The 256942-nt window shown below is 38.9% G+C and overlaps 1 protein-coding gene across 3 annotated transcripts; it reads left to right on the top strand.

The window, feature by feature from the left end:
* Positions 1–127337: 127337 nt before the first annotated feature.
* gnao1 (G protein subunit alpha o1) lies at positions 127338–241089 on the top strand. 3 transcript variants are annotated; one of them, XM_031900107.1, is made up of 8 exons: positions 127338–127502; positions 129348–129390; positions 171476–171617; positions 207103–207263; positions 219236–219364; positions 222752–222881; positions 229547–229700; positions 230165–234651. In XM_031900107.1, exons 2-8 carry the CDS (start codon positions 129386–129388, stop codon positions 230350–230352), a joined length of 909 nt encoding a protein of 302 aa, XP_031755967.1. In that variant the 5' UTR covers positions 127338–127502; positions 129348–129385; the 3' UTR covers positions 230353–234651. The 3 variants fall into 3 exon arrangements, with proteins under 3 accessions (XP_031755967.1, XP_012816612.1, NP_001016995.1); XM_012961158.3 differs by lacking the exon at positions 127338–127502 and adding an exon at positions 128289–128720; NM_001016995.3 differs by lacking the exons at positions 127338–127502; positions 229547–229700; positions 230165–234651 and adding exons at positions 128380–128720; positions 236770–236923; positions 239410–241089.
* The last annotated feature ends 15853 nt before the right edge of the window (positions 241090–256942 follow it).

Genomic DNA, 256942 nt, shown 5'->3' with positions numbered 1-256942 from the left:
CAATTAGGTAAAAATAACTCTTCATTCCCACAGCAGTGTTTCCCAGATTGCTGGTGTGCTCACCCTAGGGCAATTTCTGTCAGACTTCTTCAGCTCAATCCACCTTTGGAGGTACAGCCTGCCAGTTATCTAAAAAAAAAAGCCAGTGAGGTTAAAGGCCCCCATACACGGGCCGATAGAAGCTGCCGATATCGGTCCCTTGGACCGATTCGGCAGCTAATCGGCCCGTGTATGGGCAGAAACGAGCGGCCTGGCCGACCGATATCTGGCCTGAGTTAGAAAAATCCAGGTCGGATTGGGGACCGCATCGGTAGAGATGTAGCGAACCTCACAAAAAAAGTTTGCGAACCCGTTCGTGAACTTCCGCCAAAAAGTGCGAACTTTTGCGAACTTTGCAAACCCCATAGACTTCAATGGGAAGGCGAACTTTAAAACCTAGAAAAGCCATTTCTGGCCAGAAAACTGATTTTAAAGTTGTTTAAAGGGTGCCACGACCTGGACAGTGGCATGCAGGAGGGGGATCAAGGGCAAAAATTTCTCTGAAAAATACGTTGTTGACACAGCGTTGCGTTTTGTGCTGTAAAGGGCAGAAATCACACTACATTTCTAAACTTGTGTAATAAACTGCTTTAAAACGTCCGGCGTCTACATGCCAATCAAGTCGTGTAAAGGTTACAGCCGGTTCACACGCAAAGACAAAACGCAGCAGTAGTGGATACGGAATATATTATTGCTGGTGGAAAAACATAGCTCAGGTGATTTTATTGCAATGCAATGTCACTACTATGTGTAACGTGTTTGGTGCACTACTATGAATAACAGCAAACAGCACTGGACACATTAAAGAACAGTAAGTTAAATTAAAAAAAAAAAAAAATTAATAAAAAAAAAGTGATCTCTGGTTGGTGCTGGGGGTGAACTACTAGGAGCAGCACACCAGTCCCCCACACAGCTAGACTAATAGCACTCGGCTCTATAAATTACAGTAGCAAAGTAAAAAAACAAATTAAAAAAAAATGATGCGCATGTGTGGTTGGTGCTTAGTGCACTACTATGAGCAGCACACCTGTCTCCAACACACACAGACGGAGCTGCAGTACACAATGAAAAGAAGAGTAACAGTAATCAGAAAATAAAAGCAGTCCTTACAAGGACTATTGGGTTACAGCAGATGAGATCAGCAGGACAGCTGTCCCCAGCAGCTACATACAGAGCAGTAGAAAGTAGATTACTAGTCAGCAAAGCTACCTAAACTGTCCCTCAAATCCCTGCACAGCTCTCTCCCTATGCTAACTCATCAAGCACACACATGCAGAATGTAAAATGGCTGCTGGGCTTCGGTTTATATATGGAAGGGGGTGGTCCAGGAGGGAGAGCTGCCTGATTGGCTGCCATGTATCTGCTGGCTCTGGGGTGAGAGGTCAAAATTTGGCTCCAGCTAAGGCGAACCCAAAATTGCGAACATCTCTAAAAGTTCGCGAACTTGCGAACACCCGATTTTCGTGCGAATTAGTTCTCCGACGAACAGTTCGCTACATCTCTACGCATCGGCTCGTTGATGTGGTCCCCGAACCGACTGCCCATGGCCGCAAATGTAATCTGATCGTTTGGCCTCAGGGCCAAACGATCGGATTATTTTTTTTTAAAGCAACTTCCTACCCGATATCGCCCACCCGTAGGTGGGGATATCGGGTAAAGATCCGCTCGCTTGGCGACATCGCCAAGCGAGCGGTTCTTATAGTGTATGGGGACCTTTTAGACTTGATAAAAATGCAAATTTGCTCTTCTATATATTTCTGAAAGCGCAGCCTGACAGTCAGTTTAAGGTAAACTCATATTTACTTTTAGATTTTCTTAAACCTATGGAGGAATGACTGATAAAACTAGTTATGTATTATGTGGAGCGCTGACAAATGTTGAGACTGAAAGGGGAGTTTAAACAGAACAAGTCTGAAACCTTCAAACACAGTGAAACTACGACACAGCATGCTGTTTTACCAGCACAGTTAATTTTTTGTAGCCCTCAAAACAATGTGGCTGCCACAACCATATTTTTATAAATTAGATTAGATTTATAAATTGATATAGTATTTCTCAGTGTTTACAACCCAGTGGCCCCTTATCCAAGTCCAATTAGGTATTTTTAAGATCTTCATTGGGAGTGGAGTGTTATTAACAAGTAGAGTCATGTTAATTTCATTCAGCACTTCCACTTTGTAGATAATCCCAGTGGTATAATTTTAAAGTGTTCGCATGGCAAATAACTAGAATTACAATGTAACCCTTTAATTGCTCAAAAATTTTGATCTACAGTGTTGCATGTTGCCATGTATAAATCAGCATGGCATAGTGCCAACCAAAATAATCACATTGTTGGTAGAGCCAGCACTATAGATTCTATGATCCATGACACATAAATTTTAATAAAAAATATCAAGTACAAACTGCAGAACAGAGGTACACAGACCTTTCAAAATCACTGAACTTAGAGCCACTTCTATGTCTGTTGCTGCCTGAGGCAATTGTAGTAAAAGAAATTGAAATTCGTCTCTTACCAGGGGCGGCAAAGAAGCTCAAACTCAACAAAGGATCAAAGAACAGCATGTTCAACTATAACAGCTAATATTAACTTGGCTGTGAAAAAAACCATGCCTGGATCCAATACTCATTGCTGTATTGTCTAACAGTACAATTAAAAAAAGAGGTTCCAAATCCTTAGAATGGGTATTAGTTAGCAAGGGCATTTTGATTGTGACAGATCCCCCCCCCCCCCCCCCAATGCTAATGGCACACATTTGCCGTTTCTTTGCCTACTGCCATTCAACAGAGGACTAAATCTCACAACTCCCCTGCCCACCACCTTGCCACTTCTAGTGAGCATTTTTGTACTGAGGTCTGCCTGTCACCAATCGTGTGTCAGTTGTGGCACTTTTTATTTAATATCATTATGAGCTGTGACAGGAAGACAGGGGTATTTTAATATCCCAAATGCCATTGCTCTTAGGTCCTTGGCACTGTTGCGATTTCCAGATTGGTGGGTGTGCAACAAAACCCCTCTTTAGACTTTTATGGTAATCACTTAGACCCTGCCTGTGCATTTGTACAATATGCTATTGTTAACCAAAAATTGGCAGTGAACTTTTGTGAGCAGTAATCACCTGAATACCCATAACTATTGCTCTAAAAGAACATCTGGTGACTTTTTTTCAGTGATAACACTCCCTGAGGACAGTGGGCATTTACTGAGGTGGAACCTGTCCATCTTGCTTGGTCATTTTGCACTTGAAGGGCAACTTCTGAAAACACTCCACATGAAAGTAACAGGGAGTCTGTGTGGTAGCACAACATTGCAGCTTGGGTTGGTGGGGGTGTAGTGCCTATGTACATGTATGTGTCCTTATGTATGTATACAGAAGGAAGCAAGAAGGGTCTCTGGTTTAGATTAAAATCATATCCTGCCTCAATATTTTCTTTTATTCCTTCCAACATCCCCCTTTTCTGAATTTTTTTTTCATAGGAAACTTTAACTATGGGCCACAGTACACCCACATGCAGAAACATATTGCATGGGGATAAAATCTTGTGTTTTAAATATACAGGTAAATATACCTGTGTGCAGCAAAAATATTCCTCCACATAGGTCCACTTGTATATATGTATTACAACTTACTTATCATGGAAGACAAACCTTTTTGCATTGGTAATAGTTTCCCTATAACAGGACTGATCAGTAAGGATATATACAAAAAAACTGGATGGTAGGTTAAGAAACACAGAATTGTTTACAGGCAAACATCAAGAATTGTGCAGAGAGGATTCTTGACCATTGAATTGCCTGTCACAGACTTATATGTATTAATAGTTTTATGGAGCTTGAAAAATGAAAGCAAATTGCAAACTGCATTAGCGCATGTTTACTTTGTTTTTAAGGGTTACAACTCTATAAATAAATTACTCAGGCTATCTAAGAGAGCCTAGGGTGTTTCTGCACAAGCCTTGTGGGGAAGCCCAGAATAAACCACTCAAGCCTGACCACTTGACAAAATTGTAATTGATTTTCTTATTTGCAGAGATGTGATTCTTAAAGGAATTGCAATTCCTGTACTTGGCTCCAAATAGATTAGCATAATGTAGTTTATGAAGGCCCAAGTGAATGTTACTCTGGGATTTATATTGTGGACATGTGTTATTTAAAAAGATCAGAGGAGGTCTCACTTATTGTTCCCAATCAGTGAATAGACAGTCCTGATGCAATCATACAGCAAAAAAAGTATTTCTGTGTTCTTATTAATGGTGCGGAAAACCCAAAATGCAATAGGATTCTCGTGAGAATCTCTGAAGCTGTTATGGACCATGTGAGGGCGTACAAATGAAAGTGAAAGGGCAAGTGGGCTAGGGTTAAGGAGTTACAGAGTTTTAGTGCAGTTTTCTGGAACAGGAGTTAATTTGACCCTCATTCTCATAGGAATGCCCAGGTCACCACAAACACCATCCCAGTATAAGTTCAGAATGTAAACAGATGCAATCATGAGGACAAGAAAAATAAAAACTACTAAGTACTGTGCATTTTGGGTATATTGAACAAGGGTGCTTGCAAGTCTTACACCTCAAAAAGGGGTAAAAGAGAAAGTTATGCCATGTTGTAGAACCAGCAGAAAAAATGGAGAGAGTTAGATTACAACTAGTGGAAATCCCCTACTAAGGTGGTTGACATTCAGTTAGTAAGCACCAGTATGCATTTTGGTTGTCAACAATGTAGGCAATTTGAGTATGTGCTTTATTTACCTTTCTTTTTATTTCTATATTCACCTACCCCCCTTCCTCCCTTACACTTTGAAACTTAACTCAAATGTATCAAACATTTTGTTGATGTTTATCAGCCTGATTGTCACCTATATTTTAGCTGTGGACTCCTTCTCTTTTGTAAGGATAAAAGTGGTTTGTGACACATTGACAAATAATCAAGAATATCGCAGTTGAATCAGTTTCAGATGCAGAGCTTCTGTGAAAGTTAGTATTATGGTGACCTCCAGTGGCTGTATCTAAGTAATGAAAATGAAGGATTACTGAAAATCATTTTGACAATAAAAAACTTCAAGGGCTGCCCTGTGCCACTCTGAAAATGCAAGCTTATTCATTGCTTAGTCATGTACTCTGCAGTTGCACGGCTGTCTCTATGAACCAAGTATCTACTGTTACCTGGAATGGTCCTACAGCTAAAAATAATAGGTAGCATTGCATTCCCACTTAGTTTTTAGCAGGTGCCTGACCCTTAGGGGCCCATTTACTTACTCACGAACCGGCCGAATGCGTCCGATTGCGTTTTTTTCTTAATGATCGGTATTTGGCGATTTTTTCGGAAAATTATCGCGACTTTTTCGTTGCCATCCGAATGTTGCGTAAAATCTGGCGATTTTTTCGTAGCGGTAAAACTTGCGCGAAAAGTTGCGCCTTTTTCGTAGCCATTCCGAAAGTTGCGCAAAATGTTGCGATTTTTTCGTAGCGTTCGGATTCATTCAAGCTTCAGTATGGTGACTTTTCTTGGGCCAGGTTGGAGCTGCAGGGTGCCATTGAGTCCTATGGGAGGCTTCCGAAATCATGCTAAGTCTGAAAGTTTCGTCCGCCGCTTACGAGCGCTCAATACGAAAAAGCCGCGGCAAGATACGAGCGAATTGTAATGGCTACGAAAAACTCGTGTTTTTTCGCGAAAATCGTATTGGTAACGAAAAAGTCGCGACAATTTCCGAAAAGTCGTAAAGGCGCCGAAAAAATCGCAAAAAGTACGAAAAAGACGCAAAATGTTCGTTTTCCAATCGGAATTTTTCCAATTCGGATTTGAATTCGTGTCTTAGTAAATCAGCCCCTTAGGGTCCCAGTTGCCACTGGATATCAACAAATATGAATTGTATTTAAGTATTTCAGTTCATTACCATATTTTGGCAATTATTCAAGGATGCCCTAAGCATAACTATAGCTTTAACAGGGAACTTCAGATTATTTTTAGAGATGTTATTTCATGGGCATCTAGAATACCTTTTAGATAAAAAGAAAAAATAATTCTGTGAGATGCTTATTGTCTCAAATAGTCTCAAATAGTATTTCTATTGCTTTGTTTCCAAGAAATGAAAGGTTTCCATATAGACTGTAACCCTTTTTTTGGCAGAAGAGTCAATCAAGTAGTATTTTCCTAACTATTATGCTGCCATTACTATTTAGGCAAAGAATGCCAGTTTGAAGCAGATATTAGGGATCATTTATGTCCTTATGTCCACAAGTGCAGCGAGCACACTGCAATTTTGATTGCCGCCATATTTTTTGCCACAATGCAGCCATTTTTCCCAGAATTTCAGCATTATTGTGGTTGCATGGCAATGCACTGTGACTGATGCAAATTTTCACTATAATGAATGCACCATTTTGCATCCCAAATGTTGTTCGGGAATGCGAGTGACGTCTGTATCCAATACTTTAGGGGCAAGTGTGCTGCATCTATTGATGCTGGGTGTGAAGGGAATCCTGGAGCTACTGTCTGGTCAGAAGGTGGTGGTTGCTCCAGGGTTTCCCTGTGTCAATAGTCACAGCAGCGCTCAATTCAGAACAGTAGGCAAGATTGGCTGAGTGGTTCAAGAACAAATATACAGAAGTGCAAAGAGCGCATTCTGAAGCAAGTACCTTAAATGAAAGTGGTTTTATGTGCAACTTACTGTGGGGATTGTGATATTTGCAGGACTGCAACTGCACTTGCTGACATAAATGAGCCTTATAGTCTGCTTCAAGGAACTAGGACATTAATCCCACAACAATAGGTTCCTAAACTGTTAAGCAGCCTCTCCAAATGTAATGAAAAGGGGGTACCAAAATGAAAACTAGTTACAGTGAGACCTGGGGTGATTTCATATTTCATATTTCGTAGATTTTTAAATCTAGCTTAAAGGCCAATTAGCTGCAAATTTACATTGAAAACTGTGCCTGATATTGTGGGAACATTCTCATGATGGTAATGTATTATAATGTACTGTATTATAATGTACCAGAGACCTTATTGTATCTTGAGAAAGACCTTTACAGACCTTTCCTAGCAGTAGAAAATAAATGAAAGAGAGATAGTGGAACCAGCACCTGCCACCCTATAAATGTTTCACTTCAGGTGCCTATATAGACCTGGATAGTGTACTGGTCACTCTAAAAGTGACGGAATGGAACAAATATACCCCAAAGGGGAGAAAAGTAGAGAAACAACCACAATGCTTATATAGCATCCCCTAAAGCAATCAGGTTTACAACATAATCATGTTAGAACATAGGATGTACTTCTTTGAGCTTTTGGCATTGCATAGCAAGTACAGGTATGGAATCCATTATTCAGAATGCTCGGGACCTTGGGTTTTCCGGATAAGGGATCCTTCTGTAATTTGGATCTCCATACCATAAGTCTACTAAAAAAAGATTCATTTGATCTTAGTTGGGATCAAGTAGAAGGTATTATTTTATTATTACAGAGAAAAAGGAAATCATTTTTAAAACTTAGAATTATAATGGAGTCTATGGGAGATGGCATTCCTGTAATTCTGAACCTTCTGGATAATGGGTTTCCTGTACTGATAAAAAAAACAGGTCTCCTCTCCTTTAATAGTTGTTTGACACTGCCCATAAATATATTTACATGCACTGGACTACGGCGCCGCAGTATATTTAGGTGTGCACATTGCTTGTAGGTCGATATCAGAAATCCATACTTCATGTATAGGCAGGTAAATATACGTGATTGTATTCCATCAACCCCAAGTGCTTTCCCTGCCTATCATGTACAGTATGGATTTCTGGTATTCACCTACAAGCAATTTGTAGCAAGCTTTCAAGAAAAAATAGAAAATTAAAAACTACAGTATATCTGTACATGAAGCATTTTAATGATCTTACAATATCTGTAGCAGAAGTCTGCCTTTGCTAAATAGGATCCAAAACGGTTGTCCCCGAAAATCTTTGAAATTAAAAAACAACAGGTTGAGTTTGATGAAAAACCATATTTGTTTTCATAATATTAAATAACAGGATTCTTATTTTCATATATTTCATAATACATGTTTCCTGTGACTCTATGTTGCCAATTTCTTATCAATGTTGCCTCTTCCAGTTAATTGTATTCAGATTTTTAGTTTACCTTTAAGATAACTTTTAGTATTCTATAAAATGTTGTATTCTTAGCAACTCTTCAGTTGAATTTTGTATTTTTTTAGAAACTTTTTCAACTATTTCAACTGCTCAGTGTTATACTAAAAGTGCATTTCAAGTTGAACTAAATGGCTGCTGATGCTGGCTGAACACTATCTTTGCTTGATGTCTATGAAGATTTTCATTCATCCAGGTCGTGGTATATCTAGTATAAATAAATTTAAAGCAACTGGACTTGTTTTGTAATCATTGAAGACGTTTCACTACTCAACCGAGCAGCTTCTTCAGTTCAACTGACTGGTATGGGAAGTCCTCAGCATATATACTCTTCCACTAATCTAAGTATCATGCAACTCTTCAAAGCAGGTGTTACTTGTTAGAGTTGCATGAATGGATGTGTGAAGAGTTCTGAAACTGCCGGGGTACAGAAATAGCAACGTCCAAATTTTGGACAAAGAAGACCGCTGGTTTGAAAGAGGTGTAAAAGAGGCCATTCATGTCAAAGTGGAGAAACCATCCCTTAACAGAGGCGGGGGACTTCGACACCATCTGTCTGCTACATACAATGCTGTTCTAACATCTGTACCCCGGCAGTTTCAGAACTCTTCACACATCCATTCATGCAACTCTAACAAGTAACACCTGCTTTGAAGAGTTGCATGATACTTTGGTAATCCTTTCAAAGTAAGTCCACAGCATTCACACCTCTGTGAGTTTCAGATGTCACCTTTCTGAAGAGTTACAAAGTGTCATTGTGATTGGATTAGTGGAAGAGTATATATGCTGAGGACTTCCCATACCAGTCAGTTGAACTGAAGAAGCTGCTCGGATGAGTCTTCAATGATTACCAGTCCAGTTGCTTTAAATTTATTTATACTAGATATATCTTTGCTTGACAAGTTTAAAACATTTATGAGGTTGATAGTCCCTATCATTGCTAACCCAAAGGTTTTGGGGCAAGAATATTGAATCTTGGAGAGCCACAATTACCCACAGGATTTTGATTGGCTATCCCTTGTTTATACTGTTCAACTGAGGAGGCTTCTTGTGAGGTTAAAAGGGCAATGTAATGGATTTACTAAGTTAAATAATACACTTGTATCCACTTTTATGTAGAAACAGAAGTCATTGTAATAGTCATTAATCCAGCACAACAGGGCTGCTTATCCTTAGGCTTTTTTAAAGTACTTTAGTGGCCCTTCACATTTTCTAGCAGCTCATAGCACTTAAAGAACAGGGGTGTTAAATATGTTATAAGGGCACTGGTGAACTGGTAAGAATGGTTTGCTTGTGCCAAATGAGAGAAGCTGTGCATGCTGTGTTTCAGTCGGCCTGGTGCAGCCAAGCAATGTCTGCAGCTCCAGCAGTGCAGTCAGGCCACAAAGGCCCGGACCTAGGGCGGGCCACCGCATCAAAATTTTAAAATTTCACATGCTCCATATGGGAGTTTAAAAGTGTGCGCAGGCGGGGGGTTGTGTTTGCGCATGCGTGGGGGGGGGGGGGGCAGCCTCTTTAGAAATCCGGCGCTGTGCACAGTAATGTATTTAACAGCCTAAACTATTAAAGTGCCCAGAATATATTATGAACCATTGGTGCACCTACACATCTCGTAAAGCATTTTATATGGCCTGGTAATGCTAATACCATGGAAGGAAGAAACAATAAGGAATAATTATCTTGCAATATTGGGGTAATTTATAACGCAGAATGCAGTTTGCAAAGTCTGAAAATGGCTGCAATCAGGCAGTGTAAATATTGGTGAGGGCCAGAAGGAAGGAGGCACAATGCTTTTGCGCTCTAACACTTGCACCCAGAGGTAACATAAATTACCGCTTATGTATTTGGGGTTTTAAAAGAAAACTGGAAATAGTTATTATCCTTAATGATAACAAAGCAGAATAGAAAAGGAAAGAAAATGCATGGGTGGCTGCTGCAAATGATAAAGCAGAAGCGGAAATAAGAAAGGAAAGGGTTTTGAAGAAAGATAAAGAAGTAGAAGATGCAAAAAGAGAAGTAGGTGCAGAGAAGATGACTTGAAAAGATAAAGAGGAAGTGTGGGCCCATAGACAACAGTTTTGGGCAAGATCAATTAATAAATAAGTGACTAGATACAGCATTTCTGGTTCAGTAAAAAGAAAACATAAAATGTGGATGCTTTTCACAAAAAAAAAGTAAATGACATAATAGGAACAAAACATGTTTTTTTTTTTACAAAATGCATCAGTTAATAGTGTTCCTCTAGCAGAATCCTGCATTAAAATCAGAGCAAAGCAATTTTGTACATTTAATTTTGAAATTTGGGGCTAAACATTTTCTTAGTTTCCTACGTGCCATGTGCCTTTTGCTCTGATAAACTTCAGTCACTGAAGGGGATGTTCTTTTAGCCCATAAAAATGACCAGTGCCATTTAGCGGAACAGAACTTCCATTTGAAGCAGCGTAGGTGGTTTTTCACGGTGAGGGCAGTGAGGTTGTGGAATGCCCTTTCTAGTGATGTTGCAATGGCAGATTCTGTTAATGCCTTTAAGAGGGGCCTGGATGAGTTCTTGAACAAGCATAGTATCCAAGGCTATTGTGATACTGATATTTACTGTTATTATTGATGTTAGTATATATGGTTTATGTATGTCAGTGTATAAATAGGTCAGTATAGGTTTGTGTGTGCTGGGTTTACTTAGAAAGGTTGAACTTGATGGAGTCCGGTCTGCTCCCTGACACCTAGACAACAACAAGAGATCCTTTTCACTCACCCATTATCTATATAGGACATTAAGACATTCTGGGGCCGATTCACTAAAGTGCGATAAAATTTATTGCACGCTTTTTTGCGTTAAAAAAAAGACGCGAAAATTAGCGCGCGATTCACCATAGTATTATCGCGTTCGTTAAGTCGCCATTTTCGCATGCGGTACTTTTCGCGCTAGTTTTAACGCATGCGTTAATTTTTGCGCTGAAAAGAATACGATCGCACAAACACTTAGGCGCACTAAATATCGCTTTCGGCTATGCGAAAATTAACACCTACTACAGGCAGGTGAAAAATTATAGAAAAGTACAGTAAATGAGTTTTTGGCAATAAAATATGGACTTACAGTGTTATTTATTCAAGTATGTGTCTTTTTACTCAATTTTACTAAAGTCTTGGCATGTATGGAATTTCGCTACTAATATACAGTACTATAGCGGTGAATATTTTGTCGCGATAATATACAGTACTATAGCGGTGAATATGTTGTCGCGATAATATACAGTACTATAGCGGTGAATATTTTGTCGCGATAATATACAGTACTATAGCGGTGAATATGTTGTCGCGATAATATACAGTACTATAGCGGTGAATATTTTGTCGCAATAATATACAGTACTATAGCGGTGAATATGTTGTCGCGATAATATACAGTACTATAGCGATAAATATTTAGTCGCACAAAATACATTACTATGTATATTTTGGCAATTTTTTTTTTGTCGCGACTTTGTAATCTCGCGACTTGCTGACATTTTGCAGCGATTTTGTAATCTCGTGACATGTGTGACTTGGGGCCATTTTGTGTCATTGAGCCTGCAGTCACACTACAGAGAGGATCATGCCTGGGGTTTCTTATCTGCTACCAGGGGAGAGGCACTATATTATCAGCATGCTCCTGCGCTCAGGATATGACGACCCGCCGCTGGGGCCCTTAGGGGTCCACGAGAGGAAGAGGGCAATCCTGCGCGAGCTAAGAGAGGGTTTGCCCTTGATGTGGACCTCCGCCAGCTCCAGCGCCTATGGTCTGACCTGAAGCATGGAATTCAGACCTGGTGGCTGAAATTGCGGAAGGTAATTATTGTACTTAATTATGCTTTTACAGTATATGTTCAGTAAAATATTTAGCAAGTAATTTGAACTAAAGGTACAAATGTAAGAAATGTCAGGGATGATGAAAGTAACATAGTAACATAGTTAGGCTAGCTGTGGCGCTGTGCGCATGCACAATGACGCGCATGCGTATGGGCATGCGCGTCATTGGGCATGCGCACAGCGCCACAGCTAAGCGCCGGTGAATAGAGGAGGGCCCTGCACGGAGACCACACGGGCAAGTAAAAACATTTTTTTAAAGTATATTCGGACCATAAGACGCACTTCTGGGGGAAAAAAAGTGCGTCTTATGGTCCGAAAAATACGGTATATAACAAGGGGAAAACATTATCAATGATTTTTGTTCTATTTTGACTTTTTAAATTATTATCAGAAAATCCCTATCCCTTAGATGCTTTACTGTGTTAGATGTTCTCTTAATTTAAACTTGTCTTTAAGAGCAATAGCCTGTAAATCTTACAATACCAAAGAAAAGCAATGCTGCCTATAATGCAAGAACAGGGGCTTTTTATACTTTTTTTGTATTTATATACAATATATATATATATATAATCAAGTTGGTCAACTACATCAAAGTCATACCTGCTCATGCCAGCTCTACACTGACTTTAATCTGATTTATTAAGAATCACAAATTAATGTCCTATATTGATAATGGGTGAATGCAGATTATCTCTTGTCTTTGTATGAATTTTGTGTTCACACCCTCATTGCACCTCCGCCTTGCTTTAAATTTGTTTATAGTGGTGAGCAAAACTTTCCCTTTCTTGCTATATGGGATATTACTTATAGTGTGCCATGGATGGAATCTATCACCATGTAAAATTGTATTCTTTGCAGTGGGTTTACATAAAATCTGAGAAGTAATTACTGCCAGTACTCGAGTCTCCTTTAAGTGTAACATCTAGAAAATCTATTTGAGTTTCCTCAAAAATCATGCTAAAAATCAAATTCAGATTTTTATAATTAATATAACTTAAAAAAGATGTGCCTGACCAAAAGAATAGAAAGTTATCAATGAAGCAGCCACTCAAAACAATATTATCTCTAAAAAGAAAAAACTCAAAGAGAAAACACAGTCTTTAAAATATACATTTGAACCTTGTAGCTTCAAGACCCTTGAGTGGATGAAAACAGAATATGAATGAAAGAAACATAGCAATTGTGTCTGAAATTGCACTTAGCGCACTGTGGATTGATAAGTAAATGACCCCACAAGAGGCCTAAGAGCTATTAAACTCCAGAATTCTTTGGTAATGCCCCAGAATTGCCTGTGGTCACCAAAAAAAAGGCCCAGGAAGAGGGACCTTGAGTTCCACTGATGGAGGCAATGTGGAGGCAGGTATACTAGGAGCAGGCCGGAGAGCCATAGCAACAGGTGGTGGACAGGTTCTGAAGCTGAATTCACTATTTTGTAGAGTTTTGTGCCACAGTAACTTATCGTCTCCTAGGAATGGGAAACAACCACTACAGATCTCCCCACAATTGTATTCTAGTGGCAGGCATGCATTGATCAAAAACACAAAGCCCTGCATTTTAAAGAAACACAGACCTTGTCCTGTGTAGAGGCATGCATATTGCATATCCTGTGCATATAGCAAAAAAATGCAATGCTGATTCACATTCACTTTGGATGCACAATTTCTCTTAGCCCCAACTGTGTCAGCTACAATCACATCTGCATTCTGGGGGAAGACCACCAAACTGTGGATAAAACACATGGTGATTGTGCTCAAAATTGTACTTTGCTCACTGTGCCTAAGGATGTAAATGAGTCCTAATATGTTAAGGAGGAAAGCAACAATATTAGCAAACCAATATGCATACGTACAATATGTCTAAATTTATTTGGAGAGACACTAAGTAGAAGCTATAACATTTTTTATTACATCACATCTGTCTATTAACTTTCCCAATGCAGCAGCACTAATCTGTGCTTGATCAATACATTTAAAATATTAATCCTGATAGGCCATACTCTCTATTTAAGCTTAGCATTTATATCAAAGCAAACCTCTATGAAAGTATCATTTGTTTGCTCATTTATTGAAATGTGCAACACTGTTTCTTCTTAAAACATAGTATGAAGCCCATATACCTTCTTTTATTCTGGCAGTTTGAATCCTTGGGGGAGATTTACTAATCCACGAACGCTCCAAGAGTATTTTTCGCGACTTTTTCGTTGCTTGCGCGATTTTTTCTTACTTTGTGCAACTTTTTCGTCGCTTTCGCAACTTTTTCGTACCTTGCGATAAAATTTGTGCGACAAAATCGTATTGTTGTGCCAAGTACGAAAGTTTCGGATTCATTCAAGCTTCGTTTACGGGGACTTTCCTTGGGCCAGGTTGGAGCTGCACAGTGCCATTGATTCCTATGGGAGGCTTCCAAAATCATGCATAGAAGGATCAAAGTTGGGAAGGTTTTCCTGCATTTTATGATCGTTCGGTACGAAAATTTTACGATATTATCGTGACTAATATGATTTTTTCATAAGCATATTTGTGATATTAAGAAATTATCGTATCCAATCCAAATTTATCCCATTTGGGATTCGAACTGTGCTACAAAATGCACAGCTACTTTTACAACTAGGTCAAATTGTTATTATGGGTAACTTCAAACATTGAGAGTAATGGGGTAGCCAAGTCAGAAAAGGCAAACAGGTTTGCGAATATGTTAAAGAAATTAAAAACTTTTTGTTCTACTTAGTTCAGTAACCTACTAGGAAAGAAGCTCTTTTGAATCTTGTAACAATTCATAATACAGGTATTGGACCTGTTATCCAGAATGTATCTCCATACCTTAAGTCTACTAAAAACTAATTTAAACATTAAATAAACCCAAAAGGATTGTTTGCCTTCAATAAGGATTAATCATTTTTAGAAATTTGGAGTCTATGGGAGATGGCCATTCTGTAATTCGGAGCTTTCTGGATAATGTGTTTCCGAATAACAGATCCCATACCTGTACTGAATCTATCTTTAGCACCAGTGTGGTAATCATTTAGGGAACAGTGATAATAGCACAGTTTCCTTTGTGATTATGGTGCAGACTCAACTATACAAGGGAGTGACTAGGGCAGTAAATTTAAGTTGTGCAAACTTTGGCAGAAATTAGTTTAATACAAGTATAATTTTTTCACACCAATTCATAGGGGATTCAATTTAGTTTTTCCAAAAACTGGTCCAAAATGTTCTGCAAACTATAAACCACATCCTAATAAATGGGATAGTATGGCCCTGAACAATTAAGGGAAAGGAACAACTTTATTATGAAATCAGCATTTGTGATTTGGGATACAGCTGGCTATACAAGCCCATTTCCCATTTGGGACATTGTGTAAAATATATGACATAATGTTATGATTTGCAAATCATTTAAACTACATATTTAATTGCAAAAAGTACAAAGGCAACAAATGCTGCAACTGAGAAATATTATTGATCATTTAAAATATGTTGGGACAAGGGCAACAACAGACTGGAAAAGTTGTGTAATGCTAAAAATAATCATCCCAGATAGGCTGAGTCACTTAGAAGTAAGCATGACCCTACTCTATGTAATACACTGTGCAGGCAAATATTTGAACAAATAAAGAATAACATTCCTCAACAAAAAATTGCATTTGGGGATTCGGGGGGACTCTATCGATTTCATCATCTACAGTACATAATATTATTAAAAGATTCAGAGAATCTGGAGAAATCTTTGTACACAAAGGGCAAGCCGAATGCCAATATTGGATGGCCAGAATCTGCAGGCCCCAGGTAGCACTACCTGAAAACTAGACACTAACCTGTAGTGGAAATCGGTGCATGGGCTCAGGAATACTTCTGGAAAACCGTCTGTGAACACAGTTCATCACTGCATCCTAAAAAGCAAGTAAAATCATTCAAAGATGCAAACATATATAAATATGTTGAAAAAATACTATCACTTTCTCTGGACTCAAGCTCATTTAAGAGATACAGGGGCAAAGTGGAAAACTGTCCTGTGGTTTGACAAATCAAAACTGGCTGAAGGATTGCACAGAGTGGGGGTAAATGGACCAGTGATGTTTGTGGAGGACCACAGGGTTCTGTCCTTGGCCCTTGGCCCTTTGGGTTTTAACTTATTCATAATTGTCCTTGAGGTTGACATTGTTTCTCTATTTTTTCTGATGAAAGTAAATTGTGCAAAACTGTACATTCCCTAGGATGCTGCCATTCTCTAAAGAGATTTGACTAAAGTGGAGAACAGAGCAGGTAACTGGCGAGGTTCAATGTTGATAAATGCAAGGTTTTTGCAATTTGGTAGAAATAATATAAATGGAAGTTACACACTAAATGGTTGCGTGTTGGGGGTAACTTTACTTGATCTGGAAATTTTTGTGAAACCTTAGACCAGGGATCCCCAACCTTTTATACCTGTGAGCTACATTCAAATGGAAAAAGAGTTGGGGAGAAACACAAACATGAAAAAGTTCCAGGGGTTCCAAATAAGAGCTATGATTGGCTATATTTGGTAGTTCCTATGTGGACTGGCAGCCTACAGGAGGCTCTGTTTGGCAGTACACATGGTTTTTATGCAACCAAAACTTGCCTCCCAGCCAGGAATTCAAAAATAAGCACCTGGGAGCAACATCCAAGGGGTTGGTGAGCAACTGGTTGGGGACCACTGCCTTAGACAGTGTCAGTGTCTAATAATCTAATAAAGTATTCTCTTGTTTATATCGTTAAATCGTATTTACGCAAAGATAATGGTTTTTGTTTATAGATTGCTGGTTAGGCCTTACCTTGAGTATTGTAAGAAATTTTGGGTCCCAGTCATATAAGGATATTAATGAGCTGAAACGAGTGCAGAGACATGAAACTAAACCAGTAAAAGGAATAAAGCAATTAAACTATGGGGAAACCTGGGGTTTTCTCTGGAGAAAAGGAGCTTGCAAGGGGACATGGTAACCCTTTACAAGTACACTAGAGGACATTATAGACAGATAGCAGGGGATTCTTTTATTACATAAAAAGAGCACAGAGGACAGTCTTTTAGACCTGAGAAACTGATGGCAAAAATGTTTTTTTCATGATGAGGGTAATGTTGCCATGGCAATTTCTCTCAAGGCCTTTAAGAGTGTCAGGATTACTTTTTGTACAAGTATAATATATTAGCCCTGGTGATCATTTGGGGGGGGGGGGGGTTGAGTTTGGACTTGTTTTCAACCCAAATTCCCTTATTTACATGGTAAGTAATTTTAATAATCCCTGACAATATTTTAGCTTTGAGGGATAGCAGCTTCATGACACAGAGAAAATAGAGGTAGGCAATTAAAGACATTATTTAGCAACATTTATACCTCATAACATTTTTATTTTTAAAGCAATTCCCAGATACAGTAAGAATGGACAAAACAAGCCTCCAAATAACCTAGCATACAAATAGCCTAAAGTGAAAGGAGGACTGCCACAGCAAAAATGCTCACATGAGCTTTTTGTTTCTGAGGAACACCTGTAATGACTTTGTGTGCATCAGCAGTGGTGCTTTTCATTTAATATTATCAAACATGATGATAGGTGAACAGGGTGTTTTGACAATTTAAGAAAAGAAAAGGAAAGAACTCTAATAAACACATGCTCAATAAATTAATTTAGTTTACCCCACAATGTAAGCTGAAGAAAAACAGAAAGGAAAGGTGAATATAGGAATCTATTATATATCCCATACTAAATGCCTACATCCACATAATTAATCAATAACATCAGATTTCTCATGTCTAATTATTAATAGTATTTGTTTACTTGAGACAGGTGAGTGCAGTACTTTGCAAACAGCTTCTCTGTTTTTTTTCATGCAGCTACTTAAAAATGGAGTGCTCCTTATGTGGATAATATATGCACACATATGTATGTTGTATATAGATATACTACATACAGTATATAGAGATATGGGATCTATTATCTGGAAGCCAATTATTGCAAGAACTTCAGAATGTATTGTTGTATTGATTCAAGCAATCAATTTTTTTTTTGAACCTCAATAAGTTTCTGACTGCACAGCGAGTGTGGGAGCTGCTAAGCGAGTGTTGCATGTAATCTAAAGTGTTGCATGTAAATTAAGTGTTTAGTAAGCGTTAAAAACAAAAAGGCGTTTGAAACTAAAAAGGCACTATACAAGGGATTGCACTCGGGAGACTGTAAGTACCCAGTCGCAATATGAGTTGCAGTATGATTGCTGGTGTTACTCAGTGTGCATCTTGTCGCATGTATGTGGTCCTGGAGCAGCAGTTCCATGCAGCATTCACTTGTGAGAGATGCAGGTGGGTTTTCCTCTTGGAATCTGAGGTGCAGAATCTAAGGGGGGAACTGGCAGCATTGAGGGCAGCTGCAAACATGGGGGAGAACAGGAGGCTCACTGAGCAACCACTGGCAGGGGCCGGTGTAGTGGGGGGTGGAGAAGGGACAGTGGAGGTTAATGAGGGAGACAAATTTGTGACAGTAAAGAGGGGAAGTAGGGGACGCAGGGGTAGGGGGGCTGGTTCACTGCTTGTACAAACCAATAGATTTGCCGCTTTAGGTGAAGATGCTGGAGAAGACAGCTCTGAGCTGGCATGTATGGAGTGGGCTGACTCTCAGAGCACCCTGGGAGCCGGCACCTCTAATACAGGTGGGGGGAATAGTGCTAGGAAGGGAAGGCAGGCTATAGTTGTAGGGGATTCAATTATTAGAAAGGTGGATAGGGTAATTTGTCGCAAAGACCCTACATGCCGAACTGTGTGTTGCTTGCCTGGTGCTAGGGTTCGGCATGTGGTGGAATGAGTGGACAGATTGTTGGGAGGGGCTGGGGAAGACCCGGCGGTCTTGGTACACATAGGTACCAATGACAAAGTTAGAGGAGGAGGGGAAGTCCTCAAAAACGATTTTAAAAAGCTAGGCGAGAAGTTGAGGGCGAGGACTTCCAAGGTAATTTTCTCAGAGATATTACCTGTGCCACGAGCAACGTTAAGAAGGCAGTGGGAGCTTAGGGAGATTAATGCGTGGCTGAGAGATTGGTGCAGGGAGGAGGGCTTTGGGTTTCTTGAGAACTGGGCTGATTTCTCAATCGGCTACAGGCTCTTTGCCAGGGATGGTCTGCACCTCAATGATGATGGGGCAGCTGCTTTGGGGGAAAACATGGCTAGAGGGCTGGAGGAGATTTTAAACTAGGAGTGGGGGAGGAGGGTGCAGCGGGAAATTCTGTGGTAGACAGGATAGATGAGGTAGCGGGCGTAGTAAGGGAAAATGGGGGAGGAGACTTGCTTCGGGATACTGATAATGGCAGGGAGGCCCTTAAGTTCTTTACACGTCATTCTCACGCCGGAACCAGTATTAAATGTATGTTTACCAATGCAAGGAGTCTGACTGGTAAAATGGGAGAGCTGGAGGTACTGGCGTTGGAGCGGAAATATGATGTGATTGGAGTTGCTGAAACTTGGTTGAATGAGTCTCATGACTGGGCTGTTAATATTGGGGGTTATACATTGTTTCGGAGGGACAGGGGCAATAGAAAAGGAGGAGGGGTGTGTTTGTTTGTTAAGCAGGAACTAAAAGCAAATATATATATATAATATAAGAGGAAGTGATGGGGTTAACCGAGGGAGCTGAATCCTTATGGGTTGAGCTTCTCACAGATAGTAAAGAAGCTACCAAACTAATTGTAGGCGTATGCTATAGACCCCCTAATGTAAGTGAGGAGGAGGAGGCCCAGCTCCTGTTGCAAATAGAAAAGGCTGCTAGTTTGGGGCAAGTGATAATAATGGGGGATTTTAATTACCCTGATATTGACTGGAGCCATAGTACTGCCAGGACAGTAACTGGAAACAAGTTTATAAACTTACTGCATGACAACTTTATGGCACAGGTTGTTGAGGAGCCAACCAGGAACCATGCTATACTAGATCTAGTGATCTCTAATGACCCAGAACGTATAGCAAATGTGCAAGTGGTTGAACCCCTGGGTAATAGTGACCATAATGTTATTTCATTTGATGTTTGGTGCAGGAAACAAATTTACACGGGGGCAACAAAGACAATGAATTTTAGGAAGGCAAATTTAAGCTCCTTAAGGGCAGCGCTTCAGGGCATAGATTGGGGCATTTTGTTTTCTGATAAAAACACAGAGCAGAAATGGTTGTCATTTAAAATGATATTAAATCATTACTGTTCTCAATTTATTCCATTAATAAGAAAAAGTAGAAGTGTTAAGAATCACCCTATGTGGCTTAACTCTGAGGTAAAGAAGTTAATAGGGAGAAAAAGGAAAGCTTTTAAGAAATATAAGTCAGAGGGGAGAGTAGCTGCGTTTAATGAATATAAACACTGTAACAAGTGTTGTAAAACAGCAATCCGGAAGGCAAAGATAGAAAATGAGGAGCGCATAGCGGCCGAGGCCAAGACTAACCCCAAAAAGTTTTTTAAGTATATTAATAGTAAAAAGATGCAGGTTGAGGGTGTGGCCCCATTGAGTTATAGTAACAATATGGTTACAGCGGATACAGAAAAGGCAGATGTGCTTAACCAGTTCTTTTCTTCTGTGTATACAGTAGAGGAGCCAGTGGGCCAAGTCCCACCCAATAGCTGCACTGTTGCCTCAGCTCCAACTTCACAGTGGTTGGCACAGGATATGGTGCTTAAAGGGTTACACACGATAAATGTAAACAAGGCACCTGGGCCAGATGGAATACACCCTCGGGTACTGAGAGAGCTAGGGGCAGAATTACAGTGGCCCTCGTTTCTGATATTCTCAGACTGTCTTTCATCAGGTATGGTACCTAGGGATTGGAAGAAGGCGAATGTCATTCCTATATTTAAAAAGGGAGTAAGATCTCAGCCTGGCAATTATAGGCCTGTAAGTTTGACATCCGTGGTGGGCAAGTTATTTGAAAGCTTGTTAAGGGATCACATACAAAATTATGTACTGGAGAATGCCATTATGAGCAGTAATCAGCATGGCTTTATGAAGGACAGGTCATGTCAGACCAATTTAATCGCTTTTTATGATGAGGTAAGTAAGAAGCTGGACAGTGGGGATGCAGTAGATATAATCTATTTAGATTTTGCCAAAGCATTTGATACCGTTCCTCACAAACGACTGCTTTCTAAACTAAGGTCTATTGGTCTTAGTGAAGTCGTTTGCACATGGATTGAAAACTGGCTACAGGATCGGGTACAGAGGGTGGTTGTTAATGGTACGTTCTCTACTTGGAATAAGGTTCTCAGTGGGGTCCCTCAGGGTTCTGTACTGGGTCCACTTTTGTTTAACTTGTTCATAAATGACTTAGGGGAGGGTATTATAAGTAATGTATCAGTGTTTGCAGATGACACAAAACTCTGCAGGCCAGTCAATTCTATCCAGGATGTGACATCCCTGCAGCAGGATCTTGACCAACTGGCAATCTGGGCAGCTAAGTGGCAGATGAGATTTAATGTGGATAAATGTACGGTCATGCACCTGGGATGTAAAAATATGCAAGCCCGGTATACCCTTAATGGGACTGCACTAGGCAAATCCATAATGGAGAAGGACCTTGGAGTCCTTGTAGATAATAAACTTGGCTGTAGCAAGCAATGCCAGGAAGCAGCTGCAAGGGCAAACAAGGTTTTGAGCTGTATTAAAAGGGGTATAGATTCACGGGAAGGGGGGGTTGTTCTTCCCCTTTACAGAGCGCTGGTAAGGCCCCATCTAGAATATGCTGTTCAGTTTTGGTCTCCAGTGCTCAAACGGGACATTATTGAGTTAGAGAGGGTCCAGAGAAGGGCAACTAAGCTGGTAAAGGGTATGGAAAGTCTCAGTTATGAAGAAAGACTGGCCAAGTTGGGTCTGTTTACACTGGAGAAGAGGCGCTTAAGAGGTAACATGATAACTATGTATAAATATATAAGGGGATCATATAATAACCTTTCTAATGTTTTATTTACCAGTAGGTCCTTCCAACGGACATGAGGGCACCCACTCCGTTTAGAAGAAGGGAGGTTCCATTTAAATATTCGGAAAGGATTTTTTACTGTGAGAGCTGTGAAGTTGTGGAATTCCCTCCCCGAATCAGTTGTACTGGCTGATACATTATATAGCTTTAAGAAGGGGCTGGATGGATTCTTAGCAAGTGAGGGAATACAGGGTTATGGGAGATAGCTCTTAGTACAAGTTGATCCAGGGACTGGTCCGATTGCCATCTTGGAGTCAGGAAGGAATTTTTTCCCCTCTGCAGCAAATAAGAGAGGCTTCAGATGGGGTTTTTGCCTTCCTCTGGACCAACTTGTAGTTAGGCAGGTTATATATAGGCATTATGGTTGAACGTGATGGATGTACGTCTTTTTTCAACCCAACTTACTATGTTACTATGTTACTATGTATGTAAGTATTCTCACTGTCTAAATTATAATACTGTAACTATACCCTGTTTGGGTATAGTCTCTCTACATTTTCACTCTGAGGGTTTATTTTTGTATGCACAGCCTATTTCAAATATCCGTGCTGCATCTTGATAGGATATAGATCTAGGCTTTGACTTGCCCATTCTAGAACTCTACATTACTTTTTTTTTTCCTTTCCTTGGTGGATTTATTAAAAAGTTTAGAGTCATTGTCATTTTGCAAGGTCCAACTATCAGCTTTTACAGTATGCGCAACCACCCTTTTGTATAATAAAGATTGCATCCTCTCCTTAGTCATAGACTGATTGAAATCTTCTCCACTTGAAGATGATCTTCCAGATAGTGGAATGATTGATGTTCAGTTGTTTGGCTATCTTCTTAAATACCTTTTCCATCTTATGTTCTTTTAAATTATCCAGTGGACTACAAAATGTACCATCAGTTGTGTAACTAGATGTTATTTGGCCCCACAGCAAATTCAGTGTAGGTCCCCAACACTGGCAGGTTGAACTATTCTACTGAGATATATTAAAAATGATTTATTAACTAGGGCCTTTCTAGGCCTCTGGCCCCCCCCCCCGCAACTGCAGGGTCTGCTTTCTCTGTAGCTATGCCCCTGTAAACAGTGCATAGTATTTGTTATATCACATTATCTTTATAAATATTGTTGAAATAAAGATCAAATATTTGTATGCTGAAGTATTAAAACATTGCCATAGGTTTACTTACTTTTTCACGTCGCCTGTACTATATTATCTTATTGAATATCCAGTATATTGTTGTGCAATCAAAATAGATTTTTGCCAGCTTAGCATATATTAAGTAACTGGTACTGCTATTTAAACATTAAAAATTAATAAATAAATAACTGGATGTGATGTGTTTGAGTAAAATGCAAATCAGTCAAAAAATATGATTAAAAATTGAATTCCATATAAAAGATTATTATTAACATGTATTATAAAGCGCAGCACTGTCCAATAAATTATTTTATACTTGCATGTATATATATGTGTGTGTGTGTGTATATATAAATATATATTAGCCTATGTATAGCTTCATGCTGTGTTTGTATTTTATCACACTCCCTGCTATTCAGTCTTTCCCTGGTAAATATTTCAGATCTTTTCTGGAAAACTGAGTTTCTGGCTTCCTTTCCTCTGCTCTTCATCAAAATATAGCACCTTCCACATCATTATTTATTTACAGCTTAAATGACCCGTTTCATATAGCATCCACAGGGAGCTAAATTTGCCTACAGAAGACTGAATAATTCCTCCTGCATCTATTGTGACTATGCTGCACCTACATAAGGGAGAGGAATAAATGTGCTGTGGTACTCAGAAGATGCACATGCTGTGAATTATTGCTTGTAATATATTTAAACTGAGTTTTATTCTAGGTACTGATTTCCCTTGAGCTCCACATCCTGCATTATAGAAGTAATGGCTAAGACTAATAGACTGATCATTGAGTGCCAATGTATAGAGTTTATTGTGTTAATGGACTTCAGAGTAGAAAAGGGTGGTTATATTTAGACATTTAAACACTATTTAACCCTTGTAATTGTTCTTTATAACATTAAGGTATGGAATACCTTTAATTTGTCATAAAAACTATGAACACAAAGCATTTACTGTTGCTACCTTTAAAATAATTCCATCCTAGATGTAATGGTAAGGGATTGAATAAGTAGGGTTTTACTTGTGTAAAATTAGAGTGGGCCAGGGGAAGAACAAGGAACAGAGCCAGGCCAAGTAGTATTGGTCCTCAAGTCAATACTACTTTCCTCAACACTCATGTTGCACATCCCCTCAACACCACCAAACAATCCCCATACTGTTAATCAGTTCATACAGCTTGCTTGCCCATTGCTCCCCTCTGAGACTTTCTGCTTGCTCCCTCTGCATTTGCACCCCCTCTGTTGCCTGCAAGGCACAGACCTCTTCTGACTACCTTTATTTATGCCCTGACTGGGAATTAAAAATTAATTTCTACTATTGACCTGCTCTTGGCTGATGTTTTACCAGCAGGCTGGGGAAATACCAACAACATGACAACCCTATCCATACATCATAATCATCATCACATCATCATGCTTAGCTATCAAATCCTGTTTTCAATTTACCACAGTTCTCTTTTTCCGGCTGCTATCCATATCAGCCTGTAAAGTTGCTACCTGTGGCTGGCAGACACTTTCTGTTGTAGCAAGCAGGTGCAGGGCCTTTGCCAAAAAAGTAGGCATCTTCACACAGTTGCAGTGAACTCAAACACACTTCATTAACAGCCACTTCTCGCAGGGAGGCAGACTTAAGACCATGCTCTGGTTGCTGACAAAGGATGATAATAATATAAAGCACAATACATCTGCAGATTCTCTCACTCAATCTGCTTCTCACACACACATCCAGCATTTCTCACCAAAGCCTTGAGTGCCCCAATCTCATCTGGATGTACCAACAGAGGGCCATTAGCTGTTCCAGAGGCTCCCTGCTCACTAGAGACCATTACCCCTTTCTTTGTGGTGACCATATGTACAGTACAGTGCCCAACTGTAGGCTCTCCTATAACCTACATCTAACATCTCAGTTCCTTTTCTGACACACACTTCACCTCAGAGGCTCTACCCCTCTTCTAATCACTTCTTGTCAGGATAACAGGCTGTCCTTGCCACTACTATCACTAGTTAGCTTCTGCCTCTGATGTTTGCAGGCCAACAAGAGGAAGTGCCTTAGCAAGACACTTTCTTATACAGGTCCACAGGTGGACTTTGCGCCACTTGCTGGCTAACCTGCATACTGTTTAACTACATTAATGAAATAAAAATATTTATTTCACCCCCTTACAGTCTTACACCTTTGGGCTTTATCCTGCCTACTGACCAAAAAGTCCCCCCCATAAATCAAAGATTTAAAAATGCAAAATATACTGATATGGATAGGAGCTAAGAGAAGAGAACTGTGGTGGATGGTGGATTATTTCAAAGCACTAAAAGCAGACTAGCACAGGCAACCCCTCCATTCTAGCTAAAACAGGTTGCTAATAGAAAAAAAAAATTAAATAAAAAAGGTGGTTTCCTGCAGCTAAGGCTACTGCTAGCGCCCAAATCTAGACAATTAAGCTTTATGCTCAGTGGAAGGAACTGCTTCCTTGCAGTGCTGGGGTCCTCTGTTCCCTCTCTTCGTTTCCAGCTAATGCATTGCAAAGAGTTTGTATGTTCTCCCCATGTCTGCATAGGTTTCCTCTGGGTACTCCGATTTCCTCCCACACTCTTAAAAACATACAGGCAGGATACTTGCCTTCTGATAAAATTTGTGTGAATGTGAGAGGGAACTTAGATTCTAAGCTTCACTGGTACAGGGACGGATGTGAATGATGTATCACCTCCAGTGGCTTTTCGAGGGTGAGTGCCGCCCTGAGGCGGCATATTGGCTGCTGTCCCCCTCACCCCTCTGCACATAGTTTTTCTGCATCATAGTGGGTAGAGGGTGGGAGCCACATTCCTAGTGCAGAGAGCATATTAGCACTCCTGAAGGCCAGAAGCAAGATCTAGATAATCCTACAATTTGTTTATGATGCAAAAGTAGTTGACAATATTCCTCTATGGATTGTCTTTTTTTCTCCTAATTTATATTTATAAGACCTATTAGTCTGACACTTTTACCTCCTAAAGCCCTGGATATCACATCATGCAGCATCTCTTTAAAAAGACAATGGCCTTTAGTATGAAATAGTTGCCACTCAAAGCTTATGTGAGGACTTCTGCCATTAGAAAACTAAGATCAACTTTGTCAGTCGATCGGGTCTTTCAGCGCTGAGGAATCATCCATAGTTCTCTTCTTAGCTAGATGGAAAACTGCTTGATCCATTGCTGGATGTGACCTCCAAGATATCTTAATGTAATACTTAAAAGTATGCATCTTAATAAATATGTGTAAAATATGGAAGCGTTGTTGCCATTCAGTCGTATTAAGCTGTGACTTCCCGTAATGAAGAAAAATGAATGCAGGTCACAGGGACCTGTCTCTACTGCCTAATGCAGAAAGTTAGGTTCTTTAGAAGTAAAAGTCTTCTACTCTACCTCTGATTTAAAATTAACCACTTTAATAAGGAATTACTCTGGAAATCCGATTCCTTCTAAGGCTCTAAAAGAGTAGGAAATATCTTACAGAAGTCTGGTGTACCTCATTTGGAATACAGGCGCATACATTAAAAAAACCAGATGAGGTTTTTGGTTAGAGAGCCTGATGAGAACCCTAATATCAGTGGGATCTTCAAAATTTCTTCCGCCAGATTTATAGTAACTGAAACATTCTGTTTTTTCTTAAACTCAAGTTTCTCCTGTTTAGATTTTCTGGCAAGTTGGATAAAATAAATGGTTAAAAGATTGTTAAATTGCAAACCACAAGACTTAAGAAGAAAAATCTATGGAATTTATGTGGCATAAAAAGGCAGAGCCACCTGAAGCTGAGGGATCGTTGAAACCTCAGGAGACACGAGGCGTCATTTATGATTCCCAGAGTCACAGTGACAGTCACAAGTGTAGGAGTGCTAAATGGAACAAGAGTGCGCCCTTAGCACTCACTTTCAGAGCACTAGTGCCCCAGGAATGTTGCGGTGTCTCCACAGATAAAAAAAAACCCCTGTGGGTTATGGTACCCTTCTGCTGCCTACCTCTCTTGGATCCCATGCTGACTAATGCAGTCAGTGCTGGATCCAAATGTCCTGCTGCAAGTCTCTTTGTTCTGAAACAGAGCCCTGAGGCTATTTGCACACAACTGAATACAAAATGAAATATCTTCAAGAAATAATAAAAGATACTGAAAATATTCTGCTTAAATAAGTGGGCTATCAGCATTATCTAAAAACAAATTTGCACATTTCAAAGAAATTCAAAAAGAACCAAGGCCATGCAATAAAAAATTTACAGGTGCACCTGCTCCCTTTTCCTGGTTTGAAATGCTATGGCCTGGGAAAGACACTACCAGAACTGAACCAACATGAACCAAGCAAAAGTTTCAGTTAGCAGTGCCCAAACAAACAGTACAGGCATTGCTAGATTGGCTCGTAGACGAAGGTAAAGAGGGAAAGAATGACCCATATGCAAAGAGGTAAGGTGGCTGGAATGGAGTCAGGAGGGTTTTGTATTAGATCCTGTGCTAAGAACTGCATCATAGTGTCAATGTATTAAAATGCTGTTCTTTGTTGTATTTTTCTGTTAATAATGTTTGCAGGGAGAGTGTATATGGAAGAAAGAAACAAGTTATGTTTATTCAGCCTGTGGTAGGTGTATGTTGTAGGGAGAAAGCAGTCTATGCTAGGCACAGGGCAGGTCAAGAGTCCCAACTCTAAGGTACACAGCATGACTACTTCTGGTTGTTCCCAAGAAAGTGTGCACATGCTGTACTGGACTGTTAAGTACTGTTGAATAATGAGGTTTTGTTAGCATTATAATACATGCTTTCAACTGACCCTGTTGCAGGGAATAGGAGAAAAAATGGCACATAGGAAGAGGGGGGAAAGTGGTGAGAATGACAAAGGTGGTAAAAATGGCAAATGAAGAAATGGGAAATAGTGTAAAAAAGGACAAGTATGGAAATGGATACAAAGATGAAACTGACATGTTGTACAAGGGAGAAAGAAAAGGCAGACGCTTATTGGCCTGATAATTTAGCATCCCCCAGTAAATCTCCTTATAGTGTAATAGTGTAAAAAGGCTGAGGGCTGTTACAAGTAGTGATGAGCGAATCTGTCCTGTTTCGCTTTGCCATAAAATTCACAAAACGGCAAGAAGATTCGCAAAACGGTGCAAGTGCATTTGTCGCACAATTTTTTTGTTGGCTGCGTTTTTTTTACACAACTGCGCCCTTTTTGACGTGACCATGCCTTATTTGCTGCGACAGCACCCTTTTTTGACACAACCGCGCCCAATTTGTCGCAGGACAAAATTTCTTTACATGCAACAAATTTTTCCGCAGCGAATTTTCACCAATGGCGAAATGCGGAAATTCGTTGCTAATCCATGCCTGGCAAAAAAATTCGCTCATCACTAGTTATTATAAGTATTTATCAATTGGCCTTTTGTGTCAGAACACCTAGGGGGAGATTTACTAATCCACAAACGCTCCGAGCGTTCGTTCAGCATATTTTTGGTTTTTCACGTCATTTTCATACTTTGCGACAAAATTTGTAAAAATCAATCGTATTGCTGCGCCGAGTACAAAAGTTTCGGATTCATTCAAGATTCATTATCGTGACTTTCCTTGGGCCAGGTTGGAGCTGCAGAGTGCCATTGATTCCTATGGGAGGCTTCCAAAATCATGCACAGATGGATCAAAGTCGGAAAGGTTTTCCTGCATTTTACGATCGTTCATAAGCATATTCGTGATATTTTTGCGATCTTAAGAAATTATCGTATCCAATCTGAATTTATCCCATTCAGGATTCGAACTTGCGTTTTCATGAATGTGCCCCCTAGTTTTGACACTGCCAAATCAACAGGCACAACAATAAGGTAAGCAGCAGTTCTGATTAATAAGCAATTTTAAAGGAACAGTAACACCAAAAAATTAAAGTGTATAAAAGTAATTACAATATAATGTACCGTTGCCCTGCATTGCTACAACTAGTGTGTTTGCCTCAGAAAGACTACTATAGTTTATATAAATAAGCTGCTGTGTAGCCATGGGGGCAGCCATTCAAGCTGGAAAAAAGGAGAAAAGGCACAGGATACATAGCAGATAACTAGTAGATAAGCCCCATATAATGGGGGTTTATCTGTTATCTGCTAAGTAACCTGTGCCTTTTCTCCTTTGAATGGCTGCCCCCATGGCTACACAGCAGCTTACTTATATAAACGATAGTAGTCTTTCTGAGGCAAACACACCAGTTGTACCAGTGCAGGGCAACAGTACATAATATTGTAATTACTTTTATACACTTTCATTTTTTGGTGTTACTGTTCCTTTAATACAGTTTACCATTCCTTTTTCTTTAAAAAGGCCTTAAAATTATTATCCTGTGGGGCCCAGCATTTACTTATATAACTCACTGATGCACGCAATCGCTGACTTCATTGGCCAATAGAGGTGCAGGTTTGTTTGCCTAGGGGTATTAGTATCATTTTAAGTATAGAAGAGTTGGAGTTCAAAGGGCAACATAAACCTGTGGTTATTTTAAATCAAAGGTATGTTTTAGGAGAAATAGATTAGACATTTTTGGAACTGAGGTGACAGGGACAATCTATGGCAGACTGGATAAACTTTATGTATCAAGTTGTACAGGCTTAATTAAAAAAGTAAGCCTGGTGGAATTAATGTAAACAAGGTTGCCACCCCAGGTCTCCAACCCAGCAAAAAATATGTTTAAGTGTGTGTACCACCAGTGATTGATAAATAAATGTACAAGGTGACACCAGACACCTGGCTTACTAACATTACAGTGGTATTGCCATATACTCAAGTATTATGTACTTTTAAATTAACTGAAGGTTACATGGAGTCTACATATAATAACAGGCATAAACATATGCATGAATACTAAACTGAGAACTAAAAAAAAAACATTTAATTTTATTTAAGCATTAATGTGTTTAATACATTTTACATGTAATCTCACATGATAGATTCTCCTTAAAGCCCCAATGAACAACATCTATTCAGCTTGATTCTGCCCTGCATTGGTCACCAGGGGGCGCAAATCATAGTGGTACAAGTTATCGGAAGAACTGATAATGGGGAAAGCAGTGGTTGGAGAATGATACAAAGAGAGGGATAGTTGGAATAGACTTTGTTATAGTGAATGCTAGTGCACCTTTCCTATTCCATAAATGTTAGTTCACTCTTTCAGAGATAGTAACACATATTTATCAAAACATTAACTCCACAGAACTGTACAAATCATCTGTTTTTAATTTTAATCAGACATTATCTTATTACATTTTCATTACATTTTCATAGTGTTTTTCTCCGGTGCTTGTGTTTTTTTTGCTAATATTCTGCAAGCAATCTATTTTTTATGTCATGTCCAGGGTGAGAATTGCAATGAAAATGTTCAGGCAGTAGAATCATTTGCACTGTGCAGAGGGCCAGTTCTTCTGCTCCAACACTTGAGCTCTGTTCTCTGCTTGCCCTGCTCCTGCAGTGAATCTTGGCTCTAATTAAGGGAAAATCTGTTCTTGTAAAATGTCAGGATCTGCAGGTTGTGGTCAGTTTATCTCATCACATGACCTGGACTAATGTGCATTAACCATTAATGCCTCAGTGCTTCACACAACATTATTTATGAGCTTAAAATGTTCTCTTATCATTAGACTCACAGTTATGAAATATTAATGCCCAGACAGTAAATGGTTGCTACAGGGATCTTTTAGTATTAAAATGCAGCCATGTACATTCACTGTGAAGGTTTGTACACTTGATGTGTGTTGCTTTCCAAATGCAACATGTAACAGCACTGTGAAATATGTTGCCACTTAATAAATAATTGTTAATAATAATATCTGGGTTTGGATACTTACCTTGTTTTCTGTTTATTATATATATTTTTGTATGTGTATATTTTTAAAATATATACACAGATATTATATTTGTATTATGTTAACTACTTTGTATGAATGCAATTGAAAGTTTTGGTCGCTAAATTGTAAGTTAAGTGTGACAAACTGACAGCAAGTTTCTGAGAGTTTTATGGATTTGTCATAATGCCACCAAATTTTAGAAAGTGCCATATAAATAATAAAAATGTGTAATTCCTCTCTATAAAAATGTGTAATTCATCTCCCATAGAATACATTATAAGCAAAAAATGAACTTCTTTAAAAATGATTTCCTTTTGCTCTGTAATAATAAAACAGTACCTTCTACTTGATCCCAAGCTTTTTTGGGCAGGGCCCTCTTCACCTCTTGTATTGGATATTGATTGTTTATATATGTTAATCCAATGTATGAAACCCACTTATTGTACAGCGCTGCAGAATACTGTATGTTGGGGATTTTTAAATAAATGTTAATAATAATAATAATAAATGATTTTGTTCTAGACTTAAGATATGGAGAGCCAAATAACAGAAAGATCCCTTATCTGGAAAATCCCAGGTCCAAACTATTCTGGATAATAGATCCCATACCTCTACTGACATAACTGAAATAACGTAGCAACATTTTCTACCAATATTTTATTGTGACAGAAAAAATTTGGCAGAAAAAATGTTGTTAGGTACAAGAAATACTTAAAAATTATGTACATAAAACACTAGGATAGCCATGCCCCCTTTTAATTATATTTTTTGCAGTAGAGGCAGAAAAAAATATTGGAACATTTGTCTGTGAATTTGCCAATCAATTTGTTAGTACTAGTACATATTTAAAACATTTTTCTTGACCAACACTTTGGTAAATTCCACCCCACAGAGATACTGTAGAATGCTGGGTATTGCAGAATTATAGCCCACATATTCACTTATCACATATTTGTTTTTCTACCTGCCCCCATCATTGTCTCCAATGAAAGGGCATATCTCAATATTGTGATAAACAGCCCTTCGCGTAACAAACTTAATTAAGAGACTGCACTCTCTCTAGCCTAATTACTGATTATAATTAGCACAATAAAACTGTAGCCTCGCAGAGCAATATCTTTGTGGTTGCTGGGGTCAGTGGTGCCCCGAAAAGAGGCAAAATATAAAAAGTAAATATTTAAAAACTATTAATAAAAATCAAGACCAACTGAAAGATGCTAAGAATAGGCCATTGTATAACATACTAAAAGTAAACTTAAAGCTGAACTACTTTAAAAATATGATCTTATCCTTACAAGGAGTAATTTATGAAGTATCTTAAGTGCAATGATATAATTTGGTCCAAGATTATGATGTTGCTGGGTCAATAACACATCGCTTTATACATGATAAATAAATATCATTGCAATGCAAACAGTTTTCTACTCATTTTACCATTACTTTTGTAATATTAAGGAAATGACATGGGTAGGTCTAACAAAACTGTATTGCATGTTGGGAAGATCTACTTAGCTCAAAGACTTTCTCAAAAACTCCCAAATTTTTTGACCCGTGTCAGATAGATCATAAAGCCTAATGGATTGTGGAGTTTTAGTGCAGGGAGCTGTTCAAAAAATCAATAGACATAACTGCGCCACTGACCCTCAAATCTTGAAATCCATGTAGGAACTGACGTACAGTTTAATAAGTCTGATTGACATCACTCACAGCTGAGCTTCTTTTTAGAATACAAGAATAAATATTTTTTGCTGCTAATGCAGTAAATTAGCAAATGGAAGTGAATGCATGAAAACATGCCCACCAAGAGAACAAGAGTATGTAATTGTAGTACCCTGATCTACATTATGAATCTTTGTATCTTAGTACTTAACAGTCATTCTACCACCTACAGTATCTTGTAGAAGGCTTGGGATGCAAGCAAAGCTTCCTTCAAATGCCGTCCTAGGAGATACATACACTGCATTACAGTTGTTGACTAATGGCAGTCATTTATCAAAAGATCCAAACTGAAAAAGCACAAATGGGAAGAAGTCACGGAAAAGTCGAAAAAATTTTTGACTTTTTTGACTTGTCACACAATAATTGTGACTTTTATTTTGTTGTCACACAAATGCAGGCGTCAAAAACACCTGAAGCAAAGAAAGATCTTCCATTTGCAAAAGGGACATCTCCTATTTGCTTCTACATGATCTCAACAGGTTTTAGCTGGCATATGCTGTTTTCAGATTTGGAATTGTGGCAGTATTGTCACATAATATAACTCGGAAAAGTTGTGTCTTTTTCTACATCAAATTTGTGTTTTTGGTGACAAAAAGTCTGATCCGAAAAAATTGTGCTGTAGTAAATGCCCCTTCTAAGTTGACGCTTAACACTTCTTATATCAGGGTTATATCTTTGCCAGTATAAGGCTAGAGAGTCTGGGAACAACAAAGTTTTAATAAAGTAAATCAAATGTTTGTGAAATCATGATGATGATGATTTGTGATCATCCTTTCATGTTACTGAACCAGATTTGATCAGCTAAAAAAAACTGAACCAACCAATATCTGGCACATGTATACTGGTTATCTGTTAACTGGGAACTGAAGGGGCCCAAATTTTCCCTATTTTGATTGGACAAGTTGGAAGCAAGCTGCGCTATTGAATGAGTGCAATTTGGTTATCTGTGTGTGTTGCCAAACTACACTATCATCAAATTGATTGTCACAGAGCCCATGTATGACCATCTACAGATTCCACAAAAGTAGAAATCAGTGTTACACCTGCCAGCATTTAAATATTAAAAGTCTGAATGATTATAGGTCACACTCCAGATCAACCATGGACCTGCCCGGTTCCTCTAGATTCACACCCTTTAGAGCCCACAATTCGTGACCATCCCACCTAAATTGGTAACCATAAAGAGGCATTCTATACCTCTCTATTCAATATATAAATTGGTCCCGAAAAGTGTTTTACTGGATTCTTTACTTCCTGCTCATTCCCAAAACATGGCATAGAACACATGCAATTGTAGTCATGTAATCCATTTGCTAATGGAATAGGGGAAAATTGAATTTAATGATACCCAATTTGTTTTGACCCAAAGAAGCATGTAATGGAATGGGGATGGTCAAAATGAGCTGTAAGCATGGCTTGAGGACATTTAGGGCTCATACAGATGGGAGTTTTGCCCTGTGTTCTCCTATGGTGACGTTCTCCTGTGGTGGCGTTCTCCTGTGTTCCACTGCAGGGGAACACAGGGTGAAACGCAGCCCTTTCTTCCCTATCATTCTGTACTCAGATGACATACAGATGTGTGTAAGTGCCGAAAGCATGCAGAACGTTCTACATGTGTTCAGTGCTTACATGTTCCTGTGTGAGTACAGCAGGATAGGGAAGAATGGGCTACCTCTGTTCCTCTGTTCCCCTGTGGTAGAATGCAGGAAGGATCCACCATTGATTTGGCAGGACTGAAAATTTTGATCAGGCGCCTTTGAAGGTACCCAAACATCATAAAGTAAAAGCTGAATCGTCAGATAGGGGTAAAGAATTTCTTTGGTTTTATTTGCATATTTGACAATTCAGCTCTTAACAGTAGTGTAGTGGACAAACAATACTGCGACTAATGATCGTGGGAAAGATTATAATTGTAACATGTATGGCCATCATAAGTCTACTACCGGATAGAAAATGAGAGAAAAGATGTCATTGTTTTTCAAGGCAATAGTAAATCAGCTGTACAGTGCATGTTGCTTGATGAGCATATATATATATGAAATTCCCTGCAGAGTTGATGTTTTTATTGATCTGCAAGTAAAGCACAGGGATTTCTTAGGCTCTCACAGGATTACTTCTCACTGCACAGTGTGTGCCACATCCTGTTATTTGGAACATTTCAATGGTATTCTTGTGCTGTATATGTCCTAGCTGAAATAGACCCCAAACTGGTGCACAAAATGTATTATCTTTTTCTGTGCAGCTTTCCCTGCCAGATTGTTATTGACAACTGTCACCTTGAGAGATGGCATAGTTTGTGGGGTGATCAGTTTGCATATTTCTGGTGGTGGGGGTCAGAAGCCTCCTGGTTCATAGATCTTAGAGAGTATCCAGGAGCTCTGGGTTTATTTCAGACAGGATTTTAGGTGTTCATTACATGTGAGTTTAGAAAGCTCAGCATGTTACAGAAATTTAGCTATACCTAGGGACAACAAAACCTACTTACATAAAAGTCAAGTAAAGGGCATACAAATCAGACAGTTTAATTTAGACACATTTCAACACATTATACAGGACACAAGATTGCTAAAAAAGATGTTTTCTGCTGAAATATACACATTTATTGTATGTCTATTATAAATACTAAAATAGAAAAATACTAAAAAATAATGAGGAAATAATGAATACACAAATACTCCATACTTGGGCTTAAGGACTTTATTCTGACATTTGTCACCAATAGTACTAGTACTTGTATAAAAAAATAAATAAATGATGAAACATAGCTATATGTAAGAATTGATAAATGTGTGATTTGTGCTGAATTTCCGGTTTCTTTAATATGCACTATTTTAAACATATTTCACCAAAGCTGGTAAGCCATCTATTGTATTGCCTTGTTCTGTATGTCAGTATCGATGAATAAATCATGTGGCTAATTACATGCAATTTGCCAGGTGATTTCTGAAATGGTAGGCAATTTGGGGAAAAAATGCTAGCGACAAGCAAATCCCAAGCATGAGAGATTCCAAATGGATTTTATTACAAAGCAATCTGTTCTTGGTCTCATCAATTGTCTGTCTGCCATACAATTTGGACGGAAATGTTATTGCTGACCCCTTTCCCAGTCAGTTTGTTGTCCTTTTGGGAAACATTTTCAAACAATTTCTTTTTAAAAAGCTGTTGTAATTAAACTGAAAATATCATAAAAATGAGTAAAATGTTAGGAATCAAATCTGGAACACAGATTGTGTCATTGGCAGCAGGGATGACATTCAAGGGTAGACAAACACCATGAGTAACAACAGGAAGAAGAAACAGCAGCCCCTTTACTACTACTACTACATTGTTAGAGGTTAATCTATTCCCTTGTTGTACCAATCAGGTACTATGAGACACTATGAAAGGACCATCATTATATCGGTCCTTGAGTATTTGAGTGCATCTAAACACATAAGTTAATTGATTCCATTATATTCTGCCTGTATGTACTCATGTGCATTCAGAACTGCATTTTATTGCAAGTTTTTTTGTATTTTTTAAATGCAACATGCTGCATTTTTTTGTGCTCGTTATATGTTCGAAAGACAATCAAGAAAGGGTTGCATTTTGAACTCCCAAAAATGCTGTTTAAAAAAAAACAAAAACGCAAACACGCATATACAATATATATTGTGTGATATATATAATATATCAAACAAGATACGCCTATGTGTACATGCCATTACCTGAGCTCCTTGCCTTTTGCAGAGAGAATAGTTCTTAGGTTAGTAATGGGTTTGACCCAGCAGGCCTTAATAATTATAATGGAAAATCCTTCTAGTTTTGGCAGTGTGATTCTGACTACTGGTTCCGATCTTGGCCCAGATATTGTTTTTGAGTAGAGGTTCCTGTTATATCTAGTCCTGCATTGGCTTGCCTGACTTCCCTATCTGGCTACTCTGTCGGTGAGGAAAAGAATTAGTTTGTCCCTCTTATTAGTGTCCCGCTCAGGTTACTGCACTTGCTGTTCCATTTCCCCCTCCTGCTTCACTATTATTTCCCAGCAACTGCCGTACAGCTACCAAGCAATTTATTGCAATGATATTTTGGTTCATAGGTTTACTAAACTGCTGTGCAAAAAAAGAAATGTTTTTAAACATTATAGTGATCGAACTTTCTACTGGTAGACTGAGAGCAATTTAATCTGACAGGGGTCCCCACTGACTGTTTCATTCCCATGACTCCCCCTTCCCTAGACTCTGTGTGGTGCACTAGGATGGCAGAAACCAGTAGCCATGGAGGTGGGAAAGCACATAACAAGATAGAAACCACAACACCTCCCCCCAAAACTTTGTAGAGAATATAACCATTGAATTGCCTAAAGCCCTACATTTGATTCTAACCTCTAATAACAGACCAAAGGCTAAAAATAAAGATAGAATTTTCAGCATTTCAACTACTTTTTGGTGGTATTATGCCTGCAAGTTAGTAGTTGTGTGGTTCCAGTTTTTCTCTTCAACCAAAAATCAAAGCAACAAGCCCACTAATTGTATAAAGCAAGTTTGTAGCTTCTCTTATTATTTTGTAGTTTTGTGGTTAATTTACTGAGAATTCACCCACTTCCAGTGGACGTCTAGCAGCTTCTGTCCTCTGCATATTATGGGCTTCTGCCAAGAATAATGGTTTGCTTTCTCTATTGGATTGCTGCTTGATGGGTTAATTCCTTGTAGTGTAAAAATAAAGTCATACACTAATTAAGCTGTTTTCAACCAGGTAATAGTTTGGTCATACTGCAAGTGTTTTTGTGGTAGTTGTATAAATAACTATAGCTACTTATAGGTACATTCACACGTGTACATGTGAATACAGGTTCTGTAAAAAAGATGAATGTTTAAGGTAGCAGTTTGACCCAGAAGGTTACACAGATTAATTCAAAAGTATGTTTGGGGGCATAATATTGAGCCAGATATATTTTTATTCTAGTAATGCATCTATTTATCTAGCACCACTAACTATGGATTCCACAGGAGGATGTTGTTATATGGCCCCTGGCCAAATGCACCTCAACATAGTAGCTTTCATGTCTAGAGATACAATGCTTTAGAAGGATATGCCATAGATAAACACATACCAAATTCCCAAGATAAATCCCCTTGTATTTGTAAAGTACACCTTCCATTTGATATGGACTTGATATACATGTATTGTATTAATGCTGCTGTCCTTACCTATTACTTAATGCCAGCAGCTCACAATGTGGAGTCACTCTGTTTAAAGACATGGTTACATTCTGTCAGAGTAAAACCAACAACATATTCCCAAATCTGTTGTTAATTTTTTTGTAGTTACAAGCCCCATAATGCCCATACCCCCATCAGGCATGTGAATATCTTTATTCCAGTTCAGTCTCACCATTTAATCTATTTTGTATTTGACAGCTGCTTGCTACTGAGTAGTTACTTCTAACCCACGTACCTAGTGAATACTACACTTATCCTCAAAAGCCATATATGTACCGTAATCCCGCATGCTTGTTTTCATACGTAACTCCTTTGTTGCACACCTGCTCCTGTGTCCCTTTATGCATAGTTGCTACAATCCCGCATTGTTTTTGGCCTTTTGTCTATGGCAGCATTCACATTCCTGTGCATTTGTTTTTTGTGTTTGATGCATCCATCTGATCTCTGTGTTCACTCACTTTTCTAGTATGATGTTTTGTCAATACTCCCATCATAAAAGAACCAAGTTGCTGTAAATAAGCAGAACAAATAAAAGATTGTTTGAGGCACTTTTTATTTGGCAATGCAGAAAGCACAGCATGATTCTTGTGTTGTTCATATTAACAATATTCCCTGGGATTATTCAGTCCAACAATCCTTGAAGCATGATTTACAGTAATAATGCTCAACATTCTTTCTCTTTCAAGGGTTGGTCACCTACATTTGATTCTCACCTTGTTTCTTAAGGCCAAGTTTCTATTGAATCACACATTCACCTTCATACACAAGTATGTTAAGTATGCTAAGATAGACCTATAGGTTTCAGACACATGTGGTATAAGAATTTTATCCAAAAGGAAGTTTGGTTTGCAGGCAGTTTTTTTTTCCATTATTTGGCATGGAGAGACCTCCGTAAGCATAAATTACATTAACTGACATTTAATGGTCAATTAAATCCACAGAAAGATTGTGGCTTAAGCTGTCAGCAGCATCGAACTGGGCTGGCGGGGCACTGGGAGAAAACCAGGTGGGCTCCACCACTTCAGACCTACTGCTTGCTCCTGGGCACTTTCTCCTGCTCAGGAAATACATGAGAGTGGAGATTGGGTGTATAACTGCAAGAAGCGTCATAGTTCTGATGTACTTGAGTCTTCCATTTGCAGTAAGGAAAATTTTGCCACAACATCAATTTTCCTGCAACTTTATGACCATATTGGTGCATCTGGTACAAAATATATGATGGGTAAAAAGATGGCAATTTGCAGTCAAGTTTTGCACTTTGCAAAACAAATGCAGGCTCAATAGCTGTAAATGGAGAGTATGCATTAGGAAGCCAATATTCTGCACAGAGAGGTCAACAGCAACTCTTTATCTATAAAATAGTATCACATAATTAGAATACTCATCTCCAAAGCTGCAGTGCAGTTTTTCAGATGCTCTTCTTGCATTTAAAAGTTGTGTCTGTCCTATTGTACAGCGCTGCGGAATATGTTGGCGCTTTATAAATAAATGTTAATGTAATGTAATGTAAAAGGTTAGGATTAAACATTTATATACTTTTAGGGTATGAAATTTTTGGCAGTAATTATGGAGGATGGTGGAGGATTGCTGAAAACCAGTATAAAAGTGAGTTGAATATGTAAGTGTGAGAGTGGAGTGATGATAAGTGAAGGACAATAAATTGTAAGATGGGGGAAACTGATGATAAATATAGGGTGGCTATTAATACTGTTACCACAATTGAGCAATGGCAGTCTACTAGGAACATGCAAAAAAGTATTTGGGGAAGCATATCCTAAAATGTACACAGGTAATATTGAATACATGGCATGTCTATACATGGCAAATTAGTTTTTTTATTATTGGTTCTTTGAAAGGTAAATCAGTCAAGAAAACAAACAAAGCAAGTTACTGCTGATAATATTATATTGTAAGAGATGGTTGCAATGCGCCAGCCACAAATAGGATATTAACAATAATGAAATGTCATTCCCCAGCTTTACTTTAAATCAGACTGAAATGATATTGCATGCAGATCATTCCATGTTTTTGGCAATTTACTTTGAAATACATGCCAGCTGAAGAACATAACAACAACTGAGTTGGTCAAAACATAAAATTAAAAACCAGTTTGCACTGATAATAAAATGGGATGAAATATAGCACATGCTAGTCAGAAAATCTAATAGGACAAGGGAAATAAGAGGAAAAGTTAATCAGCAAATTACTGCCAGTTGAAACACATACAAGGAATACTGAGAACAGCAAGAAAATAGTGGGTGAGCACACTGCATCTGTGCATTTGCCAAGAGACATTTACTAACCTTGGATAGTTGTACTAATTAATTCTTCAGCATGCTCAGAGAAACACAGTGAGTGAAACCCTTGAAAGAACACAATGAACTGCACAAATCACTCAGGAGCTATATAACGAGGATAAATGCAGGAGAGGAATAAAATGGTTATTAAGAAAATTAATATGAATTGATAGAAAAAAATACAAAATTGATCTTTTAGTGTGTATTTATTTCTACTTATGTAATGTAGTGCCACAACCTGTGGGTTTATTCACAAATAGGGGCAGGCAACATCTGTAAGTAAGAACTGTTTTCATTAAAAGATGCTAAATTGAAGAGGTCATCAGCCACTGAAAAGTATTTTGTAAAAAATCATGGGAATGGTATGTAGTACAATCTCTAATAAAACAAATGAATTAAAAACAAAGACAACGATGATTGGGTGGATAAAATGGCCGCAGCTGTTTATTACGATTTTGCCTTAAACAAAGAGCATAAACTTCTCATAAAGCCATATATTGTTTTAGACAGAGAACAATGTTGTTTTAAACTTCCAGCCCAGGGAGAACAAAATGTCCTAGGCCGCCTAATCATTTAAAGGAGAAGAGCACTTAGCCCTACCTTACCTTCCAAGCCGGGATGTAGCCTCGACCCGAAAACCAACTTAAAACTCCCTCCAGATGCGACAATATACCTTTTTTTTAAATTTATTTTTATTTATTTATTAATTATAGGGTGGGTGGGTGGGATCTTGACAGCATCCTGATGACGGTGTAGCCTCCAAGCCAGCTCACAACGACTGAAGGTAAGTATATGCAGCGATCCTAATATATAGCCTGCAATGACCTCATGTGACCCCGAACCACCAATGCCGTATGCCCCCTGAACTCTGCCCTGTGACCTCATATCCCTGCCAACAGGATTCAACCAATACAAAGGGGGGTAGGGGGGTCATGTGCTACGCTCTAAAGAAATTTACCTCAGCTAGCAACATATGTTAACCCTTTAACAGCCAACCTTCCCATGTATTATTACAAGACCAAAAAGTTCTTGATAATAACATTAGATAAGGTTAGAAAAACCTCAACAAGTGCCTGGTGTCAACAGTTAAACATACACGCACCGATATGATTTTTGGACCATGTGGGGGCTCCAATTTATCGTCCCGATAGTTTTCATAACATGGTTGTTTAGTTGATTGGACAGGTTAAAAAATTTAGTTAGATAACAATAAAATCTGCGTATGTATTTTGTATCTGACAATATCCTTGGGGGGCCTACAATGCGTTTCCAGGAAGTCACTTTTGTATGTCTGCCAACTATTTCATGTCCAGAACATTCTCCGATTTCTTTTTTTTTGGTCTTTATCCTTTATCCAGTCTGAATTGCATCATTGCATTTAAATGTATGATTAATATCAGCTTTAAAACCAAAGTAGTCTTAATTCTTTGCATAAAAGAGTTTTTCTGATGCACAGAATAAAGACTGCTTTAAGTACAAAATAGGCTTGCTGATAAAGTCCCTGATGCTTCCATTTAGATCCAGAATCTTTGGATTGAAGGCGCGGTTCACTTTTACGTTGACTTTTAGGGGCACATTTACTAACCCACGAACGGGCCGAATGCGTCCGATTGCGTTTTTTTCGTAATGATCGGTATTTTGCGATTTTTCGGAAAATTTCGCGACTTTTTCGTTACTAATACGATTTGTGCGAAAAAACGCGAGTTTTTCTAGCCATTCCGAAAGTTGCGCAAAATCTGGCGATTTTTCGTAGCGCTAAAACTTGCGCAAAAAGTTGCGCTTTTTTCGTAGTGTTAAAACTTGCGCGAAACGTCGCACCTTTTAAGTTTTAACGCTACGAAAAAGGCGCAACTTTTCGCGCAAGTTTTAACGCTACGAAAAAATCGCCAGATTTTGCGCAACTTTCGGAATGGCTGCGAAAAACTCGCGTTTTTTCGCGCAAATCGTATTGGTAACGAAAAAGTCGCGACAATTTCCGAAAAGTCGTAAAGACGCGCAAAAAATCGCAAAAGAAACGAAACAGTCGCAAAATGTTCGTTTTCAAATAGGAATTTTTCCAATTCAGTTCAGATTCGTGTCTTAGTAAATGTGCCCCTTAGTGTGTTAACACCTTTAGAAATAAAACATAACTCCTGTGTACCTATATAACTGAATGATGATGATGACAATGATGAGGAGTGTTATACAAAAGATTTTGTTACCTCTGTCTTTTTATTTTCTTGTGTTTATCCTGAATTGGTTCAACTTGAGTAGGACAGGTATTGTTTGGTATATTTATAGTACACCTAAAACTTTACCAAAATGCTCAGTTCATGTACAAACAGCTTAGTCCATATCCCCCCAAGGCTTTTCACCTCACTAAGGATACACAACCAGTACGAATGCCATGGGCATCACTAGCACTGTAATATCGCATCTAACATAACACCAAATAGCATCCAGCAAGAAAATCCTGTTTTTATTCAACCAAAACATCCCACCAAGTAAGGAATTCAAAAATAACTACCTAGTTTGGGGGCACTGAAAGCAACATCCAAGGGGTTGATGAGCAACATGTTGATCACGAGCCACTGGTTGGGGATCACTGATCTAATTGGTTAAGGTTACTAACACAAAGGCTGATTCTGTGTTTATCTGCAGGCTGAGAATCAGCCACTATGCTTGCCTTAGGCTACCCTTGCCACTGTACGGAGAGCCATTGCGTCAGGCCAGGTGCAGACACATGGTGCTGATTTTAGGGCCAAACCACTTCATGTGCCTGAACCTAAACAGATGCAGTCATGACTGGTGTGGCAGTAGAAAAGTTGCTTCATCCAATGTATTTGTCCACAGAGAGTGCAACAATAAGATTACATTTGGGCAGTTAAGGCACCCCTTGTCAGAAACGTTATCTCACTGTTGCACAAATAAATGCAGACAAATAATTTGGATGAAGCTCCTTTTCTTTGTTCTTTTGTGGGCGCAGTCCCTATTTTGCACTTGCAAAATGCTTTAATAGGTCTTTTATAAGTTATCTGTTGGTTCAGTAATCATTCTGAAGGTTTAGTTTTCCTTTAAGGGCTCTGGCACACGGGGAGATTAGTCGCCCGCGGCAAAACTCCCTGTTCGCGGGCGACTAATCTCCCCGAGTTGCCTGCCCCTGCCATCCCACTGGCGAACATGTAAGTTGCCGGTGGGATGGCAGACACGGCGGGGCGATTTCGGGAAATCGCCGAAAAAGACTTGCGCGCCAGTGGGATGGCAGGGGCAGGCAACTCGGGGAGATTAGTCGCGCGAACAGGGAGTTTTGCCGCGGGCGACTAATCTCCCCGTGTGCCAGAGCCCTAAATAGCATAAGACATGAAGCTTAATTTCACCTTTGTTTTTCTATTGCACTGCAATGCTATTAAAGATGTGGTATAATAAAATTTAACACAAAATAGTTACAATGGATTACATTTTATTTACCTGTTTTTACTTTACACCAAGTACAGTTAGCGCTGCCTAATCTAACCATAAAACTCCTTCATTAATACCCAGGCGGGCACGCAACTAGCATTCACTTTGCACCATTTGTATACAAATACGTTAGCAGCCTTTAGGCATTTGCCACTGTTACAAAGATATGCATAAAACAAGTTTGACACAGAAAAAGCTGTGAATGGTACTAATGCATCATGGCAGCTAACCCCAAAGTCATGTCTTGTGCCAATTCATAAAGTCTTGTGACTGCTTCCATGCTATTTCAATTTGTTTTATACTCATCAGAGTATATTAGCCCTACCACTCAGTTGAACTGAAGAAGCCGCTTGGAGAAGTGGTGAAACGTTTAAAAAAACCCTCATAATTTTACTAGATACATGTGTCTTTAGTTAAAAGACCCAATAGATACAACAGTATTAATTATAACTGTATTAATGATACATTTATATTGTTTTTGTTGCTTTCCCATCCTCTCTAGTTGTGTGTCTGCTTGTGGTAACTTCCCGCTTTCTTCTTAGCATTTCACTTCCTGCTTGTGGCACCTTATTAAGTATGGCTATCCTTTCCTAGAGACAAAGCTACTGAAACACTGCACAGGACATTTTATTGTCATTTGATGCACTTTAAAATTCCACCTAGCATCAGATTGTAAAAATGCTACTAATTACAAATTTTTACGTTTTAAAAGGAGAAGGAAAGGTTAAATCTCTGGGGGGTGCCAAATGTTAACCTTCTCTATCACTTTAATGCTCTAAATATGCAGTCAGTCAATTGTATCCTTGGCGTAAAGACAGTGAGCTTTGTGAACCTTTGTCACAATTTTCTGAGTGAATATCATCAGAATTTTGTTACTTTGGTTTGAGTCCAAAATAGTTTTTTCATGTTCCAGCAAAATCTGCAGCCTTTGTTTTCTGTCAAAATATTGTCCTGGCAAATGGATACCACTTTTTTATTATTTATTATTAACATGTATATATAAAGCACCAACCTATTCCGCAGCTCTGTAAAATAAATGGGTGTATACATTGAACATACAGATTCACATATAAAGCAACCAATAACCAAAGAGCAGGGGTTGAGAGACACGGTATACACTTGGAGTGTAAAGGTGGCCATACACGTGGCGATCCGACGATGGTTCGTACGACCATCGGTCGCACGAAACATCGTAAGATCCGCCACACACCATTCAGGGCTGACTCGGCAGGTAAGGAGGTAGAAACAATAGGATTTCTACCTCCTTCTGCCGATTCAGCTCTGAAGGGAGAATTTTGGTCAGGCGCCTTCTATGGCGCCCGATCAAAATTTTCAAACTTGTCCGATCGGCGAGTCGTCCGATATCGGCAGCTTCCTGCGATATCGGTCGACTCGCCGACATGCCATACACGCACCGATTATCGTACGAAACGAGGTTTCGTACGATAATATCGGTGCGTGTATGGCCACCTTTAAGCAGAACTAGTTGTGAGTTGTACATCTTGATGATATGGTTCCCTTTCTTGCCAGTTTTGTAGCACTGTATTGTTATTGTGTCACATGTCTGTTTAGAAGGTAGCTGGCTGTATAATCTGTCACTGGCATACAGTTTCCTTTTCTGTAATCTGTCACCATTGTGATTGAAACCTCCTGGGGAGAATATTTCATCTGGACTACATATATTAACTGGGCTGTGGAATTTCAGTCAAAGCAGAGCAGTATTAACTGTAGTATAAGCACTATTTTGGTGGATTAGGTTCAGCTTAGAACTTTGAATTTTTCAAAATTTCTACACATCTATTTGCTTGTTTCCGAACAATAATATTTTTTTGAAGTAAATGAACAAAAAGCTCTGATATATTAAAATGGGGATTGTGTTGCAACAAGTTGAGGAAATGCTGTTGAAACCCAAATATAAAATGAGACTGTGAATGAGATGAATGTAATTTCAGGATATCTTTTGTATTCATAAAGAATAACACCACAAAAATATAATTTCAAGCAGGAACACTGTAAGACATGTACAGGAGAACTGTACATATCAATAACACTGTGGGTAAAGTGCAGTATTTTCAACATCAAAGCTTAAAAAGCTGTTTTATTGCTTTTTTCTAAAGGCTGATGAGTGTGTTTTTTTTTTTTACTTAGACATATCTAGATTAACCATATGCATATGGGCAATGGTTACCTTTCAGAGTCCTTGATCTTTCATAACAATGTGGTGCAAAAAACAGGAGACAATTTTAGGTCTTTACAATTAAATAAATAATTTGATCTACACAAGCCTCATCTGCCTCCAGTTCAACTGATAACCCAATACATGCACCAAAGAGGGATCAGTTGCCAACCGGATTGAATGTATTTTGGTTAGTTAACTCTGCTGAATGTGCATCACATTTTTCATCCTCCAAAATAATCACAGCATGCATCCTACTGATGATGATTTAGAAACAAGTGGCGATTCAGAATATGCTCAAAGATATTCATCCAAGGCAGGGAGTTCAGTTCTGACATGTACATCGGACAATACATTTCCAAGATATTGATTTCATGATGTAGGAATCTGTATTTTTGAAATACATGTGACTTGCTGGCTTGAATAATTTGCATCAGTATAAGAACAGATTTATCTTAAGCAGATGTTTTTTTTTTAACAAAATCTATACGTGCTTTTTGTATTAAATGAGCTGCAAAGTTAGGAGATTACAGATAATACTCAGAGTATCCCCTCCTGTGCCATATGCTACTGGGGGTGAACAGTTAAAACCAAAGTACCATTTCCTGTACTATATGCAGGCAAAGGTATCATACACATTATGCTGTACATGTGTTTACTATATTATTTACAGGCTCCTAAAACAACTCTTTTGTACTTCACATTGAACTTTATTGAAATTCCCTGGTTGCACCCTGAGGAACAACACTTTTCTCTCCTGTGATAAAGCAGAATACCTGCACTTTACTGTATATGCAGTGCTTATACAGTAAAGAGCCTGATTTTCTCAGCAATGCATACAAGAGGGGTAGCCCAGGGGCAACATTTGCAAATACCCCTTAGCTTGTGCATCATATAGATGGGGAATGCCGAGGGATGCAAGATCTAGGGACCCTTACTTAGCCTGCATGTCTGCTTATGTCTGGCAGCACTGCATTTTTTGCCTTATGCTTTTTTATTTCTAATCCAGTAACCAGGTGCAGAACACAGGTTTTAGCTTTAAGTAGTACATGTTGTAAACATGTACGGATATTTCATTATACATGCTTGTGTGCTGTAAAATTAAGGAAGGATTGGATGTGCTGCTGAAGATGTTCATGGCCACATCCTTTGATCCTAGAATCTTTATTCTACCCCTAAACTCTGTTTGCTTTAGCATTTTTTGGCTAGGATACCTTGGGAACTCAGAGAAGACTATGAACCAAATTGCATCATTTGTTCAGAATTGATGTACTTAATAATAAAGCCAGCATTACATGGATTTGACCTGAGGTAGAATGTCATTATCATATGGGCAAGAAATCTGCAGGTGACAGTAACCCAGTGTATGAAACAAAGGTTTAGTTTTGCATATTACTTTATCATTAGTCTTCTATGTGTGCTGAATATGTCTCCTCTTATCTTCCCCTGAGTACACTGCACACAGTGACACACAGAAGGCATGACTGTATCCACAACCCACAAAGGCGATAAGCTGGATGCTGTGTTTACCAGCCAAGTGGAAATACATTAGGTCTAGGGAGCACCTGCAGTTTTCGTGATAGGCCAAAAGATATAGGATGTTGATGCAACACAAAGAAAGCAGAGAATTTCATCTCAGCTTAGATTCTGAACATTACTGAGAAATGAGAGAGGAAGTGAGAAAAATAGAGCAAACATAAAAAATGGAATTGGAATTGTAAATAGGAAGATGATTATACATTTAAATATGTGAAATATATGTGTGTGTGTGTGCATGCTTAGCGAGTATGTCAATGCATGTGCCAAGAATTAGGGTTACAGAACAATGGCAGTTTTAATTGCAGCACTGGCTAGGGGCACTTCTGGCCCTGCTGCTGCCTGAGACTAGTCCAATTCCCATTTTAGGTTTAGGGAGGAATTTTCCCCCAGAGGCAAATTGAAATGGCTCTAGATGGGGTTTTTCCCCCCTCCTTTGTATCAGCTAGCAGTTAGGCAACTTTTGAAGGAATATGTACTGCAGTTCCATACAGGGTGGACTGGGGGGTGCAGGGCCCACTGGAGCTGAACCCACAGGGGCCTCGCACCCCCAAGGTGCCCCACCGGCTGCATCCCCCACACCCCCCACAGGGGACCCCTCCCCCCTAAGCCTCAATGCGAGAGGAAAAGAACGAGAGTTCTGGGCTAGAAAAGGGGCCAAGTCGTAGCAAATGGGAAGGCAAGAGGAAACACCAGTGTAGTTGGAAAACTAGGCAGGGATCGGTGAGGCAGAGTTCAAATACGGTCAAATAACAAGCAGAGGTCGGTCCAGGCAGAATCCAAGCAAAGTCAAATAACAGCCAATGGTCAGTCCAGGTAGAGTACTTGCAAGGTCAAATATCAGACAATGGTCAGTCAAGGCAGAGTTCAAACGAAGTCAAATAATAGGCAGATGTCGGTAACAGAAGGCAATATCAAAACACACCCAGGAACTATGAATAAAGACCTACAACAGCACTGATTTACTGGGCACAGGGGATTATATTTTTGCACCAAAGATTACTTTTTGACGCGACCACACACCTGGGAAGAGAACACATGTGTGCACGTAAAGCACACACAAGAAGGCTGTGGGCGTCCCTGCGATGGTAGCAGAGGGCGTCCCCGCTGCTGCCCCACTAGACCACCAGGTAATCTTACAAGAATTTTGTGCCCCCTGACTGGAATGCGCCCTCTTTTAACCCACACCTAAAGTAGGGGAACTCATTTCACTATGATAGGTGCCCTTAAAGAGGGTGTTTCTATACTAATTTACCAGAGTAACAAGGCAAACGAACAGCACAGACCCTCATACCTGCACAGCATTTACACGAGCAGCAGAAAGGATGTAATGTGGCAGGTATATAAATGCAAGTCTGCAAAAACAATTCTTACAATAAGAAACCAAACAGCAGGAATAGCAGGCAGACACTGGGAAATTTATCTTTACCTCTTGTATGAGTTATCAGTTGTTTCTTTTTTGTATGTAATCTGTATCTTTATTGTATATACCCATTTATAGTACAGAACTGTGGAATATGTTGGTACTGTACGTTGGTAGTAATCGAAACAAAACTCGATTAACTGTTTTTCTGTGGTCATGGTTACTCCTGCCATTGCCAGCTTATTGCATAGCTTATTAAGGAAAGAATATGACAAGGTTAAAGGAGACATATTGGATAAATGGGAAAAAGCCTGATTTTGTAGGCAATTATGAATAATATATGGTGGTTTAATTTTGTGCTAAAAGTTAATCCTATCTGTAAAAATGGCCCCTTTATTGGAGTTCTCTGTATGTGTTTGAAATGAGAGGTGGGTGTGTCCTAACGGTCCCAGCTAGAAGCACAGTCAGTGGGGGAGAGCCAATCACAGCCTTGCACTCACAAAAGCAAAGACAGGCTTCAGTTCCCTATCAGGTCAGCCTAGCTGCTGATTGGTTCCTATCCTACAGTGCAGTGTACTGAGGGCTGCCGGCCCCCCTGCACATCCAGAGAACTCAGCCAGCAGGAAGTGGAACAGGTGGGTGGTGGCTTTTTGGTGCAGTTTCTCAATAAATCAGCCTGAAACACAACTTTCTTAAGTGCAATCCTTCTATGTCTAGAGGAGTATAATTTACTGGTACATTCATAATTGTTATAGGATATGTCTCCTTTAACTGTTATTGCGAGAAATCTCAGAAAAAGAAAATCACAATCATTTTTTATTTCAACTGCCTTTAAAAAAAAAAACCTCAAAAATGAACTTGCTTGGATGGTAAGGTACACGTCCCATTGACTTCTTAGCAGGTTTTAGATGGGATTTTCTAACTGTAAAAAATTTGAATGCTCATTTTTTAAAAGCTCAAAACTCAGACAATTTTCTTGAATCCCTTCTCTGGATCTTTTTTTAGGATATCATTAAATGGGCATACATTTACATACCTGCAGTCTTTCAAATAATTTAGCATATCGTACTGAGTCCAGATGTAACAATCATTAGGTTTCTAGCTGCATAAGGGCTTGTACTCGCAAGCATCTGTTCCTGCGTTCTTCTGTGGTGGATCCTTCTTGAAGTCTTGAAAACTCAAATTGACAAATAGCTTAAATTTTGCTAATAGACCTCCCAATTGACTTATATGTGAATATTGGTGATTTTTATTTTTTTGCTTAATAAATTTCAAACATTTGAGCTTCAGAAACAAATTCACTAATTTTGCAGCAAAATTGGGGTAAAAACTTAAACTCAATTGTTAATAAAATACCCCTAAATGTAACTTATAAATTGGCCAATTTGGTGCCATATTGCTCTAACAGGTCATTTAATGCTGCAAGGTACTATTTCTATATAACATTGATTGCTTACAGAGAATAAGCTGTGCATGTGTAGAGAGAGACTTACTCCACTCAGATGTTTATGAATAGCTTTATGTTTGATGTGTGTAAGATGAGTAAATTGATTCAATTTAATCTGCTCTTATGACTTTCAATGACTTTTACTGCTATTAATGAAGATCAGGGTAGGACTGGGCCGCCGGGACACCGAGAAAAAACCCGGTGGGCCCCGGCAGCCCAGACTGGACCCTTGCTGGCGCTCCCCCGGCTGAACGTTCCTCCCCTGATGTGTTAAACTTCTACGTGCTCAGGGGGTGCATTGGGTGGGGGATCCTGTGGGGATAAGGGAGGCCCTCGGGGGGGGGGGGTAAGGAAGGCTCAGCAGATGCCCCTGCTGGGGGGGGAAGTTAGGGGGTGCGGGGGACATGGCAGCCCCGGTGGGCCCTGCACCCCACAATCTGACCCTGATGAAGATGAATCTAGAGGTGCAGGGAAACATGCAAAGATGCAACAGACAGGTACAAAATGTGGGCAATATACCTGTCTTATGTTGCACTACTTCTGTATCCTGTAAATTATATCATTAATGGTGCTTCAGCCTCATGCCTTTATATGATCAGTAATAATATAACTCCTTGGTGACTTCTACTATCATTATATTTTACAACAAGGTGTACATAATTGCCTAAATATATATTAGGCACTGATGACTGACCCCTCTAATATCTAAACTCTTATGCCATCCTCAGGTAAGACCTGTCTGTGTTTGAAGATCTAGACCCTGAAGCATAAGGTGCTCAAGATGCAAATTTTGTACCATGGTGTTTATGCACAATGCAGTGTTGTTTCACCCCATATCAAGGAATTACTGGAAGTAAGGTATAAACTACATATCACATTCTACAATGTAATTAAAAAATAATGGGAATGTTATCAAAACTACACTAAAAAAACTACATGAAAGACTTGCCATATGACACAACATAGCTGTCAGACCAACTGCATTAAAAATGTGCTAATCCATGATGCAAGTGGTTAAACCTCTGGGTAATAGTGACCATAATATGATCTCATTTAATGTTTGGTGCAAACAACAAATATACACTAGGGCAACAAAGACAAATTTCAGAAAAGCTAATTTTACTTCTTAAAGGAGAAGGAAAGGCTAATAAAGAGTTAATCTCAAGCTGCAGGCATACCTTCAGTTGTCTCAATAGTGCCCTTAAGTCTCCCCATATTTGAATAGTTCAGATGATCAGAAGCCAAACAGGAAAAAAAACACTGAGCTGGGTAAAGAGGATTCCCATAATGCCTCGCTCCTGCATTGGCTTGGTAACCAGGACTGTTGGCGACGCATGCGCACATGTCCCTCTTCAGCAGCACAAGCAGGCACGCTCCCCTTCTGTTCAGACAGGGGGGGGGGTGCTGGTGGCTCTGCACACTGGTGGGTGGGTGCCGGCAGGTGCGGGGAGCGGGGGGGGCATTTGGTTTGTGAGCTGGTCAAAGTCGCAGGATGTTGGGGACGCATGCGCAGTAGAGACGGTGAGGGAAAGGGTATGGGCATTCCTTTTTAAAGATGGCGGCGCCGTTCACTGAAACAAGTATGTACCTGTAGTTTGTAGTAAGTGTATCTCTGTAAATCTTTCATTAGGTAAGCCAGAAATATAGCATTTTTACACAGCAATAGTAGTACTATTTAATAGTGTGCTTAATAGATTTTGACTTTCCTTCTCCTTTAAGGGCTGTCCTTCAGAGCATAGATTGGGGCATAATATTTTCTACTAAAAACACAAAATAGAAATTTTGCAATTTAAAATGATATTGAATAATTTCTGTTCTTAATTTATTTTCTTAAGAAGTAAATGTAGAAGTGTTAAGAATCATCCTATGTGGCTTAATTCGGAGGTAAAGAAGTTAATAGGAAAAAAAAGAAAAGCGTTTAAAAACTACTAATCATAAAGGACAGAAGCAGCATTTAATAAATATAAATGCTACAACAAGTGTTGTAAAACAGCAATCTGAAAGGCAACAGACAAAAAAAAAAGGAGCGCATTACGACAGAGGCTAAGACTAACCCCAAAAAGTATATTAATAGTAAATTATTATAACAATATGGTTATAAATGATACCGAAAAGGCAAAAGTGCTTAATAAGTTCTTTTCTTCAGTGTATACAACAGAGAAGCCAGAGTTCCAAGACCCACCGATAGCTACACTGTTGGTAGAGCCAGAATGGGCCATCAGTGCACCGGGAAAAAAACCTGGTCTGCCGCGGCAGACACAGACCCCATCATTGCTGGCACTCCCCCGCTGATCTCCTTCCCCTGATAGTGGTGAAGATATGTATAATGTACATGCCCTTGGAAGGGGTTTAAGCAAGTGGCGGGCCGCAGTGGGGCCCCTGTGGGTGGCAGTCCTGGTGGACCCTGCACACCCCAGTCGGATCCTGACTGTTGGCCTAGCTCAGTCTAGTCAGAGGTTGATATAGGACATGGTACATAAAAGGTTTTTTTAAAATTAATGTGACACCAAGGTCAGATCGAATACACCCTTGGGTACTGAGACAGCTAAGTTCAGTTTTAAACAGGCTTTATTTCTGATTTTCTCAAACTCGCTTTCATCTGTTATGGCAGCGTTTTTCAACCGCTGTTCCGCTGCGAGATGTTGCCTGGTGTGCCGTAGGCAGGGCCGAAATTTTTACTTTAAAAAAAAAATCCGGGCCCTGTCATTGGTTGCGCCCCGTGTGTACGGGTGACGTCAGTACGCACGGGGCGCAACGTTATAAAAGGGCCTGTGTGCGGTCGCGTGTAGGCAGAAGTGCAGAGGCGGCGCGCGTGAGGGGAAGATGCTGCTGAAGCCGCCGAAGAGTAAAATGCTGCTGGGCACCAAGGTATTAGGGGGGGCCACGGGGCACACTGACTTATGGGGGCACTGCTGCTGGGCACCAATGTACTAGGGGGGCTGGCTCTTGGCACCAATGTACTGGGGGGCACTGCTGCTGGGCACCAATGTACTAGGGGGGCACTGCTCTTGGCACCAATGTACTAGGGGGGCACTGCTGCTGGGCACCAATGTACTAGGGGGGCACTGCTCTTGGCACCAATGTACTAGGGGGGCACTGCTGCTGGGCACCAGTGTACTAGGGGGCACTGCTCTTGGCACCAATGTACTAGGGGGGCACTGCTGCTGGGCACCAATGTACTAGGGGGGCACTGCTGCTGGGCACAGAGTTAAATTTTTTAACATTTTCTAATGGTGGTGTGCCTCGTGATTTTTTTCATGAAACAAGTGTGCCTTTGCCCAAAAAAGGTTGAAAAACACTGTGTTATGGTACCCATGTAATTGAAAAAAAGATGATGTCATTCCCATGGGCGTCCACAGAAGGGGGCAAGAGGGGGCACTTGCCCCCCCCTGGAAAAGTAGCAAAAAAAACCTCAGTCGGACAGTCCTGGAAATAGGTTCCTGCAAGCCCATTTTGCTGTGCTCCGATTGGATCTTTCTTCTTGTGGATTCTCCAATCAGAGCACAGCTTTCTTGACAGACAGTAAAATTGACCAATCAGAGCACAGATGCACACAGGGATCGGGAGATTTTGCAAACTGGAAGCAGTGCAAAAAAGAAGACTGAAAAGAAGAATCTGCAGCTGTAACTTAAGAACCAACTCTCAACTTTTGCTGCAGTTTTCATCCCACAGGTACTATACAGTTCTAAAGAATCACTAGCTGACATTAAATTGTTTTTTGCCTGACCTGGCATCTATAATAATTTATAATCTATCTCCTACCCTAACAGATGGATTACTATTTTTTTTTTTTTTTTTGTCATTGTTTTGTTCATTTATAGTAAGTTACAGTGGAGCCAATGTTGTGTATCAGTGCCAGTGTTATAGTGCCAGGGCCTGAATATCTGCCATCTGTACCCACTGTGTTTCACTGTATATAATGTGCTGGTTTTGTAAATACGGACTGCGTCTCACTGTATATAATGGGGAGTCAGTACCCACTGCCTTTCTTGCTATAAAACTAACACAGCTAAAGGGGAGGTTCACTTTTAAGTTAACCTTTAGTATGTTATAAAATGGCCTATTCCTAGCAACTTTGCAATTGGTCTTCCTAATTAATTTTTTTGAATAATTTGCCTCTCTTCTGCCTCTATCCAGATTTCAAATGGGGGCCAAAAAATATTGCTCTGTGAGGCTACAATTTTATTATTATTATAATTTTGTATTACTTATTTTTCCAAGTAGGCCCCTTAACTATTCATATTCCCATCTCTTGTTTAAACCACTACCTGGTTGCTAGGGTAAATAAGACCCTAGCAACCAGATAGCTGCTAAAATACCAAATGGAGAGCTGCTGAACAAAAAGCTAAATAACTGAAAAACCATTAAAAATAAAAGTGAATTTGAATGTGAACTAGCCCTTTAAGCTAACTGATCACAAACACAAATGTTTGCAGATCCCCTCACAGAAGTGCACGTATGAATACTTTTACATCCTTAACATTTTAGGGTAAAAAAAAGCACCCCCCGCACTTTTGTACAGTATCCCTGGGAGTCAGTGGGAACGGCAAGAGGTAGTTGGGAGGTTAACTTTTTATGCCAGCAGCGAATCCACTAAGTCTCACATTAGCTGTAGGTCAGTCCGTGTATGGGCCATCTTAGCCTCCCCAAACGAAAAAGTCACCCTCCGCCTATGGTCGGACTTCTGACTTGCCGGCTGCAGCATCTCCCCGGCACTTCCCACTCGTGACGTCAGAGGCAGCGCCACCTGATAGCAGCGCCACCTACGGCCGGCAGACAGTCCAGCGGCAGCTGTCTGAGGAGGGTCCATAGGCGCTTACATGGCACAGGGTTATGTTGGGTTTGAGTGCAGCTGCTCAACCCTCATAAAATAAACCACTGTCTCCTGTGAATGTTTCCCGCACCGATGTTGTTTCCATACAGGTTGGAACTGGCCAGTGAGTCCAAACACAGGACTGTAATTTTAGAGGCGATCCCGTAATATTATTAGTTATATTACATATGTGCAACACTATATACTGTTCTACTCAGTTGCCCTCTGTCTACATGTACATGTGCAGCACTATCGCTGCTCCTATCCATTTGCCCCGCTAAGAGAGAGCCTGCCCACCCCAAGCATTCCTACACATACACACTCCCATGCCTCCCCCCCAAATCCCAAACAAATGAAAGGGTGCCCCGCCTCCGGCCGCACAACTGGACGCATCACACCGGCCGCTCCCTGAAGCCCTTTCTGTAGCTCCTGTAGCCGCTCGGTACGACCCTCACACCCACCCCAGTTCCATAAGCGCAGCTCCACTCGCAGCCCCTCTATCTGTACACATCTGCACCGTCCATGCCCCCTATTACTACAACCTTCACCTCAACTCCTCTCCCCGTTTCTCATGTGGCACTGTGAGGAGGCGGGCTTTTCCCTAGCAGGTACAGGCGCTGGACACGCCCCTAAGTGACTTTAAACTGTCCCCGCCCACATTCTGGTCACGTGACTGTGACATCACGACCTCCTGAAAGCCGCTCCAGTCTGGCACCCAGTGAGAGTTTACATCATGTATATGTATATATATATATATATTTGTCTGTTGCAGGATGATGTGTCTTCTGGAGCGGAACGCACAGGGTGACTACCACTCACACTCGATAATCAAAACAAAAGAAAGATTTTTTGTGCTTGATCCTGAGATTAATACGTAATTTTTAATTCATTATACCTTTAAAAACATTATTAATAATAAAAACCCCTTATCACACCATAATAATAAGATCTCAGTTCATAAACTCATATCTTCTTTTGTTTTGAGTATTGTAAATAATGTATCAGTGTTTGCAGATGACACAAAACTCTGCAGCCCAGTTCATGTATGACATCCTTGCAGCAGGATCTTGACAAACTCGCAATCTGGGCAGCTAAATGGCAATCAATGCCAAAAAATGTAAGGTCAGTCACCTGCGATGTAAAAATATGCAAGCCCCGTATACCCTTAATAGGACTGCACTAGGCAAGTGGACCTTGGAGTCCTTATAGATAATAAACTTGGCGGTAGCAAGAAATGTCAGGCAGCAGCTGCAAGGGCGAACAAAGTATTGAGCTGTATTAAAAGGGGCATAGATTTGCGGGAGGAGGGGGTTATTATTCCGCTTTACAAAGCGCTGGTAAAGCCCACCTAAATAATATGTCATGCTGTTTTGATGTTCAGTGTTCAAATGGGATGTTTAAAGGGCACCTATCACCTTCAAATTTTTCCCCCTGCCAGAGGTGCGGGCTAATAGAGCATGCAATCTGGTTGGGGGAAACAATAGCTTTTTGTAAAAAAATAACCCACTCCAGTGCAAGGCAGTCAACACCAAGACTGCCTAGCAATGGCGGGGGCTGTATTTTTTTAAAAATACTATTGTTTTCCTCAACCAGAGTGTGGAGTGTTACAGTGAGAGTTGTGATGTTGTGGAATTCTCTCCCTGAATCAGTCGTACTGGCTGACACATTAGATAGCTCCAAGAAGGAGTTAGATGACTTTTTAGCAACTGTGGAAATACAGGGTTATGCAAAAGAGCATTGGCTCATTTGAATTACAATAATAAATGGGTTTAAAACATATAATATATATAATGTATGCTTAGTACAGTAGGCACACAAATAATGCTTTCAGTAGTAATTACATTAGCAAATAACTTTAAAACTACTAAATATCTGCTTAGAATTCCATTTTCTTTCAATATGCAAAAACATTGAGGTGTTGTTACATTTTTATTATTTCTTTCCTATTTATTACTATAGAGTTCTGAATGGAGGAGACCCGATGTTTTTTACATTGTTTCAAGAGTCAAAGCAAAAGGCTCAGACAAATAATGCTTCTGCATGGGTTTTCTCCTGCTACTACAGTTTCCTACCACACTCCAAAAACATACAGGTGGGTTAATTGGCTTTAGACTAAATGACTAAGGGCTCTGGCACACGGGGGAGATTAGTTGCCCGCGATTAACTCCCTGTTCGCGGGCGACTAATCTCCCCGAGTTGCCTATCCCTGCCATCCCACTGGCGAACATGTAAGTCGCCGGCGGGATGGCACATGCGGCGGCGCGATTTCGCGCAAATCGCCCCGCTGCGTCTGCCATCCCGCCGGCGAATTACATGTTCGCCGGTGGGATGGCAGGGGTAGGCAACTCGGGGAGATTAGTCGCCCGCGAACAGGGAGTTAATCACGGGCGACTAATCTCCCCCGTGTGCCAGAGCCCTAAATGAACCATAGTGTGCGTGAATGTGATAGGGATCTTATACTGTAAGGCTCCATTGGGGCAGTGACTGATGTGAATGATGGATAATCACTGTAAAACTCTGTGTACAATGTGTTGATAGAATATAAATAGCAGATCATTTCTACACATTCTTTTTAAGATGTGATGCTTTGCTTATTCTATAGAATTACGTGCATATGAATAGTTTATAATAGGTGAACATTCCTCAGCTGGCAGAGAGCATAGTCACCCAGAGAAATGTTTAGCAAATAAATAAGGATAGGTAATTTAAATGTGATTATTTTTTGTGGCATTTAAATTGTACTTGTACTTCTCCATTCTATTGAATTATTGTTGTGAAATCTACCCATCCAGAAAATGTTTTCTTAGAAATGTGTCCCAGCATCAAGTAAGTTTCAAAGCCTTGTCCTAGAACATTACATCTCAGTGGTTTATCTGGTTTAAACCAACATCTATATAAAGCTTTTTACTTTTTCACTTTTATTGTAAGCCAATTAGAATGCAGGGTTTATAGCCATATGATCCAAATAAAGAAGAACCTTACCACTCTGCCCTTTGCAGAATTGTTTTTAAAAAAGTTATCTGTTGACTTGAAAATGCAATGTGTATGTCTGACACTAAAATGTCAGAAAATAGCAGTGACTAGGGTATTTCTATACATTTTATCTAACATGACTAGAAACTCCATTGCTGCTATTGATCTAATACCTGCAGTATGTTCTGTAAGCTTTAGGGGCCACATTCGTCCTGAGTCTCTGTATATTTTTATATCTGTGCATATTTATAATTATTGCTGTATTTGTTCCTCTGAATTATTTTATTGCAAAAGTGCAGTGCTGCTTACACAGTAGTGCTGTATAAATAAAGAGATAGCTACATGCATAAATACTGATTAATTTAGATGTGACCTACAAATAATCCAAATTTAGCTTTTTTGGTGGAAGCCTTCCCATTGTTTAGCAGTGATACTGCAAATACATCCCTGAGGCTGTAACTCTGCACTTCATCGCTTGTGTACATGCTGAGATGTTCTTGAGGATTGTGCAGGAAAACTGACAGATTAATTGGCTCTACAATGTATGAGCTAGAGGTTTGCATTCATCACAGAGCTCAAACAATAGTCCTCAGATCAATGGAAGACATCAAGAATCACGTGAGGCAAAAGCTGCACTAGGCACTAACAGCCAAGCTCTTACTTAAAGCTGCATTTCCCTGGGGGTTACAACCATCTAAGAATTAGATGAGAAAGAGGATCATTTTTTATTAACTGTACCCTGCACTTCTTTATGCTACACTAATACTATCCTTTAGTGAAACTTACCATGCATGAATTTATTCAAATATGTACACAATAAATCTAATATATCTCATATTACAGTGACTTTGTAATGCTTGTACCCATTCCACTGCACAAACAGAGCCACAAGCAAACATACTATAGGGCTCATCTAATAAATGACAGCAGTGTGTGCAAAGATTTGCCCAGCTCACCATGTTTTATATTAAAAAAATGCAACATTCTGTCCCAGAATTACAGCATAATTGTGCCTGGCCCAATTAAATGCAAGTATTTGTGCTAGTTAGGTTATTAAATACAAATGGTTGCAACGTGAACCTGTGAGTTTCATGTACCAAATTAACTTTAGCTGCCAAATTCACACATAGTACTTATATGCATGAATGCAAGCTGAGTAGTAAGAAACTCTGGCCCATTTTTGCAGCTAGTGCTGTGCCTAGCATTCACAAAGAGATCTTAAATGCATAAGAAACGAGTGAGAAACTCACACACCGGGACCAGTCCTCTTTTGCAACTCAGCACTTTCTGTCTGTATGAGTCCAATGAGTCCATTCTACAGCTAAACCTGCACATGACCACCAATCTTTTATCATCTGTTAGAGCACATCGAACTGGATAAAAAATAAGCTAACTTGGAACTTGGTTCAGAGTAGGACTGAGAGTGAATGCACCAAAGGCTCACAGGGGACCTGTTAGGGAAAAAATGTTGATCAGAGGAGAAAGAACATGTGTTATGTTGTATATAGGATTAGTATTTAATCAGGGATTTGAGCAGAGGAGAAAGAGCATGTGTTATGTTGTTTATAGTATTAGTATTTAATCAGGAATATATAACCTGCTGCTAGAAGTTGTAGTTTAAACATCTGGAGGGTTGCAAGTTTGACCTCCCTGAATTACACATATTTTCCACCTCACATCGAGGTCCCAACCTTACTGCAGTTCCTGCGTCCCCTATAACACCTGCCAATCTTAAGTAATGTTTTTGCATAAATGTTTGTGCTATGCCACATTAGTTAACAGCCCCTCATTCTACCCTGCAGCACAGAAGGTGTCACACTAATGAGTTGTCAGTATGTTCATGATGCAGAACACTTTGCCATTTAATGTGACAAAGGATAAAGAAATCCTTACATTATTTATAATCCTATTCACCTTTAAACACCTCCTTAAATAATGTAGTGCTGTTTTCTGTTTCATAACTGTGCCCATTTTACATAAAGCTGGAAGAATTAGAGAAGAGACCTATGATGATTTCAAAAGCCCTGTAGTCTGTCATTTAGTTATTTGATATTTTTCATTAAACAGCATCACCAGCTACATGCCATTGCTAAGAACAATACAAGGACTGTGTTTTTTTCCCACAGAAGATTATTATTGACGGAGCAGGACAAAGAGGTTCTTATGTGGCACTCTCTGTAATAAAACATGGCCAGGCCTATATTTCATTCCTGAGAAATCAAAAACAAGTCAGGTTATTAAATAACACTGACTCCTCTGGCAATGAAATAACAAACAACAATATACATGTGAATGTGGAACAAGTCATTCGGTACAGATGGTAAATGGATACAAATACAGTTACCGAAGTAAACAAATTCTGAAAAATAAGTAAAACTAGTTGAAACTGGCCTGAGGGTTCAAAGCCCATCAGAAGCCCACTGTCTTCTCAAGGCAACATTTAAGTAAAGAGCCCCTTTGCACTCCAGAGCATTGCTGCTGCAGACTGCTCCTTTGCTGGAACTTTAAGTTATTTATCTTTACTATAGGAAGCAGGCAAGGCCAAAGTACATTTGTCCTCAGAGTAAAACAACATTACAAAAAATGGTTGTGGCAGGAGTTCAGAATAACCCCCTTACAGTACATGGTTGAGCACTGGGTCTCTGTAGAGATGCTGCTGTAAAGTGCCATAGACAGCTACTATTTATTGGGTCTCTGGGGGCAGTTTGGACCTTAGTGTACTTAAATTGCCAGGGCCTATTTTGAATCTCAATACCCATATGCACCCTTTAATTGCATCAGATTCAGCTGGAATTGCACTCAATAACTTCAACTGCCCCCCCCAACAGAAAAACAGAGACTCCTCCACCCTCTGCATGGGGATTTCTAACAACTATAGAGGAAGCAGACCTCACAGTCCAGGCCTCCCTGCAACCACAGGGTCTGCTTCCTCTATAGTTACACCACTGTATTTACTGCTTAGTTACAGGGCTCCCAGTATTCTGGGGGCCTCATTGATTCAGAATACAGTGTAGAGAAGTAGGGCATGACAGGGTTAGGACAGTAGCCCGTGCCCCTTCCCCTAGGGGAAAGCAAAAAGGACAATTCTACCTTAGTTGGCACAATTCTAAGATGTGCATAGTGAAATAAGCATTAAAGAACAAAGTTTCAGTAATTTAAAATAAACATATAACAAAGGATAAAAACTAAGGGGCTGATTTACTAATCCACGAATCCGAATCCCGAATGGGAAAAAATCGGATTGAAAACGAACATTTTGCGGCTTTTTCGTATTTTTTGTGATTTTTTTCGTCACCGTTGCGACTTTTTCGTAGCGACTTGCGCGAATTGTCGCGACTTTTGCATAGCCATTATGACTTTCGTGAATTGTCGCGACTTTTGCATAGCCATTATGACTTTCGTGAATTGTTGCGACTTTTGCATAGCCATTATGACTTTCGTGAATTGTCGCGACTTTTGCATAGCCATTATGACTTTCGTGAATTGTCGCGACTTTTGCATAGCCATTATGACTTTCGCGAATTGTCGCGACTTATGCATAGCCATTACGACTTTCGCAACTTTTTCGTACTGAGCGCTCGAAAAAATAGCAAAATACCGATCATTACGAAAAAAACGCATTCGGACGCTTTTCGGAAGTTCGTGGATTAGTAAATGTGCCCGTATGTGTAGGATTTGTTATTCAGTAAAATGAGGTAGTCGTTCAAGGGCTAAATGCTTTTGCAAGGGCCTGTATATGAAGGAGGTTTCCATGGACAAAATGCCCCAAATAGGTATGATGGGTTTTCATAAGTCCTCAGAAGGAACCAATAAGATACCAGGACCTATGCAGAGGGTGGAGGACGCTCTGTTTTTCTGTGATGCTGGGTAATTTAAATCTGTTCCTCAATATATTTTTAATTTTTCTGTTTCACATGTAGGGTAATTTAAAATGAAATGAGCCCAAAGTACAGAGCAGTAACTTATCATAAAAAGCAGCTAAACAAGGAAATTCTGTAATGTGCATACTCCCACTGCTGAGTGACAGCTCTGTGGCGCAGATGGCTGGCACATTATGGGAACGAGAGACTATATTGCTGCTTTTTTTAAGCCAAACCTACCAGATCATTTTCCGTTGACCTGCTTACCAGAGCTTTATGTCACTGTGTAATCATCAGACAGATTCAGTTCTGGAGTCAGTTTTTCCTAATATAACTCCGGGTATTGTGCTAGAAAACTAATTTCCTGGTTTTTCCCAGATATCAAGAATCTTATAACAGATCTATTCATCCTGTTTTAAGTCAAACCATTCCTCATTATCCCAGCAACACAAAACAGCAAAGGTTTAATGAGTGCCAGAACACGGTTTTCATGTATCGGGTCTCACCACACGGAACTCTTTCTATAAACAATTCCCTAATATGCCCTAGGACCTGCAAATGACTCCTCCTCCAAGTCAGTAAACTACTTGGGATCTGCGGAAGCAGGAAAATATCTCCGCTCTCCAAATGCCTAAACATAGTAACAACTTGGATCAACTTGAACAGTTATCTCCCATAACCCTGTATTCCCTCACTTGCTAAGAAGCCATCCAGCCCCTTCTTAAAGCTATATAATGTATCAGCCAGTGCAACTGATTCAGGGAGCTGCTGCTCATTTCCTGTCAGTAACTAACTGAGAGGTCTTTTTTGGGGGAATTGCCATTGCAAATCTCAAGTCCAGAGTCAAAACTTTATTCTACTGCATAGAGTATAAAGTAAATTGTGCCCTGTTTGTACTGCTATTGACATTTTTTCAGATGTCTGAGAAGGCTGCCAGCCTCCATAAAGCTTGTGGACCCCCAGGAACCATATAACATGCTTTTGTCTTCTTAAAATATAGCAGTATAATCGTACTTGAGGTTATGAAACTGGGTGACTAACCCAGAACCAATGAAATGCTGAGCTTCAATAGGGTCATAGGGTAATGTTATAAGTTTGCTCCAGGTCTAGCACCCTATAGCAACCATTTGGTAGATTAGTAATTGTGATCTGATGACTAGAACTGGAGCAAGCTTTATACCTGTTGTTAGATCACTCCAAGGTTTAGCTCTCTTCCCTAGTGATGAGTGAATATGTCCTGTTCCACCAAAAAAGTAAAAAAAACTTTGAAAAAATGTGCGAAACAACAAAAAAATTGTGAGCAACGAAAAATGATGCGCAGCAAAAAAAAATTGTGGCGCACATCAAAAAAATAGTGGTGCTCGTGTTTTTTTTAATAGGTTTTAATAGGTACAAGCTGTAAAATGTCACCTATGAGCTCCAAGGGCAACGAGCTATAAGTGACAACTGTTTTTACCATTTTGCCTCTGACCCCAGGAATATATGTTTTATAATGGTAAAAAACCTGGTGTGCAAACCTTGAGCAACCTTGGTATTAATCCAACAGTAATGTCAAAAAAAGTTTTTTTTTGACATCCAACATTCTATTAATTCCTATGGGATTTTTAGAAGCTTATTCATCAAATTGTGAACTCTGTCACCCATTAATAAATACACTTCTAAAAATCCCATAGGAATGAATAGAACATGAGTTTTTATGCATTAAGCTCATTTTAATAAATCTGCCCCTAAACGTTTGTACCTCAAATAACCTATTTCTGCCCCCTGTCTATTTTCCTGTGTAAGAACTAAACCGACTGTTATCTGCTATTAAACCTGCACCATTAAGGGAGGGAGATTAGTCGCCTGCAATAGCAAAGATTTATCGCTGGCGACTAATCTCCCCATGTATCGCTGCACTAAGGCTATTGCCCCACAGAGAGATTAATTGCCCATGATAAATCTCGCCTACCATAGGCAACTAATCTCTCTGAAATGCCTTTCTATCAAGTGAATCGCCGGTGGAAAGGCATATGTGTAGGCCTTTCCACCGGCAATTCACTTTGTTGCTGGTGGAAAAGCATTTTGGAGAGATTAGTTGCCTGCCGTAGCACAGATTTATTGGGGGCGACTAATCTCTCCATGAGGCATTAGCCTTAGCCATATTTCAAGTTGAATGGCTGTTACCATGGCTACACAGCAGCTTAATTATATAAACTATAGTAGTGTTTATAAAGCAAACACACACATTTTACCAGTGCAGGGCAACAGAAAATTAAATTTTAATTACTTTAAAACATTTTATGCTTTTGCTGTTTCTGTTCGTTTAACTAATTTGCTTTATACATTATAAGAAATAACAACACCCCTGCTGCAAATTTTAAGGACAATAGAAGTCACTATAGTTCTGTGATCAGAAACTGAACATGAAACTAATGGCATCATAGTATTAGTAGCGGCAGGACAAAATTCTAAATGCCAAAACCTCTTTGTTAGACACGCCTAATACAATTTGGGGGAATATGTATAAATTGTATATGAAAAGGGGCCCCTGTGTGTCTGGGACCTTCTGCAGTTTTATTAATGCAGTAAGCACTTTTTTAGTTTTGGTTTAACAATGTTTTCTGTACATTTATGTAATCATACATCTGACCATGAATTTCTTCTTTGAATACAGCTATCTCTTCAATTATTAGCAAGTAAAGAGAACCCACTGGAAGCTGAATTGTTATCTTTCTATAACCAGTCGTAATCAGTATTCTACATAAACTGCTTTATTCTAGCAGTTACTTTGTGACACTTTCCCCTTTGTGGTATCTGCAGCCTGTGACTGTGAAGTGCTTGCTGATCTCTTGGGAACTTCTGACAGCAGAAAGAACTAAATATAACCACAATTTTCTGATAAATAAAATAATAATAAAAAAACAACAAAACACAAATACAAGAGTATTGTAGAAATGATACCTATATTGGCTAACAATAAAAATACATTGCAAGCTTTCGGAGCTCTAAGGCCCCTTGTATTTTGCCTGATGAAGGGGCCTTAGAGCTCCGAAAGCTTGCAATGTATTTTTATTGTTAGCCAATATAGGTATCATTTCTACAATACTCTTGTATTTGTGTTTTGTTGTTTTTTTTTTATTATTATTTTTGACACTGGCTAACACGGTACTACAGTTTTTGTTTTCTGATAAATAAAACAAGCTTACAATGAGATTATTACATTATTTTGTTAATGGATCTGAAGAAATGTCCAAATGTAAAGGGATGAATCACTGGTTAAAGCTAGGTACAGGCTAACCATCATAATATCCTAGTATCATAGTATAAGTGGAGATACTTGTGGATGGCCAAATGAAGGAGCAATGCTCCTAATGTTTAAAACATTGGCAAATATATCATGTACCTATAGGAGTCACTAGCCAACTAGATTTGCTATTATTTACAATACAAGATATATTGCAGGTGATAAGGAAGCTTGGAGCCAGGCCATGAGAGGTTGGAAAAAGTTCCCCATAGTACAGGCATGTCAAACATAAATGATATTGAGTGCCAAACTGTGTTGACCAAATTTCTTTTCACAGTCCTCAAACAGGTGCCACATAAAGAGGAGAAATAGTATATGAACAAAGTCATTTTTTGGGCATTGCCTAAAACTATATTAATACCTGCTGTGCTTGAGGTAAATGTCAATGATTTAACTAGATTTACATAAAACCCACCAAAACTGATAACTTTAAAAAGCTTAGCAACAGTATAGGGTGAATCTTTATTTTGTTGACCAGAAATTTGTCTCTTTTAAACAGAAAGTGTAAAAATAACTGTCTACACTAAGGGCTGTGACAGACGGGGAGATTAGTAGCCGCGCTACAAATTGTCGATGGCATATCGGGGACATTAGTCGCTATCAATGAAAGCACATGGCATCAGGTCTACTGTCCTTCTACAGCAGAAGGCCCACAAGTGCCCCTATACTATGGGGCCCACTGAGAGATAACCTGGTCCTCAGCTAGGCCAGGCCCAACTTGAAAGGGCTTTATGTGGCCCCTAAAACACCATCACATTACCTCTATGACTATGACTACTTGCAGCAGCTGATGGCTATTCTAATATTGTTCTGCTGATTCACAGGCAATAAAATGTGTATAGATATTAACAGAGGCCTTAAATAGCCCTGCTAAGGACACAGGGGATAAGTCTGTACAATGATTCCTTTAAACAAAATATTATCCAAGCGCTTGTTTTAGTGACAAGCCAAAGTTTAAACACATCACTGTTCTTCATAGCTTCATAAACACCCACAGCAGATAAAATAAATTGTCTGCAATCCTCTTTCCAAACAAATGAGATTGGAAATGCGGTAATCTTCTAAATGGGCCTGACGGGTGCCTTGATAAACATAACTCCTGTTTATAACGGAGATGAGGTCAATAGAACAAACATAATCTGTGTCTAAATGCTGCAAGGGATTGAAAAAAAGTCTCCCAAAATCATGCCATTAGGCTGATGGGAACAGAATCTCTGGGGTGGAGCATAGTTTCATAATACTGCTCAGTAAAATAGTCTGAGGATGTCAAGGAAATGGGGTTGATTTGAGCTGTACAGCTGAGTACACTTTACACAGAGCACAACATATGGGCAAAACTGAGGATGGGCCATTTGTGCAGAGATTACTGTACGTTATGCCTGAGACTAGGGATGCATAGCCTAAATATTACAGGCACTTGGGAATGTACAATTTGCCTTTAAAGCATAAATCTTTTCCAGCAGCTTTGCTATTGCCAGTTCTGATCAGGCAGCAGTATATTAAATGAAACCTTGGCATTTGCAAAGGGCAGTTGTAAGAAATAAGAGGATCATCACCTAGCTTTGAAACCTTAGCACTGCAAAGCAAAAACATAAATAATTAAGAATCCCAAACAGAATATTACTGCTGAGACCAGTGCTTTGCAACTTTTACATGCAACGGGTCATTTATTTGTCTTTATATTGACACTGATATATTTCTACAATCAATAAGAATGTGTCAGTATTAATATTATTTTTTAATAAATGTTTTTTTTTTCCCTTTGTGACTCAAAATGCTTCACAGCAAGCAAGGCAGTCATTATAGGTTGGGACACCAGGAGATGTGACTTGTAAAGGGTCACAAGGAGATGCCATATGGAATCAAACCAAGGTCTCTAGCATGAGATCCCACATCAAAGGCAGGTCACTTAACCCAAGGTCTGTTTATGTGTGTGATACATGTGCACTGGGGCTCATTTGGAGGGGTTGAACTTGATGGCCTTTTGTCTTTTTTCAACTCAAATTAAAAACTATGTAACTATGTAAGCCATCCCTAACCTTGCACTATGTATCACTTCCACCACACAGAAATGGTGGTGTCTGGGAGCAGAAAGGTAGTTATTCCATGCTATGCAGGAATCAATGCAATTCTTCACTATGATGGAGTACTATTTACCTTTGTATTCAATTCTATAAAGGATTCCACTGCCCCAGCCCAGCATGATCAACAGAAGCGCTTTCTTTCTTCTCTCTCACTCACTCACTCCCTGTATGAGAAAGGTGACTCTTAAGTACTGCTGGGCTTGTAGAAACTGGTGGTTTTGCAAAATATTCCTTAGGAAGGCCACATTCTTTTCATGGGCCTTCAGTTGGACAGCTCTTGTCTATTTAAAGTTAATTTTAAAGTGCAATTAAAGGCCCAGTTTCATTGTTTGGACACCTTTGATAGCTATCATGATTTCTGACAACTTCTCCCCAGAAGAAATTAGTTGAAATGAAGATATCCACCCGTTAGCCCTGCAGCAAAAGAAAAACCCACTGTTCTTGCAAACAATAGATGGAGCAAACGTTTGTGAATATTTTTGTACTCATTTTGCACACAATTTTACATTATTGGGGAACAGGTGCAAAAACTTTCTCAAACTTATTTTAGTCACATTACTCTTTTTTCAGTCAATTAATTTTACTACATTTTTTAAACAAAACAGAAATGTAGTCATAGAAAAATCAACATTAACAAAAACTTTAACATTGTATTTGTGATCATTTTTTTCCTTATATTGGCAACAAATTGGTTGTATTGTTTGCATTGCCCATTTCCTCATCTTTTGTGATAATGTTATTTACTACTTCCATCAAAAGTGTGCGAAAGAAGGCATTTTCCCATAAATAAAACACGTTTTTTTCAAAACACATCAGTTAATATAGCTTCTCCAGCAGAATCCAAAAACAGATTTTTTTATATTTAATTTTAACATTTCACATGGGGCTAGCCATATTCCTTATTTCCCAGGGTGCCACAGCCATGTGACATGTGCTCTGATAAACTTCAGTCACACTTTACTTCTGAGCTGCAAGTTGAAGTGATTTCACAGCTGATCAGCAGAACAATGGGAATGTAGCAAGATAGCAGCTCCCAATAGGTTATCTGAAAGCAGCTAGCGCTGTCTATTTCTGAAAGCTCAGAATCAGGCACAATGCACTGAGATGGCTGCCTACACACCAATATTACAACTAAAAAAAATAAATTTGTTGGTTTAAGAATACAATTTTAAACGGTAGAGTGTAATGTAAACAGTGTAATTTAGAAATAATAACCGTACACCGTACACCGTACACCATATAAATCTGGACAGAATGCCTTTAAGGATAAGAACCCATGGAGCGAGTTATTCACCCATGATAGATCCTCCTGCAGGCAACTTCACATGACTTTTGGAAAAGCAACGCTTTTTCTGAGCGGTTACTCGCCCACAATAGCAGAGATCTATTGCAGGCAAGTTAGTAGCTCTGTTGGTTCGTACCCTAAGACATCAAGGTAAGTGAAGGACAAGGCAATTTTGGGAGATCTGTTGCCCACAGGAATGCAGATTTATTGCAAATCTCTTCATGCGCAATTGCCATTAGAGATGTAGCGAACCTCAGAAAAAAAGTTTGCGAACCCGTTCACGAACTTCTGCCAAAAAGTGCGAACTTTTGCGAACCCCATAGACTTCAATGAGAAGGCGAACTTTAAAACCTAGAAAAGCCATTTCTGGCCAGAAAACTGATTTTAAAGTTGTTTAAAGGGTGCCACGACCTGGACAGTGGCATGCAGGAGGGGGATCAAGGGCAAAAATTTCTCTGAAAAATACGTTGTTGACACAGCGTTGCGTTTTGTGCTGTAAAGGGCAGAAATCACACTACATTCCTAAACTTGTGTAATAAACTGCTTTTACAAGGACTATTGGGTTACAGCAGATGAGATCAGCAGGACAGCTGCCCCCAGCAGCTACATACAGAGCAGTAGAAAGTAGATTACTAGTCAGCAAAGCTACCTAAACTGCCCCTCAAACCCCTGCACAGCTCTCTCCCTATGCTAACTCAACAAGCACACACAGGCAGAATGTAAAATGGCTGCTGGGCTTCGGTTTATATATGAAAGGGAGTGGTCCGGGGGTGGTCCAGGAGGGAGAGCTGCCTGATTGGCTGCCATGTATCTGCTGGCTCTGGGGTGAGAGGTCAAAATTTGGCTCCAGCTAAGGCGAACCCAAAATTGCGAACATCGCTAAAAGTTCGCGAACTTGCGAACACCCGATTTTCGTGCGAATTAGTTCTCCGGCGAACAGTTCGCTACATCTCTAATTGCCATTAGGTGGATGAGCTTGCACAAATAAACTCTATAGTAGTATAAGGGGAGCACTCACAGAATTGGTCCCACTGCTTCAGAGTTCCGTGCTGTCACGCCAATAAGCGCCCCCGATACAGGCGTAGCTCAAACGATGCTCCATCTACAGTTTTTTCCTACAAATAAACTCTATACATATTTATGGCGATTAGTAGCCACGCACTCAGCAGTTTGCAACAAACAGAAAGCTGAGTCAGTGAGGGACAGTGTTTAATGGCAAATACCTTGGAGAAAAACACTATATAGAATTTTTTCTCTTGCCTGAACAGTGCAAATTTTGAATGAACACAAAAATAGTAATGAAATAATAATATTTATGCAATAATTATATTATGCACAAAAATACAACTGATTTGGAAAGTCACTCACATACTGGCCGTTGATAGTATACACCAGTGATAATTGTTTCAGTAAGAAATGTTTAATTGTGAGGAACTGAGAAAATGTGTACTTGACTTTTTCTGAATGCATTTATCTTCTTCAAGAAAAACAAGCATTTTGGGCAAAATAAACTCATCATTTAGTAAATACGATAAAGGGTGTTGGGGAATACTCCACTGGAACCAGAGTAGCTCAACCATATGATTTTTAGAGGATCCTATCATATTGTATCTTGGTTAATGGCTAGTTTAGCAGTTTTTGAAAGTGATTGCCGGGTCTTCTGTATCCTTTGACTCCCTTAAGAGAAAAGATACAGCCAACTCAATAATGGGTACAGTAATCAACTAACTTAGTAGAACAGAAGTGTATGCATTTCCCCTGAGACCCATAAATAGTCTAATGGCTTGCATATAGCACAAAACATTTTATGGGGTTTTTATATAACTTTAAAAAGGTTGAGTGCAGAAGAAGATCAATTGTTTCACTGAAAAAAAATATATTAAGTTACCACTCCTACCTGTATATATTTAAAAGGGCAGGGCTGTCTGGTCAGTATAGTGGCACAGAGACCTGTAAACTTTAGGGATGCTTGATAGATTTTCTCTGATGATTTGTTAAAGGATCATAAACCATTGTCTTTTACTTGGACCCTTTATAATCTTGTTTAGCCATCAAAATGATTATGCCTCTAATTGTGTCCTGACAATGTTTTTTGATTTAGCTTTGTTGCATCTCAAAATGATCTCCTGTTCTCTGTTCCAACTTACCAGCCCTTGCTTCCTAGGTGTTCCTTTATTTCTATTTTTTGCTTCTCCATACTTTACTCCTAAGCCCTCTCTTAAATTGTTGTTGAAACTTCCATCATCTACAACAAATCCAAGATGATAACTGGAAGAAAACAGCAAAATGACTAGTCTGGAAATTTTGAAATTATTGATTAACTAATGAATCCATGTTACTTTTCAGATATATAAAACCTTCTGAGACTCTTCTTTGTGAATAGTATTCTTACTTGCAAAATTCTGCCAAATGTTAATATTTATTTTCATGATAATACAAGTAATGGGTTTTTGCATGTTTTACTTGGTACATACGTTGCCTCTTTCCTTCCTAATGTGCTCTAGAGACCAACAGTTAGTGCTATTGCATCACACAGTAATTGCCAGTGAGTGCTGCTCTAGGGAAGGCTCTGTAATTGATCTAATTCACGCAGGTATCTTTATGTTGTTTTCTCAGAATATGCATAGCCTGAACAGCCATTTGATAACATGTCATTATAGGGGTTTGTGACAGAATTCTGGAGCTTTACTGAAAAGGAGTATGGGTTCAAGGCCCTTGGCTGTGTATTTACATGGGTAGTTTGAAAGTATCAAATGTGATATATATTTATTAATGGTACTACAGAAAATAGATACAGTTGAACCCCTATTTTACATTTTTTGATGGCCAGGAAAAAATTGTGTAAAATCTGAGAAAATTTTAAACTAGGGAAATGTGTTAAAGCAACTTGTTCTTCAAGTACAGGTATGGGATCCCTTATCCGGAAACCTGTTATCCAGAAAGTTCTGAATTAGGGGAAGGCCATTTCCCATAGACTCCATTATAAACAAATAATTTTTAAAAATGATTTCCTTTTTCTCTATAATAATAAAACAGTACCTTATACTTGATCCTAACTAAGGTATAATTAAACCTTATTGGAGTTAAAACAAGCCTATTGGGTTTATTCAATATTTAAATTATTTTTATCAGACTTAAGTTATGTAGATCCAAATTACAGAAAGATCCCTTATCCGGAAAACCCCAGAGCCCGAGCATTCTGGATAACAGGTCCCATACCTGTACTTAAAGGATATAAACACAGGAGTCTGTTTTATTTTGAAAAACAAAACAATATTTACTGTGTTCTTATGTTACAGCATACCTCCCAACATTTGAAAAATGGAAAGAGGGACAAAAAAATATGTTGCATGTAGTGCAGCAATTTTTTGGCCACACCCACTTTACAAAAACACACCGCTTTTTCATGGTTGAAATAGCAGGATCAGATGCAAAATTAGCACTAGGCTTTTTCAACAGACTCAGTGGCCGCCATTTTTTATGTGGGCCTCTCTGACAGTCAAATGCACAACCTAAAGCAATAGGTGATTTATATGAGGGTCAGACTAATTGGAATTCACTATTTGCAAACAGACCATGGCATATGTTTATTAGATGTGTCCCTAGTCCTAGATGGTCATCCTAGTTTAAATATTATTTTCTGAAATATTTACAGACAGCACTTACTTCCCATTCTGTCTTTTCTACCTCTCCTGGCCAGAACAAACAAATAAAAAATGTGCATTTGGTCATCAATTTCATTATTTAGAGTTTTGGCATTTTTTGTTCAGAAACTCTGCTGTTTGGAATTGTAGTAGCTATATGGTTGCTAGGGTGCAAAGTATCCTAGCATCCAAGCATTGGTTTGAATAAGAGACTAGAACATGAATAGAAGAGGGTTTGAATAGAAATAACAATAAAATTGTAGCCTCACATAGCAATATTTTTTGGCTGCCAGGGTCACTGATAACCTACTTGAAAGCTGGAAAGAGTCAGAAAAGGAAAGCAAATAATACAAAGCTTTTAATGCTAATGACTCCTGTTGCACAAATATGGCTTCCCCCTCATAGAGGAACATGGGGGATCAAATATGGAATGTAAAAGCATTGGGCAAATACTTTTATGGTAAAATTTAAATAGCAAAAAAGCAAAAAAGCATGCAATAAAAATTAACGCACTTTAGTGAATCAGCCCTTATATTTCTACCTGCTTATTCCAGACAGATATTGGGTAAAACACAAGGTGTGTCCTAATAACTGACAACTGTGCACAAGTATTATAGCCATGTATTGCTGTTTAAATGAAAAGAAAAATCTCTTTTCTTTTGTAATCTGTGTGGATTCTTTAGGTAACATCTACATGCACTAGTAAAGCTTTGTAATTATTGGGAAAATTATTTGTTTAGTTTTTAAAATGTGTGGAGCTGGGAGCTTTAGGTATTTAAGGCTGCTTACAGGCAGCAAAAATCAGTCTGGTTCTGGCCTTCTAGAAGGAAAGGGGCCCCGTAATAAATGAGGCAGGAGTTAGGGCACGGGGCCATGATAAGGTGTGCGTGATGTGATGCATTGTGGGGAATGTAGTCCTGAAGCAGATTGGCTGAGAGGAGGAAGGAACAAGACGAAAGGGGAGGAGCGCAGAGCGAAGGAGCCATTTTGATTATAGCAGCTCCCATCCTCCCTAAGGAAAAATGGGGGGGGGGGGGAGGGTGATAGGGTGCAGGTGAATAAAAGGGGCATAGTCACAGCTGGGGTGGACATAAATTAAGGTGATCAGGGCGGAAGGTTAGACGGAGGCTAGGGATTACAGCCGTAGGTTGGTGGGAAATGGGGCTGTGGCGGCTAGAGAAAGGGGGTTCCTAACCTCAGGGAACTGATTACTGTGGGGGCAGATACAGCTTCCACAAAGCAGCCTTCAGCGGCTTATTGTTATTATGTTACCAAGAGACTGTTATGTTATTTAATTACATTAATATGTTATTGTTAAACAAATTTGATACTGTTGCAAATAAACAGGCTGTGGCCTTTTCTATCCTCATGTGAATGTCTTTAGTAGGAACAGAAGAGGTAAGCATAAGTGTGAGGGGTTGTTTGGGAGGGCCACAAAATTGACGCTGCCCTTATCAAGACATAGGAAGTGCCTGCACTGCTGCTTTTGATCCTATGCTTCATTGAGCTGTGTTTTACTTTTTTATGCCTAAAAGAAATAAAGATCTTTTTTTTCTTTGGCAAACAGGCTACAGCAAAATTACAATCAATGATTTTATATACAGCAGAACTGTAGAAGAAGCATAGCTTGCGGTTACGGGATGGCAGGGGGTCCTGACCACAGGGTCTGCTGTTTAGAAAACCCCCTTCTAGCCACTCAGGGGCCGGGTAAGTTGATGTGGCTGTGCATAGCAGACCCCTCCAAAGATTTTTTTTGCGAGAACACCTGGTACCATATAGTTACGCCACTGTAGTGATTTCTGTGACCTTGGTTGTCACCAGCTGTGGGTATAATTAGATTGTTTATTTAATTGGACAGTTTGAGAGTATCCAACACTCATCTTTATTAATTGCACTACAGAAAAGAGATTTTTACCTACCTGGTCAATTGTTCAGTGGAGCATATCTTAATTATGTGGGTCAGAAAATCCTCAATGAAGAAACTTAAAGTATTTTACTGTAATATTATTGTTATGCTTTATTTATATAGTGCTGTAAATGTTTACAGAAATGATATATAATTCACATCAGTCTCTCCTATAATAGAGCTTTCACTGTAGCGCTACATAGGTACCTCTCCTATGCCTAAAGGCCCACTTCCTGTTGGCAGGTCCCCAATTCACTCCTGATTTATGCAACAGGAACAACTGAAAGCAAGATGTGACTTTCCAGAATAGATGTTGTCATTCATTTAAATGTAGTGACATTTCAGTTGTGTATGGGCACTTGTGTGATTGTACCCTGTTGGCTTGACCTGAAGTGCACTGGAAACCTTCCCTACACTCATATGCTCTTTAAAAAAGTGAAACCAGTCTGAGATCTCATCATAACAACCCCACCAGCCAATAGGGGCATTCCAGTAAATAGAAAAAGTGGAAGCAGGTATGACTTGTTGGAGATGCTCACTTATGATGGGTAAGTTGTGTATAAAGGGACACGTTATATTCCCCAGTGCCCCCTATAAAGACAATCCAATGCAGGTAAAGTAGGAGTTAAAAATATAATAATATGCTGTTTATGTTAAAGTACAGTATAAAATATAAGTTAAATATGCCACCTTACAATACCACAAGGACCTGAAATGATAGTACTGACTATCTAAGCCCCCACATGTACTTTGCTGTTTGCATGGCTGTAACCACAGGGTACACAGAAAGTTGTAAAACAGGTGTTATATGCTTTTGAGATAAGCTATTATCTATAAAAGGCTGAGACTTAGGGTCTCACCTGAAGTTGTTTGTGACACATTTCAGCAGTTCTTTGTTGCTGAAAGCTACCCCAAGGCTCTGCATTTGATTCCTGAATAAAGCATCAGTCATGCTGAGAACCTTGTCTCAGGGTCTCGTTCTGTAATAAGGTTCTGGTCAGTTAGGCATTAGGCACTTACATACGCCTGTGTCAGTACAGCCCTGTAAGAAAGAATAGATTGAATTTTTCCCGGCACTCCCCTGCAGTGCAGAGCAAAATGTCCACATGTATGAGCCCTTAGATATTTTTCTCTTAGTAAGTGTCCATCTGTTTAAGAATATATTGGTCAACCTAACTGTAAGATGTAAATAATAAAAAAATAAATATAACAGGAGCACCATCTTACTCGCACTCAGTGCTGGACCTTACCAAAATCTTACCAAAATGTAGCATATCTGTCACTATAAAGAACATTATATCAGTCACAGATTTATCATTGAAAGAAATACAACTCAATTTTTTTAATAAAATCCCTTTGTTATACTCTGTGGGGGTTTAACTACCCCATGTAAAATATATCTGCTACAGATTCACTGAAAGGGTTTACTGGAAAACCTAGCTTATTAAATAAGCTTCTGTTCATACATTGCTCTGATGGCCACCTCTATTCCCAAAACAGAAACGCTTGTCAGCTGTGGAGCTCTTGGATCATGATCAGAGGATGCTGTTTCTTGGTAACCAATATAAATGATTAAAACTATTTATGGTTCAAAGCTCTAAATGGTTTAATTTTAATATGAGATATTGGTATGAACACTGCAACACAGAGGGGCTAAAGAGGCACAATGCTAATACATCATTATGCATAGTACAAATTCTAAGCATTAAATTCTAAAGATTAAAATATTTCAAAATGCGGTCAGACCTGTAGCAATGACTGAAACAGACTACACAGTACTTATGGCCCCTAGGGCATTCAGTTTGTATACATATTAATAAGCATATCCTTTTCCCAAATTTTACCAACACACTGGCATTTATCAAAATTCAAATGTTTGAGTTTTTCTTATTTGAAAATCTGAAATCACAATCTATTGATTATTTTCCCAATTGAGCCAATATTTTAAACTATTACTATAAAAATAGCTTAAATGTTGCTAATATAACTCCCATTGACTTCAATATGGACTTTCCAGCTTTTAGATAATGAATGTTTATATTTGAGATTTTTGTGCTTAATAAATTTTGAAAATTCCAACTCAAATTCATTTTTTTTGGCACTAAAACCTTAAATTCCAATAGAAAGTTTTAATATTTGAATTTGAACATTGATTTGCTCCTTAGTCTAACCTTGGTAGATAACATTTTCCTCACAGCACTATATAATCAGCCCACCAATTTTATATAAGTGACCACCACCATAATGACTTAAGAACCAAGAAATAATGTGGTAGTTGTGAGCCACCCATAGAAGTGAAAATAATGGCTACTTTGTTAGCAGAGTGCAGCATTTGTTAGGGTTGCCAAATAGTTGTATATACAGTATATATATATATATATATATATATATATATAGATATATATAGATATGTACATGAACTAAGCAGGGTCTGATTAAATATGTTATAAGTAGGGAATGGGAGCCACACGGAATCCTGAATATTATGTAAGTGACACCTGGAAGTTACAGAACCATATTTATAAATGCAAAATGGGCTAGATATGCTCTTCATGTAGTAAAATGTAACACTTTTTGTCTTCTGTTGTCTGGATTTAAAATGTAAATGTAAAAAAAAAAATCAATGAAAAAATATTTATAGAAAAAAAATAGAAACCAGCAGACTGGTATGATGTGATGATATTAACTGTCTCGGTGCTTACACTGAAATGTGCCTTTCTTTCCAGTCAGTGAAGAGGCGGAGGACAAGTGTGTTCCAAACACACCCACAAGCAAGCTTACAAAATCCATAATTCTTACGTCTGCTGCTCTCTGAAGCTTACACAAACCATTACTATATTAATGCCAGCAGCATGCTCTGAGAAAAAAAAGCACACGTTGATTTAAGAAGATTAATCCTGAATGGTTAAATCCTGCCTTGCTCACATCTCCAGTATTGGGGGGAGAGCTGCATGCTGGGGGATGGGGCTGAGGTGCATTGTTGTGGAATGATGGGGTAGGGAGGGTATGAAATGTTGGAATGTAAAAGGGCCATAGCACGACAGAAAAAACACATGGTAGCAAAGTGGGAGCAGTGTGGGGAGGGAAATAAAGCTGGTGTGAGCATGGGAAAAAGCAATGTAGTGTAGGTCTCCTTGTAATAAGGGGCAGACTACAGGAAATGCTTTGAAAAACTGGCAAGATGGCTGTTACAGGCAGAATGGATATGAGAAAAGCACACAACATGAACAGGAAAAGAAACATCATTTGTTGAATAAAGTGCAGGAAAAGTATTGAGGCTGAAAGTTTTGTGTTTGATATATAATATGTAACATCATTTGAACAGATAAAAACACAGGAGACTTCACTTCCACTATCAAGTTAACAATTGCAGTACAACTTCCTTAAGGTTATATAATGCATGTAACAAATGAACAATGCATATGCAAAAATACAAATGGATTTGTGGTTTTTCCACACATTACTTTTAATTCTCCAGGGAATTAAATTTTAACACTCAAGTTATCAGAAAATCGTTCTAGAAAACTAGATTGTTCCTGAAATGGTACCACTGCAATGCTTATTGCCACTGCAAGTCACTGGCATGTTGAATGTTTGTACAAGTAACAACCTTGTTGGGTTGCCTTGTGTGACACAGCACATGAAAATCACTGTGTGTCATACTCTGCCTGCCCTTTACTGCTTGTGTACCATACTCTGCCCGCCCTATGCTGCCTGTGTGTGCCATACTCTGCCTGCCCTATGCTGCTTGTATGTATTTACCATACTCTTCCCACCCTATGCTGCCTGTGGGTGGTCAATCTGATAGAGGTTTGTTCTGGGAGTTTGTTAGCATTTGGAAATTGTTGATAGGGTGCCCCTAAGGTGTGTAATTATTATGTGCTGGGGGTTGCTGTGCTATCCACGGGGGAGGAGGAGGCATATGGATTTAAGGGTGTGGCTTACTATGACTTAATAGACTATTTTCACACATAAGTGATTAGTGATATCCCTGCAGTGAGCACCAACCATTTGGGTTTTTGCTGTGCTACTAACATGAATGTGGGGATGGTCTTAAAAGATCTTGGAAATAGCGGCTCCATGCATAGTTGTATGGAAGAGCACCAATTCAAATAGCCACTTCTTGCAAGTATAGGTTTACTCACTTCTCATGTAATTGTTGCTTGCAAAACAAGTTTCTGTAATTATAGGCCATTCAAGTCTATGAATACCATCAAAAAAGCTTGGGGGAAAAATAGCAAATGGGAAAACAAGCAATAATCAGATCTCTACTTATGTTTTGTAACTTGTAGTTGAGTTTAAATACAATTGCTGATTGGTTGCTATGGGCAAGATCACTGGAGATATTGGTTTACATACTATAATAATTATGCCCCATAAGCTATGTGTTGCTCTCCTCCCACAAACTCATTTTTTTTTTTTTGCTAGAGAGAGCAACTGGCTCATGATATCTAACTAAAATTAGACTAAATAGGCTAAATTCTGAAATGACCTGGGCTATGGGCCCACATTTGTGGGTTATGAAGTACACGATGACAATATGGAGGTATTTATCATTTGTAGGTGTTATTTCCCTTAACCAGTCCAGACCAAATAGCCTGTGCCCATAAATGCCATAACTGTAAATAAATAATACACTTATTAATAATTTGGATCACTAGGCTAATTTAAAGAATATACATGGATGACTCTGGGTAACCAGAAAGTGTTACCCCTTTCATGCACAATCTAGGATTCTTGCTCAAGATCAGAGATGTCTACATAGTATGCAAGGGACAGAAGGGAAAGATATTGAAAACAAAACTTTGCTTTTATTACCTACTGAGGTTTACACCAAGGGAATGACTAAAAGACTAGAATTTAGCGTTTCCTCCCTTATTTCATAGGCTAGTGGCAGATGGACAGCCAGCTGTCTACCCAAACACCTCCAGATGTATCATCAGGATCAGCTCTCGGTTTAAGCAAGTGAAAATAAATTCTGTAAAGGCCTCAGGTTCCACAAAACAAATAAAGGGATGTAACAGGGAATGATACAACATGAAATAATGCATATCTAAAGGTAGTGGAAGGTATAACAATGTATAATAATGACTTATAATGTTTCCAGTGGCCTATAAGATGAATTCTGGAAAAACATTGTGACATCTAAGTTCTTCTTCTATACACATTTTTTTCAGTCACTGCCCCAATAACATAAGCTCTTATCTACATAGTTGTACCATCTGACACATTTAGATATTAGTGGAAAATGAACAGCTATGTTTGTGTCTTTTCACCCTGATCCTTACCCTTCACTGCACAGCTACAATAATTTTTTTAACAGATTAGTTAAAGGGTCATTATATCCAGAGTCAGAAATTTTGAAAACAATAGTTTATTCTTGTTGAGTAAACTAAGGGCACTCCCATGTGAAAAAGCAGCTGAGTTCAAGGTTAAACGAAAAATTGGCTGTTCATTATAGCATGACATCTCCTTCTTGCATTAATATATTATCTTTGCACATCCATAAGGCTCAGGGAAACATTATACAAGCTTTACTTATTATTTATAGGGAAAACCTCTACTTATATATATATATATATATATATATATATATATATATATACTGTACATTTATACATTACAATATTATAATAATATATATACTCCACAGTGCACATTTAGTACCACAGGGGAAGGGAGCAAAGCTTTATGATTTTCACACTTTTCACCCTGTCGCATGGGGAGTGCACAAAGGCCCAGAATGGAGTGAAAGGACCCGTACTTCCCAAATGAATAAGGAACTGCTTGCGTTCAGCATACTGTATTTATAAGGGTCAGGGAGAGGAAGGCATCCTCTTACCTGCTAGATACCCACCCACTAAACTGTGCACAATTCAGATGGGCAAGTTAGGGAGCACTGGTGGGTGCAGACTTGTTTGTCCAAACACGGACCCAGCAGGTTCTCTTTGGGCAGAATGGTCCATACACATACCAATAATATATTATTTGAAAATACATGGCAAGCTTTACACTTTGCACTTACCTATAGTAAATATATTTAATTTAAATTAAAACCCCTACAAATCTTCAGGTTGTAAAGAGCTTTTGACAATACATTATGGAAAATAAAATACAGCACAGATAATGCATGGTATTTACTGTATTTTATATGCCATTGCTTACAGTATAATTATTTGAACCATCTTCTCCTACTGCACTATTATGTATTAAAGTTGTAACTTTATTAGCTGAATTTCTTAACTTACTTGCTGTACTCTAGCAGGAGAGAGGTTAGCTTTGTAGTGGGCAGTGCAGTTCAGAATTGAAAACTGCCAGTCAAAGCAGCCAAGGAATGAATGAGCAGAGAGAGAATCCCCAGCTAGGTCCCAGGGGTAGAGACACGCTCACTTCCATTTATTTAGGCTAATGATATTCTGTTTCAACACATCACACACTAAATCATTTTGAAATTAGTCACAGGAAACCAGATTCAGTTCCCAGCATTTGACACAAAAACCACTTTTCCCTAACACATGCAGAAGCGCGTGTGAGTATGTGCAAGACTGACACACAAACTTTATCATCATATGACACAGTGGCAACAGACCAATACATCTAGGGAACACAATATATTAAGGGGTATATTAAGCATGCAGTGTAAAAAGTGGAGTAAAACATAACTGGTGATGTTGTTCATAGCAGCCAATCAGATGCTTTGCTTTGGTGTTCTAACTGTTGAAATCTAGTTGCTGATTGGTTGCCCTGGGCAACATCACTGGTAATGCTTCACTCCACTTTTTACACAGCATGATAAATATACCCCTTAATGTACATTATAACACCTTATTTTAGTATCAATATTTTATATTTGGTTTCTAATATTACCCTTTCCTCTCCAGCTAGTTTTTGTGATTGATTTCCAGGGTGAAGTAAACCACAGAATCATTGACAATATCTGAGGCATTATCAGTGAACCCTTACTTAAAATAGAACCCCTTGAGACTCCATGGAGGAAAGATAATCAGTAATATACCCCCTAAGCCTATATACCCCATTACAACAGGCTGTAAATATAGAAATAGAGCATTAGGTTGAAAACTATATATACAGATATAGGATAAGGGATCTTTCTGTTACTTGAATTACCTTAAGTCTACCAAAGTTTACTAAAAATAATTCAAACATTAATTAAACCCAATGGGATTGTTTAGCCTCCAAAAAACATTTATTATATCTAGATATTATCGTGGATCAAGTTATTACAGATGAAAAGGAAATATATTTTAAAAATCTGAATTATTTGCTTATACATATATATATATATATATATATATATATATACAAAGTCCAAAATAGGGAGCACTCCAAAAAAGATTTTCTATACCTTGGTGCTAGAGCAGAGCAATCTTCAAATGGAATAAATGTCAGCACTCTGAGGATTTTCCATAACTGGTCAAAGAAGTCATCAAGGCTAGTATATTTGCAAAGGTGAGTATTTATTACCAACGTTTCAGTCCTCGCTGGGACGAAAAAATTCCCTGACGAAAGTCCCAGCGAGGACTGAAACGTTGGTAATAAATACTCACCTTTGCAAATATACTAGCCTTGATGACTTCTTTGACCAGTTATGGAAAATCCTCAGAGTGCTGACATTTATTCCATTTATATATATATATATATATATACTAGTAGAAAGAAGCCACTCTCACAGGTCTTATATGCAAAAAAATATATCTTTTAATGTATGGTGAACTGAAGTTTCGGCTGAACACCTCAGCCTTTCTCAACTTTGAGAAAGGCTGAGGTGTTCAGCCGAAACGTCAGTTCACCATACATTAAAAGATATATTTTTTTGCATATAAGACCTGTGAGAGCGGCTTCTTTCTACTAGTATTTTGTTTCCTGCTTTGATGACTGCACCCAAGCAACTTCAACTTATATACGTGAGTGCCAGTGATCTCCAGTTTTTATATATATATATAGGCATGCAACAATTTGGGAAATATGTTAAATTGGATTTTGTCACTTTGAAACACTTTTAGTGAAAAAAGCCCAAAGGGTTTTTTAAAAAAAATATTAAACTTTGCGCTACAAAACATGTGACTTCATTCAAGGAACAACATACAGTATTTACCTTTCTAATGCATTAATATGATAATGCTCCATATGATAAAGCTCCATGTTGTAGCTCCCATCATTCTCAGCTACAGTCAGTTGATCCCAGTGGTGGCCAATAAAAGGGCAACCATTTATGGTGTTGAAAACAAGCAAGCTGCAGATAAAACGCAGACCCTGTGTAAAATGTATTTTGAAGCAGAATTCTTAATGAATCATATAAAACTGAGAGTAGGACTGGAACGACAAGGGATGCCTTTGACATAGTTGGCCAGCTTGAATTTATTTCAATATATGGAAAAACAATCCCTCTTCTGTTTAAAGGGGAAGGCATTTCTTAGTAGCTTAATGCACATAGGGCCCGATTCACTAAAGTCCGAAATAAGGAGTGCTATTTATAGCATGCGTTAAAAATCTTTTCACTTCTTATTTTTCACTCGATTCACTAAAAGGACTTGTCATAATTAAGAAGCGATGTTCTTGGCGTTATTTATCTTACGATGACATATTTTCAAGCAATATATTACGCAGCGCACAAGATATTACGCAGCGCGCAATATATTACGCAGCGCGCAATATATTACGCAGAGCGCAATATATTACGCACGTAACCATTACTTTCTGAAAACCACCATTTCCCTGAAAACTGGAGGATGCATCACTCTAGGACCAACATATACTTGAAAAAATACGACTGCAAACTCCATGTTGTGTTGCCAATAGCTCACGAACCGCAATTTTCTTTAAGTACCGCCTGCCCCAAGTAGGGTTAATATTCACACAGATTAACACGATATTTTGCACGTTTAACGCTTCATATGTGTTTGTGAATCATGGGTACTATTTCTATTCGCTAATTAACGCAATGCGGTTTTTTTGTGCATGCGATATGCGGATTAACACATGCGAAATGACTTTGATGAATCGGTACTTAATTATCGCATGCTTTTTAATGAAAAAAACTATGCGATAAGCGTTATTGACCTTTAGTGAATCGGCCCCTATAACGCTTATCGCATAGTTTTTTTCATTAAAATATGTCATCGTAAGATAAATAACGCCAAGAACATCGCTTCTTAATTATCACAAGTGTCCTTTTAGTGAATCGAGCGAAAAATAAGAAGTGATAAGATTTTTAACGCATGCTATAAATAGCACTCCTTATTTCGGACTTTAGTGAATCGGGCCCTTAATGTCTTAATGTCCTATAAATATTGACAATGGGTGAGTGCAGAGGACTTGTACTTGTGTTTGTATAAATTTTGTGGTCACAGCCTGACTGCACCCCCCACTTAAGTGAACACAACTTTTCCTTTTTTGCTATAGTTTATACAGGAACAGTGGTCAGCTCTATGTACAGTAACCCTGTTTTTATACTGCAATAGTGAGTGTACACAAATATGGCACATGACCATAGCACACATTCCTATTTCTTATCTTTTGAAAACATTATTGTTATGTGTGTTAACAGTAGAGCTCCTAGTAACTCCATTTATGTTTCTATGGTATTATTTTACTGGTTAATAAAGATTAAAATATAATATTATAGATGGCTACTTAATTCAATTCTTTGGTAATGAGAATGTAATAGTTTACCCTGCCTGTCCCAGTTTTATATGTGTAAGGTAGTCATTAAAATTACAAAAGGCCCCTTGGCCTCAGGTCACACAGAGTTAAATGCATTCTTATAGAAGGGTGTCCCAGATTTTTCTTCTATTCGCTAGAACAGAGGGTGCATTATTTAACATCATATGTATACATTTTCTACACTGTTTGGAGTACAGGGCTTCTATAGACTTCTACAGAGAAAAGATTTGCTACGACCACAAAAATCTAGTAAAATTGGAAATACAGAATATCTTGATTCATCAAAATGATTTCTGGAGAAAATATGATTGTTGATTTGCTTTTTTTTTCTCCTTTTTTTAAAGTCAGTGTAGACAGCGAGAACATATAAAATTGCTAATACAGGTATAGGATCCGTTATCCAGAAAGCTGTGCCATCTCCCATAGACTCCATTTTAATTAAATAACTTACATTTTTATAAATGATATCCTTTATCTTTGTAGTAATAAAACAGGTGCGTTTACCAACTTAAGATATAATTCATCCAAATTAAAGGCAAACCAATCTTTTTGGGTTTATTTAATGCTTAAATGTTTTTTTTAGGCAGACTTTTCTGGAAAACCTCAGGTCCCGAGCATTCTGTATAACATGTCCCGTACCTGTCTTAACTATTTCTTTTTAATTTAAAGGTTTTATATAGATCTAGAGTTTTATATAAAGAAGCAACACAGTGCCAAAAGAATCCACAAAGAGTTGTAATGTAAGCGACAAGTACATTGGAAGGATAAAAAGTTCCTTTACAGTTTCAGGCACCAGGGCACCAGGGCCTCTTAGAGAACTCGACCTTAAGCCAGAGGCATCATCGGGGATGGCATCTGTGGGATTAATGCACACAAGAATTCTTGGAGCAGTGTCCGGTTTCTGCATTAGGTGGCAGCTCATTTTGGTAAAAATGGTCCACTGGCCCACCCAGGATTTTCTCTGGTACCCTAGTGGACTAGTTTGAGCCTTTTCATATATTTCATATATGAAGGTGTTTAATTAATTTGCATACACATCTAAAAAACCACACCTGAACTGAATATTATGCCATACAATATTCCATAAAAGGCATGAAAGCTAAAGTCAATGTTTCATGCCATTTTCCTGTTATGTCTTTGCAGCTTTGATTAATCTAACCCCAGGGAATGAAGACTACATATAGAGCTGGCATACTGTTTTGCATACTGTGCAGCATTTTACTATGCAGTATGTTTACCATCTGCTATACTTTGGTGCTGGTGAAGGCATTATGACCCTGCTCCCATAATAGAATATATATTATTTGGTATAAGCACATTTTTATTATTATTAACATTTATTTATAAAGCGCCAACATATTCTGCAGCGCTGTACAATAAGTGGGTTACATACATTGGACATACAGAGTAACATATAAAGCAATCAATAACCGATACAAGAGGTGAAGAGAGCCCTGCCCAAAAGAGCTTACAATCTACAAGAGAGCTTACAATCTACATCCTCTGGTATTTCATGCAATGACCACTTATATTTTGAAATAAAAATATTGTTTTGTCTTTATTTAAACAATATTTAATTGCATTTGCTGGTGCCAGTATCCTAACCCTATTGCCAGGCCATAAAACCAGCCCTTTTCTCAAGCCGTTGTCTGTGCAAGGGCAGCTTGCTGTATATATTTCATGGTTTAGACACCACCTCATGCATCTGTTATTGCAGTAGATAGCCAAGCTTGCTGCCTGCAGCCAGCAGCACAACCTAGTAGATCCATGAATTCAGTGCTGTAGGTGACTAAATGCCCCAACATTTTTTTCTTCGTATGGTAGCAAGGCCACGTGAAGTCACATAAACCAAACAACAAAAGTAGGTCATCTCAGAACCCCCAGCTGAAATATGTCAGTACAGTTTAGTGTCAGTGCACAATGCACACAAATACACAGCCCTTCTTAACCATTTCACAGAATCAACATTTCTCTACCATTGACCAAATACAGATATGCTAAGGAGCACAACAGTGATACTAAAGGTAACCTGGCCGTACTGAAAAACAATCATAGATACAGATTGTAAATGTTATGTGCTATAAATGTGCTGCAGGATCACTCTGCATATATGTGTATTGGTTCATCTTGTGTTTAAATAGCAGATCACTAAAAAGTGTTACCAGGGTGACTTTGCTGAATATAGACATTTGGGGAAGTGAAAACGGCTTGCATTTGGAGAAGCAAAACTAACCAAATATAAGCAACTGGCAATTTAAATATTCTATAAAACAGAAGACTTTGGGGGAATTATAGTAAGAAAGGGTGCAACGTTTGCCACAGATCTAATTATTAATTGCAACCAGTCAGTTACTGCACCTAAGCAAACATACCAGTTTTTTTTACATTCCCCCACTTAACTTCTCAATTAGCTTTACCTAATATTTTCATGTACAGGTATAATCCGGAAACCTGATATCCAGAAAACTCCTACTTCTATCCAGAAAAATACCTAGGGGCACATTTACTAACCCACGAACGGGTCGAAATGAGTCCGATTGCGTTTTTTTTCGTAAAGATCGGTATGTTGCGATTTTTTCGTATTTTTTGCGATTTTTTCGGCGTCTTTACGAATTTTTCGTTACCAATACGATTTTTGCGTAAAAACGCGAGTTTTTCGTAGCCATTACGAAAGTTGCGTAAAATCTTGCGCTTTTTCCATAGCGTTAAAACTTACGCGAAAAGTTGCACCTTTTTCATAGCGTTAAAACTTAAAAGGTGCGAAGTTTCGCGTAAGTTTTAACGCTACGAAAAAAGCGCAAGATTTTACGCAACTTTCGTAATGGCTACGAAAAACTCGCGTTTTTACGCAAAAATCGTATTGGTAACGAAAAATTCGTAAAGACGCCGAAAAAATCGCAAAACATACGAAAAAGTCGCAAAATGTTCGTTTTCAAGTCGGAACTTTTCCAATTCGGGTCGGATTCGTGGGTTAGTAAATCAGCCCCCTATTGTTGGCAAAACAATCATATTTGCTTTAGTTTAGGCATAAGTTTTGGTAACCCAAGTTACATAAATCCCCATATCCAGAAAACCTCAGGTTTGAAGGCACACCAATAGGAAGTTAGCTTGCATACTGATCTGAATTCTGAATTTACTCTTAGATGCTGGTATTTCATTAATAACTTGTAGTAGACTGTTCAAACTTAATTTAATCAGTTTCTGCTACAACTGTAAATTATTTTTCTACTACTGTGATCTCCATTACTCCGACCTCCCAGGCTAACCATTTAGTCTTATTTTTGATTGCCCTTGATTTACATTTCACTCACGTGCTTACTTTGTGTCCTTTTCTAGTACCAAGAACACATCTAAAACATTTTAGAGCACTTTCCCTTTCTAGAACCCATCTTCTCTCTTTCTAATTCTCTGCTTCATCATACAAACAGGCTTGTCCGTGTCCTACAAATCTACAGCCCACTCCACCTTCCTACATTTCTTAAAGAACAGGACAGGGAACGAAGGGCAAAAAATATGGTGAACTGAGCCTTTTTTGTGCTATTTACACCCTGCATTTAATAAATGACTGGCCATTTACTTATTCTAATTTTTAAAAGTCAGGGGGGAAAAGTCAAAGATTTACTATGCCAAACTAAAAATCCAAACCCGACAATTCGTCAGCTAAAACCTGCCAAAATCATGTAAAAGTCAATGGCAGATAGCCCTTCTCTTTTCTGAAAGATCCCTCTTTCTCCTCGAAAGGAGGTTTCAGATTTTTGATGATGGGTTTGTGCAACGATTTGAACAACTCGAGTTTTGGGGCGACAATTTCAAAAAGTTGCAGTTTCTGCAACTTTTTTCCTCTCTGACTCTTTCAGTACAGATTTTTTTGTAAATGTCGGACGTTCTTGGTTTTTGGACGTTTAGTCGAATTTTAAAAATAAAAGTATGACTTTTTTTTTGTTTTAGTGAATCTGCCCCTAAATATTTTTTAATAACAATTCAGCATATAAACAGATGCCCACAAAATGGCATGTGTAGCAGCTTGCATTAAAGTTACGAATGCAAATTAGTGTTAGTAAAACGGAAACATTTTTGATATTTTTTTGCGCTAAGAAATGCAAACAGGGACAATGAAGCTGCTCTTTGTTTGGTTCTCAAATATGGAGTAGATTCAGTTTCCCTGTTTGCCCACCTTAGATAAAGAAATAACCTATAACGTGGATTTTTGTGAATAAAATAGGTAAAAATCATGTCCAGCAGAAGCTATATTTATTGCATTTATGTTAAACAAGGGAAATACTCTTTACACTTTAATTGAGTATTAGGATACCCCCGAAGTCTGACAAGAGGACCAGATTTAGGCATTAAGATAACTCCAGTACAAACAGTACCTGTACAGGAGTTGCCTCCTGGCTGGTATTTTCCTAGCCTGGCAAGTAAAATGATGTTTGATGCCAATGCTATTAATAAGCAAAACATAGGAAGGCTAGTAATGTTTTTCAGGAAAAGATGCTACCCAACTTTCAGTAGAAATTACATTTAAAAATAAAAGGCAGGGAGTTACTATCACTATCTATTCTGCACTTAAATGTCACTGTATGCTCCATCTCTAATTGTGTACCCTGGCCATGGGCATGGGCATCAGGTCCCCCATTCTGGCTCATAAACAAGATTTTAGGAAAATGCAAAGCTTACATTAATTGCAGTGTTCGCAAAATGGTGCCTGCCTGCCTGCTTGCTATGATTGTGAATACCAAGAATGAAGGGACCAAGACATATACAGTTTATATATTGTAAGTAATGTTTATTTTGCCTGACTAGCACAATAGAAAAGAATTTGGAATTATTTTTTAGGGTGACAGGTCCAATTAAAAGGACATTTTTTCAACTTTACTATCTTGGTTAACGATTGCCCTAAATTTCACAAGGCAAAATTGATTCAAAAATTAGATCCAGTGTTTTTTTAAATTCCATTGCTAAAGTTTTTATCACAGAATCTATTGCATGGTCACATTTTTTTTGTCATTCTGTATATACTTACATTTACTTACATTTACTCAAAGCAAAATCTTACAATTTCTTGATTTAATATTTCCTCCCATTTTATCTTAAGCTTTCAAATCTCTTCTCCTATCTGGAGGGTCAGACAACACAGTGTCACTAGCAAGAATAAAAAGTAGGTAGATAGTAGTCATAAATACCAGGGAATTCCCTACCAGTCATTTGAACTGAAGAAGCCACTCGGATGAGTGGTGAAACGTTTTCAAGAAAAACTCAGAAAAGTCCATATGTCTATGAAGATTTTCATTCATCCAGGTCATGGTATATCTAGTATAAATAAATTTGAAGCAACTGGACTTGTTTAGTAATCATTGAAGACGTTTCACTACTCATCCGAGCAGCTTCTTCAGTTCAACTGACTGGTATGGGAAGTCCTCAGCATATATACTCTTCCACTAATCTGCCCCTAAATATTTTTTAATAACAATTCAGCATATAAACAGATGCCCACAAAACCTTTCTGAAGAGTTACATAGTGCCATTGTGATTGGATTAGTGGAAGAGTATATATGCTGAGGACTTCCCATACCAGTCAGTTGAACTGAAGAAGCTGCTCGGATGAGTAGTGAAACGTCTTCAATGATTACTAAACAAGTCCAGTTGCTTCAAATTTATTTATACTAGATATCAGAAAAGTCCAGTTGTTTTAGACTTAATTCTACTAGATACTGTATATCATGACCTGGATGAATGAGAATCTTCATAGACAGATAGTAGTCATGTTGTAGAACATTATGGCTACAAAATGCTGCAATTTCAGTCATGCAAAAGCATTGGGCAGAACTGCTTCAGGATTACTCAGCATGCCAAAAAAGGCACTCAGGAGGAGCACTGGGTTATAAAGCAAATGCCATTACCTAGACATCACTTTATTGGGAAGACCTTCTTCACCCAAATCCATAAATGGAGCTTGAATGCACATTGAAGTTTGCATTTCAAAAAAATGCACCACATCATAATTATCCCTACAGATAATAAACATACTTTGCATTTTACTTTTATGGCCTGTAATTTGGGGGGGGGGGGGGGGTTCGAGTGCCTGCTCATCTTTTCAAAATTGGTTTAGGGCAGGGGTAGGGAACCTATGGCTCTGGAGCCAGATGTGGCTCTTTTGATGGCTGCATCTGGCTCGATGCCAAATCTTTAATTAAAAAAAAAATAACGGGGGCGTGGCCTGCGCACGGCGTATAGAAGACGTGTTCTAAGCCTTAGAACACGTCTTCTATCCGCCGAGCGCAGGCCACGCCCTCCGCATCGCATCCGCAACCGGCATCCTTGGGACCCACCCTACCTTACCCCTGCACTCGGCGGATAGAAGACATGTTCTAAGCCTTAGAACACATCTTCTATCCCCCGAGCGCAGGCCACGCCCTCCTCTGCATTGCATCCAGCATCCTTGGCACCCACCGTGCCTTGTCCCGCCGCATCCGAGGCCAAACATATTGTATGGCTCTCACGGAATTACATTTTAAAATATGTGGTGTTTATGGCTCTCCCAGCCAAAAAGGTTCCCGACCCCTGGTTTAGGGGCATAGCCATACCTTTTTATGCAATGAACCTCGTGTGTCATTTTACTGCCCTCTCTACTACAGTGTGCATAATATGTATGTACCTTTGCATGGTATCCCCCTTCAGTGATTTTTATGGATTTCATACCTTGCTTTATGACAGTATCAGTTACAGCTTCCAAATTCTGTATTTTTTAACATCATGCTAATCAGTCAGCTAAAAATGTTTATAACGCATTGGGACCTGTTCTTTTCCATGTCTTTTTAATGATATGGAACTAGGTCTGTGAAGTAAAGTATCAATCTTTGCTGACGATATTGCATTATAATGAGTAATACAGGCAAAAGAAGATGGATTTCTCTTTAGATCTGTATTAAATGAAAAAATTAGGAAGTAATAAAAAAGTAAAATTTATTGTGGATAAATGCAAAGCTATGTATTTAGTAAATAAACCTTAGCTTAATGGTGCTCTGTGTCAAGCAGAAGCAGTTAAATCACATGAACACAGACAACATATAAATAGTGTATATATGCAAAATATGAAAATAATGCCTTTACCCTATTTAAGCACTTTTTCCAGAAAAACAAAATGGTGTATAGTTGGACACCTTTATACAAAAATACTAAACCAAACACATTCAAAATTATTTAGGGATTGCAGATTAGGAAGTCAGGCTTGATAAATGAGATTTGTTTTCAATAGAAAAAAGGGATATTATTAACCTAAACAAATAAGTCTGAAGCCAGTAAATTACCAAAGGAACACTAGTCCCAGGGCAATACAAGTGACAAAGGTCATCTGTTGTGACAGGAGGAAAGGAGATGTAAGTATCAGCAATGTAAGATGTTATTTATTATTGTCTTTTAGCAGAAAGCATCCAAGGTTATATTATCCAGAGAGAATTGGGATTAAAAAGGAATCTAATGCCGTCTCCTCACCCCCATTCTTGGCTAAAATGACTTCAGATCTTCAGTTCTTTTTTTTACTTATTTTGTATTCCTATGGCTCAATATGAATAGAGTACCTTGTGTATAACCAATAGAAAGATCCCCCTAACAAAGATTGTGAGGTTATATTATGGTAGAGCCAATGATTCTGCATCAAGGCTTTCAGCTATGCCCTTGCCACATTTATGAGCTGTTTTGGTTGCATTACATTGCAGACACCTTGATCTGATTAACCATAAACACTATGCACAAATCCAGCCTGTGTGCACACTGGGCGACAATGACATTAAAGATCACATAACTTTAAGAGGGTTGTGCTTTGTAGTGTTCTGAGAGTACTGGGGCTGAGCTGAAGCCAGGGCCACCATCAGAGGAGTACATGGATTCCTTGCAATTTGTGGGTTGCAAAGGGTGCTGGGCTGTGGGGAGTGGGTTGGTTTTGTGTGGGTCATGGGTGGGGCTTTGGCAGGGCAGATCAGCAGGCATGCACTAGGCATTTTTTCCCCATTATTTGTTGGCAAAGCTTACCGACCAGGGTGCCCAGATTACCAACATAGTGACATCTATATTTTTACTGTAACAAAAAGTGATTTATGAGCTTTTTGTATAAAATACTTATGCCTAACCCATATATGACATATATTTTATATATAGAACTAAAGACCATATACAGGTTTAAAGAAATACACAACATATAAAGAAACAGTGAATGTACTGATTTATTTTCCAGAACAGGCCATTATGGGTCAGTTAATCTCCCCTTTACCTAACTGTTGCAACCTTCTGCAAATGTCTCAAAGTAATGTTACACATAATACTGTGCAGCTACACAAATAAAGGACTCAAGGCATAACTGAGCTTATTATATTATTCAAGTCATTAAAGGGGTATATTACCTTTAAATTAACTTTTAGTCTGATGTAGAGAGTGGTATTCTGCGACAATGTGGTCTTCATTTGTTTTTTGAAAGCTGGAAAAAAGGCAAAAGAAGCATAAACTATAAGAAATAAAAGAAAAAATGTAGACCAACTGAAAAGTTGCTAAGCATTGTTCATTTTGTAGCAAATGTGCTTCTGCTTCCACCAATGCAATGAAGTGAAGTTATACACGGAGATGCCCGCATTCCACTTACATACCTCTTATAGACTTGTGCACACTGTGCCCACCTGTGCACCATTCACCAACAGGAACAAATCTTTGCACCTCAGATTTACACATTTAAGCAACACCCAGAATTGGTTAGAAGAGGTGCATTGTGAACAAAAAATAGTCTCAGTTTTGTGCGTTTTATACCTAGTCTTGTTTTTTGTTAATAAGCCAATTTAAAGTCATTATATTGATGAGCGTTTTCAGGCACCAACACAACAACAGTTCTTTACAGAGATTATTCATCATTCAAAAGGGGGGGGCACCAAACAGGAAATATCTGATATAATAAATCCATCATGTGTTGTAACTGCCTTTTATTATGTTGTGGTTGCCTTAGAGGGCCCCAGCTAGAGTGGGATCCTGACACCCCCTGCTTCAACCCTTTTAAAATCATTTATTTTTAGGCTAATGCGTGACAAATCACCTAAATGGCTTGCAAGCTGCCATGCAATTGAATCACTGAGCAAAGTGGAACTAACCGACTTCTAATATCTTGTGCAGCTAATTCAATTAACTGTATTTAAGAATGAATCTTAAGCTTGTAGTGAAGAAATGCTCTCTTAACCAACTGCCGCTCTCAGTAGAACTTCAAATAAATCTGGGTGCTGAATTGGAAGCTATGCCCCATCAAACCCACAGAACCACAGACTGGCATCTGGCTGGTGTGTCTCCTACGGAGCTAATGGGCTAATGTTACAGTGACTCATGCACAATTACATAACGGCACAGTGTAATTATTTGAATGTGTAAAAAGAAATTGTTGAGGAGGTGGTGCTATTAGTCTGGGATTGCTAGGCTGGTTAACAGTAATGTTAAGACACGAGCCAAAAGCTCACTTATTACAAAACCCTCACTGCAAGGATTCTGTAGAGACACCTGGGCATAGTATGCACTTGGTGTATCATGGAAAAGTAAAAAGCTGTTTATAGTTTTGAACCAATGTCATAATTATGTGAAAGAGCTCTAATAGTAGGGCTAATAGGAAGGCATTTGAAAAAGATTATAAATGCAGTATTAAAATGAAAACAATCTCTAAAGCAGGGATTAATATTGCCTATGAATGATAGATTTTAGACTGCAATTTGTACGCATTTAATTGTAAAATCCATCCCACTAAACTTACTGAGAAAAGGATTCCAGAACTTTTTTCAAGAAACTGTTAATATTATGGCCAAACCAAGTTCCATCACACCCCATCACAGATTTAAAATTCTCATTAAAAAGATGTACTTGTTATATTCTGATAGGCTCAGCCAGCAGTCATCATCTTATCATTGGTAAATAGCAGCCTGCCTTTAAAGCTCTGCCAAGCTCTAGTTGGCAGACATTTAGCAGGCTCGGTTTATCCACCTCGATAGCTGTTTCTTTGTACAAGAGCATATTCTGTAGGTAACTAGAGACGCCATGGCCCTAATCCAAGAGCTCTAGCCTGTGGTATAAATCTCTGCAAGAGAAAAGATCTTGTCATTATTAGAAGTATGGTCACATCAGAAACTCCTTTTTAGTCAGAATTCTAGCGCCTTATTACAGTTAAATACTGACATATGTGTTTGTTAGATTATATCTTACAGACCAACCCCAGAAAATCTTTTAAGTACATCAGTAGAAAAACTATGAACGTTAAGCATAGTGAAATATACAAATTTTGGCTACAGGTGGTTCAGAAAAAGCAAAAAGGCTAAATGATTTATTATTACGCAGAACATAGTGACTTGCTTGAATGTCTGTAAAGAATAAGCTAATTGACTTGATATAAGATTACCTTGGTTGATACAAAATATGATATAGTTGTACAAGTGCCATAAACTGGAAATTTACAGCATTAACAAGAAAGAAACAGTAACACAAAAAATAAAAGTGTATTAAAGTAATATAATATAGTTTTCCCCACACTGGTAACTGGTCGTATGTTTGCTTTAGAAATACTACTATAGTTTATATAAACAAAGCTTCTGTGTAGCCATGGGAGTAGCCTTTCAAATTATAATAGGGCTAAATAGATGAGCTTGGTAAAACACCATTGTATTCTACAGAGCTAATCTGTTATCTGCTATGTGCCTTTTCTATTTTTTCCAGCTTGAATGGCTGCCCCCATGGCTACTTTTTGTACTTTTTGCCTGCTATTCATTTTCTATATTTTGTAGTTTTTGAATTATTTGCATTCTTCTTCTGGCTCTTCACAGTAAGCATTGGTTGCCTGTGTGAGACAGAGATTAATGCAGTTTACTGTATCTATAGCTGACACATACAATCTGTTTTTTCCCTGCCAGAAGTATTTAATGTGTGCCAAACAGGCTAAAAAACATGACAGCCTGTGTTGAACTAAAAAGCTCTTGAGAAGATCAAGAAATGAGGTGACTACTGCATATAAAACTGGTGTGAATGATGTTGGTTGCCATAGTTATAATGGTTCACCATAACACACCATTGTCTGCAAATTCTGTAAGACACATCTGAACATTGTTTGAAATGTCATAGGCATTTTTCCTCTCTTTGGATATTTCTATAGTTTTTTTTTCTGGGACATAAAATACAGTTACATATGTCACGGTATTCTAAATTATAAAAAAATTGTTGGCTCCCGTGCATGATAGTTGTTTATCTCCGGGCATTATGTGCAGTAAACGAAAAATCAGGCTGCATACTTGGCTGACTGGATTTAAAGTCAAGGAGCCAGTAATAATCTTACTTTAGTAAGATCCCAAGAGTAGTACTGGATTCAGCAAATCACTATTTTTTTCTCTTCAACTACAGTTTTCCATATCTAAACTAAAATACTAATAATGAGACAAGAGGGGGACTACTGGCCAGACATATATTTTAGTGGCAAGCCAAATGACATATGCAGCCCTCCCCTTTCTCTATCACCAGTCAGGGATTCTAAAGCTGGCCACACAAGTGGCTATTTTCACGAAAGATCGTCCCAACCCTCCACTGACGTTCAGGGCTGAATCGTCAGATATGTAGGTAGAAACAATATGATTTCTACCTCCTTCTGTCGATTCAGTCCTGAACATAGATTTTGCTCGGGCGCCAATCAAAATTTTATAACCGTCCCGATCGGCGATATCCAATATCAGCAGCCTCCTGCGATATCGGTCGCCTTGCCGACTTGCCATACACGCACCGAATATCGTTTGAAACGAGGTTTCGTACGATATTATCAGTGCGTGTATGGCCACCTTAAAGGACATGTAAATTACACACACAAAAATTTAATCAGTGAACAGCCTCTTTGAAATCTTTCAATACCTGCCACACTGGTTGTCCAGAGGTTAATAGTAAGGCTGTAACATCCCCTTAATCACTTAGATTTCCTTTTCCTCCTGTAACCTGCTCAGCCCCCACCCTCAGGAATTTGCTTTGGCTGTTGGCTTTGTTGTGGGCATGCTCAGTTGTTCTAAGCTCAGATTACTAAACACGCCCCCCAGTCTAGCAGCCAGTAAAGAGATGACATTGCTGGTTCCCATAGAAACTCAGCTCTAGCTTTCTGCTTCAATTTTTTTCTCCTGAGCTCAGCTTTACCATTACAGTGCTCAAAAAAAGCAGAACTTTTATCAGAGACAGTTCTGCCTGTGTGAGCCTGTATTCTTGATGAAATGTATGCTGAATAAGAGTCTGTGTGTGTAGGCTGTTTGCAGATTTAAATGTATCCAATTATGTATCAGAGGAAAAATGGCCACCGGGTGAAAGCTGCTATTTGCTTTAGGAAAATGTGATGGTGCTGGCGAATGGAGGGGATATATGGAGTACAAATGATGCCATTTGGGCGGGGGAGACATGCCCAACTGATATACATTGTAGGCAAATGTAGGCTTTACATGTCCTTTAACGCTCAAGGCTCATATAAGTGCAAAGCACAAATTACATACGTTTAAATGCTATTCACAAAGTTAGTTGTATCTGTACTCACTTCTTATAACTGGCGCCAATACATTGGTTTGTTAATGATTTGCACACTAACACTGTTTCTGGAAACATACAGTTACCATTGCATTACCAACAAGTGTTTCTGGTGGATAAAATAAAAATGTCCTTGAGTCATGCATAATGCCCCAACATACACTTATATGTGTATTGTTAAAAGCCCAGTAAAAGGCCCTCAGGGTGCCATACGCTTGTGTGATGTGATTGTGTTCCCAGTTTACATTGAGATTTCCCTTTACTAAAGGAATGTCTGCTAAATATTATAGCCATATCATTATGTATATAAAAAGGGTATATAATATGTGTTTATTTGTGCAAATGTGACAGTGTTGAGATTCTATTTACAATGTATGTTTTTTTGAGGAAAATCCTGTCCCTGCCTATTACTACATTAAACGTATAACAATGCCATTATAGTTGCCTCAAGCCTGTTTGCACATTGGTTTCTTCAGTGATAAAGAAAACATTGTAACAATTTTAGAAACAGTAAATGTAAAGAACTGGAGAAGTCAAAAAACAATCTAAATGTAAGGGAAAAGCTTATTAATCTTGGAAAGCTGAAGGACTGCTAGACTGGCCAGTTAAGAACTGGTACCAGGAGTAAGCATGATGCCTGCTTGCCCAAAGCCATTAAATATAGAAGAAGTTAGGCTCAAGTTAAACACTAAGAGGGTTGGGTGGTGACCTTTCATTTGGCTAGAGAAATGTGTAAAGAATGAACTGAAATGTTAGGCTTAATTTAGGGTAGGGTCCGATGATTTAATGGGTCTGAAGCAATCACTCTGATTCTCAAAGGTTAATAGCAGTTAGCTGCATCGTGCATTGGTTTGTTCCATGTTCATGGCTATAGGCCAGTGTTTGGCATTAGGACCCATATCTCTTGAGTTCCAAACATTACAAAGAAATCCTATTTAAGTTATCCCCACAATTGCTTCTTATGAAACTGGTTTAACAAAGCTTTTATGCAAAGCTTAAAGGACAAGGAAAGGCAAAGTCACTTGGGGGTGCCAAAATGTTAGGCACCCCCAAGTGGCTTTAATCGCTTACCATGTACCCCGGGCTGGTGCCCCTGTTAGGAGAAAACAGCACCAGCCCTGGGTACCTGTAGCGCAGCGCTTCCTCCTTCCTACTTCATTTTCTAAGGACTTAACAATGCGCGCATGCACAGTAGAGTGAAAAGCCGACTTCCCTGTAAAAGTTGGTCTTTTTCACTCTACTGCGCATGCGCGCGCACCCGAACCAAGGAGAAGGAAGAGCGGCAGCTACTCCGGGCTGGTGCTGTTCTCTCCGTACAGGGGCACCCGGGGTAAAAGGGAGGCAATTAAAATCACTTAGGGTTGCCTAACATTTTGACACCCCCAAGTGACTTTGCCTTTCCTTCTCCTTTAAAGGAGAAGCAAAGGTTAAAACTAAGTAAGCTTTATTAGAAAGTGACAGAAAAGCTCTACTAAGTACTATATCAAAAGAAACACAGGATTTCTTTTCTTCGGTATCAGACTTCCTTCTCTCAGAAAAATCCTTCAGGTTACGGCAGCTTGCTCCTCTCACCCCCTCCCTTCTCTGCTGTAATGTGAGCTACCAGCAGCCAGAGTTGCAGCACAGAAGTTACCGAGACCAAGCTAAAATAACACCTGCTATCTTAAACAAACACAGCAAGCTTCTAGGGCTGTTAATTTGCACTACTCTGTGGCTAATCTATTGGCAATAAAATGCCTTTCCTTCTCCTTTAAGCAACAAAGTAAAGTATTTCTCATGGGCTCAGCCTAAATAGAACAATACATTTTTATTATGTCCTGTCGGCATAGTCCATAGTCTCAAACAGTTGAAAAGTGAACCAATCCCTAGCCACTGTGTAGAGATGTAGCAGGAGGATGCAAACCAATGGAGACATAACTATAGTTCTCTCATGCATGCTACCCATTGGCTATGTGATCAGAAAGAAAGGCTTCTGTTTCAGCTTTCAAACAAACTAGTGTTTTTTTCAGGTTATTATGACATTCTGTAGTGACATTTTCATTCAGGATTTCAGGCTGTGTTTCCGAGTGAGGGATAGTTATATTGTCTAACAATGCAATATGCAATTTCATGCTTCCTTTTGTGATAGTAAAGTGACAAATACAAAAACAAAGCAATATTTAGCTTAAAGGTATGATCTTGTCAGTAGTGAATTAATGACTGCCTGTACACTAGTGCTGCTCACTCATTCAACATGCCATCCAGTTTGGTAATTTTTGACCAAACACCCCATAATAAAAATAATTCTTTGGCGTAACCTCTGCTTGTAATTGATCACTCTGAAAGCAAAATCTGGATGGTTGACAACCAGTTAGGAAGTATAGATGGGGATCTTTGTATGGCCAAATCACATTTGACCTACAGTCTATGTGACTAAATCACCTGTAGTTATCTTGTTTACTCAGGTTAGTATTGCACATTTCTCTTAGTCACCTGACTTTTCTCTAAAAGATATTATTATTTAGTAATGGTAGGTGCGAGTGCTAGGTGCATTCAATTAGTGCAAAACCCATGTGCCTGTGTCCTCAGCTTAGCACCTCGAGTGGGCTTTAAATACAGGGCTCCTGATTTGCTTTCCTGACATAAGTCCTCTGTTTCACATATACAGAACAGCATTCAAGTAACGGCATGCAAGTAGATGCCCATGTACCACCCACATTCTATTTGCCAAATCCTAGAATTCCAGTGTAAAAATTATAACACTTATGTGGAATTTATGCACACGAGCTGGAGGATCAGGGAATAGTGGTGGAACTGAGGAGGATGAGAAACAGCTGGTATGGCTTCTGACAATGCTGGTAAAGTTAGCACATCGTTTGATAAGGCAGAGACACTAATTAAAATGAATGATTTTGCACTGACTGCAAAATAATTGCTTTAATTTAAATCATTCCAGCCCCTTAGATTTGTTTCTGTTATTTTTGTTGTAAAACAAACCTCAGTTCACAATAATTCCTTGTTGTGCTGCTAGGTCTTTATTATTCACTATTATAAACCTGGCCTAGATTGAATTTGCCGCAAAAATGGCTATTGTATTATGTGTTTGGCTTGCAAAGACATAGCACTTTTCCTAAGAATTATTTTATTTTTTTAGCATCCTTTTCTTTGATAAGACAAGAAAAAATATATTTGATTTGCCAGGTAATATACTGTATGTATCACGTGCTTTGGCTACTGTGGATAACCTCTTGCTAAATGGTGCTATGGGACTTAGCCTAGCAGCTAGAGATATGTGGTGTTCTAAGACAATGTGACCTTTGCAGAGCTATTCCCTGTAGTGGTTGCTATAGAGTCACTGTATGCTAAGTCTCAGGAAAGACAGTGATTTACTGTAATCGGCATCAGACCTTGCGATCAGGTTGCTGATGAACAGAGCATAACATATCATTCAGTGTCCAACAATTATGCTACGTGCCATATCAAAGGTCAGATACAGTTTGAAGCTATCTCTGAAGACGGCTTGTAAATGTTTCAGAAAACAAAGACATAAATGTCTTTACACCATTCATTTTACTTCCATATATATAGGCCAGTAGTAAAAAAGAAATATTAAAGGGTCACTGACACCTGCAGAAATTGTATTATAGAGTTCTTTGCATTATATCTTTATATCATGCTTTTGGTTTAAATGCCAGTGACTTTTATAAGGAATTTAATGTCTGTATCTCCCTGCTTACCCCAAATATCCACTTTCTTCTGCTGTGCTGCTTTATACAGTGAGCAGTCTTGTGCCATACACTCACTGTGCCCAGGTCTGGATATACCATGATATCTATATTATAAGATATGATATATTAATTGTAATTTATAATTTAGATATCATATGAACTGACCCAAAAGACACAAGCTAGATAATTATCAGTGTAACCCTGCCAAAATTAATGTAAAAAAATGATTACAACTGATTACAAATGACATCTCTTCATCATGCATAATATTTTGAGGATTTAACCTTATATTATGCCTTAAGTAGAGATGTCATTTTTAATTTTTAAATATCAAAAGCCTGCATTTTTTACATAAACCAGTTAGCCATTAAACAGCATCACATTACTAACTACTAAGCGGCACAGGCCTAGGGGTGCCTGCAGTTTAACTCTGACTGATGATAATATATATATAGTGTTGTAGTAGGGTGTATGCTGTATGCTTCTTGCCCCTCAGTTTACATATAAACATTTTAATTAATGAGCAGTCCTAAAGGGGTCGTATTCAAAGAAAACATTTATAAATGACTTGTGAACATTTCTAACTGACTTGAATTACAATCAGGGCTGACCAATTTTAGCAGTTGTCTTTTTTCTAACTCATAAAAGGATTCTTGTTTCCAAATTATTAATGCTACTAATGTAATATTAGTAATGTGCCCCAAGAGAGTTCAAATTATTTTCCACCAATATGGAAAATAATTGTCCACAGTTAGAAGGAGCTGACTGCTTGGCTATAATCCTTGCAACAAGGAGCTCATTTGGACCCTTACTTAGCTGCAAGCTTGCCTTACAGTTTATACAAGCACCACAGTGTGAGAAACACTGACCTTTCATTAATAAAGCATTCCTGTGCTGTATATGGGGTTACTGTAACTTCAATTCAGTTATAAACAAATCTTTACCCAGAGTTCTGCTATGCAGTATTTATAAAGTAGTAACTATATCCCTACCATCTCCCCTTTGGTGAATACTGTAGGCGCAGTTACATTACAGTGCTGCAGCAGGATTTAAGTGTTTTTCTTTTCCTCCTAGAGAACCACTATTGCAGTAACTAGTAAGGCTCAATCTAGAATATGTAGTTATAAGATAGCAGCTCCCAGTAAATAGCAGAATATCCCTCATTAGTAAGAAATCGAAGTCCGGCTTACGAATCCTCCAGTTACATGGGAGTAGGAGAAATAATAGGTTACCTGAAAGCAGTTCTAATGTGTAGTGCTGGCTCTTTCTGAAAGCTCAGACACAATGCACTGAGATGGCGCCTACACACCAATATTACAACTTAAAAAAATACATTTGTTGGTTCAAGAATAACATTTTAAATTGTAGAGTGAATTATTTGCTATGTAAACAGTGTAATTTAGAATTAAAAAGTACCGTATATACTCGAGTATAAGCCGAGATAGTACACAAATTGTGCTGAAAAAAACAACCTCGGCTTATACTCGAGTAGTCAACTAATAACAGACCCCCTCCAAGTGGTTGCCGCTGCCCCCGCCAACAGGACAGGCTACCGGCACCACCTCTAAAGCCCCACACACACGTGCACAGCAGGGAAGTCAAAAACGCATGTTATACTGGCATTCACGTTCGTCAGTCAAAGGAGAAGACAAGTGAAAAATCTGTATATTTTATTTAAAGAATCAGGCCCCCTCCTGAACCATCGCATTAAAAACTCACCAGCTGCTGCTGGATCGTTGTGCCATCCATCAGAAGAATCTCCCGTTCGATCTTTCGCACCGCCATTTTAAAAATGTGCATGCGCCGGCTTCCTGAACTTGGTGACGTAAGCGCTACTGGCGTGATTATCGTTTACTGCCCTGCACATGCGGGTTGCTGGGACAAGGTGAAGTTAACTTTATTTCACAAATGGCTATAGCACTTTGCCCATAGCGTCAGTGTTGTGCTGATGCATTTTAAGGTCATTTATTTATAGTTACCGGTATATGCAGCACAGTGTCATTTGAAAAAAGGCATACATATCCTGAGCGAAGAAAAAAAACAAAAACAAGACATGTTTAGTCTTACTAACTAGCTAACTTTTCCATCACTTTTCCAGATAAAGGCTCTTTTTTATTCTGGGTGGGTAAATTATCTTTGGATTAAAATCATACATATAAAAGGGAAGGGGCAGTGGTGGGCAGATGAATTACTCCATTAATCTCTATTTAATAAGGTTAAATTTACAATTAATTGACTTTATAAGCACAGTGCTGATTTTGAGTGTATGTTACCACATCAAAACTGTATAAAAGGGCAATAAGCAAACTAATGTCCCTAAGCAAGGATTAAAGGAGTTACCGGTATTTTATTTTCTACTTCAGCCAGTAGGTGGTTTTTCTTTGAAATAAATATTTAAAAACATATACCCCACTGATGCCTCAATTAATGTAATTGTATTGGTATTTATTTTGATTATTCAAACTTAGCAGTAGCGGCTGCATTTCCCAGCCTAGGCTTATACTCGAGTTAATAAGTTTTTCCGGTTTTCTTAGGTAAAATTAGGTACCTCGGCTTATATTCGGATCGGTATATACGGTATACCATAAAAATCATGACAGTATCCCTTTAAGGGATTATATGATAACTATGTATAAATATATAAGGGGGGTCTTATAATAATCTCTCTAATGCTTAATTTACAAGTAGGTCCTTCCAGCAGACATGAGGGTACCCATTCTGATTAGAAGAAAGGTTCCACCTAAATATTCGGAAAGACTTTTTTCACTGTGAGAGCTGTGAAGTTGTGGAATTCCCTCCTTGAATCAGTTGTACTGGCTGATACATTGGGGGTGTTTTAGTAAGACACGAACACTCGAAGCATTCATTCGAACCCTCCGAGTGTATTTTTGACGATTTTTTCGCGCTTGCGCAACTTTTTCGCACACTCGCGTGACTTTTTCGTACGCTTGCGTGGAAAATTCGGAAAGGTTCTGCCGCCGTACCAAAATGTCATGACTTTCGGATCACCAATACGATATTATCGTGACCAATACGATTTTTTCGTTTTCAGAAATTATCGTATCCAATCCGAATTTTTCCCATTTGGGATTCAAACTCGCGTTTTAATGAATCTGCCCCATTATATAGCTTCAAGAAGGGGTTGGATGACTTTTTAGCAAGTGAGGGAATACAGGGTTATGGGAGATAGCTCTCAGTACAAGTGAGGTAATACAGGGTTATGGGAGATAGCTCTTAGTACAAGTTGATCCAGGGACTGGTCCAATTGCCATCTTGGAGTCAGGAAATAATTTTTTCCCCCTCTGAGGCAAATTAGAGAGGCTTCAGATGTGGTTCTTTGCCTTCCTCTGGATCAACTGGCAGCTTATATATAGGAATTAAGTTTGAACTTAATGGACATGTGTTTTTTTTTAACCTAACCTTACTATGTTACTATGTAAAGCATTCAAAAAAGGCAGGCAGGCTCAAAAAGAGATTGAAAGGGGTATTGCAGCTAGGAGTAAAAGGAATCCAAAATTATGTAAATAGTAAAAAAATGAAGCAAGCAGGGGTGGGAACCTTATTATCACAGGGGGTCAGCTGGTTAATGAGAACAGGGAAAAAGCAGAAACTTTGAACTCTTATTTTCCATCTGTCTATACAACTGAGGAGACAACTAATCAAGGCTTCCCTTTAAATAGACCCAATTCTAGTAATATAACTACTGATTTGAAAAGAGACTTGAACATGTAAAGGTAAATAAAGGTCCAGGACCAGATGCTATTTATCCCTGGGTATTAAACGAGTCTAGCGCTGTGATTGCCGAACCTCTTCAATTAATGTTTCAGGATTCATTGAGGTCTGGGATGGTGCCCCGAGACTGTCGAACTGCTAATGTGGTGCCATTATTTGAAAATTAATCCTGTTTTCAGCCTGAAAACTACAGTCCTGTTAGTCTGACATCAGTAGTAGGAAAGCTTTTGGAAGGGGTAATAAGGATACTTGAATACATTGCAAATCACAATACTGTAAGTTTGTGCCAGCATGGTTTTATGCATAACAGATCTTGCCAGACTAATTTAGTCGCCTTTTATGAGGAGGTGAGTGGGAATCTCGATGCTGGAATGGCAGTGGATGTCATCTGCTTAGACTTTGCTAAAGCTTTTGATACAGTACAGTACAGATATAGTACCTCACAGAAAGATAAAATTAAGATATATTGGCCTAGAACATAATATTTGTAATTGGATAGAGAACTGGCTGAAGAATATATCACAAAGTGGTGGTGGTAAATAGAACATTTTCTAATTGGGCCAGTGTTGTTAGTGGAGTACCGCAGGGGTCAGTCCTTGGGTCTTTGTTTTTTAACTTTTTTATTCATGACCTGGAGGTGGGCATAGACAGTACTGTTCCTATTTTTGCTGAGGACACTAATTTGTGCAAAACTAAGTTCCAAGCAGGATTCTGCAGAGCAATTTGATTAAATTGGAAAACTGGGCAGCTAAATGGAAAATAAGGTTTAATGTTGAAAAGTGTAAAGTTATGCACTTTGGTAGAAATCGTATAAACGCGAGTTATACACTAAATGGTAGTGTGTTGGGGGTATCCTTAATGGAGAAGGATCTGATGTTGGTATATATGGTTTATGTATGTGAGTGTATAGATTGGTAAGTATAGGTTGTGTGTGCTGGGTTTACTTGGAAGGGTTGAACTTTATGGACTCTGGTGTTTTTTCAACCCTATGTAACTATGTAACTAATTGTTTCTCTGACATTTTATGTACTATCTTTTGAAAATGTTTCTTTATTATTCTAGGTATTTTATAAGATGCAGTCAATGGAATACCCATTCCTGGAAGGGTTAATTAACCTGCAAACGGGCTACAACTCAAACCTAGAAGTGTTTGCTTCTACAAAATGGTGTGAACCATGTGATCAGTTCAAACTGAAGTGTAGTTAAATGGACATATTTTAAGAATATATAAATAGTCATTTATAATAAGTAATTATAGAGGCTGTATCATGCTGTTACAAAAACACAGCTAAAGTAAGGGTTTTTTAGCATTAAAAGACGTTTGTAGCTTTTAGCTAAAATCAGTGGTTATTGATCCTGAAGTAATCAGATGGATTTTAGGGTCAGGCTGGATTGCTCTTACTCATGTCTTGCAGTTCTCTGTAGGTTGTGTGTACAAACACTTTTTTGAACCAAATTTACTAATAATGCCAAAATGTGTGCACATAAATATATTGCAATCTACCCCACTGCTGGTCCTTACTGATCCCCTTCTATCCCAAGTTGCAAGCTTAGTGGTTGCATGGCCTGCAGTGACACAATAGAAAGCTACTTGACCATCCATGCCCCTAAAGCATCAGTTTTGTATATACCATACCCCTTACAGACAACTGCATTAGCTGTATCTGTTATAATACCCCTGCCAGCAAAGGTAAATTAATGACCATCTTGTTTCAGGGAATTGACCAACTTAACAAAATAACAGGGTTTTGCTTCATTAACTTTGACATTTTCTCCCCCATAAGGATGAACTTTATTCTTTTGCGTTCATATTTTGTGTACAGGTATGGGACCTGTTATCCAGAATGCTTGGAACCTGGGTTTTCCTGATAAGGGGTCTTTCTCTAGTTTGGATTGCTCTACCTTGAGTCTGATAAAAAAAAAGGCATTTAAGCAATAAACTTTTTTCAAGCAACCTTGTACATGTAAAAAAGATATTTTATGCACACTGTAAAACTAACAGTGGTTAACAACATTAGTTTTCATTAATTTTAATGTCCATTATCTTTGATGTGTCATGAACAGTATACTACACAAATTCATTATTGCATTTATACTGCAGAAATGAAATACAGTTTTGAATCTTATTTCTGAGAGCATAGGATTTCTGGGATTATTTTCCTAAATAATTTTGTACCCTGCACTGCAGGCACCTGTAGTTGACACTGCATCATATCAGACACTGCAGGTAATTTAAAAACATTTGTGCTAAATTTTACAGTTGTGCAGTTGCCAGTAGCAACCAATCACCAATTCATTTTATAAAGTCTACTACAAGATGAAAAATTAAAGCAAAGGGCTGAGTGACTACTACTGCCAACAGAACTTGTTTCATTTAGCAAAGGGAATATAAGTTTTATATATACTGTATATTATGTATACAATAGGTAAAAGTATCATTTAATCAGAAGTTTATCATAGTTTATGCCCAATAATATGATAATCTTCTGGTTTTAGGGTTGCTACAAATCTTGTAAATTTGGTTATATTACCTTTATTACATGACTGCTGCAAAATACTGTTGGATATTACTAAGGACAATATATTAGTGAACAGGACAGTAATTTAATTCCCCACTAGCATAGTTGTACTTTTATCAAAGTAACAGGGAGCTATCAATTTGCCAGACTGCGGAAGGTCCCCCGTACACGGACCGATTGTAGCTGCCGATGTCGGTCCCTTGGAGCGATTCAGCAGCTTATTGGCCCATGTAGGCCCATGTAGGGCCAAAGGGGGTTATTCTTCCCCTTTACAGAGCACTGGTAAGGCCCCATCTAGAATATGCTGTTCAGTTTTGGTCTCCAGTGCTCAAATGGGACATTATTGAGTTAGAGAGGGTCCAGAGAAGGGCAACTAAGCTGGTAAAGGGTATGGAAAGTCTCAGTTATGAAGAAAGACTGGCCAAGTTGGGTCTGTTTACACTGGAGAAGAGGCGCTTAAGAGGTGACATGATAACTATATAACTATATATATGTATAAATATATAAGGGGATCATATAATAACCTTTCTAATGTTTTATTTACAAGTAGGTCCTTCCAACAGACACGAGGGCACCCACTCCATTTAGAAGAAGGGAGGTTCCATTTAAATATTCGGAAAGGATTTTTTACAGTGAGAGCTGTGAAGTTGTGGAATTCCCTCCCCGAATCAGTTGTGCTGGCAGATACATTATATAACTTTAAGAAGGGGCTGGATGGATTCTTAGCAAGTGAGGGAATACAGGGTTATGGGAGATAGCTCTTAGTACTAGTTGATCCAGGGACTGGTCCGATTGCCATCTTGGAGTCAGGAAGGAATTTTTTTCCCTCTGCGGCAAAATCTGAAGATGGGGTTTTTTGCCTTCCTCTGGATCAACTAGTAGTTAGGCAGGTTATATATAGGCATTATGGTTGAACTTGTTGGACGTATGTCTTTTTTCAACCCAACTTACTATGTTACTATGTTACTATATTTGCCTATTTGTGTCTGTTAGTTACCCTCCCATATAGATTGTAAGCTCTACGGGGCAGGGACCTCCTTCCTCTTGTGTCCTCGACTCTTAACTTATTGCAGCTGTATTTATCTGTATTTATTGTTATACTTTGTATTTATCTATTATTATCTTATTAACACCCTGTTTGTATTAATGTACTCTACTGTACAGCGCTGCGTACATAAGTAGCGCTTTATAAATAAAGATATACATACATACATAAAAATTATATTAAAAATTTTATTCTAAGGAAGTGCTGTCCAACTGGCGGCCCGCGATCCCCCTCTGTGTGGCCCCCCACCTGCCTGGCTGCTTTGAGGTCTTAATCTTGTGTAAGCTTTAAATGGTATCAGTACTGTGATTTACTGCCCCTCCCTGCATGGTTCACACCTCAGATTCAGGCTGTAAACCCTCTGAATTGTTTAAAAATATAATCCCCTGTACTGTTCACACCTTTTAATCTCTGCATTGTTACTGTAAGCACCCACATTGTTCCCCTGTTCACACCTCAGACCTAATCCCTGCACACTACAAAAAAGAACATATACTGAGGTGGTACTGCAATTAAAAAGTTTTTTAATATATAGTTATTTTGCAGACTGTAGGAGCAGTGCCAGCATTGTGTCACTGTATGCTGCCTGTGTGTGCCATACACACAGGCAGCGTAGGGCAAGCAGAGTATGGTACACATAGGCAGGGTAGGGCAGGCAGAGTATGGCACACACAGGCAGCATAGGGCAAGCAGAGTATGGCACACACAAGCAGGGTAGGGCAGGCAGAGTATGGCACACACAGGCAGCATAGGGCAGGCAGAGTATGGCACACATAGGCAGGGTAGGGCAGGCAGAGTATGGCACACACAGGCAGCATAGGGCAGGCAGAGTATGGCACACACATGCAACATACGGCAGGCAGAGTATGGCACACACAGGCAGCATAGGGCAAGCAAAGTATGGCACACACAGGCAGGGTAGGGCAGGAATAGTATGGCACACACAGGCAGGGTAGGGCAGGAATAGTATGGCACACACATGCAGCATAGGGCAGGCAAAGTATGGCACACACAGGTGGGGTAGGAATAGTATGGCACACACAGGCAGGGTAGGGCAGGCAGAGTATGGTACACACAGGCCAAGTATGGCACAAACCAGCTAAGAATGGCACACACAGTCAAAGTATGGCACAAGCAGGCAGGGTAGGGAAGGCAGAGTATGGCACACACAGGCAGGGTAGGGAAGGCAGAGTATGGCAGATGTTTGCTGTACTACAACCATTAATATGGGTATGGTCATGTGATAACATGGGTGTTGTTTCAAATGGGTGTAGTTTCAAAAAGGGGAGTGGTCAAAACTGGCTTCCATTATCGGCCCTCAACCACGTAGGCAGAAAAATTCCGGCCCTCGGTAGCACAGAAGTTGGACAGCAGTGTTCTAAGGCATTTTTCCGATGGTTTTTAGCTTTGTGGTTTTCTATAATTAAATGTTTATTTTCTGCAGCTCTCAGGCTTGGAATTTTAACTTTTATCCAGTTGCTAGGACTAAATTACCCTAACAACAAGTTACCTCCCTGGGGAGTGGTATGTGAATTTGTTTCATCTTACATCTGAGGGTTGATTCACTAAAGTGCGATAACGCATATCGCATGTTTTTTTGCGTCAAAATTGACGTGAAAAAAATGCGCGATTCGCTAAAGTATTATCGCATGCGTTAAGTCGCATATCGCGTGTGTTAATTAGCTCTCAACCGCATGCATTAATTTTACCGTATTGCGGTTCATGAGCTTTTGGCAACACAATATGGACTTTGCAGTGTGATTTATTCAAGTATGTGTTGGCCCTAGAGTGATGTAGCCTCCAGTTTGCAGGAAAATTATCATTTAAAAAAAAAAAGTAGTTTTACGAACGTAATGCTGTGTATGGCTAATATGGCGTGCGTGCGATAAGTAGCGCGGCAAGTAGCAAGCTGCATTAAATAGCGCACGTTGCGTCAAACACCGCACAAACTTAAATAGCGCAAACAGCATTGTGTCTAAATTAACGCAAATATCCTTTTAGTGAATCGTGCGTTGACGCGAAAAATAAGACGCAATAAAATTTTTAACGCATGCTATAAATAGTGCTCGTTTTAACGCACCATAGTGAATCAGCCCTCAGTTATTTTAAAAAAAAAAATGAATGAAATCAGTTAAATGTATCCCTCCTCCAAATGAACACAACATTCTAAATTTGTTGTACACAATATTTTGTGTATATGGGTAATATGGGTAAACTACAGAAGGGATTGCACTGGCATGTAATCCATTATATCTTCACTAGGGCAGGGAGGGTGACCAGGCCCTACCAGGATAATCCATTCTAAATCTCAGCCATTGTGATCATTCAAATGTCAGATTTCATAACTGCCACTTTCATGATTTTGACAAGGGATAATTCTGTGTTCGTCTCTATAGTTTTCATTTTTCAAATTATTAACTGTAAATCTGCAATGATATTGGTGAGCTAGAGCTTAAGTAGGAAGATCGCTCAGACATGACTCACTTGCCGTTTCTGTGTCATAACACAAATGGCATGAATATATGAAATGTTACTAACAGAACAGTCTATGCCAAATAATGGAATTAAGTGCCTGCCCCAAGCATCTCACAATCTAAATGGGTAAAGGAGATATTATAGAGTAATATGGTTGGAATATAGTGCTGGAGTCTGACAATTAATTGCCAGTGATGTTTTAGAAGCAGGATCAGAAGACGTGGTGACAGATTTTGTGCACCAGATTTCTAACAACAATAATAATACGCTGGGAGGAATAAAGGAGACCATGTACAAGCTAATGTTGCCTTCCCTGATCAACACTTGTATAGATTTTTTTGTCATTAATTGTATTCGGATAGGTGCTTTGAGGTAACTTTTGAGGAAGTGACAGGAGGCCACGAAATGCGAAAAGCGTGTGGTACACTTATACATGCACATGCTATTTTAAAGGATTAAATAAATATTGACTTTTATTCCAGCCATTGTTGGGTGCTCCATTAATTTTTTTTGAGTTATTGAGCTGCATGCAGTCTGGGTTTCGGCAGAACGTGTAGCAGAAGATGAGAGGAGTCTGCCTATGCGTATACAGGAAGCTTAATTATATCAGAAATATTCACTTATGTCAATGCTGTTTACAACTGTGCTCCAAACTAAGCAATACACTGTCATCCCTTTTAGTACAAAGGGCTCAGAAAATTTGTGTGGAGTTCCTTTACGCTGACAGGTATATGAGGTGCTGTGGTTCTGTCAACACTGAGCATCATTGATTGAAAATGAAATTTTGTAGTAATTCCTATATAACCAGGGCTGCTTTAAGGTATCAGTACCCCAGCTCCAAAGATGGCATCGGTGGGCCCCTGTAAGCAGCTCTAAAAGTTAAAGCAACAGTAACACCAAAAAATTTAAGTGTTTTAAAGTTATTCAAATATAATGTAGTGTTGCCCTGTACTGGTAAAACTGGTGTTTTTGCTACAGAAACAATACTATAGTTTAGATAATAAGCTGCTGTGCAGCCATGGGGGCAGACATTCAAGCTAGAAAAAGGACAAAGGGCACAGGATACATAGCAGATAACAGATATGCTCTGTAGAATATAATGGGTTTTATTTGTTCTCTGCTAAGTAACCTGTGACTTTTCTCCTTTGAATGGCTGCCTCCATGGCTACACAGCAGCTTTGTTTATATCATCTACAATTCTTTCTGAGGCAGACACACCAGTTGTACCAATGTTGGGCAACAGTACATTATATTGTAATTACTTTTATTCACTTTCATTTTTTGGTGTTACTGTTCCTGTATCATTAGTAGATAGCACTACCCTTAAACTGGGTAAACACTTCATAGATTGTGAGTCCTCATTCCAATGGTGCATTGAAGCTTCTTACAGTTAAGAATTTATTCTGTTTAATTTGATTGCTGTACCCGTTTGTGTTTAAATCTTGTACAGCACTGTGTACATTTGTGACACTATATCAATAAATACATAAATAAATACAGTATAATACAATAGTTGAATATTATAAGAAAAATGGACTATGCTAACACCAGTACTCCCTTCGATAAATCCAGCCCTGGGTATTTCTGTATCCTTGGTCCTTGTCGCTTCTTCTTTGTCTTCTCTTCCTTTTGATCCAAGAAGCCACATTCACAGAAGAGTGAAAGCTGAACTTAACTTTACTGCACATGCACCTGTCCGGGCTAGGAGAAATGAAGACAGAAGAGGAGGAAGATTGTGGCGAATGAGCTTTTACACAAATAACCTTGGCCGGTGCAGTTTTCTGCAGACAGGAGTACTGGCCAAGGGTAACAGGTAGGAGATTATAATCAATATAAGGTAACTAAAATTTAGCGCCACCCCCTGTGATCACACCTTTAGTGGGGAGGATTAAGCCTGTAGAACCAATGCAGTGGCCTTGGATCAAAATCTCTCTCTATAAAAGCTGAAGGCATGGGGGTGGACTAAGCCCTCTGACTCAAACCAGCCCCCAGATCAAGAAAGGCTACTGTGAAAAATATGACCAGAGGTAAATAGATAGGACCACCGTACAGGGTTTACCTTGACGTGGTATGGTGGCTTACCAATCTTATGATCATAATTGTGTAACTAAAAACCCCGTTTTTTTGTAAATATATGCACTAGCAAAGATAATTTACTTATTAAACAGGGGACCAGGCAATGTGCATTGATCAATCCCCCTCTCTTTTTTGGAAACCTTCAAATAACTTGTCCATCACAAATGTCAGACTTACTAGACCAGGCTGAGATCTCAATCCCTTTTTTTTAATATTGGAACTACATCAACTTTCCTCAAATACATAAATAAAAATAGTTGTACAGCCTTTCCAATTCATTATAATCAGGGGTCCGCCATTTCTGTAAAATACTCTAGTCAAAATTTACAGCAGATGAAATAAATGTTGGATGGTGGACAAAGTTCTCTCTAATTCCTTCTTAATTATGTGTGCAAATAAAATCTTTTGTGTGCACATTTTACATTTCTGCATGTAATAAATACAAAATTTACTGTTTTTATACAAACACACGCAGGCACATAACTTAGGGGGGCACACAAACGCACAGCTTAGGGAGAACACTGATGGTGGTTCCCTCTGTCGGATGGGCAAATGCCCCTTTTTGCCCATTTATTTAAAAATCCTGTATACTAACAAATGCATACAAAAGTGCTAGCCATGGATACTGGGTCCTAGTGGACATTAGTCCTAAAAGTAAAAAAAATATTGAGGGTGATTTAGTAAAACAGATGTTAAATTGCAACCATGTGCTTTACCATGCTAACCTATTCCAGTCTGTGCCATTGGCGGCGAAGTCAGTGAAAAAGAAAGAAATGGGTCATTATAATAACATATAAAATTAAGGAAAATCAAGAAGTAAAATGAAAAATATCCTGTCACATTCACATATATATTGGCAGATTTAACAAGAAAGAACTGTTAAACCCCCCTTAATTAAAATAGAAAAATTCTACTAGACTTTCCTTCAAAGCAAAATTGATCAGGGTATAAATGTGATGGATGCTGTGGAAGCTACTGTTATAGGCTTAGTGACCCTGATTACAATTGAGGTTCTTGAGCAGGTTATAGGTCAGATTGCAACACATGCCTCAGAGGAGACTGAAACAAAACATTACTGTGTAATGCAATGTGTACTGTGGCATGTTAAAGGAAAACTATGTTATGTTTCATTTCTAATCTCATATTCCTGTTTGTACAAAAAAAATGAAATATGAAAATATATACTAAAATGAAAATACAATCATCATATTAAAGTATAAAAAAATCACTTCTTACAGTATGGGTTTTGCAATACATTATATTTAAGGATACAGTAAAAGTATTAAGAAATAAAACGGGCACATACAAATGCTGAGCAGTGTGCAATTTTTGGATGCAAATCTGCATTTTTATTACCTACAGAATTATTACCTACAGAATTCCAGTGTTGTTGCAGCCATGCACTGATTTAGTCTGCTACAATTGGGGCCAGTGTGTCAGAACGACTGCCATTGCATTTCCATTAGTTTGCGATTAAAATTTTCTGCAGCTAGAAGCACATTAATAGGTCACTTGCACTTTTCATAAGAGAAGACAAGGAGGGAGCTTTGGCACTTACCCCAGCTTATACTGAAGTGCAAGGTAGCAAGCTATACTAAGGGGCTGATTTACTAACCCACGAATCCGACCCGAATTGGAAAAGTTCCGACTTGAAAACGAACATTTTGCGATTACTTTGCGATTTTTTCGTATGTTTTGCGATTTTTTCGGATTCTGTACGAATTTTTCGTTACCAATACGATTTTTGCGTAAAAACGCGAGTTTTTCGTATCCATTACGAAAGTTGCGTAAAAAGTTGCGCATTTTTCGTAGCGTTAAAACTTACGCGAAAAGTTGCGCATTTTTCGTAGCGTTAAAACTTAACGCTACGAAAAATGAGCAACTTTTCGCGTAAGTTTTAACGCTACGCAAAATGCGCAACTTTTTACGCAACTTTCGTAATGGATAGGAAAACTCGCGTTTTTACGCAAAAATCGTATTGGATCCGAAAAATTCGTAAAGAATCCGAAAAAATCGCAAAACATACGAAAAAATCGCAAAGTACCGATCATTACGAAAAAAACGCAATCGGACTCCATTCGACCCGTTCGTGGGTAAGTAAATCAGCCCCTAAAGGTAGCATTTCGGGACACATCTTAAATGAATAGCAGAAAAATGTGCAAGATGCGCTTGTGGTTATAAATGAGGCTTTTCATTTACAAGCAGAAATACAAAGTGCTAAGTAGTATGGGCCACAATCTGTGTCATAAATGTGCGAATGGTGTCACTTTTGGCATCCACTGTTTATAAGTGTGAGCTGCAGTACAATGGCAAGTTATATGTAAGTTAAAATAAACATGAGACACTTTTGTAAAGCTAAGGAATATTTTACCTTTAAAAGTAGTTTCAAAGTGGGTGTATATGTGTGGTTAATTGTATGTGTCTAATAGTGTCTGACTTGCTTTGTGTGTGGGGGGTGGTATATGCATGTGATTGTCTTGCTGAAAGGACTCTGATGTGTTGAACCAAAGAACAATATATCAATCAGCTTCATTTATAAAAGACAGTTTTAACATATTTTTTCCTGAATAAGAAAACTCATTTACTGTGCTCTTGTTGCTCTGAATGAGATAGCAAATGCATTACTGTTAGATTGTGTGGGATTGCTATTGTTTGTGAGCTGTTGTTGAATTTGATCCAATTTACATTCCCTGTTATTAAAATAAAAATCAAACACAAAATTTTATGCAGAAAAAGATAATAAAATCATGGCACATAATAAAAAAAAGGCTTACATTGGTGAATTTGCCATCAAGTTGCTTTTGGATCAGTACTATGATGCCTATGTCACCCCATGTGATTTAGCCTTTTCTAGAATTAAGTGTTACAGCTAAGGGCTTATTTATCAGTTCAAGTTTGTTTTTAAAAAAAATTAAATAAACTTGCATACTGAATGGTTGCCTATTTATTTATAAGGAAAACTTGTTGAAATAAAAAACTTGAATATCTCGAATTTTTTGAGTTTTTGAGCTCTTAAAACTCTACAAAATTGAGTTTGAGAATATGGCTTGACTATGCCTAGGACAACTCCCATTGATTTCTATAGAAGCTCGCAAACTTTTACATAGTGAATTTTTACATTCAAGTTTTTTTGTGCTTAATAAATACCAGACATTTGAGTTTATGAACCATAACTTGAATTATGGTTCATAATTGAAAAAAAATCAAACTCGACTGTTGATAAGCCATCCTCACAGTGTGCATTCAATGGTCTACATACCATACATAATAGTATACTTGGTTAGTAGTCTTCTTTCTGGTGACCATTTTTGTAAGCATACTGTGCACTATAATAAGGGTGTGTTTAAAATAGAAACCAAGAGTTATATAGGAGCTGAGGTAAAAAACGATAAACATCAAGTTCAACAATACAGATCCCACTGATATTGATTTAAAATAAGGCAAACAAAAATCCCCACTACAGCATGAGTCAACTAAGCCACAAGGTGGAAAAAAAACATCCTGATCCAAACAAGGCAATCAGATTTTTCTCTGGATCAATAACCTCGAGCAGCTTCAGTAGCTAAAACCCATCTAATAAATGTGTAAATGTATCCGCAGGAAGAACCAGTGCTACTTCCATAGGCAAGAAATTCTGCACTGTTTATGAGCTTATTACAACGAAACACTTTCTCTACTCATGCTTAAATCTCCTTTCATTGGATATAAGGAATGGCCTCAGGTTCCCACGAGAATTGCATGTATTGGTAGAGATTAATCATATCCCCTCAAAGGAGTCTTTCTGATGAATTCCAACCTGGAAATTCTTTCACTACAGCCTTCAGCACCTAATTAATCTTTTCTGAATTCTGTCAGGTTCAGTCATACCCATTTGTATACAATTTCCCAAACCCAAGTCCAATACCCCATGTAGATTTTAACAAGGTACAGTTCTATTTTCATCCTTTCTCATTCTCATGTTCCAAAAGGTTAGTGACTCTCGGGTTTCTTTTTATTAAAGGGGTGGTTCACCTTTAAGTTAAGTTAATGCCGTGTTACATGAAATACAAATATAGGACCTGGATGTTTTCCGGATAAGTGGTCTTTCCATAATTTAGATCTCCATACCTTAAGTCTTCTGAAAAATTATTTAAACATCAATTAAACCCCATAGGATTGTTTTGCCTCCAATAAGGATTAATTATATCTTAGTCGGGATCAAATACAAGGTACATTTTTATTATTAACAGAGGAAAAAGGAAATCATTTTTAATAATCAGAATTATTTGCTTATAATGGAGTTGAGATGGCCTTTCTGTCATTCGGAACGTTGTGGATAACAGGTTTCCAGATAACGGATCCCATACCTGCATAAAACAAATGCCGAATTTATCAAGGTGTGTTTTATTTTATGCTGTCTGATACCCAGATTCAGACCGAAGTCACATTATGCAGGAACAAAAAGCTGGCAGAGGTGGCAACCCTAGCAACTGGACCAGCTTTTGAATGCTTTCATACTATTTTATTTACTATAACTATTTTATTTTATTTACATTGTACATCTACATACAATGAATCACATTTACATTTTACCTTATATCAGTGTTTTTTACCTTATCATTTTATCATTTTACCTTTTATCAAATCTGTTTTACAGGGGACACAACATTTCCATGTGTTACTTGTCCTAAACCAGCATCTACTCCAATGACGGATACCCTACATCCCAGGGCTGTTTCAAAAAATGAAAACTGGGGCTTACTTTGAGTCATGTGATATATCTTCTGTTTTAAAGCATTTAAAAAATAATCTACAATTACTTCAGCTTTTGACCATTAACTGATTTGCTAATTCATGACTCTTGTAATTAGTTATCTGTTGTTCTTTGTATGTAATTCATTCCATTTATTTTACAGCTCTGCATAATATGTTGCGGTTTTATAAATATGTGTTGTTAATAATAATAATAATAATAGTAACTGAATTAAATTTACTTCAGTCACTTGGATCCATAAAAGAGGATATTGGTTCCTTAGTAAACTTATTTTATGTCTTTTTGAAAAATTTTTATCACTGGATACCCTCTGGTGAGATCCGCAGAAAATAATTTATTCAATACATCAGCTTTTTTCTAGTCTAATTATTTTATGTATGTATTATCTTTCGCTGGTCTTGTATTTTCAGGTTTCAATGTATTACTGTTTACATAATGTGATTCATTACTTTTATTTGCTTTTATAATTGTAATTGTATTCAACCTAAATGTTCTTTGAAAAGAAAGTAACACTAAAAAGGGATTGATATGCATACAGTATAATGTCTTGTTAACTTGAAGGAGTAAAATCGTAGTATTAGCTTAAAAAGCAAAGGAAAATGACACATGGGGAGATTCCAAGCATTTTAGTGCCAACGGTCCTTAGTGTAAGGGAAGACAGGGAAAAAACTTGCCCCCTCACCTCTACGAAAAGTGCAGGTACAAGCTCTTCAAAACATCCAAATTTCCAGGGGAAATTCAGATGCTTTTAGCACAGATTTGGACTGCGGTTGAGTAACATTTTTAATGCCCTAATTGTATTTTCTTAATCTAAAGTTTTTACACTACTATGCCACTAGGTGGCTTGACCACCTATAGTAGTATAGCCCCCATATATGTCACCTGGTCAGTACACGGTTTTCAATCCAAATTTACTATGTTAATAAAAATTACTTTAAAATGATGACTTTAAGTGAATGTCACATAGGTTACAAGTCTTTACTATGCTTTCCCTACATTTGCAGTACATGCAAGTGTGTAATAAAATGATTTTGTTTCCTATGTTTCACAGTGCACGTAAAGAAGAGAAGTGATTAAAGGAGAAAGAAAGGTAAAACTAAGTAAGGTTTATCAGAAAAGTCTATGTAAATACAGCCATAAGCACTCACAGAAATGCTGCACTGAGTTCTCTGTAAAAAGATTTGTTGTGTCCGGTTTCCTGTGCCAGAGACACGCAAGCTCTCTCCTCTCTCCCTCAAGAATGCTAAGAACTCACTCCCCCCCTTAGGAATGTGGATCTGAGCCAATCAGCAGAAAGGTGACTCATAGGGGCACATTTACTTATCCACGAACGCTCCGAGCATTCGTTCGATCAGTCCAATCGTATTTTCCACAACTTTTTTGTACCTTGCACGACTTTTTCGACGCTTGTGCGACTTTTTCGGATTTTTAGCGCAAAATAAACGGATCGTTTTGCCGCTGTGTACAATCGTTCGGTACGAAAATTTCGAGACTTTCAGATCGCCAATACAATATTATTGGGACTAATATGATTTTTTCGTAAGCATTTTCGTGATATTTGCGATCTTCAGAAATTTTTGCTTCCAATCCGAATTTTTCCCATTCGGGATTCGAACTTGTGTTTTCATAATTCTGCCCCATAGACTTACAAACTGAGCATGTACACTGGTCTGGGTCTCGGTACAGGAGCAAGGCATTATGGGAACATTCTTTACATAGCTGAGCGTTTTTTCTCCCTGTTTGTCTTCTGATCATCTGAACAGGTGAAATATGGGGAGACTGAAGGGCACTATTGAGAGAACTGATGGTATGCCTGCAGCTTGACATTAACTCTTTTATCTCTTTATGAGCCTTTCCTTTTCCTTTAATGTGGAAGGGCTGCCCACCTTATGACAACTAGCTGTCGATACTGTTTTCCTACTTTGGACTAATCCTCAGCTCCAAGAATTCCCTTAAGGGTGGTTGCTGGTCCTTATTATTCAGCCACTCTTGTAAACTACAGGCTGCAACTTCCTGTCCGAAGAATCAAATTAGGAAATCCTACCAAAGACTAATGCTGAGCCTAAAAGTCCCAATGCATTTAAATATGAAGGTGCACCTTTGTTCTTTAAGTGAAAAATCACAGTGCCAAGCTGACTGATGATATTCTTTATTAATAGTACTGTTCCATAGATACTGCAGAAGCCCCACCTCATCGTAACTGTACATTTCTTTTGGTTTATTACAACAATTATTAGAAACTCTTCCATAAGAGCAGGGTTTTGCAGAATCAGTGAATAATGCTTTGAATCTCAATACCAGTAGGAAACACTTAGCACTTTATGGCTCTTTCTGGTTATTGTGTTTTAAAGATGATTCAGTAAATGAAATCATTAATTTTAATTGAACTTGGGAGAAAAAAAACATGATGATTTTAGTTACAGTTGTTTAGTTATCAATTTGATTTTCATACTATTTATTTTGTCTATCAACATGACTATTTCCCATCTGATCATACAAATATCATACTTACTTCAAAATTCAATGAACTCAACTGTTCAGTAAAAATTGATGAACTAAACAATTCATCAAACACAAAACATTTTTAGAAAACAAAATTATTTTAAAGGACAATGAAAGGTTAAAAAATAAAACTCTTATTATAAAGGCATCCTTTTGTATAACTTAGAGCGCTGGCTTATTCTTGTGTGCCAGCTGGCATTCTGTAGGAAATACGCTCAGTGTCGGACTGGCCCACCAGGATACCAGGGAAACTCCCGGTGGTCCCAAGTGTAAGTGGGCCCTGCTGCTCCTGACCATTTGGCCTGTTTCATGGTCATTCCCTATTTCTAAATGGGAAGAGAGAGGGAAAATAGATGCTAGTATGTAAATAAAAGAGACTGGGAGAATAAAGAGGATGGGTGAGGAAAGGAGGAAAAATAGTTTGGAGAGTGGGTCTGTGGTCTAAGTTTTCTGGTGGGCCCCTGGGGTCCCAGTCCAACACTGAATATGCTGCTTGAAGATAGTGAGTCCAGGAGTTGGCTGATGTCACAGAGATAACTCTCTGTTTCCTCCCCACTGCCCTGGGCAGTCCTAAGTTGCATTAGGCGATTTTGCAATCTATTGCGCATGCTTGTAAAACAGAGTTATGACGTACAGCTTGGGACAAGTGGACGGCTTTTTCGCGAATGCTCATTAGCGAATTGTAGTGAAAGGTAGCAGCGCTTACTTTACTAAAATGTCAGTGGCATTACTACAGATGAGATGCAGATTAGGAACAGGTAAAACTTTTTAATAAGTGGATTTTATGGACTAAAAACATAGCGATCTGCTAATACTATCAGAGACCTACTATAGGGGCAAGCATTACTTCTTACCTTTCGTTCTTCTTTAAAATAATTCTAACTTTGTTTTTGTATTTGAGTAGAAAAAATAGAATTTATGACAAGAAGGCAAGTGAAATTATCTTTTTCTTCTGCACCCCTCCACATCAGTAGACATGGGATCTACCAAGCCAAAACAGTAAGAGGTAGGAAATAAAACATACAATAAAACCAACAGAAGTTAGAAAGGCCAAACAACAAGGTCAACATCCCATAGATGAAACAGGGAACCTGATATATCTCATAACCCCTGAAAATGAGAGACAAAAGTGCTGAACAAACCCTAAGAACAACAATATCTTAGGGCATGGTGAGTGACTGACAACAAAAGCGCCAACTTTCAAACTACTAAATATGGCATAAAATAAGAAATAATCATAACAGTGCACAAAATATCCATTCCCTGGGAGAAGGGATTCCTCACAGACCAGAGGGCCTTCCACATAGAAGACACAGATGCTCACTAGTAGCCACAACCATAACCCTGGCATAAGCCAGCTCACTAGTATAACCACCCTAGCAACAGCCAGCAGGCCAGACCTGAATCTGGCAACAACTTGGATATAAAATCCCACTAGTGCTGGAGCTATATACCTAACCCTATACAATAGCTGTGGCTCTAGAAAATAAAACTTGGCACCTGCAAGTATCTACCCCACAGGTCAATGGTAGCAGCTCACAGCAGTGTAGACAACCGTCAACACCCACCAGAAGATCAACCAAACAGAGATCTGGTGAAACAACACAAGTGAAGACATCCTATAGTGAATAAGGACACCGCAGCGTTCAAAGCCCACAACCAAATTGGGGAACCAAGTATGCTATAGTGCATGCCAAGCTGGCACCCCACCTGCTACCACCCACTAAAACTACCAACGTTAGGAAGCTACCGAACCAGCAAGCACTGGTGCCAAGTTAAAGTACTGTGCAAGTAACTGCTGATGTTAAATCAGCAAACCAGTCAATCAGCCAATAAGCATGTAGCCACTGGCGCAAAAGCCAGGCAATGCACAAGAAACATGTGTTGCTAGCCACACTGAATGCAGTTCACTGGCTCACCAACCTGACAGCTGCAAAGCATGCCAATTTTTGGTGCTATACAGCAACCCTGCAAGCAAGCACTGAAGCCAAAGCCAGAAGCCCGCTTATGCAATGACCATCAGAACAGCCTCACCTGCCAAAAGACAACACAAGGCCATTACCAAGGCAAAGGCTGGCATCCACATGTGCCAAGGGCCACAGCAAAAGATAGCAGCCACATGCACCAAGGGCTATATCAAGACCAGAAAACACACAAGTCAATGTCCCTGGAAAAGGCCAGAAACCACAAGCATCAAGGGCCATGAAAAAGACCATTAGGCACACAAAAGCAAAGATCTGCAGCCATGCAAGCAAGGGCCAAACCAAAGCCTCCGGCCACATGAGCCAAAGGCCATCACAAAGGTCAGTGACCATGCAAGCCCGTAGGACAACACAAAGGCCAGTAAAAAGCCATAACAAGAGCCAACAGCCATGTGAGCCAGAAAGCCATAATAAGGGCCAATGGCCACTTGAGCCAAGGGCTGAACAAGGGCCAGCGGACACTTTAGCCAAGGGCCATAACAGGGGCCAGCGGCTACGTGAGCCAAGGCCTGTAACAGGGGCCAGCGGCCACACAATCCAAGAGAAATAACAGGGGCCAGCACCTGTAAAATAAAAAGAGAGGAAGGAGGTACCCTACTGTTTCAGCAGCCCAAAACCCCATCCACCTTGTGTAAAAATAAAAACACATACCAACTATGTTTGCAAAGAGGGCTCTGGCTTTAAGCTTGAGGGACATAATTAGCTAATTAGCATGCAGACTACCCAGTGCACTGAATATTTTAGACACACAGTGGATACTGAGGTGCTCTTTAAAGCCTTGTAAAACTAAGATTAAATTAGCTCACAGGTAGTAACGTGGGAATACCCACACCTGTAGCTCTACCAAAAGGCATCAGTTTGAATACTGTGTGTAGTTGTGTGTACCACAGGGGAGCAATTTTAGAACAAGGCTAAGACCATGCATATGCCCACACCTGCATTTCTTCCCAATAGGCATCAATTTGAACATTGTGCATATCAGGGCATTAGCTAAACTATTCTTCATTACCTGGGAATAATCCCTCTGTGTCTACACAGAAGTATAAAATAAAAAAGACAAAAGAAAAACCAAGGGTAAGGAGGGAGATCCTACATCCCTGTCCAGTAGGACACAAAATAACAGTGGTCTTATAGGGAAGGATTCATTTTAATTGGCTATGGTATAAGGGCAATGCTGCCCCATGTGTACTGATATAGAGGGACACAGAAGAAAAACACTTCCATATTTGTCCATAATTATTTTCTTTCACAACGATTTCCCAAAACATGGGACCCACATCACTGCCAGTGATCCAGATTCAGATGCAGCTAACAGGCCAAATAAAGTGAGATATGGGGTGAGTAGGTGCTTATTTTGTGTTGAGTACAGGCCTGGAACAAGAGGAGTGAGACAATAATGTTTCATCTTATAAGATTTTTGCAAGATTTTGCAAGTAGTGATGAGTAAATCCATAAAAAAAAAAATAAAAAAAACGTGGCTAGCAGCTAAATTTTTGATGCAACTGTAACTTTTTTTTGTGGCAAATTTTTGCAGCTGTTTCGCAAAAAAATCCGCCAATGGCGAAATTGAAATTTCACAGCAAATCCATTCCTGCCAAAAAAGTTTGCTCATGGCACATTTTAATGTAATTATTTGGCTTCTGTTGGCCTTGAACCAAGAATTAGAGGGTTTTCATCGGTAGTTCAGGGTGTGGCTTGCTATAAGAATATCATGAGAAGCTCCAAAATACTCCAGTGACATCCATTAACTACCTGTTCCTAACCATAACAGGGGTTGAGATAGACAGTACAATGTTTGTAGCAAATAAATGCAGTAACCACTAAAAAATGCAATCATTTGTAAACTTTATGTTTAAATATGACAGTAAACTAACAGTCTCAATCAATGTTGGACTGGCCCTGGCCCACATGGATACCAGGAAAATTCCCTGTGGGCCCAGGTTTTAGTGGGCCCTCCTGCTTCTAGCCATTTGGCCTAATTCATGGTCACTCCTTATTTTTCTATGGGATAAAAGAGACTAAATATATAAAAGAATAGATTATAATATGTAAAGATATAAAAAACTAGGAAAATATAGTGGCTGAGTATAAAGTAAAGAAAAATAGTTTGGAGGGTGGGCCTATGGTCTAAGGTTTTCTAGTGTGCCCCTGTTATTCCAGTCCGACACTTGTCTCAATAAAGGTCCAGTGTTAAGGACATTCCGAAGCACAGTCTATAGACAATGGATTTTGATTTGTGTTTTTGCTGTCCTAACTGTAACATGTGTGACTGGCATATTTATCAAAGGATGAAAGTAAAGCTTGCCACGGATCATCAAAAGTTAATTCCTTGGCTTTCTATTAACTTGACAATTTATGCGATGGTTGTGATGATCTTGTCATGGGTGCAACGTAACAAAAGACTGAGATAAAATGTACAGTAGTTTGACTAAAGATTGGAAAGTATCAAAGAATTAAGATCTGAGCCTGTCCAAGGTCAGGATTTTTTAGAATTCCTGCACAAGTCAAGAACTAGATTAACAAGGACAAAGGTATATGAAATAATATGTCAGCCAAATTATCAAAACCAGCAAATGATACACTTTATGATGCACTGAGGTGAAGAACACAGTGCAACATACTGTTTAAGACACAAACTGAACTGCAGGCTTTCTTTTGCATCAGGTTGTCAGTTTCTTTGAGTAATTCGTGGAAGAAGGTGGAGGTAGTCAGTCTTGACAGGTCAATGTTACAAAAGCATTTCTTTTGGCAGTTATGAGAAAGTTATCAGAAATGTTCTGCTTTTTAAAGGGGACATGTCACCCTAAAAAATAATCCTAAATGTATTTCTATCATGTTAGTTAGCACTATATACACTATATAAATAATATAAATTTTGTTTCCTTCAGTCTTGGAATTCCACAATTTTTATCCAAAGTAACCTTTGGAATGAGATTCACAGCACATCAATGTTTTGATAAAACACAGGTCATTTTCAGGGTAGTCAAGCAACAGCATAATTTCTCACTTTTGGCCTAAAAGTAAAACGAAAGTCTTATTTTGCAAGCCAATGCTACCTACTACCAGTCAACAGCTGATATTAAACTCTGACTGACTGGTGATAAAAAATAACTGTCTAGTCAAAGTTATAGTAAACCTTAAACATATTGTTTTCAGTGCTATACAAGACTGTCCCTTCTGGAAATTTACTCTTCAAATGAATCCTAGAGGCACAATGAGAGGATTGTGGATTATAGAGGCTTTATGCCCATGTCACATGTAGCAGTTTTGGGTGTTTTGCACAATACATTTACACAAATTGTTACCTGCTGCTTCTTTAGGAAGTTCTTAAATCTTTAGCAAAGGTAGCAGTAAAAGGGCAATTTTAGCCACAGAAAAAAAATGTTAGCCAAAAATCCTGAAACTATAACAATATGCCTTGGACCTGAAAAGTGACCCTTGAGATGCTGGTTAGACTGGCCTGAGCTTCAAATAATTTATATTCTTCCTTTCACAGTTTTAATGATACAATGGTATTATGTCCTAGCTGAAGACAGTCACCACTTTTAACAGCACTGGATTGAAGAGGTCTAATTTTATGATCTTCCCACTAGAATTTGTGATGGTGGTGGGATTTGGTTATTGTATTTTGATGATCACAGATCATGATGTATCAGATCACAGTTGGATATTTTACCAGTTTATGGTGTATTTTCTGAAGATATTTACATATGCAATCAAAAACCCTGCTTATCCTTGTTGAACAAATTCAGTATGAAGGCAGTTCCACTGGTCAACTACTACAGAGAACATAGCACATAAAATGAAATCTAAATAAGACAGAGGTCTTTGGGCTTTTTGTACCCAGGTCCAACTTTCTGGGCAAAGATTCAATGAAACCTTGATTATTGCATAGCATGCAAGATTATGGATATATTAAGTCATGACCACAATGATCACTCAGCTATAGCTTCAGTGATTTATCCTATGTAATAGTTTGATAGATATCCATAACTGTATATAAAGTCTACCCCTAAATCTCACACTAACTGTCCTCCAATATGACCGTCTTCCTTTTTACTGCAATGGGTAAGTAGACTCACAGGATGCAGTGCTATATTGGCAAAGAGTATTTGACTGTATTTTTAAGGAGAAACCTACCCACTAAATATAGCACTAGTGATTAACTGTATACCAAAAAAATATATGTTGGTTCCCATGATCCAAAATGTTATGAATAACATAACCAAATATATAATTAGGCATAACCGTGGGGGGAAATCGGAACTAGTAGAGTGAATAATGTAGCCTGTCAACCTGTAGACTAGGTATTCAGGTCTTTAAATAAAAGACAAAAGGTCAGTTGATGAAGACAAGTACATCTAGTGAAGTAAAGTGACAAACAGGTATGCTGTTACAAGCACACGTACACAAACACATACTGAGTAGATAATTATGATAATTACTGTTTCAAAAACAGAAATACCTTGCAATGCAGTTATCTGGACCACATGATTGGTAGGTTGACATCTACTGTGTTGTGCTTTATGCTGAATACAATATTAACAAAAGAAAAAATATTTGTGAAGAAGTATATGCAAAAATAAATCACTGAAAAAAATGTGAGAGTAGTTGGTTCATCTACATTCAGTTACTGTCAAATGCCTTGCTCAGTCCTGACTTGAAATACTGTAATCCTGTACCACAATCTGAAAGAGTATGCTGCCTTGGCTTGGCTTGGCAGAGCGATTTCGGCAAATCGCCGAAGTTGCCTCGCAAGGCTTTTTCTGCGATTTCCCGAAACAGGTACCCATGTATATTGTAACAAATTAAATCTGCATAAAATAACACATAAGGATAGTAGAACAATGACATAACCTATGGGACAGATTTATCAAAGTGTGAAATTAGAGCTCATCATAGTAAAATTCCACCACTCTCTATTCACTGATATGGGATTTTTTTTTAATTGCAATATTTTTGCATATTTTATAATTCAACAGATAAACAACAGAAAGAAAAGGCAAGCATAGTAAAGACACTGTAAATCTAGAAGAGGATTGGAGTTACAGGTCTCCAGTCAGTCCTCGCAGACAAAGTTCCGGAGAGCGAATATTTGGGAAGGTAAGCTGGGAAGGAAACTGTAACACTTCCCCCTAGAATCTCTGTATCACCAGGCAGGACCAGAAAACATGAAACAGAGTGCCTACATCACTTCTGCACTTGGGACATTAGTCGGACACATTTGCATAAATTTTGATTGATATGGGATTTTTAGATGCATATTTATCAAAAGGTAAACTCTAACTTTCACCCATTGATGAATACTCCTCTAAAAACCACATGGAAATGTATAGAGAGAGGTGTAATTTTACTGTGATGACTTCTGATTTCACATTTGATAAATCTGCCCCCACATGTATGTCATGCCTCTTGCTTTGTGGCAACAATTTGGGCAAGGACATTTGTTTCTGCACAATAATGCCCCGATGCACAAATAACGTCCTTACAGGACAGGTTTGCTGAGATGGGATTGAAAAAACTTGGCTGGCTTGCACAGAGTCCTTACCTCAACTCAAATGAACATCTGTGAGATGAACCAGAATGCTGACTGCAAGCCAGGGCTGATGCCCAATATAAGCGGTTAACTTCATTAATGCTTTTGAACAGAAGCAAATCATACCAACAGAATTCTAACAATATTGTGGAAAGCCTTCCCAGAAGAGTAGCATAGTAGCATATAGAGGCTCAAGTGTATATGAATACCCTTGACTTGGGAATGAGAAGTTGAATAAGCAGGTATTAAAGAACTTTTAAACATATAGTATATTCTACAGCAATGTTCGCCCCAGAAAAAAAACTGAGCTGACTGGGGGAAAAAAAATATGTGCCCAAAGAGAATTTCTCATCTGCAGGAGGCCAGAGCAGATCATCCCATTCCTCTACTTTTTCAGTCTATACTTATAGACTCTCACCTGCTCTACCCCTCCCCCTCCAATGACATCAGGGTTGGGTGGGTCTCAAACTACAGACAGCGCTCAGGGCCGGGGGTGGGTTGACTCTTGGTCCACCTGCACATCACTAGCAGAGATAGCCGGGAAGGTAAAACTGCAGGGCAATGCACCTGACAAAAAGGTCCTGGGGACAACAATACAGATGTGACTGGTGTAAATATACATGAGCTTATATGCACTAGTTGTAAACAATGGTGCAACTAGAGGAAAGAGAGCTCAAGGGAAGTGCCTTTAAAACATGGAAAATAATCAAATTCTGAATTCAAATATTGACATTTTACCTTAATTATAACTTCCATTACTACTCTTTTCTGTATGGCCTTCCCTACTCCTAGGACACCAGCTGCCATTCAGTTTGCTGTATTTGTTCCTACTTCCCTAGTTGGGAATGAGCTACATCCCAGCTGTCCACTAAGGTCATCAGCAGGCCAAAGGCCTCCAATATTTCACATGCTGCCACTTTAGAAATCATATAGGACATGCAAAGAAAAATCAAGATCTAAGAACAACTTTGTGATGGTAAGCTTATCTATGTGTGACTGCAAACTGTGTGGTATGTACTATGCTATTGTTCTATTTACTTGTGTTTCTTTATAGTATTTAACATCCTGTGTTTCTGCTGTATATTATATATGTTTGTATATGTATAGTTCAATCAATAAATTATGAAGGTCCCCAGTGGGAGGACTGAGATTCTGCAGCTCAGTTTCCAATAATCTAACAATAATATAACCACACACCCCCTATTTAAATTATTGTTTGGATAGTGAGAAAGGATTGATTATCAGTTGTGATTTGTATCACAATCTGTATTTTCAATCATAATAACGAGACAACCGTATGTTCAGTTGACAACTAAAACGTTTCTGTGCAGTTGGTCACTTTTAAATACCAGAGCCATGCTCAGGGCCAAAAAAAACAGAGCTTGCTGGGATGGAAGCTATGTTATAAAACACAACCAGTCTAACCCTCTTCACAAATCTTTATCAGATTCAAGATCGGTCAAATCACTGCATAAGAAAGTATTCTGGGAGTTGTAGTTCACGACAAGTTTGGGCGCAACAGTTTAAAGCATCCCACTAATGGCTGGTTATGCTACATAAATACATTTATGTGCTGGTGCACTGTGATTACGAGCAACTAAGATATGTGCACAAAGAAGGCTGTATAGAATGAATGTGCACACACTGGGAAGCCCAGTCCCACAGGCAGCAAAACGCTGGCCGTAAGCAAGAAGCACACGTGACTCCTTCTCTGTGACTGAAAGAGGCTAACCACGTGACAGTGCGAGTAATGGGCGGCGCCGAGGGTCTGAGCGCTCCCGAACTCCCTTTAGTTTGTGTCTGGGCGCTCCCGCGGACGCGCGCTCAGTGACGTCAGAGCGGCAGCAGAGAGACAGAGACGAAGATAGCGGGACAGATCTGAAGGGACAGACATAGCGACAATACAGAGAAAGATTCGTCGCCCGTTCGCTGTCGCTGGCACACTGGGACTCATCTCCATCCCTCCTGTTCCAGCTCTAATCAGGAAACTAACCCTCACAAACCCACCGCCGGGAGAAGGACCCGGGACCCCCTCCGCCCGCTCCCGCCGGACCCGGGACTCCCCCCCGAGCAGTCATGGGCTGCACACTGAGCGCGGAGGAGAGAGCAGCGCTGGAGAGGAGCAAACAGATCGAAAAAAACCTTAAGGAGGATGGAATCAGCGCTGCCAAGGATGTCAAACTGCTGCTGCTAGGTGAGCCATGCGCCCACTACACTAGCCCCAAATAGCTCCCTCTCCTAGGCAGCCAACATTGCTTAGTGTAGGTGCATTTAAACTGCGGCCCTTGTCTATTGGTAAACTACAAGTCTCAGCACTTTCCATGTCAGCTGATTCGGGTCCGGTAGTTCTGCAACAGCTGTAGGGCCGCTGGGTGGGCATAGGTTGTCATAGTATAATGGGTACACGAGCACGGTCACATCAGTCGTCTGCTATATAGTCCGTGTGTATAGTATAGCCCATATGTACAGAAATGTGCCATGGGGCTACTAACTGAGCTGTGCCACACCGTGCAGATATGGATTGATGTAGGGCAGTGGGATCAGCACCAGGTATCTAGCTTTTATGCATACACTCGCACACAGCTCTTTCATTTGGTTTCACTAAATGGAAGAGGGAAGTCATTAAGTTGCAAATAGCCGCCCCATGTTGAATGAGGAAGCTCGTATATGTATCACTGCCATTTAATGTAACGCGATTTAATGTAACAACTAGCAAGAATGTAAGAAAGATTGTGGCTGTGCACTATTATATGGTGACAATGCATATGCTGCTTGCCTCTTTTCCCATCCTAAATCCTGATGGAAAGTCTTCTCTCTACAGGGGCTGGGGAATCTGGGAAAAGCACCATTGTGAAGCAGATGAAGTAAGTGGCTCTTCCCCCCTCCCCCTGTGCTGTGTGTGAGCCGCCATGTTTAGTGCCGCCTGGCCTTGTGCACTGATTGCAGGGAGCTGTTCACAGCTTGTGGTGCTGAACCCATTCAGTAATGCGGGCTGCTGTCACTATCGTGATTATTAATTATAGGGAAGACTGTATGATGACCGTAGGGTTTGTGTGTACGTGTGTGCTATATGGATGTCGCTTCCCGATGGGCCTGTGCCTGTACTGAGTAAAGGAGGCCTATATTCCTACTGTTTTGCCCAACTGTTACAACGAAATTTCTCCTTATGATGTAAAACTGAATTCCCCCCACACCTCCTAATCTTCAGATGCAGAAGCTGGTTTGCATGCCGCATGTGAGCAGACAGCGATTAGTGCCCTGTATTTCTTGCACACCCAGCTGCTGTGACACCATTGCACACACATAGTCGCTAATTACCCACATCCTCACACAAACACTGAATGATCCTCCATCGGTGTGACAGCATAGCAGAAATAATTATATCTCCCGGGGAGGAGGCTGGGTGTAGCCTAGCGCTATCCCCTTTGCGTTTATCGCCACTTGCTTAGATGGGTGTATAAATTGGGTGTAATTACCAGGAAAGAGGAAAAAAGACTGAACACCCAAAAGTGTGTTGGTGGGCTAAACACGGAGGCGGTGGTTGGTGTAACCCGGACTGATTCTTTTTGGTTGTTGGCTATGAGAAAGAGGGAGCCATTGATGGGATTGCCTGTGGAGGGTAGTGGGGGTGGGTTAGTGGTAACTTATTTAATATTCTCAGTAGTGGAAGCAGGAGGAGGGAAGTGGCAGGTGGTGCAGGGTGTGTGTTAATTGCTTGAAGAATTGTACAAAAGAAGATGGAAGGATATTGGGCATAGTAAAGACATATAATATGTATGACTTCAGGTTATAATAACAACGCGAGGAATATATCGTTTTATGGTTATGTTCTTCTAGGGTTGTGCTGCAATCATGCATAAGAGATATAGGTTCATGTGGGCTTAGAAGACACAGTATATGCTTTATTCCACTCTGTGTGTAGGGTGGGGGTGGGGAGGGGTGTGCCGTTTAAAAAAAAAACCTAACAATTATAATATATAATATGTGTGTGTTTTGCTATGGCATCTGAATGGATTGGGAAGGCATTATGTACAGTGCATTGTGCTTTGCAGGAGTAAGGGATGTACTTAAGTATCTGTATTTATTTATATATATATATATATATATATATATATATATATATATATATATATATATATATATATATATATATATATATATATATACACACAAAAAATATGCACACCTTTACAACTTAAAATAATATCAAGCCTTTATCTCAGGCAATGGTGAGTGAGATTTGCTTAAAGGACAGCGAATTGAGGAAAGGGATTGTAAATCAGCTGAGCTGTCGGATTTCTGTGTCTAATTCAAAAAAATGGCCGACCATACGGCCGACATACGTTTTTATACCCATTTTTATTAGGGGGCCTGCAAACTCGGGGTGCACGATTGTTAGCAACATTTACTAATACATAATGTACGATGCCCGTGCATGTTTGAGGTTTGAGGGCAGAAGAGGTGTTGATTATACATCTAAAAAAAAAAATCACAGATACGCGTTTAAACGATAAAGGATAATCAGGCTAATGACTGCATGCTAAAGCGTCAGCGACGGAATTTAAGCAAATCCCAGCGTCCACTGTCAGTTTATTAACCGATGAGTATGTTGGGAATTGTATATTTCCTCATCTGATTGAAAAAGAAACCACATATATTATGTGCTATGCATTTATTTGATTCGCTGCTTCATTTGGATGTATCTCTGAGCCGCGCTCCCCCTCCCCTCACGAACCCATGCGCTCAGCCACCTCAGAGCTTCTCGCATTCAGGAGGTGGACAGCGCCCAACCGGGATTCGGAAGTATGCGGGGCGGAGCCTGCAGCTTCGGCTGTGCTCGGTTTTCTGCCTTCGGCACTTCGTTTTCTTGTCCTAAACCATGGTTAAAATCGGAAACCTTCGACAGGCCAAGTGTTGGAACAGCAGCGATACAGTAGTTGCTGCTGCTGGCTTTTTGTATCTTGCTAGGATCCGATGATGTATATACATTGCTTCAGGATCCTTGCATATGGATGCGGTTTCATTTTTTGTTTATTACATGTTTTCATGACACTTTGAGATTGACTGATATCTAATCTATATAATATTTTTTATGCAACTGTAGTGACGAGGGGGAAATGAATAGAAATTAAAATATCACATCTTGATGTGCTGTTAGGTGATATGGTAAGATGTACCACTAAAATGTTTTGAAGTCAAGCTGAAATGTATTCAGGCAATAGACTTTATGTATTACAAGTTGCAAAGTTTAATACAGGTATAAGCGCCTATAGTATCCAATCAGCAGGTACCATTTATTGGTCATCTTTTTAAATGCAAACATCCTATTGGTTGCTGTGGGTTACTCCAACTTAGTAACTTTATGCCTTCTATTACATATGGGGGTATGTCTGGTGGAGGTTTGTGTTTAAGGGCCCTCTTCGCAAAATGCCAAAATCTGCAGTTATGTGAAACCTTTATGAGTTTGGCATGCCAAGAACTGTTTTGTAGCCAAAGTAATAGCCCCGACTGGCTTCTTTGCTTGGGTGGGGAATTTAAAGCAGCATAAGAGGCTGGGGATTGCAAGCCATACAGCAAAAACTACAGTGGTCTGAGTCCCTCTGTCATCTGGGCCCTTAAGGTCACAGAATCTGCTGTGAGTAGTTAAGCCATAGCCTCTGGGATAGGACTGTAGCTTTGATATAATAGGTAAATTGTATTGAAAATGTAGGGTGTGAAATGTGACTAGCTCTGGAATTGCAGGCCAGTGTGCTGATTAGTCAGATACTGTGTGGGCACACCAATATGTGTTATATTGGAAATGCTGACAATATTTTTTTCCAAAACAAAATATGTCTGTAAACATGTAATATAAGCATTAATTCATACTGTTAAAATGAGAAGATGGCAAATCTGGTATAATAAAGTAGAAAGCTGATAAACAGTAATTTAACAGGCACACCCCTTACTGACAATGTCGGACTGGGATGCTAGGGGCCCACCAGAAAACCTTAGACCATGGGCCCACCCCCCAAACTATTTTTCATCCACTCGGTCTCTATAGTTTTCTAGTTTTTTTTTTTTGTTTTTTTTAATGTTTACATACTATAGTATATTTAGTTGCCTTGGTTCCATAGAAAAATAAGTAATGACCATGAAATAGGCCAAATGGCTAGAAGCAGGGAAGGCCCACTGACACCTGGGCCCACCAGGAATTTTCCTGAAATCCCTGTGTGCCAGTCCGACACTGCTTACTGAAGAGTTCTTGCAACAGTCTTCCCTGTGGTCTGTGATGTTCAATTGTGTGACTTAAATTTCTTATAAGCATGATATTTTTATTTAATAAATGTATGCAGTTTTATTTGGGCTATGAATATACCTTATCTAACCCCCATTGCAAATGAGTTATGGTTAACAAAGCCATATTTATATTTTTAAAAATTTTATAGGTGTTGCCTGGTAGATAAAAGGTGAAGACACACACAGCTACTAGTAGCAGCTACTTGTCGTTGCTACATGTCTCTACATTTGTCTTAGCAGAGGCAATTCTTAGTATTGTGTATGGCAGGGTATTTTCTGGCATTTAGTAGCTGTGAAAAAGTAGCTGCTACTAGTAGCTCAGTGTGTCTTTGCCCTAAAGCAATATCAGTAGTAGACTTCAGTTTTACAGATCCTTCTTTTCCTCTCTTTGGCCAAATCATAAAAACAGAATGCTTGCTTGGATTTTACATTTGTTCCTGCACTTTTTTACACTGCTTTAGGAAGAAAAAAAACTTGAAAATACCTTTCTTTTAACATAATTTAAATTGGTAGAGTTTTTACAGAGCATAATTTGTGTAGTGTTTTAATTATTGCAGTGAACAATTTAAATGAGGCAACTTACATTTTCTAACTTCCTGTAAGACATTACTTCTCCTGGTTCTGCCAAGCTACTGATTGAATAAATAAAGTTACCAATTCACAATTATGCCCCCTGTGTAGTAAGAAACTTCTTAAATTCAAATTCTTTTTAAGGCTGCAGCTTGAGGAAGGGAAGGGGTTGTATATACTGAGCTCCTTTGCATTTTTGGAGCAAGATAGCATTTTTGGGGAGCAAGGTGTTTCCAAGCACTAGCTGTTGGGCTCAGAAAATGACATCAGTGGGCCAATAAGTGATCTGCAGCTGTGAGATTTAGAGGGAAGATTCATAAATCTTGCAGCAATATATCACAGGTATAGTAGGTGTAGCAGCCAAAGCACCAAAGCTTATTGGGTGACGCAGGGTACTGCACTGGCGCAGAATTGCTAATTTGTTTGTGAAATGTTCCCTAAAATTGTCTGTATATGCTTTGTAGAGAAGTTAATTATTATTTTGGCTCCATTTTACTTAACAGGGCAGTACTATAAGTACAGACAGGAGATCAAGTTGTGGAATTAAGTTTCAAGATCATGAGGCCCCCGATGTCTGTTTTAAAATGTATATTTCACCTGCTTGTCGATATCCCATATGTATATAGCACCTGCTTGAGATATCCCATAATAAACTTGTATATCTTTGTCTTAAAAAAAAAAAAAAGAGGTCATCATTTCACATAAGTAAATGCATTGAATTATAATAATGTAATTACTTTGGGCACTGTCTGAATTCATTGGTAGATAAGATTATTAGTTTGAGTAAAAACCCATTTAGGTTACCAGAATAAAATATGTATTAGACCTAGAACCTTTTTTGGGTGAACATCAATAAAGAGACAATGAAGTCCATATCAATCCAGAATAGATTTACCACATAGACATATCAGTTCTTATTTATTAAAGTTGAAAATTGTTTACCGGGGTCCACAGGTTGGAAATTTGACCACTCTGTTTCCTTTCATTGGATATTTAGAGGACATTTTATCAAACTTCTTTTCACACTTTGATACATTTTCTCTTACAAATATATGCCATTATTTAAATGAGGGCTGTACTGTGCTTCTGTAAATTATAATGCTGCAGCAGTGTTGTGTGTACATGGGATAATAACTGGATAGACTCTGGTGTGTTTTTAATAAAAAGCTCCTCTGACTGTGAGTGCAGGTGGAGATTGTAATTGAATAACAAGACAATTAGCTTCTAATTGCACTGAGAATTTGTATGGGAAGGAACTGCTTTGTGTGGGCAATGTAAAAATTCATCTTCCTTTTTGCAAGTTTGTACTGAGATGCATCCTTTTTTGCATTTCCTGCAGAGCATTACATATAAAACTGAAGCAATAGCTTTTCTTTTTAATGGACACATTTTTGAATCCCATAATATTAATTATAATTGCTATGTTTGTGCCATTGAGTATTTTAGATGCCCATATGGCCTTCTCGTGTCTGCTTTGTGTTAGCTTGCTTTAAATATCTTTTTTACTATGTAGCATACAGTGAAAAATGGTCCTAGTTTTGTTGCCTACTTGGCAACAGCAGTGGCATTGCTCTAGGTAGACAGTAACACTGGGAGCTCTGCATCAATTCTCTGGTGTGCAAGAGTGACAATTAAGTACTGTAAGTGCAATTTGTGCAATTATCTAGTGACAAGTCTGAACAAGAGCGCGGAAATCAATGCTAACATTATCAGGCATTTTATATAAAGTAATATTAGTACAAAGTGCTTTGCAGCTTGATGTGTAAAAGTATTCAGTCTTAAAAGGATTTGCCGTGAGAACTTTAAAAACTGATATTGGCAGAGTGCTTGAAATGTATTACAGCAGTTCTTGGAAAAATGAGGCAATGTCCATTTTACTCATTGCTTTTGCTGCTACCCCATGAGGTCACAGGATTGACATTGTAATATGTAAATGTCACAAGTACAGTAATCCATCCACAGGAACTCAGAAGACCTTTCAGTAGTCAGTCCACACCAATTCCCCCCCCCCCTCCATGTACCATTGTGTGATGGATGTCAGAACTACGCAACATAGCAGAAGGCTTGCTATAGGTAACCAAACGATAACAGCTGACCTGCAGTATGAAAGAAAAGATGGCCTTAAACCGGGATAGTTGTGAGATTTTATGTTTTGGCCTATGAAGAGGGATCTGACAGGATCTTAAATGGTCTTTTAAAAGACAGTTGAGCTAATGTGTATCCAGATAGTAGTGGTGAAAGTTGATCATACTATCTGGTCAGATCTGGGCCTATATGGCCAGCTTTACTTAACTCTCACAGGATGATAGGGGTTTTACAGTCATAGGAGAATACACTGGAATTCAATCGATCGATCATAAAAACATACACTTGACATGTTTTGGTCACATTTAAGCCAAAGAGCACCTTACTATCTGGTTATTTGATTACCTAGAGGACAGTAGGTTTGACAAAGTTATAAATTATGCATTTTGCTAGTCTGAGAAACATTAATCAGAGTTGGTTGGTAAACTCATTAAAATATAATTTTTTGTCAGTGTGAGACAATGCTGTGGAGCAAAAAGTTGCAGATGAAGCTGCTTCTCTATTTTTATCTTAGGACAGGAGTGGAGTATTAATATGAAGCTGGATATTTGACCAATGAAAGCTAAATATTGACAGTTGCCAAAGACTTACAAAAAAGACTGTACATGATAATAGTCAATGGATTGTTATTTTGTTATGGGACTGGCATGAAATTAAGGTGAAGACACGTCTTTTTTTGTCTTGCCTAGCTTTTGTTTTAGATGTTCATTTAAAGGGAAATGTCTGTGTCAATGAAGAATCTTGGGTATTAAAACATGTAACATCAGTTACAATATGAACACAATTATTTATCATAATTGGTCTGCAGAACTGGAGTCCAATGTGGAGTTACAGTCCTGTAGTATATTGCATTAATTGCCCACTGCATCCAGTAAGCTGAACAGCACACTAGCATTGGTCATCAGAAATATGTTTAGGTTGCTAAATGTAGTTTCTGCAGACTGTTAGTTCAGTGATTACAAATGGATATTAAACATGTTATTTTAACATATGGTGATGTGATTTAAAATAGATGTGGCCAAGGAAATAATTTTGAGCGTTAATGTTTGGTTTCCTCCCATTATCTGCCTTTCACTCTCTGCTTTGACATGCTGCATAGTAAAAGACCATTCAATATATACAGTGGTGTGAAAAACTATTTGCCCCCTTCCTGATTTCTTATTCTTTTGCATGTTTGTCACACTTAAATGTTTCTGCTCATCAAAAACCATTAACTATTAGTCAAAGATAACATAATTGAACACAAAATGCAGTTTTTAAATGAAGGTTTACGTTATTAAGGGAAAAAAACACTCCAAATCTACATGGCCCTGTGTGAAAAAGTGATTGCCCCCCTTGTTAAAAAATAACTGAACTGTGGTTTATCACACCTGAGTTCAATTTCTGTAGTCACCCCCAGGCCTGATTACTGCCACACCTGTTTCAATCAAGAAATCACTTAAATAGGAGCTACCTGACACAGAGAAGTAGACCAAAAGCACCTCAAAAGCTAGACATCATGCCAAGATCCAAAGAAATTCAGGAACAAATGAGAACAAAAGTAATTGAGATCTATCAGTCTGGTAAAGGTTATAAAGCCATTTCTAAAGCTTTGGGACTCCAGCGAACCACAATGAGAGCCATTATCCACAAATGGCAAAAACATGGAACAGTGGTGAACCTTCCCAGGAGTGGCCGGCCGACCAAAATTACTCCAAGAGCGCAGAGACTCATCCGAGAGGCCACAAAAGACCCCAGGACAACATCTAAAGAACTGCAGGCCTCACTTGCCTCAATTAAGGTCAGTGTTCACGACTCCACCATAAGAAAGAGACTGGGCAAAAACGGCCTGCATGGCAGATTTCCAAGGCGCAAACCACTTTTAAGCAAAAAGAACATTAAGGCTCGTCTCAATTTTGCTAAAAAACATCTCAATGATTGCCAAAACTTTTGGGAAAATACCTTGTGGACCGACGAGACAAAAGTTGAACTTTTTGGAAGGTGCGTGTCCCGTTACATCTGGCGTAAAAGTAACACAGCATTTCAGAAAAAGAACATCATACCAACAGTAAAATATGGTGGTGGTAGTGTGATGGTCTGGGGTTGTTTTGCTGCTTCAGGACCTGGAAGGCTTGCTGTGATAGATGGAACCATGAATTCTACTGTCTACCAAAAAATCCTGAAGGAGAATGTCCGGCCATCTGTTCGTCAACTCAAGCTGAAGCGATCTTGGGTGCTGCAGCAGGACAATGACCCAAAACACACCAGCAAATCCACCTCTGAATGGCTGAAGAAAAACAAAATGAAGACTTTGGAGTGGCCTAGTCCTGACCTGAATCCTATTGAGATGTTGTGGCATGACCTTAAAAAGGCGGTTCATGCTAGAAAACCCTCAAATAAAGCTGAATTACAACAATTCTGCAAAGATGAGTGGGCCAAAATTCCTCCAGAGCGCTGTAACAGACTCGTTGCAAGTTATCGCAAACGCTCGATTGCAGTTATTGCTGCTAAGGGTTGCCCAACCAGTTATTAGGTTCAGGGGGCAATTACTTTTTCACACAGGGCCATGTAGGTTTGGATTTTTTTTCTCCCTAAATAATAATAACCCTCATTTAAAAACTGCATTTTGTGTTTAATTGTGTTATCTTTGACTAATAGTTAAATGTGTTTGATGATCAGAAACATTTTGTGTGACAAGCATGCAAAAGAATAAGAAATCAGGAAGGGGGCAAATAGTTTTTCACACCACCGTATACAGCCCTATGACAAGACACCTCAGTGTATTCTAGCTGACAGTTTTTTCTGAAATTTGCTTGGAACCCCTCCTTGCACTGTACACTATCCACTGTTGACATCACTTGTGAGATTAGCTGTTGATGGGCATGCATAGTGTACCAGTCTTTTCCTGGGTGTCAGCTGGGTTTATCCCACCAATATGTTCTCACTCCATGCTGCTCAGCAGGCAAACATGGCATTACAGATATCATTTCATTGCTATTTGTATAAAACAGCTCCGTATTAAATTGTGTATACTTATATAAAAGGTCCTTATATGTCATTGATCAATGGATATGTAATGACGTCATGTCAGCATCTTTTAATCATTTCATCATCAGCATACTTGGTGTTTGTGGGTTGGTTTGGGTGCTTTCGTGATTCGTGGTTTTATGTGCAAACGCCTGACTTACACATTTTAGTGTAATGATGAGGTTAATCAGTTTGTCTCTTACATTAGTAATCTCGCAGGCAGCAATTTTTTCTGGCTCCTTTAAAGTACCGTATTTGACTCTTGTACAGAACTTCTGATGGTGCTGTATTATCTGAATAGTTTTAAATACCTAAGCTATTTTGTGTGTGTGTGTTTTTTTTTTTTAACTTATTTACAGGCTCCATGATAGACAGTTATGAAATTATAGACATCAGCTGCTCTATTGTAAACATTCATAGAATTATAGACATTAGCAGTGAAAACTGTTTCTGTAGTGCCTTGTATCTTAATAAAAGCATAGCATATTTTTTTTTTGGACATGTAAACCCCCACACAAATGTAATCAGTGAACAGTCTATTTAAAATCCTTAAATACCTGCCACTCTGGTTGTTAAAAGGTTAATAGTAACCCACTCAGCCCCCTCTCTTGGGAATTGACTTTGGCGCTTAGCATACTGAGCATGCTCAGTTCTTATCAACTCAGGTTACTCAGGTTACCAGTCCAGCAAGCAATAAGGGCTCTGGTACACGGGGAGATTAGTCGCCCGCGGCAAAACTCCCTGCTCGCGTGGGACTAATCTCCCCGAGTTGCCTTCCCCCTGCCATCCCACCGGCGAACATGTAAGTCGCCGGCGGGATGGCAGACGCGGCGGGGCGATTTCGGGAAATCGGCGAAAAAGCCTCGCGAGTCTTTTTCAGCGATTTGCGCGAAATCGCGCCGCCACGTCTGCCATCCCGCCGGCAACTTACATGTTCGCCGGCGGGATGGCAGGGGGAAGGCAACTCGGGGAGATTAGTCCCACGCGAGCAGGGAGTTTTGCCGCGGGCGACTTATCTCCCCGTGTACCAGAGCCCTAAAGAGATGGTTTCCATAGTAAATCTGTTCTAGCTGTGCACTCTGCTGGAGAACATGTTCTTTTTCTCCTAACCTCCTGTCCTAAACTCTGCAGTGCTCAATCCAAGCAGAACTTTTTATTACAGTAAGTTCTGCCTGTGTAAGCCTGTATTCTTCATTGCATGAACTTTACAGCGCACATGTGCTGTTTGCAGATGTAAATGTGCCATGAGGGATTGCAGATGATGTGCCTGAGGGAATATAGCTGCTGGGTGAAAGCTACTATTTTTCTTAGGAACATGTAACACTGCTAGCGAACAGAGGGGTCATATGCAGTACAAATTATACGGTTTGGGTAAGGGAGATAATTTATACAACAATTTATATACATGTTAGAATCATATAGGGTTTACATGTCCTTTAATTTTTTGGAAAAACCATCCTGAGTTTGCTATTCCATCGTTTGACCAAGTTCCATTGTTTGACAGTCGCCATATACCTTAACCTTTATCCTTCTGGTTGAATTGGATGCAGTTGCACTTTCGGCAATCTCGGCCAAGTTCATTACTAAAGGGTTGGCATTTCTAGTGTGCAGGTGCCAGCAATGATATCCAGATGGCCTGACTTCAGTCAGGTGAAAGTCACCAGTGAAAATGAGACCTTAAAGGCCATGGCTTGCGTATTATTGTTCATTAAATAGTTTTGTTTTTTCATGATTTTAATATATGTACAAGAAATAATGTGTGCTGCTATAAGGATGCTAAAGGTGGGCATACACCATAAGATTTGCTTGTTCAGCGAGATCACCAAACAAGTGGCTCTTTCTCCTGATATGCCCACCTAAGGTTTGGAACTAGGGCCAAATGATCAAATTACAGCAAAGGGAACAGGAGCCGTCATTGAAGTCCCCATCAATGAGCCGATGCAGTCCTCAATCTGATGGGGAAAATCAAACCTGCCGATTTACATCTGGTCCATTTTCACCCAGATATTGGCCAGGGAGGCAATCAGAGGGACCCATACATGGGCAGAAAAGCTGATGAATCAGTCTGAAGGACCAGAATCAGCAGCTTAAAACTGTCTGTACATAAGACTGGACCAAAAGTGTACAAGGAGGTTTCCACCCCAGCTCAAGTTAAGCGGATATATTAAGATCTGTGCCTCTATGCATTGCTTTTTTTCTTTTTGGTTTTCCTGATGTTTGGCAAGATATAGGATATTTTGCTGGGCTTTGAGAAACATATTACTCTGGAAACCTTTTTCTACTGAGAAACAAATTGATTTTTGTGAAGCTCATTGGTTATTAGCTGTCTCTTTTAAATGCTCTTAATTGTTTAATTGTGTGTTTCTGCTGTACAGTAGTGTAGAGCCTATACACATAGGCGCACACACACTTTTTTCCCCCCCTTTTTTTTGTTTTTCACTATGGTCTCAGATGCTTGTAATTGTCAACACTAAACCTTTACCTACTTGAAATATATTAATTACATTAAGTTTTTCTAGTTCAAAAAAAATATCTATACCTTGCTTGTTGGATAAACTGTTGGAAAAAGTATTGGTAAGTGCTGCCCTGTGTTGAAGTCTCATTTCATATTTCTAAGCACACCTCACAGAAGAGTCATGCCTTACAGTTTGTGAATGGTTTTGAACTTACCTTTCAGTTTGTGAATGATGGTCTGCCCAAATAATATCTGGCTTAAAATCTGCCAGACAAGGACTACAGTGGGCTGTTAATACAGTTTTCTCCTAACAGGTCTGCCTGGCTGTGTATTATTGTGTTCGGACTGCTGACATATGTCCAGTGAACACTGGGGTATACTTTTAGGGCTATGACACATGGTGCTACGTGCTACAAAATCTCAGAAACAAACCCTGCTATACACAATATTAAAGGAATACTGTCATGCAAAATCATGTTTTTTGATTTCAATATGCATCAGTTAATAGAGCTTCTCTAGCAGAATCCTGCATTGAAATCCATTTTTCAAAAACACAGATTTTTTTTTTTATATTTCATTTTGAAATTTCATATGGGGCTAGCCATATTCTTCATTTCCCAGGGTGCCACAGCCATGTGACCTGTGCTTTGATAAACTTCAGTCACACTTTACAGCTGCGCTGCAAGTTGGAGTGATATCACCCCCCTCCCAGCAGCCGATCAGTAGAACAATGGGAAGGTAGCAAGATAGCAGCTCCCAGTAGATATGAGAATAGCTCTCAATAGTAGGAAATCCAAGTCTGGTTTGGGGCTCCTTCAGTTACATGGTAGTAGTAGAAACAATGGATTACTGTAAGCAGTTCTGATGTGTAGCACTGGCTCCTTCTGAAAGCTCAGAATCAGGCACAATGCACTGAGATGGCTTGTCTACACCCGAATATTACAGCTAAAAAAATATATATTGGTTCAAGAATAAAATTTTAAATGGTAGAGTGAATTATTTGCTATGTAAACAGTGCAAATTAGGAAATAAAATGTTCCATAAAAATCATTAAATATCCCTTTAAAAATTGTCTCTGCGAAAACACATGTAGAGACAGATCAGTATTGTCTATTTTGTCGCCACAACAAGTAGCTCCATGTGTCATTGCCATTAATGGGGGCAGAAATTATGCTGCAGAATTGTACCAAGATTAGATACCCCCAAACAATTCAAGGTGTTTTATGGCCCTCGGCCTAAGTTTATTGTAGTATTGCACTAGTAAATAGCAATTCACAGCGGTTAATGGCATTTGAATTCCTTAGTGCTTAACTGTGCAAATGTATTACTGTGACTAGTGCATATTTTGTTACTATAATGGTGAGTTTTACAAATATAAATAAGTGCAATTCTCAGTGTATGCTCCTCACTTCAGATACCTCGTGTCCCAGGTCAAATAAAGTTTAATAAATTACTCCAAAGTGCCCTCTTCTGCTTTAGACTTAGCGATGAGGTCTTATGATAAGACCTCATCGCTAAGTCTAAAGCAGAAGAGGGCACTTTGGAGTAATTTATTGAACTATAATGGTGAGGACAGACGAAGCGTATATCCACTTTTTTGCGTGGCTGAGAGAAGCCCGAGTGTGCAAACACAGAGCAAAGTGGAGGTCGGCCTGGAAAGAGGTCGCTTTTAGCAGCGGATGGAAGCTTCCCTCAGCCAGGCAGAAAAATGCAGAGCTGAGAGAAGCTGATATATGCATTGTCTGTCCTCGCCCCAAACGACTAAACATAGAGTTGGAAGAAGTATTTGGCTTAAACATACATTGTAACATTGTAACATTGACACTTCTGGCTGCTGTGATTTCAGTAATGACACAAAAATGAATGGCTGCAATGCCAGCACATATCAGTGCACCACCCACATTGATCAAACACTCCAAGTCTAGCAACACACACTAAAATGGATATCTGTAAGAGACTGCAGTGGTAACCTTTGCTTACAAATGCTCATTTTTGGCTAATGTACTATACCTGGACCAAGCTGCTTGTGGTTGTATATCTAATAACACTATGTGATGAGTTATGGTTTCCTGCTGTGCCTAAACTGATATGGGTGGTTTCCTGTTTTAGGGCGAGTACTGGCATTTTTACTTAGTGCATTTGGTGACAAGGCTGTTTTTTTTTTCTGTTGTGCATTTTTAAATGGGTATTGCTCCCAGTTTTTGTGTAACAATTTAATAGACTTTGGTTTCTTCATACTCTACTAGGGTTAAGGTGGCCATACATGGGCCAATTTCAGCTGCTGATCGGTCCTTTAGACCAATTTGGCAGCTTACCTGCCCGTGTGTGGGCACTACCAATGGGCCTACTCGATCAACATCTGACCTAAAATTGACCATATCTTGATAGGGCAGGTTTGATTTTTCCTAGGGCCAAACTATTGAATTAGACTGATATTGCCTACCTGTAGGTAGGCATATCGTGAAAAGATCCACTCACTTGCCGACCTCGCCAAATGACTGGATCTTACAGTGTATGACCAACTTTACTCCCCCAGAACTTATGGCAGGTTGAAGTGGTTAGACCCAGTGTTCCCTCTAATTTTTTTCTAGGCTATGTGCACAAAAATATCTTTTGTGCATACATTTTAAACTTTTTTTGCACACAAAATTTGTTGTGCATGCCACAATTTGGTGTGTGTGCTGGTTTCAAAATTTGTGTGCGCAAGCACAAGTACACATTGGGAACATTAGTCAATATGTCCTCATTTGTAGACTGGAAACAGGAGCAGGGGCCTAGTTATTAATATAAGGATAGCTTTTTTTTTTTTTTTTTTTAATGCAAACTTTCTGTTTGATGTTATCACTTCTATTGAACATCCCTGTGGAATATGTTGGTGCTTTATAAATACTTTTTGTATACTTATTGGTGAAAGGCACATTGTTATCAAAGATAGTACAGATTTTGCAGGTGTGGAGATGTTTTAGGTGGAGCGTTTGCTACCTTTAATGCTCTTGCACTTCTGCCCTGGAAACACATAAATTATCCCTATTATTTTCTTATACTTGCTAGTCACAGTTGCCTCATCTCAAAATTGAATGCATTTAGTGCTTTTATGTTCCTGTGTGCATAATTTGACCATAAAGGCAGTGCTCATAGAGTCGTTATATACATGCAAATTACTTGTGACAGTTTAGCCACAAAATTGCAAACCACTATTGAATTCTTTACATTTTGCTAAATATGTTCATGTTAATGGCAAATATTTTAATTCTGAGCCCTCTTGTGTGCTCTGTTAGTAAATGAGACCCGGCATGTTAAAAATGGCCGTCTCCATTTAAGTCAAATTACTGCTGCTTATTATGTGGTGCAATATACGCATAGAAAGATTATTCTTTGTGGTCTATGATAAAATACCCATTCTGTGTTTTACAAAAATCTATGCTTAATTAGTAATTTTCTTGTCACATAAACTTGTTTGCTGTTATAGAAAATGATGATACTTATTGTGGTATAGGGTGGGAAAGGTTGGTGGTCAAAGGTGTGGTTGCTTCAAACTGCAATTGTGTGTTTTTACTTTAGTTTCCTATCATGCTTTTCTGCTAATTGTAGTGAGAGTACAGTCTGAAGCTAAAAAAAGCTTTAAATGGTGACGTATTAACTGTTATTTAAATGCTGCACAAATCATTCAAGAGAATGGGGTTGTCAATTTGATTTTCAATGTTCTAGTATTGAGAGAAGAACTATCACTGGTCGCAGTGTGATATACTAAAAACTGCATTTAACTATATAGTAGGAATACAAAGCATTAGAAATAGAGCTAGTGTACACTTATTATTTGTGTTATTTCTGTTTTCATCCAATTTTCACACACAATTTTAAAATTATAAACTTGGAAACCTTCTGTGCTCAAAGTGTGCATGCGTCAGGTCTGCCTCTATGAGCAAAATGCCAGTGAGTAAGGGCCCTAATTTGGTTTCAAATTCAGGCCAATACAATAATTTTTTGTGGGTTTCATGTTTTGCTTATTCCATAATGCTTAGTTGAACTGAATATGAACCCTTGGGCTAATGGCACTTGTATCATACACCTGATACACCCCTGCTATCATTGACGTAAATGGGCCAAGCAATTACAGGCAAAAACCATCTGTTACAAGTGCTGATGGGTGGTTTCCATTCATGCTGGCATGATTGTGAGTTTAGTGAATGTGTAATTTTTAGTTGGAATTGGATTGAGCCAAATAAAAACAAATGTGGTTTCACTTCATTATTATACATATGCCTTTTTAATATACTCCATGGAGTGTGGGGGTATGCTTATGGTTGTCTGGTATTGGTAGTTTAAAAGCATGTGACTTTGTATAGTAAAGTAACTCAAGACTGGAAATTCTATTAAGCGCTCATTTTTTTCACTTTATTTCTAGGAAGGCAGAGTAAAAAGTGCAGAAAATGGCCGCAATCCCTCTTCCTGCAGCTCCTTTTCAGAGCGGCAAGACCTGCAGCCACTCCTGTGACTATATTATTGCATGTGTTTGGGAGGGGGAGGCACATAGGAGCCCCCCCCTACCCCTAACTTGTGCATCATTCATACTTGCAAGTTATGCAGCAGCAGTGGACACGGACTGTAACAAGCACTGAATTTTCTGGGCCATATGGTAGGGTTACTAGGTCACTTGAAAATTCAGGTACATGTCTAGAAAGTACAGTTAATGTAATTTGCATGGAGTCGGTGAAGCCCTGCAACATACAAGCACTTGAAATGGGTACAGCAAAAATTCAGAGATAAGTGTTTGATGCCATTGTCGATTCTAGCTGTATAAAACCTTTTCAGACTTTGCTAAATTCTTTTTCTGGTGCTACTGGTTTCGAGTGGAAACATATACATTATATGGAAATTTCCCTTCAAGACTTTAGAAATCCTTTATCCTGTTTTAACTGTTTAAGAGTCTGTATATATATATATATATATATATATATATATATATATATATATATATATATATATATATATATATATAATATATATATATATATATATATATATATAATATATATTAGTGTTTATGTGTGGATGGATATAATCAGAATGTTGTATGTGTGAGAGATGTAGGGATGTAGTGTTCTTGAATATCTATCTTTTTTTTTTTTTTTTTTTTTTTTTAAATCACCTTGCCTCAGAGGTCTGGCATCAGAAAATGGATCTTGCTCTAACAGCCATGACGCTTGGTACCTATCGCTCTGCTCTTATCAGGGTTGTCTGGCAGAATAAATTGAACTGATTACCTAAACTGTTTGACTGAATGGGGTACCTATTTTCATTGGGCGATAAGCGACATTCAGCTTTTTGTAATAACATTACACATTGTTATCTGGCAGCGTATAATCTTTGCAATCAATGACTGGAAGGGTTTCCTTGAAGGATCTGGTATTGGATTGAATTTCAGTTCCAATGTTTATGCGCTCTCTCCAGTGCCGAGTTTAGTTCTGGGGCTGCTTTCTATTAAATCTACTACTGAATACTAAGAGTAATTACTTAATACTGAATGTGCACAGGTATGTGCACCAATATTTATAGAGAATTACATTTGTTAAGTGTTTCAAAGGAATTCTAAGGGCAATACATGGGGTCAGGTTCTTCACCTTTCTGTATAGGAAAACAGGCCCTAAAAATTCCAGGCTGATTCTAGAGGAAGAATTTTGGATTTTTTAGAGATATTTTTAGCCTAGTTAAAGGGCATTAGGCACAGGAATTCCTAAAGGAGGCCTACATGCATTGAGGATTTTTGGAGATGTGGATGTATTAACTAGTGCAAAGTTTGTAACAGCTCTGGTATCCCAGAGCAACCAATCAGATGTGTTACACATGACACCCCATGTAGTAGTAGTATTATTATTTATATAGCGCCATCAATTTACGATTTCTTGATCCCTGGCAAGAAGTTATAAAAGGTTCAGAGCAAGGAAGTCTTTGGTACTCTAGTTCAGAAGATTCAGAATTTTACTTTAGTGTAGGGCGCAAACCCAGGACCAGAGGTTCTCCACATATGAATATGTAAAATAATCAATACCCATGGAGGATGAGGGTTTTTGATACACTGAGTTTCCACTGTCCTGCAACAAAAACCTGTTATAATTGTAGAGACATTAAAACCCTATTTGGAAGCAGTGTACCCTAGCAATCAAAGAATCATAATTTACAAGACACATTGGTTGTTTATTATTGGTTATTTATTACTCTAGAGGGGAAGATAAAAAAAAGTAAAAATAATGTTGAGCACAGTCATTTCATATGCTGATAAAAGATGTGTGAATGAAATGAGGAGAACCTAGATGCAGCCTGGCAGAGAATCCTCCATATCTGAGGAGACTAAGTGTTATTATTAGAAGCCTGTATTAATTGGCACCCAGGGCTGTCCCTCTGCAAGATCACAGTCTGGTCTGAGAGTGGGTGTGAATCACAGCCTCAGATCCTTCTGAGAAGGAGGAATTAGTCAAACATGGTTTTGATCTATGTCTTTTTGCTCTTACAAACCAAGGGATGGCTCCTTTGATTATACTGTAGCATTTGCTTATTTATGTTGATTTTAATACAACTTCAGTGCATCTGTAGATATTTTTCCACATTAGGGAAACATTGATTTGTATGTTACATTTCTGCTGATGCAGGACATTATTCTGCCAAGGTCTAATGAGAAAGTCAATGGGCATCTTGGAGAGCTGGTTAATATTCATGTTCCCACAGCAGTACTGTGGAGCCCTTTGTATGTATTTGTGCTCATGACAGGCCCTGTGGGGTTTTTTTAGAGCAAAGCTCCCAGGCAAATTTTAAGAAACATGGTGGATATTATTTGACCTTCATTTAACACATATAGTCATGGTCTTTGCTCCTTCCATGCTCCATACTTGTTTAATATATGGGCTTGAGACCAGAAATTAGAAAAGAGTTATCATAGTGGTTAGCAACATGTGTACAAATTTGCTACAGATCACTTACTTGTATCAACCAATTAGACTTATCTAACCGCAGCTGACCGATTGACAATTGGTTATTATGGGTTACTGAACTGAAGCTAATCATTGCTGCTCTACATGAGTATACAAGCTTCCATTGGTGTGTATTAGCCGCTGTGACTTTTTTTAAAATCATTACACGTGCAAATGTGATTACTACGATTTTAAAAGCTGTGGCGACTAATCACCCTGCGTGTCTTCGCCCCTTGCACATAAGGGTAAAGACTCATGGAGATACTAGTAGCAGCTACTTGTCACAGCTATAAAAATAGACAATGCAGATAATTTACTAATAACTGTCTCTACGTGTGTTTTAGCTGAGGGCGTTCTAAGTATTGTTTATGGCAGGGTATTTTCTGACGCCTGATCAAAATTTTCCACCCTGGCCAATTGACAAGACGACTGATATCCAAGGCTTTTGCTGAGATAAGTTGCCTCATCAACCCACCATACATGCACTGATTATTATAAAAAAAATACAATACAATACAATAATATCGGTGTGTGAATGGGGCATCTTAAGGGTGAAGACACCCAGAGCTCAATCAGCTCAATATGTGCCTTCCCAGACTAGTACCAGTAGAACATGGGTTACACTGTACTCTCTTACCCAGAATGGGCCTTTGCTAAGTGGAAGAGGAAGGTGAGGGTGTGCAACTACACCTCTCTTGCTGCTATGCAGAAAAATGAAAACAGAGGGCACCACATACAGAGTGTAATACAGACTGACACTCCCCTGCAGACAGAATGGCAGGAATCTCACTTAACCTCTGCGACACACCCAGTAGTGGATCCCCTTAGGGAATTCTCTATCCTGATTCCCTATTCACTACAGGCAATGTGGCCTGGGACAGATACCTCCAAGTCCTATGTAGGAGCTCAGAACTGCTCTTTATTTGCTCAACCCTAACTGCCTTACACTCCTAGAGTGTACTATAAAGGGAGCTACACCTGCCACTATCTAATGCCTCATTCACAGGGCCCTGTTCCCCGACTTTAACTGGGCCTGGGCCCATGCCCTGGGATTACAGCACACATCCACCCTGTTTCTCAGGTGGAAGCAAACAGGAAGATGCCACTCCTTTCCCAGCACTATACCAAAGTGAGGCAGGATGTGGTCACCATACCTTCTAACCAATAGCATACATATATTAATAAACTCACCTAGATACATTCCTTTCTGCCCAGCAGCTAAGGGAACTGAACCTGTAGGGATTTAAAGCCATAGGGGCCATTTAACCCTATGGGTTAATACAATATTTTAGCTAAGCTTTAAACAAACTTAAAGATGTTAATGCATTTTTTGGGACGTGTATCTGTTTAATTGTACATAGCGTTAGAGATATCAGATTTAAAATGAGTGGCTGGTTGTTGTACAAGGTCTTGTTGTAACAACCTTTATGCCAAGGAACATCAGGGTTCACTGAATTAGAGCTTCTTTATTGTTACCAAGTCAGGGCTGTCAGTCACTTTCATCACACATTCTTTACATTGTAGCCTTAAGAACAGGGAGGATAATTCAAAGTCAAATGTATTCTCTGCGGATGTTTGAGAACACCTGCAGTGAAATTCCACCTTTGTATTTCACGCCTATTATCTTTTAATGTTAAAATCATCTTTCCAAGAAAAAGATTGAGTCACTAAGGATTAAAGGGAATGTCCACCAAGTTTTCTTTTCTTTGCATAATTGAACAAAATATAATTCTAACCTACTTTCCAAAATAAAATTTCATGTTTGTAAATGATTACAGTTGAAAGCAGTTTTTTTCAGTTTGGCTGTCAAAAATCAGAAATCAACTCTTCTCTGGCCAAGACTCCAGTTTCCACAATACCGTGTCACAAAACGTGAAAGGTATTGTGGGAATTGTAGTTTCAGCTGGAGGAGAGCTAGCTACATATACAATGTTGCAATACTCCAATTGTAAAAGGCAGACATAAACTGCTTTCAATTGAAATTGCAATTACAAATATTAAAAAATAATGTACGTACTATGTATTGGAGAATCACTTAGAATTAGATTTCCTTTCATTATGCAAAGAAAAGTGGTGTGTGGGCATATCCTTTAAAATGCTCATTGATGGGCTACATGCTTTCATGGGCCCCTACTACAATCAATTGAAAAAAAAAGAACTCCTTTAACCCTACTCCAGTGTAGCTGTTAACCCATCGTATTCCTTTTAATTCTTTTATGCAGTAAATGTTGTGTTGTTCAACTCTTTAGTAGTTACATATGTGGAACTTTGTGGGTTATTTATTTAATTTTTATACTCTGTGCATGCATACAAATATTTGACAACACTTCCTGGCCGGACCCCTAACATCAGAGCCAGATTTGGCCTTTGGCTATCCAGTTGGGCATCATTCATTTACACTATGGGGCACATTTACTAATCCACGAACGTCCGAAAAGCGTCTGAATGAGTTTTTTCGTAATGATCGGTATTTTGCGATTTTTTTCGTGAATTTTTCGAGCGCTCAATACGAAAAAGTCGCGACAATTTGCGAAAGTCGCAATGGCTATGCAAAAGTCGCGACAATTCGCGAAAGTCATAATGGCTATGCAAAAGTCGCGACAATTCACAAAAGTCATAATGGCTATGCAAAAGTCGTGACAATTCGCGCAAGTTGTAACGGCTACAAAAAAGTCGCGCCGGTGACGAAAAAAAAAAGGGGAAAAAGTCGCAAAATGTTCGTTTCCAATCCGATTTTTTCCCATTCGGGATTCGGATTCGTGGATTAGTAAATCAGCCCCTATATATAAGGTGCATGTAATAAGTTTTCAAAAATGAATCTTACCTACAGTATATTTCTCAGGTAATATGTGTATGTGTATGGGCCATAGCACAACATTTGCAAGGTTAAAAAATGAGCATTATAATTACCACTAGATGCTGTTCTGCGTGTGCTCTGATTACAAATTCTGATTAAGCACAGAATTTTTTGGCTTGCCTACTTTCTTTTTAATGGGTTGTAGCGATGCAGTCACCATATAAAATGGCTACTGTTAAAGTGTGCCCAGCAGAAAAAACACCATTAGGGTAATGTCCCACAGGGAGACTAGTTGTCTGCAATAAATTTTTGCTACTGTAGGCAACTAATCTCCTTGAAAAACCTTTCTACCTGCAATAAAAGGAGTCGCCGGTGCAAAGGCCTATGTATCACTTTGGTTTTCTGAAGTTGCCTGCAGGAGGAAACTTTTTGCTGAAGGGATGTGTAGGCCTTAACACCGGTGATTCCCTTTATTGCTGGTGGAAAGACTTTTCAAGGAGATTAGCCTATTTCTGTTCTGCAAAATAGAGCCCCTGCTCTTAGGTTGATAGGAAAAGCTGTAGTTAGTGACAACTTGACTGCTACAATTTTTTCTTTCCTAAACTGTATAAATTATTTTTAAGCTCTTAGCTCTATAGTTGTGCACTGCATTAAAATCCCTGACTATAACTACTGTGTTGTTGTAAATATGGTTCCCTAGTGAATTAGAAATTACAAGTAGCCAGGTCTTTTTTCCAAGGGAATTATTGATCACTGAAATTAGCTGCTGAAAGGTAACACAGCCCTTTGCTGCAGCAGTCTCAAGCAAATAGCACAAGGGGGCTGTTCATCAGCTTTTCTCTGGATATTTTGATTTTATGGGTTCTGCTCATTAAGTATCTACCCCAATCATGGCTTCCAGCGCTCTGTGTCCAGGCCATGCTCTGTCATTCTTCTAATTTTAGCATACTCTTTATTTGCACGGGCTTTTGAAAATCCTTGCTTCAGGTCAAATGAAAAGAAAATTCAAGAGATATACATTTATAAAGAAAATGCTCGTTCTTGGGATGTCTTTACAAGCTTGCTGTAATGTATTGCATTTTATTGAAGAAGCATTTTTTTCGATTTCTCTCCATGTTTAATGCTTTGCTTAGTGTTTGTGGATGGCAATACAAAAAACAAAATGCACAGATCAGATACCCTCCCCACTCCCCTGTACACAGATGCAGTCTTTCATATGTCGAATTTACATTGGTTGCCTTTGCCTTGAATTGTTTTCTTTTACACTTTCAGCAGTGTTTCCATCTCTGATTTAAAATGTATTACTGTTCAACTTTATTTGATTGTTTAGAATGTGCCTCATGACAGTTATGACAGCCTTCTTTGGGCTCGGAGGGATTAAAGTACCTATACACTGGCTGCCATAGGGTAAAGCCCAGGCCCAAATTTGACCAGTTTGCTTTCATTGTCCTTTCCACAGCTAACCAAAATATTTGCTATGGGTTACTGCCAAGGTGCATATTCTCCCAGTTTTGATAAATAAGCCCCATTATTGTCCAGCATTGACAGTTACTTTGTTTTTGCAGATTTGACCTATTTTTGCACTTTTGCCTTACATGTCATTGAGCCATTGTATCTTTATTTTCTGAGCAGTATAAATTACAACATCTCCCGGCTTTTCATATTTTGTATCATAAGGAACTATATTCACATAACCTATTCTGTTCATTACTCGTTTGATTTGCCTGCACATTCGCCAGATTGCCAGTACACTGTGCAGTATTTCTTGTGCTGCTTCCAAGAATGTTTCTGCTGCTGCCTGGACCTTGCTCCATTGTCTGCATCTAGGGTGTGTCTCTCCTTTGTCCCATTGATGACACAGATGCCTCCAGTTTGAATGCATGAGGACTAGCACTGGAGGCACAGCCATTCTCTCCCTGACACTGACCAGCCCCCGAGTCATCTCATGGTGTCACTTTTCTTGTATGGGCACATTGTGTTGAGAATTTTGACATCCTGTAGTCAGTGGAAACAACTCGGTGTTCATTGGTATTTGTCTGAAAAGTAGAATGTTGGCAAGACAGCCACGGATGCTTTTCTTTGTTTAAAACCTATATTTATGCAGACATGACTAAAAGTGTTAGTCATTATTAACTGCTTTCCTTCCAGGCATATCCGAGAGATCTGTTCTCTATTTAAGGTAAACATGGCCGGTTAAAAGCTCAAGCTCATCGTTTAAAAGGGAGCAGATTGGGGCCTCTGATCATGTTCATGAGATTAGTATTTTGGCTGTAAGATCAGAGTGTAATTTCAGGACAGATAATCGCACCATGTAGGGAGCACTTGTAAGTTTGGCATTTGGTGCCTTTCCTGTTAATTACCATTACAGACTTTTTTGCTTGTGAATGGTACACTGATTATAGCTGTGCCACAGAAAGCTTGTAGTATATATTTTCTGCCCATGCCAGTTTACTTAGACAGATTACTTTGTACGTGTACGTGCCACTTAATCTCTAGATTATGGTTGTGATGCGTATATTGTAATGTAGCCTTGTGGCTCTGTGACCTATGCTTCTACCATTCTCTGTGACCACCATTTACACATGTACACTACTAGGTTAATAATGTGTAAATTGCAAATGCACACCTTTTGTGTTCCATGCTAATTTTCTTCCATGTGAGGTTGTTCAGCAAAGAAATCAGTGTGCAGGCCTATTGGTGAGAACAATCAACATGATCTACGGGCAACTTTTTATGCACATTATTTTTTTTTTTAAAAAAGTAGTTTTTTTCATGTCAGTATCACTTTTTAAATTTGAATTCTAACCTAGTTTTGTATCCGAAAGCACTCAAAAATAGTTAATACAGGGTTTTGTTACATTGGGCATTGCATGATAGCAGCTATACAGGATATTTTTTTAATTACTCTGTGGCTTGCCATGGAATTAAAGAGCAGGACTTCAATAAAAAAGCATAATAATGGCAAAATTATCACATTTTATTAAAATTTAACATTTTGTAAATATATTTTCACAGTCCGTTTAACGGCAAGTGGATTTTTAATTTTTTCACAGATGTGCATATCCATCAATTAACATGATTTATTCTAAAATTAATATTTTTTTCTTTTAATATCTGTACTGCAATAACGTCTTTATACTAAGTAATAAAATACATTGCTTTCTAAATACCATCTGAAAGTGTTTTCAAATACTGCTTAAAATAAATGATTGTAGTACCAATTTCTGGGAGCTGAAAAGGTGCAGCAGTTCTATATATGTCTCCGCCCAGGAAACGGGAGCAAATTTGCTGGGATGGCTGCACCTTTGTGAGCAGCAATTTATTTCATTCACAATAGAATTTTCGCTAGTATTGAATTGATACCAAATGTAGTGTGGGTTTTTGTACTGCTGTCCTATTTTCTTTTGCTACATGAGAGTGCCGTGCGGTTAGGGTGGACAGGTGATGCTTACAAGAGGCTACAGCAGCTCAGCAGAATATAGCGGCTCTCGTGTCATTTGGAACACGATCCAGGCCGGGATTAGAACAGACTCTCCCTTGCTGAGATTTGTTCTGTGCAATATGTCTGCACTGACCTATTTTCCTGCTGCTTCCTCCCCTGGGAATTATGGGAGGGAATGTCCTTACTAATGACCACATTAACCCCTCTCTTGATGGATGTTGTAGTGTTTGGCACAGGAGGGTTGTTTCTACCTCGGTGCTTGGTGCAATCTCAGCTTTGTGTAAATAATGCATTCTAGTTTCAGATGCTTAAAGTCTGTAGAAAAGCATATCTGTAATGGCTCCTTTCAAGATGGATGCAATGGATAATGATATAATGCTATATATGTTTTTATATAAATATATATATATATATATATATTTTTTTTTTAATATACACTTTTGCAAATCTGTGTGCCGCTTCTTATTCAATTGTGTTTGTGTGTGTGTATATTATATTATTATTACTTTTTCGCAGTGTGGATCTATGATGCTGCATGTCGTAACTGCCCTGGGTACTGATATTTTCTGAACTCTCCAGTATCGTTGCTTTGCTGTCAGGTGGAATTTTGTCTGTCGTTGTCACTGGTATAAACCAGAGACAATTCATTTTGTACATCTAACCTCTGGCAAATGCTGTGTGCCTTGGTTTTCTTGTTTAAATGAATTTTTAAAGCAATCAGCTCAAATGAAGTGGAATTTAATGTGTAGATGGAAAGATGCACACAAAATAATTTGTCAATAGGACTTACAAAATTAATTTATATTTGGAAGGTTCAACAATGTTCTCTGGTTTATGTATGGTACATTCCATACAGAAATCCCTAGTAAGAGGCCATGGAAAGTGTGGAAATCACTGTTTGGAAATATGTAATATTATTTGTAACAGGCATGCAAGCTGCTCTTTCGAATTTTAGGTCACTGGGTATGTATGTTGAATAAAATAGCATCTAAAATGGACGGTGCAGGCTGGATTGTCAAGGTAGTAGGTTGTGTAAGGTAATATTAGTATGATGAGAGGACGATGCCATTTTAGAGACTTTTATTTAGATATAACTACCTGTAGGCATTGTACAGTGCTTAGAATGAAAATGTATGTGTGTACAATATGTAATCTTGGAAGCTGTTATACAAAATATTTAGTAAAAGTGCTAGCTGTTGCTATTCAGAAGAAGAAAAACTAGCAATTGGCTAAAATGACAGTTTGTTAATCAGTAGCTGATATATTTAGTCATGAATTTCAAATCTGCAAGTGTCACTCCATTTTGGCCTGTAAAATGATTGTCTGCTTAGGGTTGGGTTTTCAAATGGTCCCAGCCCCAGGAAATCTCTTTAAAAAAAGAAAAAAAAATGTGGCCCCCACAATAAGGGAGGATGTGACAGCTCCACACAAAAACGTGAGAAGTGAAAGGGTTTTCTGAATAGTGGGTAAAGCTATTCATTTTGAGAAGCAAAGGGGTGTGTGATTAGAATGGAAGAGTAAAGGAACTGTGGGCGGCATGCTAACTGCTTATTAGATGTGGGATGTAGAAAGAGTTTATGGCGGCCATATGCTCCATTTATAGAAGCTAGGGGATATGCTCAGAGTGTGAGATTCAGACACTAAAATATTTAGAAAGCAAGGATGTAAAGGTGGTGCAGTTTGTGTGCTGTTAATGGAATGGAGGAGGAAAGTTATTATAGTAAAATGTTGGTGGTAAAAAAAAATAGCCCATTTTAAATATGAGAGCTCAGTGGGGAACTGTTAGGAGCGAGGGTGGGACTGTATTGCCTGACAGCTTTGGGTATGAGTGTGTGCTGGGGGTTTTAGTTCCAGGGCAGCTGGATGACCACAGCGCTCATTTAGGATATCAGGTCAGCTGTGTTACACAAAAGGATGCTGATGTTGTTTTTCAATCTCCTCATTACCATATGAGTGGGAAAGGGATGACATGAGGGGATAGTTTAAGCTGCTTATGATAATGTGAAAGATGAAGAGTGCTTTAAAAAGAGTGCAAGCTGCTGTGGGGAGGGGGTGGGGTACCATTTAAGGCCTTAGGGGATGTAATGGGTCTTGACGTAAGGCAAATGCCAGTTAAAGTATTGGTGACTGCATCAGAAGATCATTTATTTGTACGTGTCTGGTCTGTAAGATGCGCTAGTGTGTATTGGCTAGGTTTTGTACTCATCAGCTGTTTTTTAGCATTTGGGTCATTAGTGCTTTATTGCTTCTGTACCACTGCATTACTGAATTACTGTGGTGAAATTTTTAAATGTTCCAGTTTAGAAATTTAAAAATTTAGTAAAAAGTTAGTAGACAGCACACCAGGAAAAATGGTATCTTTATGTGAAAGGGAACTTAGGCTATAAGCTCAGGGACTAATATGACTGTTGTATAATGTAAAGTGCTGCAGAATATGTTGTTGCTATATAAATAAAGGATAATAGCTATCTGGGCCCCAGCTCCTTTTAATTAGAATAATGAGGAAACAATATATGTAATGTAACTAGTTAAACAGCATCCCACCATATGCACCTGCATACAGATCTTCTGTTACAGAAACACATATTTTAGCATTTGTCAGCATGGGCTGTTGGAAGAGGGAGGGTTCTGGGTGGTATAGTTTAGAATCCATAGTTTAGCTCCAGACCAAGAGCCATAAATGTTTTGCGAAAAGCAAACTCCAACCTGCTTCTTGTAATGCAAGTGATATTTTTTTTTATGGCTCATAGGTGGAAAATGGATATTAGATGCACATCATAAAATTCAAACCTCTAAGAAATATGGATGGTATGCAAATAAATCAGTTGAAGTGTGTACAGTAGCTAATCATTGGAATATCTAACAAAGATGTTATTGTTAAAAGCATAGGAGCTGCTTCTAGTAATGTGATGTGAATGAATTAGCAATGTGCCAACTACTTATTAGTGTTTTAAGTTCAGGTACGCATATAATTAGCTTGTATAGTAAATGAGGGGTCTGATAAATGGGCAGTTGGAAAGCGAGTCAAAAGATTTATTGATAGGGTTACTATTGATGGGGTTACTGCAGGCATGTTTGGGCTCTTTAGTAATGGAACTGGTGCTACAGGTTGGAACTGATTAATGGCCTATTCTGTACAATTGCTTATAAGGGCAAGTGATTGGTGGTAGGTGGGTGTCTGCAGCTGTGTAGGAGATGAAAATGGGGGAAAAGCATGTTGTGCATACTGAGGACCCTTCTGGGATGGGTAAAGAATGCCTGTTAATTTACACTTGAATCCATGCCTTTAGAAGCCCCAGTGCTTAAAGCAGTCAGCACCCACTTCTTGTTTTATTTTTCAGTTTGTTTTAAGCCAGCTAACAAACACAGCTTGCAACCTACTGTCATCTGCAAAACATTAATTTGGTTAACATAGAGAATGGTAAGGATGGTGGAGTTACATGCCAGCTAGACGGTTAAAGGCAGCCTAACCTGCAATATTCTAGTGCAAAAAAAGGAAATGGTTTTTCCTCTATTAGAAAAAAAAAACTTTAGGGTTACCTACTTTTATGGACCTAAGGCTAAACCTACTGCATTCGCAAAGGCTGCTCAGCCCTGTTTTTCCAAGGCCACTTAAACATACAGCGGAATCACGGTGACCACTTATTGTCAGCATGGCATCATAGGGAATTTGTGGTAGGGGTAGGGTTTAACATCCTGCCCCAATGGCATAGGTATGTCATTGATAAGAGTTACCGTACATACTCGAGTATAAGCCGAGGTACTTAATTTTACCTATGAAAACTGGAAAAACTTATTAACTCGAGTATAAGCCTAGGGTGGGAAATACAGCAGCTACTGCTAAGTTTCAATAATCAAAATAAAAACCAGTAAATTACATAAATTGAGGCATCAGTGGGGTATATGTTTTTAAATATTTATTTAAAAGAAAAACCATAAACTAGCTCTGTAAGTAGAGAAGAGGGTCAACAAAAACAATATGAGTACTAACCCATGCTCATTGCGCATTGGCAAACTGGCAGCAGACCCAGTCCCGGAGGACACGTAAGGGGGAATAAGTATTGTGACTGGAAGTGGGCCAGGGCACTGGAGGGTCTGGTTGCAGGTGGCCTAATTTGAAAACAAAGGACAGAGGGTGCTAGTCTGGAGGGACCCATGGCACCCGACTCGAGTATAAGCCGAGGGTGACTTTTTCAGCACATTTTGGGTGCTGAAAAACTAGGCTATATACAGAGTACAGAGTATATACAGAACTGTTAGTTAAGCTAGGAGAATGAAGGTTGCTTGTTTTAATGTCTGAGATAAAGGAAAACCATATGTTTTCTCCTATGCAAAGCACAATCCAGCAGGAAAATATTTGTGAATGGTGGCCCCTCAGCTGCACAGTGTAAGCATGGGGTAAGCAATATGATGGGTAAGCAACAGCAATCTGCCTTAGCACAATGTTACTTCTTTATAGTCCTGCCAATTAAAATATAACCTGTGTGGGGAATGTAGTAAAAAATTAAATTAGTAAAATGCTGCCATAAACTACTGGTCTCATATTGTGGACTATTAGTATCTGGCATCTGGTGTGGCATGTTTTCCAGACTGCTGATCTTGTATTAGTCATCGGAGTTTCACAAGTAAAACCACCCCAGACTCACTCAGCAGAATTGGCTTAAAAAGATCAGTGTTAATTTTCAGAACACAAGCAGGTTTTTATTCTCACTTCTTTGTCTAATCTCAAATAACTATGACAAGTAAAAACATTTCTTTAGTGGTACAAAGACAGTACTGCTATGCAGATATATCCCTTAGAATCCTTCAGCATCATGTATATGTGGCACATAAGCACACAGGCCTGCTCCAACATTATGCGGGTTTAGGATGTATTATACAGAATGCTCTGGGAAATCCAGATAAGGAAACTTTCCGTAATTTGCGTCACCATACCTTAAGTCTACTAAAAATCTTTTCAAGGAGAAGGTACAATTGTTGGGGGTTGCCAAAATGTTAGGCACCCCCAAAGATTGTAATCATTCACCTGATCCCCTGGACTAGTGCCCCCAGTGGTTGTACTTTTCTTTCTCCTTCAAACAAGGATTAAAGCCAATAGGATTGTTTACCACCTATGTGGATTCATGCAACTTATTTACCATCAATTACAAGGTACTGTTTTATTACAGAGAAAAAGGAAGTCGTTTTTAAAAATTAGAATTACGTGCTCATAATGGAGTCTTTTGGAGGTGGCCTACCATAATTTTGAGCTTTTTTGATAACTGAATTCCAGATAAGGGATCCCATACCTGTATTGTATACAGCTAAATGACACAACAGTCTACAAAGTGTCACTGCTTTCCTAACTAGGGCCTAGCTAAGACCCTCTGGTGATTAAGGCTGGACACAAAGCCTGCCCCTAGATTTTAACCCTTCCGAATGCTAATTAGCGTATGCTAATTTATGCCAATTAGGATTTGGATTTGGTTCAGCTGGGACCGTGGATTCGGCCGAAACCGAATCCGGGATTCGGTGCATCCCTAATTATGTTTATGATGATGTGTGAACCCAATTTAATATTTTGAGCTGAATGTGATTCCAACTTTTCTTTTCCTCTGCATGACTAGTTAACCTGTATGTTATGTTGTAATAGTCTGTAGCACTGGTTGGTTTGTCCATGGCACATCCAGCTATTCTATAATACAAATATTGCTGACGCTTGCTTATTTGAACTGTACTAAAAATGCTTTAATGTACAAGTCTGGGCCTTCTTGGGTGTAGGGTAGAGAGGAGTTGGGCATCATTTTCTATAGCCGCTCTGATTTTTTTCTAATAATGACTTTAGGAGTAAACAGTAGCTGCAATTGCAAATTCATATTTTGGGGGTCAGCAGAAAGAAAAAAAGGTATTTTGCTAATATACCCAATTGGTTTTACTGTTGGGAACCTGTGTGTCATCCTGTTGTGATTGTGATTTATTGTTTGAGACACCTGCCTGTTTTTTACCATGGGATTTAGGCTGCAGGTCCCTGTTCCCTCTACTTACAAAGCATGTACCAGCTGGGATATATCTTTTTCCCATGAGGACAAGCTATGGTGCCTGAGGCCAGGGCACACAGATCTTGTGGGATTTAATGTATCATATCAACAACTCAAGTCTAGTCTTGTTTCTACCACATGCAGAATTTTAGGAGGTGGTCTTGAGTTTTCCATTGCTTTTCCAATGCTTATTGTATGTTACTAACAGGGTATTACACAGCTGTAACAGACAATGTAATGTATGAATATTGTAGAGTATGTTTATCAGAGCTGCCCGGTTTTTTTAATGTAGTATGTCTGCTCATGGGAAATCAATTTAAGGCTGGTGGAAGTTGTAGTTAATCAGTAGGTCGGTGCCATTTAAAAAAACTGTAACAAGTCAAAAACTTATTCTGTGTGCATCTTTAATTGTGCCTCTTGGCTGATGATGTGAGACATCAAATATCCCTCTTCATTTGTTATTATGAAAGACTGCTTTGTTATTATGCTGTTAAAGTGGACCTGTCACCCTGACATAAAAAGCTGTATAATAAAAGCCCTTTTCAAATGAAACAAGAAACCCAAAACCATTTTTTCATTACCACATCCCTACCCATTATAAAAGCATTTAAAAATCCCAGCTGTCAATCATATATTGCCTGCCCCGCCTCTATGCCTTAGGCATAGAGGTGGGGCAGAGAGTTACTTTCACTTTCAATTCAGAACTTTTTAGATGTTGCTGCACTCCTTACATTCCCCCTCCCTCCGAACCATATTATTTTGTAACCAGTGCATGGATATGGGGATTAGGTCCCCCCATACTGGCACAGAAACAAGATTTTGGCGTGATGCTATGCCTGCTTTGATAACAGTGTCCACAAAATGGTGCCGACCTGCTCGCTGCAATTGTGAATTCCAAGGCTGAAGAAAATAAGATTAAAATAATTTATATAGTGTAAGTTAAGTTTATTTTACTTGACAAACACAATAGAAAACAATTTGGAATTATTTCCTAAGGTGACAGGTCCGCTTTAAATTCTAGTTTGTAAGCAGTGTCACAAGGACACATTTTAAGTTGTGCCATACAATCGGCCTGGGAACCCCTAGACATTGTGCAGATATTGCTGTGCACACCTGGGAATTGCTGATTATTTGTACATTATATCAAGGCTTGTTTAGTTCCTTATAAAGCATGCAATATTGCCTTATGACTGTGGGTGAGTTTAAGAATAACACAGTTGTTTTGAAGAACAGAAATTGAGGTCTTTGCTAAATGGTGCATGCCCAAGTACTCTAGGCAGTGTTAATGTTGTGTCCAGGTGGGCTCTTGGCCTGCTTGTAATTACATATTGTTAGAGTTCTAAATTGTCAAGACCCGGAATCTTTGGCTCTGCTGTATCAATCCACCCCTATTTCCAGGAAATGCTGAAATCCACCTCTAAGCACTGACAAAAACAGTTCCTCTTTATGGATTTGTTTTATGGGAGGAAGACATTAAACACATTTATTACATCGCAAAAGGAAAACAATCACTGCTCCAGCAGAGGTGGCTTTTTGTCTGTTTTCCAGCCTGGGATTGCCAGAACATGACACATTAATTTATTCACGTCACATCATATTACAAGTTGCAGAGAATTTTATTTGAGCGATGCACAATGGACCTCTTGCTAAAACCGAAACTGAAGCCCAATTATCTGGGCAGCTTGTTATGGAATCTGAGCTGTCTGGCCATTTTTCTCATAGTATTCCAGTTATGGACTGTAAGTGCATGTAATTGTGCCTTAAGTTGAGTTCTCAAGAAAGAATGAGAAAAATCCTTTGTAAGAATGAATCCTTCCTTGGAATCTTTGTAAATGTAGGCCAACCCACAGCTCAACACTTACTGCGTATATATCCACTTACTGTCAACCCATTTGGTCTTATTGAAATTGCCATAGCTTGTCTGAGCAGTCATTTTAAGTAAAAGCTACTTTATTGTAAGATTCGTAGTTACTTTTTACACTGCAAATTTTGAACAGGTGGAACATCACCAGTTTAATTCATGCCCCTTTTACCAAGCTACCCTACCCCAATACAGCCACTAAGGAGAGTAAGAATACAATGGAAGACATGAAATGCGTATTTTAATCCTTGGAAATAATAACAAAATAATACCAAAAAAGAATTTGGGATTCATGTTTCATTTGAAAAGATCTTTTATTATAAAACTTATTACTTGACTTAAAGTGGACCTGTCACCCAGACATAAGTATCAATGTGCTTTTTGGTTTGGGATCCAAGTGCGCTCTGCTGCTGACTCTAAACTTCAGGGGTTGGCCAATCCGACCAAGGCGCCCTAGGAAACCCGGCTGTCTACCTCGCCTCCTAACATCCCCCCTCCGCTCCTGCACATGCATGTGCAATTACATTATCTGGGGAGAGTGCAGCGTGTGAAGCAGTGGCAGGGGGCAAGAGATTGCGCAGAAGAGGTACCTGCCTAACGCCTGCCCCTTTGTTGCTTCCTAAGCAGGTGCCTCTTCTGCCTACCCCTAGTTCCAGATCTTAAGAGAGTCCTGTTACAGGGCCTGTTAAAATACTGTAATACTTTGAAGTCATTATTCTGTTTCTCTCCTTTCATAAAGCCTTTCTAAAATGGAGTAAGTAGGATTTATAGAAGCCCATACATGAAAAGCATCTTGTAGAGGATCCAAAGATTATGAGGTGTTATATTAAATGGTCAGTGGTTTTTTGTATTTCAGCTGATGATTTTGTTAATGTGCTATTTGGCTAAGTGTCAATGGATCTGTTTGGGGAAAAGCTTATATGTATCCCCTATGGCCAAAGATAGGAGGGACAAGTATGGAAAAAATTGTCCTTGTACCAAGACAATTTGAGAAGAGACAGCTACAGTTTCAGGCACAGTTTGCCCTTGTCAGAGATATGAATCAAAGCAAGACCTCTCTTGTTTAACCACATCACTGCCTAACTGTCAAACATGTCAGTGTATGCACAGTGGAATGCAATGAAAGGTATAAATATAAATTTCATGTACAGGCGAATTTCCCTTTTATTTCAGTGCAAATTGATATGGGGATTGACACTCAAGCCTAAATTGGTCTGAGCAGAAAGTAAGCTGTATGACAATGGGTTACTGCCTCCCCTAAAAATGACAGCCTTCCAAATCATTGTCAGGGTTCAGCAATTCTCAATTTGTGTTTCCAGTGGCACCAAAAGTGACCAAAAATAATAGATGTCTCTTGCATGAAAAAACCCTAATTTTTTTTTTACAGATTGCCATGTTCCAATATATTGACTTATCTTTTTTTTTTATAACCATTGACTTTTGCCCGCCTTATGTGCAAATGTACAGTATTGGCACTATCCAAACAGACCAACTTAAATTTGATGGGATTGTGTATCTTGACTGTTTAGAACCTTGTGATTAACACGATCAGGACCTTAGACAAAAATGGCCAAACCACATGTTTTTAACACTCGTGTATTGTAGAGGAAGCTGCAGTCCAGTTAGAGGGTTGTTTAGGTTAACACACTCAAATTAAAAGCCAGGATTTCTGTTTTAAACTTTCAGGTTTTTTTGTTATGACTGATCTTTGAAAGGGTGGTTGTGTGAGCTACTGCTACATAGATAATAGTCCTACCTTCCTATGAAACATCCCTGCTATGAGGAAAATTATACAAAGCAGCTGTGGGAGTACGCCAAGTGCTAATATAAAAGAACATACTAAACTAAAGATGTATTAGTTGTGCATATTCAGTGATGTTAGTACTGACAGGGATGTTTCTGGAATCCCTTGGTATTGCAGGATTTGAGCAGACATAAAGGTGTGTTATTATTTCTTGTTTTTATTGATTATTTGTTGGCCTTTGTCACACCTGCAGTTATATCAGACCACACCCTTACTCACAAGGCCATGCCCTCCGTATTGTTCCTGTACCTCCAGGGATTATTATAAGGATAAGGTAGGGTGTGAGGAGATAACTGCAGAAATTAAATCAGACTCATCTCTAAAGAAGCTAGGGAAGTCATTCAAAAAGATTTATATAATGGAATTATAGATGGTTAATGCCATTTGCAAAAAAAGCTGCTTAAAGTTATACAACCATGTATAAAGATCCCCATAGTGTTGTGGGTTAGCAGACTTAAGTATCCTTCTGAATAGCATTGGGGAAAAGTCTAAGTATCAGACTGCCACAAGAACTTGAACAGTTTGTGTTTATTTTAACAAGCATTTCTGTCACTTATATGTCAGAGTAGTGTCTTTTAAAGAAAAAAACAAAGAAGAAAATGCTGTACAGCAGTACATGCAGTCACACACCCGATCTGTCTTTGAAAACAGGAAAAACAGAATGGAAACAGAATTGGTTGCAGTTTTTTTTGACAACTTAAGGTTCCATCTTGTTCTCACCAATAAAACTACCTTCCTGACTGAAAATCTGTTTACGAAGCAGTGAATATCTTATGTCTTTGTTTAAAGGAGGAGGAAAGTCATTTTGGCATTTTGCTGCTAATAGATTCACCACATTAGTGCCAATATAGAATGCTATATTTATTCTACAGAAAGCTTTATCATACCTGAGTAAATAGCCCTAGAAGCTCCTTCCCTTTTTTACGATAGCAGCTGCCATTTTAGCTTGGTCTTTACAGCTTCCTGCTGCAGTTCTTGCCACAACCAGAAGTGAATTCTAATGGGAGGGGGGAGAAGGAAAAGCTAGAGAGGAGAGAGCTGCACAGACTCCTGCCCTGGCCCCGGGAATGAAGAATTTTTGAGAGAGGAAGTCTGATACCAAAGAACATGTTTACAAAAAAAGGAGACAAGAAATCCTGTGATTTCTTTTGATAGAGGATTCAGCTTTTCTGTGAGTGCTTATGGCTGTATTTACATCTGATAAAGCTTACTTAGTTTTTAACTTTTCTTAAAAGGATACCATGAACCTGGTATGGACTGTAGAGTATAGGAGCCCGTAACTGCCAGGGATAACCTTTTAGGTGAGACAGGAGAGCCAGGCCAACCCCGGTGTTCACCGACGTCCTTTTGGGGCCTGGGCTTTCTGCGGCAGGACTGACTGGGATCCTACTCACGGCCAAGGTTATTTCCAGAAACGCGGTACAGAAGGTCAGGCAGAAGCAAAGGTCGGTGGCAGGCAGCAATGAATTGTAGTCAATAACCAGAAAATCAATCAAATAGGAAAGCTTAGCAATGGTCTAGAAACACAGAACCAGCTTGGGCAACTTGAATTGACAGAGTAGCGCCTTTTAAGTTTGAATTTGCCGTCACTGGTGATGTCATTGTGTCTGCTGGATGCATCTCCGAAGACTGTGCGCAGGAGCAGTGAAGCAGGGCAGGGAAATTTTACACAAATGGTTGTGTAAGGAGCCCTGGCGCGCACACAGGTAGGGACTGTGTAAAACTTCATGAGGAAGTAGACTTTATGGGCTTATTTATCAGTTTTTGGGTATGTGAATTTGAGTTTGTTTTTCTAAATCGAATAAACTTGCATATCGAATGCTTGCTTATATATTTAGGAAAACTCGTTAGAATTAAAAACTCTAACATCTCAAATTTATCGAGTTTACAAACTTGAAAAACTCCCTACCAATAGATTCAATTGAAGTTCTTTGAGTCTGCATGTCCTGCCTTGTAATGAGCAATTCTATGGGTGCCAGACTGGGCAGTTTTTCAGCCTATATATAAGAGCAGGCTGAGCAATAGCCCATCCACTCATAACTGCTCTTTTCTGTTTCTGACCTGGAGCCACTCTTTGGGTGCAGAGACATGAGCAATTTAAATTGGAGGTTTTTGTTCTTGTAAATGTAATTGCCCCTTTCTGCATAATGCTGTCAGTAACAATTTAATGTTAGAAATTTTATTAATTTTATAAAAGCTTAATGAATGATTATTGCTTAGACTTAGATTTTGTTTCAAATGGCAACATGGTACTTTTGGGTTTATAAGTAACATTTTTGTATAATTCTTGAATTCTCCCATTTCATTTCCCAACTTCAGAGAGTGGTTAAAAGGGGAAAAAATCCTAATATAAAGGTTGGGTGACACACAAATTGGCTTATGTATAATGCAGTTTTTGTGACCTCAGGGTTTCTCATGAGAGCAAAGCTCCATATAATGTTCAAGGAGAAAAAGAACGATTATTGCTCCTAGAATCTAATCTGCCTGTTCTATATATATGTAACACTCCCCAAATAGCTCTGTGGAATTCCTCTGCAAAGTACCAGTCTGATAAGGACTCACATGCAGGGGAACATTGCGTGCCAACAAAACCAGCTGTGTAATTTTGTCCAGCCTTGATGCTGATGCTGGTATAGACCTCACATATGCACACATGAAAGCACTGTAAAGTAGCTTGTATAACACATCTGTAAGCCAGGCAGTAACCTGAGAATATGGGTTAAATTCATGTTACCGGCTCATTATAAAATTTAGAGACACACGGAAATGCATTTAGCTAATGTTTTAGTTTAATTTTATTGTGATTAGTTTGAAATCCGTACATCCCTGCTAATTTTCCCTTTATAGAAAACCTCCTGCTGTTTTAAAGGTGAACCAATTATATGTTCTAGAATTTGGGGCTAAATGGGAATTTCAGTTGGTTTTGAAACATGAACCTGTTTATACTGCTCCAGACTACCCAGTAGGCTGAATTACTAAGGATTACAGTTCTGATTTGGCGCTTCTATTTGCCCATATGGTAGTAGTGAACATCAGCGTATCAACAATGTCTTAGCTGACACTGATCTGACTGGGGCCCTGGAATTTTCTGCAGTATTGCAAGAAAGTCTTCTATCATCCTTAAACTAGAATGAAGCTATCAACAATGCCCTAAAGGGCCCCTGGGGGACAAGTTAAAGGACATGTAAACCCAGTCAGAAAAAAAAAGCCTCTTTGCAAACTTTAAATACCTGCCACTGTGGTCATTCAAAGTTTCACAGTAAAAATTATCGAGAGAGGTCAGATGGGAGGGTGATTGCACACATGCGCATTTTGGATAGTAAGTGGTCGCTGCTGAAGTTTAACAGGGAAAATGGCCACTGGGTTAAACATATTATGTGATGATTAATAATGTGGTGGTGATATACATGGGAAGAGATTTGGGAGGTGAAAATTATGTGGTTCGAGTGGGGGACTGGTGATCTATACATAGATGCTTTGAGTTTAATTACAGTTTAAATGTCCTTTAAATGCTTATTTGTGGACTAATCTTAGGATAGATCCTCTGGAAGAGACACATATGGCTAGTATGCAGAATTTCTTTCATATTGAGACATTCAGAGATAAATTCATTCCTACTGTAATCTTCCCTGTTCTTATCATTAATAAATAATAGAAGGCAGGGCCACATTAATCCCACTGTCATAAGATAACATAAAGCCTTTAGCATACTAAAAGAAAAATGTTACTATATTTTGTAAACTGTGTTTTTATAAGTTAATTGGAAGGTGAAAAATGATCACTCAGTGAGACCCAAGGTTGTCTGTTCTAGAGCAATCAAACTATATTGTCTCCATCTTCTGCATCAAATCAGCTGCCAATTCACTTTGTACAATGTTACAAGCTTTGAATAAATGAAAATCCATTTGGGGTACAATATAAATGTGCTTTATCCCAACGGATTGCCACACAAGTGAACAGAGCCAGCTGTACACATAGCCTGGTCTAAAGAGAGAGAGTCCTCTGGGAGAATCTGGGGAGCAGCTACTGCTTCATGAAAAGCAAGAAAACATACCCCATGTCTGACGAATGCTACATTCTGGGTTATGCTGGTGTATAATGTTAATTTAGCTCATATAATACTGATGGTTTATGATTACTTTATGGAATTTTTACTGAATGAATTTATTTTCTGAGTTGCTGTAACCGGTGATTAAATGTTTGCCACCTGCCGCTAATTATCAGTTATTCCTTTTAATTCTTAATTTCATTATTCAGTCATTTGTAAAACAAGTTTAAGGAGCTGTAGCACAAAATCTTTGTGTAAATCTCTTCATTTAGCTCTTTTTCCTAGGTGATATCTGCATTTCAGGGGCCTGTAGAGAGTAAGGCAAACAGATTGAAAAATTGAATTGGTTCCTACAATTTCATTGTTGTGACATTGTTGTGAGTCAGTTCAGGCGCATCATTTTAAAAAGGACAGAATTGTAAGTTTGACATAATGCAAAATGTCACTGCTGGGACATGAGCTCATACTTATATTTTCTTTTTGCATTAAAATGTATGATATGCTACAATCTTGCATTGTGCAAAATGGGGTCTACATGTTAGTCCTGCTTAATGTCAGCTGTAAATATGGTATTAGAATGAATAATATATATCTATCCCTGACGAAAGTTCCAGTTAGGAACTGAAACGTTGGCCAAAAAAAAAAAAAAACCTCTCATCTATTTGATCCTGTGACTCCTGTGTGAAAATCCTGTGAGTGCCGTCACTTCATGCCTGTGTGTATGTATATGTATGTATATGTGTGTGTGTATATATATAATATATATGTGTGTGTGTGTGTGTGTGTGTGTGTGTGTATATATATATATATATATATATATATATATATATATATATATATATATATATATATATATATAATCACAGTCCAGTTCTGCCCAGTAATTCCCCCCCCCCAACTCAACTAAAACTAATCACCCCAAAAAATGAGATGATATGGAGAGTGCAGTTACATTTCCACTATCACATTTGCATGATGCAGACAAGAAGTGAAGCATTTTAGATGACTGGATTAACATTTAGATTAAAGTAGTGTATGTCAATCGGTGTTAAATTATCTGAGATGAATTGCTGTGGAGTGATCACTGTTAAATGAACAGGTGCCACAATTCCTTATTCCTTTAGGATTCGAAAGGCACATATAAGAAGTCACTGTTTTTTCAGTAGATTTATTTATATATGTGTATATATAATATATAAATGTTTTTTTTTTCTGAAGAACCTTTCTAACCATTCCAGCTTGTCTTGTTTCAAGAAATTTTAAATAAGCCATACCTGCATAGTTTATATGACATAATTTGAATGTTATTTATCTTCATCTGAATTCATGTCAGTTGAAGAAGCTGAGTAAAAAAAAAACATACTGGCTAGGAAGAGAGAGGCTCAAAGGAGCCCAACAGTCCTTGTTAAATGCAAGACAAGCACCGAGAGGCTTCTTAAGACAGAAGGTATTCACATGCCTCATACTATACTCATAGCACTGCTAAAACCTAAAATGAATGGCTTTGGTTTTCACTTTGGCATTATAAGTAGAGATGTGCAGGTCAGCTGTAGTAGGCACAGGTTATCCTTTTCTCAGGGAATCCAGGTCAACAATTTGTAAAATAAACAGCATAGAGCATTTCTTTTAGACTGCAGATAGTAATCTATATTTATGTACATATTTAGAAATGCATGCATTTAATTTTACTCCAAAGAAGTTTAATATTTTGTATAAACTTTTGTCAAACAATGACATTTTTCAGAACTTTCCCTTTGCTTTAAAATGTAAATGCTCTGGCCACACTATTTATACTTAGTCAAAAGTATACATTTCAGTGGACCAAAGTGTATTTGAAGAAGCCTTCACTAGTGTAGTAAATTTGTGTAGAAAATTGTGTAAAGACCTGCACATCTTTTGCAATTTTAATATCTATGCCACTATTTTACAGCCTTATAAACTTGCATTTTGAAAATATGCCTCTTTTGGACCGCACATTGTCAGATTTGTGTTTTCCCTAATGACAGATATGATTGGCTTATGAGCTTTTTCAGCCAACCTTATCAATTTAGGCTCTTTAGCTGGGGTTAGATATGCGTAGCCATCTGTGGAGAATTATCTGACTTGTGTTTTATGGCTCCCACTCTTACAGTTACTCTTACATCAGTTGATGTGTATAGTAGGCTCCGTCACATGGGGAAATTAGTCGCCCATAATAAATCCTCGTTACCGCCGGTGACTAACCTCTCTGAAATGCCTACCGGCAAAGAAAGAATTGCTGCTGGGATGGCATGTGCATTGCTTCGGCTTTCCAAAGTCACCCGAAGTTTCCTTACAAGGAAACTTTGGGTGCCTTTGGTAGGCCGAAGTGGCGTGTATGCCGCCCCACCACTGATTTGCATTCTTGCTGGTGGGAAGGCATTTCATTGAGATTAGCTGCCCATGGTAGGGAAGATTTATTGTGGGTGACTAATCTTTCCATGTGCAAGTGCCCTAAGGCTTAGGGTAAGGCACCACAAAGGTTGTACAATCACCCATACAATCCACACGTATGCTTAAAAAATCTTCTAATTGCACCTGCACCCAGAAGCACTGAATTAGCCTGGTTGCAGGCACACACAGCTGATATCCACCAACAAAAGCAAAGTCTCACGTTAGTTGGCAGATATTTTTTAAACTTGACATATTGACACTTTTGTTTAGGTGGCTTTATAATCTGGCCATGGGTTTTACATTCTCTCTCTGTACCATTATTTGATTTGTTAGCATGGGATAAATGAACCATAGAAAGTTACACATAGTCAGAGTGCTGAAATTCGTGGCCTGCATCCCAGTTTTTATGTTCTTCACATTCTCTTTCCCTGGTTGCCAAAACGAACCCCGCGTGTGTACAATGTAATTGATTTTCACAAATGCCAGTTTATGAGCTGCTTCCAGGAATCCCAAGAAAGCAGATCTTGTATGTCAGTCACTCATTTGTGAGCCTGTGTCCTTAGTAGTCTAACTGCAGATATGATTAGGTTTGATTTATTCTGTCTCCAAAAAGCTATAAATCAGCCATAGACGTTTTAAGTAATGTGAGGGCGCTTACTCTGTGGCCATTAATCCATGTTTCTAAAACCTCTTAACCCAAGGCCCTGATGGACTGGCTTCCTGTAATCCAAGCTGTTCCATGCATGCACTCACTTTAATGGGGTGTCCTCAAAGATAAATAATTTATGCAAAGCTTTTGATGGAAAGGGAGTGGCAGCCCAGTCTGACCACATTTTGTATTCTCACTAATTTTAAAATTGTATTCCTTTGTACTGGGTGATTTGGGGCAGAATCATTACAGTTTTACAGGTCTCCAAGTCTGATTTAGAAAGAGCCTTTCACAGTGTATGTACTTTTGAAGTTTATTCTTATGGCTAGCACACTAAACATGGCTGCAGAGGGAACTGCACTACAGTGGCCTGTATAATTGTTTGCTTTAAAGAACCATGTCCCTTTAATGCACCACATAGCTGACTAAACACTCTCTGCACCCCCCCTTCCCTTTCCCCTGCAAGCAATCACTGCAGATTTCTGTTGGGAATTATGCACTTTCATATAAAAAATGTTTTCCGAAGCTCTCTTGTGATCTCTACTACTTTCCATTGCAGAATTATCCATGAAGATGGATTCTCAGGAGAGGATGTCAAGCAGTACAAGCCTGTGGTTTACAGTAACACAATCCAGTCTCTGGCAGCCATTGTCCGTGCCATGGATACTCTGGGCATTGAGTATGGTGACAAAGAAAGAAGGGTAAGAATCACCTTCACTTAGTATATAGCAGCAAAGCTAAATACATTTTCTCATTATTTATAATAGATATAGATTTGAGACTGGAAGTTGTTTCTGGAAGTTTCATATTGGTATTTTATTTAGGAAAAAAATTATTTTAATACACTGCAATCCCTGAATCCCTCCATAGGGAACACTCACCCACTCTCTTTAAGATAAAACTCAGATGCTGCCTGGATCACTAAAACATTATTTTGCCTAGTCCTGCGCTTAAGGGCAAATGCCCATACCTAGTGCACTCTTACCTTCCAATTTGTGCCTGTATGTTACCCACCCACTTAGATTGTAAGCTCTACGGGGCAGGGACCTCCTTCCTACTGTGTCTCATACCACATGACACTTACTCCCTGTGTATTTATACTTATTTATTGTATTTATTATAACACCTGTCCTCCCTGTGTTTAATTTTGTATATTGTAAGATTGTACAGCGCTGCGTACCCTTGTGGTGCTTTATAAATAAAGTTATACACGCATACATTCTGCTAGTTTAAGGCTTCTCTAATAATATGGTCTCCAACAGAGGATGGTGCTGTAATGTATTGCTCTTTGATGATACGGCCTCTGAAAGTGGGCGGTACTACTGTACTGTCAGTGCCCATCTGTTGCTGCCCAGTCTAAGAGGAAAAGGGAACAGTGCTATATTTGAAAAGCATCCCTGTTATTTAGACACTGCAATGATCTGTTTGCTTAAAAGTAAATACCTGTTATTCAGAATGCTCAGGACCAAGGGTATTCCGGATAAGGGGTCTTTCCGTAATTTGGATCTCCATACCTTAAGTCTACTAAAGAATCAATTAAACATTAATTAAATCCTATGGAATTGTTTTGCTTCCAATAAGGATTATTTATATCTTAGTTGGGATCAATTACAAGGTACTGTTTTATTACTACAGAGAGAAGGGAAATCAGTTTTAAAATTTTGAATTATTTGATTAAAATGGAGTCTGAGAGATGGGCATTCCATAATTCGGAGCTTTCTGGTTAACTGGTTTCCGGATAAGGGATCCCATACCTGTATAATTATAGTGATCAATAGAGATCGCTTACAAATGAAATAACTTCAGTAGAGCAGTTATTCTTAACTAAATACCAATAGCTTTGATCATTTTGAAACCCTTTAAGACAATGAATGCTGTTTGCTGATTTATTGCCATAGATTGCTCTACTGGCGCAATTTTATTTGTAATAAAGCCAAGTATCCGTATCATATGGTATAGCACATGTACCATGATTTTTTTTGACAGTACATTTTCAGAAAGAATGATATTTGTTTTATTATAACTATATATTTTAGTTTTTCAAAAACACACAACCATGCTGCACCATATAATGTAATAATCCTATATTACCCCTTTTAGGGACCTAAACAATGGGGTAATTCATATGATGCAGTAAATTTGTTTAAAACACAAAATCTTTGTTTGTGGCTTGCTTCACCTCTCTGAAGGGGCGGTTCACCTTTAAGTTAAGTTTTAGTATTTTATAGGATGGCAATGCTAAGCAACTTTTCAGTTGGTCTTCATTATTTATTTGTCATAGGTTTTTAATTTGTTGCCGTTTCCACCCAACTCTTTGCAGTTTTTAAATGACCCCATCAGCCAAAAAACTTTTGCTCTGTGAGGCTACACTTTTTATAACTTTCTTTACTGTTCAGGCCCTCTCCTATTCATTTACCAGTCTCTCATCCAAACCACACCCTGCTTGCTAAGGTAACTTGGACCCTAGCAACCTAACTGCTGCTGAAACTCCAAACTGGAGAGCTCCTGAACTTAAAATTAAATAACTAAAAAACTACATATAATAAAAATGAAAACCAATCACATATTGTCTCTAAATGTTACTCTCTACATCATATACAAAGTTAATTTAAAGGTAAACAACCCCTTTAAGGGCTCTGGCACACGGGGAGACTAGTCGCCTGCGACAAATCTACACGAAAAAATTATATATCGACAGCACACAATTTGAGGGCTAATTTAAACATAGAAATTAGTTTAAAAATACAGGTGCCTGTCTGGAAAAAGCAATACAGGTTCCCCCACACAAACTGCTCACCGCTCAAATCCTTTGGTCCAGGTGCAACTTTCCCCGGACCCTGCGCTCAGGTGAAAAAACTCACAGCCAGGGATAACTTCCAAATAAGAAAGCATTATGCTTGCCAGACAGTCCTGTTGACCCGGGTGCCAGGGGACAAATCTCACACATTGGCAGTGCACTCCAGGTCAGCATAAAAAAGCCGCAACAGGTGATATTAAAATCAATCAACCTTTATTTGCACATCTAAAAAACACAGCTTGAGGTCTTACGCGTTTCGTGACAGCGCACTTCCTCAGAGACCTCTCTCCATTTCTTACACATAGGAAATATATACCCATAATCCCACCCATAAAATTACCATATCCAATGGCATCCGTTACAAACATATACATATTCCATGAACTAATTAGATATGCCTGTTAAGTAGTTAATTGTTCACACTGTTTTATATCCTGAATTTTTCAGATAGTCCGTTAAAAAAGAAATTACATAACATTATAATCACAGTTACAATCCTTTAGATAAACACATTGTTGCAGCAAATTAATCAAACTATGAACTGCTTTTAAAAGTAACAGTTTATATCAAATGTTAAATTCAGCCCTTGAGGTTGCCTTGTGCACAGTTTATAAATCCACTTCACTTCTGCCCTTAACAGTTTTGATTGTATATCGCCCCCCTCTAGGTCCTGCGGTCACTTTTTCAATTCCCTGCAGTCTCACATACCCTACATTACCATTACTGCACTCACTAAAGTGCCTAGAGACTCTTGTAGTTTCACTTCTTGATTTTATTAAGTTTAAATGTTCCCTAGCCCTCTCCTTTAGTGGCCTGGTGGTACAGCCAACATATTGCTTTAAACATCTCGTGCAGGTAAGCAGGTATACAACTGACTTAGTATTGCAGTTTATATAGCTCCTTATATCATAACGCTTATTAGTCACACTGCATACTGCTGTGCACGTCACACATTTCCTTGCACTGCACCTATACATCCCTTTACTTGTAACCAAGTGGCTCTTTGATCACCCTGCACATACAGACTAGGAGCTAAAATAGAACCCAAAGTGGGAGCCTTTCTCGCTACCATCCGGAAACCTGAATTAAGAACTCTTTTAAGGGCTTGGTCAGCATACAACACCGGTAGATATTTTCCTATAATCTGTTTAATCTGTTTTTTTTTATGCTGACCTGGAGTGCACTGCCAATGTGTGAAGTTTTGCCTGCGACAAATCTCCCTTGTCGCAGGCGACAAATCTCCCCGAAATGCCATCCTACCAGCGAGAATGTAAATTGCCGGTGGGATGGCATACACGGTGCCGCGATTTCCCACGAAAAGAAACTTCCGTCGGTGGGATGGCATTTCGGGGAGATTAGTCGCCCGCAACAAGGAAGAATTGTTGCGGGCGACTAATCTTCCCATGTGCCAGAGCCCTAAACCACTGCAAAGCAAACTCACTTCCAGATGGCTCATGGGGCACTCTATGTAAAAGGGTATATTGGACTCAATAACCTTTTTAACAAAGAAGAAGTTTTATTAGGATAAGTATTATTAGGATTTAGCTGGAGGTATCAGGCTCTAGACTGTGTATGGCCAATCAGGAGTCCTTTACTGCGTATAAGCATATGTATTATGGAAGCCAAATATGTGCACTACACAAAAGCATATGTTTAATGGAAGCATTTGCCACTCAGAAATAGAATCTGTGTGTTCAGTAAGTGCCCCTGGCTAACATTATGGGTATAATTGGGCAATTGAAATCACAATGCAAAGCTCACAAAACAGAAAATGATGAGTGTTTGTTGCATCTTATGAGGGTGTTTATCACATTTGGCTATTTTTCTTTGTATAAAGTCTAGAAAACTGACACAAGATGATTAGGTTGCTGCTTTTAACTGAAAAGAAGATGAGAAATCAGATTATTAGAGCAAGCAGAAGAGACTGGCCTATTTAATACCTGTATTTAATGATCTGCTTGACATGTTATAAAGTGTGCAAGTTCACAAGTACAGGTATGGGATCCCTTATCAGGAACCCCGTTATCCAGAAAGCTCCGAATTAGGGAAAGCTCGTCTCCCATAGACTCCATTTTAATCAAATTGATTTTCTTTTTCTTTGTAATAATAAAACAGTACCTTGTAATTGATCCCAACTAAGATATACAGTAATCCTTATTGGATGGAAAATAAACCTATTGGATTTAATTAATGTTTTATTGATTTTTTTTAGTAGACTTAAGGTATGGAGATCCAAATTACGGAAAGACCCCTTATCCAGAATATCCTTGGTCCCAAGCATTCTGGGTGATTGCACCCTTTAACTTTAAAAGTAAATTTAGTAGGGATGCAACAAATCCATGATCTGGTTTGGAATTCTGGTAAACAAACCCTAGGCTTTTTTGCAGGATTCATTATAGCTGAACACTAAAAATGATGTGACTTTAATTTAGGCTCAGCTGAAGGAAACGGCATCTGGTACTCTCATGGCACAGAACCCCAGCAGAACCCAAACGTGCAGAATTCCCATGTCTAGTCCTGTTACCGATGAATAATTGCCAGGGCTGCCATCACAGACAGGACGGTGTCCTGTCAGGGTCCCAGTCTAGCTGCAGCCCATGCCTCATACTTCAAGGATTAGGTTTAAGGTGGAATAGGGCTGGGTATGGTTGGATCAGTCATTTGGCTAGATGAGAATAAATATCCACAATTCTTGATGACAGCTTAAGGTGGCACCTTATGAACATTGTTCTAAGCCGTGCATGTGTTCACACCCCTGTACATTTTGAGCCCAGCAAACGGAACAAATTCTGTTGCACACAAAGCATTTTGTGTTCAAAAGCCACCTACTGACCCACCTCTCTCCACACAATATTTGCACTGTTTTTCAAAGTATGCAAAATCAAAATGTTAAAGGTGTATACACTTTATCCTTCCCTCAAACGTCTTTAAAGGCATGTATTTAAATATGTAACAGCATCTGATCAAAGTGTAATAAAGTGCGACAGACTTCCCTAACAAACATTTTTGCAATGGCTTCTGCATTCTGTGTTTTTTGCACTGATTTACTTCTCTTCCCCCCCATTGTGCTAAATTAAGTTGAAAGACTTGATCTCACAACATAGATATAAACAGTGGAACAATGCAAGGAAACATTTGCTAAAACAATGCTATAATATTTTTTCCTTGTGGTGCATTATAGTGCTTTTACTTTAAAGTACATCAAGCAAAGAAGCCAGCAAAACCTTTTTATCTTTCAACATAAATGAGATGGCTTTTTACTGTGACACTGAAGATCATTAGCTAATGAACATATGACTGATGAAAGGACTTCCTGTATTCTGAGCTTTCTGGATAAAAGATCACATAACTGTACAATAAAGCCACTTAATCAAACCACATGTAAAAATGGGGGGAAGGACTTCAACTTTTTTAAAACTATCCTGCAAGAATATTGAGTAACACAATCAATTCCTTTAATAGTTTGGCCAACAGACATACTCCCTATGGTGCAATTTTACAGTCCTCTTTTAAGGAACCAGGAGAAATGTATACTCCCTTTGTGTTGATTTAACAGAGTACATTGCGGAGCTGTTAGATACAAGTTCTGGCACTTTTTATTTTCTGTTGCCTCTGTTTTTGCAATACATATGGGTTTAAGTGCAACAACTGATTAATTACTTGTTTTGAATTTCTTCACAATCTGCAAAATACTTAACACTGTACACGATGAACTCAATCAGAAGTCAAGTCTTGTCGTGTCTTTAGGAATTAAGAAGAGACCGAGTCATTTATCTTTGTTATGCTTTGTCTGATAATTCACTGCTTCAGGTTTCCTTTAGGTTGCCTGAGCCTGGGGCATCCATATACAACATATTAACATAGTAACGTAGGTTAAAATAACACGTCCATCAGGTTCAATTTTTATGTCTCTAAAAAAAACTACACGTTAATCATAGGTTGTTAGAGTACTTCATCACATCGATTTGATTATTTGTCGACCAAGCCAAATGAACAGATCTCTAGGATAAGGAACTAAAAATTTATAATATAAGTTTCTAATTCCAACTAATAATGTACTGGTGGCCCATTGTTAACTTTATGTCATTCTTATAGAAATGTTCTCAACTATGATAAACATAGGTCCTTACTGTCAAGGTGGATTTAGCCCTCTGCCTATACTTCTCTATGTATCTCCAGCTACCACATGATATGATAACACATTCGTTTTTTGTTTTTTTTTACTTATACCTCAGGACTTATAATCTACAAATGGTTATTTTATATATTCCTACATGTTTCCTCAGGGTAGTTCAGTAGGTTTCTAATAGTTTTTTTATTTTATGCATGTGGCTCAGTTTTCACTCAGTTGGCAGCTTAATAAAAAGTATTAAAGGAACAGTAACACCAAAAAATGAAAGATTTAAAGTGATAAAAATATAATGCACTGTTGCCCTGCACTGGTAAAACTGGTGTGTTTGCTACAGTAACACTACTATAATTTATATAATAAGCTGCTGTGTAGCCACGGGGGCAGCCATTCAAGCTGGAAAAAAGGAGAAAAGGCACAGGTTACATTGCAGATACCAGAAGTCTGCTATGTGCCTGTGCCTTTTCTCCTTTGAATGGCTGCCTCCCCATGGCTACATAGCAGCTTATTTATATAAATTATAGTAGACTTTCTGAAGTAAACACACAACTTTTACCAGTGCAGGGCAGCAGCACATTATATTTTAGTTACTTTTATACACTTTCATTTTTTGGTGTTACTGTTCCTTTAAGCACAAACCAGAGGGGTTATGCAGTGTGCCCATTGGATGCCCCCTGGTGCTGCCTTATATATTAGCACACTATACAATAAACTTAAAAACATATAAAACATTTAAAAAAAAAAAATGAACTTAACTCCTTTTAAACAATTATGAACCAAGCGTATTTAATGTCACTATATATACTATGCCTCAGGACTTAATAATCAGAAGAGTATACTGTAGTTGGCTCATTCTTTGCATACTTTTGTGTTCATTATTGGCTTAGCTTGTGCTTACTTCTTGCTACAGTATCATTTACTTCTACACTCGCTTTGCTTTTTCACCTGTCTCTGTCTTGTAGGGGTGAAAATAAGTGAGAGTGACTGAGCTGTTATCTTACACGCACTAGATAATGAGAAAGTGAATGAATGTACAAGTGAGCAGCTGATCTTCCAACAAGCGCTCAAATCAAAGACTTCAATTCACTTGCTCCTTGTGTTGCCTGCCTTTTATTTACTGTAGTTTCCAAGGTAGCACAGATATGAGGCAGAGGTCCGTTCATCATTTCTTCTCACAAACACCTAGCCATTTAGGCTTAGTGATACAAGATAGAATCATACTGAGGTTGCTTGTGTCGGGTTATATATTTTCTGCAACTGTCCTCCCCATTTGCATTCATTAATGGCTGCTATCTTAAAAATGTATCACATGCAACCATATTTCTTTTATGTGAATTACAAGGAAAATACTACTTTGCAAAGTACAAATTAGTCTAATAAATACTATAATAATTTCTGCTAATATTATTTACTGCTATTGTCTTATATCACCCGCATGTAAGATAATAGATTAAAAGAGCTGTAATGTTACACAAGACTTTTGGACTTATTTACCTTTACTTTGATCTACATAACTGAAATGTAAAAGCTTATTTGAAAGCCTTCTTAAATATTTTATATATGTTTGCATAAAAGTCTAGGCTCGGATTGTGAAGCAGCCATGTGACTTGTGCTCTGATAAACTTCAGTCACTCTTTACTGCTGCGCCTGCAAGGTGGAGTGATATCACCCCCCCCCTCCCTTTTCCCCTCATCAGGCGATCGGCTGAACTTTGGGAAGCTAGCAAGGTAGCAGCTCCCTGGCACCTGTGGTAGATATCAGAATAGCACTTAATAGTAAAAAATCCAAGTCTGGCTTGGGACTCCAGTTACATGGGAGTAGGAGAAACAATAGGTTACCTGAAAGCAGTTCTAATGTGTAGCACTTGCTCTTTCTAAAAGTTTAGACTCAGGCACAATGTACTGAGTTGGCGCCTACACAACAATATTACAGCTGAAAAAAACACTTATGCAAACAGTGTAATTTAGTAAATTTAAATAGACTTGTTTTTAGGGTTTAGTTCTACTAATTACAGAACAGGAAATGGATTGTGCTTGTATATTTGACTCTATGCTAAGATGCATACTTTTTGCATGTAAACCAGCGCTTTTATCTTTGGTCTAAATTAAGTGTAGATTTATTTGCTAGGTTTTTCAACAGTTAACTGACAACCCTGGCTTCTGTATGAAAATTTCGCTTTGGTGCACAATGCAGTGTGCCTGGCCAAAACTGCCTGGAGAGAACACTGAAGACTAATGCATTTACAGAAACTAAGTACTAATTAGAAGTGCATAAATAATTGAATAGCTGGTGAGGAATGTAAAGGCTACTTTTGACTGATAAGTACAGGGTGCTTGGACTGGTGAATGATTTGGATCAGTGCCTGTACTGGCCAATTTAACTACCACTGTGTGGCCAGTGCTCTACCCATCTTACTGTTTGGTACTCATATTAAAGGAACAGTAACACCAAAAAAGTGTATTAAAATAATTAGTATATTATGTAACATAGTAACATAGTAACATAGTAAGTTGGGTTGAAAAAAAGACATACGTCCATCAAGTTCAACCATAATGCCTATATATAACCTGCCTAACTACTAGTTGATCCAGAGGAAGGCAAAAAACCCCATCTGAAGCCTCTCTAATTTGCCGCAGAGGGGAAAAAATTCCTTCCTGACTCCAAGATGGCAATCGGACCAGTCCCTGGATCAACTAGTACTAAGAGCTATCTCCCATAACCCTGTATTCCCTCACTTGCTAAGGATCCATCCAGCCCCTTCTTAAAGCTATATAATGTATCAGCCAGCACGACTGATTCGGGGAGGGAATTCCAGAACTTCACAGCTCTCACTGTAAAAAATCCTTTCTGAATGTTTAAATGGAACCTCCCTTCTTCTAAACGAAGTGGGTGCCCTCGTGTCCGTTGGAAGGACCTACTGGTAAATAAAACATTAGAAAGGTTATTATATGATCCCTTATATATTTATACATAGTTATCATGTCACCTCTTAAGCGCCTCTTCTCCAGTGTAAACAGACCCAACTTGGCCAGTCTTTCTTCATAACTGAGACTTTCCATACCCTTTACCAGCTTAGTTGCCCTTCTCTGGACCCTCTCTAACTCAATAATGTCCCGTTTGAGCACTGGAGACCAAAACTGAACAGCATATTCTAGATGGGGCCTTACCAGCGCTCTGTAAAGGGGAAGAATAACCCCCTCCTCCCGTGAATCTATACCCCTTTTAATACAGCTCAAAACCTTGTTTGCCCTTGCAGCTGCTGCCTGGCATTGCTTGCTACAGCCAAGTTTATTATCTACAAGGACTCCAAGGTCCTTCTCCATTAGGGATTTGCCTAGTGCAGTCCCATTAAGGGTATACGGGGCTTGCATATTTTTACATCCCAGGTGCATGACCTTACATTTATCCACATTAAATCTCATCTGCCACTTAGCTGCCCAGATTGCCAGTTGGTCAAGATCCTGCTGCAGGGATGTCACATCCTGGATAGAATTGACTGGTCTGCAGAGTTTTGTGTCATCTGCAAACACTGATACATTACTCATAATACCCTCCCCTAAGTCATTTATGAACAAATTTAACAAAAGTGGACCCAGTACAGAACCCTGAGGGACCCCACTGAGAACCTTACTCCAAGTAGAGAATGTACCATTAACAACCACCCTCTGTACCCGATCCTGTAGCCAGTTTTCTATCCATGTGCAAACGACTGCTTTCTAAGCTAAGGTCTATTGGTCTTAGTGAAGTCGTTTGCACATGGATGTTGTGGGGAACGGTATCAAATGCTTTGGCAAAATCCAAATAGATTATATCTACTGCATCCCCACTGTCCAGCTTCTTACTTACCTCATCATAAAAAGCAATTAAATTGGTCTGACATGACCTGTCCTTCATAAAGCCATGCTGATTACTGCTCATAACGGCATTCTCCACTACATAATTTTGAATGTGATCCCTTAACAAGCCTTCAAATAACTTGCCCACCACGGATGTCAAACTTACAGGCCTATAATTGCCAGGCTGAGATCTTACTCCCTTTTTAAATATGGGAATGACATTCGCCTTCTTTCAATCCCTAGGTACCATACCTGATGAAAGAGAGTCTGAGAATATCAGAAACAAGGGCCACTGTAATTCTGCCCCTAGCTCTCTCAGTACCCGAGGGTGTATTCCATCTGACCCAGGTGCCTTGTTTACATTTATCGTGTGTAACCCTTTAAGCACCATATCCTGTGCCAACCACTGTGTAGTTGGAGCTGAGGCAACAGTGCAGCTATTGGGTGGGACTTGGCCCACTGGCTCCTCTACTGTATACACGGAAGAAAAGAACTGGTTAAGCACATCTGCCTTTTCTGTATCCGCTGTAACCATATTGTTATTATAACTCAATGGGGCCACACCCTCAACCTGCATCTTTTTACTATTAATATACTTAAAAAACTTTTTGGGGTTAGTCTTGGCCTCGGCCGCGATGCGCTCCTCATTTTCTATCTTTGCCTTCCGGATTGCTGTTTTACAACACTTGTTATAGTGTTTATAATCATTAAACGCAGCTACTGTCCCCTCTGACTTATATTTCTTAAAAGCTTTCCTTTTTCTCCCTATTAACTTCTTTACCTCAGAGTTAAGCCACATAGGGTGATTCTTAACACTTCTACTTTTTCTTATTAATGGAATAAATTGAGAACAGTAATGATTTAATATCATTTTAAATGACAACCATTTTTGCTCTGTGTTTTTATCAGAAAACATAATGCCCCAATCTATGCCCTGAAGCGCTGCCCTTAAGGAGCTAAAATTTGCCTTCCTAAAATTCATTGTCTTTGTTGCCCCCGTGTAAATTTGTTTCCTGCACCAAACATCAAATGAAATAACATTATGGTCACTATTGCCCAGGGGTTCAACCACTTGCACATTTGCTATACGTTCTGGGTCATTAGAGATCACTAGATCTAGTATAGCATGGTTCCTGGTTGGCTCCTCAACAACTTGTGACATAAAGTTGTCATGCAGCAAGTTTATAAACTTGTTCCCATTTACTCTCCTGGCAGTACTATTGCCCCAGTCAATATCAGGGTAATTAAAATCCCCCATTATCATCACTTGCCCTGCACTGGTAAAAGTTGTGTGTTTGCTTCATAAACACTACTACAGTTTATATAAATACCCTGCTGTGTAGCCATGGGGGCAGCCATTTAAATTGAAAAAGGAGAAAAGGCACAGGTTACTAAGCAGATAACGGATAAGTAGCATAGATTCCCATTGTATTCTACACAGTTTATCTGTTATCTACTACGCAGGGCTGGCTTTCAGTACAGCTAAACCCCCTCTAACTTATACTGACTCTATCTGATGATTAGCCTATTAGTGGCACGGAACGGTTAAAACTTCTCAATTAGTGCATACTGAGCAAATGGTAAAAGCTTACAAATACTAACTGATTGTGGATAAATCAGCTGTAGTACCAAGACTGATTTAATGAAACGGGTAATCTATTTATTGGAATATATTTATTAATATATATGTTTTAAACTATATTTATTAAATGTTAAGTTTTAACAATTCAGACAAAGCACTAAATTATTTCTAGTTGGCTCTTTAGTCTAAGTAGGGTGGTAAACACCCAGTGTTGTCTATTTACATAATAAACTGGATTGGTGATTACATTATATATCTTCTTATGTAACATGTGCCTTTTCTCCTTTTTTCAATTTAAATGGCTGCCCCCATGGCTACACAACAGCTATTTCTATTAACTACAGTAGTCTTTCTGAAGCAAACACAAACAACTTTTACCAGTGCAGGGCAACAGTACATGTATATTTTTAATTAGTTTTTATTTTTTAGTGTTACTGTTCCTTTAAGATGTGTAGAAAAGGTTTATTGAAGGTATATCAGGGAAGCATCTTTGGCAGTGGTTTATGTCCTTCCAACTGTGTGCGCTTGTCCTATAGGCTGTTTGGTAGTGCATGAAGCAAATAGGCCCATGCGTGGCAGCACAGTCCAACTTATGGACCCATTTACATAGATGTATGCCATTCTTATAGTATGACCAGTGAACATGTGATAAAATGTTTAATTGACCTATTGAAGTGAAAACATAGCAGAGTACTTTTAAAGAGTGTTTTGAATGTACGATCTTCTGACAGAGAAAGATTTGTCCTTGTGCTATAATATATGTAGTTTTTGCTGGAGATTGAGAAGAAGGGATATAAGCCACATAGAAAATCCATAGAAGTGTGAGAGACAAATAGATGAAAAAACTTGCTAAGTAGGTAATGTTAAAAACTGATATTCTCATACTTTTGGCTCATATTGTCCCAGAAAAATCAGTATGCCAGTATGCACCCTGACAAAAGAATACATAGCCACATACTGGAAGAATTTGGCAGATGCAACTTTAAAGACATTTCTTGGTATAACATAAAAAGGAAAGAGAAAAGGGCAGGAAAAGCTGTGAGTCAGAGCCACACACATTCTTATTGGGGGGAAAAATTAAATTTCTGTTAGAACCAAAGGGAGACTGAGCTAATGTCAGCACTTCATTATCTTGCTTCAGTGGCTGTTGCTTCTGCATCTCCTACTCTGAGCCCATTCTCTCTTCCAGCTGTCATACCATCTATTTCCATCTTTTGTAATGCTTCCTTCCTCTGCTGTCAGGAATTTCCCGATGGCTTACTCTACTGTATATCAGCATGTTTTTCATCAGTCCAAGCCCAGCTAGTATTCCATAGGCACTGGCATCTAGCACTACAGCCCATGAGTAAGTGCCCTTACGGCATGAAACACTTAGGGTTCATGGAGATGTTTTAATGTAACTTGGAATACAGTCTTTTTTTACTTTTAAATTTTGTGACCCGTGTGGAGATTCCTGAGTGCCTATATGCCCTCGGTGGTTGTTGCTCCTGATCACTACAGAGCTTCAGGATTAGATCCAAATAAAATGAATTTCCTCTTATTTCTTCCTTATTATCCGTTTCAGGGTTAGACCTGCTAATGCAACTTTTAAAATGGTATTTGCTGTGCTCTGGTTTAACTTTGCATGGGGGTGCTTATTGTATAAAAATAATTCTGTTGGTATTTATCAATTGTTAACCACAATAGTGCTAAACTTAACATGACCAGGCATTCTAAAGGCTTGCTGTTTCCTGACCTCACCCATAACCTTGAACCTGGACTGAAAGTGTGCTGTGTCTGCTCACTGGATCATTCTCAGCCATCTGCGAATTAAGCACCAGTCAAAATCCATTAGGTCAAATCACATCTGACATTCCTATGCCGAACAGTTAATTCTCTTGCAAAAGCAGTGTATACATACTATGTACCCACTGTTTATTTCTCCAACATTAAAATGGTATAAAAACATATGCTGTTTGCTGTTACCTTAATATGAGTTTGCAGCATGGTGAGTCACTGGTTAATACTACTGGTTTTACAGCACTGATGTCCTGAGCTTGATTCTAACCAGGACACCATATTCAATGAGTGTGTGTGTCATAGTGTTTGTCTTCAGAGTAATCCAATTTTTCTCCAGCACTGTAAAGCAAACAGACAGGTTAATTGGCTCCCAATGAAATGTATGCATAGTTATGTTAATGTTATAGGTACCTTGGAGGAAATATATTAAAAGTTACAAAGTTACAATAGATCTGTTAGGAAAACAAATATTTGTTTGTTTGGGAAATTACATATACATACAGAAAACCATCCTTAGTGGCAATGAGGTGGTAGATGTGTCATGTGTGGAAAGTTGCTGGCACCAGTAAACCAGAAATGTTCGGTTAATGGTTGGAGGGTTGATTAACACCAAAGCAGCATTTTCTGTGATGCTGGTAAGCGGTCAGCAGGGAATTTTTAAGGGTTTGTTCCCTGACTTTTGTTTTTCAGGTAAATTTAATAGAAACTTTTTTAGCAGAGTTGCATTTGTTGTAGGTGTCATTGTGCCACATAAGACCCACCATCTTAAACTGTCTCTATAAAGCACAGCTTCTCCATGGTGACTTGATCATAATGTTTCTGTATTAAATGTAAAAATAGTAAGTGCTTTAACCTTAGACTTTAAAGGAATACTGTCATGGGAAAACATGTTCTTTTTCCAAAACGCATCAGGTAATAGAGCTCCTCTAGCAGGTTGCTGCATTCAAAACCACAAACATATTTTTTTTATATTTAATTTTGAAATTTCATGTGGGGCTAGCCTTATTGTTCATTTCCCAGGGTGCCACATCCATGTGACCTGCTCTCTGATAAACTTCAGTCACACTTTACTGCTGAGCTGCAAGTTGATATCACCCCCCTCCCAGCAGCCGATCAGCAGAACAATGGGAAGGTAGCAAGATAGCAGCTCCCAGTAGATATCTGAATAGCACTTAATAGTATGAAATCCAGCTTGTCCAGCTAGGGACTCCTCCAGTTTCATGAGAGTAGGAGAAAAAATAGGTTATCTGAAAGCAGTTCTAATGTGTGCTCTTTCTGAAAGCCAAGAATCAGGCACAATGTCTACACACCAATATTACAACTAAAAAAAAAATACACTTGTTGGTTCAAGAATAACATTTTAAATAGTAGAGTGAATTTTTTCTATGTAAACAGTGTAATTTAGAAATAAAAAGTATGCCATAAAAATGATGACAGTATCCCTTTAAGCAAAAGAGAAGTTACTCGGGTAGGAAATGTGCAAGTCAACCAAAAAAACAACAAAACAAAGTCTTGTGTTAGCTTTTCCAGTAGTCCAATTATTTGGCAAAGTGCCTTCAGTCTTACCAACATACATTGTCTCAGCACTTGCCTTTAAGGTAGCAATAACGATCTTAACGTAGCAATGTTAATGTTTTATTGTTTTTTAGTAGACTTAGGGCTCTGGCACACGGGGAGATTAGTCACCCGCGGCAAAACTCCCTGTTCGTGGGCGACTAATCTCCCCGAGTTGCCTTCCCCCTGCGATTTCGCGCAAATCGGCGAAAAAGACTCGCGAGTCTTTTTCGGCAATTTCCCGAAATCGCCCCACCGCGTCTGCCATCCCGCCGGCGACTTACATGTTCGCCGGTGGGATGGCAGGGGGAAGGCAACTCGGGGAGATTAGTCGCCCGCGAACAGGGAGTTTTGCGGGCGACTAATCTCCCCGTATGCCAGAGCCCTTAGACTTTGGAGATCCAAATTACGGAAAGACACCTTATCCAGAATACCCTTGGTCCCGAGCATTTTGGATAATGGGTCCTATACCTGTACTATATAATGAGAGGGAATACAAAAAATACAGTTTGCACTTGCAAAGAAGAGTACGGATTAGGAAGTAGAAAGAAAAGCTATAAAAATCTGTAACAAAAAAAAATCTGCATAAAAATATGCAGGACAGTGGCATTTCACCATAAATATTTAAACTAAATGTAACACTGGTATTATTCTTCAAGTGAAGAGCAATATTCTTGGATTTTAAATAAATGGAAGTCATTAATCTATAATCCATGTCTATATGTGCAACTCTTATTTTTAATTTTTTTTAATTTTTACAGTTGCAGTTATAACTGCATTTATGTAATGGGCACTTTCCATACCACAGTGATCTGATTAGGCACAGTGCAGGTCCAAAAGAGGGTGTTTATTTGAGCAAATTAATACAATAATTCACGATAACACAGTAATTCCACAGGTTGTAATGGCAATGTGGATTGCACCTCTTTGAACTGCATGACATGTCCTCAAGTCTTTTTAAGTCACAGGCCTATAATATATATAATTTTAATTTCTAAACATAAAATATGTTATGCTAAAAGGTGGTATAAAATAAAATATACAAAACATTGTAATTTTCTGTTATCACCGTGTAGCATGGTCACAGAAAACTAATTGCAGTCTTTATAAAGATTTGTATTTTTTTTAACCTGTTATTTTACCCCACCTTAAACCTGGCATAACCCATTAAATAGTGGCCACACTCTCTAGAGAAAAGCCAGTGCAGAATGGGAAACTTTATCCTACATAAACATACATAGCAACATAGTTACATAGTTACATAGGGTTGAAAAAAGACCATTGTCCATCAAGTTCAACCCATCCGAGTAAACCCAGCACACAACCTATACTAACCAATCTATACACTCACATACATAAACTATATATATACAACCAGTAATACTAACTGTAGATATTAGTATCACAATAGCCTTGGATATTCTGCTTGTTCAAAAACTCATCCAGGCCCCTCTTAGAGGCATTAACAGAGTCTGCCATTACCACATCACTAGGAAGGGCATTCCACAACCTCACTGCCCTCACCGTGAAAAACCACCTACGCTGCTTCAAATGGAAGCTCCATTCCTCTAATCTAAAGGGGTGACCTCTGGTGCGCTGATTTTTTATGATTGTTTTTATGGGAAAAAAGAACATCCCCCCTTTCTCATTATCCTTGAACCAATGCTTGACTATGTCTATTGCTTGTTTGGATTGTACATAAAACCCAATAAAATTTTCAAAAATTAAAAAAAAAAAAAAGAACATCCCCCAACTGCCTATAATCCCCTCTAATGTACTTGTACAGAGTAATCATGTCCCCTCGCAAGCGCCTCTTTTCCAGAGAAAACAACCCCAACCTCGACAGTCTAACCTCATAGCTTAAATCTTCCATCCCCTTTACCAGTTTAGTTGCACGTCTCTGCACTCTCTCCAGCTCATTAATATCCTTCTTAAGGACTGGAGCCCAAAACTGCACTGCATACTCAAGGTGAGGCCTTACCAGGGACCTATAAAGAGGCAAAAATATGTTTTCATCCCTTGAGTCAATGCCCTTTTTTTATACAAGACAGCACTTTATTTGCTGTAGTAGCCACGGAATGACACTGCCTGGAATTAGACAACTTGTGATCTACAAAAACCCCTAGATCCTTCTCCATTAAGGATGCCCCCAACACACTACCATTCAGTAGATAGTTTGCGTTTATATTATTTCTACCAAAGTGCATAACTTTGCACTTGTCAACATTGAACCTCATTTTCCAGTTTGCTGCCCAGTTTTCCAATTTTGTCAAATCGCTCTGCAAAGCGGCAGCATCCTGCATGGAACTTATAGTTTTGCACAATTTAGTGTCATCAGCAAAAATAGAAACAGTATTCTCTATGCCCACCTCCAGGTCATTAATAAACAAGTTAAAAAGCAAAGGACCAAGGACTGACCCCTGCAGTACTCCACTAACCACACTGGCCCAATTAGAAAATGTTCCATTTACCACCACTCTTTGTACTCTATCCTTCAGCCAGTTCTCTATCCAATTACAAATATTGTGTTCTAGGCCAATATTCCTCAATTTGATCATTAACCTTCTGTGAGGTACTGTATCAAACGCTTTAGCAAAATCTAAGTAGATGACATCAACTGCCATTCCAGCATCAAGGTTCCTGCTCACCTCCTCATAAAAGGCAACTAAATTAGTCTGGCAAGATCTGTTAAGCATAAAACCATGCTGGCACAAACTAATAGTATTGTGAACTGCAATGTATTCAACTATCCTATCCCTTATTACCCCTTCCAGAAGCTTTCCTACTACTGATGTCAGACTAACAGGCCTATAGTTTTCAGGCTGAGAACGAGATCCCTTTTTAAATAATGGCACCACATTAGCAATTCGCCAGTCTCTCGGCACCATGCCAAACCTCAACGAATCCTGAAAAATTATGTGAAGAGGTTTGGCAATCACAGCGCTCAGCTCATTTAATACCCTGGGATGAATCCCATCCGGTCCTGGACCTTTGTTTACCTTTACATGTTCAAGTCTCTTTTGAATTTCCTCCTGAGTGACCCACGCGTCAGTAGCTAAATTACTAGCACTGGGTATATTAAAAGGGAAGCCTTCATTAGGTGGCTCCTCAGATGTATAGACAGATGAAAAATAAGAGTTCAAAATTTCTGCTTTTTCCCCGTTCTCATCAACCAACGTACCCCCCCGTGATAATAAAGTTCCCACCCCTTCTTGCTTCATTTTTTTACTATTCACATAATTAAAAAATAATTTTGGATTCTTTTTACTCCTAGCTGCAATATCCCTTTCCATCTCTATTTTAGCTTGCCTGATAGCTTTTTTGCATGCTTTATTTGCTTCCTTGTACCTGATGAAAGTTTCCGCTGTCCCAGCTAACTTGAATGCTTTAAAAGCACGTTTTTTATTACCAACCTCGACCCTAACTCTTTTATTCAGCCATAAAGGTTTTGCTTTGCGATGCCTCTCCTTGCTTACAAGGGGAATATACTGTTGTGTATACCTGCAAAGCAATGTTTTAAAGATGTTCCATTTTCCTTCTGTGTCTAACCCCATGAAAAGCCTTTCCCAGTTGATACATTGCAGAGATGCCCTTATAATGGCAAAGTCTGCACGTCTAAAATTGAGCGTTTTAGTTACTCCCTTATAGAGCTGTCTCTGTAGCATTATCTCAAAGGAGACCATGTTGTGATCACTGTTCCCCAAATGCTCACCCGCACAAATGTTAGAGATAAGTTCAGTATTATTAGATATTACCAGGTCCATAACCTATTCATGTAACACTTAATAGTGTGTCATTTATTTTGACCCCAGACACAAATGCTAGAGCACTAAGTGTCCTAGTACTTATTTAAAAAGAACTTGTGTCTGTGGTCTGGCTCTGTGCTCCGCACCTAGCACCAGATTGGAAATCCTGCATTAGGTGCAGAGTGCAGTGCCACTTTTCACAAGAGGTAGACATGTTCTTGCCTCCTTCCTTAGGGAAGGAAGTAAGTAAAAGGCTTGGAAGCAGCCTGCAACCATAAGTACTACCCAACTTGCATGTCTGAATGGCTTGCAAGTTAGGGCATAAGTAGGGAATGTGAGAAAGGGCGCATATGTGCTTCAGTCAGTACTGTTTTAATGGGGAAAATGTGGGTGTCTGCACTTTGGTTTGGGCAGAGCACAAAGTAAGAAGAGCATGGTGGTTTCTACCCATTTCTTGCACTCTGCTTTGCACTTTAAGTAACCTCTATTGTGTTCATGAGTAGATGTGCCTGGCACCATAGCCCTTAGCTGATGGAAAAGCTTTTTCATCTAACTAAATTTGGACCAATAATGGGTATATACTCTCACATACAAACAAGAGCGAGTTCTAGGAAGCACCATTCAGTGGCTCATTTCAAAGCTTCCTCTTTTATACTTCAAATTCTTTCAGATTAGAACAATCCCTGCATTTGTTAGCATTCCTGTACAAAGGCGTCTCTTTCTAAACCTTTGAGCTTCCAGATGTATAGATTTAAGGAGGTTTAACAAGATTTGCCTTTTAGTAGGAAGTTTACCCATGGAGCTTGCTTGAGCAGGGTTAAACCCAATTGCAACTAAATTCTGTCCTTTAACTGTTATAATTAACCAATTTTAACCGACAGTAGTAAAATTGGACTGTGCTTTATTTCTGGTTGAAAGATCAAAGTTAATTATATATTTTTTTTCTCTTTTTTTGCAAGTGGCTAGAGTGTTTGATTTTGGCCTTCACATCCTTTTCACAGTGGTTGGTGAAATGCACGTGTGTTAGTGGGCTCCGAGCCAGCCATAATAAGCTCTAAGAATGCGTGCAAGCCACTGCCAATTCCACTTGGTGTCTGAAGCAAATGTGAAAGTTGTACTACTGCCTCCTGCTGACAACAATAAAGCTCTTTTCATTACTCATTTACAATGTTAAAGCATTTTGATCCAAGGTTTCTTATAATCAGACTAGACTGAAATTAACTGGAAACAATGGGGTATTTTAATTATACTTAACTTATATTGAACTTGTAAAATCTAGACTTGCCTTAAAACAGACCAGGCTGCAATACCATTGCTACAGTATGAAAACCTGCAGAGATTAGTTATGAACACTGGCTAAATATACGCTTGGGCTGTGACCCAACCATGCAGTGATTAGCTTTGTCCAGCCAGCTGCAGGAAGATTAATTAAGGGAACCTCTGTTTTACTACAGCCTTTTGGAGTTATGTAATAAAAGGCACTAAGTTTGCCCAGGAGCACTAGCCCATAGCAGATTGTAAGCTCTTTTGGGCAGGGCCCTCTTCACCTCTTGTATCGGTTATTGATTGCTTTATATGTTACTCTGTATGTCCAATGTATGTAACCCACTTATTGTACAGCGCTGCGGAATATGTTGGCGCTTTATAAATAAATGTTAATAATAATAAGAATAGCAACTACTGAGCAGGTAGAATGTACTGGTCACCTGTTTATAATTAAACGTCTTATTGGTTGCTATGGGTGACTGCTCCTCGACAAATTTAGTGCCTTTTATTAAATGTGGGAGTTGGTCTCCTTGGCCCTATCATGCACTTGCAGGTTATTGCTGTAAAACATATATATTTCTTATAGTGTGTAAGCCAACATCACTGTGATTTTGCCCATAGCAACCAACCGGATCTTTGCTTTTGTTTTCTAACTTGTAGGTTACCATTAAACCTAATTGCTGGTTGGTTGCTATGGGCAATGTCATCAGTAATGTTGGCTTACACACTGCTTGGAATCTTCCTGTGTGCCATTGGTCTAATACATATTTTTTTTTTTTATATATACTGTATATATTGACAACATATTCCACAGCAGTTTACAAAGATTGTGTCAGTCCCTGCCTCAGTGGAGCTTAAGGGGTATGGGAGGAAATCATGCTGACCTATAAGGGCATAACCGTTAAATGCATGGGTGTATTACAGTTATTTTGTTTTTCTGATTTTTTCCCCCTCCTCACACTATTTATTATATAAGTATTTTGTTTGTTTTTTTGCTATCTTTCTGTCTTTTTCCATTTTAATTTACTTCTCTACAAAGTTTGTGTTTTGCCTCTGTACAGAGAAATGGAAAAAGACAGCATGTCTCTCTCATGTTGGCCTTTTTGCCTGTCAGCCAGCATGTGAATGTTTATTTATGACAAAAATGGATCCTACAGGAAGCTAAACCAGGGTTTTAATGGAACATTGAAACAAAGAACATTGACAGCCCACTATTATCAGTTTAGATATGGGTTTCCTTACATTCCTCCTTAATTTCAACACTTCCTTTCAAATGGATAATACACTCTGTTTATAAGTGTTTATATCCTAGTTAACGGATATGAACAGAGGTTACAGTCAGTGTGCAAAGAAGCTCTCTCCTGTCTTTTGTCTACAGGCAGTGGGCTGCTTCGTACTTACCGGTGTTATTGCTCCCCATAGTGGTTATAGAGAGCACTGTTCCTTAAGTGTCTTTGCGGAATGCCTACACTGAAGCAGCAGTATGACAGCTCTCATTGGTAAAAGGGACAGTACTGTTCTGCACAAACAAAGAGCCTTTTTTTATGACTCAGTGACCATTACAATGTGTGATATGGATTTCATAATCAAGGTTTCAAAGTGGCAAGAAGCTAATCCACAGTGCGGAAACGGTTACAGTACCAACTGATTGACTTAAAAAGAAACATGCATATAGTGCAGCATGTGCTGTGCATGTTAGGGTAGCATTCTTTTCCTTGCATTTGACTTCTGTACGTAGATATCTGAATAGGAAGAATCAATATACATAATCTGCATTACTTGGTATGCTGTAAGCAAAGGAAAATATAAACAAATAAAATAAAGTACTTCTAATTATAGGTTCATTGAGAATGCTGGGATTTGTAGCCCACCACAGCTGGAAAGCCACAGTTTCACATCCCTGCTATGTGCTGTGCAATGACATTTTCTTGCCTCTGGGATGAATGTTCCTGCGGCAGGTGGAAAACTAGCTGCTTATTTAAAATGTCTTTACTGCCTTTCATTCCCAGAGGTCCAGCTGATCCTGGTGATTTGTCAGTAGTTCAGTGGGTGTGGTGTGACAGCACACTCATCCTGTGATTGGCTGATTCATTTCTTATGGCAGCTGACTTTCGCTCATTGTGTATGTGAGAAAACTCCTCTGCCCAACACTGCCACCAGTGTTAATTGAAAATGAACGTGTCGTTATATAAATTTGATAAAACAGTTATGTATTTTCTTATATATACAGTGGCTTGCAAAATTATTCGGCCCCCTTGAACTTTTCCACATTTTGTCACATTACAGCCACAAACATGAATCAGTTTTATTGGAATTCCACATGAAAGACCAATACAAAGTGGTGTACACGTGAGAAGTGGAACGAAAATCATACATGATTCCAAACATGATTCACTTAGCTTTTCTATACAGCGTTCTTCTGCCTCCTCCCAGCAATAAAAACATTGTAAATTTGACCCTCATCCAAACCAGTCTGTGGGACCCATATGTGATAGGATTCCAAGTTCCTCAACTATACTATAAACTTGGCTTTAGCCATTATGGCCAGTTTATATTGGTGGTCAACAGATCCATGTATCAAAGACCCAAGACTAAGAGGAAATCCCCAGCACTCCAGCATTTGTTGATGTGAAGTTTCCAGCATTCCCTGTTAGTTTAGCTTAAATGAAAAGCTCTGATTTGCTGCTGCTGAAGGCACACACTGCTATACTTCTTACCCTTGCTCCAGAGTGCCATTTCCCACAACCTCCCCCCCACTAGAAACAATCTCTTTTGTTAGATGCCTGAGAACATCATTGGGTTGTCAGCTATTTCTCTGTATTCGAATATGGGGCACCCAGAAGCACTTGCTGGTTTTGCCAGTGGCTGGCGACAGGCCAAGGACCACTGTCTGAAAGAAATCTATAAACGGATCACTAACCTGCAAGAAAACATTGCCATATTTACTTTGATCACTTGTTTTAACCATGGTTTTTAAGAGACTGGACTGTACCCATATGGTTTTTGGAAAAAGCAGAGTGTAGATTTAGTTATGTTAATGTGGGTCTGTAAGGAAGTGCCTGGATGACACAATGTTTTTCTTCTTGCACATCTGTAACATAGTCAAAACTTTTGAACTTTTGTATTGCCGCAGGGGCAATCAGTGTTTTCCTGTGAAGGGTTAAAGCAACAAGTCCATCTCCATATGCAAAATCCTCCAGTGCTTTGATTTTCTGACCATTCTCTGCCACATGCTGGGATTTCCCCCCTTCTTTCTCTCTTGGGGCTAGAGATTCAGTTAAGCAGCAGCTGACCTCATGGGCAGTGTAGGAAGGTTAATCACCAGAGTAAAATAGCAAAAATTAATTAGAAGAGGGATAGTATGTTGATTAATCTGGAAACCTTGCATCTGTTCCCTGCGCCTGGCACCCAGTATATGAAGTGTCTCTGCTAACAGCAGAGTGCATGTTGTACTCACATACTGCAGTTGGTATGGTAGGGCCTGGAACGCCCTCTTTCTTACTTGAGGCCACATAGATATTTACAAATTGGGCCTTTTTTATGTTTTTAGTCCTGAACCAGACTATTATTATTTTTAAGTCCATTTTATGGTCCAAGCCAAGACACCCTGAGCTTATAGCAAGACTTTGTTTATAGGAATACATTTTCATAACACAGAGACAGTTCTTCAAATAACTCCTCCGCCAAATATAAGCATAACTGGTCAACAGGTTAGGCTTCCCATATTCTTCTTTAGTCTGCCTTAGGGCACTGGCTCTGCAGTTTGGCATTAGAACAATAATCCATAAAGTTGGCCATACACAGGCAGATTTAAGCTGCCAATTCAAGTCCTTCAGACCAATTTGGCAGCTTATCTGCCTGTGTTTGGGGACCCACTACGGGCCTCCACAACCAATATCTTGGCAAAAATCATCAAGATATTTATCGGACACTCTTGATTTTTCTGCCAGATAGAGGACTGCATCCTCGGTCCGACTTTTTGTATCCCTGTCATTGTAATGCAATCATTTGGCTCTAGGGCATATTTTATATGCCCATATGTTTGGCCCAAGGTGGGTATATTGGGGAAAAGATATGCTTGTTTGGCGACCTCGCCAAATAAGGGAATCACTGTATGAACTTAACTAAGAAGCAGCCTAGCAGCGCTTTTGTTTACTGCATGGGTCCTTTATCTACTAAAACACAAAGTACACCCAGTACAAATACATCTGTTCAAATAGCTATAGCTTATAGCCACTTTCTCCTTTACATGGCTAAAAATACCCCTTTGCTCATCATAAGTTCAATAAATAGGGCTTATGTAAGAAAAGATGCAAAGGTTACAGTTTTTCTTTATTGGTATTGGGGGTGGTATGGGGAGGAAGGAGTAGTGCTTGTTTCAACTGGTACTGCCATATTGCCATGTATCCCATGGTTCCCTGCAATCTTCTATTAAGAACAGTAGATGTAAAGTTAAGTAGGGAGATTGTTAGCTCAGGTCTCTTTATAGTAATATTTTTCTATAGGTTTAGTTCTCATGCCACACCAAGCTCTTATGTCTATAAGGTAAATTAGTACAAATTAATCTAAATATCTCTAGGAGCTAGGGACTCTTTCCCTGCCTCCTGTAACGATACATTAAAAATCTATAGGTTTTGATGTTTTTTTTTTTCTTTTTACCTATGGCTTCAAATCATTTTAAAAAATCAGGTTATTTCTTAGGCTGAGCAGAGCAAACATGAAACTAAAGCTACTCCATGTTTGGTCCTTGTGAGGTAGATAGATTGCCAGTGCACAGATAATCACCAATCCTAAGGGCAATGCCGCATGGGATGTTTTGTCGCCCATAGTAAATCTGCTGTACTGCAAGTGACTAAATGTCCCTAAGCTTCCTTCCTACTGACAGTAATAAACATAATATCACAGTAGCCCAAAGCAGGGCCACCATCAGGGGTGTAGAAGGGGCTACTGTCACATTGAGAAAGTTACGCAATTTACGTAACTTCTGAAAAACTGCTTAAAAAACGACGTAACTTGCCTAGAAACTTAAGTAACTTGCGTATCAAGCAAAGGATAATGCAGGGAAGCTTTGCAGGGACAAACTCCACTGACCCCCCAATGAATTAAAAAACTATATTCCACTGCCCTCAATAAACTGGCTGACTTGTTATCACTTTATTATTCATTTTGACTATTCAGTCATCATTAATCAATGGAACTCTTTATATGAACTGCTTATTAAAGAGTATCAGCTGTTTATATTGCACACATAAGGGGCGGGGACAATATTTTGGTACTGCGCACCTGTGTTCATGGGGGGTCCTATATTAATAACTTGTGCAGGGCCCCATATTAATAACTTGTGCGGGGCCCCAAAGTTTCTTATGGTTGCCCTGGCCCAAAGTTTCCTTTTGAGGCAACTTTGGAAAGCAGACCAACACATGCTTTCCAACGAGTGATTGACATTACTGCTAGCAGGAAGGAAACTATGGACATTTTGTATCTTGCACTAGCACAGATTTACTGCTTGCAACAAAAAGTCCAGTGTGCCGTTGCCCTAAGGCTAATGCCTTTTTAGCTGCAGGAATAAGAATATCTGATACACTACCTCTTCCATGTATTATATATAGTATAATAGTAATAGAATATATAGTTAATAATGTCCCCCCTGTTGTAAATAGAAGGATGTTATCAATCTCTAAGAAGTTCCATTACCATATAAAAGCGCAAGGCCATAGGTTGCAGTGATTCATCACAGATTATAATTTATGACATCACTAAGCACTGTTTATATACAGTATAGCAAGATGCAAACAGTATTAAATATACCTTGTTTAAATGTGGATTTTTTCTTCCTTTTTTGCGAGTTTATTTTGACTTTATATTTCTTCTGTTTATATCGAATAACAATTTTAGTCTTTATGCCCCACTGTGTTAGTAAAAGTAATAGTCTTTCCTCCAGCCAAAAGTCCAGATACCCATTATAAGGGCTCTGGCACACGGGGAGATTAGTCGCCCGCGACAAATTTCCCTTGTCACGGGCGACTAATCTCCCCGAGTTGCCATGACCCGCCATCCCACCGGCGAACATGTAAGTCTCCGGCGGGATGGCACTCGCGGTGGCGCGATTTCCCGGAATCGCCGAAAAAAACTCGGGAAATCGCGCCGCAGCATGTGCCATCCCGCCGGCGACTTACATGTTCGGCGGTGGGATGGCGGGTCATGGCAACTTGGGGAGATTAGTCGCCCGCGAACAGGGAGTTTTGTTGCGGGCGACTAATTTCCCCCGTGTGCCAGAGCCCTAAGAAGTGTGCAAGGCATTGCGTGAACTGGCTAAGGAGAGCTGCTGAATTCTGATAGATTGGGGCATATTTATCAAAGAGCAAAACTAGCTACAGGGACATTTCACCCCTGTCTTATCACTTGTATGCACACACCAACAGGTGAAAGTGAGGGTTTACCCCTTCACAAAAAAATCACATGAATTGTGGTCGGCAGATTTTTAGTGCAGATTGTGATGAATTCTGTTTACCTTTTGTAAAATATTGCACCATAGTATCTGTCAGGCAAACAGAAAAGGAATAGACAGAAACTGCTTTTAGTTGCTGTGTTCTTTACAAGGCAGGAAGGTGTTAATGCTAGTTTTATTATGTGCCACACACATCAAAATGGGAGAGTGAATGGCTATGTTAGTAATGTAGTCACAGAGGAACCTATATGCACTGTGTCAGCACTTAGTATTTCTGAAGTAACTGACCACATATAATATTGAAGTATTAAAAAAGCCATTAGGGAAATTCAGAGAGCATAAGGCAAACAACTGGCAGAAAATGGCTCTCACAAATGCAAAGCAAGCAGTCATTGCTTAAAGGGGTAGGTAAATGACCCTTACAAAACATATGGTTTTTATTTTAATTGCTTGCTGTTTTCTAACATTTACATTTTATTTCCTTTATGTTAATGTTTAGTATGATACAGATGGACCTATTCTAACAAACTTTTCAAATAGTATTTATTATTTATTTTGTATGGATTTAAAATAATTCGCTTTCCTATTATGGCTATTTCCTTCCTTTAAAATGCAAAGCCCCTGCAACCAGAAAAATAGTTGAAGTAATATATATATATATATATATATATATATATATATATATATATATATATATATAGTATTTTTCATGGAGCATATTAATTCTAGAAATCAGCTTTAAAGCACAAATATTGGTTTAAAACCAGAAATTACTGTTTTCTATTAAAGGAAGAAATGTCCCTGTATTCTGGGGTATTATGATAAGCCACACAAAACTAAATGAGCACACATTTGCATCTGGTGTAGCTTAACTGTACCCTCAGCCCCTACTGAGCATGCTTCTTGAGCTCTGAGTAACATGAATAAATATTAGTTGCTTGCTTTGCATACTCCATGTCTCTATGTCATTGTGTCCAATTTTCTCTTTTTAGCTCTGCGCTCGAAAATACAGTAAAGGGGAAGTTCTGTATGTGGTAAGGTGGTGGTAGTTGACGATTATATCCTGGGTATAGTCCTGCAGGGCAGTAACTAGTTCCAGATCTTAGTTTCCAAGTCCTTGGTGCTTCTCCATTTTTCCCTTGCTAATTCCATGCAATATCTGCTTCTTAGTTCTGTGTTAAGTAGTCCTGCTTCTTTTAGTCATCCCTTCTAATGCGAATAATAAATGTCTGTTTTGAATGAAAGCATAACACACACAGATCAGGTGCATGAGTTCCTTTATTTCATGCTTGGCCAAGTAAGCATGCTGTGTACAGTAAAGAGAGAGAAATCCTAACCCTCAGAAAAAAGTGCAGATTTCTAATGGCAGAGAAAATACTGTGTGCTTGGTGAGCCGTATCCAAGATGGATGCCAGTTTCTATGTTTATTTATTGAGAAATATTTTTCTGGTAAGGTACACCTGTACACTGCATTTTCATGCAAGATATAATCCAAAGAGTCAGTCCAGGATGATGGGTTTTCTGGTTCCTAGCCTTTCAGAGTGGTATAATGGAAAACACAAGATTTCAGTAGTTTAAGGTGCAAATATAGTTCTAAACAATACATTGTAAAATTTCATTCAAAAGACAATACATGCATTGTCATTAGAAACATATTTATCACTGCATTTTGCTTTGGTGCATACTTTTTTTTTTCTTGTTCCTCGTTCTCCTCCCCCCCCCAATCCTATTCATTTTTCACACAAACAGTCTACTGGGCTCATATGGCAGGGAGATGAAATGTTGCCAAGGTAACAAAGCTCATTAATTGAGCTTCTCTTGAGCTAGCACCCAAGTTCTTTCTGGTGACAAGGACAGAGAGGCCTGTTTTTCAGGTCCTTGTGGTGCTTGTGCTGTGTTATGTGGTACAGCTTTGAGGCAAGTGTTTGCTACTCTCACAAGAGCAGTTTTGATTTTTCATTTCTGCACCCAGAGATGTATTTGCTATATGCACTCTTAATGTTCATGCAGAGTCTTTTATACAGTGAGCATGATTATCCATAATGGTGACCTTATGTTCCTGGAAGTTCATAGAGCAGAATGTAGCTTATCAAACTGTATTGCACTGAGCTTTTTGCACTATAGCTTAACTATATAAATAAATAAGCAATCCAGTTACGTTACAAAGCCCCCATCATGTACTCTTTCTGGCTTTACTAGTTGTCTTTCTATATTTGACATCATATTCTTCACCCGTTGCCTCCTTTATTTTCTGTATCAGTTTTTCCATCCATCCACTTCCACTAATAGAAAACTATTAATTTAAGCTATGCATTGTTCTAGGCCAACCCATTTTTAGCCTTGTCCTTTCTTGCTTGGCAGTTCTTTTCCTCCCGTCTTTCGTTAGTATGCTACCTTTATAAAAACCTGTGTGTCTGTCCTTCCTCAGTGATGTCCTGTTTATTATTGTTTTGCCTCCCTTCCTCCATGCTTTCTTTTGTATCACAGTTTACAGCCTCAATTTATTGCAGTAGCTTGCAGCTTGGACTTAAACTGTCCTCCATCGATACTTTTTGATTTACAGGCATCTACTTCTGTCTCTTTATTATTTCCTCTTAACTGTTCATTCCCCTGGTTTCCTATTGTCTCCAACAGCCTTGCCTCCAGCTTCCCTGTTTAATCTGTTGTGGTTTTCATCACTGACTCTACTTAGTCTCCCTGTCTCCACCTATCCCTGAAACATATTGCTTTACCTCCAAGTACATATGTATTTTAGAATGACACTGGTTAAGACCCTCAACTGACTTTCCGTTTATTTTCACTAGGTTATGATCTGCCATTCACCACATAATTCACATTTATCTGCAGAAATACAGAATCATGAGTAGCAGTTTTATGTGCAAAACTGATATATTTGACATAAAAGTCAACACAGATTTCATAAAGGCTTATAATGCATTTCCCCTACCAAAGAACTACAGTGTGGCTCCTGTATGTTATATTTGCTTCCCTAGTGGGTATCTCAGCCAATCCTATTCTCTTCATTAAACAGACCCCTAGAGATTCATCACTTCCATGTTTCTAGAGATTGGCGGACAGATGGCAAGGCTGTGCTCAGAGGAGGGGTAGGTTGGGCGGCACGTGGGGGACAGGAAGCTAGAAATCAGTGTAAGATAAATATTTTAAATGCAAATCATGCCCACTGTGCCAAGAGAGGAGGGGGGATTTGTGTGAAAGGTTAGACCCAGCATGAAGCACACCCTGGAGTGGAAAGGAGAGTAAAGCAGAGCTATTCTCACAAAATTAATTGGTCTCTGGAAACTAATGAAGCCATATATTAAGGATTTAAAGGCGTGTGCCCTGTGCCAGACACAATGCAAGGTGGCATTAAGGGAGTGGCATTCATAATCTATCATTTAACTGTTTTTGTGCCACTTGACTGCAAATTGTTATACAAATACTGGTACAGTAACAACTGGGGAAGGCTGGTCATCCCATTTTCTTTCTACAGGATCTGAAACAGCTTTGTTTAGTGTTAGAAAAAAAGCAATATGTAAAGAAAAAATGTTGTGGTTTAAGGGCTATTCATATTAAATATTTTATCAACGATTTCGGTTATCAGAAAGACGTATAAAAATAAGGGACTTGTTATCCAGAAATGCATAATGCTTTTAAAACCATAAGTGATGTTCCCTACATCATCTTGTTTTAAAACTATTCTTATTTTTTGTTAGTGTTTTATAGCTATCTAGCGTAAAAAAAATAAAAATTCTATGGTGTATGGGCATAGTTCCCCAAATTACAAAAAAGAAAATCTTGTCTTGAAAACCCTAGACCCAAGCATTCTAGTTAAAAATCCCACATTGGCAAAAGTGCTGCCTGTGACAGAAGCATTCACAGTCAGATGGGGATTATAGGAACACAAAATCTTAGCTCTCTTAGCTGGCTACATAAATTAAATCAAATCGTTTCATTGCACCATTAAACCTAAAACAGGTTTTCAGTGGTGTAACAATACTGTGTCAGGCCCTCTGCAAAAAATCTATGGAGGGGTCTGGCACTACCAGGACCCCCTAACCAGGCCTCCGTCCACCCTCCCACCTGCTCACATCTCGTGCTCCTCGCCCACTCGCACCAGGATATGTAACAGAGCTGGGTCTGCTTCCTCTATAGTTACGCCATTGTAGGTTTCCCAGACTATGGGGTAGGCCTCTGAGGAAAAACTGTAATAATCGGTGGGGAATCCTCAGTACCAGTTTGTGTGGTACAGCTGCCCTCTACATGATCGGAGCCAAATGGGGATCAGCCCACAAATGCAAAAGCAGGCATTTTCAGGCCACATCCTGCTCGGCTCTGCTTTGTGTAGCTGAGGGAGGCAGAAGCTGTACTTGTCAGCGAAGTATTATTAAGGTGTATAAGGGAGCGAATCTGCATGAAATTGAATTAGGTGGATTTGCCAGGCAGTGTGGAAGTCACTAATGCTCATTGGCTTAGTTCATATTTAGTGTAGAGTAATATATTAACCACAAAGTGAGTCTATTCGAAATAGTACACCTGTCCTAAACTAGATTTTGTGTTGCTTTTAAACCTTTACATTTATTTAGTGTTTACTGTGCCCAGTTCTATCTGGGCACAAAGGATGAATCAGGACTTTTAGTTTTGAAGTGCAAATTAGCTGACTGCTGTCCCTTTAGATTTTGTTTACTTTTATTTATTGACTCCATGAATGTGTTTAGTAAGGTTTAGTGGTTGATTGGGGAAAAAAAACTATTCTGAGTAGTAAATGCCAGAGTTTTTGTAGCAGATCTATTGCCACAATAATTAGCACCTGCTTTCTGGCAAATATGACTATAGATACCTATATATCTGTCTTAGGGATGCCTGACCCTTTTTTTATAGTATCTCCATAGGTTGACAAAATTACTAAGTGATATTGCTCCTCTTTATCTTTCCATTGCAAGATCAATTGATCTGTTGTCTGCTGCTTTTAGCAAGAGGACCTATAACAGACTAATAAATTGCTGAAGGGGGTAGATTATCCACTATATGACTTGCTAATTTGTACATTAGAAGCAGCCATTTACAAGGTAATAATTTGCAGGAAGGTATAATTTAAAAAAATACACTTTTATTTAGTTGATAAGGTTGTTTTTTTGTATGCTTATACTTTGTCCCACGTGTGCGTGCAAATGTGTCTTTGTGTGTAGTGGAGAAAAAGTCTGACATCTTTCTTCTTGGAGGACCTGAATCCATTTGAAGAGTTAATTTAAGGTTTCCATTGTGTTATAAATAGGCCTTTCTCTGGTATAATTGGATCCAAATGTTCACTTGTTGTGTTATTTTGCAGTTCCCAACCTTGCATGATTAGAAATGACTGAATTCTGCACAATTTATCAATATTTGGCCTGTATTAAAGGCGAGCACATAGAGCTGGGTGGAAATTCCCATTTTGTATTTAATGGTGGTGAAGACAAGATGTGAAACCCTCACTATAAGCTTATTGTTGGAATTTTTCAGCTAGAAGTGGTTTATTACATGAAGGAATTATTATTTGATGTATGAGAATTCATTTCAGTGGCATATATGTCAATACGTTTCTTTATGACAAATTATATGATTTCCCTGTCATCAGATTAAGAACAACCCCGTTAATTTCTCATGTGATTTTATATGCAAAGGAAATAGTACATTTAATAAATTGTTGATTCCGAGCCAAGAGAATGTTAACATTCAAGATTTCTTTCTCACAATTACCAAATTGCCTTCCAGTTTTTCTGTATATAAAGCCTAATCTATATAATGTATACTATATGTATATCTATATATGTATACTACTTGCTATACTATAGCAAGTCCTTAAAATTTTTAAGACAACTTTATTCTCAAGTTTAGTGCCTTTTAAATTTTATTAACCTTTTTTCTTTTAAGAAAGCAGAATGCAAAAAATATGAAAGCAGAATGTAGAGCTTTTCTTTTAGTAAAAAGGTTTTTTGGCCCCAGTTTGTTCTCCTGTCTGTGTTCAGTACATGGATTATGTGTCATACTTATAGGTGTCTACAAAAATGCCATTATGCCTGGCTTAGGACTTTCCAAATGTTGAGACCTTGGAAGATACCCCTACTCTGAATTTCAATATTATGTTCTGACTACTTTGCAAATAGACCAAAGGTTCAGCAGCTTTTGGGGCAAGTGAGCCTCTGCTTTCTTTCCCTTTGAGTTCTTCTCAGTGGTTATATATTTGTTATAGTCAACCTGGCTATGAGATGCGGGTCACCAAAGTTGTACATTGGCTACAGTGCCTTTAGGTACACTCCTCTTAATGAGGTGGGTTTTAGTCTGTTACACCAAATATGGCTGACCAGTACAAGCCTTTACATTCTGCATCCTCATAACCTAAAAGGCTTTAGACTGTCTTTTTAAGTTTCTTCAGATTTTTAGAGTGTAGAATTAAGGTGGCCATACATTGGCAGATTTCAGCTGCCGATTCGAGTCTTTCAAACCAATTCAGCAGCTAATCGGCCTGTGTATGGGTATTCCCGACAGGCCTACCCAACCAACATCTGGCCTAAAGTCTCAATTGGGCAGATGGATCAGGGACGGTGTGGTCCTCGGTCCGGCCGCGTAAACCTGTTGTTGTAATTTGATCATTTGCCCCGATATCTCCCACCTAAACGGCCCATTCATGTTCAGTTTTTATTCTTATTCCGACCAACATTTAAATGCAACAATATAACACTAACTTTCAGATTCAAACTGTAGGATAAAGTACTAAAAATAACAAATCGGAGGAACATAAAATAATTGGCATCGTAAGAAAGTAACGTCCCAGAAACGCATTGTAGGTAGCATATAGTCAGACCTTATACATGCGTAGATTTTAACGCTATCTCACCAAAATTTTCTAATCTCTCCGATCAACTAAAGGACCTATCGCCATGGTACGCAAATTATTGGACTATATTTGGACCCAACACATGGTCCAAAAATCGTACAAAACATTTGTGCATGTACGGGCAGCTTTAGGTGGGCCTATCAGAAGAAGATCCGCTCGTTTGGTGACCTTACCAAACAAGTGGATCTTACCATGTATGGCCACCTTTAGGAGGGTAGATGGTTGCAGAGTGCTAGAAGGTTCAGTTGTAATATGTTCAAAATCAGCATAAAAGTTTATATTGGGATAATACATGTGTGCTGTGATGGTAGTCAATTTGCTATGGCTTTTGCAAATGGTTGATGCTTGGAAAATGGGGCTTTTCTTTGTTTTCAACTTGACAGCTGCTCACTTGAGTGGTTCAGGTGACTGGAAAAGCAGGCAGTGGGGGCCGATTCTGTTTATTTTGTTGCCACCTCCTTAACTACCAAAATCTGAAAATCACCTTTGATTATGTTACCCTAATATCGCTGCAGATATCTTGAGTATTTGTCTATTTTCCCAGACCTTTTCAGCTCCAAGTTTTCATCTCTAATATTTGTCATTCTAAAGGGTCAAATTTTCCCTTTGGATGTACTTAAATTAAATTAAAAAATGGAAATAGCGTTTGCATATTTTGGAGCTTTCTGGATAATGGGATCCCATACTTTTACAAAAATTAGAGCTGTGCAGATATACTAACTATTGATGACCAGGTTTAGCTGTTGTATGTGCATGGCTATAATAACAGTGGCAGACCCAGAACAGCTGAGGAAGTAAATTCCTGAAAAAACTTTATTCTGTTCACAAGTTAAGGGGGTACCTAAAATATATTGTTCTAGGGTCAAATATATTGCAAGTCTGCATGGTGATTCTATATACTTTGTCATTAAAGGTGTCTGTGTACTTACATATATGCTCTGTAGGCCTCTACTGAGATTCTCAAACCTGTGATTTAGTGTAAATTATCTATATGTTCTTTTCTACTGTATGCCTCTCTCTCTTAATCGCCAAGTGTGGATATTTGAAATATAAGTGTCTGTCTGAGTCCTTTATATAGGCGATGCATATAATGTTTGAATGGAATGGAGTCTGAGTGGGTAGCAGGTAGATTTTTTTTATTACTAGTCTTGCTGGTCATTTCTCTTTATGGCACTGGTGTAAATGATGTGTCCATATATTCTAGACTGTGCAACCAGTTGAAACAACCTGACACTGTCACTGCCCAACACAATATCAAGGCTAAATTTAGTGGTTTTCAGACTGGACATGAAGGGATTTTACAGATGGTTTACATGTTTGTTAAATGGCATTTCTGTAGAGGGTTATGAATTAATTATAAAACAGCCATGCATTTAAATTTGCACTAAAGCTTTAAAGCTCCAAATACTGCTTCAAACTTCTGTATGAGATCATTTATCCATTGATATATGCATATATGCAAAATTACCAAGGAAGTAATATAAAACAAAAGGAGCACAATCTCTGCTATAAAAAGCAAACACAATTTAGGGCTCATAATGCAACCTTTTCCAGAATTTGTGCCCACTGCAGATCAGCATATAATTTGTACAGGTATGGGACCCATTATCCAGAATGCTCGGGACCAAGGGTATTCCGGATAAGGGGTCTTTCCGTAATTTGGATCTCTGTACCTTAAGTCTACTAAAAAATCAATAAAACATTAATTAAACCCAATAGGATTGTTTTGCATCCAATAAGGATTAATTATATCTTAGTTGGGATCAATTAAAAGGTTCTGTTTTATTTCTACAGAAAAAAATCAGTTTTAAAATTTTGAATTATTTGATTAAAATGGAGTCTATGGGAAACGGGCATCCCGTAATTCGGAGCTTTCTGGATAACGGGTTCCCGGATAAGGGGTCCGATACCTGTACCAGATATAGAGGTGTCAGATTTTGTGACAGGAACATGATGCAGTTACCTGAATTACAAACGCATGCGGGATGCAAATTACACAAAGGGGACTCTGTTCTGAAACCCAAATAAAGGCAGGTGTCAAGTACATGTAAACTTTATTCCCAGTTATAGAAGGCAGTAGTATAATATCCCAGCACCTAGTACAAACTGTAATCCTATTCACTTGCTTAGTTCTTAGTGCCAGTTTCTCACATATTTAAACTCTTCTGTCTTTCACAGGCTGATGCCAAGATGGTGTGTGATGTGGTGAGCCGTATGGAAGATACAGAACCTTTCTCTCCTGAGCTGTTATCTGCCATGATGAGACTTTGGGCAGACTCTGGAATTCAGGAATGCTTCAACCGATCCAGGGAATACCAGCTTAATGACTCTGCTAAATAGTAAGTTACTGAAAGAAACTTAGGGCTATGGCATACAATAATTTACGTCCACATTGCGTTGATGGGATCAAAATTAGATCTTTTAGTTGTGGGCTAAGGCCTAACTAGAGCACTTTGCTGAAATAAGTGGTAATTGCCTTTGGTTTTGCCCCTGACACAAAGGATGATGTTTCATAGCATTTTACGAAATATTTATAATAGAAATGCTTTTATTTTTTTCACAGAATGTTTTTAAACACAATGTAGATAATTGATCAGAAGGAACGGTGCCAAAATAAGACACATCTCATAATTTGTTACCTTCAACTTAAGCTGGCCATACACATTCAGATCTTGTCGTGTTGCAACAAATGTTTGATTGAAATGTTATCGATTGCAAGTTTAAATGCAACAGTTGAATTGAAAATTGAAATTGTAGGATAAAGTACTAAAAAACTAATTTGAGGATGTTCTGAATATAAAATAATTAGCAGATAACCATCGTACGAAAAAAATAGAAAATAGAAATACATTGTTGGTCACCCAAGGATTTTTCCGTTATCCAACCAAAAATTTCTGACCTGTCTAGTTGGATTGATTGTCATGGTACGAAAATTATCGGGCCGATAATTTGGAGGCCACACATGGTACGAAAATTGTACAAACCATAGTTTCGTACAGTTGTATTGGTTCGTGTGTGGCCAGCATAATCCTTAGATCCTTTCCCCCCCCAGTTCCTTTACAGATGCAGTTTGTTCAAGAACAACTGCTTCATAGTATGAAAAAAGACTACTTAACCACTGTAGCATGCTTTAAGAATAAATGTGGTACTTGCATCACGTGTGACATAAATGCCAAGTGCACAGCCTGGTGCTAAATCCTAAGCTTTATATACAGCTCCATTATAACATCGCTCACGCATGTCTCTTACATAATAGTGTAATATTTTGCTGGGCCTTTAAAAGTTTTAAATGACACTGCCATAATACTTCAGTGGTGAACTATTTTCTGTTAAGTGTGGTTGCGTAAAGCAGTTTAATTTAGGGGATCTAGGAGATGAAAGAAGCATCCAAACTGGGCTTTCCACATTCAAGCCATAGGCAAGTGCATGTCTAGCAATGAAACCTCTGAGATAGTAGAATTAAAGTATATGTGTCATATGACAGACAAATAATTATATGCATGAGACTGCATGTTTCACTAGTTATATTGCATAATATTAAGTTATTTGGCAGTCACATGGGGCTTGTAGTACATTGTGTTGTGCTAGCATTAATTTTTATTGGCCCTGTTTGTAAATGACTGGTCCAAAATGAGTTTATTAATGAGCTGTGTCCTGTCCAGTTGTTATATCAATCTGTCCATAGTTCACACTCCTTCTGTTGGTATGCCAATGTGAATTACTGTCATTATCTGTTGAGGTTGTTAAAGCTAATCATTCTGTCACTAAACTAGATGCCTTCCAGCCAGAGTGAAATGCAGGGAGGTCAGAGCAAGGAAATGGCTTGAACGACTTGAGCCTCTCTGGCCTCTGCTGGAATGTGACACATTGTTAAAACACCCCATGTGCCTGTGAGCACATTCAGAATCAAGTTATTTTTTCTTTGCACACTGTGATGTCTCCGTTCTTTTTTTTGCTAATACTAATTGAGTAAGTTGGTGCGAACTGCCTCATTCTTCTCGTATGCTGAAAAGTCTTGCAGCTCTTTTATTCCTTTTGTTTCTGTCTGTAGTCTTAGCCTATGGGAAATGTATCAGCTGTGTGTGGATGAGGAAGGGAGGACAAGGAGAGAAAAATGCTTTAATAATGGGATGTATAAGTGTTGGGTATAAGTTGGACTGAGTCTAGATACTGGTTGAGTCAATTCTAAGGAAAGGTTTTACATTCTGATGTCCACGGCAGGCAGATTGGTGTAGTATCTAGATACTGCTGTAGAGTAGAACAGACTGTTTTGCACTAATAGCCATGTCTACCTGTAACATTCTTCTAATATCATTCTATATCACAACTTACTACTTTTAAACTGCTTCTAAACTTCAGTTCAGTTTTTGGGCTTTAAAGAAAAGGAAAGGCTAATAAAGAGTTAATCTGAAGCTGCAGACATACCTTCAGTTCTCTCAATAGTGCCCTTAAGTCTCCCCATATTTCTCCTGTTCAAATGATCAGAAGCCAAACAGGAAGAAAAAATGCTGAGCTGTATAAAGAGAGTTCCCATAATGCCTCGTTACTGCACCGAGACCCAGACTGGTGTACATGCTCAGTTAGGAAGACTATGAGGAAGCTTCCTGCTGATTGGCTCAGATCCACATTCCTAAGGGGGGGGGGGAGTTCTTAGCATTCTTGAGGGAGGGGGGAGCAGGAGAGGAGAGAGCTGCATGTCTCTGGCACAGAAAAACAGACACAACAAATCTTTTGGCAGAGAACTCAGCGCAACGTTTCTGTTTATGTGTTATAAACAGTGTTTAAGTGTTTATGGCTGTATTTACATAGACCTTTCTGATAAAGCTTACTTAGTTTTTACCTTCCTTTCTCCTTTAATAATCTCTACCTCAAAGGCAACACCTGATTTTTCTTCTAGTCTGTGACTTTGCATCTTGTGCCTCGGTCACATTTTTCATTGGTATGTTGGGCATGGAGACAGGGGATGCAAGCCTTCTGCGCTACAGGCTGCAACCTCTTCTGACAAACACACCCACCACTTCTTTCCCCTATCAGAGGTAGAAGCGGGGGATGGCTACACAGCTCTGTTATTACTATGATAAAGGCTACCCTTTTGCTACCAGCCAATCCCTGTACGCCTCAGTAAATCCCTGGTTTCCATAGTGATTGTGAAATCTGTGCTTGCACCGATCTGTGATGCTGATCATGTCAGGAGGAGTGCGTGTTTATTTTAATGTATTCTGTACTGACATGAAGTAAAAAGTCTGCATTCCTATAGTATTGTGTTTCTTATTAAAAGATTTCAAAACAAGGGCATTTTGACATGACCATTTTACATTTGGTGGACAATTAATTAACAAGTAATGTTATTACTAAAACAGGTGAAGAGCTTAAGGGTTCTGCTTGCCCTAGGTCAGTCAGTAAATTGGCCTCAATAAAATCTATTAAAGGAGAATACATTTATTTTGATGGCAGGGGAAAAGCTATTTGTGTGCATGTTTGGAAATTATGGCTTGCCTATACACATTCTGATGACGTCAGGAACAATGAGGGCTGGAAAATTGTGGGTGGAATGTTACAGATAGCAAGAAGAATGTAATGTAATATCAGAACCAGTGTTTCACGGGAGTTAACTGCACATTTCTATAAAATGCCATTGGTTTTGTGTTCCACTTCCACGAATCCCAAAAAATCAATAATACATTTTAGAACAGTTCTGGGGATTAAAAATGTGAAACAAAGCATTGACTGGAAAAGAATAAGATGGAAGTAAACAGTAGGGAAACTCCCATATACCCGTATCACAGTTTAAATGGAACTGTAGCAACATTTTATTAATCTGATCTCCCTGTAATTTCATATTCACATAAGTGCCCTTTTGCTGTCAACAGCAAGTGATCTGCAGCAAGTTGCCACATTTTAAATGCAACTGCAAGAATCAATCTATCATTGTTCTTAAATCAACCATTAGGCTGAGGGCATACAGTGTGAAAAACATACTTTCACTGTATTCTGGAATTTATGCTCTGTAAAGGGAACTGCCATAGCGATATTCTTCAGCAGTGTCCTCAGATCAGTGTATTTAGGACTCTCTTAATAGTCTTAATAGCAAGAATATTTAAATGCAAAAACTAATGGATCATTGCACACAATAAGCTTTATCTGTTTAGTGTAATATTTAAGAGAGGACTACTGCAGATAAAATTAGTCATTTACTTAGACCAGTGGTACTTAACATGTTGCTCACCAACCCCTTGGATGTTGCTTCCAGTGACCTCAAAGCAGGTGCTTATTTTTAAAATTCCTGGCTTGAAGGCAAGTTTTGCTTGCACAAATACCAGGCGTACTTCCAAACAGACTCATGTAGGCTACCAGTCCACATATGACCTATCAAATACCCAATCACAGTCTTTATTTGGTACCCCCAGGTACATTTCATGCTTGTGTTTCCCCAACTCTTAACATTTGAATGTGGCTCATGGGTAAAAAAAAGTTTGGGGACCCCTGACTTGACCCTCAAGAACATGCGCCATTACAGAGTGTTTCTTGTCCTGGTATGGATATGATCTACACTCCTTGAGCTAACGCACGCTGACTTGTGCCAGATGATTCACCCACCCCTAATAAATACTGGCGAATGCAAGCAGTGCTGTATTCATTGGGGTGGCTTCCAAAATGAAGTGCAAAGACTTGCAGCAATTTTTCAAAACAGGAAGACTTGGCAAGGGAAAAAAAAAAAAAAGCAGATTGCACCATTTTTTTTTCACACTGACTTTCTGCTCTTAAATGATCCCTAAATTCTGTTGTTGGTGTAATTTACCAGTTTTCTTGATCTAACTGTATTTATACAGACCCTTTTCAAATTGTTAGAACTAATGGCTGCTGATCAAGTGTCCTAACATATGTGACCCTAAGGGATGACTGCCTTAATTGCTATAAGTTGCTGGTTGTCTCACAAGAGAAAGGTACTGCATCAATCTTGCGTTATAATACTGAGTTGTTTTATAAATGATTTAGCTGCCCATTCCCTTGAGGAAATGCAATGGCAGAAGCCTGTTAGTGTTTCAAACCTAACAGCTCATTGTATTTTCAACAACACAGGGCTAGACTAATACAGACATGAATAATAGGTTAAATTTGCTGAAAAACAATCTTAGAATTTATTTAATGGTAATCGCTTTGCAGATTAACTATATATGTATTTTACACTGGGTAAAACTGTATCTGATTTGCTGCAGTTTTCACATTATATACAATAGGTAGTGTTGTTTCCATGACTCCTCCCCATTAGGAAATCATATTGTCTCCCACAGCCTGCTATTATTGATAGAAAACTGGGGAAACGCTTGCCGCAACACAGACTCCTTTTGGGACAAGTATAGCCGTATTTGTCCACATTCAGTTTTTGTGCAATGTCACAAGGAATCATCAACAGACTGAAGTACAAACAAATGCCCAGTCTGAAGTTTACTAACCTTGTATTGTAAAATAACCTATTTTAATATCATTCTTTGCAACATTCACAAGTTCTCTTTTGTGGGATGCAGACTATATGTAAATAAAAATGGCATGTATGGCAGTATTAAATATGTTGTTTAAAAAACGCACACAGGCTATATATTCCAAATTCATAAAAGTTACGTCTGAAGTTCTGGGTATGCTTCATCTGGTGCAGGACAGAGTTAAAGAACAGAACTAAATACATTTTTTCATAGCCTGCAAAAAGATAAACAAACACTGCCTGCCATTCCTTTGTACTAGGCACAATTCCTACTATATTGGAATACAGAAGTTTTACAGATATTTACTAAAGTGGCCTGACTCCCTTACCGACACCTGTAATCCACAGTATGCAGCTATTGCTTTCTGTTTCATGTAAATATTAGATATCTTTAGCAGGTCCTCCATAATAAAAGCGGGTTAATTCCTTGATATGCGGTGCTAATCAGTGCATTTTAATAATTTATCATTATTTAGATGATAATATAGATCTACAGCTAATAACCTAAAACCCACTGGGCCTTCACTTATAGAGAGAGATTCAAGGACACTGCCTTTCAATCGTCTCTCTGAATTTAATACCGTTTAGCTTTCTTGCATACCACATACAGTGGTGTGAAAAACTATTTGCCCCCTTCCTGATTTCTTATTCTTTTGCATGTTTGTCACACTTAAATGTTTCTGCTCATCAAAAAACATTAACTATTAGTCAAAGATAACATAATTGAACACAAAATGCAGTTTTTAAATGAAGGTTTACATTATTAAGGGAGAAAAAAACTCCAAATCTACATGGCCTTGTGTGAAAAAGTGATTGCCCCCCTTGCTAAAAAATAACTTAGGTGTGATAAACCACAGTTGAGTTCAATTTCTGTAGTCACTCCCAGGCCTGATTACTGCCACACCTGTTTCAATCAAGAAATCACTTAAATAGGAGCTACCGGACACAGAAGTAGACCAAAAGCACCTCAAAAGCTAGACATCATGCCAAGATCCAAAGAAATTCAGGAACAAATGAGAACAAAAGTAATTGAGATCTATCAGTCTGGTAAAGGTTATAAAGCCATTTCTAAAGCTTTGGGACTCCAGCGAACCACAGTGAGAGCCATTATCCACAAATGGCAAAAACATGGAACAGTGGTGAACCTTCCCAGGAGTGACCAAAATTACCCCAAGAGCGCAGAGACAACTCATCCGAGAGGCCACAAAAGACCCCAGGACAACATCTAAAGAACTGCAGGCCTCACTTGCCTCAATTAAGGTCAGTGTTCACGACTCCACCATAAGAAAGAGACTGGGCAAAAACGGCCTGCATGGCAGATTTCCAAGGCACAAACCACTTTTAAGCAAAAAGAACATTATGGCTCGTCACAATTTTGCTAAAAAACATCTCAATGATTGCCAAGACTTTTGGGAAAATACCTTGTGGACCGACGAGACAAAAGTTGAACTTTTTGGAAGGTGCGTGTCCCGTTACATCTGGCGTAAAAGTAACACAGCATTTCAGAAAAAGAACATCATACCAACAGTAAAATATGGTGGTGGTAGTGTGATGGTCTGGGGTTGTTTTGCTGCTTCAGGACCTGGAAGGCTTGCTGTGATAGATGGAACCATGAATTCTACTGTCTACCAAAAAATCCTGAAGGAGAATGTCCGGCCATCTGTTCGTCAACTCAAGCTGAAGTGATCTTGGGTGCTGCAGCAGGACAATGACCCAAAACACACCAGCAAATCCACAAAATGAAGACTTTGGAGTGGCCTAGTCAAAGTCCTGACCTGAATCCTATTGAGATGTTGTGGCATGACCTTAAAAAGGCGGTTCATGCTAGAAAACCCTCAAATAAAGCTGAATTACAACAATTCTGCAAAGATGAGTGGGCCAAAATTCCTCCAGAGTGCTGTAACAGACTCGTTGCAAGTTATCGCAAACGCTTGATTGCAGTTATTGCTGCTAAGGGTTGCCCAACCAGTTATTAGGTTCAGGGGGCAATTACTTTTTCACACAGGGCCATGTACAGTGGAGGAAATAATTATTTGACCCCTCACTGATTTTGTAAGTTTGTCCAATGACAAAGAAATGAAAAGTCTCAGAACAGTATCATTTCAATGGTAGGTTTATTTTAACAGTGGCAGATAGCACATCAAAAGGAAAATCGAAAAAATAACTTTAAATAAAAGATAGCAACTGATTAGCATTTCATTGAGTGAAATAAGTTTTTGAACCCCTACCAACCATTAAGAGTTCTGGCTCCCACAGAGTGGTTAGACACTTCTACTCAATTAGTCAACCTCATTAAGGACACCTGTCTTAACTAGTCACCTGTATAAAAGACACCTGTCCACAGAATCAATCAATCAAGCAGACTCCAAACTCTCCAACATGGGAAAGACCAAAGAGCTGTCCAAGGATGTCAGAGACAAAATTGTAGACCTGCACAAGGCTGGAATGGGCTACAAAACCATTAGCAAGAAGCTGGGAGAGAAGGTGACAACTGTTGGTGCGATTGTTCGAAAATGGAAGGAGCACAAAATGACCATCAATCGACCTCGCTCTGGGGCTCCACGCAAGATCTCACCTCGTGGGGTGTCAATGATTCTGAGAAAGGTGAAAAAGCATCCTAGAACTACACGGGAGGAGTTAGTTAATGACCTCAAATTAGCAGGGACCACAGTCACCAAGAAAACCATTGGAAACACATTACACCGCAATGGATTAAAATCCTGCAGGGCTCGCAAGGTTCCCCTGCTCAAGAAGGCACATGTGCAGGCCCGTCTGAAGTTTGCCAATGAACACCTGAATGATTCTGTGAGTGACTGGGAGAAGGTGCTGTGGTCTGATGAGACCAAAATAGAGCTCTTTGGCATTAACTCAACTCGCTGTGTTTGGAGGAAGAAAAATGCTGTCTATGACCCCCAAAACACCGTCCCCACCGTCAAGCATGGGGGTGGAAACATTTTGCTTTGGGGGTGTTTTTCTGCTAAGGGCACAGGACAACTTATTCGCATTAACGGGAAAATGGACGGAGCCATGTATCGTGAAATCCTGAACGACAACCTCCTTCCCTCTGCCAGGAAACTGAAAATGGGTCGTGGATGGGTGTTCCAGCACGACAATGACCCAAAACATACAGCAAAGGCAACAAAGGAGTGGCTCAAGAAGAAGCACATTAAGGTCATGGAGTGGCCTAGTCAGTCTCCGGACCTTAATCCAATAGAAAACCTATGGAGGGAGCTCAAGCTCAGAGTTGCACAGAGACAGCCTCGAAACCTTAGGGATTTAGAGATGATCTGCAAAGAGGAGTGGCCCAAAATTCCTCCTAAAATGTGCGCAAACTTGGTCATCAATTACAAGAAACGTTTGACCTCTGTGCTTGCAAACAAGGGTTTTTCCACTAAGTATTAAGTCTTTTTTTGTTAGAGGGTTCAAAAACTTATTTCACTCAATGAAATGCAAATCAGTTGCTATCTTTTATTTAAAGTTATTTTTTCGATTTTCCTTTTGATGTGCTATCTGCCACTGTTAAAATAAACCTACCATTGAAATGATACTGTTCTGAGACTTTTCATTTCTTTGTCATTGGACAAACTTACAAAATCAGTGAGGGGTCAAATAATTATTTCCTCCACTGTATGTTTGGATTTTTTTTCTCCCTAAATAATAAAAACCCTCATTTAAAAACTGCATTTTGTGCTTACTTGTGTTATCTTTGACTAATAGTTAAATGTGTTTGATGATCAGAAACATTTTGTGTGACAAAAATGCAAAAGAATAAGAAATCAGGAAGGGGGCAAATAGTTTTTCACACCACTGTAGATCTACCTCCATTCCATTATTACAGTGGAGGAAATAATTATTTGACCCCTCACTAATTTTGTAAGTTTGTCCAATGACAAAGAAATGAAAAGTCTCAGAACAGTATTATTTCAATGGTAGGTTTATTTTAACAGTGGCAGATAGCACATCAAAAGGAAAATCGAAAAAATAACTTTAAATAAAAGATAGCAACTGATTTGCATTTCATTGAGTGAAATAAGTTTTTGAACCCTCTAACAAAAAAGACTTAATACTTAGTGGAAAAACCCTTGTTTGCAAGCACAGAGGTCAAACGTTTCTTGTAATTGATGACCAAGTTTGCGCACATTTTAGGAGGAATGTTGGTCCACTCCTCTTTGCAGATCATCTCTAAATCCCTAAGGTTTCGAGGCTGTCTCTGTGCAACTCTGAGCTTGAGCTCCCTCCATAGGTTTTCTATTGGATTAAGGCCCGGAGACTGACTAGGCCACTCCATGACCTTAATGTGCTTCTTCTTGAGCCACTCCTTTGTTGCCTTTGCTGTATGTTTTGGGTCATTGTCGTGCTGGAACACCCATCCACGACCCATTTTCAGTTTCCTGGCAGAGGGAAGGAGGTTGTCGTTCAGGATTTCACGATACATGGCTCCGTCCATTTTCCCGTTAATGCGAATAAGTTGTCCTGTGCCCTTAGCAGAAAAACACCCCCAAAGCAAAATGTTTCCACCCCCATGCTTGACGGTGGGGACGGTGTTTTGGGGGTCATAGGCAGCATTTTTCTTCCTCCAAACACAGCGAGTTGAGTTAATGCCAAAGAGCTCTATTTTGGTCTCATCAGACCACAGCACCTTCTCCCAGTCACTCACAGAATCATTCAGGTATTCATTGGCAAACTTCAGACGGGCCTGCACATGTGCCTTCTTGAGCAGGGGGACCTTGCGAGCCCTGCAGGATTTTAATCCATTGCGGTGTAATGTGTTTCCAATGGTTTTCTTGGTGACTGTGGTCCCTGCTAATTTGAGGTCATTAACTAACTCCTCCCGTGTAGTTCTAGGATGCTTTTTCACCTTTCTCAGAATCATTGACACCCCACGAGGTGAGATCTTGCGTGGAGCCCCAGAGCGAGGTCGATTGATGGTCATTTTGTGCTCCTTCCATTTTCGAACAATCGCACCAACAGTTGTCACCTTCTCTCCCAGCTTCTTGCTAATGGTTTTGTAGCCCATTCCAGCCTTGTGCAGGTCTACAATTTTGTCTCTGACATCCTTGTAAAGCTCTTTGGTCTTTCCCATGTTGGAGAGTTTGGAGTCTGCTTGATTGATTGATTCTGTGGACAGGTGTCTTTTATACAGGTGACTAGTTAAGACAGGTGTCCTTAATGAGGTTGACTAATTGAGTAGAAGTGTCTAACCACTCTGTGCGAGCCAGAACTCTTAATGGTTGGTAGGGGTTCAAAAACTTATTTCACTCAATGAAATGCAAATCAGTTGCTATCTTTTATTTAAAGTTATTTTTTCGATTTTCCTTTTGATGTGCTATCTGCCACTGTTAAAATAAACCTACCATTTAAATGATACTGTTCTGAGACTTTTCATTTCTTTGTCATTGGACAAACTTACAAAATCAGTGAGGGGTCAAATAATTATTTCCTCCACTGTATGTTGCACTTTACAGATTCCTGCTGAGTTTGCCTTTTGCCCATTATCTCTATACGGATATGCTTGTGCATTAATGACAGAGAAATCTGGGCACTGCTTTTGAGTAAGAATTAGGCTATTTGTGAGTGTTCAGACTGCACCAGGTTTACTCTACTTGTACCTTAAAACACCTTAACCTCTGTCTTATGACACTAATGGGGTTATGTAATAAAATGCACTAAGTTTGCCCAGGAGAAGTAACCGATAGCAACCAATCAGCAGGTAGCATTTACTGGTCATCTGTTTAAAAGCAAGCATCTTATTGGTTGCTCTGGGTTATTGCTCCTGGGCAAACTTAGTGCCTTTCATAACATATGGGGGTAGATCTTTGTTTCTTCCAAATAATATAAGGCAGATGCCAGGAAGGTGCGGAAACCCATGGTTTTCTGTTGTACAAAGGCCCCAAAAGCGGTGGTTGTAGAGAAAATGTATTTTAACCTTGCATTGCTTTAGGACTGTATGCTACCACAAAATTAAGATGGATAGTTGGGTTCAAATGCTTAAGAGTTATATCTATTTTTTCCTTTAGTGAGATAGTGCTTAACATTGTACGTGTACTTTTTCATTGTTTATTAAACTAACTTTAGATGACCAGATGACAGGATGGAAGACATCACTCATTGGTCACAGCTCTAAATTAAGTGCAGAGCTCTCCCTCTCTGTTTTGTTCCTCCTTGTGAATTCATTTAGTGTCCCGTGCGATGGCCTCAGCACAGTTCCTGTAAGGCATTCTTCTTTGATTCTAGTTAGAATGGTGAGAACAGAAACAGAAGATCATGGATCAAAGAGATGAAAGTGATGTCAGCTCTACAGGGGCTAACAAATGCTAAAGTTTATATAAACTTTTCCTCTGTAATCATAAACTAGCCAAACACATCGTTGAAAGTTAAACACTGGGGTTTTTTCTTTCTCCTGTACTGTACTCATGTGCCTGAATATTGACAGAGCTTTAATACAGTGCATCTCTTATAATTATCTACTGTATCTCTGTTCAGATAAAAATTTGTGCAAGGGGCAGACAAGGTGTGTCCTGCCTAACACCATTGCATCTCTCATCCCAGTTTTGGCAAATCACTACTGTTGGTTGTTGGATTGTTGTCAATATTTTGTCTTCAGTGTATGTGCCACTAATTGCTCAAATAACATCTCATCAAACTTTGTTTTGATTGTCACCTAAAAATCATATATATTTACAAATGCACATGACCGGCAAACCCTTACATTTTTTCACTTGTGTCTTAAGATATTCCTTTTTAACTACCGGTTATTTAGTCTTAGTTCAAATGACGGATGTGACTTTCAAACCATTTAACAAGAATTTTTTTTTCTTCCTTTTTTTCCAGCTACCTAGACAGTTTAGATCGGATCGGAGCTGCTGATTATCAGCCTACAGAACAGGATATCCTGCGAACCAGAGTGAAGACCACTGGAATTGTAGAAACTCACTTCACCTTCAAAAACCTTCACTTCAGGTTAGTACCTCCTTATAAAGTTCTCAATAGCTATCTAAAACTATCACTCTCCTGTTTCCTCTAAGCCATGCTTGCACACAGGTTATGATACAAGCACACACAACAGATTATGGAGTGCACAGCAAATTGTGCTGGCCCACATTTATTCATTATTTGTTTGAACCCACTCTTGTGCACAGACAATTATTAAAAGAGTGAAAGAGAAATTTCCTTCCTGTACCAATAGAAAGAGCTTAGTATGAAGGATACTCCTTCTTGTTGGTAAGATACTGCCACCTATTATACATGCCACCAAATCATGCCCCCCCCCCCCCATCGTTCTTCCAAGCGTTCAGTGTTTTTCTTCCAGGCAGAATTCATTGAAACTGTTTAAGGCAGCTGTACTTAAGCACATCCTCTAAAGGTATCTGCTTGTTAAGCACTAAATGGTCCTCACAAGGGGCTCATACATGGCATTGTCACTTTTCTGTCATAAGCTGTTCAGACCAATAACCCAGACAAACGTCATGAATTGAAGAGAAGCTGCATCTCACCTTCACTTATTATCTGCCAGTTCACCATGCACTGGTCTGCATAGTGCATTAGCAGATAAAAAATATCATGATGGGACATAGTTATTGGTCGTGATCATCCAGCCAGTATACATGTACTTAATATTGTGGAAAACTTTCCATGACACTTGTTGCCATCTTTAATACTCTGCTTGAGGAAGTGCTGTGCCTGTTTGGGCACTTGTGGGGTGAAACTAGGTTAAAAGTATTTGGCAGGGGGGCATAGAGCTGATATCCTTTCTTTTACAGATAGGGTTTGCATGGGCTTGGGGTTACTGCATGCACAATACAGAAGGACACTGTACTGTACTGTGCTCCCCTCCCCCCCTCCCCGGTGTTTACAAAAAGCTGTCCTGCCAGAGGAAGGATCAGTTCCATCTATTTTGAACTTAAATTTTCAAAACATCTGGCACAAGTATGCTGCCAGAGACTCATTTAAATGTGAGCCTTTGGCAGATCAAGCAATTTATGAAAGTTGTTTTTAGCCTAAAGAAAAAGAATCAGTCCCTTGGACCGATTCAGCAGCTTATCGGCCCGTGTAGGGGCAGAAACGAGGGGCCTGACTGACCGATATCTGGTCTGAAATTGGGCAGATATCGATCGGCCAGGTTAGAAAATTCAGTCGGATTGATGCAGTCCCAGAACAGACTGCCCCATTGTCCCCAATGGGGCCAAACGATCGAATTATAGCCTACACGCTCCCCGATATTTCCCACCCCTGGGTGGGGATATCGGGTGAATCTCAACGTTTATGGGGACCTTTACTCCTCAGAGTATTCCAAAAATACTTCCCTGTGGGCCTTTGGGTTAAGTTTCATTGTCTCTGCTAGTGCCACACGGGGCTGATTCTCTCGGCCAATGTAAACACAGGCAAAGTATCAGTCCTACACTGGCACCAGTCTTGTACCTTGCTTGCACACAGAAACATTGTCTCTGCAAGGATGCAGGCAGATAAGGTGGATTTCAGCAAAAAAAATGTGAGAATTCCCATATCGCAGAGATATCCATCGTGTCTGTCTGCACCCGGGCACAGACAGTAATTCCGGGTGCAGGCAAGGTAGGAGAGTGGTGCCAGTGTAGGACTGGTTATCTGGCCGATTTTAGCTTCTGCCTGTTCTGCCAGATGCATTGCAAAGCTACAGTCCTTATGTAAAGATTTGCAAATCCTATCAAATCAGGCAGGCTGTGTTAATAACTAACCCTAGATCTTTTGGATCCAGGTTTCCTTTTGTTATCCAACATCCAACAATGTGGACACATAAAATTGTAGTTCTTAATTTCACTCTGTTTTAACGCTACAAATACGCAAGATAGATAAGAATAACGTCCTCGATTATATTCCTGATTGGTCTTCAGGCTACTTTACCGTTGATTCACAGCTTTGGGCCCTAAGGGCTGTGACAGACGGGGAGATTAGTTGCCGCGCAACAAACCTCCCTTGTCGCGGGCAACTAATCTCCACGAAATGCCATCCCACCGGCTAGAATGTAAATTGCCGGTGGGATGGCTTACACGGCGCAGCGATTTGCTGAAATTGGTGAAGTTACCTTGAGAGGAAACTTCGGCGATCTCGGGCGCCGCGTATGTCACTGACAATTTACATTCTAGCCAGTGGGATGGCATTTTGGGGAGATTTGTCGCCCGGCTACTAATCTCCCAGACTGTCACAGCCCTAAAGGGGCCTAGCCTCATAGTCTGTGGATCTCTGCTCTGAAGTGCATGGGGTTTAAAAGCGCATCTACTTCTGTTAATGGAGCCAGAAAAATAGACAAAAGCAAAGCAAACTACACAACACTGACAAACAATAGTTGATTCTGTGGAATTTCATTCAGTTATGGGTACAAATGTCATATACAAAATATAGGTCCAAATAAACAGTTGTGGCATTGCTGTTTTGTGCTTGGTTGCTAGGTTAAATTTCATCCTAGCAACCAGATTGCTTCTGCTGCACAAATAATGCTAAATAATTCATGAACCGCTAATAAAACATGAAGACCAATAGCAATTGCGTTCTTTACATCATACTAAAAGTTAATGTAAAGGTGAACAACCCCTTTAAGTCTGAATCATTGCACTTTGATATTGTAAGAAAGGTGGAAAAGTTGCAAAAAATGATCACTCATAATTTATATTTGTACACTTGTTTTAGTGGGCCAAACAGCAACTGTACACTCGGGTAATTGTTGTTTGATTTTTCCTATATTTCTTACAGTATCTTGCAAAGTAGAAATTTATATGGAAAAAAAATGACCATGCTGAAGAGAAAACACATAGGTGGGACCCTAAAATATTCTATCTGTGAACAGAAGTCAGGAGTGCCCTCTAGTGGCTGTGCTTTGTACTCTGCACAGCTAAAGCCCTAGAGTTTGTTGAATACATGTTTTTATGTCTGTGCTAGTGACCAGTAGATTACGACATTCCGGCCTGAAAAATAGATCATATACCAAGGTTAGTGAACAGACAGATAAAGGCTGTTTCTTAACTTAAAAGGCATTTCTTTGGTAACTGTTGCCACTTGGAATTTTCTCCTCCAAGTCATGGATGTTGGAGGCTCCTCAGCTGTTAAGCTACTGTCCCCACATTCTTCCAATATTGTAGGTTGCTGGGATTTGAATGGTGTAGCTTCCCCCAGCAGACACTACCCCCCACATCCATCTGACTGGAAAAGTACAGGTGAGCTTCTAGTATTGCTACATGGGGATGAGAAGACCTCAGGATTCTTGTCTTGTTTTAAAAAGTGCAAAAATATAGAGAATTAAACATCTCCTATGACATGCTGTTGTGGCTGTTGAAATTTTAATGTAAACATTTTGGTCCTCTATTTGTGTTTATGTAGGCTGTTTGATGTTGGGGGACAACGATCAGAACGCAAGAAATGGATTCATTGTTTTGAGGATGTCACAGCTATCATCTTCTGTGTGGCACTTAGTGGGTACGACCAGGTCCTTCACGAAGATGAGACAACGGTAAGTTTTAGATGAAAGCAGTTGCTTTCCCATGCTGGGTAGTGCTCCCGTGTCATTACATTCGGTATACAGTATGTATGTAATGGTTTGTATTCAAGTTTTCTATTTTAAAATTCTTTAAAAAACAACCTAAAGATCAGTGGCCTTTGGCTTTCTGCTTTTCTAAAGGTTCCATAATTCCAAGATTATTTTTTTTTTTATATCTGGTATAACAGTTGTAACAACGTGGACATTTTTCGGTACTGGCCTGTAGTTATATGGCTGCCTGTCCTACTAGTCTATAATATTTCTGTTGTACAATTTTATCTAGTATTGTTTCCCTAGCCTAATTTCCTCATCCCTGCCCCTTTGCATGGCTGGACTGGCCCCTGCCCCTTTGCATGGCTGGACTGGCCCCTGCCCCTTTGCATGGCTGGACTGGCCCCTGCCCCTTTGCATGGCTGGACTGGCCCCTGCCCCTTTGCATGGCTGGACTCGCCCCTGCCCCTTTGCATGGCTGGACTCGCCCCTGCCCCTTTGCATGGCTGGACTCGCCCCTGCCCCTTTGCATGGCTGGACTCGCCCCTGCCCCTTTGCATGGCTGGACTCGCCCCTGCCCCTTTGCATGGCTGGACTCGCCCCTGCCCCTTTGCATGGCTGGACTCGCCCCTGCCCCTTTGCATGGCTGGACTCGCCCCTGCCCCTTTGCATGGCTGGACTCGCCCCTGCCCCTTTGCATGGCTGGACTCGCCCCTGCCCCTTTGCATGGCTGGACTCTCCCGTGCCCCTTTGCATGGCTGGACTCTCCCGTGCCCCTTTGCATGGCTGGACTCTCCCGTGCCCCTTTGCATGGCTGGACTCTCCCGTGCCCCTTTGCATGGCTGGACTCGCCCCTTTCCCTTTCTGTGGCCGGACACGTCCCTTCCCCCTGGCTGGGATTCTGACTTCCTATTAGTACCTGTTTACATATTTTTCTCCGCTGTCTGCAAGCTTTAATTGTTACTGTCTGCATGCCTCCAGTACTGTCCTGTGATTTTCCTTTTACAGCTATGTACTAATTCTTTATTTTTAACACCTAAAAACTGACCTCTTTGCATGCACCCTCCACCCCGCCCTTGTATTTTCCAGGTACCTATGCATAACTATCCTGCATGCACCCATACTAGCATAGGTCCTCTGTGTACTGAGACCTTGCCAGTTTGTCTTAATATGGTCTGTGTCTTAGTACATCCTCTTCTCTATGGCACACTGACCATCTTTGTCCTCATGTGGTGTAATTTACATATTTATAGCAGCCCAATAAAGAATGATGAAGCAATAGCAATCCATTGAATTAAAGCTATTGAAGTCTGCATTAGTGTTGATTCAGCAGCCAAATAAAAAACAAAAGCCAAATAAAAAACCAGTTGAAGTCAATCAAAATGCTGCTACGCTAGTGGATCCAGCATATTATAAATATTATTATATGATGCCTTAATCAGCATTTTATAAACTTATATTGATTTTTTTTATTGTATTACCTGCTTTGTATTGCTCTTGATTATCCTATTTTTTAATTCCAAAAAAAGCATCTTATTTGATTGGAGAATGATGTTAGGGCTGAAATTTATATATTGAAATGAAAATTTGCATTTGGTATTTGTGGCAAATCCTTTGTGGTTTATGAATTTCAATTGCAGATTTTTATGAACACAGAAAGTTTTCCGGTAATCTGTTGGTAAGCGCTATGAGGTCTCTTGGTACTGTATGCCGCTTTGAAATATTTGCCTTCCTGAGCTGAAAGGGGGTGCAATGACCGTAACTCTTTTTGTAAAATACAGCACTGCATGCTGAGATGTGGAATTCTTTGTCATACTAGTGTTGTACTGTCTTACCTGGTCCTAGTACTGGTAAATGCATTCAAATCCTTTGTTTTATATTTCTGCATTAACGTGCTGTTTGGCAGTCTCAAACACAACAACATTTTGTTCTAATCCAGTCTTTGGTGTGTCCCTAAGTACATAAGTAGATGCATTACAAATAAAGGATGTACCAACCCCAATTAATTAGAGCAAATGATTCTGCCAAAAAATGAAGCAAGTCTAAAGCCCCAAAACAACCAAAATCACACAAATTGCATAATCTGAATAAATGTGTCCCCTTTGGTTATTTGGTGCCGTAAAGTCACATGACTTAAGATTGCGTTTGGCTGAGCACTAAGTATGTTTTTAGCTGAATCCTAGAAAAAGTGCTGGAACTAGGTGGAAACACCAACTGAATGCTGGATTTGGTGCATCTCTTGCAGAAATGCAGTATAGACATATGCTCTGTCCTATGCTAATAATAATCGATTAAAAATATGAATATGTTATATGTGCTTGTTTCCTTTCATATTCTAACCAGTACTTACATTTAACATGTATTTAACATGTGTTTCAGTCCTGCCTGAAAAGATAACAATACATAAACTTTTAAGATGATGCATTATGAGAGTGCATGGGGTAAACTAAACCTACTTTCATGGATCTAAAATCTCTTGCTATACAAAGGCACATAATAATAATAATAATAATAATAATAATAATAAACTGCCCATGTTTCAAGTGGCTTGCTTTGATAAATGCATATGGTAATGTAGCATCTTTTCTTTGCTGCATTTCCAATGGCTAAATGCAGCCGCTTCCATTTTAGGTGTTCAGTTATTCTTTGCCTACAGATGGCTCCAGGTCATGCTTAATGCCTGGTCCTACCACATAATACAAAGTACACAAAGTGCTGTAATTGTGTGCATAAACTGCCTATATCTATAATGACCCATTTTTCGGATCTGGGGGCATTATAATATTCCCCAAAATGCACTGACCCAACTTGACCATTTTCTGCTCCAAATCATTCTGTTACCCCTTAGTACAAGGATGCACCAACCCATAATTCTGTGCCTTCAACACTAATATTGCCCAAATTTAGAACTGCCCTAATTTAGTCTTAAGATCTATCTGTAGGTAAAATGTTTGCAACTGCAGTGTGCATCATGTTAATTGATAATTAATAAACACATGGAGAAATCCTGAACTTGGCTTCCAAGCTTATATGACAAATATTATGCTAATTTTATAGAGGGAATGAAAAAGAAGTAAGGTGAGAAATAACAAGAAAAAATGCCCCAGTGTCGAAACCCATGGCTACCAATACAATTTTTGTTTTTATAGCTGAACAGTAAATGCCGTTTACTAATTGGCTGTTATAGATGACTAGACTTGTAGCAGACTTGACACCTTTTGTCCCATAATCCCCATAAGTGCAAAAGAGCAGTTACCAGTAGCAACAGATAAGCATTTAGTTTTGAAAATTAAAGCTAAAGACCTGATTGTTTGTTATTGTTCATAAATAAGCCCTATAGTTATTATATATTACAAGTGCAGTTGCCAGTAGCAACCAGTCTTGGTATTTAAATTTAAATGTGCTATGCAGAATAAAAATTTGCAACGTAAAAAACTAGTTAATGAGAATTAAATAATTGTAAAATTTTATTTATTTATTTATTTTTAATTTTCATTCCTTTTATATCATTTATTCCATACCAGCTGCCCTATGTTTTTCTTATGTAGTACCCTAGTTATGTTACATTTGCCATAAACAAGAGCAGAGCTGATGGCCTGGCTGTGAGTCACAGGGCCTGATAGGTAGAGATTTAAGGTTAATAAATATTTGTTTTTTCTAGATATTTATATGTTGCTTTGTTATGAAGTAAAGGTGGCCATACACATAGCAATTCCAATCTTACGGTTGCAGAAAAGATTGTTCATTTCTCCCACTGACGTTCAGGGCTGAATCGTCAGATGTGGAGGTAGAAACAATAGGAATTCTACCTCCACCTGCCGATTCAGCCCTGAACACAGATTTTGTTCATGTGCCCAATCAAAATCTTTTAACCCGGCCGATCGTCGATACAACCGATATCCGCAGCCTTTGCCATATCAGTTGTCTCGTCGATCCGCCATACATGCACCGAATATCACACAAAATGAGGTTTCGTACAATATCATCGGTGTGTGTATGGCCAGCTTTAGAGTGAGGACTGACATTACGGGCCTTAGAGCCAACACTCCCTTGCTGTACATGGCCTCTGTAGAACGTTGTGAAGGGAAAATGAACTGTCTGGATTTCCTTACTTTCTGTATATAAGGCCCAAATCAGCCTGTCAGTCATTTGCTAAAATTACTGCTGGTTACCACTTAAATCAGTAAAAATTGTCTTCTATCAGCTCCTAATTAGAAAACCTAACCAATCCTACACCTCTCATCTACTTAATATATTATTATTCTAAACGATGAGTCCCCTTCTGACAATGCCACTCCAGTGCACTCCATCATCTGCTGAAGTTACTCACCCTATCTTGTACCTACATAACAGTACAATTTCCCATGCCAAATACTCCACTGCCACCTCAATTAATTATCCCCTCCTAGTTGTAGTTCCTGACCTTACAGTCCAAGCTGTTCTGCCTCCTTTCACTTGCTGACCCCAGCAGTCCCAACTGAGAGATTCCTTGTGAATTCATGCTGCATTAATCCTAGATTTAACCTTATGCAGAGGGAACATTCCTTCATCTGCTTGTGTATTGTGACTTTATAAAAATGTCACTAAACTGGAACAACTGTAGTCTTTAAGTAGAGATTTATATTAAGACTATGTAAATAATTTGCTATTGGTTCCCACTGTGCTGCAGTAGCAATACCTGACTCCTGGCTTAAACTGGGGAGCTACAAATGATCTATAGAACGATGCTGTACATAGGCAGTGATATGCTTACTGTCCGTTCCCTCTTGTGCTGTCAAGTCTTTCCTTCCTGTAAGTTCTTATTGTGCAAATATAATTTGTCAGTTACACTTACACCATGGGTGGTTGCAAACATAAATCAAATACACACATGACATACTGACACAGCTGGGCCTACAGATACAACATGATATGCTTCTTGGGTTTAGTAACTGATGGTGCAAGAAAGTTATCTGAGCCTTACAGTGGGTTTGGGGAAAAAAGCTATTTGTTAAAATTGTGATGGGATTCATGCAAATATTTCATACAACGAGGCTGTGAACCTCATTTCAAATATTTGTTAATGTTTTGTTAATGGTTTTGTAAGTAATTCTAAAGTAAAATTAAACCTGTAAATGTCTTGTAACATGAATGAGTTCTCACTTTTCTGTACCACCTGCTTATGTTCGGTGCTTAGCAGCTACACTTGCTAGGGGTCGCTCAGAAGTGCAACAGAGCTGCAGCACTTTCTTTGAACCTGGGACAGGCTTCATAAAGGTGAATAAACATTTGTTTTTTCACCTGCCAAATAAGTGCTGTGCACCTCTCCTGCATTTTCTGTATTCTCACTATGTGGTGCCTTGAAAAGGTCCTCTATATGTAGGGCTAACACAGTTTGAGCACGCATCTACTTTGCACTTTTCCTTCCTTTTTAACACTCTTGCTTTGTTTAACCCCTTGGACTGCTGGCCTACATTTGCTTTACTTGCCAAGTGTTGTGTATCAGGTCTGGCAATGGCGTAGAGGTCCCTTCTTCAGCACTAACCACAAGCTGTAACCAAACACAGTTTGTGACCTGTCGCCTGCTTTTAACCTCGTGACTTTGTGGCGTGCTTCGTTCCTATGTCCACTTGCTTTCTGCTCTCATGGTCCTGCTGGGAAAGTGTCTGCACAATCCTATCTCTTCAAACATCTCTGCGCCTTCAGTTCTTCAAACCTTTACTTCCTCTACCGTCCGACTCTTTCTAATAGAGGCCACATATCCAACAGATATTGAGAAAGCCATCATATTCGGCAGGTACGAAGTTTTTTTTTTAAGACTGCCAAGGGTTGGAAGAAACAGGGGGTGTGGCCTGATGAAGATCTTGCCATGATTGATGTTTCCCTTTATCCACAATAAAGGACAATACATGGATCTTGGAATCCTTTTCAATTGTTTTGGCTTTTCTGCATGATTCTAACATTGTTTCCGTATGAAATCTGTATTTTCTTTACCTTCTGTAATCAAGCATGAATTGGTTCTAATCCTCACTACACTTTAAAAATAATCTCTAATTTGGCAAGATCTATTACAGGTCACAGTTTTCTGCAAGCTTCCAACTCTGCGTTAATTCCCAGGGCCTTGTCTGTCCTGAATTAATGTATCTATCCTAAAGTAACCACAAAAATGCATGTCCCTCTTGTACATAGGAAAATAAAAATAGTTTCAGCATAGTGCATGATTCTTTCTAGAATCTTCCAATATGAACATTTTAAGGAGTCTCCATAACATCATCAAGCTTGTGTTCTTATTTCTCTCTGCTGTTTTATAGTTTAATAAAGATTTTGGTTATGTTAGGTAATTCCTATTGGAATAACTAAAAGTGCAAGAGAATTAAGACCAGCAAGAGAGATTTGGTGTATGTGTGTACACACACATACACACATAAAGAGGGTGGGAATAGAATCTAGCATATACAGTTGTTGGGATATCAAGCTACAAGTAGACCATATCTATATCTAAGCATATAAGTGGGGGGGAAGGGGGAGAAGGAGAATTTTAAACACAGCAGTGTGGAGCTGAAACCCATTGGTAGGAGTACTTGTAGTACTTGCTCATGTAGTTTGCTTGCCTGGAGAAGCACTTGCTTTGGGCTTGTTTGATATGCGGTTCTTGTTTTTGATTACAGAACCGGATGCATGAATCCCTCAAACTTTTTGACTCCATCTGTAACAACAAGTGGTTCACTGACACATCCATCATTCTGTTCCTGAATAAGAAGGATATCTTCCAAGAGAAAATCAAGAGCTCTCCTCTCACTATCTGCTTTCCGGACTACACAGGTACACACACAGACACACACACAGACACACACACACATGCAGTAGGACAGGTACACTACAATAAAGCTGGGCTTATGTGCCAATCAGCTGCTGAAGTGAACAAAACACACACAAGTATATGTGTGTATACATATATTTATGTATGTGTATTTATCTGTTTCTATATATCTTAACACATACACTATTTTCCACTTAGTAAAACATAGTGGTATCAATGTTTGCATGCCTGCAAATAACATACATGTCATGTGTGCAAATATAAACCTGTGCTTGTGTGTATTCTGCCAAGCACAGCTACACATACCAGCCAATATACAGTAGTACCTTCTCATGTGTTAAGTCTTTTCAGAAGGGTCAGTCTCTGAACTTGCTAAGTGCCTGATGCTAAAAAACAAACACACACATGCACAAATGACCTCTCTGTTCTTTCTGTTCATCTCTCATTCCCTGCTCTCCTGCTTCAGGTCCCAACTCATTTACCGAAGCCGTAGCCCACATACAGCATCAGTATGAGAGCCGGAACAAGTCTCAGACCAAGGAGATTTATACCCATGTCACCTGCGCTACAGATACTCAGAACATCCAGTTTGTGTTTGATGCAGTCACAGATGTCATCATTGCCAATAATCTGCGCGGTTGTGGCCTTTACTAAGCAGCAGGCTTTTTGAAGCAGAATAATGAAAGCTGAGGAGCAACAGGAGCAGTCTTTGTACCCAGACACAGCCAGACTTTTTTTTTTTTTTTTTTTTATAAAAAAAAAAAAAAAACCTTTTACTAATTTTGGTTATATTGAATCCCCTGGTCAACTGTTAAACACTGCATGTACCAATGTGCATTTTCCTACCTGTTGCGTTTTTCTTGGATATCTATGGAATTATTTCATAGTGGGAACCATGGTTGACCAGGTTCTGTATGAAATTGTTGAGCAACACTTCCTTCTGTAAGGCTCAGATTGTCTAAGGCTCTTTTCTTTCCTGTGAATTGTAGTTTGTTCCAATTCTAAATCATCTGCCTTGATGGGCTGCTACTGAATCTCATTTTTAAATAGGATTTCTAAATCTGTTCAGCTACTGTACATAAGGATATTCAGTAGGATTTCAGTAACTGTTCAGCTACTGTACATAAGGATATTCAGTAGGATTTCAGTAACTGTTCAGCTACTGTACATAAGGATATTCAGTAGGATTTCAGTAACTGTTCAGCTACTGTACATAAGGATATTCTTTCCACTAATAGGTCAAGGTGCCAAAACCTTTCCATGTTAGCTGTATCAGTGTTAGGCTAAAATATCATTGGTTAAATACCTGATCCGTATGAAGAGCAATCTGTTTTCAACCACAAACCATTCTGCTTACTACAATAATTATTGGGTCAATGGTCACACCATTTCTCAAACTAAAAGTTGCGACACACAGAGATATAAAATTGTGCATAATTGTGTGTGGCAAACAAGCTGTCCCCACTGATATGCATGTACTATGGATATCTGTTAATTTATTGATTTGGCAGGTTAACTAATTAAATCTGCCCCTGAACAGTGCAGTCAATCGGTCAAACCCTTTAGGGATCAGCCCATGGTCGCCTTTAGCACTGGGCAAGAAGAACACAGAAGCCACCTTATTGCAGCAGTAGTTAAAAATGTATAAGATAGATGCTAAATGGTTCATTCTGTGATGCCCCCTAACTCCATTTCATCAGATAGATCCATTCCTGGATTTTAACTACCTTATTTCACTTAATGAAATTTTGGTTTGCAATGGGGTTTTTATTAAATGGACTGTATCATAATGTCCCTGAGGGCATGAAACTACCATCTGCTCCCTAGAGATATCCTATAGTAGAAAGACTATCACTATTTCCTGTCACACCGATGTTCTCTGTTAATACCTAATAATAGTAATATATTCGAAAATCCATGGTTTATGTTTACTTGCCATAATTAGGTTAGGTTTATGCAAATATACCTTAAGCTTTATTTTAATAAAGTTTGTATGTTGGCTCTCTGTAATGTGACTAGTAAACTCCGAGCATTTGCCGCTGTCTGATACCTTACTGGCTTTCTATACATGATCCAGATAGTAAAACTTGTTCGGGCAAGTGGCATGTACAATACATTTATAAGCACAAAAAGGATCAAATCTGTATTTTATTACATTTTGCAGCAAATTGAAAAGATGCAGAGCACCATTGCTTCCTAGTGCGCCACCTGCTCTGCTGTTAATCTGTGGAGAAATCTCCACCAATCTCCACCATTTCTGAGCTTTCTGAATGCATAAGTTGTTTTATTTCATTTAGCTTCCCCTTAAATAGGCAGTATAGTGGCAAAGCTCTGTACAGTGCATGCACATATGCTGTCTTGGCTGAGGCTTTCCCTCATGGGCATGACTGTTAGTCCGGATTGTCTTATTGAAGGCTCTGAACAATGCTGCTCCTACTCATTGGTGAGATGTGTTGGATTGGATGGTTTCTTTGTTGGATAAATCTAACATTACATGCTTCAGTAGTGTGTAAGATAAGACGTTTACCTGAGGTTGTAAAGCTAAATTTCTGTCACTCTTATTGCAGGCCCAGACTGGCAATCTGTGGATTCTGGCGAATGCCAGAGGGGCTGCTGTAAGATACCATAGACAGTCAATATTAGGCTGGTTGGGGGTTGGTTGCACCTCTGTGTCTTCAGATGCCAGGACCTCTTTTACTTCCAGTCCAGACTTGTTCTGTTGGATTCTGCACACCTTTATACGTGAAACAAAAATGCCTGGGGACCCAGTTGCCCTGAAAAATGCCAGCCATGGGCAGTGTTCTGACCTGCAAAATGGTATTGGCACAGATTGGTATTTGTATAGATTTGATAAATTAACTTTTTTTAGTGTGCCATTCAAGCTTTTTACTTGAAGGTATATATGAAACTTTATTATGGGTTGACCCCTGTTTATTACCACCTCCTTTTGTCCTTCATGTTGATATTAATGGATGTGTTCATTCATGGGCATTAATGACAGGCTGCCATGCATTGACTTGGTTGCACTGTTATTCAAACAGTTCACTTTGTCGCTGTCACAGCTCAAATGTATCAAATATATATATATATATATATATATATATATATATATATATATATATATATATATATATGGTGTCAGACTGGGCCTCTGAGGGCCCACCAGAGAACATAACACTATTATCACAGCAAATAGATTGTGCCAAAATGTAATTTTTTTTGTTATTTAAGCCCGTATGGAAAAAAAGGACAAGATGATGAGAATTGTCCCAAGCTTGGGGCCTGTACCCACTGGGAGATCCTCTGGTTGGCCAGTCCAGCCCTGATGAAGCCCAACATCGCTAGGGAATAAATTAGTGAATATAGATGAAACTATTATATGAATTTTGCCCACTAGCAACATTTTAATTCTGTTTGGTTTTCTCCTCTGTGTTCTAAATCCCTGATATTATTTTTTATGCATACTGTAAGGTTTGATCATTTCACTTTTTTGTTAATTTGAAGTAACTGGCTGTCTGTGCCTCCAAACCAGTCCTCATCTGAAATACAGAAACTGATAACTATCTTTAGCCTGCCAGGAATTTAAAGTTTTGTTAATTGAAGCACAAAATGTCTACTTCATATGGGGATACATAGTGTGCGTTACTTACAAAACATGTCATTTTGGGGGTAAAAAAGGATTCCCCATTTATTAGATCAGTGTTAATATTTTTGTTTTGTTTTTTGAATTGGACCCAAATTGTGGAAGTCATCTTGGTCATGCAAGATTTGGATCAAATTAATTCAACATTATCTCCCTTTATTTGCATTTGTCGGAGCTACAGCAGTTAAAGAGTATGTCAGTTGCTTGCATTATTCAGATAGGATTTTCTTTCTTTCTACTAGGTATTTGTCCACTTAAAGGGCCAGTAACATCAGAAAGGAACAATTTACATTTATAAATCATATCTGCCTGTCCAGCATCTCCTAAATTGTATTAGCAAATTATTCATTCTATAGGAGTGTAGAGAGTAATGGATGACACTTGTCTCCTGTTTATCTCCACATAGCTGCTAAGCAAATGTATTCTAAATAGTGCATCTGTTAAATGGTCTGCATGGGCACTGCAGGCCTACTGGACCTTGGATAGCGTTGTTCTTGGCTACAAAGTAGCTTATTTATATAAACTATTATGGATTCTGAGGCAAACATGCATTTTTATACACATGCAGGGTAACATTACATTTATTTAAATGTATATACACTCATTTTATTATAACTATTTTGGTGTTACCGGCCCTTTAAGAATGAACAGTATTTTTTAAAACATGTACATATATAAAAACGATGTATCATAAATTATGATGGCAAATCTAAATAACAAAATGTTTAGCTTATGAATAACCAAAGTAATCTTCATGTCAAAATCTGCGGTCTTTTTCTAGAACGCACCTAAATACAGGTATCGGACCCCTTATCCGGAAACCCGTTATCCAGAAAGTTCCGAATTACGGAAAGCCCGTCTCCCATAGACTCCATTATAAGCAAATAATTCAGAATTTTTAAACTGATTTCCTTTTTTTTATGTAGAAATAAAACAGAACCTTGTAATTTATCCCAACTAAGATATAAATAATCCTTATTGGATGCAAAACAATCCTATTGGGTTTAATTAATGTTTTATTAATTTTTTAGTAGACTTAAGGTATGGAGATCCAAATTATGGAAAGACCCCTTATCCGGAATACCCTTGGTCCCGAGCATTCTGGATAATGGGTCCTATACCTGTATGAAGTTCGCCTATGTTATAAAGAGAATTAAAACAGATACATTGTATTTTAACGTTGATAGAGTCTAATTTATGTTGAGTATAAACTCAATCCATTTTATTAATAATTGTACAGTGTGTTTATATAGATACAATGTGTTACACGCAAACTGCATAATAAAAGATGTCTGCAATTTTCAAGAAAATCCAATTATAGCAAATAATTTCCTTCAGTTCTTGGTCTGTGCTAAAGCTGTAAGAGATACTTTTTGTAATAAGCTCTGTGAATATACCTTCCTGTTGTTCAGGCCTGGGAAGGTTGGTTTGCGGCAGAGAAACTTTTGGTGGTCTTTTTATTTTTTGGCGGATATCTGTTGGTCATATTTTGTTTTTACTTTAATCCTTGGAAAGTGCTTTTTTTTTTAATAACAAAAAGTGAATATTTTGTACAAAGAAATGTGTAGTTCCACTGCTTTCACTATGCACTATGGGGTAATGGAAGGAAGTGTGGTTCTGCCCCTTTCCCTTTTTCAGCTTTAAACAATGTATCAGTGTACAAGTGTGGGTGCTTGATAGAGGGCTAAAAGGGGCTGAAAACATTGCTTATGCCACGTAATAAATTGCCTTACTTTTAGCATCCACATCTAATGTGCTGCTGACTTTTTGCCAATAGACAGAATGACAATAGAAATAGAGAATAAATAAAGACCTAGCATAGTGTCAAGGTAAATTGATATTGTGAGACTATAGGATTTCAGGCTAAAGATGATAGACCTCATTTGCAAAGTAAAGGGCAGGATGCAAAATATAAAAAAATGGCCACTTTGCACCCAGCCCTGGATTTCCTCTAGAGCAGGGGTCCCAAACCTCTTTTACCTGTGAGCCACATTCAAATGTAAAAAGGGTTCAGGACCAACAAAAGGAGGGATTACCTGAGGTGCCAAATAAGAGTTGTGATTGGTTATTTGGTAGCCGCCTTTATAGACCGGCAAACTGTTTGGCAGAACACTTGGTTTTTATGCAAACAAAACTTGCCTCTAAGACAGGAATTCAAAGATAAGCACCTGGTTGAGGCCACTGGGAGCAACATCCAAGGGGTTAGTGAGCAACGTGTTGCTCCACTGGTTTGGGGAAATCGCAATTAGAGAAACAGCAGGCAGGCACTCCGGTTTTCCACAAAAAATGTCAAAAACTGGTTAGATGCTCTTGTTTTTTTAACTTTCACATTTGTTTGGTTTATCAAGAAGTTAAGACATTTTTAGAAAACATACAAATCATTCCTATTATTATCTTCAGCTTCTATTTAACTATGCGTGTTAGGGTGACAATGGGACAAGTAGTCATTATTGCATGGTGTTTGGTGTAGGACATTGGTAGAGTATGCACTAAAGGAAACAGTGATATAGTAAGGAAACATCTACCAATAGGATACTCCCCTGCAGTGTATAGCACATCACTATGTGTTTTAACCCAGGCCAGACCATTTAGTTTTAAAAATTCAAACTCTCCAAAACTGCAGCAGAAAATGTGAACTCTCGACTTGTTTTTATATAATTTCTTTTCAGTCTATTATGTGGCATCTTCAAACGAAAAGAGACTTAATCTAGCTATACATATACCAATAATATAAAAATACAATGTTTTAAATGATCATTGGTAAGTTTATAATTGCCCTCTGATCCCAGCCTGCATCAGTGTGGATATCAGTTGGTTTCAAAGTTTTATCTACCAATGCAGTCAGCAATGCATATAGTTCATTGGCTAAGGAAGTAAAGAGGCACCGCAGCTGTTCCAAACAATTGAAACAGTAGTAATGCAACCATACCTTGTCACTATTGTATGCTCTCTATCCATTCACTGTGTTGTTTTGGGTTACTAGACCTGGTGGAAAGTGTAGAACTTTTACCAAATAGGTTAATTTAGTCTGTTAGAAATCTATCTGGCGTTCCAGTCTGGAAACTGATGGAATGCATGTAGATCCATTGCCATGAATATTATGAAATGCTCTTAACAGCGCAAAGCAAAATATTTTTAAAATTTGAGTACAATAGAATTTCCTTTAAAATGAATTATGTTACCCATTGGTTTATGGTGAATAGTGAATACTTTTTATTTTGATGGAAATTGTCACTTTATTAATCATATGCTGGTTTACATTCTGCTGTATTAGGAATAGCAATATTTGTAGAAGCATTTAGAATCTAATGTTTGTTTCTTTTTCCCTTTGTTTTTACACTGGTAACCATTCCTCTCTCCTTAGCCTAACTTCTTTTCTCCTTTCTTTCTGTCTTCCACCTCTTCTCTCTCCTGTCTCCTCGCTATAGAACCGGATGCACGAGTCTCTTATGCTCTTCGACTCCATCTGTAACAACAAGTTCTTCATTGACACATCAATCATTCTCTTCCTTAACAAGAAGGACCTGTTTGCTGAGAAGATCAAGAAGTCACCTCTGACCATTTGCTTCCCAGAGTACACAGGTAAGAATGGATTTGGCTCTCGGCATCACAGCTTAAGGGACAGTGATTGTTCTAATCTGATTACTCCCCATAAATTGAGTAAGGCTGTGCTAATATAGATATCACCCCCTATTAAGGGCAATATCTGCTAAAAATGTGAGGTTATAGTGGCCTGTTAAAAAAAGGATTTGTGTGGGATGCAGTGCCTTATACATGCATTCACCCCCTTTGGCCTTTTCAGTGTTTTGTTGTGTCACAGCCTGGAATTCAAATATACTTACAGCATGCTTAGTGCTGCAAAGGTGCAAAAAATTTTTGAGACACAAGATACGTAAATGAAGAAGCTAATATTTTTTGTAGTTATTAATCCCCGCCTTGAATACATAGGGTAACTGGACTATTGCAGAAGTGATGTTGGTGTTGGCCAGAAGTCCACAGGTCAAGCAGATTGGGACCTGCAAATCACTGTTTATGGGTCACTAGAATGCCACTGTTTCTCCTCCTGCAGTTTGTTAATTTTATATACTTGCATCTGTCTGTCCTACCTCCCCAATGACACCACTGGTAGCAGGGTCGGGCAGGTCTTGCCGAGTCCAGGTTGGGAGTGTGTTGATTAGGGTTGAGTGGGGGTAGGCTGCACATCACTACACTGCAATCTTACTTTGCCTTGTGTTTGGGATTATCTGAACAAGCAGGTTCTGTTGCAGTATTTCCAATGTTTTGCAACATCCATTCCTTCTGACCCTGCTGATGATCACTGCCTATATCACTGGCACTATCCTTTATAGAAACTGTATCTTAGCCCCTACTTAATGCAGCAGCAGTTATACCATACTTCTAAACATAGAGTTTATCTAGCTTGAAAGCTGTAGTTACACGGCTTCCCTACATAACCCTAAAACTCTATCAACAGATGAACAGTAAGCTCTGATTGCCAATCCTAGCACTGACATGTAATTGTGCATTTCGCTCACTGCACTTCCACAGGAATTGCCGCTGTGCAGGCCAAGACTTGTGGCTATATTCTGCACTTTACATTCTGCTTTGGATGCTGCTTTGCACATAGTATATGACCCCTATTACCTGTTTTACCCTTATAATATAGTAGATAATATTATGTATAAAAGGCCCCATTTTTGACATGAGCTCATTCAGCTGGGCTTATGTAGAAAAAGTACATAGACACTTTCAGAACTTCCAGAATTAAATACAACATTGTATAAATGGTTTTTTTTTTCTACACAAACATACCTGATACTTCAGGAAAGGAACCCATTGGTAGGTTACCTGTTTATATAGACAGTAATGCAGCCCCATCCGTATCCCTCTGCTTTCCATAGCGGGTGGTGCACTGATTCTCTGGAAACAAAGGAAATTCAAAGAACATATAGAACAAGGTATGGTAGAGGTTGGGTTAGATTGTGTGAATGATGATGTGAAATTATCATAGTTTTCTTTTGGTCTGTGGAATAAGGTATGTTTGTGTAGAAAAAAAAAACTTTTTTCTGGAAGTTCACATGGTATTTATGCAACTTTTCTACATATATTAAACTGTATGGGCTCCAAAAAGAGTATACATTTTTGTTTTAAAAAGTCGTGGCAAAAAAACATAATCACATTTTTTTGCTTCAACATTTCCAGAGTTATCGAATTGAGATTGTTTTGTATTTGTTGTGTATTTTAAACATTCTGGTAAATTTGTTGTTCAATTCTTTTTCACTGCAACAAAACTTATGCATTTGAAAAAAAAATGCTTGTGTGTGCGTGTGTATTGGTGCAATTCTGTGTGTCCAAACAACATGCTCCTGCACTGCCATATGGCTGTCATTGTGTCCATGTTGCCTCTTCTCATCACATTGGTTTAATGGGTAGCACTGCTGCCCAGTCTTGCTGCTGGATTTGGTTAATAGGCACACCCAGAACCCTTTTTCATGCATGTGTTGCTCTCCAAATCCTTTTCCATTTGAATGTGGCTCACGGTTATAAAAGGTTGGGCATGCCTGCTCTAGGGTTTCCCAGCATTAGTAGGCACAAAATTCACAACAGGAGGCAGGATGGATGCAGCAGTGCTATATGCAACAGTGTGACAGTGCTAAATGCAGTTTTGGACACACATACCTTTAATAAATGCCATAACATTGAGCAATTACATTTTTGTGTAACTGTGGTTGCAGTTGTGCCCCAGTATATTTATTGCAAATTCATGTGCACAGACAGGGAATATTTAAAGGCAAAATGAGTTTCCTGTACAAAAAAACAGCAGGGCCTCTGATATAGATCATTTTGAAAATGGAAAATTTGGAAAAAGATGTGCAAAGTGCATCTCCAGCAGCTGTAATGATCACTTCTCTAGTGCTGCTTTACCTCAAGGCTGGTACAGTAGCCAATCATTTGGTGCACTTGATCTTTTGTTAGTGGGGTTTTAGTTACCTTTAGATTTGCTTTTTTCATATTTATTGTCTCACATGTCCTCATTGTTTTTTATGCCTTTTTTGTCTGTTCATTAGGTCCTAACACCTATGAAGATGCTGCTGCTTATATCCAAGCACAATTTGAAAGCAAGAACCGCTCTCCCAATAAGGAGATTTATTGTCACATGACTTGCGCCACAGATACGAATAATATCCAGGTGGTATTCGATGCCGTCACTGACATCATCATTGCCAACAACCTCAGAGGCTGCGGCTTGTACTGATTTTCTCTGTATAGCAATTTATCTTCTGGCGATAAAAAAATGCAACTTGGTAAACAGAAGGCAAAACAAAAATAAACATTTATATATATATAAATATATATATATATATAACCAATCTTTTTAGTTTGTCTCAAAGAGCTGTCAACAGAATAGATTCCTGACAGCCCTTATCCAAAATAATCGAGTTTCCTCATTTTTAAGGATTCTCTGTAGGTCCCAATCTGCCTAACCCTTTCAGTGCTGGAACTTCTGCAACTCATGTAACCCATGACTGTTCTTTCCAGGACTGAAAGATAGTGTAGGACTTATTTGATAAAGGGAATATAATATATTTTAATCTTTTAAGATATGTGTGTTGCGATCAGTTTCACACAAACAGGACCCAAGCGAACCTTCAGGTTTATCTCTTCTGTTCAGCTCTTCGGTTAAAACAAAAAAAAAAAATTCCCCTCCAATTTCTTAACCAGGTAGAAGTGTTTGTGAGACTCGCAGGACAATGTGCTCAGCTTTTGTGGGTGCTGTTGCTGTAAGAGGGTCTGAGAGGGATTCTGGGAGGCCCAGCTAGTCTGAACAACACAATGTAGCGGGCCCCCGTTTTATGATAAAGGTATCAGTGCCAACCCAAACTGCAGAGCAGGGGGCACAGTCTACAGTTTTTAGGGGGTTTCATACCCCGCTGTCCCCTCCTACTCCGCACTACTTTACGGACCCTCAAATTGATGATCTGCAGGTAGCATGACCTTTGGCCTTTGTAAAAACACAGCCTTCCTTAAAGTTGATGTGTAATGTTATCACTGGATTAGTGGCTGCATAGGATGCTGTAAATCTGGTTTAGCTAAGTCTGTACATTTAGAAGAAACAAAACTGTTCTTTTTTTCCCACGTGCTTGTAGCTTAAAGACACCTCCCTTATTCTTATTCTTCTTATTATTCTTACTACCATTTTCTTGCACCAACTTGTAAAGAAGCATCTCCTTTATCCTTTCCAACCCCATCACTGCCAGAGAAGCCAACATGGCCTCCAGCAAAGAAATGGGTTTATATAAATCTGTTTTTTGGGGGGTTTGATTGGGGTTATTTCTGTTGGACTAGGTGGAATAAAATTATCATTTGAATGGAGAAAAAAAAGAATTTTCCAAGATATTTAATGTACAGATCTGATTTCTGATTGGATTCCCTTACTCTGAACTGTGTACCATGCACTCTTTGGATTTGTATAGAAAAAGCACAGCTCTCACTGACCTCCAGCTGCTGAAATAATTCCCCTCTTCAATTTTTGCTCTGAATTCTGTGTATTTCCAAACTGATAGGCTTCTTTACTTTCAATCTTGTTTTACTTTCCTAAGTGAATGCTTTGTGCTGCTTCTCTCCCGCCCCACCCCCCATCCTTTCCATCTTATAGTGAATGGTGTTTTCCTCTCATGTGGGATGTTTGTGCTGAGAAAAAAAACACAAAAAACATCAAAAAAGAAAAAAAAAAGAAAAAAACAAAACAAAAAAAACTAATTTAATCGAATGTAGTGTTTACATTAAATCCACAATTTTCATGACCAAACCTTTGCCATTTCTACTTTGATTAGAACTCAGACTTCTTCACCATTTCACTTGCGAATTGAAGAAGAGCGGTCACAAATGTTAAAGAAAAAAAATGAAAAATCAATCAATAAATGAGCGAGAAATGAAGCTGGAGTGTGTTCTTTGTATTGCCGAGCGCTCAGTTTGGTGCTGCCAGCGACTCTCGTAACTAATGGAAACTCGTGTGTAGCTTAATAAAGAGAATGTTTGTCTGTACTGAGCTGTCTCCAACATTCTGCTTTTTATCAACGTGCGTCACTGTACAAGGAGAATGAACCTGGCTCCCTTTGGGCACAATGAGGTGGCCCTTGTGTCGCTATTGTACAACTGCAGGCTGTAGGTGAAATTGTGCCTGCATCCAGGTTGGAAATCTGCTGCTGCTGCTGCTCTGCATCCTTAGCCCAGAGGCTTTCAGAATTTAGTTTTTAGGTCCCACTTTGCAGTCATTAGAACAGGACTCTCTCTTAGCCTATAATAAGGTTATGGATTCAAAAAAATATTGTCCCAGTTAGGGAACCTGAGTCCTGGCCAGATGGTTGTTCATTTGTGATATCGGAAAAGGCAGCCAGGGCCTCAGTATCAATTTAATATCAACAATTGAAAAGTCAGAATATAAAAAGCAGAAGAATTGCATAGAATGTCCCAATATTAAAAAAAATCTTTTGAGGGTCATTGTACTTATTACGCTTATAATAGTCTGATTAGTCTATCTTTTTTGGAATAGGTAAGTGCCATGTATATTATTTTTACTATTGCAAATATGTATGTGTATGATGATTTTGTTGATATTAAATTGATGTTCCTATAAATATCCTTATGTTTAGGTTTCACTATCAGTTGCATGCATACAAAAATTATTTGCGCAATCAGCCTTCACTGCGGATGTGCTCATCTCCCAGCAGACCTCAGCCAATCCTTTAATAGGAGAAATGCCTACCCCCAGACCAATAGTTGGAAAAGCTTTGTGTATAACTTAAGCCAATTTTCTTACAGGGTCTGATTATCACATGTTGGTCCAGCAGAATAGTAAAAAAAAAAAAAAGCAGGCATGGTGGCCATAAAAAAAGTATTGCATTTTATAGTCTGCATGAAAAGGAGGGAATTTAGTAAGTTTTATGGTCAGTGTTCTTTCTCTTTGTGTCTCTGCTTGTGGCCCCCCTGGATATGATGTGCTGCCTGCCACATTGGTCAGAAAACTAACTTATATACTTATAATAATAATATGCTAAGTTTTTAAATATGGCACACACACACACACACACACACACATATATATATATATATATATATATATATATATATATTTTATTGATATTGTATTACATATATGTATTTTGTGTGTGTGTATGTATATGTGTGTGTGTGTATATATATATATATATATAATTTTATTTTTTTTTTTTTTTTTTTTTAAATCTGTGTGGTAATTGTCTCTGGGAATGACAACACTAAATTACAATCTTGGAGTTATCATTTTGGATTTATTTGTTGTTATACAGCCGAAACACTGACGGAGGATCAACGGGAAAAAAAGAACTGTAGAAGATCTTTACAATCTCTTTTATTATTACATATTATGTGAGAAGGCAGTGCCTTTTTGCAGGCCTTCTCTCTGGCCCTCAAAACATTTACAGAGCAAAAGTGGCTAGCAGGTACAAGTGATTGGTTTATTACCATTTTTTGCAAAGTGTAAAAGGTTCCTGCTACTATACATGCATTAAACATCCTGCAATTAGTTCTAGTATGACTTGGACTGAGAAATTGCATGCAGAGTAATAGACCCATGTACAACTGTATTTAAGGAACCCTGGAATTATTGTCTGTCTTGTGCTACTAATTTCCCTTTGTATATTGGGATACTCAACTGACTTTCAGTAAACTGGATGCTAATGCTGTGTAAAGGTGGCCATAAACATTACAATTACGATCTTAATCCCAGGAAAGATCGTTCCCACCCCCCCACTGACGTTCAGGGCTGAATTGTCCGATATGGAAACAATAGGGATTCTACTCCTATCTAACGATTCAGCCCTAAATGCAGATTGTGCGATATCGGTCATCTTGTCGATCCACCATACAAGTGCCGAATATTGTACGAATAATATAGGTGCGTGTATGGCCAGCTTTATGTTTAGTCGCACACAATGCAGTAAGAAATAGGTGCCACAACTGTGGATAATAATTTCTATCTGCATTGGAAAAAAAACACATGAGTAGAGGTGCAGGCTAGTTAGAATTTCAGCTTCACTGGGGGTTCCAAGTAGGAAACTGCAGTTTGGGTAATAAGACAAATTGTAATCACATTCACATTGCACATCCTTCATAAATGAGCCCTGTAGTTATTATTCTGTTCTGATGCTTGTACACCCCAAACAGAAGTTGCAGTTGAGTTACAGGTATCTCTTATGACCTGCACATAACCCGTGAACATGCATGCACCATCTAAGTTGTAGCTTTAACCCTATTACTGCTTTCTGCCATGTAGTACTAAAAGTAACAGTGCTAACACTGTGCATTTAAAAGTCCAGTTTTTCTATAATCTATGCAAGTCATTATAACTGGAAACATGCTGTGCTTCAACATTTAAAGGGGATGTATAGTCGAAAAACATAATCCTTGTGTGCGTTACTTAGACCAAAAGAGATACATTTGCAATATAAACCTATTAAAATTCTCTACTATAAAATTCTTATATTTTTAATTAGAAGCCTTTGTATTTTTCATCTTATGCTATTTCCCTAAAATGAGCTCTGACCACTGCTTCTGTTATAGTGATTTACTATCTTAGGGCTATATATAACCACTGAGTTAAGATTTTGACTTTACATCCCCTTTAATACTTTAATAGATTCAACAGAAAAGGCAACAATTTTTTTTTTGGGTGGGGGGGGGGGGGGGGGGGGGGGTTATATGCAACAGTAGAGGAAGCAGACCCAGTGGTCCCTGCCACCAGCAACCATGGGGTCTGCTTCCTCTCTTGTTAAACCACTGTGCAGTGACAAAATGATATAAGCCATTAAACATTCAATACAAGCATCAGGACTGCACACAAAAACCCTACAAATAATAAATTTGTATCCTTTGAACACTCACCAAAACTATTGTAGAATAAAGAAGGCTGTAAAACTGGCATTGTCAGCAAAATCGTTGTGAGCTTTAAGACTACTATAAGATACACCTACTGTATTATATGAGCAAAAGCATGTCATGGTGACATTTAATAGTCATCTCTTGTGGCCTGGAGCAGTGGAGTAACACATACCTAAACTCTGCTAAAGGTCCCCATACACGTTGAGATTCGCTAGCTTGGTGAGATCGCCAAGCGATCGGATCTTCACCCGATATCCCCACCTACGGGTGGGCAATATCTGGGAGCGTGTAGGCTGGCCCTGGGGCAAAACAATCGAATTATATTGGCGGCAATAGGGCAGTCTGTTCGGGGACCGCATCAATGAGCCGATGCAGTCCCCGATCCGACTGAATTTTCTAACCTGGCCGATCAATATCTGGCCAATTTAAGGCCAGATATCAGTCGGGCAGGCTGCTCTGTTCTGCCCATACACGGGCCGATAAGCTGCCGAATCAGTCCAAGGGACCATTATCGGCAGCTACAATTGGCCCGTGTATGAGGGCCTTAAGTCCAGCAATGCAATCATTACTCTTATTTTGTTTAAACAATTTTGTACAAAAATAAGGGAAGCAAAATCCAACTATTGTATCACTTATGGACAAAAACATCTGTTGGAATGACCTGTTTTTTTTATGTTGCATAACATTAAAGGTTTGGATTTGGTTCTGCTAAGCTCCAAATATTCTGCCAAATCTCAAATATGGAGGTGAGTCCCGGCTGAAGAGAATTCTACTCCTCTACTGGTGCCGCCCACTATCTGCCTTTCTGAAGTGGGTAGATGTCTGATATATGGTAACCTATCTGTGAAATAGACATAGTGAATCCACCTATGACTGCAGTTTGCTTCCCTCTTGCATACATTCCCTATTACATACATGTACATGGGCAAATTTTATTAAGAGCCAATTAGTCTGTGTGTTTTGAGAAGGAGCTGCAGGATCACAAGCACGCGGCTTTCAGTATAGATAAAAGATTCACTTTTTGGAACACTATCAAGAGCGCTGAGGACTTGGGTATTGTATATACCACACTACACATATATTCTGTGTGTTTTTGATGTGTGGCTAAAAAAAAAAAAAAAAAAAAAGCAGTACCTGCTATAAAGCCATGCAGACACATGGGCATACAAACTCTTGCACACTGTGCCCAGGTGGGAATCAAACCCAGTGTCAGTTTCATGTTACACTGGCCAGAGTGTAGAATTAAATCGGTGTGTGGGAACATAAATGCAATAATAAATTCCATCCTGCTTGATACTAAATTATAGCTACATGTGCATTTATGAGATAAAAAAAAAAAAAAAGATAATTATCACTATTTTTACAATTCTGCACCATTCCGAGGGCCTGACATATTTTCAGGTTTACAGATTGAAAATCCTAATTAAACCCTATAAGGAGGGCTTGAGGATTTCAGGCTGCTGCAATCTTCCACAGAGGCAGCAAACAAACATTAGTTGCTCCTAAATTACATTGTTCTGTTAGATTAGAGGCAGAAAATGTGGTACATGGTGAAGGAATTGAAGAGGAGCAGCAGCAGCTCTTCCTTATTTCATACTGCTCCAATAGTCCAAAATAATACAGACACACACCTGGGAGCCATCTTCTGTTCAATTGTAGAAGCTTCAGGTCTCTCCGCCTACACGGACCCTGCTTGAGCATGCACAGCTAGGGCTATCAGGAAATCGGCTTCAACTGCGCATGCTCAAGCAGGGTCCGTGTAGGCGGAGAGACCTGAAGCTTCTACAATTGAACAGATGATGTGCTGCTCTGCATTTTTAGGTTGGGGTTTGCAACGGGCAGTTTTTTAAGTTACAGAGTATGCCATAAGGGGGAGGTGAGGGGGGGTTTGAGGCAGGCCAGTTAAGGGGGCTTTTATAGCTGGGGGGTGTAGTTCTCCTTTAAGGGGGTTTATTTTGGAAATGCATGCCATTGCTTTAGATAATAATAACTGTAATGTTTGCTGTATGTTACCAAGAACCAGTAAACCAGAACAGTAAAACTGGAGACCAATTTCACTGTAGACTTGACATTCCCTTTAGACCTTTAACATTTACAGCATAAAAATAAAGAAACTATGCATTTTTGCTTTGTCCTGTCAGACACTTCCTTGTGTAGTGTCTATCTATCTACACACACATACTGTATATGTATATATAATATCCTGTGCATATAAAAATATTTGATTTCGAGTTGAAAACCTGGCTTGTATCACAGCATATTATCCAGTGTTTCTGTACTTCAGTGTTCAACTACCATATATAATTTGTTTAAGAAACAAAGCCCTGTTTGATGATCTATTGTGTTCAATGGAACATCAGATAATACTTATTGATAAGCTGCACCCAAATGCCTACCACATAACCTTTTTTATGCAATGACACAGATTCCTGTTCAGCAAAGCAAAACAATAGTTCTTAAATAAGCCGCAAAGTGTAAATGCATTTGTGAGAATTTCCTGCTGTTACTGGCCCTTTAAAAGCAATATACATTTAGGCACTCTCACTGAGAAAAAATTGGAAATAGAATAGAATATGGAATGGCTTTTCCTTGTGCTTAAAAAAAAAAAGTTGTGTTTCCGACTGATTTATTGAGAAATTCCACCAAAACCCCACTAGTCCCGCCCATCAGTTCCACTTCCTGCTGGCTGAATTCTCTGGATGTGCAGGGGGGGCATGGCACTGTAGTATAGGAGCCAATCACCATCTAGGCTGACCTGATAGGGAACTGAAGCCTATCTTTGCTTGTGTGAATGCAAGGCTGTGATTGGCTTTCCCCCTCCCACTGTAGTTCAGGCAGGGACCATTAGGACACGCCCACCCTTCATTTGAAACACGGATAGACACCTGATAGGATCTATAGGGATTTCCAATAAAGGGGACATTTTTACAGATAGTATTTAGTTTTAGACCAAAGTGAAACCAGCACCATATACTGTATTATTCGTAACTGGCAACAAGATTAGGGTTTTTTTCGTTTATCCAATATGTCTTCTTTAAAGGATGAGGCTGTTTGGACAGCTGTCTTATAAGCCTCTATATGCCAGGAAGGGCTACAAAATGACCATGATATAGGGAATGATCTAGACTATAACAATTGCCTGCATTGTCAATGTAACTGTAAAATCTGCAGTAATATAAACAATATATTTTGAGGCACAAAGGATCCTTTCTAAAGTGCAAAAACCACAAACCATGTGTTGTTATTATAAACACCCATAAAACACCATATTCAAACTAGAAAGGGAAGTTTGAGAACAAACTTCATGTTGGTTTGAAAAACGTGAAGTCACTGAATGAAATCTGATCTGTTGTTGGCTCCGCCCACTTTTTCTAACCTTGGACCACAATTATATAGTAAAAACCACTGTGCAAAGTTTGGGGACCCTGGTTTTAATAGTGTCTGAATGGCAGCAATTTAAATTTCCCCACTGAAAGTCAACAAGTGACATCTGGTTGGTGGCTCCACCCCCTTTTTCTAACCTGGAACTGCAGTTACCCAGTGACTAACTCTGCAAAGTTTAGGGACCCTACGATTAATAGTTAAAAAATGGCAGCAGTTTAAATTTAAACCAATAATAGTCAATAGGTAAATTGTGATTGGTGGTTGGTGGGTGTGCCTACTTTTTCTAACCTTGAGTCAAAGTTACCCAGTGACAAACAGTGGGCACCCTAGCATAAATAATGCGAGAATAACAGCATTTTAAATTTAAACCAATAAAATTCAATGGATGAAATCTGATTGGCTGTTAGTGGCCCAACCCACTTTTCCTATTTTTGAACTGCAGTCCCCCAGTGACCAACTTTGCAAATTTTAGGTAGAATATAGTTGGCTGTTGGTGGCTCTGCCAACTTTTCCAAACTTTGAATGGCAAATACTTAGTGACTAACTTTGGAAAGTTTAAAGGAAATGTAACACTAATTTTTTTAAGTAAAAAAGCTATTCTACCCTGCACCAATAATTGCCCTATCCTGCAAACCACTTAGTATTTTAAACGCTTTAATAGAAAATACCTGCTAAAACTTGGCTTCCTGTGAATTGAACTATGGCGATACGGCAAAGGAAGGAGCTTCATCCACTATGCGACGATCGATTGATCGAGCCTAGCCTGATTCCTTCCTATACAGAAAGAAGGAGTACGTATTCACCCAGTGACAAACTGTGCAAAGTTTGGGGATCCTGACATTAAACATGTGAGAATGGCAGCAGATAAAATTTCCTCACTGAAAACAAATAAAGAGATGTGATTGGCTTTTGGCGGCCCCACCCACTTTTTCTAACCTTGAGTACGTAGTCACCCAGTGACTGAGCAAAGTTTGGGAACCCTGGCATCAAACCAATAAAATTCAATAGGTGAAATCTGATTGGCTGTTGGTGCTTCTGCCCACTTTTTCAAAACTAAAACTGCAGTCCCCTAGTGTCCAACTGTGAAAAGTTTTGGGGCACTGGTGTTAATACTGTGAGAATGGCAGCAGGTTAAATTTTCGCCAAGTCAATGGGTAAAATCTGATTGGCTGTTCACAGCTCCGCCCACTTTTGGGCATCCAGCAATCATCATATTTTCATTCAGGCTGACCCCATGACCATGTGATTCAAGTTTGGGGAGTGTAGCCTCAAAGCTGTAAGATTGGCAGCAGTTTCAATTTCCCCATAAAAGTCAATGGGTGAAATTTGATTGGCTGTTGTTGGCCCCTCCCACTTTTGGTCACCCAAAAAATTTCACTGTTTCATTCGGGGTGACCTCCATTATTATGTTATTCAAGTTTGGGGGGTGTAGCTTTAAAGCTGTAAGAGTGGCAGCAGTTTGAAAATTTTCCATGTCAAAGTCTATGGGAAAATTGGGGTGTTCGGAGCGGCGCCACAAAAAGACGGGGGTGGGATCACTTAGAAAAGCACAAGCAACCTGCTCCGCTATAGGGGGAAGAAGTGTGGGGAGTTTGGGTGTTGTACCCCTAAAACTGTAAGAGGAGTAGCGTTTAGAAAATGGGGGGCGCTAAAAAGAAGAAGAAGCGGAGCGATAAGCTGTCGAAGTCGAAGAACAGTATGTTGGGTTTTTCAACCCAACATAATAATATAATATATAATAAATAGATTTCAAAAAAACTTGAATGCTTGCGTATTTATTTATATAAAAAGCTCATTTTAATACAAAAACTCGAATACCACAAATTTTTGAGTGGACAAAATCAAAAAAACTGGAATTGAAAATTTGGCATAATTTGCCTAGGACAATTTGGACTGACTGCTACAGTACATACACACACAAACAGTTTTACATTCAAGTTTCTGGTTTATTTTGCATTTAATAAATATCAGACATTCAAGTTTTTAACCATAATTAGAATTTCAGGAGTTTTAGCACAAAAAGATAAACAACAAAAAAATTGTGGCAAAAAGCCAAATGTTGATAAATGACTCCCTAAGTGTTACCAAATCTTAGGAACCCCCCAGTGATTATATTCCCTTACCTGATACCTTGGGCTGGTGCTACTGTTAGCAAAAAACTGCACCAGCTCAAGGTATTTCTGGAGGGCACCATGGTGCGGGCTCAGTGGGGGTGCATAAGCAGTAAAGTGAAAAGCTAAACTTACCCCCCTTACTAAAGTTACCCCCAAACAATGCAGGTCCCCATAAAAATATATAGTGTAAAGCTATAGGGGCCGATTCATTAAATCACAAGTTCGAATCCCGAATGGGAAAAATTCGGATTGGATACGATAATTTCTGAAGATCGCAACTTTTTCGTATCTTGCACGAATTTTTCGTCGCCGTCTCTACTTTTCCATATTGATCGATCGTAACTGTCGGGAAAACCTTTCCGACTTTGATCCTACTGTGCATGATTTTGGAAGCCTCCCATAGGACTCAATGGCACTCTGCAGCTCCAACCTGGCCCAAGGAAAGTCACGATACCAAAGCTTGAATGAATCCGAAACTTTTGTACTCGGCGTGACAATACGGTGACGAAAAATTTGCGCAAGATACAAAAAAGTCGCGACGGCGACAAAATTGTTTCAAAAATAATTATAATTACAAAAAAACGCATTCGGACACTTTCGGAGCATTTGTGGATTGATAAATCTCCCCATAGTGTAAAGTAGCTCATATGTAAAACCCTGCTTCATCTAAATAAACCATTTACATAAAAATAGACTTTTTTAGTCGTATGTGCTATTGGGTTCTCCTAAATAGAAAACTGCCATTTTAAGTACTAGGGCCGCCTCCTGGGATCATAGGATTCACGGTGCACACAAACAAGCCAAGGCACACATACTGCTAGGTCACATCAGCCAATTAATGGACAGAGTTCTGCCTTTTGCTTCCACACTACTTCCTCTTACAGTTAGAGCTGCATTATATCTGGTCATGTGATCTCTGAGTGAGCACACAGCCCATTGCTAAAAGGTGGCTCAATGTGAAAGATGTAAGAGAGCAATAATTATTGATATATATACCAGTTAATATGATTTTCTGTATAGTTTCCGTTTTAGAAAAATGCCAGCTATTTCACTCTGCTATGCACTCATCTGCCCAAGCAGCTGAAGAAAGGAAAAGCAGAAGAGGATCGCTCCATTGTGCTCCTCCAAAAATACCCCAGGCCGGTGCAGGTATCTGCTAACAGGAAAACAGCCTAGGGTATCAGGTAAGTGATTACAATCACTGCAGGTGCTTCATTTGGCACCTCCCAGTGATTGTACCTGTCCGTCTACTTTAAGAATACATCATAACAACCACTCATAATTAAAGTACATGACATATAAGTAAATTATAAAAAATCACTATAAAGCACACTGTACCACAAACCTTGAAATCAATCAAAGACACAGACCTACAGGATCAAGCCTACCCTGCTTGAAAATTCTAAATGTTTACTGCTGTTGAAACCATCAAATCTATCCCCTCTAGTACATGAATGGGGAATATGGCCTATACCAATGAACTCTACCCCCTGGATTTGAGGCATATTATTCTAACACTATGCTTCCCCTTAATCTGGTGAAGGTGTTCAGTCTTGGGTTATCCCGAGTATTACTACATGCTACGTTACTAGAAATAACACTATTGAAAATCTGGGAGAAAAACGAAAGAATTATAAAACCTTACAAAAACTTTTAACACTTCTGCTGGGAGCATAGTATTTAATCTTCTTTTCGACTCTGCCATATCCACTCATTTGCAGCAAAAGCAAAATACATATATTTGCAAATGGCTTTCATGCGAAGATTTATCGCCCCATAATGCAGAATTCAAAATAGAAAAATTACTTTACTTCTTTATGTAATAATTCTCCCCTTCTCCCCACAGGGCAGCAATGAGGAAGCAAAGCTTGATTTTACCACTTGATTGATAGGGCTTGTACTTTATTATAGAATATGGAAATAAATAAGCTCCAAAGGTTGATAAATCCTACCAAAAGTAGGGTTTTAGCTTTAAACACTTAAAATGGTACAAATAATTAAATGAGCCCACCAAGGTCAGGAGAAATGGCAGAATATTACGACACAACGTTCTTTAGCACAAGGGAAATAAGTCAGCAGCATAACTTGGTCGCTCCAGTGCCCCTGCAGAAATCTCCTCTAAGAATTCCCAGCGCAACCAGTTCCCCCTCGCCCACCTCCCCTCCTGGCCCTCACGTACCACATCTCCCAGCCCCTATCACACTATTAGATTTAAAGGTAGGAGAAGGGGGTGAGGGGGGACTATGGTACAGCAGACCCCGAGGTCCGTGCCCCTCTGTTGCCCGGGGTCTGCTGTATACAAAGCTATGCCACTGACACAAGCAGTCCCTCATCCTTTATAGAATGTTTTAATAGTCTCCAATGCTTTTGCTATTGTAAGCTCTCTGGACAAATAATGGAAACCTATTATCCAGATTTCCAATTTATGGGAAGGACATAGACTCCAATTTAATCAAATAATTCAGATTTTTTAAAAACAGTACCTTGTACTTGATCCCAAATAATATCATTAATCCTTATTGGAGGCAAACAAACCTATTGGGTTTATTAAATGTTTACCCTTTAAGTGCCATCAGAATTTCACATTTCATGTGCACTAAATGCAAGACATTTTGTGTTCTCCATCCACCAATGGCAAAACACAGAAATTCACTGCGAATCTATGCCTGGCGTAAAATTTTGCCCATCACTAGTAACCATGTCTTTCTAATCCTAAATAACAAACAGCTATGCTTCCTCTATAAAAACAAATATGAACATTTTTTAAAAATCACCATAAAAAAATTACCATATTATGTGCCATAAGACCCCCCCAACAGTGCAGAGACCCATATATTTTCTTTCAAAAATACACATTCTGACAAAACAAAAATGGGCAAATACAACTTTCCACTGCAAACTACCAAACTACAAAGCTATGCTAAACAGAACGGTTTTTATGGCATTTCTGAAAATCGTCACAAAGCTTGCATTTTTCCTCATTATGTACCCCCACAATTTGTAATGTATCAACATAAAACATTCTAAATATAAACGCCAGGGGTCTACTGAACAGTTTGATGCCCTATATGCATAGATTTACCAAACTATGTGGCATACAGGGACCCCAATGAAAATAGTGCAAATGAATTTTCACATCTGACGCACTGGCTGCTGCAATATAAACAGCCAGTATGTGTATTATGTGCCATAAGACCCCCTAACAGTACGGAGACCCTGGACCATATACAGGTAAGGGATCCCTTATCCGTAAACCCGATATCCAGAAAGCTCCGAATTACGGAAAGCCCATCTCCCATAGACTCCATTTTAATCAAATAATCCAGATTTTTTAAATTGATTTCCTTTTTCTCTGTAAAAATAAAACAGTACTTTGTATTTGATCCCAACTAAGATATAATTAATCCTTACTGGATGCAAAATGATCCTATTGGGTTTAATGTTTTATTGGTTTTTTAGTAGACTTAAGGTATGAAGATCCAAATTACGGAAAGACCCCTTATCCGGAATACCCTTGGTCCCGAGCATTCTGGATAACAGGTCCTATACCTGTACCATATATTTTCTTAAAGTACACATTCTGATGAAAGCAAAATTGGTTAAGGTGCCTTTTTATGCTGTTGCGGCTTTAAAATCTGCACATCCACTCTCAGACCCCGAAAGTGCAGCAGAATATAGAATCTGTGGCACTTAGGTACTTTTATACACAATGTAGATTCTATATCCTGTGGCACTGAAAAGGTTAAATAATTTTAGCAGAATTAAGGTATGAAGATTCAATTTACGGAGAGCATTCTGAATAACAGGTTCCATACCTGTAAGATGCAGCATCACACTGCTTTTCGTACAGTGTGGCAGAGGAGGCTATTCTTGTAGTGCATATAAACTGGAGTTTTGGAAGTCCTTTGGTGACCCCTGGTGGATAAAACTTAATATCTTAACATATTTATTTATTTATCATATATATAGATCACCCACTGGTGGAGACATTGCTGGGTCCTGTGTCCATTTTATATTATATAGTATAATGGATAATATTTTGTACAATATACCAAAAAATGCCAACAGCTGTTGCTCTTGAATAAATGTATATGCTACCCATACACAGAATACTGTATTGTTAAAAGTTATGCATAAACAGATTGGCATATACCAGATCCACGTTGGCACCCATACTGATACCTTGGACAGATATTGTACAAATGATGCACAAATCAATTTCCAAATCTAATCCATCAATTAATTGTTAAAGAACTGAGTAGTATGTTTAGAGATTGTACAATGATTCTACAACTATATTTACAAACAAACTTTACCAATATAATACGTACAGGATCTTCTGTGAGAACTTCAGTTATGTATCTACATGGTGTCTAATATAATTTACTGTTCTTTGGTAGATTGCATTGTTTGTATGGGTGATGTGAGATAAATAGATAGATAGATACAAACGGTAAATAGAATAATTCTTTTAAATAATTGAAATTACAGTTTAAATAATTCATGTATTATTTGGTCTTATCATCGGAATAACAATATATGTTATAAATCTTGCTATTAAAATACATTTATATATTAAATGAATAAGATATTTGGAACATTTAAGGTCCCCCATTCATGGCCGATAGTAGCTGCCGATATCGGTCCCTTGGACCGATTCGGCAGCTAATCGGTCCGTGTATGGGCACTCCCGACGGGCCTACCCGACCGATATCTGGCCTGAAAGGTTAGAAAATCTAGTCGGATCGGGGACCGCATCGGCTCGTTGATGGCCCCAGGGCCAAACGATCGAATTACCCTGGATTCTCCCGATATTTTGATCACGCCCCCTTTTGTGGCCACGCCCCAATTACCACACCCCATTTTAAAAAAATACCCCTTTTATATAGATGAAATGGCGGGTGCAGACGAAAATGTGCTATACCCTCATACTGAACGACCTAAGGAAAACAATATAGCAACTCCTACATTAAAATACAAGTATAGAGAGAAGGCAGTGAGTTATAACTAAGTACCAGTTTTGCCCCCCCATACACAGTACCCCCATACACAGTACCCCCATACACAGTACCCCCATACACAGTACCCCCATACACAGTAGCCCCCCCATACACAGTAGCCCCCCATACACAGTAGCCCCCCCATACACAGTAGCCCCCCCATACACAGTAGCCCCCCATACACAGTAGCCCCCCATACACAGTAGCCCCCCCATACACAGTAGCCCCCCATACACAGTAGTCTCCCATACACAGTGCCCCCATACACAGTAGCCCCCAATACACAGTAGTCCCTAATACACAGTAGCCCCCAATACACAGTAGCCCCCAATACACAGTGCCCCTATAAACAGTAGCCCCTAATACACAGTAGCCCCCATACACAGTAGCCCCCAATACACAGTAGCCCCCCATACACAGCAGCCCCCCATACACAGCAGCCCCCCATACACAGCAGCCCCCCATACACAGTAGCCCCCATACACAGTAGCCCCCATACACAGTAGCCCCCCATACACAGTAGCCCCCATACACAGTAGCCCCCCATACACAGTAGCCCCCATACACAGTAGCCCCCCATACACAGTAGCCCCCCATACACAGTAGCCCCCAATACACAGTACCTCCCATAGGCGCTGCGCGACAGGTCCTTTTATAAGGTTGCGCCCCGTGCGTAATGACGTCACACCTACAGGCGCAACCTTATAAAAGGGCCTGTCGCGCAGCGCAAGGAGAGGCATAACGAAGCAGCCGACGAAGCAAGAACATCTGGCTACAGCAAGCGCATCCCGCTGTGCCGGATAGTTCCATGAATGTCCCGCAATGCGGGACATTCATGGAACTATCCGGGACAGCGGGACGCACCATAAAAAGCGGGACTGTCCCGCGAAAAGCGGGACAGTTGGGGGGTATGAAATACGTTGGACACCATTGTGCTGCACCAATTGAAATCAATAGCATTAAAATAGATAGACCAATTCTTTAAACTATAGCTCACTCGTTTGCTCAACCTTCAAACCTAACTGCTAGTTGATCCAGAGAAAGGCCTACAAACCCACCTGAAGCTTCTTTAATTTGACTTTAGAGTGGGAAAAAATCCTTCCAAGATGGAGATCAAACCAGTTCCGGGATCTACCTTGCACTAAATCATAATTTCAGTAACGCTGTATTTTCTCACTTTTTTTTTTTTTTGTATATATGTTTTTATTAATTTTAACATGAAATAAAGAAAAATTATTTTGTCATACAGCATAGCAGGATTTTCTCGTAACAATATCACATGTTGCGGTATTGGAAGCTTTATATAATTTCAAAATACTAACTATGTACAATAATACAGGTATACATATCAGTAGCACAATAAGAGAGACCAGTAGTAGGGTTACATTTTACTCAGTGTTTGTAATAATTGATCACTTTTGTACTTATTGACAGGTTATTATATGCATATTCATATTTTAGAGAATGTACTTCCATGCTTGTTTAGCCATGTTTGCCAGTTTTTATGGAATTGTGCGGGGTCGCCCATATATTTTTGGTATAAGCCTTCCATCGTTGCTTGTGATTTAACTCTCTCGATTACCTCTTGTAATTTTGGAGGTTGGTGAGCTTTCCAGTTTCTAGCTATAGAGTATCTAGCTGCTGTTAGGATGTGTGAGATGACTGCTTTACTTTCATGAGGTAGGGCATCTAAGCTTATGTTTAATAGAGCTAACTCAGGTGATAGGCTTATGTTGTATGAGACTGTTCTTTGGATTAGGTTAGATACCTCTTCCCAGAACCCTTTTAGGGTTGGGCATTCCCAACACATGTGATACGTATCTGCTTTTTGTCCACAACCTTTCCAGCACAGATCTGAGTAAGTTGTCGACATTTTAGAAAATTTGGCAGGTGTTAAGTGCCATCTTAGTAATATTTTTCTACTTAGTTCAGTATGGTTTATACATTTGGAGGCCTTTTTGGGCCATTTCAGAGCTTGTTCCCATTGGTTGTATTTTCTCACTTTTAATAAACTCAAATGATACAATATTTATACGAACCACTGCTCTACAAAAGTGTAATTCAGGTATGGAATCCCTTATCTGGAAACCCATTATCCAGAAAGCTCCGAATTATGGAAAGCATGTCTCCCATAGACTCTTTTTAATCAAATAATGAATTTTAAAACTGATTTTCTTTTTCTC

The sequence above is a fragment of the Xenopus tropicalis genome, chromosome 4 (genome assembly GCF_000004195.4).
Source record: "Xenopus tropicalis strain Nigerian chromosome 4, UCB_Xtro_10.0, whole genome shotgun sequence".
In the NCBI taxonomy this organism is placed as follows: domain Eukaryota; kingdom Metazoa; phylum Chordata; class Amphibia; order Anura; family Pipidae; genus Xenopus; species Xenopus tropicalis.
This window is presented reverse-complemented; position numbering and strand designations above follow the sequence as displayed.

What these genes read in the sequence shown, in the direction of transcription:
- gnao1 (NM_001016995.3), top strand. Translation starts at nt 128,603, where the DNA reads ATGGGCTGCACACTGAGCGCGGAGGAGAGAGCAGCGCTGGAGAGGAGC. An exon ending in ACCATTGTGAAGCAGATGAA is followed by an intron (nt 129,391 to 171,475) that starts GTAAGTGGCTCT and finishes TTTCCATTGCAG; the next exon opens with AATTATCCATGAAGATGGAT. An exon ending in CTTAATGACTCTGCTAAATA is followed by an intron (nt 207,264 to 219,235) that starts GTAAGTTACTGA and finishes CTTTTTTTCCAG; the next exon opens with CTACCTAGACAGTTTAGATC.